The 234,609-nt window shown below is 39.2% G+C and overlaps 1 protein-coding gene across 1 annotated transcript; it reads right to left on the bottom strand.

Annotated features, from left to right (window-relative positions):
- Positions 1–93,399: 93,399 nt before the first annotated feature.
- On the bottom strand, positions 93,400–219,291 carry SUCLG2 (succinate-CoA ligase GDP-forming subunit beta). The gene is made up of 11 exons (XM_065642570.1): positions 219,189–219,291; positions 193,572–193,713; positions 162,951–163,050; positions 162,737–162,827; positions 156,527–156,679; positions 155,465–155,554; positions 153,009–153,105; positions 147,448–147,609; positions 145,823–145,965; positions 101,063–101,183; positions 93,400–93,814 (listed from the first exon to the last, which is right to left on the bottom strand). Exons 1-11 carry the CDS (start codon positions 219,270–219,272, stop codon positions 93,699–93,701), a joined length of 1,299 nt encoding a protein of 432 aa, XP_065498642.1. The 5' UTR covers positions 219,273–219,291; the 3' UTR covers positions 93,400–93,698.
- Between the last annotated feature and the right edge of the window lie 15,318 nt (positions 219,292–234,609).

The raw sequence follows: 234,609 nt of genomic DNA, 5'->3' as shown, positions 1-234,609 counted from the left end.
TCTTTGGACTTATGCAGTGTTCATCAGCAAATGTTATTAAGCAATGGTTGCTAATGGAACATACAGAAATATACAGCAGTGCTATGTGTTTAATCAGCTAATAAAAGAAAGCCCTCAGATTAAGGATGTGTGACCATATATAATTACATAAATGATGCTTTGAATGTGTGGTTTCTGTTTCAGTGACTTGTCAGTGTTATGTAGAACACAAATACGTACAGTGACTGAAAAAGCAAGAATACCATCACTATTAGTCTTGCAGCTTGAGAACAAATTAGTGGTTTTAGGTGGTATGGCACAACCTGGAGAGGAATGACTTCGCCTGACAAATCCAGTATTATATAGCCCTTCAAAGTACATAGTACTCATCATTTTTGTCTATTTTGAAATATATTTGGATGCCTTCTTTCCTCATGGTTCCTATGAATGGTGGCTAGAAGGTGGCTGATTTTCCCAATTGCCCTTTCAAGGATTCTGACTGAGAAACCAAAAAATGTGAACCAGGCACTAATGGACTGGTGCACATTTCAGCAAGAGCTGCCTTGCTGTCTGGCTGATGGCACAAGTGTGTGCTTTGCTTAGTGACGCATTGCATTTTCCTATTCGAGAGGAACCATCCTTTTTTTCTTCCAAAAAAATATTTCTTTTTCTTGTTAATAGCCCTACAAATATTATGCATGAAAGGACATAATTCCTTTCCTTTCTTTTCCTTTCCTTCTTTTCTTTTTTTCTTTTATTTCTCTCTTATTTTTTTTTCCCAAGAACTACGAAGAAAACTATTTCAAACAAATGAAAAACACTTCATGTCTGGCTTTACCTCTCCTTTTTCCACCTTTTACCTTTTTTCCTTCCAACATTCAGAGGAAGAACAAGATCGGACACCACAGAAAAAGTAAAAATGAACCAAGTATTCAACAGGACATTAAAAAACCAATTACTTTGAACCAGAATCTAAAAAAATCCGGAAAGAACTAAATTCAATGTTTTCCTCTTTTATCTGAACAATTCTTGTTAAGAAACTCAATACAGGAGAAAGCTCTGCTCCAGGAAATACACGGTAGCGCTGCTGCAGAAATGGCTTCTTAGAGCAAGAAAATACATTCTGGTGTTACATAAAATTTTAAAAAAACCCCCAAAACCAAAAAACCCAACCAAACAAAACGTGGGCAGACTTTCACCCCTCTGTGTGTGGCGGTGCTGGGAGTGACACCCTGACAGGCTGTCCCGCAGCTCCCCGGAGCAGCCAGAGGTGCGGGAGCAGGAGGAGCCGCCGCTGCGCCCGCAGCCACTAGAGATCAGCCTTGCCCCGCAGTTGGGCACCGCTCCGAGCCCCCGGCTCCCCCGGCCCCCCCAGCCCCCGCCCGACCTTTGCCTTTTCACATCCGACTTTTTTTTTTTTTTCTTTTGAATGTGCATATTATTTCCAGTGCTTTTTCAGACTCCTCTGTGCTTTTTCTCATCACTGTCACCTTGTGTGGCATTAATTTGCCAACAGCAGGATAGATGTATTTTCCTGCAGATAATTTTTTTTGCATTTCTCTACAGCAAAAATGCAGAAATCCCTCATTTTCCATAGACTGTTTGCTTTGGTTTAGGTTTGTTTATATATATATATATATATATATAAACATATATATATATATTTTTTTTTTTTAATACTATACTCTTATTCAGAATTTTGGTTCCCCCCTGCCTGACTTCCATCTATTGTCAGATCATTGTGTTAGTGCTATGCCTTTAAGTAGCAAATTACTGACCTTTTCCTTTCTTAAATATATGCAAATATGGGAAAGCGGGATAAAAACAGACAAAAGAAAGGATATTTGCTTTTCTACATGGGCAATCCCATCCCAACCTGCTGCCTGCTCTCTGAGGTTGGGGGCAGCATGATAAGCCCGGCACTGTCCTGTGTGCTCGGGAAAGGGCTAGCGGGATCCATGCTCCATCCCACTCCATGTCCACACCACTGCAGCTACACACTGGGGATGCTGGAGACAGGGACGTCACACTGCTTGATAACCAAAGTGGCAAAGCAGCATGCAGCTGCTTCCTCTGGAGCAGAGCTCTTCCAACTCCCGCTTAGTGCCACACTCAGGCTTAATGCTGCAATTAAGCCCATAGTTTTCCTGTTTTGGATCTCTCAGAACTTCTCTGATCATCTCCCATTTTGCACCTCAGAAATATATTGAACATGATGTGCCGATGTAACCAGCCATGACGGATTGTAATGTAGATGTGGGAAGCATGTGGAATACAAAAGGATGCAAAACATGGGGGACTGGGCTTCAGCATAATTTGTGTTATAGGAGCTCAGCTGTAATCTTGTCTCAGGCAGACCCTCATTCACCCTCAGGATTTGTCCCAGTGTTTTACCAAATAGCTGGGATTTTCTTCCTAAAAGAAGAGCACCAGAATTAACGTGCATGCCTGTGTGTGTACATATTTATGTCCATATGTGCGTCTCACATGATATGCATATGTTTTAGGTGCACACCTCACTATGAGAGTGATTAGTTAATCTGCAATACATATTTTTAGCTAACCACAGTCTTTTCTGGAAAAAAATATATAGCAGTTCTTACTATGCTACACTGCAAAAACCTGCCTATGGGTTGGCTTAAACTGATGAGGCTGCTCTCCTGATTCTCCAGCTAAAATGAACAAACCGGTGGTATGCTGAGGACAGATGTGGGCTCAGCCTTCTCCTGCTCTGAGCTGGCCAGATGTGGCAGCCCCTGAGGTGTGTGCCCATGAGGTCACTGCCCCTCTCCAAACGACGCTGTGCAGCTACCTGGATGTGTGAATTGGAAAGCCACTCTCTCCAGGTGATGAGAACTTTCCTCACTCTGCTCATCTCTGGGAATTGAGTTCAGAAAGCAGGGGAAGATGGCCAAAATTAATTTATGAATTCTGTAGAGATTTTAGTGCTCGCACTTTTCTAGAACTGACAATGTATATGGCATCGAATGGCTCCTTTTGTACTAGGACACTGATCAGTTGACCAGAAATTCTGATTCTGCCACCTGTATGTACCTCTATCTTGAAAGCCTAAACTGCTAATATTGACGCATTAGACTTGTGACGAGCAGGAAGGCTCTTTGAAAAGCCAAGTGACAGCACATGTCTGCTGAGTGATGACAACCAGACCAAAAGAGGAGCCAACTATTCTGCAGAAACCATAAACCGTTAACCCAAAGTGATCCCTGCAAACTGGGACAGGAGCTTGAGAGTCAGAGACAGAGTGGGAGGAGAGAAAACAGAGAGGAGGGAGCAATGCAAGAAGTGTCAGTCCAAAATAACCTCCATGGCTACCCAGGCTGAGAGCTTTTTACTGCTTTCACACGTGGTATGTGGGGACATTATTCTTAAGCATTCGTTTAGAGTCACCAAAATCCTTATGACTGCAGGTGACAAGAATGGGCCTGGCATTATAATATCCATTCCTGCATGTGCACACGTACAGAGGATTTTAAAAGAAAGATGGTAATATCTGAGAACATAATCTCTTTCAAAGAGAGAAAATAAGCAGGAAACACTGGAGTGAGTCCCAAAAGAGTTGTCAGTGCATTTAATGTGTGTCTATCCAGCTATTTAGAGGCAAACGAGAAGCAGTGATTATGTATAGAATAAAATGGAACAACAAATTGAGATTGTTTTAGCTTCCGCTCTATCTGATTAGCCAGGAAGAACAATAGACTGGTATGTTCTGAACAAACAAAAATGCGCTAAGCCTAAATGCTCTGGTCCTTGGGGGATTCATTTTTATTTACCACACGAAACAAAGAGGGAGAACAAAAGAGATTTGTTTCCAGTCAGCTGGGAGGCTTTGCAGCCCAGGCTGAGCCGGTCCTTCTGTGCACATACGTGCTGCTGAAGTTAACAGGAATTCTCGGTATCACTTCTCTGCTCCTTGGCTGAGAAGTCCTCACTTAATTGTAGCACTAATAATGTCAGCTTTGCAAGTCAACCCTGGCAACTGGTGGGAATCGCAGCATGGAAAAAGGCTGCAGCACAAGGTATTCCTCTGCTAAACACATTTAGCAGCAGAATATTAGGTCAAATAGATGAATCTGACACCTTAGGATCCCTGGGCTCAGATGTCTGCTCAGCACTGTGAGACAGGAGTCAGATGCTGAGAGAATGGAAACACATTACAGATATAGGCAGACAGAATGGAAAGCAGTGATTTACAGGGACAGCCAGCAATCTTTCCAAACCCCACACAGCTATCAGGACCAGTGAATGCCTGAGACAGCTGGCAAGATCATGACACAAGATGTAACTAGGAGACTTCCAAGACCCAGGTTTTAAAGAAGGAAGCAAATTGTAATTGGGCATGAGCTCCTTGCTAGATGACATCTCAGAAAAAACGAAGTCACAAACCTGTAGCTTTGCTCTCATAAAGCCCTGACAGGTGCAAAAAAAGGATGTGTTTGGGTTGAACAGGAACCGTTGTATGAGCTCTTTGGAGTTGTATTATTTCATTCATCTACCTTTAGCACGTATCATGGGATCACAAATGACCAGTGAACATCATTGCTCAGTGGACCAGTCGATGTTATATATTACCAAGGCTTAGGTACCACGTTGGAAGGGTAACATGTCTTGAATAAGTGACAGAGTGGCTGGAATAACTAGTGGTAAAGGTGAATGTTTAGTAGTTTTTTCATGCAGCAAATAAAATCCTACACCATCAAAGTCCTTATGACCTAAGTAATAAGTAACACTACAGGAGCAGGCAATAAGACTGCATGGAACAAGTGTTTGTGTACATGCAGCCATCAAACCAACCTTTCATAGAACTGGGGGGGCCAAGCTAAACCTTGTTTACCTCCTGTTCCCTTGTAGGGCCATGCAGGTGTGGGCACTTGTCATAGCACAATGCAATACAGCAGCAAGACATCCAACTAATTCATCACTGCCGACCATCAGAGCCCTGCTCCCTCTCTGCTCTGTGAGGAGCCTGTAGAGCTGCGCATGAGATAGGAAGCCTGAGTATACCCCAAAAGCTGCAAAACAACTGAAATATGGCTTAATAAATGATAGATTTTGTTCTCTGACATCAAAATATAGGACACCAAATGCTTCACTCTGTTAACCTATCCCTGTCTCCTTAAATGTTTTAATAATATTCTTTCAGTTTCTCAGTTATGTTTTACCTGGAATGAGAAAGTGAGTTTTCCCCACAAAACACGTTGTGCTATAAATACCATTACAGATGTACTTAAGAAATGGTCGAATAAACACACTGACGCAGAATAGGAAGAACTATTCCTACTTAGAGTCAATGGTATGATTTTCAACTTGTAAAAAGATCCTGTTAAAGAAAGGTCAGCAACATAATTCTTTGTTCCTTTCCCCAAAAAGGGAATATTCATCTGAAGAAAAAAAAAAAAAGTTTTCTGCAAACACACTTTAGCAAATTTCTAAATGAAGAATGGCAATAGTTTTACAAAGCCTGGTGTGGAAAAGGTCATTCATGGAAAGGAGATGCAGTAATGCAAAACCTGAGTGAAACAGAAGCAACTTAATAGAATATGTCAGAAAAGACTGTTCAGTTGTGATAATAACAAGGCTTCTGCATTTTATTATTTTTTTAGCCTATTTTCCCTAACAAGGCAGGTTCAAACTATTGTACTCCATGTACCAGTGTATGTCTATGACTGTTCTCCCTGAGTGATTTTTGAGTCCATAGGTCTGTCTGCAGAAAATTTGAAAGGGAACAGCAGTTTCAAAGGCAACTGAGATCCTCTGGCTGTCACAAAAACAGTACCTGCTGTCCCTGCTGCTGGAAAGGCTGCAACCAGACCTCATCTGCAGTCAGCCGTGGAAGAGTTCACACGGGGAAAGACATTATCAACACCCCAAACCCAGAAAAATGTTCACCTGGAGTCTGCCCCTTCCAGTCTACCAGAAAATCAAACTACAGAGTACAAAACTGTAAGAACTCAGCTTTTATTAGTCCCACTGCTGAAAGAACTACTCATTTAGAATTCAACTTTTCTGAGCAAGTTTTGTAAGGAGAAATCTTTCTACATCTGACTTCTACACACAGATCTCAAGGCCATTGCAAAAATCTGTTAGGCTGCTCATTGATGAAAGCCAGATCTGCAGAGGACATGGCAGGAGAGGTACGGGCAGTGAAACCTTTTCTGTAACTCGTGGAGCCCAGGGAGGTGTTTCACCCCTTGAGCTCACAGGGGAGACTGGCCCCAGGGAGAGCCTGCAGTGAATTTGGGAACCTGGGATGCCCCATGTGATTGTCCCCATGGTGCCTTCAGAAAAACTACAAGATTGTTGTCCTTTCTCCTAAAGATGTCTGGAAGATTTTGCAGTAGATTCTTAATTGCTGTAATGAGGCAAACCTTTGCTGGAGCCCTGGGAAATGCTATAATTTACTAAGTTGGGGGTTAGTGTACAGAGTCTCTTCCAGGCTCAAGGACCCAGGCAGCACAAGGTCTTGCTCTTCATTGGGCATGCGCTGGTCTTTAGGCAGGTATGAGACCCTGGTTTTTGTATGGAGGAAGAATGCTCTAACTTGTGGCTTTGGATACTTGCGTTCAGTCCTCCCTTAGACATACCACTTAGCATCCAAGCTTCTTGGTAAATATTTGTATCTCACACTTATCTGCACTGACACTACTTAAGCTACTCTGCCGTTGCAGCCCGGCCCTGGGATCGCTCAGCTTTCCACCACTTGATGCAATTCAAAACACAAGGCAAGTTCTAAGTGCACCTGGAGGTGCACGTCCCCCTTCCCAGTGGGATGTGCCTGTGTGAGAGTCGGCAGAGGAAGCTGCAGAGGGGAGGTCCTGGCTCCTCTCCCCCTTGCCCTGACTGTTCCTTCTTCATTTCATTCTTCACAAGCACACAAAGTGCCTTTCTCAGCTGATAGTTGAGGGTCTCCACTTGTGACCCTACATTTCCCAGTGCCATCAGGCTTTGGGGTGCATGAGAGTTGGATGACAACAGTCAATTAAAGCAAAGGCTCTCCTTAACGAGCCTCTCTCTCCATCCCCCGTGTCACAGTCTTATGTGTGGGGGTAAATGCATGGAAGACTCAGATATTCAAAGACCACACCACAAAGCGGAGACAAAATAGGCAGACCAAAGAACGCAAGGAATACCAGCTACACAACAGTATAAATTCCAGAACCCTGCATGGGAAAGCAAACCTAGTCTGTCCTGAGAGACCTTGCTTCCAGACCTGAGCTGCCCTTTCTACAGGGCATTTCAAAGTTCTCATTCAAGTCAGTGCTAGGTTTGGATTCATGGTCAGGTCAGGATTCATTTTATGCTGTGAAGTACAGATATCCCTGACACAGTTCTCTTCGTCCCAGCCTCAGTGATATCTCGTCTTGCTCTCCCAGATTTCAGAAGGATGAAGGCAACCATCCTATTAAAGCATTACAGTACTTCCGCCCTATACTCTGCAGATCAGGGGAGATGGTTGGAAACATTATTTGCATTGGTAAGGAGAGGCTGATTGAATTGAGAAGCAGCATTTGTAATCCTGATTTGAGAAAATGCCTGTGTTTGTCAGGTCATTATACTCTCCATTTATCTGTCATCTCTTCCCTTCTTCGGCCGACCAGTGAAGTTTTACATTTGGCAGGCTTCATTTTGTGTATTTACTTTTTCCTTGTCATCCTTGCAAACAAATAAACTACTCAGTGTGCGGTATATGCATCTATATAACGCATACAGACTATTATCTCTCATGAATGCACCGAAAAGGTCAGAGTATTGAGCTTGCATTGCAAATCAGCACCAGTTATGTGCTCTGACAGCACCAGATGTCAGCTCCAAAATGAACTGCTTCTGTTCAGCAGTACACGAGGAGCAATGCATGCGAGGATGAGACTAGACTCTCAAATGGCCCCTCAGAGCCAGGGCTGTGGACTTGCATGGCAAATGCAGCAACAAGTCCATCTGCACACAGGTTTACACTTCTCTCCTAGGACTTGTTGCTCTGCTTAAGCTGAGTTGAGAATGAGCACTGCAGGTGAAATACAGCACTCAGACAAAACAACTGACCTTGGGGATGGCATGAGCATGGCAATTCCCTTTCCTGGCTCTGAGCAACACAAATCTGCTCTTATTTTTCCATCAGCTGCTTCCTACTCCAAATCCTGCTCCCCACCTGCTAGGCGGTGTTACAGGACACTCCACATTACATCTGCAGCAGCCCCTCGCTCTGCCTGTTGGCTGGAGCAGATGCTTCTTTGGTGGGCTTTTGAGGCAAGCGGAGCTTATACTCGCAAGCATTTCAACCTACTGCAGAGATGCCTCATGCCACAGTGTGTAGTCAAGTTCAGCTGATATGCGGAGACTTGGTGCACGCCAGCCTTTCCAGCTCAGCTGCTCATTCCCATAGTCCTGCTCCTCCAGAAAGAAGGTGGCGGTTTCCTAACAGGCTACTGGAAACACATTGGAAGGACCAGTCCTAGCTCATCCACCCCAGATAAGCGATCCAGAGGATCTTGGTCCGTGGTGTATTTGGAGGCAGATGGTTGAAGGGGTGCTTGGGCTACTCTGTTGCCCACGTGTGGATGTCTGGGTTGTTTTTTGCAGCAGAGGAACCTTGTTCACACTTAGTTTCATGACTGTTTCAAACAGAGTCTGACCTGACTCTGATGGCATCGATGGGAGCAGGGTCAGGGTTTTAGCTGGAGCTACAAAGCTCTGTGCCTTCCCAAGCAGCTCCTCCAATTAAGACTTTTCCAGTATATTTGCAAGCCAAATAATTAGCACCCTTGAGATATCCATGTACCTCTATAGATTCCCAACTTCTACATTTATAGGAAATTGCTAGAAAACAGGTAATCATTACTTTCAATGAGCATTTCAGAATAAATGCAGTAGCACAAAAAAGGAAATGCGCTATCTGCTTTAACGATACTTGTTCATAAGTATTAAAAAACTTCATGCATTTTAATGTCTGTGACACATTGCCTGCCACCCTTTAGAAGAAGTATGACGTTATAGACTCAAAGTGGTTTCCTTCATCTTAGTCAATCCCTCAAGTAGCATCTTCCTCTCAGAGCATCAGTCTTTATCCATGCTGGGGAAAGAGCTGGTTTGGTTGCGACAGCCGGGGCAGGGCTACCTGCTCTGGCCCCGGAGCATCCAGCCTGGAAGGGCTCCTCAAAGTCATATCTTTTGAGTTAATCATGCCCCTGGTGAGGCTTGGCAAATATATGCTCACTGCACATGATGAGGATAATTATTTTGTCTGTTTGATTTTTTTAAAGTAAGGGCAAGGAAGGTTTTCCTTTCCTCCCTTGCACATTGCACCTGACATGATAAATCTTAGAACAGTAATGAGAACAAGTTAATATGGGACTATATTTTCTCTTCTCATAATGAGCTTTGTCATGGAAATGGATTGATTTTATGTCACTTTCTGTTCTCTTTATAATTTTTATGAGTGGAACGAGGTAGCAAAATTTTATCTCTCATGAATTCAATATAAATTTGCCTTAGCCTACATAACTCAGTGTTTATTTTGGCCACCTATTTCACCGCTCCCCTGTTTACAGCCTTGGAAAGAGGGGAAATGGCCAATCAATCAAAATCTGGAATACTGAAAAGGTCACAACCATCCACAGGATACCATATCCCTTGCAGAATTAGGCATTTCCCAGCTGTTGCATCACTCCAGATGTGCCTCGCTCTGTTTTCCCTGTAGTTTCCTCAGGCCCTGGAGGACCTGGGGGAAGGCAGATCTTACCTAAAGGAAACCCAAGCACAAAGGCTGGGAGCAAGGGGCTCCTGCCTCCCCTCCAACTCGAGCAGATGTCCCATCTGGCACACGGTGGCCGTGCTGCGATGAGACACCGGTCTCACGTATGGCAAAGCGCCCATCACGCTGCTGTTATCCTGTCACCGATATTGTCAGCCCCTCAGAGGGAAAATGTATTAACTATTTACCAGCTTCTTCCAACTGCTCTTCCCTGCAGCCCCAAAGTTTGAGACAGTGGATCAATTCTGAATCATTTCCCCTTGAATGCTGCATGGTTTTGTCTATCCTCTCCAAATTTCTTGCATAGCAAAGCTGAACTTCAGGTATTCTTCCTTGTAGGGCTCAACTAGATACCTGTGTTTTCATCAGTGCTCATCCCTGATTACAGAGACTTATTGAAACTCGAAAATCCTCATTCAAAACAGAAGAATGAAAATAAAAGGGATTTTCACTTTGTGCAGCTGACTATATGCAAAATCAGCCTTAATGACTAGAAGTAGGACAGTTATCTTCTGCTGTCCCCAACAACAGGGCAGCAGAGATGGGTCCGGGGGTGGCCAGTGTGTACCACGGCAGCTTCGCTGTGTGCTGGGGAGTTGGACTAGTCCCTGCCAGGCAAGGGTCTGGCCTCTAGAAGTCAAAACGGATTAATAATTTGGACTCATAATAAATTGGCACAGAGTCAGAGGCTAGCTCAACTCTCTGAAAATTGTAACCCTTTGCAGTAAAACTGCATATTCTAGTAATAAAAGACAAATACATTACTTAATGGGTTTTTGGATGCTAACTCTTTTAAATGGAAACACTGTACAGGAGAAAAATTAAGCAGGGGAATTGCAATTTTGCATTTTATGTGATAAAAACAAGGGGGGAATGAAGGGAACTTGTGGCTCCTATTTTACAAATTGAGTTGTGGAAACCAAGCTCCAGCTTTGCTCCCATTAAGGACTAACATCTGGAGATTAGAGTTTAAAATCCAATATTGCCTTGAAAATGATGCACAGACACAGCTTCAAGTCACTGTCTTGGCTGCATATTCAGTGCTCACCAATTTTATGCCACTTGTTTCCCCTTAAATTATTCATCCTGAGCATCCTCCATTATGTTTTCTTTACATCATGTCACAGCTGGAAAAGTAAGAAGACATCCTGCATGTACAGTATCTCCTTTTGTTCCTGCTTTCACCGTCCAGGTGCAGCACATTTTCCACCTCCTTTGCTTCCCTGCGACACCACTACTGACACTCCAACAGAAAACAACATCCCACTCGGACTATGTCCAAGACTCCTCCACTTGTGCACAACACCCTCATTACCCACTCCCTGCTAAATCGCCAGGCAGTTGTTTCCACTGTCTTGCAGTTATATATAAGGAGTGCTTCCAAGCATCCATCAGAAAGAGAAATTCAGGATATCCCCCCAAGTTCCTGTATGCCCTGTCAGGCTACACAGTTACTGCAGGCACAACACAACATCTTTGCTCAGCAGCCCCTCAAACACCACAGAAGAGGAGGAAAAGCTGAGACACAGACCCAGGGACAAGCCTGGGAAATACGACTGTGGAATGAGAATCTCCCTCTCCTGTCACACTCTTGTCCTTGAAGATTAATTGTTGTCTATCAGCACCTCAGCACCATCACAGTAATAAATGAGAGAAGAAATCCACTTGCTGTTGAGAAGGATTATTTTTTTCTTTACCTTTAAAAACTTAAGGAAATGTGAAAAAACCACCCCAAATTACTGCAGCAAATACTGATTTAAACCAGTGGAAAATTTTAAACCTCATTATATAAAAGGAACAAGTCCTGGAGAAGGAGAAAAACTATTTCAGCTGTTATACACTGCCAACATACAAACAAATAGGTATCACATGGCTTTCTGAAGGCATGAAGCTTAGAAATTAGAATTCAGCTTCCATCAAGAGATAAAGCAAGAAGGGAGTATATAGTAGATCCTATGATACTAATATTAGCAGGTTTGCATCACCTTTCACACAGTGTAACTGAGCAAACAGTCATTGATACAGGGAATAATAAATCTGTAGTGTATGAACAATGCATAAGAAGATCTGATTGCTTGTTACATACTCACAGAAGGAAAAGGCAAATAAGGAGCACAGGTACTCTATCTAAAAAACAAAACAAACAAACCCAACTTATTTGTTACAGTAAACTGAGTGTGTCAGTTTGTCTCAAAAGTGTTGGGAATGAATGTAATTGTAAATAAGGATTACTAGACGTAATGTAAACAGAACAAAAAACCCCAACCAGAAAGCAGTGATGATTTAATGCTGAAATTGCTGTCATTCTTGCTACCATGGGTTCTGAAATTTAGCAAAGTCAGAACTTAGAGAGATACAAAAACCTTCTAACTCCACCCAAACACAAAGCTGAGGAGTCCCTGCAAGGCTGAAGCCCAGTGGGGCTCTTCTTTACCAAAATTTGCTTCTACTCCTGGATGAATCCTCAGACTCTATTTAAAAACAAGAAGGGCAGGAAGGTGTGTGCAAAACATCAACTCCTGTTTCCAGGACTGTGACAATTTATTCTGCCACATGGTGTTTAGTGTTGAGCACATCAATCAGCTAATTGACAGCTAATCAGCTTGTCAGCTCAAAATATTCCCTTCTGTTATAAGTAGTAGGGGTGGGTGAATAAGCCACCTGGGAGTCAGTGTAAGTTTTTCTGTACACAAAACTTTCAGATAAATCGTATTTTCTTGTCAGTTAATAAAGAATTGTCTATGGAGCTGTTCAGCACAGTTTCATTGCTTAATATAGGAGCTCTGACATATTGTTCACATATGAATGGAGTTATGAAAGCATGCTGTGATTTATAGCCACCTTTCAGTTTATGTCTCTGATTTAGCTAGGCTGGGATTTGATTCTTCAGGGAGTTTTTCACTGGCATTTGCAAAGCACCAGACTACAGCAAGTTGTGAAGGACTTAGAAGCTCAACAAAAATTGTTACTGTACAGCCCTAACAGAGCCAGAGATCTCAGAATGAGGACAATAAGAAATGTTTAGCCTGAAAATGCTCTTTCAAATCTCCTTCAAAAAGTCTGGTTCTTCTGCAGTATTGCTTTGTCATCTTAGCTTTATGGAATGCCTGTAAGGAACAACTTGAAGGTCGAAACTTAGACCAAATATATCTTCAGTTTCTTAAATCGGAAAAAATATCTATTGCTCTGTTTAAACAAATCTGGAAGAGGAAAAGTGGTCCGAATATTGTCCTCTTTCCATCCCCACCTCCTTGACTTTGTTTGCCCTCTGTTGCCCAGCCTTTGCTGCAGGACAGAGCAGTTCATTGGTGAGAGACCCAAGAGAAAGTTCTTGGTTTGCAGGTGTTAAGCAACCTCAACACATCGCCTCTCCTCCTCCTCCCTGTCACATCCAAGTACCTGGAGAGTCATGTTTTCTTCTTCGTTTTCCTCTCCTCTCACTGATTTGTGCTGTTCACCCAGGTCTCACCTCTCTGCCCAGCCATTAAATGCTTCATACTGGGGTTATCCGGGAGAATGGATGCACGCAGAGGGCTGATACCATAATAAATGCAGTATTAACACATAAAGAGACTTTGACAGAGACCATGGAGTGTTAACTTGACAAACAGCCAGTAAAACGATCATTTTAGTTATCTGGCATGAAGAGTCCTCCTAACTTCATGTCATCAGAGCTGAAAATTTAAATAAAGTTTACATCATTTAACACTGCCTTGAACATAGGTGACATTTATTTGTCTTCCCTTTTGCTTTCACTAATGCCAAATTTGCTGTTAGATTTGTTTGTTAATCCTACAATGAAATTAAACCAAGGCTGTTATACATAAAGGGTTTGCATGGATTAGATCTAATAATGTCACATTGTGTTACTTTATACAAAATGATTAGTCAGTAGTTGGTTTAATGAAGGAAAAAATAAACAAAAGCCTCCATGAAAGGGGTATTTCATGTGCCACGCATGGCTGAAGTTATGCTAACTGTGCAAAAAGTCTCAGGTACCTCATGCTGGACAGAGTCTTGCTCCCACTTGAATCAGCAGAGATATTCCAGTGCTGGGAGCAGGCCCAGTTGCAGTATGTCATGGACCAGATAATAAGCAGTTGATGTAATTCACTGTGGTTTTACTGATGCTGGCACTGCTGAGCTGATGGCAGCGTATATTGGTAATGAGCACACCTTCCTCTATAAGGTGTTCTGAGTGGTGCAGGAATATTCCACATTTTGTTTTTCTGTTTACGTGTGTACCAATAGTCTCTCCAGACTCACTTTCCTTTGCCACAGCAGCAGCTGTGATAAATGGCTGTAAACCTCTGAGACCTGCAATTTTGGTTTGTCACCTTGTAACAGCCCTGATCACCTCAGGTCCCTCCTGGCTGTGGTGTCCATCCATCTGCATCGCCCTGCAGCTTCACGTCTACCACAAATCCACTGAGCATGAGTTTAGATGCTGCACAATGCCAGAATGACAGCACAGGGGCAGTTAAGGCTTTTAAAATAATTTTATATCTATAAAGTCTTTTACAAACTGCATCAAAATTTTAGGCATCATTTTGGTGTGGTGTCTGCTTAGAAATTCTACTCCATTCTGTTAATATCAAGAGAACTATGTTAATTTGCCCCAGAAGAGGATTTGTCTCTTGTTTCGATCAGTGGCATGACCAGGATATTTGTATATATTCCAATCTAACGTCAGAGTGACTTGATGACATGCACAGGCTATTATTCAATAATGATGCCTAAATTGAGCTATCAGAAAGGTTATTATCAAGGTCATTAAAAAGCAATTCTTTCTGGCTTCAGTTTAACCATGAATTACAGAGCTAACCATCATCTAGGTGAGGATGTGTGTATTAATCAAGAGGTTTCCTATGGTCTACCTAGATATCCTGAGCCTGGATAATGATTGATTTACTCTACACTTAGATTAGCACACAATCAACAAGGGGTGTTGCACATCTGACCAGCAAAGTTAATTCATAATGCTTGGCAACCATTTTGTAATTTTCTCACATCTGTTCTTTCTGGCTGAGACACTAGATTTCTTTTAAGAGCCCAGAAAATGGAACATAGAGAAATGTTCGTGGTGCAGTATTCCCTGCTATCAAATGGTAATGGTCCCACTAAAACCACTTTCACTTCGACACTTTTACAGGAAGAATAAACCTTCTATATAATCATATGCCAGATGCTAAAGTATGGAAAATGCCAATAATTTTTTAGGAATCATTTGAAAGTAGCTGCACATAATTGCATCCCTATGCAAACACAATTTGATCAGGTAAGTTACTAATGAGCCTGTGAGCACCATTTGGGCTGAGTCACCAACTTTAGGGAAATGTATTTAATTTGACTTCTTGCCTTGCTTAGGTAAAGGGCAGCTCAAAATTGCTCTCACATGCTTCTAGCAAACCTTGAAGTGCAATATGACTTGCATCTGTTGCTGCAATTTCTCTGAATGCAGGCACGGCAATTCAGCTGGCTCATTCTGCCGACTCTGCACTATCAAGGCATTCGTTTCAGGTTTGGCAAAGTACTCGCAGTGCTGTCCAGCTGACCAACACATCTAGTATTAAATGGTTTCCCATTTGCTGTCATCATCATTTTCACAGACTACACTTCAGCTTCACTGTGCACTTCTAACACTTTCAATATTGCTTTTTGCAAGTGAAGAGACCAGAGATGCCAAGACGCAGACACGTCCGCTCCAACTCCTTTCCCCGGCAGCCTGAGGATGACCTAATGGAAATTAAAAGTGGTCACTAGAGGCAGACAGACTTCTCTCTGGTCTGTCCCTCAGTTATGCTGTCAAAACTGTTCATCCCGGCTTGGCAAGTTGTCAAAGACTAAGTGTGCAGAACAAATGTGAGGGTGGATTTAATAAAGAGTCTTCTGAGAAGTATTGCTTGCACAATCAATAAAAAGCTTTGGAGGGGCCTTCAGGGCTTTTGGACAGTGATTTGAGTACAAGGAGCTGAGCTTCAGCAAAAATGGGAGATACAGGCACTTCACAGAGAGTATATGAGACTCACCTACTTAGACTTAAGCTTTGCGTGGCAGGTGATTGTGTCCTGATGAACAATCCTGTGATTTTTTCAAAACATTATTACGAAGAGTTACAATGATTACGCCGATTTTGAATAGCTGCCAAAAGTGTTTAGGAACAGAGGAGGTTTCATATATATATATATGCAGAAAGACATATCTATCAAAAATAAAGAGTATTCTGAATTCTATACCATTTATGTAGTCAGTAGCTGGATTTACAGTAAAATGAGCAAGGCCAACCAAAACTACTTCACTGGAAGCATGTGAAAAGCCTAATGGAGAATAGTCTCAAAAACCTGCATCCTTTTATTGAATAATTCGGTAGTTGGAAAACTCATATTTAGTTGCTTCTTCTGCATATAAAGCAAAAACCACTAGGACTCTAGACCTCTAATGTTATGGCTGAGAAGAACAGCACCTTGGTTTGAGGACATTTAGGCATCTTATAAGAAATATTTCTTTATATGAGTGTTCTCCCTGCTAAAAGAAGAGATCTTACTATACACAGTACTAATAGATTCTTACTTGCCATGGCACCTCCCCATCCATCAAGACCAGCACAGAGCTAACCGCTTCTGGAAAAGCATCTTTATTACAAGTTGGAAAGCACCTCAAGTTTCTGCCTTGGTGTAGCCAATTCATCCCTCGGGGTAAATAAAGCAATATAGTTTTGCATCGCCCTTTCAGAGATGGATGCCAAACACAGATATCCCATCCTGCTTTAAGAGTGAAACTGTTGGATAAAAAGGGAACTCCTCCTGGAGCCCTGTTTTATGAAAAAAACTATTTTTAGAGAGGATTTAGCAACGCCAACAGATGAAGAGCACCCAGCCCACAAATTTCTCCAGGTTCCAGCCTCATGGGAGCTACAAAGACTGAGTGCTGCTATGACAGACAATTCTAGATATGTCCAGAAGACAAGCTTCAGGGAAGAGAGTTGCTGAAGGTTTGGCTTTGTGGGGAGCTGAGGTGCTCCCAGGGTGGACAGCACTGGGCTGGGGTCATGGGCTGTAGGTGGCTTGGTTCTTCTCACCGTCAGGGCTTGACTGAGCTCAGCTTAGTTCAGTGAAGTGGACTCCTGCAGCCTGGTAATTTATGCCTTGTTATGTCTTAGCACTGTAAGTTACCAAAATAAAGAATAACATTCCTGTAAGGGAGATTAATGGCTGTCAGGCTGCAAGGTAATTTTTCAATATGAAATGGAGCAAAACTTACATTTTTAGCACAATTTCCCAGTTCAGTGATGCACCTGGTAATAATTATGATTTACATTAACCATAACATCATCCTTCTTATATCAACTTGCCTTAGTGAAAAATGAAACAGGCCCTTGTTAAATGTTTCATGAAATAATTCAAATTACATATGCTAAAATTTCCCAGCCTGCACTAGCCAGGTTTAAAATCAACAAGAATAAAAATTATTTGCTGCTGCAGAGGCCTTGATTCTATGTTAAGAATTAGGTTAGTAGAGCTCTAAGAGCTCTCATGGTTAAGATAATTGTAATAACAGCTGACAAAAACTTTAAGTCCAAAACAATGACACAACTGCAAAACTCATTCTGAGCATATTTTCCATGCACCAAGACCGTGTTCAAGGTAACTTTCTCATACAAGAATTTGCCTGTAACAAAGCCAAAAAGAAACAAAAAGCTTACTGTCCCCTAAGTTAGCAAAGCTCAACCCTTCAAGACCACCTAATTAATAAACTTGCAGGCAGCAGGGCTGTAGCAAGGCAAAGTAGTTTGTAATTTGTTACTTTGCTAATCCAGGGCCAGAATGTGTCTCTTGTTCTCTAGGCAAGACGAAACACTTCCCTAGTGGAGTTTCCTGTCGATATATAATAAAAAAAGCATCTACAACAAAACCAAAATACAATGTCCTTTCCTTGGCATTTGTGAGGAATGCAAAGCATTTACATGCTAAAACATTACAGTAAATGAGCAACGAAACGGTGTGAATTATTTGCCTTGGAAACACAGATAAATGAAATACAGAACTAAAGTATTCTTAAAGAGCAGGTAAACTCATTTGAATAATAGGATTATGATTTATGATTTTCCCATTACAAGAACGAGTTTCAATTCTGCAGCCTTTAATTACGCACTGGCTTGCACAAAAGCTGCTCTGTTCCTGTGCATGAAACATCAGGACCCCCGGCAGGATTCAGAGGAGACCTTGGGCACCGGGCCTGGACACGGCTTCAAAATAAAATACTCCCCTTCCTGGTGTCCTGCATCTCTGCTAAACGTAACACCTTACCCCACAGCTCACCAGGACTCCAGTGGGCTGGAAAACCTTGCATCCTGTAAATATGTTCCATTTTACCTAAACATCCATATTACCTCTTCCCCTGGTGGGTGCCCTAGCTTAGGCTGTATGATGATTTTCAATCTCTTACTCTTTATGTGGGACACTGCTGCTGTTTGAGGAGCAGGGACTGGATGCAGCACCGTCCCAAAATGCTGCTTCATTTCCTCCAACTTGCTCAGCCCCTACCAGCTGAGATGGGTAATAGCTTGGTTCTGTTGCCACTGCCAGAGTAAAGTTCAGCACTGAATCATTAATTAGGATGACTGGATACTCTGGGATTTAAACTAGTGATTAATGAGCCTTTCCAGCTCTAGCTCCATGTGAACAACTATCTAGTTCATGTTATATTTAACTTATTTAAACAAAACCTCACCAAGACAGTAAATCTTGCTCAGAAGAATTAGTGGAGGAAGAAATAACACTCACACCACATTTATAATGTTGATTGCAAATTATATTCACACTCTTTTGCACTAATTCGAATGGCTTCTTCAGAAAGATGACATAATTCATATTTTTAGGGGATTCTTTTAAAATCTACTTAGAAATGGGAAATGGTGAATGGGATATCAGGATAGGGTAAGTAAAATGGGTATGGTAAATAATGCAAAGTAATTCAAATTAAGCAAAAATACAGTGCCTTATTTTTCTTAATCTTGGCATAAAGCTCTTGTTCGCTTTGTGATAAAACACTATATTCTGCCAAACCAACCAATCTCCCGACTCCTAATTATCTTACAAAATAATTTTGGTTTGTACTATTTACAATATGAAGGTGCTGAGGCATCCTAGTTTTCCTGTAATTTTTTTTTTCCTTATGTAAAGTTTAGAGCACAGAGGTTCATGGCAAGTGCATTGGAAATGCAATTTTGAATTAATCTGTTCAGAGCATTAATCCACTCCTAAGCTCCCTTCACTTCTGTATGATACATAATCAAAAGCTGGGATCATGGCTGCTTGAGCAATGCATTCCCTTACATCCGCATTCAGACACCACGAACTCAAAGGCCACCAATCTTAACTAATTCCTCTAGCTATGCATTCAGTGATCTCCCCACCAGGAGTCAGTTCAGGGTCTCCACTAATTTCCATATGTTTGAAGTTTTCCTCTCTTTTATCTTTGTCTGAAAGCTGTCAAAACGCAGCTACAATTTCATAGGGTAACGAGGAAGAGATTAAGGAACGTACACATCTGTCACCTAAATACGTGCAATAAGGAGAGCATAAAATAAATACAATTAGGATCCCATAAAAGCAAACAGCAGCTCTAAATTGCCTGCACGGTCGCCTCCTGCACCCCAGAGCTGCAGCAGCACCATCTCTGCTGCCACAGATCCAACCCCAGCACCTCCTGGGACATTTTCACCGGGTCCAGGCTTGTGTCCAGGAACATAGATGGGCTGGGGAGAGGGAAGCGGGGTGGGTAAACCTGCTCTCCGTCCAGTGCACCCCTCTTTGCAAACGGGACCCAGCCTAAAACACTCATGATTCTCCAGCCGTTCTTCCCCAGCTATGGCTCATCTTTCATGGACCTGAACGGAAAATCCTAAATTTCAAATCAGCTGCAAAACGAAGTCTTTATGCAGCAAAACAAAAATCCACCAGCGTTAAGCTTAAAATATTGACATCATGTTCTTTGGTATTGCTCTAGTATTATCTCTGGAGATGCCATCAGCCCTCGGTTTCCCACATCTCTGTGGGGCTGGAGAGATCAGCCCAAGCCTGTTCATGGGCAGGAGAGCTCCAGATACATAGGGCATGGTGTTAGCTACGGGGAATGGGATGTCCGCACAGCTTTCTCTGCAGGAGGTAACAGAGATTGTGGAAAAGGGCTCATTCTCTGTATGTTTAAGCAATAAAATCCTGGAAAAAAACTCTCATTTTCAACCTTTATCCAGAAATTGTTAAGCTCCTAAATTGGATCCATTATCACCCAAATGAAGACACATATCAGTAAGCTAATTATGTTTCTTACCAAACTCGTGAATAATTAAATATTTTATTGTGATGTTACAATTTGTATTTATTATCCTTTGCTGAGGAGCAAAATTAAACATAATGAGGCCTGTTAGTGTCTCTCATCAGAGTCGAGTCCATGTTACAGGCACCTATATCATTTGTACCAATGGTGATTAATGGGTTTAATTTACTTGACTTGCATATGTTGGAATCTGTGAAGAGGAGAGAGAAGGGAACTCAGATTGTTAAAATCCTTTTAATTAGACTAATAATGCCAAGTTTGCATGTGTTAACTAGGGTGGACTATTAATTAGTTTTAGTAGGCTGTTTTCTGAAAGGTGGCACTGTAGCATTTAAGCATGTCTTATGATCCCAGGAGAGCTATTAAAATGACAAACAGAGCATGACATTACACATAACTGCAAACAAACAGCCTTTAATCTTTCTGGATGAAGAATTGGGGGTAATTGATGGACAGAACACTTTCTGCACCGTAGCTGCCTCTCCCTCTTGCTGCCTTTACTGCGTGTTATTCATTTGGCAATGGCACAGGCTCTGCAGGATGGTCCATCCTCAGCAGTGGCAGGGCTGAAGGTTAATTCTGGTCTCAAATGCCACAAAACAGACAGCTGAGGGCTTGGCCATAAGCAAGGTGCTCGCTTCTGGGGTTTCACAGCTAAAATAGCTCTTCTGTCCCCAGGAGGCACCTGGACAGATTGGTGCCTCTGGCAAACAGCCTTCCCCGCAGGTACCTGGATGCTCAGCCCTGGCTGCAGCGCAGCAGCTCTTGTGTTTCTGCCGGGGAGCCAGGGACAGCCTGGCTGCTCATAAGGCATCACCAAAGCAAAACTCACCATCTCTTCTGCTCTCACAGGAGGGACAAACTGAGAGAACAAGGGGCAGATTCGGTCTTTGATCAGATGGCAGGTCAAGCAAAAAACACACTGCCAGGCAGGGGTTGGGGAAGGGAGGCGGAGATGTCATAGTTAAGAATGGCAGGTGTAAAGCTCTCTGGCATAATCTGGCTCCCAATAGCATGGAGGTAAGAAATGCATCTTTCCATACAACTTATTTGCTGGTTACCATACTGATTTTCTTTCGTCATCAGAGCTCAGCACAACCAGTGGGCAGATAAAACTATCTCCAGTTACTCCATATGAGCAACCACGATCTATATGCCTCCCCATCCCAGGGCTGGCAGGCAGGACCTGAGCCGCAGCTGCCAAGAGCAGCTGGGTGGAGCACAGGCTTCCCATTTTTTTTCGACTCCATATTAGCCAAGCTGTGCCATCGTAAGCAGCCTTCAGGGTGTTCTCAGACCACAGAAGCAATAAAATTCCTGCCTCTTTACTGCTATGAACCTGGAGTTCAGCTGCACTGTCAACAAGCATTTATAACAGTTAGTAGTTTCACTGCTCGTATGGATGGCTAAAGGATTGAAGATTTCAATCTTCACTTGGCTTTCTCTGTTCGTATTAAATACCTGTCAGTGTACTAATGTGTGGAATTTGCATTCATATCCATGTAGACATTTTGAATGCAGAACAAACAGGGATTGTGCAATAAAGATCCACAGTGCAGACAGGAACTGTAATAACAGACAAAAAATGTCTTCGGTCTCTTCTTTGTGCAGCCCTGTCATGCTGTCCCCAAGAAATATGGGCAAGTATGTGGTTCATGCTCCTGTAGGCTTACTCAGCTATAATGACAAAGGAAGTTAGCTCCTGCTTGCAGAAAACAGGAGGGGAGAAGAGGTGTTCTGGCACATGTGATGGGTTAGGAGTTTGGAAGCCAATATAACCCTGTGGGAATGGAAAAATGCATTTTATATCGCCCTAAAATCTACATGCATGGGTGAGGAGGGTCTGGAGTCACTCAGTTTGCAAGATCAGCTCTACGGGATCAAAGGGCAGATGGATACAGCTCTTGAAAGGCTGTATCTCTGTAGGTGCCCCCAGGCTGAGGGCAAGCAGGGTGGATTTGGGACACTAGAGTCACCACATGCATCCAGAGCAGAAGAACTGCTTAGGAACAAGGAATTTGGGGTTAGTTTCATGCCATGAACACTTTAAAATGGGTAGTATTACAAAATGGCTTCAATATCATCCATTTTCTTAAAAATTTCTACTCCCATCACCCATGGCAGAGTCAGGAGTGAAGGGAAAAAAAGCCTTTGCTCTTCATTGATCCGTGCCCAACAGGACATGGACACCTGGCTATGTTTGCTGTTCCCAGTTTTGCTGGCTGTGCTTAAATAAGAGTTATTGTTCTGGACGCTTCTCGCTTTGCTGCTTATTTACAGGAACTGCTCATGAAATGGCTTGGAGCTGGCACCAAAACGTGCCCATTTGGAAGCTGGAGCAGTTGGTGAGCGCCTGCGTGTTGGGATGCCCCGAGTGGGAGCGGGGCTGGGCGGGTGCTCCTTTCTGGGGCTGAAGAGATGCCGCTTTCTGCCCCAGCACCCCAAGCCACAGCAGCGCCCACACACAGCAGAGCTGCCATCCTGCCTGCCATTCAACACGCAAGGCTGGGTATTACATCTTCTGAGGGTAAATAGTTGTAAACAAGCAATCGTTTAGAAGTTTCTCATTTAATTCTGCTACCATTTAAAAACATGCAACACAGATGAGAGTGAAACCCTTTCTAGCCTAATATCTTCTCTCCAAATTGTCCAGTAACAGGTGCCCTATTTCTTACAATGACTGGTCCTGAAGTATCCAGTGTCTCCAGTTGCTAGAAATCTGAAAGCTAGAGATTCATTTAATGGTCTCCAATGGACTTTTCTCCAATTAAAATCTCATTGCTTTTTAGTCGCTTTGCTCTGCAGCATCCTGTGGCCATGAGTTTCACAATTTCATTATGTATTTCCTTTTTCGTACTTCTGCTCTGCAGTGCCATGTGATATCTCCCTCCCTCTGTCACATTTGTGAGAAACTTATAACAACCATTTCCTGACATTTGTAATAATAAAAAAGGTTATTTGTTTCTCGAAGGGGGGCAACACATTATATCTATAATAAGATCAGTGACTCAGGGATACTAAATACATACAAATTATCTGAGTAAATAATTGGTTAATGTATGTTGTTTGATTCTTAAAGAAGTGGATATTGAATCTTCGAGTATGATATCCACCCAGGGATTCCCATGAAATGAATAGTAGGTCTTAAGCATTTAGTGGAGCTTAAAAGCCAGAGGTGTCAAAATCTCTTTTTGATTTATTGCTGAAATGTATTGACGGGTTAGATAATGTCATTTCCTACATAATAGGAAGCCTATTTATTGGTTTGATTTCTATTTGGGTAGCAAGAAGATTGAATAGATATCTGCTGTCTTGATAGAGGTGTCTAAAACTTTCCCATGTTTGAGGATGCTTTTCAGAGAGACTGATCACATTAATTCACCTGAGTGGCTCACTGCACTTTGGTGTCTACAAATTAACTATTATGTATTTAATATACCTATAAATTAATGAGATTTAGTACTTTTCACCCACAGCTTCCTGGCTCTGCTTGTTAGCAATCTCTAAGGTAAATTCGGCCTCCTTTGTCCATTTTTGGAGAGAAAAATCTCAGTAAACCCAGGTTCATAAACTGCAATAGCCCTACTAGTATAACTGAAGCTGGATCACTTTTGAGGGGACCAGTCAAGCTATAAACAATGCCACATTCTGCTTTACTTCAGCTTACCTATGTAGCAAAAATAAACCAAGAAATGCAGCTAACAGAGGGCATATAGCTTGAACCGAGCCCTTGCTGGTGCACATCCCTTCACTCCCTACTTCAGCTGCTCAACTCAAGTATTCAGAACGTCCTCCCAGCCTTGTAGTCTGTTTGCTTAATTCCCACAGAAGACCTGCTGAGTTGTTTTCAGGCTAAACAAAGGCAGGTCAGGAAAGCAAAGCCTCAGAACTCCAGCCTGAAAAAAACATCATGTTCCCACTCTCTAAAGCAGGAGCCAGGGCAGATACATCTTGCAAACTTTACCAGGACTGCCGAATAAATGAAACGTTTGAGGCAGAGGAGTGCACGGTTTGCAATGCTGTTTGATCTATTTGCTAATCTATCTGTGGCAGGCAGCCGTCTGCATCTCAAGCATAGGATTTCCTGCATGTTATCACTTAGGTGAGAACTGGTATTACCGTCCTGCTGACCAACTGCCATGCATTGCCAAGGCAGGCTGTTCTAGGGAATATGTCCACATTTTTCAAACATTTCCATTCACACCTAGCTCACTTGTTTCTTCCACTGAGTTATGTTGATTCAAAGCCCACTGAAAACAATGGAAAGGCTCCCCATGATCTGGTCCAGACCAGGTCGATGGGTTTGGTTTCAGGTCCCAGGTAGAGGCAACGCTTTGAGATTGGGGTATCTAAACCCTGAGCTCATGTACTAGGTCAGCATCTTCCATGCCTTTGAGATACTGAAGCCATCAGCAGTCTAATCCGTAAATAAGCAGAGATTAAGTTAAAGCAACAGCCACAGAAGAACAGAACCATAAAAAATGCTGGGAAAGAATGGCAGGTGTAAAAAACAGGCAGAAAAGACAAAGTACCAGAGTGTTTGCAAGTCTTTCTGTGTTTCAGCCCACAGCAGAACAGCTTGGGACAGCAGCCCCGGGGTACCTCCACAGCATCACTCAGATGAGCAGTCACTGTTTAGCACAGGTAAGAATCACAGTTGAGCCAGGGATGCAAATCTAATTGCCACTATAACAAACCCTCCAGCAACACCTTATTTTATTCTGAATGAGCATCAAGTGACCATCAAGACATTATCTGCCAAGTGATGTGTCTAGCAATGCACTGGCTGTGCACCGTGTTCCTTCGGTGATGAGTGGGGTAGTTAGTGGCAAATAAACCTATCTTTTTGCCATTTACCAACTGCTAGGCTATGAGCTGGCTTTTCAATCAGATCTTGTCGATCTAAATAGTAGCACATCACTCTGAAGTGGTGTTCTGGGATTTGAAAGGAGACACCGCAGATTCTTCAAGGAAAATGTGATACATACCTTCATTTCTGTTACAAGCATATCACTGCGTTTTATACCTGGTGCTTTGCACACAGCCACAGTCTAAAATCAGCCTTGCAATGGGGAATGAACCGGTACTTTTCTCCCACAAAATAATATGGATAAAAGCATGTTTTATTTAGCTCAGGTTCCTTACCTGGCTGCAATGGGACTATGGCCATAAACAGAGAACCCACAGCAAGAACAGATTGCAGAATTGTGATAAGCATTTCTGGCACATACCCCACCTTCTAGCCAGGAACGTACAAGGTTTTCTCTGTGAACATTCTGAGCACACTGAGACATTTTATCCTGAACTGGGGCAAGGTGAACTCTCAATTATGCATAAAGAAAAGTTTCAGTCTGACTCAGATAGTCATTGACATTTCTGATAAAGTTTTAGAGTTAAAACCAAGCAAATTGTGGATTAGCTACCATTTCAAACCATGTTGTTATTGTGCATTACAGAAATAATGTTAATCTTAAAAAAAAAAAGTTGAACCATGCTTTTAAAGCATCTTCAAATTTCAGTAACAAAGACCCATAAGACTCACAGTTCAAAAAACTGAAAATGACACACACAGACGATGGGTTAGACTTGGTTCTCCAGGACCTAGTTTCTCAATAGGTTAAATGAGAGAAATATCAGGTCCTTTGACATAGATGAAGAAATATGCTTATTTTTAATTCCTCTTAACAAGTAAAAAGTACCTATCACAGCGGGAGCAGAGACACCCAAAATAAAATACCAGTAGGTGGTTATGATAATAAGCTTATTTTCATTACAGTAGGATTATATTTTAAACCTTTGATTAGACTCTTAACATTTCAGAACATGCTTCTTAAATCCTAGATTTTCAAAAGACAAAAGAAAAACAAAAAGATGAAGTAAAGTCTTACTCCTGTGGATGAACCCAGTTTTGTTGCATAGAGAAGATCTTATTGTAAAGTTATTAATTACATTCAGAGGACATCTTTAATTCTGATTATGACTAGTATCACACATGTCTTCATTTAGGAAGTCCTATTGGAGTCCCTGTGTCCTAAGCATAGACTCTTTGAAGTATTGCTAAGCGGGGTAATTTTATTGTACGAGTTTTCTTGTAAAAATTATTGTCTTTCTGGATGTCTAATTAAAATAAAGATGTAATAAAGAATTTACGGTTTTAATTAGAGCATAGATCTTAAAGCAATTATAGTGTGATTAATAATTCCTTAACAGGCTTTCTTATAAGAGATGAAGAAAAAAAGATTTGAGCCCCATGAAAAATCAATATGCATTACCCAATTACATTAATGAAGCTACACAAAGCAGTCTAGGTCCCAATTAAATTGCTCCTCATGTTAAACTGGCAATGGAATCTGCAGTTATTAATGAGTCTTGATATATTTGTTTAGTCATTGTAGGTTATTTTGAACTATAGGGTTTTGGTGTGTTTGTTGTCATTGTTGTAAAGATGCTGTAATGTAGAGACAGCCCTGTGGCCTCTTCCTGCCTGAATACAATTTCAGAGGACGGAGCGAACAAGGTTTGCTCCGGAACCAACAGCACTGAGCGCAAACCCCGTCTGCTTTGGCTTTACCTACATCTTGACCCAAGGCACAGCAGAGAAGCTGCTCACCAGGACCAAGCAGATGCAGTGCAAGGTACTACATCACCTTCCAGAGATCTGTGTTCCCTGCACTTGGTGGACGGGGTTCAGGGGGCCAGCACTGTCAGCACTTCATGCCTCTCAAGGCCACGTTCCAGTTAGTGAAAAGATTTTTCAGATGACCATATTCTGCATCAGGATGACTTTTGGCAGGGTTCCGCGCTCAGTCTCCTGTCTCTAAGTACTATCTTCACTTAACACACACCTTCCTACTGTTATTTCTTTTCATATCTCTTTTTCCATCAGGAAACCATTTGCCGTGGCATGTTTTTTCCTCTTCTCATTTACATGTCTCCTGCAAGACTGAAACTCCAGCATTGATTTGACCACAAGATAATGCTAATAGGATCAATAAGCGCAATGACTATACCAGAGTGTCTGTTCTTCACCCTCCAGGGCTGCAGAAGGTGCTTTAGTCTTAAAGTACGTCTCTCACTCTTCTTGTCTACTCTTATGTATGAGCGACTGTCTGTCTGCCAGGTAGAAAATAAATTATTAGGTTGCTGAAATAATTTAAGCTTCAATACCACTTCTGTACCTATAAAATATTACTGATGCAATTAAAAAATAGACAATCAGCTCAATGCATCTAAAAGTGGGTGCCGTATGCCCTGACAGGAATAAATGAAGTCTGTTGGGAAGACTATTATAAGTATAGATTTCTCCTTTAGCTAAAAATTTCTCAGTTGATAAAAATCACATGTCCTATTTCAGTCAGGTCAGCCACCACTTAACATTTCAAGGAGAAGATTGGGAAAGACTTGGTTTAAAACAAGCTAGATTCTCCAAGGATGCACACGAGGGTAATTTTCAGTGGAGTAAAGGCAGTTATGTCCTCTTTTATATAGGATGGGACAAAAGGTTACAAAGGAAATTTGTTCTGGTTACTTCAAGTCCTGTGCTGTGCATTCTCAGCAAGCACTTGCATGGTCCCAAACTGGTTATTGCAGCCAGCTGCAAAGTCACAGGAGCATAAAGATGAATGACGTCACCTATCATTTTTGTGTGTTATTTTTCCTTATTCTTTTTGAGCCTAACCAATATCTGACACTTGAACTCAAAGCATTTTGCACACAGGATTAAAAGACATGAAAGTCCATCTAGTTATTTTTCTCAAGAACATAAGTGTCATAAGTGTTCCAGTGAAACACTAATGACTCTGTTCAGATTTGTGACCAAAATAATTTCACATTTAGCTGGCAATTCCTGTGGCACTGGGGAGTTTGAAGCCAGTGTAGGGTCTCCGTACAGATGAAAGTTGGTCTGGGCTGACAACAAAGGACACGTCTGCATTCGGGAGTGGGAACCAGGTTTCTACCTCAAGAAATCAGAATCATTTCACTGATAAAGGTAAGCAGGTAATGCCCGCTCTCTGAAGAGGCATAAAGCTGTTAGACAGCAGACATGAAGGCAGTTTGGCTGAGAAACAGCGACTAGTAGCCATCACCTTTCAGGAGACCATGTAAAATGCAAGGGAGGGCTCAGCCCCTTTCCTGGCAAAGGCCTGTCTGAAAAAGCCACGTAAAACCTGGCCAGCCTGGGTAAATCAAACCCTGCAGACTGCATTTGTGAGACTTCACTGGAGATAGAGGGTGAGATTTACAAAGCGCTTGTGTAATTCAGCAAGACAAGTGCTACCAAAAACACTTCCCTGAGGGTTCTTGTAAATCCAAAACCTCTAAAAAACAGGTTTTCTGACTTTTTCCTATTGATTTAAATGGGCTCTGTGTTATCCCCAGAGTATTTCAAACTTATCAATATATTTTTCCAGATTTTTTTTTGTATATGCAAAACAAAGTAAAGGCCTTAACATTATCCCTATATATAATGAAGCAGATTTATTCTGACAGTTTAAGTTTGCTTAAATCTAAAACAAAGTTCAGGGCTTTAAAAACCTAGCTATTATCATCATACGATAGAATGCCATTTTGCCCCCCTAATTATCTATTTTCCATCTCTATGTTTAAAAAAATAATCTGGAAGCTTGAAAAATATAGCAATACTTCTATTTAAATATTTAAAGAGCTGCATTATAAAAATTCTGGTCTAAAAATAAGTTAAGAGTGAGGACAAATAGAACAGCATGCGCGGTTACACTGGTGCACATCAGTAATTTGGAGAGAGAGGGATTTTTAAAGGTCATCTAGAGCAACCAGCTCCACACAAGAGCCAACACTTGCTCGTTTCAGCCATGCATTTGTCTTGCTCTATCTTGAAATCCTGGAATAACTTTTGATTTATTTCAAATTTACCTTGGTGTAGAACTTGTCTACATAGCAAAACCAGGGAAATGGATCCAAATTAAAGCTAGACACCAGTGTAAAATTAACTTGTTGAATCATATTCACCTTTTTGTAGGCATGGTTATTCATGACTAAAAGAGCAATAATTTGATTTTTGTTTCCAAAGTAAATTAAAGTAAGCTCAATTAAATCTGGTCTAATTCTGTATAAAATTGTCTTTTCAGATTTAATGCAGTTCAGCAAGTTGGTTTTAAAATATATTTTGCGATGGTTTGACTGAGTGCCTTCAAGTTAGATCAAGGACATTTCACATGCTTAAAAAATTGCTGAATTTATCTGAAAGAAAATACCCAAATGAACACCCAGAAGAATATTGCAGTCTTACTTTCAGTAGTGTCCAAGGGTGACAGGAACAGACCCATGCTATTCCACGGAATTAGCCAAGTAAATAGGGTCTGGGACTTACTTTCATTACATATTTATAATTTCCCTTTATTTACTTAGACGAGTTAGCTGTAGGCTGGCTTTCTAATACCACCTTAACTGGCTCTGGAAAAAAGTGCAGGATGAAACAAGAATGAATGGGTCATGCTGCACTAAAAGGTCAAATTCTCACTCTCAGCAAAGCCATCAGCTTCTGAGGTTCCCACCTGGGTGCAAACTTCCCACCAGGGACTCTGGCCACAATCTGGCTCATGGAGTCTCCAAGCAGAATTTTGTCAAAGTACAGCTGGAGAAATTACTTTAACCTTTTAGTAGTAAGTGCCCAGCACTAAGCAGATACGAACGACTTCCAAGGCAAAATGTCATAGCAGAGCAACTGTGAACGGTGGGGAAGTCAGTGAAGGAAATCAAGGCACTTTACATTCAGGGAGACAAACACTGCCATTTCTTCCTCTCTCCCTTCCCCATGTAAGCATGCTATGCAATAATGTGGATTGGTCTCAAAGAAGGTAGAGACTTGCCAACTTACTGGCACTCTTCAATAATTGCAGTAATTGCTTTCCAAATTCCTAATTTGTATTTTTACCACACCTGCAGTTGAGAAAAACAGATTTTAAAAATCCATTTACAGTATTCATCTGGAGTTTACTTACAGGCACATTAACCAAATTGTTTTGGTTTATACAGATTTTATAGATTTAATGTCCTTGTCTGAAGATGAGAATGTCCAGAAATGGCAATAAGGGTGAGCAAAGGACAGAGCTGGTGCAGTACGAGCCCCCGAGAACACACAGCTCTGTCGGGTGTCTGGTAGATCACAGTGTTCCCATGCAAAAGGAGCCACTTGCGTGCCAGGGAGGATGTTTTCCCGCACTGAGGGACCTCCATGGGGAAAAGGCCGATCAAAGTAGCGATTAAAGGGTGATTTTGCAGGGTCAAACTGAGCTCCTTTGTTCTGATTTTTAAAAAAAAACAAATTTGCACTCGATAAAGCTACCTCTTCTCTTGAGGACAGATTGGCAATTAAACCTTTGCTTGGCTAGCTAGACTATGTCAGATTTGTTTTAAAATATAGAGGGAAGTGGAACATCTAGATTCTTGTAACCTGAATTCTCTCCATATCATTCACTTTTGCTCAAACTGTCAAAGTTCCATATCAAGCTGTATTTCCAGAAATATATTTGCAAAAAGGCTGCACATACAGTTACGCTAGTGAAAGGATACATTTCCTCAGCCACTCAGCACACCCATTATAAACATTTTAAAAAATTTTATGTCCTTCAGTCGAAACTGCAGTAATAAAAAAAGCTAATTACACCATAAATGTGGCAGTCCCCATCACGTTTGAGGGTACGGCACCCACAAGAAACTTGACTCCAATAAATCTTTACCTGAAGGGAAAAGATTTTTTATGACTATTCAGATTCTAAAGACAAAAACAAGTCTGGTGATCTGTGCACAGGGAGGCAATGAGTTGTGATTTTCATAGGAAATATGAGTTAAGTGCAGTCTTCATCATTTGACTACTACATCACCCTGAGGATGAAGGGGAAAGAGCACAAATCCTATCCAGCAACTTTGCACTGCTAAGAACTGCATTTTGTTTTCCAAAATGCTTGTTTCTCAAACCAGAATCTTAAAATGGCTCAGCTGTATCAACACCCTTTGAGACTAATCACCTAAGCAGAGCCCAGCTCAGAAGACAGTCAGATCTTGCTTTAGCTGCCCCACTCCACCCAACTGGCCCCTTAGTGTTGACTCAAGCACTCAGATGTGGGATACAAAGGCAGAAACTCACACACACAAACCCACATTCTTTACCAGGTTTTCCCAAATCAAACTTTTCCTATAGGAGTTGACAAGCTCAAGGCACATTACCAGACTAAGTCTCTACAAATATACAGAAATTGAAATATTTTCCTAAGTTTTAGCAACATGTTTTGAAAACTTTAGCAAGCAATTGTTTCTTTTTGCACAGAGGCACCTCAGATTTTCTTTTCTTTCATCTTGCTTTTTTGGCAGACTTATACAAACTGCATCTTTGATATAGCATGAAACGTGGAAAGGCCCCATTACCCAACCCTGTTACAAACCATGAAAGAGAACAGACTGTTTTCCCTCTGTGGTTTTACAAAAAGGCATTAGCACTAGCTGGAAAGAGAATTATTTTTAAGCTATATGTTAGTTTCAAAATACCCATAAAGGTTTTATTCACAAAATTCTTGATAAGACAAAAATAATGCCGCTCCAAAAGTCTGCCAAGCAGTTTGACCTAGTAATACCAGTTCCCTAAATTCACTGATACCAGAATAGAACAATATACAATATAACAATGAACAATATAACTATTCTCGTGCATCAGCAATGCTGTTTGCATAAAGTCTTGTATCTCCACTTGCAGTCTTTACTCACTCATGGCCCACACAAGGTTGCTCCCACAAGTAAGCCATCTCTCAAGGTTTATTGATTGCCCACAACTGAAAGCCATGGGAAGCCCAAGTAACTTCAATCACAACACTATTAAACCAAATGAAAAATCTGACCTTTTACGTTACAACTTGCATCTCCGGAGCGTGTCTCTTGCTCCATCATGCAGGAAGAAGCAGGACCAGAAGACATAAGCAAGGGACATCATGTCAGAGGAGGCACCTGACAGCAGAGGGAAAGGGGGCACTGCCCTGTTCAGCCTTTAAATAGCAAAGGGTGGTCAGGAGCTGACTGGTTGTGAGCAGGTTGAGTTGGCCATTTGGGATTGGTCAGGAGCACGGTGATTTGACCGCAAAGGATTGGTCAGGAGCAGGGTGAGTTGGCCATTTGGGATTGATCAGGTTACAAGTTCTCCAGATCTCCACCATCTCACACTGACATGTGAGGAGGATGTAGAGCCATGTACAGCCTGCTTCTGGAGGCAGCAGCTGTAATTTTGCTTCTGGGGACTCAATGAGTATGGACTTGATCCTACCTCAAAGAAATGAGTAGCAAAATTCCTGTTACCTGTAGTTACACAGGATCAGGACAAGCTTGAATAAAGAGTGTCCTTTGTTAACAGGTGTTGCTGTTCTTTGCACAGAGGGACAAAGAAATTCATAAGGAGAAGTGAGATGTAGTATTAACACTGCCAACACAGCTGGTCCCAAAATCAGTTTGTAATAAGCTGTACTAGAATGTCCTCCTTCATACTCTCCTGCTTTCTTTGAAATGCCTTATATGAGGCTGAGGGACCTTTTAGTGGAATAAAGCCCTACCACATGCAAGTTTGGTGGGGTATCCATAATGAAACCACAACTTAGTGTCTAGAGAAAGCAGCCTTCTTCCTGCATGACTGCACAGAGCAATGAAGTTCAATTAAATAAATACCAGTTAATTTCTCTCTCTGCTTGAGGAACTTCAGGTGCTGAAAAAACATGGTCTATGGAGTGAAAATAGGCAGTCCATCCAGCTTCCCAACAGAATAACATCATCAGAGGATCAGAAATTAAACACCATATCTTGCACCCAAGAAATGCCTTCTGAAGAGGAAACAATTAATTAGTGCCAGGTAATATTGTCATAGGCTGATTAGGTGACACAGTGGCTAATACATTTCCTCAACCAGCTTGTAGCTGCAATGTAGATACAGCAAGGTTCCCTTTCACTGAAAGCAAATATTAAAACAACATTCATTATATTTTCATGGAAGGGAAAAAAACCAGTGACCTTGGCAGAGTTTCTGTCTCTCCTTCTCCCTCTTTCACAATAAAATCAAACCAAGGCAGCACTTCTCCCCCAAAGCCCATCAAAAGACAAAGCCCCAGCAGAAAGAGGCAGAGCCTTTTTAACCATTGAAGATGTTTTAAGATGGGCTTTTCCTATAGGGATTTCAGAAGATCCATTGCAGCTGCAGCAAGCAAATGAAGCAAAGCATGGGCCACTGAGTCAAAGAGGGAACGAGAGCAGACATACTACAGCGAGCTATTTTAAACCATTATCGGAGATCTGTAGCTAAGCTCTCCAGTGGCCTGCTTCTAGCTAAAAGGCTTCCACTAGAGTGCTTCAGATCATGTAAGTTTGTTTAAGATGCATAATTCATGAAGGGTACATAACACCATCCTTGAATAACTTTTCACTCACCACCTGCTTGATAGAGAGCGAGCTGACAGAGTAGTGTGACTTCAGAAATCTGACATTAGCACGCTATGTGTCCCAGGAAGGGACAGGGATCACTCCACTGTCTTAACCCCTTCGTTGGTATGAATGCCTGAGGAAACCAATTGCACCACCTAATTTCATGATTAGGACTATTTCCATCTGTTGTCATTACCATTAAAATAAGAGAAAGACAAATGATGTGAAGAGTTATAACTACTGACGTTATAGTCCTTCAAAACAGTATGTAAAGAAAATGTCTGTTTTTGTAGGCTATAAAAAAAAATCTATTGCACACCAAAGGCCAAGTACAACCATCCTTACTCTAGCTGAGTAGTACCTTGTAACTCAAATAGTCCCACTGAAATCAATTTGGGATTATATAATGCAAGTAAGGAAAGCACCACCTGGTCTTTTGGTAGCAAAATAAGATGTGTAAAGAACAAATCTTCAGCTAAAATTAATGTGATTTGCTCCATTGTGGCTAATGGAGCTGTGCCTGTGCACATCATCCTGGAGTCCACCGTATCAACGTGCCTATTGTAGAGCACTTGGGTTTTAATTACCAATGGTAAATAGTACATCCTTAAACTTTATAGACCTTTTATATTTGCCCTTCTTTATTTTGTAGATAAAAGCCCAACTGTGGCCTGATAGGCAATTTAGGAATGATTTATGGACTTTGTCTGCTGTTAGTAACAGTTTGGAAGTTGCTGTGTGACAGAAGGGGGGGATTTTTTTCTAAATTATTTTGGGGGATAATGGTTAGAGTGGAACTGTCATACATTGCTTTCCCTTGTAAAATTGTGAATATTTTTTTTAGCAGAGATTTAGAAAAAGGCAGAAAAACATAGGGCAAGACAAGTTACAAAGAGAACAACAATGGACACAATAGACTAGATGGAGGATCTAGCACCTGGTAGAGAAAGAGCACTGCTTTCATAATTTGTGCTGTGGGCCAACTGTCCCAGCAATGAGCCCTGTCCCACTCCCACGCGAATCCCAGGCTGTTCTCCCTAGAACTCCATTTATTTTGGATCCTTTATCACTGAAATATGCCTCCTGCTGTCAGGCTTGATGTGACATTTGGATTAAGCACAGACATCACTGTGTTCCATTTAAAAAGCAGAAACAGTAAGCGCATGCACACGCAAACCAGAACAGGTTAATTTTCAAGAACAGAGCATATGGGGATTGTCATTCCTCTGTACACACCATCCCCAAAATAAATATTTCACACAAAGCAATATTTTGCCTCCTGTGTACTGCAGAGCAGTGAAGTGAAGCAGGACTTCAACCCAGGGCACTCTGAGCATGCACGTTTTAAAAGCAGGAGGTTTTTCCTCCCAGGAGTTCAGAGAGGTTTTGTAATTGGCAGCTTATATGACCCCACTGTGATTTCTGCCCTATACCAGAGACTACCTGAGAAGTGATTTGTAAGTCAGAGGGAAGCAGTGCAATACATGGACCTGGTGTATTGACCTGCACTTCATCCATACTTCTGTTACTCCAAAAGCTAGCATGCTTTCCTGCTTTTACAAGGGTCATTTGAGTCTTTTATCTGAGTCGATTCCTGCTCTTGCTTCCTGCAGGGCATATGAGAGGAATGACACCAAACATTATTCTCTTAGCAAGGGAGAGAAATTATCTCTGTGACATGGGTGCCTTCATGGGGATAGCCAAAATAACTGACAGTAGGAAAAAGCTGTCTATTCCTCATGGCCCTGGTTCCCTGTTTACTGAGATGTTTGGAGAAGAAGAAGTTGAGCAATCCTACTAATTTAGTTATTTTGCGTCTCTCCCTGTGCAAACCTGGGCAGAAAGGCCAGTGAGGCAATAGGTGCATTCAGGATGCTTTGGCTCGGGATTCCTTCCCTAGTGTCCCTGAGCCTGACCTGGAAGGGGCACAGCTGTGGGGTTTGGCCACAGTCTTGGAGAATTGAAACATCTCCAGGAGGAATGGGGACTTACTCTGGGTAGCTGGGAAAAGCAATTTAAGTAAACTCATCAGTTTAAGGATAAGGGACTGCTCTTTTGTGCCTCTAAGCTATAGGCTGGAGGCCAAGCTGGAGAAGAGGGTGGGAGCCCAGCACTGCATCTTTGATTTTCAAGTTATCCCTGCTGCTGCTGGGCTGTTGTAGGGTAAGGCAGAATAACAGTTGTATTTAAGTAGCTCATGGACTTCTCCCTTTCAGAAAGAGTGTGTTCTGAACCGTTTCTGCACATCTCCTCTGACCTGGACCAGGTACTAAAGGTTTTTTTAAACACTTACAGCCCTGTCAGATTGCTGGTGTGTGCAGAGAACAGATCCTCCTTTCATCCAGCAACCGTGCTGCAAAGGGCCCACATCCTTGATCCATTATTACCTGCATCAGCCCCTGTCCTTTTCCTGCCTGCTATCGGTGACCTGATTTAACTGCTTGCTGATGAGACTCTGCTCAAATCAAAAGGCTATCTTGGTGCAGGTTTAGATCTTCTCCCAAATGGGTCTGTTGAAATATATATTGAAATAGTCTTTAAAAGTTTACAGAGTATTTATTATTTCAAGATCAGTACAGATCTGACCATTACTTATTAATTGTTTAATTCAAGGAATAACTATATGATAGAAAAGGGGGTGGACACTTGGGAAAGAATTACTTTAATGAGATCTCAATGACTGATATTTAGAAATATATTATTAAGTTTCTGCAGTGCAGCACTGAGATTTCCCAGTGTCTTCGGGAAAAGAAATACCACCCTATGCCCTTGCATCTCTTGCAGGGTAGAGACATTAGAGGTCAGCTCAAATGCACTCAGTGCTCTGCTAAAAAGAAACAGAACTTCAGAAATGGCTTAGCAGGTCTACACTCTGCATTGCCGAGGGGTGGAAGAGCCTGGGCCTTTGCCTCTTGAAGCTACCTTTTCCTCCAGCAACACTTTTCCTCTTGCCTTCCAGCTTTTCTACCTATTTCCTCAGGCCACGCAACTCCACACGGATATATAAACAGGCTTATCTAAATCATCCCCCCTCTTAAAATTAAAAGAAAGTAAGCATGCATTGTCTTCTCAGAAATAAACATCCAAGAGAGGAAGCAGGAGAAATACATCTCACTGATTTCTTTCCTTTAGAGATGAAACATGCTCACAGCAGATGTAAACAAGGTTGTGCAATGTCATCCCACAACTGTGTATTCAAACAGGATAATGTGTGGGGAAGTGTGTACAGAACAAAATAATTTCAGGTACAAAATCTTATACTGACACGCATATGTGCAAGAAGTTATTTTTAGCCAAGATATGCAAAGAATTACATGTTCAACCACCCAGCCAAAATCTGCAGACAAGGCAGTACAAAATGATAAAAGTGTTGATGTGCACTTGTCTCTGGCATGAGGATGTGAAAAGAATTACATCTGTCCTCTCCAACAGGCAATTATTCATGTTGCTAATGGATAAAATCATAAAGCACAACAAAGCCCTGAAAACTCACTCTACCCCAAGCTGGCTGACGGGAGGAGGGCTTTGAGTGTGTCCTTTCTAATTGCCATTCAACCCTTTAGCAAAAGGATGGGTTAAAGGCCACTATGCTGGACTTGGAAGGCAATAAACATCTCGTCCCAAGTATAGATTTCCTTTGTGAACATGAGAAAGACTTGAAGAGAGCTCATAGAAAATTGCCTCTTGGGGACCTTGGGAAGGCTGATATGATATCAGAAACTATGGACAAAGATTAGCTTGTCCTTGTTTCCTGGGGTTCATCATCCACTCAGTAGACAAAAGCCAACATGCAATCCTTCTTTATACGGGAGTATTGTACAGAAGAGAGCACTCATCCTTACATGAGAGGTGCATGAGGCTCCTGATCTATGTGGTAACATTATTGAATTGACAGATAGCAGCTAAATAACCATCCTACTGAAGCATGCCACTGTGTGAGTACAGTCAAATTTCCACTGTTGAATGCAGAAGGAATAAATACAAGTAAATGAGAAAAAAAGTTCCTGCATGCTTAGATGCACAGAGACTGCTTTCTGGCTCTGGTCCTCACAAGCTGTGTTTGTAGATGTACCCAGCCTGTGACCTCCTCCGTAGCAGGGGGATGTGACGAATTGCTGTGTCGCTCAGCTTTGTGGGAAGGGAACGGAGCCTGCGTCCGGCAGTGCAGAGGCGAAGCGCGATGAACCTCTCAGTCCTCAGCAGGGCTCCTTTTGCAAAAAGAGGCCAACAACATTGCAGGGCACATATTCTGCACAGAGCACCGAAGGTGCAGTAAACCTTGACGTACAGCATATATCCACATAGCCATAAAGAGGTTAAGACTCTCTTGGTAGGAACTGGTAGGTAACAGCCTCAGGAATGACTATTTTTCTTTTCTGACTGCCCCACAAGAGAACACAGGGAACTATTCCTTCTGCCTCAGTTAATGGTCTCTCCCCCAAGAGTTGCGTTGCCTGATTGAGGACAATATTGTTTGTACAGGGATGCTGTAAGAACGACTGCAGTTTTATGAGGAAGGAAGAGATGACACCCAGTCTCATGGCATTGGCATCACAGTGACAATGAAGTGATTAAATCACTAACTAGATCCAAATTGTATATAATGTTTGTATTTGTTATGCTGTAATTTGGGCTTTCATTCTTTCTTTGGTTCTTTGAAGAGGTTGCTAAAGATTTATGATTTATAAAAGCATCAGGCTGCACTGTGTTTCCTTGGGTCCAGTTAAGGAAATCCAATAACATGGGAGTTTTGTGTTGTGAACATATATATATTTCTTCCCCTGTAATGTTAGGCCTGTCACATGAAACTGATAGGCTGGAAATGAGCCTGCTGAGGAGCAAATAAGGAGAAAAACTTTACTAGAACTGGTGAAACCCTTCAGATAAGTATCAGAGAACAGGAATTAGCACAGTGTGCTGTGCAATCTGAGGAAGAAAAGGAGCGGTGGGGTCTAACTGGCTAAAGAGTTCAAGATACCTGGAGTTTAGGTCTGCTTCTACTGACAATCTGTTGTATGACCTTGGGCGAGCACACTTTTTCTCTCCACACTTGCTTCTCTCACAGTTTGTTTTGCCTTATCCATTTAAATTGGAAGCTCTTAGATGGGTTTTGGCTTCTAGTGTGTGTTCAAACAGAAGTTGAAATGGAGAGACCTTCATCTCTGTTGTGGGGCTCAAGGTGCTACAATAATACAAACAATAATAAAAAAGAATGAACAATGCAGTATAATTGCATGAATAATAGGGTACCTTTTAAGACCATTTTTCCTGCCAGATCATCTTTGTGCTAATAAGTTCTGTTTACTCAGGGACTGTTCAATAAATAATAAATAAAACCTCAGGCTGAGACTTTCCCAAGCACAGCAGGTGATTTAGATATATCTTCCATTAAAATTAATGCAAAGGGTGCATATAAATCCCTTAGCGCTCTCAGAAAATTCTTAGCTTGAATATTTAATTTCCAAGCTGGGTAACTGGCAGTATGGTCTCCATACCCAGCAGACAGTGTGGTAGAAATTAAGAAGAGTAATGGGCGTACTTGAGTGCAGTGCTCTTACTCACCTGAGCAGCTTTACTGGTCACTGGATCGCTTTGCTCCCTCGTAGTCCTGTGTGAAGCCTCTGGGAATCTATCACTACGTGCCTAAGGGGATAGGGCTGGACGAGTTTTACTTTTTCTGAATTCTGAAGATGAACAGACGGGGCAAAAAAAGGAAGATTAAAAAGGAGGAATAGCACATTCCTTGCATGCAATATGCCGTCTACCTCTTCTACCCCAACTGCTCCAGCCTGAAATTGTGCTCCCGAGAGAAAGCAGAGCTGCTCTTCCTTTTGGCAAGGGTCAGTGGAGACTCACAGGGATCCAGCAAATGGGAAGTTAAAAGCAGCTCAGAGCCACCTGCTCTCCATTTCTCATCTCCAAATTTCTAACGCCTAGTGCAAAGGAGTAGGAATAGCATCAGACTCATTGCAAATGCCACAACACTGTGTAGGACAGGAGTGATGTTCTTAGAAAGGTACTCACTATGGTTTTGGTAGATCACTCCATCTCTGTCAGCATGACAGATAACAGCCTCCAGACAGCCATGAACACATTAAAAATGTACTTCCATCTCTGAGCAATCACACATCGGTGCAGCACTGTCTCACTGCGGAGAAGCAAAGAAGGCCGTACCTCTGGGAGAGCTGTACAAACATCTGCATCTGCTTCAGCTCTATTTTTCACTATTGTTCATCCCTGACAATTTTGCCACCCTTGATAAAAACCCAAGCAAGAGGTAAAAATGAAATGAGTTCTTTCTGACGCGTGCATACATATTTAAGCATTTCTGTCACTATATGTTAGAGTTGCAGGCTTTTTAACAATACCACTTAGTTCCTTGCTTCTTGCATGGCATCATATAGTAATATTAGGCTATAAGGTTTCAGAAGCTGAACAAATCTCTTCTTTCTTCCCGTTTCATATTGGCCATTAAACTTGTATTATCATCGGAATCACAACCAAACAGAACAGTTTCTATAATACTGTGAGGAAATGAGGCCAACAGCATCAGAACAAAATACACACTATTAACAGAGCTCTGCTCATAACACTCAAACACACAGCTCTGTGAATATTCAGACTCTAATTTTGGGGGAACACTAAGCTTAAATTTGGAAATTTCATTTGTGTCTTCAGCTCTCAAGCCTTCTGGGATGAGGGCACCAAGGAAAAATAACAGCTCTCAGTGTTCTTCAGGGTATATTTCTCTCAGTAAACAAGGCAGAGGCAAGTTTCTATACAGAAAAGAGATGGCAGACCTGCATTTGCATGACTTGAACCTCATTTTTTAAAGAAATAGACAGTAAATATTATGATGCTGGATTTATCATTAGAGGACAGAACAGATGGTGAAGGCTCAGAGTATAGTCTCATACCTATGCAGAGGGATTTCTACAACTGCATATTAGCTGTTATTGGAAGTTTTCAGACACATGTAAATCCCTTTGTGCTAGAATGAGCATATCCTTTAATGCAAAGCATGATATTCATTACAATAAGTAGCATGAATAGCTAATAGTCATGGCAATTAAACTGAAAATTGATTTGGCCTGCTGGCACCTTGAACACAAAGCAGGAATTTTATAAATGATAACCTTTATTTAAACAGCACCTTTCATGTCAGCAACACTTTCACAGATACAAATATCAGGAAAGTCCAGTTACATGTATGTCAGTGAGCCTCAGATAAAATTTTGATATTCAGGATGTACTGAGAAAGCATTGGTCTGCTTAAATTTATTTCATATGTATACTAACATCTCAGGCAGATGTATGCTTATATTTACTTAAGAAACATCACTGCAGTCCCAGATGAAAAAGCCCTAAGCACTCGCCTTTAGTAAAAAAACACTGAAACAGATTCTCAGGCTAAAATGTGTCACCAAATGTGCTCAATGCTGGTAGCCCCCCTGAGAGGTAAGGCCAATTACCATTAGCATGGTCTTAAAGTAGCTGAATAGTTTATGGGACCCATGAGTACCTCTGGGACCCATAGCATCATTCCCTTGAAGCAACCATGTATCTGTCTTAGAGATACCCAGGTATCTCAAGTGTGATCCTGTATGGAGTGAAATACTTAGTCCATCCTTAGTTAATAATTTTTATTAAGAAGAGATTCTGCTATTTCCATGCTGCACTTAATTCTTGGGAAGAGAAATTCAGTAATGATACTACAGCCATGGTGGCCATACTGATAGAAAAAATATGCTTGACACAGTCTCTGGTTACTGCACTGATACTCAGTTCACTCAGCCATTCGGTTCACAAATGGCTCTATGAATTGACCTTGCTTTCTTTTGCTGTTGTCTATGGCTTCACAAACGGCTGTTCGAAAACAGTTGTGTGATACACGTTACACCCTCAAGCAGTGGTTCTGAGTTTCAGAGAAGTCAGTCTATGCTGCTGAGAATATTAACAAATCAACACTCTGGAGAGAAAATATTTAAGCATCTGTTCAGAGCAGTGTGTTTCAGAGTCTTCACGCATCTAAAACTACTGCAATAAAATTACACATTTCCCTCGTTTCCTCATTCTAAACTTTTTGTTGCAAACAGAATTTAGTTACCATCCACTGTACTGCAGAATTTTGCTACATCGGTATGAACTAAACTATCCTGGAGAATTCATCCATAATTCAATATTAGAACTATGCCCAAAGTGAACTCAGAAAATACAAACCATAGAAATTACCTAGAATGCTTTAACCATTATTTCTCTTGGAAGCAGAACCGATAAATACATTTTGCACATGAACTTAGTGTTAGTTCCTTGGTGCTACTCATCCTTAACCTTCCCTTAGTGGTATCCCTGGATGGAGCTTAGCAAACGCCAAGTTATCAAGCCCATTGAGTCTGTTTATCATAATTGTTTTGCTTGAAGCTCTCTTTCTATCCTGCCTGACTACAGAATTTCATGAATCTGAAACATGTAGAAGTAGTGGGAACAATGATTCATCCTCCATTATTCATTTCTCAGAAGACAAAGACCTGGCCTCTTCTTTCAAGAAAGAATTTGCCTCAAAGTGAATTTATAAAACTGAAAATGGAAAAGTTGTTTTTATGGAAAAACCCTGCAGACAATTCAGTTTCTCCTAGTAGCATTACCATTACATCTGGGGAGCGGGGTGTCGGGGGGAGAGTGCAGCCTCACCTCAAAGAACACGCTTAATGCTTCCAATAAGTTGTTACTTACAAAATAAATAAAGGTATTGAAAAGACGTTATTTTTGCTGTGAAAAAAAATGTCAGGCACAAGTTTAATATAAAGTCTACTAGTAACCCACAGATGACAAGGGTCCCATCAACAAGTAAAGCGTCCCATCAACAAGTAAACATTCCTGTCAGTTTCCATGTAGTTGCATGAACTTAATCAAATTTTCAACTCTTCTGATAAATCACGGCTCTCACTGTACTTCCTTTGTCTTTCTTCTCCTTTGCTCTTGGAGTGAGGACAAACAAGCTCATGGATGAGTAGACGCATCTTCAAAGAGCCCAGACATTTCAGTATGTCACGCACAAACCAAAAAGTTATTTCTGCCCTTTGCTGCAAAAAGACTGAGATAAAGCCTGTCTTGCCTTTTTTTTTTTTAATGAGTCTACAAATTCAATATCACTTGCCGTTGTCTTGTGTGTGAGTATATCTGCATAAAATGAAGTACAAACCTATGTTTCAGTCTAAAAGAGGAAAGGGGTGCAAATGGAGGGTCATTGTAAAGCTGTGCAGAATATGGGGAAGTCAGCCAAACTGCTCTTTCAGAAATGGCAGTCTTCCCAGCCTCACTGTCTTTTGTGAAAAATAAAATATTCTATTACATTATTTTCCAATTTCAGCTATCTCCCTTGTTGGGCTCCAGGGTGGTATATTTCCAAAAGTTTGGAAATATTTTGCTGCTCACCATCTGCCTCAATAGCTGGACATATTGGACATCAACATCAGGACCAAACATCTGTGGCCCAAGGACACCAAACAGCCACCAGTGTCATACCAGTGGGAATATCCATGCTCCAAATCTCTGCAACCTCACTGACGAAAACATTACGGGCACACAAAAATAAATTATTTTCCTACACTCTCCCCCTCCCTTCTTTGCTAACATAGATATAAAATTGTCTTGCCAAATTAGGATGAGCTTGGGTTTAGGTGAAAATGTTTTACTGTACCCTGAATTTGTGGAAATGTGCAGTGCTGATTTCTCCTTTGGGCAGCATGTTGGATGTTTTCCTTTGTGACAGGTAGACAAACCTTTGCACAGTCTCTTTTGTGGCATGCATCACTGTGCGGTCTCACTATGCATGGCATTCGTACAGCACTTTCTTATAGTTCAGGTTCCTTCTCACAAAAGTACTTTCATTAACATAGAGGAAAAATATTTCAGCATAAGGCTATGTGAGAAGCAGCCACCCTACTTTGCACTTGGCTTAAAACAGGCTGGTCCTAATTAACTCTTGCAGAGGCCTGAAGTCCTACAAACCTACTGCACCGGGCAGGCAACGCATTACACCCCACACCAAAAGCTTTTGGGACGGCCAGGCAATGTAACCTCAGAACTTTCCCCTGGAAATACACATTGACAGTTGTTTGATTGTTTTGTTGTTTTTTAAAAAAAGGGTAGGATGACCTATTTTGATGCTCATAAATACTTTCTTCCTCTTCATTACCCAGCCACTTTCTTTCTTTCTTTCTCTCTCAGACATGCATGCACACAGCTGTGTATCAAACACAGCTGTTGGTATCAGTGTCTGCTATTTTCCATCCTGTTTTCCAATGGAAATATTTATTTTCAGTTTGTATGCTGGATATTGAAGAAGACAGTTGGTATTTTCAAATGTCATTGTTTGGGAGAACGGAGTTTGTTCAAATGAGGACTAGATACTTCTGGTGTTGGAGTCCCCCTTTAGAACATACCCAGCTATCACTACTGAGAAGGCAGTAATGCTGAGGATAATTACTCAGAACTATCTCCTCTACAGATCTCATCCTGGGACTTCATATCCTGAAAATCCAGAGGTTAATTTAGGAGCAGACTCGATCAAACCAATATTTCCAGTGGCAAATACTAAACAAAACAAAAAAACCCCACAACAAATTAAAACCACAATTCTTAAGAATTATGGACCTGAACTGAAAGCCATGAATTTTTTTTTTAAATGTCAAAATAACTGTTTTCTCAGTTAGGATATTTTATTGTGAAATGTGGTGGGAGAAACCTAACAGTTAGGCTAGGCTCCAGGCTACTGTACCCAGACAAAATTATTTTAGATCAATTATCCTCAAAATGTTCTGACCTAAAACCCCTGTATACTTCATGGCAACTTCCTGCTCTTCTAAAAGGCGATGAACTTATCTGAATCTGGAGTATAGCAAATGAAACATGTGGGCTCTAGGTGTTGCTCTCACACAATTTCCTTGCTATAAATTCCCTAAATTCCAAGCTATTTGCTTAAACCTCTCTGTGTTGGCTTTCTACATGGTAAACAATACCTCTCCACATAGATACTGCTCTTTTCCACTGGCAGGTGATAAATCCCAGAAATGGGCCATATACATATACAGTGGCAAAACAAGAAAACCATGAGCTACTGTGGCCACTATAGAAAGAGATTCCTGTACTTCAGCTCAAACTAGAACAACATCCCTGACTTGACCACAGCCGGGAAGGAGCGGAAAAGAAAAATCAAAGTTATGTCACCCAGTAGTTCAACTGAAATTTCTCATTCCTTGTTTGCAGTCTCTCTCCACAGAATGCAGCAATAAAAACCACCTCTGGGATAGTTGTATATATGTTAATTGGCCTTGTCACCCTGGAAAGGATTTTCTGTTAGGCTGAGATCTGTCAGTGAAGGACCTCAAAGGATGCAAATAAACACATCTCTCTTCATTTCAGTGGCATTACATCGGTTTATGTTACTGGAGGACCTGGCCCTGTACTCTTGCCTGCACACAGCTCAGAACAGAAGAAACATGATGGATTCAGGCCTGTGTACAATAGCAATACAGAAAATCTGTATAAAATTACAGCTGTTGCTAACCATGAGATTTGAGTGACCGATGCAGGGAGAACGTGGGGAAAGAGCTGGTATTTTCAGGTCAACTAGAAGCTATTGTGTTTGGAAGTGAGAGGAAAAAATTGTTCACGTTGCTTTTATGAAACATGTAATTTTCCATCTCCCTTGCCATGCCTTAAGAGCTTAATTGGACACAGTTGCTGTAGACACAAGCCCAGCTCCTGTCTCAAGCTTGTATTTCCAAAGGTCACAGATTTCACGCTGATCCTCTGCATTATGCTATCATTTCCATTAGAACCTGAGGAGGGGAACATTAATTGCCTCTGACTGTAATTGACTTCATGATGGTTGTCAGGCCAGTGGCTGGGAACGCACACCCCAGAACAGCTGTCAAACATGTAACCTGGCAGAAAGTCACCAAGTGTCAGGGGCGTGCTCTGAACAGGACTGACATTTTCTATGCCCACAGAGGCTTTGTGATCAAGACAGATCTCTTGACATAATGATTCTCAAAAGTGACTAATTTGAAATATTTTCAGCTGATGCAAAGCAAAGATCCAAAGCATGCAGTGTCTGTTGGCAAGAAGGTTCATCTCCAAGCAGAAAGGAGAAATGTGCTCTCCGAGACCTGTGTGTATTCAGGCCATGACAAGATCACCGTGGCACCACTGACACAGCACTGACATTCCTGGTCACAGGTTAGCTCAAAAATGTCAAAATCAAAGCAGAAAACCACTGTATAGTCACCAGATACACACAGTCTAATTGGCATTAATATCGGACTTCTGCTAAGTCAAAACCATTCCCTCTTTTGAAGCCAAGTAGAGGAACTCAGATCAATTGAAGTATCATCAAACAGAAGGTGTGTTCTTTGTGTTACTATCAGAAATATCGTACTGCTCTGTACGACCACTGAAAAACAACTATCCTTGATGTAATACGTACCAGAGCAGAGAGGTTTGAGTATGTTTTATAGATCCATATCTGCCAGTTACAGAACAACAGCTCTGTGCTCTGCAAGCAGTTGCCTTTTCTTCCTGCTGGACTGATCTCCAGCTTCCCTTCACCCTGATGGGATTCCTGTCTTGGAGTATCACGGTGTGTACTCCTTTAAAAACCATTAGACTAACCAGTGGCTGTCAGTGTTGTTTGTATTTTAATGGAAAATTCTGGGCTATGCGCAGAGAAAATCCGGAGAAGTAGTCTGTGTCTCAAAGAGATGACAGTCTAAATAAACAAGATGAACAGGGGAGGAAAGGGAAAGACAAGCTTTGTTGATGGTGAGCAGAGACATCAGTCATGAAAGGAATTGGCCAAGGTCAAAAGAAATCTGTTTTAGGGCTAGAGAAATGATCCCAAGGCTCCACAAACCAAATCCAGTGCCTTCACATAGAACTTGCTTTTCCACAAATAAATACCTTTTGAGAATTTCAGCCAAGAGAAGGATAATTTGCCATGTGGTACCTAGTGAAGCTGATTTTCCCATTTTCTGCCAAAGAGTAAGATGGAGCAGGGACCAATGGGAAAGGTATGTCTGTTCCTGCAGTCTTCTGGGTGTTTGTTCAACTAGAAGAAACATGCTGATGTTTCAGCTCCTCTCTAATGGACTTTATAGGCATTGTTCTCTTCTTGCATTATTACAGGATTTTCCTGTGTTTTCAAGCAGCTGTTTATCACACTAAAGAGGAAGGCAAATTGAAAGTGGAACAGTTAGTAAAAAGCCTTATTTTCAGAAGCCCAGCACACAGGAAACTGGTAAGAAGTCTATTAACAAAATGACTATATATAATGACCAAAAGGACTTGGAAGGTGACATATTTCTCTGTGGTCACGGATTTAAACAGTTTGCTGCAAATTTCTGCTGCAAAATGTAAGATGACAATCAAATGAAAGTCCTCTCAAAAACACAATTATAGATCTCAAGTGTCAAGCGTGCAGGTACTCACATGTACAATTTCAGATTAGAATTACAGTTTCTTCTAATTATAGATCACAGCAAACTACGTCCTAAAAGCTATACTTATTTAGAGGTAGGAATGAACTTACTTCTTCACACACCTACATATTTACACAATTGCAGGAGAGAAAATAAATACACTAAACACACATTGTGCATGTGAACACACATGCACCCTTGAAGACAGCTGCTCCTAGCAATGCAACACCAGACCATGAGAAGTGCAGTAGTATTGGTATATGCTTTCTCTTGAGTCCCTCAAATGGGTCATATGAGAAGTCCCATATATTCATTAGAGTGGCACAGAGACTCTTCCCCATGTGTGCAAAGCAGTTTGGGGCAGACCACGTTAATCAGTGCCACAGCTGTTCAGGAAAGTAACATACAGGACTGAGCTTGCTTTTCACCTCAGTAAAATTAATCTTAATTATAGCGACTCATTTACAGCATTAATGTGAAATACACTGCAAGGCTGAATATAAATTACAAATTGAAGTCAGTTTCTACCTGCAGCAGCTCCTTTCCACATGCTTAGGGAAAGTGCTGTGAAAGCACCACCAAAACATCTCTGAAGCCTTTTCTCTCTGCCATGAGAGCAGGAAGATGCTATGCTGACAAGCAAATATACTCTCGAGCAGGGCTAAGGAACTTGCTAACACACTGAGTGAAGCCAACAGGAAGACTCCCTAGACTGCAGATGAGGCCATGTATATATTGCTTTGCCATTTGGACCTGGCTTCAAACTGCGCGAGCTGGAAAACAGAGAAAAAGAACAGCAGAGCCATCACAGTGACCTCTCTGTGAACCTGAATTGGGGAGCGCTTTGCTCCCTCCCATGTTTTAATTCATATTTCTGTGCTGACTGTAATGCTCTGTACTGGCCCCAGCAAGAATTAAATTAAATATTTATACTTTTGTGATGAGATACTTTGTTACCCTGTAAAACTTGCACATATGGAACTCTATTAATTTATGCTAATTCCTTATTTCTCTAGAAGAGCCTTTCTCCTCATTAGCATTTGATCGTTTAATACAACTTTACAGCACACACTAAATTGAAGCCCATAATCTTTTGTAATTGAAGTTCCGTGTGCATTCATTGTCATTAAAAAAAAAAAAAAGAAGGGGAAGGGAGATGTGTATTGTGGTAGTATTGCCTTTGCGTGGCACGCACAGCTCTGAGAGGGGATTAGCTCTGCAGGGAGCTGGTTGCAATGCCAGCTGCAGGGAGCAGGCGACATTCAGAAGGCTGGACCTGCCCTTGTTTCTGTTGACCTCAATGAGAGCAGAACGAGTCCTCTAGCATGCTGCCACTGGCTGCCAGCTTTATCTGAGGATGGTGGTAGGCAAAGAAAGTACAGGTGGCAATTTCAGCCCCCAGAGCAGACATACGGCAAAGAGAAATCCTCCCGTTCACCCTACGCAAGAGATCCTCCCTCTTACCTTCGTCTCCTGCTCCAGCCCACTGCAGTCTTCTGTTGTTGTCTTTGAACCTTGCTATTATGTTCCTAACATTACGTTGAGATCTAGCATTATTGGGGAGGAAATTAGTATTTCTTCTCTTGCCACAGCATTATCTTTCCTTGTCCAGTGGACCACATTCACTTTCACTTACTCACAATAGCTCTGGCTGATGCAGAATCTGTCCTCCTTGCTGGGACTGATCTCTATTCTGAGACCAGCTTCCCAGGCTCATCAGTGGGACTCCTGTGATGAAGAGCCTTGCTCCAGTGCTCATCTCTGGCCATAAACTGTAAATCAGAAGTAAAACAAAAGATTTCCCATTTCCAGAAAGGAAGACCACAATGTGTTTTTCTTTCTGTACCTGGCCTCAAACAGAAATAAGCAGGAAACAGTGGGATGCAATGCTGAGTTTCACAGTGCTCTATCTTCCCTTTCTCCCACCTTGCCATTAGCAGCTTGGGATCTTTAGCACACTGAAGAGAAAAAACTGGCTAGCTTCTGGATTTTTCTAACAGCACTACAAAACAAAGACTTTGAATTTCTAATAACACTATTATTTCTAATAATACTATGGTTTTTTTTTCCTGTAGCAGTGTTCACTTTTTTCTTGATTTAAGGAAACTATAAGACACCCATCATTGCAGCAATTCTCCGAGTATTTTGAGGTTTTTCTGTTCTGTGTATTTTACACACAATTTGGCTTTATGTTTCCAAATTCTGCATATTACCTGTCATGAAAAGAGGAACTTGCACATGCTTGTGTCCAGCTACCACTGAACTTGAGTTGATAGGAATGGAAGAACTAATGTATAAATAGAGTCTCGTAATATGTTTCAGAATGCAGACTACCTGATTTTACTAATATGAGTAGTCTCATCCAGTTTAGGAGCTTCTGATACACCTGTGTCAAAATTATTTTGGGTTTTGATGTAAGAGTTGCCCAGCACCTGCAGACTGCAGTTTAGTTTTATACATTCCTGACATTTAGAGCAGCAAGGTTTGTGGAAAGGCACTCAGGCTCCACCAGCACAGCTGAGTGATAGCTCAAAGCTAGAGCAGGGCTGAAAGAGGAGGAATCATCCAGCTGTGGAAGATTAATAACTGTAATGTACAGAGGCCCCACTACATCTTTGGGGAGGAGTTCATGAGCACTAACTTAAATGTATCCTTAGAATTGCATAGAGGGAAGCACTGGACTGAATGCTATCATCAGTTCTCAGGGACACACTGACAAAGACATAAGCAATGAAAAAGCTAAAAATACCCATTGCCCCAGTTACAGAAAACACCTGCAGCCAGAAGAGCACTTAAAACTTATTTAAGTCTCATTGAGTTTGGTGAGAGTTAAAAACATGTCCACTGGCTGTTCTTGAATCAAGGTGTGAAAGAAAACATCGCTATGTTTGTACTTTCATGTTGTGGACGTAAAGCAATGGCTTCAACACCAAGTACTGTAACCTGAGCAAACACATCGTATCAGCAATTTACAACTGAAAAAAAAAAAGGAAGACAACATTTTTGAGTTAAAAAACCACTTCCTATTTAAATGCCATCTGTCTGCACTGATGTTTATTTAAATTGTCAGTTAATCAATGAAATCTATTTGAGCTAGCGGTACATCACAGCAAATCAGTGTAATCACCTTCATCTTCGCTTAAATTTAACTGGACTCATCTGTCGATTCTGATCCTGACCAGATGCAAGTCAGAAGTGAAAAACAAGAAGTATATTTTACCAAATGGAGTTAGGTATCTATATTGCTGAAGGTCCTCCTTTTGGGGGAGCATAACCGTGTGTTCCAAAAACCTCACTTCTAGCAACTTTTTTCCCAGGACAAGGAGAGGAAGAGATTGGATTACTCACCTAAAAATTAACAACACATTCTAAAGCTTGTCTAAATCCTTTATCGAACAGCTCTTCACCTTTCCTTTACAACTGGCTCAAGCCAGGAACCAACTGTACCAATATGTCGGCAAAATATACTCAGGTCTCTGTCGAGGTGACAGTCAGCTAATGAAGGCACTGTGTTTCAAATCAGTGCTCTCAGCCAGTTACACTATCTTTTCAAACACTGACCATAAAATTACACATTAAGAGCCTTTTAAAGACAGTTACCACATGGTTATTGCTGCTTTCCAAATTAGATTGTCATCACGAGTGTTAAGAAGTGAAAGATACAGGTAGGGAACCCGTTAATTCCTTAGCTCTGGCAGGATGGAGCTCCCAATGCTTATTCATTTTGCATTAGCAAGAAACATCAGAACATCTCAGCTCCCCACACCACGAGGTAAATTATTCCTGGAGCACTGTACTTGGTAGTTTCAAGTTTAATTACCTTGTAATCTGCAGGTCGTGTTATTACTTTGTGGTCTCTTTTTTTTTCATACCTATTTATATAGCCTATTAAAAAAAAGTGACATTGGAATGGATTTTTTCTAAATTGGTCCCATGCATACAGTTCTTTAAGTGTCTGAAAAAATTAGATTGTGCTCTCAGTGAGCATCAGCTGGTTAAATCTATATGCTGTCCTAAGAATGAAACATCTACTAAGGTCTTAGCAAAGCACAACAATTTTTGTATAAAGCCAAAACAGATACTGTAGTTGATCACTTTATATTAAACCCATGGGATCAGGGGATGTATTTAAGAAAGAATTCACGTTGTTGCCAATGTGAATTTCAGTTTTAAGTACTGATAGCTGCTCAGTTTGGGTGGTATTCCCTGATGGAGAAAATCCAGAACAGGCTAATCTCAAAAGATGCATTCAGATCATGAGTTTGATTTCTTGTATCAGTATCTTTTGTGTTGTTTCCTTACATTCAGCATATTCAGTCATAAATAATAAAAAGCACAGACTGTCTGGTGGCTGAGAGCTAAAGTTCAAGCATAGACAGATGGTCAAGTTCTTCAGCCTTCTTTGTTCAAGAATAGTCCTCTTGCCAAAACATCTCTGGAAAGAAGAGTCCTATATTTGGAATTTACACCAAAGACAGTGTGTGAGTGTATTCACAGGGGAGAAATGTAACCCTCGTTGTGGGGCAGATGCACATCTCCATCACTGTGGAGACATGCTGAGTTATAGCCAAAGATCTGTACCTTTGATAGAGGTGGAACATTTGATGTACAAAGATGTCTTTTTTGAAAAAAAAAGTATAGGAAGTTACTGTAACTGCTGCTGATGGCCAGTTCTGTATTGCGTCTAACTGCATAAATATTTTACAGGTTTTCTTAATGTACAATCCACAAAGATATTAACCTTTAAAACAAAGAATGCATCGAATTAATCTTTGTTGCATAGTACTTGACTAATGTTAAATCAGCTCATTGTTTTTTAACTGTGAAGGACCTCAGCGTGTTATTAAACAGTGTATAATTTCTTATTACATAAAGGAAGAAGTACACATATTTTGTTTTCAGGCAGCATCTTTAAACTTTTCTCTATCTTGGAAGCATTACTAAGTTTTCCAATTAGATGTTACAAATTTGTGCAAGATCTTTTTAAATATTTTGACCACTTCTCTAGCTAAGGGAGGAAGGAATATTTTCCTTCTAATGGAGGAATTTTCATCCAGAAAAAAATTCATTTCAAGCAGTTAGTAGTGAAGTTAAGTATCTAGCTCATATAATGACCGGTTTAGTCTTTGAAAGATCTAGTTGCTGTGCCAGAGAAAAGACTACAGGAGGCATGTGAGCTCTTAATTGGGAACAGGGCAACGCATTGCACTTATTGGTATAGATACTTCTTTGTCTGACATATTTAGGTTCCTAATAGATTTTACCCCCTTAATTGCCAATTTCCTTCTGGATTACAAGAATCATCTCCAATATGATCTGCTCAGTAATAGTTTGAGCAGCAAGTAATTCACACAGGATCTGTTTAGGATGACACGTGGATCGATATGACGTGATTCACCTTAAATCTACGAATATTTTTTTCTTCCTTCCCTCCTCCCCCTGCTTCCCTGCTTCTTTGTTAATTCAGGAATAAACTGCAGATGCCCTTTGCAACATGAAAAAGGGATGTACTTCTGTAAGCAGAATTTCGGAAGACACCAAGCCTTGGCATTTCACCAGGTAAATCAGATGCTTGCAAGATGTTCTGCTTATTTAAGGGAATGTGTGGCTGTGCTTTTTTTCCTGAGAAGCTACAATCAAGAGTGGTAATTTCCACACCTGAGTGAATAAATATGTAGTAATCACAGCAAAACATGTACAAGTGGAATCCACAATCAGGACATTCTGACTAGAAAGAAGGCAAACATTTTTCATCTCTTCAGCTAAAGAGTTCTCAGTGCTTTTTACAAAACCAAGGGAAGCCTTCCCACTGCATGCAAAACACTCCAAGGTTTCCTCTGTCATATGAAGAAGTAATGAAGTCATAGGAAACTCTTCTCGATACACCCTGATGCAGACTTATTTCAGGTGCCTGCTAATTGACAAAGCAAGCTTCATGAGCCATCTAGAGGTCGTTTGGCAAGAATCAGTTTTACTATTTTAAGAATGTGGCTTATCCATACCAGAAAGAAAATGCTAGCTCCTCCCGGTTTTGTTCTTGCGTTCAGCGTTGTAAATCAGGTTATATCACTGGAACTTCAGCAGTGTAGAGATGGTGTCAGAGAAATCATTCCCTTCACCACTGATGCAGCTGTTTTACTGATGGGAAGCTGCATTCATATGCTGGAAAAAAAAAAAAAAAGTATTACAGAAAGTGCTATGTGAGGCAGAAAGCATTTGGCATGAGGACTGTGCTTTTGTGAGCCCCAGACATGCTCCATAATAACGACGCAGCAAGGGGATAAGCAGATTTAGCCAAAACTGGCACACAGCTCAGATTTACTTAATTATGAAGCTATTAGAGTCCTGGTGGTATTGTCTGATCTCTTCTGGGTTGCCCTTAAGTCTGTGTCAAATCAAACCAAAATCGATAGTGCTTTGAACAGGGGCCGTAGTTTGCAAGAGCATGGTAAAGAAGATGGAAAGGGGGTCAGTGAGTTCGCTTCCTTTACTTTTATGTAGCCAAAATGTGCCAGCCTTTAAATAGAGAGACACTCTCTTTGGAAGGAACTGTAGGAGACTTACTTATGAGGTACTGGTATGGCTGCTTAGAAATAAAGGAGAGAAGAGAGGGAAGAGGGTTTTGCAGACACAGTGGTAGGAACAGTTCTTCATTTCTAGCAGATGTTTCCGTTTGCAGCTCCAGTCTTTGGTAGACCCCGTTCTTATTCAGATTTCAAGACATCTTCAGACACAAGGGTTTTTTAATGCTACCGATGGAGCTGATTTTCTGTCTCTTGGGCTCACATCTCCATTTTTCAGAAAAGAGCAAGTATGACCTTTTAATAAATCAGACTGAAACATCTTCCTGATGCCCTCTATCGTCCAGACAGAAGTGCAATGGAGTCCTTCCAGCGTAAGCTGCTTTGATGTTAATACATCCTCTGTTTATCTCAACAAAGAACTTGGGCTTGAAGGTCTAAACATACTTTGCTGGGTCAAAACTTTGCACTGACTTGATAAATACCAGGTATACCTATTAAAATCCTTCTGAGTAGGAAGCACACATGTACAGAGAATAACACAGTGGGCATATTTTGTATTCGCTTGAGGTTAAAGCATAAGCTTTGGATTTAGAGGAATCTCTTTGATATTTCCTGTGTAATTAATCTGCTGGAGGAAGTACTTGAATACCAGACTGGAACAGCTGAAACACAGAGGGGATGGACTGCTGATGTGGCACCAGTAAAACTGAGCCCGCAAAGCTCTCCAGAGATATACAGGAGTCTCTGCTCCGGGAAAAAAGAGATTCCTGCACTTGGGCTTATTTGGATTTTCCGCTGAGGCTGAGTTTCTTGGGGAACCAAAATGAAGCGAGCAGCATCACAGGTTTGATTTCAGGATATTAAAACTTCCTAAAATGTTGCAAAAGCGATAACCTGAACAGCTGCCTAATGGATTCCCAGGGCTGCTCTCTCCAGGCCAGCATGTGCACCTGTGAGATCCCTCTACAAACATCACCTTGAAAGCCACGTCCCAAGTGCAGCTCAGCTTTTGCATTATGCATGATCCTCATCACTCTCACCAGATGTGGATGGAGAGGGGAACTAACACAGATGCTGCCAGGGTAATGGCAGGGGCCTTTTGAATCCTGAGAGAGGGAAAGAGAGGTTTTATCAATACACATTATGAATGAGCTGAATTGAAATCTTTCCATAAGGGATTTCTGGCTTCAAGATGCATAAACTGGCTCAAACAAAATGCTGAGGGTAGAAGGAGACAGCAAAGAGAAAGACTTAAGACATATACTGTTTAGTATATGCCAGCTGTTCCAGCCATGTCTCCAAGTGTCAATGAAAACATACAAATAATAGAAAGGTGAAAAATGAGAATCATGGCCAAACTGTTTCTCCAGAGACATATTTTTCTGTACATCTGAATTCAGAACCCTGGACACAAAAAATAAGGTTTAGGAGCTCTAACCTTTGGATGAACAACTGCACAGTAAGTAAATGTATTCTTATAAAAGGTGTCAAAACACAAGTTCAGTTGATGACCTTCAATGTAATGCAACAGCCATATAATTAACAAAGAGGGACAAGCAAAACACAAGAAAACCAGAAAGTACGAATAGAACATAGCAAAAAAAATGCATATATACATGCGTAGACACATATTCAATATGAATATGAAGACCGCTGTTGCTGTTAGCTCAGCTACGCTGCACGTTAGACATTGAAATATGTAATACATCAAATAAGTGAGATCAAAATACCATAAATTATTGTAAAAAATGTATCTCTGATGAACTATGGCCAGGGCTGGCCTGCAGGGAAAGGCAAGTCTCTCACTGAGAATGTACTCTGGAATGGGACTTCTGTAGGCTAGTGCAATATAAACATGATTAGGTGAATGAATTATATATCTGTTTGACTTCTGCATACTGATTCAGTGAATAAAACTCTATAAACTTCAAGGCAGTACTAACAAGAGCTGACAAGAGCAGACCATCCAGTTAATCAGTGATCCTTCTTAAAATTTTTCAATAGGCTTTTGTAAAATGTAATTTTAAAATGTTTTTGTGTAACACAATATAATAAATAATGGTGATCCTCCAAAAGAAACAGGCAGTGCTTCAGACAATCCTAGCATTTAGCACCTCTAAATGAAGTTGCAAATTCAAGCCTAACATAAAAAGGTAATAAACATCAGAAATCAGGTATATTTGTCTAACACTTGTGTTTTGAAGAAATCTGTTATTTCCACATTTGCCTATTTAAATTGATTTAATAGATATACTTCTCATGGAAGAGAAGAAAATTTTCTATGAAAGGCCAAGTAGGTGGAACTCCAGGCTTTAATGGATAAAACATTAAGAGTTCCTTACCCCACGTCCTCATGACAACTGTGCCTTTAAATAAAATCCAACTGCCTCCACTGAGAATACACAAGACTGAAAAAAAAAGACATTAGTAGGTAATAAATTATTGAGAACAAATGAAAACAGCATGTAAACAGCATGTATTTTAAAAAACAAGCTTTTGATGCCTTTTGGAAGCTTGAAAAATGAGTTTCCCTAGCCTAAGTTAAGTTGCCCCCAGTCTATTCCATGTCTGATTGCTTCTGACAGAGCACAACACTGCGGCACAGATATAAAGAGCCTAAAACACCCATAAACATCAGTGAAATTCAAGAAAGAAATGCACATAAGAGGTTAAAAGGAACATCTTGGGCTGGATGTTCACTTCTGCTTTTCTAGTAAAGTAGGATCTATCTACAGCATGGTCTAGGAGTGATGAGGTCAAGATTTGTATTTAACAGCAAAAAGCAGACTCTTTTCCTTACCTAGGGATCGGTATTGTTATTCTCAAATAGTCTCACAGAAATTAGTGAGATTACTACAGAGTAAAGGAGTATTCAATGTGCGCAGGTTGCAGGTGCATTTATGTCCAATTTCAGAGGTAACATTTCCTCAAAACAGTCAACAAATTTGTTGAAGTTTTCTTTTGTGTGACACAATTTTAAGACATGACTTTTTAATGTTCTTGTCACCCATTTGCAGCCCCACTTACACCCCAGAGAATACTGTGGGGTACATAACAATAATAAAACTTATGATATATAATCAAAATCTGCAGCGTTCAATTAAAAGTATCCTTTAAAATTTGCCATGCTGCCAGCCACACTTAGCTACATACTTTACATGATGGAGACTGGCATGCGCATTTTAGAACAGCTATTAGTAAATATAGAACCACATCCTGCCTGTAGACATTTGCAATATGATTTTACCTCATTTGCAAGTCTTCATGTTCATAAATTATAGGTTAAGCTGTGGTCTAAAGCCAGGAAAGTACTTCAGAGCTTTGCTATTTTCTTTACCTTCCATTTCTTGGAGAACAGTAGTCCAGCTGTGAACTCAAAAAGACATTTAAATTTGAATTCTGTGTAACTGACAGACCAAGAGGAAAAAAACCCCATAAGAATAAAATTTTCAGTATGTGTCAATATATAAATGAGAAGGTGTCATGACCCTTTCTCTAGATCGTGATCTTTGTAACCCTCTGGTTTTGCCACTGTGAACTGGGACTCAAACACTCCATCTTTCCCAGCAGCATGTTTGTACCACACCTGGTTATCCTGCTGAAGGATTTTCATCAAATTCAGATGTTTTCATCTGCTGTTTTTCATCTGTGACACCAGGTTGTGCTGCATCAGATTGGCTTTTATCAGTTCGCAGTCTTGTTTGTCATGCGAGGAAACACATCTCAGATGAACTGAGGAAAAAGTCTGTTCAAAGAAATTTGTCAGGAAATGTCCGTGCTTGGAACAAAAATATCTGAACCAATATTGAGGGCCTAGGGTTTTTTATGAGCATGAATTTTGTGGGGTGCCACACCAGATAAATTAAACTTTAATTATAAGGATGTCCTAATTAGTAGTCACTGCTTTAGTTCCTGGCCCTGGTGCATCCACATATATTTTACTGTTCATTTCATTCCTGGATCTGGTGATAGGATTGTATATTACAGGTCACCTATAGACTGCAATATATGAGATGGAATCCAGCAAACTAAGATATTTATGATGCCAAATGTCTTGTTTGCTGTGTGCACAAATTCTCCAGATTCAGTGACTTAGTTTGCCAGACAAGCAATAGCCTTCCCAACAAAACCTGCCACAGTAACAAGCAACTTCAATCATGTCAGTAAAGCTACTCATGTCATTACCTTAACTAAAATATATTAATGTTTACATACTGAACCCAGAATCAGATAAAGAAGAACTATGTACATTAAATTCACTCAGAAGATAAGAGTTTGGAAGTAGGAACACAGAGCTACTCACCAGTTTGACACAGAGAAAGATTTTCCATTTAATAAAAAAATATGTTTATGAAAATTTTGAAGTATTTAATTCCAGTGTTCTTCTCCTTAAAAATGAAATTCATTTCACTTTGCTCTTCCCGTGTTTGCTTTTGCCATTTCTAACTGGTGCTCCTTCTTTTTCTGTTTTGATGGGACATTTTTTTTCCTGTAAAATTTAAGGTAATTGTTTTTGATTAAACAGCCTGAAAAAATAAATACACTGCTTTGGGAAAACTGAATATTTCTGGTGAACCCAAAATGACATTTCTTTTATATTTCCTTTTTTTGTTGTTTGTAAAAAACCAAAATAACAACAAAACCCAGCGTCTTTGTCTTAGTCACCTCCAGATTACGCCCCCATCCCGGTTCTCAGCATGGCTGGCACTTTGCAAAGATACAAGTGAGCTGAAAACAAGCGAGGACATGAGACTTGGAACCCCCGAACTCAGATCTTACAGGAAGACACTCACGAAGTACAACAGACTAGTTCTACCTGCGAAATCTTTCTGCTCAGATTAGAAATATTAGAACTGGAAAAGGTCACTTGGGAGACCCCATTTCTTACTGACCAGTTCAGGGCAATATTACTGTACATTACATCTTCAGCCACTTCTTTATTTTAGCTTTAAAGGTCTCAGGGCAAGAAAGGCCTACAAGTGAGACACCTCACTTCAGAAGTCTTTCCCTCATATTCTTCCTCTGATGTTCCCTGACATCTTTCCCTGATATTCCCTGAATTTGCCTTTCCTTATTTTCAGCCCTTTACCCCTTAGGTATAGCCAGCTGTTTTCTGTCAAGACCAGAGCATGTATGATAGACATAACATAATATTAAACACATTTTATCTACAGATTGTCCTGGACTATGTCTTATGTGTCTGGGCTCCTTGCCAAACCTTTTGGCACATCCTTACCTTTTGCAACATCCAGAATGAATTGATGACTGAGACAACTTATATGATTGAGTAAAAGTACACTTACCGAAGTGACAACTGTGTTCAGGTCTCAAAACTGGTGAGTTAGTTAAAAATCAATTTTCCCTATTAGCCAATCAATAAACTAAAGGCAGCTTAGAGGTCATTGGAGCAAAAATGTCTCCCCTGAGACGTGAGCTGGGATCACAAACGGCCCAGTAACCAAAGCTCTTCATCCTCCCGTTGCTGTAGTGCTGAGAGCGCAAATATCCCTTTTGTCTATAAAAATGCAAACATTGCAAGAGTACCTTGGGATACCAAGTGAACAATCCTTGAAAGAATTGCAAACAAAATATTTTTATCCTTGGTTTTACTCTCCTGCATTGCTTTCTACTTCGCTCACAATACTCTTTACCCAGTACTCTCTTTCCATGATAAGCCCAGTTTTACCCAAGGCTGACAACTTGACAGAAGGGCAGGAGAGAGAGAGAAACCCAGAGACATTGTGAGCACTTTCAGTGGGTGGGATGCATTTAAAACACGGACTTCTTCACAAGAAGATGAATTGAAGGTTTTCTGAAACCAAGTCTAGTCTTTACAACCTTTGCAGTGTCATGTGAAAGGAACTGAACATTCTACAGAACAAGCCACAAAGACATAGTTTCCACTGATGCACCGTCTCCTTGTATGTAGACAAATACTCAGCAAGAACTACAGTGTAATTCATCCACTTAATTAATGTAGTTTTACAATATGGAAACTAAGTACCAAATTATTTCATGAGTGGGGAGCTAGTCTGAGCTTCTGACCCCCATGAGGTTTCTAAAGACTTTCAGTTTGATTTAGTCTGTTGCCCGAGATTGTCAGCATCTCCGAAATTAATTTCAGAATAGCTGTAAAGTCACGAAACGTCCAGTTAACCTCCATTACATTAAAGCATAGGTAGGTAAATTACTTCCACAAGAAAACTTTATTTTTTTGTTTGATCTTCAAATCATATTACTGTAGCTATTTGAGGCGTAATGTACACCTGTCCCATGTAAAGGAACAAGTCTTTGTAAGGCACAGAGGTAAAGAAATGAAATCACTATTCTTACATAATAACCTCTGAAGGAAAGGTAGCCCAGTCGCAGCTGGAGGGGTCAAAGTTTCCTTCACTAGTTCTAGAATCTTTTTTTTTTCTTTTGCTTTGGAAACCTACAGAATAATTGGGGAAAAAAGTGTCCTACAGGAGTTGGTCTTCTGCTCACTCTTGAGCTACATGAAGATGAAATGAGGGGAAAAAATACCTAACATCCCCTGAAAGTTTTCTGAAGTTTTTATGGAGGAATCTAAGCAGTGTATCTGTTAAAATATCTGGTGTTGAGGTTAGTTTACCTCTTATAGGACTTCAAATGCTCTTTTTATTTTGTGTCAGGGAAGAAGTATTCACACACATCAGTTTTACACACAGACACAATCAATTGCTACTTTTCTAACAAAACTCCATCACTGTAAAAATGTTCCATTAAATGTCTAGTAATAATGTTCTATAGACATTCTATTGAAAAAACAAGTTTCTCTAAGCCAAACTGCACACACCGTACTTGTAAAAATGTGAAATAAAATGCTCATGCAATGAAAATATGTCTGAACCAGTAAACAATATTGTAGAAAACATAGAGAAGAGCTCAGAAAATAAGTTTGATCCAGGCTATAAAAAGTGGATGGTAATCAAGAAATGTCTGGTTCAGGTGGTTGGCTAGAATGATATCAGAGATATTGGCACCAGGAAAGGGACTTTCAGTGCCCTCATTCCTTGAAAGCTGTACTCCCTTCTCACTATTTATTCAGCATCCAGAAGATCTGTGTTAGTACTTTTGGACCAACATTTTCATAGGACTTTTCTTAATAAAAATTAATCCCTAGCTCACCAAAACTCTGACACTGAAAGAAAGACGGAAATATTTTGATTGTGTCTGAAATGCAAAGATGTTTTTGTTTTAGATAAAAAGCACCATGTTTTTCACAGGAAAAAACAAACCCATTTTATAGCCAGTTCTCCCTATCAGCTGTCTCCTCACCAGGCCTCCCACCTTCCTGAAAATCAGGCTACAGCAAAGTCAGCAAAGCAGATGGAGCCTTCTCTCTAGTTGCAGGAACTGGTTTTGGTATCTTCTCTCACTCTGTTGCCAAATTTCTAACTGCTATTCGAGTTTCTTTCTTTACCAATCTTAAGTTCTTTTTACTATAAGTTATCCCTGGTCTTTCATTTTATATTTTGTTCACTTTTTTCTCATGGTGGTTGTTATCTTGTTTTCCCTGTGTTGGCTAAACCTTGGCTCTTCAATTATTATCTTATGCCTTTCCTTTCTGCTGTAGTAAATTCCCATATAACCTTTGAATCCTTGAGACAGAAAAAAAGCATCTCTGAGAAGTCTGTCACCTTTTGGGTTTAGGCAAGTGTGTAACCAAAGTGATTAAATTCCCTGATCTTTCCTAAGGTGTTCAGGTTTGCTACACTTACCCCTATGTCCCATTTTAAAGGAATCCTTAACAATAAATTACAAAACTCTGGCCAAACATATTGCATAGGGTTTTTCATTATTCCCTTCCAAATAACGTAAATACCTTTTCTTGTTTAGAAAGCCTTTCCTTTTTAACTTAGCCCAGGAAAGCAAGGCAGATCTTGAGACAATAAGGTCTCAGAAGAAGAAAAAGGGCAGGGAAAGAGAAAGGGGAAAGGAGGAGGAGAAGAAGGAGGAGAGGAAAAAAAAGAGAAAGAGAAGTAAAAGGAGGAGAAGGAGAAGGAGAAGGAGAAGGAGGAGAAGGAGAAGGAGAAAGAGAAAAAGAGACACAGGGAAAGGGCAAGGGAAAGAGAGCCTTACTGTTTCACTTCCCATTTCTGAAGTGGGATTAATAATATTTATTTTATTTCTCCTTATTCATGCCTAATGGTCTTTAGAATAGAGACAGTACTGCCAGTGAGGTTCCTCATGATGTGCACAAGGGGTATGTAGTGATTACTGAGAAAAGCTGTTTTAGAGATCTACGTACCATGAGAGTCCAGACGACCTTCGGTGCAACTGTCACCACACACTCCTGGAAGCACCTTTGAATTTGCTCTGGCTAACGAGCCTATTGGGCAGGAATTGGCTCTCTAATGTTCAACAGCACATCGCTCTGGGTGACTCAAGGACATGACCGTGGAGATGCATCAGGTTGCCTGGTCGTCTTCAGGCAGAAAGATGGTAACGGTAACTGTGGAGCTTTTTCCCTGTGAAGACCACATTGGCATGCCCGCTCTGCCCTACATTCAACGTGCACAATACAGCTTCTAAACCCACATTCAGATCAGGGGTGTTTGTAGGGGCCTTATGCAAGTGGCTGGTTTAGAAAATAAATGCAGATCTGTAAAATCACAGTATATAATATATTAGAAATGGAATAAAATTCTCAGGAGAATCTTCACTGAGACAAATGGGATGATTCAGCTGAAAATGATGAATGGCTACTGCCCTTTTCTCCTGCCAAATAAACATTTCATCCCTCACTATTGGAGCTGGGCAGCAGATGCAAAAATACAGCACAGAAAAAGAACATAATTTGGCCATAAAAATGTTGCAATAAGTGTTGTTATATAACTGAAATGCCACCTCCTTTAGTGCATCCACCCACTCATTTTACAACCAGTTAATATTTTTCTGAACTTTCATGTTGTATTCTATCCCGCCGCCTCTGCAATCTTTTTGCCTATTTTTCTGCCAAAGCCACAAGAATAAAGCTGTCAACATTGCAACTAAGCCATCTTTCTTGTCTGGCAAATTGTCTAGTGGAGACTATAACCTCCTGGCTGCTCCACTGTATAATGTAAGTATCCTGTCTTAACAAAAGAGAATTTAAATATTCTTTAGATATGAGATATCTGCGGGCATCTGTGCAGAAACAAGTTAAATATATTTCCTTGACATTTTTTACTTTTCTCCAGTGGGAATGGCACAGACATTCATATTAAGCTGAACACGTATTGACATGCTTAGAGAGATGTTATATGGCTTTTCAACTGAAATATCTCCAGGTATTTGAACTGCAATAATAAATATGGCTGCTCCTGGGGGAAGGAAGAAGCAGCAAGAAAATTCCCTAGAAGACTATGATTAAGAACTGAAGTGAGCCAATGGCATACAGTAGTTATACTTGGAATGTGATTGGGATTTATGATTTCAATTAATACTGGAGAACAATTTTAGAAAGTTATTAGCAAGCTACTGGCTATACAGAAGATGGTTCATTTGTGAATTCCTCTAGATTAGCTATATCATTGTGTCATTTACAAACACAAGGCCAGATCCTCTGCAGTATAAATTGGTGTGGCACGGGCAAGGGCTGTAGAGGAGCTATACATGGACTGAAAATGTGGCCTCGTCTGTACGGCAGGTTTTAGTGTATTGGAGGAGCTGTAATTTTACATTTGAGAGATCAAATAAAAGAAACTCATAAGGGAAGAAAGTCCAATCTCCTTTTCTCTGCCTTTCCATTTTGTTTCCCAGGAAAGGCCCAGGGCTGTGTGTTCAGCTGATGTAAATCTGCTGGATTTACATCACCAAGAACCTGGGCCTTCCTGAGTTTCACTCACAATTTAGAAACTAACCGAGGCTTGACATGGCTGTATGTGTGGGCATATGCTGCATATATAGATATACATGTCTCAGTTTGCCTATAGTTTCTATAGACACAGCTCTCCCAGCTGCCTCCTAATTTCAGAATTTAAATGCCATGTGTGTTTGTTGAGGCTCTGTGGTCACCGAGGATGCATATGCCAGCTCCCAGCCCCTGGCAGGGTGCTGCTCGGTGGGGAACTCTGCACGCTGCACCCAGAGAGAGCCCGAAAGCTGAGGTCTGGGACCTAAACATGTCTTGGCTCACTGAACCAAATAAAGCTATTCATAAAGGCAAAGAAAATCAGGTGTAAGCAGCTGAAGGCTAGGGGATTAATGAAGCAGCAGAGTGTTTTCAAGGCAGCCCTGCCCTGGAGAACTGGAGCAGGGCAAGGGAGAGACGCAAATACCCTCAAAATTGCTATTGCCTCTGTCAACAAGGGCAGCAAGCACAGGAACCTGGCTGCAACAGTGTCCTCCTTTACCTGGTTCACATACCATCCCATTTATGTTTAGTCCTCTTCTACACACACTTAGAGCAGCAAAAGCAGTAGATCCCTTATTACACTTATATCAGGTACTAAGAAATATGTATTGAAGACTCATTATGTAGCTATGTCAGTGTAAATACTTTGGTTTCTAGTTATGGTAATGATATTTCTTCTAAAAAAGAAATACTAAAATCTCCATTTAGACAAGGTTTTATGTATATTGTCTTTCTCTGGTTTTGTATGGTTGCAGAACAAATGCGAGGGACAACAGAATTACATCTCCTTGTTCTCCCGTTGCCAAGACTGCAATATTTCATACAGAGCAATTTTCTGTGGAAAGCATTTTTCCTTTCATTTGGAAGAGCAACATATCAAAGCCTTGTGCTGGTTTCGAACCAGTACTGTGGCTGCCAGCATGACTCACAACTACTTTGGCATAACAATATTTGCCAATGACTAGAAGAGAAAATCTTAGTTGTGCTTCAGGCACAGCTCTGTGACAACAATAGAGTAATTAACTTTTGAAGCCGACCATTTCGATCTGTGCACAACAAGAATTAGAGAAACCTTCCACCTGCAGGACTGGTATATCCATGAAACAAAACATCCAGGCTGAATTGTTTTAAACTTTTTGAATTAAACTACAGAATACACAGCTGAGCAAATGGAAAAGAGATTCTGCTTTTCAGTGGTATCTGTTACTTGCAATTCCCATTTAAGCCTGTGGGAAGGAAAAGCTCTGAGAAATAATCACTTGCTTAGGAATACTGGCATTGTGAGAAGAACCACAGCTGAGACCCTACCTTTTGAAGTTTTGCTTTCAATGGACTTCACGTATGTCTAGACCGCCTCTCAGCAAGGCTCTTGGACACAAGCTTCACAATGTTGGGAGCTCCACTGAGGCTGTGAGTATGGAGCTAGCAGGGAAGAGGCCCAAGGCAGCTGTTTTGTTCGGATCACAGAAGGTTCCTGTGCAAGCTGCCTTCTATCCGGAGCAATAAGAGATTCAAGATTCAGGTTTTGGAGTAAGCTGAGAAATTTGCTGAAGCGTTTCAGGAGGGCCTTTTCTCTAGTTGTACCTGATAGAACCACTGGAGACAGAAGGGAAAAGAAAACCACAGCTTGTGAGTGCTTTTAGAGTAGATGTTACTCCTCCATAGCCTCCAGCACATTCTTATTATTACTCTACATTATCTGTTTTACAGTTTCAGAAAATTGTGGGTAAAATGTTTTTGGCTGCTTTGTTTTTCCATATGGCAAAGGCAAAGCTTTCCCCTTTGCTTCCATTGGATCTAAAATTGACAAGGCTGTTCTTAAACAACTCATATAGCACCTTATTCTGCCAAGATGTCTTTGTTTGTGTACCAGCCACATCAAATGCAGTTAGTACAGGACTGGGAATAGTGTTTATTAGTTAACCACAGCTGCAGAACTAGCAGATGGAGCAGAGCACGTTCCTGTTGAAGATCACAAAAAAAACCCCACCCCACAAACAAAAAAAAAAGACGACTGTTGTTCTTTTCTTTTTCCTTTTATTTTTAGTCTGTCATTTCTTCGTGATGGGGTTGTAGATTTAGAGACTGCCTATACTTGTACAGAAACTACAGTATGTGTTACATTTAATTATTCTCCCCACTTGTTTAAACAGTGAGTGATTTTCTTAAATTGAATTCTTTTTCTCTTCAGCTTACATGAGAAAGGGACATTCTAATTACAATCAGGCTGGGGTTTCAGAGCTATAGTGTTTGTAAGCTACAGTAAAAGTTTCTAAAACCCTGTAGAAATTACATGCATATTTAAAAGCCAAAAAATGTGCTCACACACCACCTTTAAAAATTTCTTTCTCACTTCCGAGAGCTGAAACTGAGATCCCAGCTGAGGTGTAACACATCAAAATGACCGAGTGGCCAGCAAAATCTGTTTCCTCTGAGAACCCCCAGAGCAAAGACAATGATGTAGTGCAAAAGAGACAGCAGTGAGACTGGGGCTGCTGGTTGTTACTTAGAACAATTCCCCACTGGCTTAACTAAGTTCTCTCCAGTAAAACAAACAAACGGAAAAACAAAAAGTAAGAACTTTTAGTTTTTCCATTTCTAGCATCCTGGCCAATGAAGCAAGTATGCTGCCATTGTTCCCAGTCCCCGTGGTTTTGGATCATACCAGTTCCCTTTTTCTTATAAACTTCCCCTTCTCTTTTTAGTCTTTGCACTGGATTCTCAGTATCTCCAGCTTCAATACCCAGACCTGAGCAAACCACTTCAGGAGAGATCAACTTGAAGAATCAAGATGTGTGTCCCCAGGACTCTGTATCACAACTGCAGTAACAGTTGTAATCTCTGAACTGCATTTCATCGCCTTTTTCATTTTAACTGTGTATCCATTACTTTCTTTTCGCCAGAAGAAGAAGAGATACAATAGGACACTAATGCTGCAAAATGCTAAGAATCAAACCTATTGCTACATCCTAGAGCACACATAGGGCATTAAGCTTGTGCTCATAGTCTACATGAAGAAATGAGCTCTGTCAGGGCTTTTGATCCAAAACACATCAGCAGAAATGTTAATTCCATTAAGGATGGAAAATCAGCTCTTCTACAAATGAAAAGCAGATATGAACAAAAGGAATAACAGTGTGATGTGATTTTTCACTGAGGCTAACAGAAAAATGGACTGAATAAGTGGAAGATTTCTTTCAGTTGACATATGAAAAGAGCTTTCTACATGCTGTTTCAGGAAAAGAAAAAACAGAGAAGTGAAGGCTGCGTTTGGCAGTGCAGTCATGAGATGGTGTCCCACCCAACAGATAATACAGTGGACTAGAAGTGAGGGATTTTCTTACAGCCCTGCTACTGCCCTGCTGCTTGCATTTGATTGAGACCCATGTGCTCCTTGTACCTGTGCTCTGCCCTCCTGTTTGTTTGGCCTTCTAGATAGGAGATTGCAGGCAATAAGTCTTTACATGCGAATACCAGCTGTGGCAGACAGTTATAAAAACTATCAAAACCAAAAAAGCCTACACCCCCCAAAATATAAATGTGAACTAGTTCTGATGGCAGTATTAACACATTCCCAAGATGCTCCTTTACAGAACATAACCTGCAGAACACACTATCCTGACAATGACATGCAGAGAGAATTTATGCTGTGTGCCATGATTTCATGACTGAGTCTGTCAATGCTTCATACATCCAAAAAGCAAGTCATTTTAGTGTTTTGAGTCCTCAGTCAGACATTGAGAGGTAAATGCCAAATGACAGCAGCCATTCTAGCTACAGCCAGTTGGGTCTCTGTCTACAGTAAAGCCTTTATAAAATTTGAAGGAAATGAGCCATGGCAAGCAGAACTATTACAATGATGATCAAATTCTTCATTGCCACTTTGTAACTCAGCCACTGGACAAGAACCAGTGAGATCAGCAGTGGGACACATTTCTGTGGGCAACTTTTATTACACCGAGATCTATTACAGTGGTTGGGGAAAGTGAAGATGTCATCTCTCTCTTCCAGAATTTCCCCAAAGTATCCCTTACAGCATACAGCAAGTCTGCAAGTGTGTTTCTGCACCAACTAAATGTCCCTCCATGACAAGAGAATGCTTTGCTGTCCATTTAAAGCAACTTTAGCCAGCACCGAGATATAGGCCTTTCTCCTCAGTAAGAAAATAACATATCATGCAGGATCCTTCCATGAGCAGCATTTTTTCAGTCTGAGTATATTGCTCCGCTTGAAGTTACTGGTATCTCGAATAAAAACGGGAGAGGTTTCCCAGATTCAGAATTGCTGGGAACTGCTGCAATTGGGACTCTCTGAAATCAAGGCTCCGAATACACAGAATCAGAGACTGCCGGCAAACACTGCTGCTCTGTACTGTTCTAAGGATGCCCAAACCCAGCTCAGGCAGCCAGTTAACCATGGTTAAGGTTGCTTTGCTGTGCAAAATAACCTGACTGCACCTCTGCTCCATAGTACATGGCTTACCTTCAATATTAATGTGTTATTCATGTGAAGTTTCACACCAATGATAGTTGTAAAAAATGCGGATCTTTTATCACCCTGATTGATTTGAAGGAAGAACGAACCCACCAATATCTCTCTGCCAGGCATTACCCTGCACCATGCTCTCTGACATACACGTTACATCTGAGCCAAGTGAAGCATGAAGCGCACAGCTGGCAAAAGACAGTTAATTCCAAAAACAGGCTAAGGCAGCCCCACTCAAAGCACAGGGGAAATGCTGCAGATGAAACCCTGCCACAGTGTATCAAATACAGGTTTAGCCACCTAGTTTTTACTTCTGGAAAACATCCCTGAGCAGCAGTTGCGTGTTACCTTTGCTCTACAGAACCTGACGACGACAAACTCCAGAGAAGGTTGGACCCATCCGTCCCTTCAGGATTGTTTCTTCTTGCAGAAATGTGAAGTTGTTTCAAGCAAAAAGAGGAGAACAGTGTTAAGGTCAGAAAAATGGTTAAAGACTCACAGAATCCAGACACAGTGAAATTCCTTCTGTTTCTCTCCCTGTGACAACATTTGTCACAGACACACTCAGCCTACATCTATTTACATACTCTGTAGTGGGAATCTGGTTTGCATTCTAGCAACATGCCCTCAGCAGGTATGTCCAACCTTGACTGAACAAAAGGAATCCAACAAATCAATGGATCTACACCCAACTAAGAAAGGAGTTCTGCATTTTTCCTCCCACAGACTGCCTGCAATTGCCACCAGCTTCCTAAAATTTTGTGTTTCAAGCCAAGAAGACAATGCAGTAACAAGCCAATCAAACCACGAAATAGTGAAATAAGTCAGAAAACTGCAAGTCATCATTAAGAACAGAACACTGTATGTGACACAAGATCTTCGATGCCTCATTTTCATGACAAAAAAGTGTACAATCCTAACATCATCCAATATTATTTCAATCCACAGATAAACTGTAGAACTAGAATGATGAGTGCTGGACACTTAACCTGTTCTCAGATTGGATTTCAGACTAGTAAAGTAACCAAAAGCATTGTAGCAATTTTCTCAGAATTAAAATGTTCTCTCTGAAAGAAGCACATATGCAGCAGAGAATGGCAAAACCTTTCCTTGCAGAAATCTGTAAACAATAAAACCAAATAGTCAGTCAAAATTTGTGTTTTACTTCTGTGTCTAATATGATCTCATAATCTCCAAGTGTTTGTGCGAACTGGGTTTATCAGTTTAAAGCATCTTTAATTCAGGAATGCTAGAAACCAATCAAAAACTAACTCAGTATCTACAGGAGATAAATCTGTAGAGGACATTCACAGAACACTGTGCTCTTGAAATAAAATCAGCTTGTGTATCCACACTCTAAAATGGGCTACTGTGTATCTAGAGTTGATGAAGTCCTAGCAGACAAGCTGGTATAAGAATATTTTCCAATTAAACTGTTTATATGCACAGTGTTATGTACATGCCATGTACAGCCTGAACAAAAGACATCATCAAAACGTTCTTTAAAAGTATAATTTTTAATTTCAAAATAATTACTGGTACTACACTTCATATGATTTTAAATACTTTAGGACATCTGTTTAAACTTAGGTGGTCTCTTAAAAGTTATAGCTCCAGTAGTTTCTAATTAATAAAGAAAGTGTTTGAAAGCTTTATTATGCTTTAGGCTCCCAAACACAGAATTTCTCCTAGCAGAAGGACTTAAAGGGTCTGCGGTGAATAAGAGGTGTGTTGACTTATTCACTTATAGAGACATTTGTAAAAAGGAGTTGGCATTTTGCAACCATTCCATGAATCTTAAGATGTGATTGGATAACTTGGGAGATAGAGTAAGAAAAAGAGAGCAATACTGTTGAAATCCAAACCCAGACAGAGGAAGAAGTCCTCCATCTCTTTCATAATTGATCTTTGCTAGATTTAAAAAAAAAAAAAAAAAAAAAAAAAAAAAAAGGAAAAGGGAAAGAAAGGGAAAGGGAAAGGGAAAGGGAAAGGGAAAGGGAAAGGGAAAGGGAAAGGGAAAGGGAAAGGGAAAGGGAAAGGGAAAGGGAAAGGGAAAGGGAAAGGGAAAGGGAAAGGGAAAGGGAAAGGGAAAGGGAAAGTGCACTATTACCACAGAGTTTGGAAATGAGTGTGCATAATGTGGAAGCAGGACCATGGTTAGGAGTGGTAATAACCGGCCAGAGGCAAGTGCACTGATTGCAGATATGTCAGGCAGATACATTATTGTTCTCAGAGGCATCCCCAGGCCTCCAGGTTAAAAAACGTTTGAGAAAACTTCTAAATGTATTTCTTACCACTTATGCACACTTTTGGCTAATTGGAATTGCTGCCAGAGAAGGGAATCTTTGAAGGAGCATTAAACAGTGTGGTCTTCCAAATAGCCCAAATCAACGGCTCTGGGAAAGGAGCCTATCGTCCTGCCACAGACTCAGTGGCAGATGCTTGGCTAATTTGCTCTTGAAAAACTCCAATAACAGAGAGTCCCATCTTCCCTAAGCAATCAAGTCTGATGTTCACTCTATCTTTGTGAGAAGAAGGCTTTTCCTAGTATCATCTTATCTGCTACCAATCATCCCATTTTTTTGTTTTGCCCTTATGACATATTTGCAGGCTACCCTGAGATGTCATCACATGCATGTGCATGGATGTGCATCACTGAGCAGGAGAAGAACTCTCACAAAAGTAATACAGTTCATCTATTTGAAAGATGCTTCCCCCTTCCTTTTGCTAACATCTGTCAAGGTTACACTGATTGCAGATAGCCTGGGAGGTGTGAATCAACAGTAGCATCCAAAAAACTACTCAGCTTGTGTCATGACCTCAACAGAGAACCTGCAAAAGTCTTCATTTTAATAAGCCATTTACCAAGCCTTGCACTATAGGCATTTTTGGAGGGTCAGGACCCTTTCAAGTGACTCAGGCTCGGAACCCCAAGATGCAGATCCTCAGAATGACACATACCGTGGGAGAGTGTCAGCCAGGGAGCGCTCAAGGAAGTCAATGTTCATTCAGGCAATTAAATATTATACTTTATATTGCTGTCACTTGTAATCTAGTTAGACTGGAAATGAAGAATGGGTTGTCTATGCAATTGCTATGATAAACATCACAGAAACTGTGTGGAAAGATTCACAATAAAATACTAAGTTGCTATTATCTCAATGGCAGGTCTGTCCTCTTACAGAGCGGTAAGTAATAACTCTTTCACATTTGCAAAAGAAAGCAATATTTGCACTGCAAGGATCTGTCCTGTTAGTTTGAAAATAATGTCAATAAGGTTCTCTCCTTAGAAACATCTCCACCATCCAATTGTTTCCCAATCACAATTCATTTACTCAAGGACTGCACTCTGCTAGAGAGTAGGAATGAACCTGCTTTCATAATCACTGCTCCTGTGTGCAAACATCAACAGCACACAGGCAATTCCGGCTGATTTAGCCGAGTGAAAGGTTAATGCTGGGTAACCACAGCCAGAATATTTCTTCCAGGAGGAAGCCATTCCATGTGCAATAAAACCTTCTCCCTGGCTACTCTTAAGCCATTGTGCCAGGCCCTTGCACAGTGAAACCCCTAAACAGTTCCGATTCTCCTTTTTTATGCTGAATTGTACCTCTCTGGCACTCCACCACAGAGGATTTAAGATAAAAATAATTACATTTTATGCACTGCAAGATGAATTGTAGCCAGTGACAAGATGTTTGATCAATTATTGCTTTTTTTAGCTACAACCTCAAATTCAGCACTCTTACAATAACAAGACAGTTACTGCATAGTGGCTTAAACTCTTCAAGATGCTCTATCCAAGGGAAAGCACTCAAAGGAGTCAAGTTCCAAATTTCTTGATGGACAGTCATTGTTCTTTCTAAACTTTTAAGGACATCACTAGAAGTTGGAGGGTATTCACCATATCTGAGACATACTAGATAAAAAGACTAAAAGTGGTTTAAACCAAAATACAGTATCCAAGTTCTTGTGCTACCCCAGACTAGAAACAAGTTGAATGAGCAATCATCTCGACAGATAAATATGTATGCATGCATATTGGCAACACTCTCATGTTACAAGCTGTAGGCACAGAGTTATTCACATTCACACTACAGCTATATTCACCTGGGACCCACAATGAACTTCAACCACTGACCTCTTAGGATGCTAGATACAGTCCTGGCCCCAGTGAGGTGAAGGATCCATTGCGAATTTGTTCTAGTCAACATTTGTGCAGGCGACATGTGATCTATGGTGCCCTGTGTGTGATGGGTTGGAAAAGACTGTTCTTTAGAGAACACAGAATCATAGAATGTCCTGAGTTGGAAGGGACACACGAGGATCGAGTCCAACTCCTGTTCCTGCATAGGACAACCCCAAAATTCACACCATGTCTACGAGGGCGTTGTCTATGATCCAGTCCTACCAAAAAAATCATATCCTTGTATCATGTCTCACACTGAGAAGCCAAAAATGGATATAGCTGAACCACTGCTTAGTCCTGATCTGCATTTGGAAAGGCAGAGGCTAAATCAGACATTGCCTCTGAAAGTGAATTCAGGATATTTAAAATAAAATAAACAAGGTTAGTGGCTCAAAATTTTGTTACATTTATCAAAACCCTCAGCATCTTTTCAAGGAGGTCATACTCTCCTTTGATAAAAGACAACTTTAATTGCAGTAGGTGTAGGTGGCCACCTGGTGCGTCAGTTGCACTCTCCTTCTCTGGTGAGATAAAGCAAAGGGAATTAAAACTGCTAACGATCATGCACATGAATACATTAGACAGCGACTAAGTTAGTTCCCATGTACTTGTACTGCAGCACAGCTGTGAGTAAAATGAGGTTTGTGGGGGTTTCTTAACAGTAGCCCTATTTACTCTGTCATCAACCCAATTTTTTTTATGATTCTTCCATAACCATTGATAATTACCTAATATATTTTGTAAACTGCAAGTCCATTTTCAGAACAGAAATGGCACTTAGACACGGATTGACTCCAATTGGCTTCGCTGTCTGCTCCACAGAGGAACGGCCATCATATGACTTTTAATCTCATACGAAACAAAAAGATTAAACTGTCAATATTAGGATGAGCCACCATGACGGCTGCCCTGATGGAATGGCGCTTCCGAACTGCTCCTAATAATATGTATGCAAGGAATAGATTTTTCTTTATAATGCATGTAATTAGAGTACAGGACAAAATGTTCTGTTCAAATTCATGACATGCACAACTAATAGAGAAGGAGAGAATGAGGCCCTTGGCTATTTATTTGCATGAAAAGGCTTCAATATAGGCTATACTTTAGAGAAATTAGTTTTTAATCTAGGTGACTAGATGAGATTTTGACCCTGAACAGTTTTTGAGTTGACCTGAGAGAATTTATGCAGAAATAAATGTGATGCCCTGGAAGCCAGACGGGTGTCGCTTTTTTCATTAATTTTTGAATGTCTCATGTAGTCAAGAGGAGCAAAAAATCGCTCTTTTTAAAGGCTCACCTTATGTGATTTTGCTTTGATGAGACACAATCAAAAAAAGCAGATAGAAATCTTAGCAGGAATGTATTCTTTGTAAATTTGGGCGTTGAAGGAGTTAGATACATTGATTCAGCAGCGATTCCCCCTGCTTGACCTGTATAAAAGAGAAACCTACAACTGTGGCTTTCTGTGAATACATTAAGTAGGGCAACTTACTCTCCCAGCACAAGTCTATTACAGAGAACTATGGTTCTACAGTTTTAATAATAACTGATCCAACAAGTCCTTGAAGGAGAATTTCAGAACGCTACTTTTAAAATAGTGTTACTTGTCAAATGGCTGATAAGGGAAATGTATGGCGACTGCAGGTGAAGATTTTTTATTGGGTCGGGGTACAAACCCCACATCCCCAGGGAAAATGTAGTCTGAGCATGTCTGAAAAGCACCTGTGTCGCCACCTCCTCACACCTTGAAGAATCGTTTAACAGCATGAATTAGGAACAACAATTGTTTCTAACGTGTCAGACCATTAAACTGCTGCTCTTTCTGTATGTTATTAGTACCTCATAGCTTGAAGTCAGATGTTTCAAGTTATTTTTATACAAAAGCAATCTTTTAAACAATTGCCAGGGACTTGGGAGGCACCCTCGTCACCGCTGTTGCTGTTTAAGGTGCTGAGCGACCCTGGGAACTCATTAGGGCTGTTTTCTTCTTACCTGTATCTCTTCACTCAGCACTGCATACAAACTTCAGGAGAGACCCAACATCCCACAGTGCTAAATACTGCCGAGCATCCCACCATTGGGAGTCAATAGCACTTCTGTGCTGAGGCGAGAACTGGCCACCACTGGAACCAGCAGTTGAACTCCTTCAGACATGGAAAGAGTAACATGATGAGCATACAATCCTCACAGCAGTAAAGGACATGGAGCCATAAATTATTTCTGTAAAAATCACCACATTAATTAGGGAGACTATGTTATTTCTTTGTGGTTTTAGGCTTTGAGGAGGGCAGAGAAGAAAGAACCTTTGAAGGCTGGGGAAAGGCAAGGGCAAAGTGTCTTCTAGTAGTTTGATGAATGAGCAGATCATAGCAGCAGAAGGGAAGTGAGGATTTCTGTTCTAGCTGATGAAAAGGGTGTTTCGGTGAGCAATTGCAGAGGTTGGAGCATGTCAGAGCCATTTTGGACTCTGCCTAAGGCTTGGGCAGTTTGAAAGACAATCTATCCACAGATTTCTGTCCTAATTGCTAAATTTGCTTTTTAGGAAACTCAGCTTCCAGTCTTTGCTCTGCCATGATCTCCTGTGAAACTTAAGGCATGCTGCTTATGCTCTCTTTGCGTGAGTTTAGATTCTGTAACAGTATCTCACCTGCTCAGATAACATTTGAAAAGTCAGTTCAGCTCAGCAGTTCCCATCACCTGGGGAACTAAGAGGCAGCATGAGAAAGGGGACCTTGTTACAAGATTCTTTTCTGACAGAGGCACTTGGTAGCAGCAGCTTCACAGGTCAGTGCTCACTCGCTAGTGTTCTAGAGAGGGATTAAAAAAATCCAAAGTTATTCAGGACCAAATCCAGATTGTGCTGAAACTGATGGGCATTTTTCTTTGACCACAGTGTGCATGCACCAGCCGGTGAGGGGTGACACCCTAGATGGAAAAAACTCACTTTCTGATTGCTGTGAAGTCCAGAAGCAACAGATCTGTAGGCAGCTCAAGGGCTTTCCTTAGTGCTGTGCACATCTGTACAGCACCTGGCACATCTGGGTGGTATATTTCCTGCAGCAACCATGTTCGTGCTGCTTGATACAGTCGGATTTTTGTTTTGTTTTTCTAGATGCTCTTGGCTGGTGAAAACGGGAAATGCAGACAGAAATGCATTTGGAGAATGGTAATGAGGGGCCATAAAGAGTTTGCTAATACAGTTCATACATTCATTGTGTCTACAGCTTTCTTTATGGGCTAATTACTATGCAGGCTCATGTTTGGTTTCTGAGCAGTTGGGAAACTAGTTGGAAGGTGTATGCTGAAGCTACACTGTCTCATTATGCTACTTGCTTCCTCAGTTGGAAAAATCATCTTTGACAAGCCACTTTCCTGGGTGCAGAGCTCAAAAGACGCCAAGAGGCTTGGGGCTCGATGAAAGGTATTTGATGTCAATAGCATTTGACATATGAGGGTTTGATATGTTCCTGGCTTCTAAGCGATGCCAAAAATGCAGCTTATGAGAATAATATAAAGACAGAGGACAGAGATCTAACCTCCTTCAGATAATTGCTCTGAGTTGTTGCAAGGTGACCTTCATCCCCACACAGAGAGCTTATTCGTGAGAATGCAAAAGTGTTTCTCTCTCCCCATTTTCTGTGGGCATGTAAGAGGCAGTCAATGCTGCTGAGAAAACATCGATGACCCTGTGTCTGCTGCACAGGTAGGTTAGATGGTAGCATTTATACAAGCACAATGGTAGCCAGCTTCAGACTTCCCAAACAGTTATTGTTTGCAATGCTTTGTAGTCCCCTTGGTAAGACCAAAAAAATTGATGTAAGCAGAAATAGTCCTGCAGCACAAAACCTTCCAAAGGCATAAATCTACTTCTCCTGTCAGCCTCTGAGCAGTCCTGGGCACATGTCTGGGCACCTGGGCAGAGAGAAGCAGGTGCTGAGGGCCAACACCGCTCTTTTCCTCAAAAAGCAGGAGATAAGGCTTTCAGGGGTGCTATCCTGCACAGCTTTGCCCTGTACTTCACTCCCCAGAGAGCCCAGATCATGTCTGCATCGCCTTGCAGAGGTATGATTTACTGCAATTAAGTGAGTCCTGGACTGGGCCATTAACTGGTTATAATTAAATTAGAAGTGAGGCAGGACATTAATAATACGAAAACAATCAGTGCTTGCACACTGAGCTGGAAGCTTGTTCTTCCCCCTGGCAGTCACGCAAAAACAAACACTGACACTGACACAAAAGGCTCCACTTCTCACCACCCTCCTCTGGCACGGTGGTCACCGTCCCTCCCCAGGGACCGGCACAAGGCTGAGCAAACACGCTGGGACACGGCGCAGAGAGGGAAGATGGATCTCATTGAATTCCTGGTGTTATTTGGCGATGGATGTAACGCGCTGGGGGAAAACATCCTTCCTGCCTGCCCCGCTGTTGGCACCGCTCACCCTGCCAAATGGCCCTGGGCAGTGCCAGGGTGGCTCGAGGCAGAGCCAAGAACCCTCATGGCTACTGAAACCATAGTTACGTCTCTGGCTAGGAAGGAAGAGCCCTCAGCAATCTCCTACCTGCATGGCTCCAGCCTCCTGGTCAGTCACCAGGGCCTTGGCCGCCATGCCCGTACCTGTTGTCACTGGTACAGCCGTGGGGCTGGCTGCCGTCTCGGCCTGATGCTCTGCCAGGAGAAGCCTGCGAGGAGCCCAAGGTAGACTTGAGCTCCCCACCAGGGTGCAGAGGGCTCTGCAGCAGGGAAAGAAACCTCGGGATGTGCACGTCCCCCAGCAAATGTGGCATTCCTTATTTCACCATCCTAGTCGCACGCTGCTGAATTTCACTTTGCAAGTCCTCAGCTGCCTTTCTGCACAGTCCCTCGTGGTGTACCTGGGCCTGGGACAGGCTTAACCCCCTGCCTGGTAGGAGATGCCAGTGCCCAACACCCTCCACAGGGTTGTCTTTTGTGGCAATTTTAGCAGAAAAACCCATGGCAGGAAAAATGAGCTCACTCCTCATGATGAGGGTGAGTGACAGCTGAGGGACCCCGCCAGGGACAGTACGAGCTGCCCGCCCAGGCTCAGGTAAATGAATAGCTGTAATATACAGAGGAAATCACACAGAATCTTATTGTCTGGACGTTTCCATGAAATTTCGCTCCAAGGTAAAAAACTGCTTTTCAAAGCGCACTCCCAAATGTAGAAATAAACAGGAAAAACAAGCTTCTCTTTTACTGATTCATTTTCCTCAGTGTCAAAGCAGCACAGGACCAGAAGCTGGGAATATTAATGATGCTCTGTCTGGGCTGGGCAGTGCTGCATGGCCCCAGAGCCCCTTGTCAACACCTGCATCAGACACCACGAGCGGTGAGGGAATAGGTTTGTGCCTGCCTTTGCTCACTGAGCATTTTCATAAGTGGATTCCTTCTTTCAAATGTCGAGGAATGACTTACCTCTCCCCAAACATCATCCATTGCAGTTAGTTCTCAGCAAATTGCTTTACTGTTTAATGAGAGCAACTTCCACGCTTGCTTAGATTTTGCATCTCCTACTGTTGGGGCCAAAATTAACCTGTCCTGCCTTTGGGAAGAATACTTTCTGTCCTCCCGCTGCTTCTGTTCAAATAGAGCTGTCTGCTGAAAGCCCTCACAACCAGGTAAGATCCAGTTTTTCCCAGTAAAGACACAGATAGTTTAAAGACATCTTTATATCCTAGTTCACTTAAAAACTTGAAAACTGACACCCTAAATCTCATAGCTAGGAGTCATGGATGGAAGCGGGAGATGGCTGGGATGGCCCCACAGCTGCTTTTCAAAGCAGCGTGTAACATACCGCAACATGCTTCACAATCAAGCCCTGTACAAGCAAGCAGCGGTATTGCATTCTCAGGGATATCTTGCTAAAGTCTCCAGAACAGAAAATTGTTCTTTTCTACCATAAAATTCTAAATTCTACATTCCTCTCTCTAGCCTATTTTTTACAAGCTGCAATTCCCATCTATTCAAATTCATGCCTTTTACCCATTGCTACAGTGTTTTACTGGGAGCTTGTATACTTCTAAATACGTATATCATCTAACTGTTTGAATTCCCTTTGGGCTAGGAATTGTATGTGCACATAAGAAGATATAATCCTGATTTGAAAGACGCAGACAGATAAATGGTGCGGTACAAAACTCCAAAGCAGAACTGTTGCATACAGTTTATATACTTCATTTAGGTCGTACAGCAGCTACCCAGCTGGAAATCCAAACATCAGACCTGGAAATCACTTTTGAAAACACAGCCAAAGAGAATGAGTAATTTACCAAAGACATACAGGGAATCTGTGAGAGTACCAAGAACAGGAGCAAGATCTCCCAAGTGAAATTTAAAATGCTAGTCCTAAAACACTCCCTGGTACAACACTACAAATCTGTTTCTCTGCTTGCTTTCTTGGGGTATAATACCTCTTCCTTAAACATATTTTAATAACATTAAAAAGGAATAAAAAATATGTGGGTGCTTCTGTTTATGAGTAAGAAACTTTCTTAGAAGTTCACAAGAACAAAAAATCAATGTGTATTCCAAGGCACAACAAGATTTCTGAGCCAGCCTCCTTCATTATTCAATTTAAGCACAACTAAAATATATAGCTGCTTCAAATTTCGTTCCTATCTGAAGCATGCCTTGTAGAACAATGTTTCTCTCTCCCTGTAATTCTGACTCCACAACACCAGTTTTATTTGCCAGGCCTAGGAAACAATGATCTATCCATCCACGTCACGCATATTATGTCAAATTTATTACGGCAGATTTTCAGCATATTTCCAGTCAAGGCTTCATTCTTCTCATAGATTCTGCAAATGAACAACAGTTTTAGTTACAAATGCCTCCCCGTGAGGCAGCACTCCTGACAATAGAACTGAACTTACTGTATTTCTTGCAGAATTGTGACACCTGTATAACCAATCATTATGACACATTGCTGAGAAACACTGTTTTGCTCTGCGCTTGATATATTCCCAACTCAAAACTAACAGGAGTGATACTGGGAGTCATTCAAGCCTTGATTCGCACTTGAATAGATCAAGAATACATCTTCATGTCCCAGCAGGAGAAGACAACCCAAAGAATTAGCTGCCCACAGCCAAAGCCCTGAGCCTTAGGAGAGGTTTGTCCACAGAACAAATGACTCATCTGTAGAAATATCAATATCAAATATGCACAGAACATATCACAAAATGGAGAGAACTGCAAGATGCTCTTGACAAACAGTGGCAGTGCTAATGAGCATCTGGACTAAATGTTTATATTCCCCTTTTGATTGAAAGCACTTACAGATTTACATTAGCTCTGACCCAGTAAAGCGCTAACACCTGTTTATAGTGCGGCTCACTGCCTGCGATGGCAGCACTCACGTGCAGGTAGATAAATGAACTGGGGTTTGGGCAGGAAAATACCCTGCCTGGCTCTTCCCAGCTGGCATGGCAAGCACCCAATATACGTGCCAGTGAAATACTACTTTCAAGTTAGGAAATACAGTCCAGTCTGTGCGTTTACAAAATATGAGCTGGACAGACCAGCTCTGAACTGCACTGGGAATAACAGAACAGTCAGAGCATTCCCCCACAACACTCATTGCTTTCTCCTCCCTGATCACAGCTCTCCTCTGTGCACTTCTCCCCTTCCTACAACCAAACAACCCAGCCACGGTCTCACCTCTCCTTTGGTTTTGTCTGTAGAGGAGCCTTGAGCCAGCCCTGGGGACTCCTGTGTGCTGAGTACGCCGTGGACGGGCAAAGTAAGAAATGTTTGTGAAAAACTCTTTTCTATTTTGCTATGGTTTCCCAGTCCTCTCAACACTGCAAACCTTCACAGTTCATACAAAGCGTAGCAACTCTGGAATTTCTTTTGGCAGATGTAGAGTAGGGGGGCTAAATACTTTGGAGTATTAGTATACATGACACTCCCTGCTGCTCCGAAAATCTGCCTCTCACAAAGAGCACAGGTATTCTGTATTACCAGTATCAGACCCAGAGAAGGAGATTAATGTGATTAGTCATAAATGGACCGAGGAAAACTCATTTAGGAGTTTAGAGGAGTGCTATTGGTTGCTCTGGGTGAACTTGCAAGTGCAAAGATATTGAGCATCAAATAACTATTTAACCTAGCGTGTCAGGATTTCTGTGTTGGAAGTTTATACCAGAAACCGAAAAAAAGCAGGATTTAAATAGCTGTCAGAAAATCTGAAAAAGCTTCACATCTCCAAAGGCTTGAATAAAATAAATGCAACCACTCCGGGTATTTTTTATGTCATGGACAAATGACATTGAATTAGCTAAGAGTGGTGAATTTCATACAGCAGTAAACAGGAATATCACTCTTCCGTGCTAGGTTTTACAAAAGAAAACAATGTCCTTTGACAGATAGCAAAGTGAGGTACAAAGTAATAAAAAATTTCTTTCTCCCAGTCCCTCAAGAGACCAGCAGGGAGTGATGAACAAAAGGCAGGTCCCTTGCACAGCATTTCAGTGCCTTTCTTAATAAGCAACATTGCCCATCCACACAGCTTTGCATCTACTACTGATGAGGTTAATGAATACAGCAGAGCTGCAAGGCTCTGAGCTCCTTCATTGTCACTGCAGCGGGGCGAGCCCACGAGTCCTGGTTTCACGCCAGCTGGACCCTCTCTTTGGAGCAAGCACGCAGGCTGAGCCATTCGGGTGATGACAACTGCTAATTCTCAGTCACAGGGCGGCACTAATTCTGTCTTCCAAATCCCAGTCATCTCAGGACCTGTACCAGATTTATCAGCTCGCTGGGAGAATCCCTGAGCCCTGTGGATGTGCTCTGAAGGATGCCAGAAGGAATGGAGTACTGCACAATGGAGAACCCTCTGTTGTGAAGGGGACTCCCCACTGGGTCAGGTCACCAAGTACTAAACCATGGGTGTAGCTTACCAGAATCAGGTCTGCAGAAGAGAAAAAAAAAAAAAAAACCAAAAATGCCATGGGGCTTAATCTTAAAGCAGCAGTGTTGGGTGTCAGCGCTTAGAACCAGATGCACGGGGACAAAGCACTCTCTTCTGAGGGGATGCAAGCAATAAACTCCTCTGCAGATCTCGGTTGCAATACAGCTGGAAGTAGGTGAAAGCCTGATCAACTCCTCAGAGGACAAACCGAACTAACAAAACCATCAGCATCCATCCATCGTTTGTCAGGGAACACAACTTCTGTGTTCCATCTTTGCTTATAGCCAAGCACACGCTTAAGTGGTTTCCTGGAGCGGGATGCCTTTGCTGAACCGAGGCCTGCAGGAGCCATTGATCATTTCCACTGGTAAACAACCTTGTTTTTCACCAAGCAGAGAACACATGGAAGCAAAAAAGCAGGCTGTAGACTAAAAGGGTTTGCAGCAAGCCCAGAATCTCAGTGAATAGCTCTGGCCTAAAATTAAAAAAAAAAAAAAAGGAAATTAAAGTTTGGATTTCCCCTCCTTCCAACATCCCTTGGAAACCAACGGCTTCTTTACCAATAAAGGACACAGAGCAGCTTCCAAAATGTAACATCCCAGGTAAAGTACATTTCATGCATCCAAACTTTTCTTATCAAAACCAGAAAACATCCAGGACAAAAAATAGACGTTGACTCTGCCATGGGAAAACTCAGGTTTTGTCATGTGAATCAATCAAAACCAGCACAACATAACTTTAGTTTCAGTATAAACTGTTATTACCTAACTTTCAGTGAAAAACATCCATTCCAAATGGCCATTTGTCTTCAAGTGCAAAAAACAAATATTCAACCACAGTACTTCAAATGAAGATTATTCTCATAGAAAAAAACCCAACATGTTTTCCAGTCACCTGTGAGTAAAACACTTTGCATACTAATTCTATGTAGGACTTTTCTGAGCAGAAGGTTATCTGTGACTGCCACATTATAGATTTGACATGCTTAGGGCTGGGTTTTTTGTTGGTTGTTGGGGGTCTTTTGTTTTTTTTCCTCTTTGTACTACATTTATTTTTGTGGACTCTAAACGTGGCGGTATGTAAAAGATATTAGTATGTCTAATTAAAAGCCACATTAATAGAAATTTAAACAATTCCAGGGTCAGGAATGTTTATTTATTTACTGAAGATAACCAGGATCATTCAAAATATTCTCAGTGTCTGAAACACTGGAAGTTTCTTGGCCCTTCACATGATTTGTCTCTAGTGGGTTTTTTCCTTTTTTTCCCACCCTCTCCCCCGTGCTCCAGATTTCTATAGCTTTAGACTTTTTTTCAAGACTGACCAGCACTACCCAAGGTATGAGAACTACATGAAAGTAATGCCAGGTAAAATAGCTTAGATCAATATTTGTGATGTAGAAGTACATTTTTTTCTTCAACTCAAGTGAAAAAGTCAGAATGACCTCTTACTTTAGCAACTTCTGAGTATGTAAGAGATCATCAGGAATTTAACAAGCCAGTGCTGTATTTATTCTAAAATTAAAAGCTACCCTTCCTAGGGGTTTAAAGATTCTTCCTTGAGTGCACCATTTTTCTCAAAATACATATCAAGATGTTATTTTCTCCTTAAATTTCCTTCAAAAGTGTTCCCATCTGTCATTGTCTGCAAGTCTCTTATACCTTAGGGAAAGGATTGCTATAGCTCTGTTTTGGTTGTCCCTACTTACACCATAATTGCAATGTGTTTAAACAGAAAAACACTCTGATTTTTCTGTTTCATACAGAAATTGGAACCTGTGCTAGAGCTCGCTCACAGCATTATGGCCAGACTCTTGGCTGACTTGTTCCTCCTGTTGGTGCTATGTCCCTGTCCCTCTCATGGAGGTAAGTCAAACATGGAGATAAGAGAGGGGGAAAACAACCAACCAACCAACCAACCAACCAAAACCAAACCACTCTTAAGTTTCTTGAAACACATCCCTCCTTGCTTTGGGCTGGTTTTGATTGGCTTCTGTATAATTAGTTCCTGCTCACAGTTTCTGTGATAATTGCACTCTCTATTAATTGAGTATATATTGTACTCCACGCAGTCAGCAAGTGATGAAGCTGTCAGTATTCCATTAGCTATTACACTGCTTGATTCTTATGGGCTGTTTGATATTCGTAACAAATTAGCCAATTTATACATCATAAATAAGATTCAAAAGCCCTACTTTATCAGCTGGAGAGAAAAATAGTGTTATCTTGGTTGACAAAATGCTTGTACTAAGATTCCCTGTGCCTTTTGGCAAGAATTCATCAGAGCAGATGTATTCCTTCTATTGGGCACCATTTGGTTCAATTATTCTTAATGTTTAATGGCAGAATAATTGGACCAAATGGTAATATATACTCCAATAAAATACTTTCAGCAACTGCTTTAATTAATGGATCTCTATAACTGCAGTGCTGAGCTCTTTATTCTGCTTATTGACATTTGACAGACTACGATCTTAATATGTTACTTTCATAAATCTGGTGATGAGCTTTATCAGAGGTGAGCACTTAAATGCATGGAAGCAGATCCTCCTCTGGTAAATGAACTGGGGAATGGGAACAAATAGGAGAAGCAGCAAAGTGGCTGAAAGCTGCTCTGTCACAACCCCAGGCACTGCTGCGCAGACATCTGAGGCAGAAGGAAGAAGGATGGGGGTGGCAGTGCTTGTTCTGTGTATTCAAGACATGCTCCAAACCCCTTCCTCCTGCTAGTGAGCAGCTTTAGTCTAAGTGGCAAAGCAGCTTCTTGTTTTCTAATTACTGGGCATTCAAAGTCCTTGAGCAAAACTCTCACTAAACTGACAGGAGTTGTGACAGTGGTAACACGGGGTCTGATCGACATTCCATGGAGTCAGCATAGTCTAAGGATGAAAACGAAGGTTTAACACCCTCCCAGCCCTCCACTGGTATTCTGAATTACTTGGTGAGTAGAAAATAAAGAGCAGGAGGATGCCAGGAGATGGAGTGAGCAGGAAGGAGGTGCAGAGCCAGGGGAGAAGCTATAGGAAGGGGTGGAAAAGTGTCTTCACTCCTTGCTGTATGTAGCAAATAAACATCCATCACCAGTGACTAACGGGGAGAAGGAATGGCTTACAAGTCAGGGGAAGACTTACAAACCAGAAGAGGATCACTGGCTTTCCAAGGCACTGCATGATTTCAGTGTTGCTTGTTTGGATAATGTTGTCTACAATGTGCCCTTGGTCACTGATCAGGGTTCCTCGCTGCCAGGCAAAGGATGCAATAATACACTTACAATGCATCCAGAATTGGCCAGAAGCCAGTGAGGAGGAGATGAAGCTGCTTTCTTCCCGCTTATGGGAAATTCTCAGGCTGCCAATAGTGACAGATTTTATTTTTAAAGTGAAATAAGGGAAAAGCACAGAAATACCTGCCAGTGTTACCTTCTCTCACACAGCCATGTTCTGATCTCCACACCACCAAAACCACCGCAGGCACCACACTGGTTTCAGCCAGCGCACCAGCTCTGGGACCTGGACATGCTTGTGCAACCAGGTGACACCTCAGTTTCTGCAAAAACGGGGACTGCCCAGGACGATGGAGCAGCAGAGCAGACAGCAAGAAAAGTGAGTCCCTCCTGGGTCCCCAAACAGCCTCGCACTGCTGAGACGCCTCTGTTACAAACTCCAAACACTGAGCAAACAGTAAAGCAGTGCAAAATCCCCTGCGAAGAATTCTGCTGGGGATTGTTACAGGATTAAACAGAGCAGAAGGAATGCAGAAGAGATGCATTCTTAAAGCTTCTCAATTAGTTTCTAATTGCTGGCATCCAGCCAGCCTGGAGAGGCAGGGAAGGGGTGGAAGCCGAGGGGCTGCAGCAGCTGCTCCCTCTGCAGGGTCTCCCCACGGTGCAACAGAAACGCCAGGGCTGCTCCGGCTGCGAGCGCTGTCACCCCACACTCCCACTCATAGCTTGGGCCTGAGAGATGAAACATTACACTGTTATGGATGCATACACTGTGCCTAAACAGTAATTTAATCAGAAAGTTGTTTTGTTTTAACCCATCTTGTTTCTTTGGTCCTTTCTGTGGTAAGATAGATTGATGGAAACTGACGGGGGCAAGTGTGGTGGAAAAATCATGCACATTAGAGTTTCCATCACAATATTGCATTTATGTATTCTACAAGGAAAAGTAGGAATTTTCCTGGGATCTTTTGGCGCCAAAAATCAGTTTTGACAGTTGGGTCATGAACAAATCTAAATTGTGGCCAAATTTTCACACTTCAATTTTCATTTTACCAAGAATCAAAATGTCTGGTAAAAGCTTTCAGACAAGCATTTCTAATCACTAAATACACCAAATTGTGTTTCACCTGTCCGTGTAGGCCACAGAATCCTCCAAGCAGTCGCAGTAACAAATCTGTTGCTGCCCCTGATGGAATGCTGTAAACATGTCAGGACTTAGCTAATACTTACTCAGAATGTCTTTGCTGTAACAGCACATTCAGAGTAAGCTCCGCTCTCCAGCCTCCACAGCTGAAAGGCCTGTTATGTCCATTCAATAACACACACAAATGTTAACATTGGTTTGCTACAGCACAGGTATTACACAGTGGCTGGATTTGAGACATGCAACCAGAGGATACATTCAAAAGGCATCTTTCCACAGTCTCCATCACCCACCCTGTAAAAATATCAGGCAGAAAGACCCGGTGAGCACATTTCCAGTTTAGAGGCAGCTCAGCTTCACTGAAATAGGACGGATTTACAGACATGGTGGGTCTCAGCCACCTCTCTCTAGTGTTAAAGCAAACACGGCACTGCTATGTCAGGAGAAGAAAGGGAGTTATTGTAAATCATTAAAGTAGCACCTATTCTTGAGTTCTCAGATTAAGGTTTCCTTGTGAACCACGTATGCGGAGTTAGGGATGGGGGGCCTGGGACACCTATAGAGATACTACAGAGCTGGGCCTGAAAGCTGGGAGAGACACAGGTACTTTCTGAATTACCTGCTTTTAATACCCATCTTAGAAGAGGCTCGAACACAGTGTGTGGGTGGTTCTGTTACACCAGTGACATACAGCAGAACAAAAGGGACTACACATAAAAGTCCTGCCGTACAGGCTGCAAACATGGGCTTTGCTTCTGCTGTCTTTGCTGCATTTTCAGATCTTTGTAAGATCTGGAAACGACTGGGGCAGAACTTGGTCTGTGATGTGAAAAAGCTCAAGCTTAATAATGAAACCTGGAAATCAATTGTTAGGAGGCGGCACAGCTCTGGTAGACCTCTCCATGTCTTTTAAAAGCAAGACATTTTCAAAGGGCAGCCTCATGAGGATGGATATGGGAATTTCCCAACTATAAAAGCCAATACGGCTGTCATGCAAGAACAGGCTGGCTTCAGCAGATGGAGCATGACAGCAAGAATTCTTTAGGCTTGTGAGCAGCAATTTCTACAATGAGTATAATCCAGAGGAGAGTGGAAAAATCAATAGATGGATAATGTTAAGGAAATCAATAGGATTGAAGCTCTAAGGCTGAGTTGTACACATGGAGAGTTGACACTGACAATAGTCTGCTGTTGTCCTCAAAAGTTTTATCTTGATGAGGAAGCACTCGGCATTCCGGACACCAGCATGAGAGCAGCAGTATCCTGCACCCATCATGGTGATAACGGAAAAAAGATTCATTCTCTTGCAAGTGACATTCTGCCTGTCTGAGAAAATTCACTTTCTGCTCTGAGTATTCTCTGAAGCGAATTTAGGAAGTGATTACCAGATGTTCAGCGGACAAGCTGTGGAAGTGTGTTATGTCAAACATTTCACCAGGGCTACAAGACAATAGTTATGGAAAATTAAATGCAAAATAATATAGTGCTTCATTTTCCCTATGTTTTGCACATGCTTGTTTAGAGCACAACTCAAAGAGGATCAATATCTTCACATCTGAAGTGTTGTTCCTCCTGCTGTACAACATGGGAAAAGCACTTGGGAAAACAGTAGAAAAAGCCACTGGCACGAAGGGCTTTCCAGCACCTCAGGAACTTGGGGCTTGGGCTGAGCAGTGCTAATCAATGAAGCTGAACTTCATGAATGGCAAAGATAACAAGGTGCAAGAATAATATTGGGAATTTGTCTATGCAAACCCCACCTCACCATCGCTTGGTGGCAGAGGGAGGATGAGCCCTTTGATGTTCAGTGGTAGCACTGCTGCTTGCCTATTGAAACACAGAATGAATCTCTCTAAAGCTGCAGGTTGTCTGTTTTCACAAGCCCGGCTCTCTCCCAGACCAGGATATCACAGCTGTAGGAGATTAACACCACGCTACTGCCAATATCCTTTGAATGAAACCTCTGGCCTCAATAGCTGAGGCAAAAGGTCAGTTTTGCTAAGCAAGCAGCCCAGGTAAGGCAGGGCAACAAACACCATTTATTTTCTGAACTGTGCTGCCTTCCAGGGTAAAGTCTTTTAACGGAATCACAAGGAAGGAGAGTTGTTATGGGGACTGAGCTACTGAATATTGGCCAGTGTTTGGTTATGGAGCCAAACAGAGCAGCGGTTGTGAACAAAACGGCGTTTTCTTAACCCCTCTACTCACCCATCTGTGAAACAAAGGAGGAATGTCTCTCCTAAAGTACTTGCTGCAGTGCCCTTCCTTGCCTATTATTTTTTATTTCTCTTTTGGAGCAGCTGGAGAGCAGCAATCGGCACCTAGCTGTAAAGAGACTGCCACATGCAATTACAGAGGGAAAGTCTTGGATGACATGGTGCCGAAGCAGAGAGACATTTGAAACAAACTTAAAGGGAACAGCTTTGTTTAGCTGCATGGCCTTTTGCTGGCCTGTAATTCTTTACGTCGATTATAATAGAAGGATCAAATTTCTCATTTTCCCATCTCTGTACCTAGAGAACTGCAAAAACTCCTACACTTGATCTCTCTGAGCCCTCCTTTCCCAGATTTACTTACCAATACTTTGTCACTGTCACCTCTTTGACGATGGCCTGCTTGTATGAATGCGTGTGTTTGGAAGAGTTGCTCTGGTAAATACAAAGGACCCAGTTTCCAAATCCCATCATGCTGCGTATCCCAACAGCACTTAATTTGTGAAATAACCTATTTCTGTCAGTAGCTCCCTTCTCTCCAGGCTTGGCTATCCCTGTCAGATTTCATTACAAATTAGCCTGGATTTAACTGGGAGTTGAGGGCCAGACTATTGCCCCGTCTTTGCAGACACAAGGAGGTTCAGAAAGAGGCATCTCCTGTCCCAAGATATGGGAGAAGGGAACATTGTCCTCATGGCATTGCTCTTGCTTTCTCCTTCTTCATGATGAAGGAATACTCCAAGGACACAAGGAAGGCAGATGTGGCAAACCATCACAACTCCGATGTGGAGCTTCTTCCTTGTCAGCAGTGTGAGATACAGAGGGTATGTGGAGCAGAGCCTTCCCCGAAGCCCACGGAAGATCCACCGGCCACCACCATTCAGTCCTGTGGGTCCCTCCTGGTGTTTTGCCCTCTGCCTGCCCATCAAGTCCACTTTGTACTTACATGAACAGCACGTGGAAGGCGTAACTCATCAGAAACAGCCTCCATCTATCCACAACAGAATGGAGGCAAGTCCTGTCGCCAGCCTGGCGCTGTGATCCAACCTACACAGAAAATATTTTCCCACTTCAGTGCTTCAAGTCCTATAGAAAAGGAATGACCTCAAGGAACGGGGTACATTATTTGCTATGCAATGCTCTACAATTAGTGTCCCTGCACCACTCGGCACCCACGAACATGGGCAGAATAGAGAAATGCAAAAAGCTAAATTAATATATGCAATAATGATCCTTCTGCAACCTGCAGGAGGAGGCTACCATATCTTGGACAAGTCTCATTGTGGTTATCTCTGAGGAATAATGTGCAATAATCCATATATACTTTTATTTTTAATCTTTAGCTGGTACTTTGTGAGGCTGAACAAAGACACACACATGTTCAGGATTCTACCAAGGGTGCATCTGTCTCTGGATGAAAGGATCCTGACATCAAACTGACTGCAGATGGGCTAGTAAAAGTTTTAAATCACTGTGATCAACACAAGTTTTGCACCAAAGTACAAATACACATACCATGATTTCCTCTGGGTGACAGGCAAATCCTGGTGTTCTAGTTATAAGTGGGCCTCATTAAGTAGAAAAAAAATTGTTGGTGCAACCTGTTCCTTTTTAAATTAAACATATTAAAGTTGATAGATATCCCTAATTCTCTGCTCAGCCTTTTATGCATTGCAATAACACTGCTCTCATTGTGAGCGAAAGTCTTGAGTTTGCATAATCTGCTTTTCATTTCCCTGGCAGCTGCAGATCATTCTTGGTGACTAAATTAAAACCAGTTTCTTTCAAGAATCCACGAGGTCTTCCTTTTTCCTCCCTGTACCTACAAGTTAAGAAGAAAATGACAAAACCAAACCTTACCAACAAGCATTAAATCCTATCAAATCAGGCTGGAAGGTCACCCTCATCCATCCCTCTGCCCTGAGGCAAAAATCAACTCTTTTTAAGCCATTCCTGACAGATGCTCATCTAACTCTAAAAAAACACCCATTGATGATTTCACAGCCTGTTCCTTGGCTCACCTTGTGGCTACAAGTTTGACCTCAATGTCCCTTACCACAGTCAAAGCTCCTCACTGCTTCTCCTGTCCACACTGGACTTGGGGAAGACCATTTCTCCTCGAAAAAGAGCGTTTCTTCTCTCTTTGAAACAGCCCTTTCCACACGTGCCAAGCTTTCCCACGCTTTTCACTCTTTTTTTTTCTCTCTTACAAACATACCTGTGTACAACTTTTCTGTTGCACAGGCTTCTTTCAGAGCCCAGCACCCCTGATCAGGCAAGTAAAACTGCTCCTCAGCCCATTTCTGCTCCTGTGTCTATTCCTCTTGTCTACAAGAGCGTACAGAACGCCGGAGGTCGAGCTCGTAGCCTCCCAGAACAGCAATGGACTGGTAGGGAAGAGGCATTGAGAGGACTCTGGGATGGCTTTTGGGCTGGTGGACACCAGCTGGGCCCAGTTGCTGATGCCTGCTGGTGACCGGGTGTTGGGCTGGGGCTGGCAGATGGGCTGACCAGAGCACATCCAGCTCCAGGCCAGCCAGCCCAACCATGCAAACCCAGCAAAGCCCACCAGCATGGAGTCTCTGCCATCGAGGGAGACACCGTAAGTAGCGGGGAAGCACAGGGAGTGAGCTAGGCAGGTGGAGAAACAGGATAAAAAGGGAACGGGAAAGAATCTGAGATGATAAATCAAAATGTGCAAGGAGCTGCTTTGGTCCACCTGCCTCTTGCTACAGCTAACCATGACTTCAACACAAACTCCCAATTTTCTGAAAAGTTGGCAAAAAGAAGGCACGAAATCTCATCATCAGCTCAGAGGCTTACTGCGGCATCTAGCGCTAACATTTTACATGTCATACAACAAAGCACTAAGTCTAGCAGGTTTTCGGATTTCTGAAACTTGGCAGCTTTTATGATAGAGAATGGTTTTGCCAGCACGTACCCCTGCGCTCACAGAGTTCCTGGCTCTTCTAGCCCAGCGAGGCTGCTCAGACCCGTGTTTTGGGCCACTAAGTACGCTCAGCAAGTGCTGTGCAGCATCCAGCACAAGGGAATCATCCTGGCCAACACACCACGTAATAACCAGAGGTTACTGTAGGTGCCCAGGTCTGAAAATCCCCAAGGTCACCAGGCCAGGCTGACCGTGGAGGGCCAGAGAAGCGTCAGGGCACTGCTTGTGACTGGGAAGCTGTGAACGGCCGGCCCTACTCAGCATCTCGTCTGGTGACTGATTTGCACTGACATGCTGTTCCAATCCCAGCAATTTTGCACGACAGCAGCTGCTTTTCCGGATGCAGGGAAGAACAGGACTGACAAATGGGATGGTAAATGCACGTTAAGGACATTACTCCAGAACTCCCAGCTGTTACATGTTCACTGTGAGAATTTAAGGGTATCTTGTTAAAGATGTAACACAATGTCAGCATTAACAGTTTCCTCCTGTTTTCCCTTCTAAATGCCCAATCCCGCAGACCTTTATTAACACAGCCTGAAATTTCAAGATTTAAAGGCTAACTAAATCTCACTTAAAACTTTCAGGAACGGGATTAACTGGAACTTACCTGCTGCTTACGCTGCCGCTGGCTTTCTGCAGGAGGGGCAATTCTCAGGTACGTGCGTTTTGTGTTGAAGCTGGAACAGGCTGGCTGGAGCAGAGCTCACCCCCAGCCCCGCTGAGGACAGCACACCGCACTCCTGCCAGGCTGCAACTCCGTGTGCTGGAACAAAGACAACCGCATCCCTTCTGGGCATTGCATTTACTTGCAATTTCCAACAGCTAAAATTGCAGGAAATGGAACTAAAATGCCTTGCCAAGGGAGACCAAAAATAACTTCACACATTTCCACACACAAATGACCCATGCCATTAAAACCAAACCAGTCCGCAACGCTGCACCAAGCCAACCGGACAGAGCAAGAGAGCCTCTGGTTCCAGAAAGTGAACAGGGCCTTGGTGTAGCTGAAATGCCAAATGTTCAAAAACACAAACCCAGAGCTTATGATTTTTTCCGTATGACATCTGGAAATTAAAAATTATACTGTTCTGTATATGGCTTAAGAGGAACAAAACTTGTATGTACTGTCATTTAGCCTACATATAAGGAAAGATTATATATAGAGATTAAAATATTTACTTTTTAGATAAAAACATGTATATAAGAGTATACCAACATTACTCAATTGAAAATAAATTCCTATATATTTGATTCTACCCACCTGTAACAAAATGCTGAATGGAAGAACACAGAATTTAATAGACAAATTAAACAATTTTCTATTTTATAGAAAGGAAAAAGTCATTAAATGGTTCATTTTTACATATATTTGATGAAACAGTGCACAGTGTTAATTTTTGCAGAATAATAATCATTTACACACACAATGAATTGTTTGGAGACCAGAAGTTAGATATACAGTGTGCGACAACATTGCATAAACATTCTTCCACAGAATGCTTCCTTTTCCAGTATAAAAATACATAGAATAGAGTGCGACTTTTTAATTTATGGTGGTGAGGTAAACATTTCTTCCTTTAAAGCAATGTGCTCCTATGCACCTTCAGGAGAACTGCTAACGATATCCTTCTCCTTCATTCAGTCAATAAGTACATACCTAGTGGCATATTTATTGCAATTCTAGCAGTCATACATTTTTTCCTTGAGCAGTATGTAGAGAAAGGAATGGAGAAGAAAAAACCTACAGTAAATGATGATAGCAACCTATCTATACTATTTGTGTCAAGAGCCAGAGATTAGTGCAGATAATTTATTCTGAATGTAACAGTTTTAATGGAAATGTCAGGAAAAAATTATTTACATTTTTCTAAGTAGAACATGGTATTGATTACAGCCACTCAAAAAAATCACAATTAAGAATTTATTACACAAATTTTTACCTCTCTGCTCATTTACAAGACCAGATCATAATATCCACTTATTTTTTCACTGTTGAAATCTATTGATGATTTTCAGCATGTAATTCCTGGGCTGAGTGAGATTTGTACCGAGGTCTTTAGTTACACAAGCCATTTGGTATTGTCTTCTGTTCCCTAACTGAATGATTTGTCTAACAGCTTGAATTTTGACTGTTACAGAAAAATATATAATCAAAATAATTCTTGATCAAAATCTGTGTACTGAAACTTTTTTTTCTTGTACATATATTTACTGATGCCTGATAAATCAAATACTTTTAAAATGGAAAAGTTCATTTGTGTTTTATTTCCAGTAAATCAGAAATGGTTTTTGGAAGTTAAATCAATTGAAGAATAATACTCCATGCTCTTGTACAGAAAACTGCTTCAGGTTCTCATTTGAAAACCTCACAGCAGTGACATAATTATGAAAGAGGTTATTTTAAAAAGTTAGCAGCCATTTTCTTACTGGGAGATGCATCGTCCTAGAGCTCTCTGTATGGCACTGTTATACCTAGAAATAGTGCACCTCACTTCCAAAAACTAGAAAATAAAATTAATCACATTTCAGCAGCTTATAGGCACAGTATGAGAATGGAAGGTCCTTTCACTACCAACTATCCAATCCCTTTTCCTATTGTGAGGTATACTTTGGCATCTACAAAAGAAAATCACCTTAAGGCAAAATGTGTGATTTCTAAAAAAGAAAATAAACATTATTCATTTGAATAGACATTGTAAGCACAATTTTACATTATTGTAAAAGTCCATAAAAAAGATAAACCCATTATTAGTTTGCTGACTCTTCACAATATAAAAAAATGAAAGCATTGTAAAAAAGGTGAACCACATGCATTTGATTAAAGAACAATCCAATTGATAAAAGTAAATTATTAATTATTGTATCTTATAATGATTTTATCAGTGACAATTTTGGAAGGAAAGCAGAAAAAGAGCTTTATGAAGTGAAGTGTTACTTATTACAATTTAGAGTAACAAAATTACCAAAATTACATGAAGAGAGACAAATTTTTCAAGAACGTAGCTGCAAAATTTCTGAAGCCTAACTTGCAGGCCTGCGGCCCAAGTGCACCATGTATCACAAATGAAGTCCACCAACACTGATGACCGCTTCGAAAAAACCCACTAATACTCTTTGAAATAACAACTGGAATGACGTCTTGTGAATCACACACACTTTCCATGAGAACACCTGCAAGCTGTTATTTTTTGGCCACACTCGCCACTGCCTTCTTTGCTGCATCCTCAAGGTCATTTGCAGACGTGATGGGGAGTCCGCTTTCATTCAGAATACGCTGGGCTTCATGAACATTTGTTCCTAGAAAAATAACGTTGACTACAATTAGTAAATAATATTAATGAATAATTGAACATCTATTAAACCTCTATAAAAGTAGTTAATGCTTCAAACTATACGTCATTTCAGTTTCGCAACAGATTCGACGAGTGGTTTAGACCACGCTGAGAAGAAGGAACTCTTAAATTTCAATGACAATTTTGATAGACAATGCAGTCTGATAACAGTACTTGCATCCACAAAAGCGGCTTTATGAAGAATAGAGGGTCAATCCAACACCCACCAGGGTCAGCAGGGACATCCAGCATGAGCAGTGGATACCAGACCACATACCAGACCTTTAAGACACTCCAAAGATTTAACACATTTATTAGCAACAATCAGTGACAGCTTATCAGCAGTCAGTCTATCAGCTACAACTAAATTCATGCATGTTAACTGAAAGCTGCAGAATGGGCATTTAAAGACAAAGATGTGGGTAATCCTGAAAATCTAACTGGTTTTGAGCTGCTCTTGAATATGCTTTCTTGCATTTCTGCTAAAAAGGGGGAACACAGAGATCTCTGAAGCATTCAGCATGACACTGTTCCATCCTCTGCTGCTGCACTAAATTATCCCACGTTGAAGGAGACTGTACAGCTATACAGTACAAGTGCTCCGTTTTGCACATAAAGAACTCAAATTTATTCAACTGACTACATACACAGTAAAGGAAAAAAAGAAATTAAAAAAAAAATCAGGAAAGCAAGTTTTTCACACGTGTAAGAGACAAATGCATCACCTTCCCATTTACACTAGCAAATCCTTGACGGAAAACAAAAGGCAAACAGAAAATATGAATTCTGCAGAGCTTTCTCCCGCAAAGCCAAGTGACAGTTTTGATCACTGATATGCTCTGCACCACAGAAGAACTTGGAACCATAAATCCTACTGAGGAAGTGGAATCCACACCTTGGGGTCACACCGCTAGTCACGGGCACAAGATCCTGTGCTGATCAGTTTCAACTCCCTCCTCCACATCAAGTTCCTCGTTATTTGCCATGTCAAAATGCTTAATTACATTGTTATTCCTAGATGTAGCAAAATGAATTTTAATTATATTTGAAGGCATGCACTAATTATAACTTTAATTATTGACTGAGCGAGGAGCATACTCTTTACTGTGCAACTTCCAGAATGCTCATTTTAAGGGGTGATTTTGTTTTTTCATCAGACTCTATAAAAAGTGCGAAACTGTAGAGCAGAAGTAAAGAAATTCAAAAGTCTGTCTCATCAGCATGCTCAAGTCAGGATTCCCACTCCGGGCACTGGAAGAGACCAAAGACGTCCCTGTCACAGCAGGTCCCAGGGCTTTGCGACAGGAGGGGCAGGTGGCTGGAAGAGGAACGTGGGACCCTGTCTGCAGCTGTTTAAAAGCTCTGGCTGAAGAGGTCACGCTCCCCATCGCTGTGCAGAAGACACACTGTGGGACTTGTGTAGGAAGGTCAAAGACATCTGAAATCTCTGACAAGAAGGGGGATTTGGTTGCATAGTAACACCCAGCACTATACAGCCCTTTTCCTACAGAAAAAGAAAAGACTATTATGGGCAAAAAATAGCAAATTATTTGCTTTTTTTTCAACAATCCTATATAACATAATGTAGAAGCTGCTAACTGCCAGTATAGAATTGTACAGGGAAGTTAGAAGGCATTATGAAAGTTCTCTTCTCTGTTAAATTCCTCACATTTGTATAGCGATTCCCATTAAGTCTAGAAGGTTTTATCTATTATTCAGACACACGTGTGATAAACATTTAAAACAGTCAAGATTGTACCGATCTCTCAAACGGGATTCTACAAGACAAAGTGTCATGAGGAGAAGAAAATGCAAAGAGAGAAAAAAAAATCTTGGAAATTTTCCCACATAGAAAAATATTATGCTGTTCGTGATAACCACATAGTATTTAAAACTAACTTTTGCTCTTCACTAAGTGGCCAATATTAATTTACTAACAGGTCAGAGTGGGAACTATACATTGGATATATCCTGCACTGCATTGATTGCTCTGCACACCACTTGTCTAACATGCATTACAAAATCAATACAAAACACAGCCCAGTAAGAAAGGAGGGGGAGTTTATGCAGACAAATGAAAATACGAAAGCTGAAAAAATCTCACCGCAGTCAAAAGAGTAAGGGTATACTCCGTATTTATTCAATTAAATACTGTTTTATAGGCAGGCCATACAACTAAACATTTTTCAGCAAGGATTTCCTTTGTTGTGATTTTCTTTTTTTAATGATAGCTTTTTATCCCATTGTGATAAGTATTTTAGATACATTGAGAACACAGAAATTAAAACAAGATCCTGCTGAAAGTCAAGGTAAGGGTTTTAAAAGTAAACATTCAAAAAACACTGGAAACATTTAAGAATTTACAAAGGGCATCATTTTACTGCAGTAGATGTTAAAATAAACAAATAAATAGTCCCACTGTTCTAACATTAACCTCCTGCCACTGGATGGTGTCAGAGAACTGTAAACAGAATCCCATACACCGGCTATCGAAATAACCTGCCCTTCACCTACACTGCAGCCAACTGAGAAACTGTGAAAATCCAGAGGACTGGAGGCTATAGGGCTTTTGTTTTGGTTGCTGGAGGAGGGGTGTCTCTTTTGTTTTGTGTTTGTTGTTTTTTTTTTTTTAACTTTACTCCTGTTAAAGGAAAAGCTTTCTGATGAGAAAACAATGTTTTTTCCTTCTTACGTATATTACCATCAATGACACTCCATGGAAAAACAGGGAAGATGTAATTTTATCAGTATATACTTTCGGGCTTTTAAATCTAAATATCCTGCTTCTGAAACCTGGGTTCAAAAACTACCTCTCTGTGTACATGCATTCTCTCACATTTACACTTCTATTGCCTTGAAATCTCTGCTATCACTAGCAAAGCAAATCTATTAAACTTATTACCTAAAAATCCTAGTAATAAATATTCTATCTAAGCATGTTTCTATAAATTTTAAGATTATACCAGCTCACATCATTACAAATGAGCCAAGAGGACTGCATAGGTTGAATGAAAACAAACAAATAAAACACTCCAAATCATACTCCAACAGGATTTTGATAAAGTTCATTCATTCACAGATTATGTGCTACACTGGTAAGTGTATTAAGAGCCGAATTTCCCTCCAGCATGAATACAAGTTATGTTGTTTCTGCGAGCCCACCAGCTGGAAATTCACAGCCCTCAGGTCTCAAAGACAGAGGTATTGGAGAATAAGGGACAAGTTTTAAAGTCCATCACTAGCTAACCTTCAGTCAACCTTTGATTTGAGATTTGGCTAGTGATAAGTTTTAATTAATGATCTTCAGCTAGGGAACTAATGAAGAGCTGTTGGCTCTGCAGTCAAGAATAAACCAACTTTCACTGCCTACTTATAAGAGACAATTAAACCCTTTCTATTCTGCCCACTCCATTTGCCCTTTTCTATCTTAAACTCTTCCCAAAGGATATTTTAATCTTTTCCTCTGCCCCATGTTTACATCCAAACTGGGAAAGACTCAAGCACATTTAAACTTGCGTTGAATGTTTAAACCCAAGATGTCTGAAGAGGTTGATACAAATAAAATTCTAAGTATTACTTTGCAATAGCCCATTCTTCTCTCTTGATAGGCAATTTGGGATAGTAAAACTCACGGGCATATATACTAAACCATACTTTTGAGTAAGAAATACAAATTGGATCAAAATTTCACTTGTGTGTAAAAGATTTCTGAATATATTAAAAAAGTCATTAGATTCTGAAGAACACAGAAGGTCATGAATCACATGGCTGAAAATATAATAGGAAATTTTTGATTCAGACATTTGAATAAAAGCCAACTTGCTTCTAGCTGCATTTCGACATATTAAGTAGTTCTAATTCCTCCCCATTCTTCTTGTCCTATGACCACAGAAGCAGAGAATTAATTTGTTGAAAGGGAGAGAATGTAAAATTTCTAGCATAGGAAGAGGACATCTAATTCACAATTCTTTTTCATTCTTTCCTCTTATCATCTAACTCTGAGCTACACAAATGAGAAAAAAACGTTTGGCTTCCATTCAGCGCTCCCAGTCAGTTTTCACAAAACTTAATTGAAGTGCATTACACTTTAAAGAGGAAAAAATGCTGTATAAAACCAGCAGAAGTTGATTTTATACATCTGTAAAAGATAAAATTTGGAATATGTGGTTCCTCCTTTTGCCCATGAGCATTTTAAACAACAATATCCCGTGTTTCAGGTGATGAGTTCTTTACTGATAAGGCAAGTAAATACATGTAATTATAAAGCTACCATATTCAAAGAGGAGAGCAATCCTTTCTTTATCCACTGGTAAAACTGCTTGTAATTATTCTACAACTGAGAACAAAGATTTATCCACAGAATCCTGCTAAATCAAGACAGATTTGACTGATTAAAACTCTAGTCATCAAGACATTTGTAATACAGTGCATGTGGGCAGAGTCTTTAAAGTGCGGGTCACAAATCTGTTAGATTTATGGGAATAAATCATGAACTTTCTGTTGGAAAAATGTTCAAAATGGAAATCCAGAAAAGTGTTTGTTCCTTTTTCTCCCTTTGAAGCGTAAAATGTTATTGGTGATATTTTAATGTCTTGAGTAGCCTTGTGATTTCCACAGTACTCATTATTAATTCAAAATCCTTGTATGTTTGGATAACCCAGTATGAATTCCAAGAAGAACAACGAAGATGATTAAGGATCCAGAGGGATTGATCTCTGAAGAAAAAGAACCAAATATATATATGTATTGCTTGGTTGGGTGATTAAGGAGGCAAAGAAAGCACGAGTTATAAGCTGTTTCTAAGTACAACATCTGAAAGCTGTAAACATCATAGCTCTTTGTTTAGGATGAATTGATGGGTAACACTAAGAATAACAGAAGGAATTAAAAACTTTTCAGATAAATATTATGCAAAAGGGAGAGTTTGCTCTATTACATCAGGCCAGAGTTTCCTAAAGAAAAAGTGATATCACCATCTCTGGAGTCAGCAACTAGTCTAGGAGAATTATTGCAAACCTAGTAAAGAGTAAACAATCATGGGAAGATGACCAAGAAAAGATGTTTGTGTTAAAATATGTGCATTCTGAAGATTCAGCTTCAGGGTCTGTAGATGAAGCAGCACCCGACTCTCACAAAGGTCACAGGCACAGGAGGACCAGGTCCTGCAGCCACCTCCCCAGGGCGAGCAGCAGCTCTCCCACTCCGCACCTTCTTCTCCAGACAAACTCCACAGTGCAGTAGCACCAGGACCCTCCTCACTCAGCCCAGGAACTGGGAAATCTCCCAGGAGTCATGTTAAAAAAAAAAAAAAAAAAAAAAAAAAAAAAAAAAAAAAATCACCCTTACTTGTGTACAATCATGGAAGAATCAAAAGTACTGGAGAAAGGTCAAGACAACCCAGTTGCAGACCTGGCAGACTGCAGTTTAAAATGAGCAAGTTGATTTTCTTGTCTCTCTTGTACCGGTTTCAAATATTGCAATAGAAACAACTTGCAACTTTCTTATTCATAAGGAAAACTGATGGCTTTTCTAATATCTTTACTTAAAAAATAACCGCTATAATAGATGCGAAGTCTTGCAGATCTGACAGATAAACTTTTTTCCCAGCTATGACAGACAGGAGAAGTTTTGCTATAACAAAAGCTAAACAACATCGCCTAGAGCTAACAATAAGATATTATATTTTGAAACTTTCCTGCTTGTAACCAACATCCATCAGTCTCTTCCTCATCCATATTCAACTATCTACTTACTTCCTTAAGGTGTTTAGTGGCGTCACATCATCCAAATAAAATTTTCAGAATTTGTTTCTAAAATCCATTTTAGTGTATTCAAATTTTCCTGCACTTACTCCAGCAAAAGGCTGAAGAATGCACTCTGAAAAGCATTCAAACCCTGCAGTGAAACGCACAGCAAAACTTTCACAGGACAAAATTGCCCATGGCAGGCTGCGCTCTCCCCTGATGCGAACTATGTATCATGTGTAATGTAGCATGAGAATGAGGGATGGGAAAACCTGCTTTCTCATGAAAGGCAAAAGAAGTGCCCACCTAAGCAAAGGCCTTCATAGGAAACCCACATCTTCATGCGTCCTGCTGACTTCATTTTTTGAAAAGGAAAAAAGTCTGGTGTAGTCAGAACCATTTTTTCCTCCCCCCTACATCCTGTCTCCGCCACTCACACACATTGCAGTGTTAAAAACCACCGTATTTTTTGTATCGGTTACACAAAAGGATGAATTTCCTCCTTTCGCCACCAGGTTATAGGACATTTTATCCCCTTTACACACACTCAAACATGAGTATTTATGTTTTTGAGGAACAGGCCTCAAAAAACAAAACAAAACAAAAACCCAGCAACAACAACAAAAAACCCAACAAAACAAATACACAAAAAAAACCCCAAACCAAGCAAACAGAAAACCGTCTGTTTTACAAACCTACTTAACAAAAAAAGAAGTGTTTTAATTTACCATAGTTGTGCTAATTTTAACCAAAGCACTTTTTCATTCAATGGTGTAAGAATCTCCCTTCCTCCTTCAGGATACTTATCAGAAATGAGAGACAGAACTCCCTACCCACTGCCATCGTATTAAAGCCACTAGCTGCCAAAGAGCACTTTTCCTCACCTCTCTATTACTTTTTTGTTTCCAATTTAACAATGCTGGATGTACAAAAATAAATAAACAAACAAATAAATGTATTCCTTACCATTACCAAATCTTCTAGTTTTTAATGCATTTTAGTTGGATAGGATATTTGAACAGAAGAACACATTCAAGTAATCTCTCTCCCACAAATACTGTTTCTAATGTCTTTTAATTATGATATCGGAGTAAATTTAAGAAAACTATACACTGCTGCAGGTTTAGCAATAATGGAACTGTACTAAATAAAAAATCATTTGAAAAAGAAATACCTTCCAGTAAATAGAAACTTGTATAAAAATTATTTCTATTTGCATTGCAAATCTTACAAGCAAAACCATAATGCTTTCACCGCAAAATTTCATTGCTTCAAGTACCACCAGGGGCCAGGGATACACAAATAGGTAAGGAAAGAGTTTATTGACTTTGGGTCATGCTATGGATGAAGAATTGGACATATTCTTATTGTGTGGGGCTAAATTGTTTTCAGCGTAGAGACTGAGGAAAGCTGAAGTGGATGACTGTGCAGCTGAGGGAGGATTTCTGTCTGAACCCATCTGCACTCACCTTCCAGTCTGACCACCAGCGGCACCCTCAGCTCCAGCTCTCGGCAGGCTCTGGTGATACCATTGGCTATAATGGCACAGTTCACAATCCCACCAAAAATGTTTACAAGTATTGCTTCAACCTGTAGGAAAGAAACAGAAGAGGAATCAGGTGAGGTTTTGTTTGTGTTTTGTCTTGGCTTCGATTTTTAAATAAACAGAAGTAAAAGATCCAAACCACGGTACAAACTCCCCTTTGTCAGGCAGGTTCTCATTTACGGAAGGTACAAGCTTCACCTCTGTACTCAGAGAACTGAGTCTATTGTTTCTGTATTGTGGTGCAGTGATTAATTGCCTTGGTCTAAACTGGCATGGTAATTAATGTCATAAACATATGATTACACAGAAAACGGGATTTTCTACTGATAAGTACAAATAAAAAGAGATTAAACAATCTATATTTTTGATTTTTTTTTAATGTATTGAATAACCATCAGAGGTTGGAGCTCACAAAACACAGTGTATGAATGTGCGGAAGCACATGCAATGAAATATTCATGTGGAAAATTCATAAAACAATCTGGGTACGTGCTTTACCATAAGCAGTACAGAGAAAAAGGTAATGTACTTGCTCTGACTTGATAAAGAGGAATAAAAATCCCTTCTAATTAACAAGGAGAGGCATGTAATGAAGGACATTCATTACAACAGATTGATAACCTCAAACAACTGCTATTCATCAGTTTCTTGAAACCGAAATTCCTGCACCCAATTCGCAATTAAATTACCTTTCAGAACATACAAGACATTAATACACACAAGATATTAATATGGTTTCTTTCCACTTGGTAAGGTAGTATAATATTCAACCCCAGATCATACACCAGGCTTCCCATCATGGCTTATTAAGTCAAGGGGACACCAGACAGATGAAGCTGTGCTGTTTCTCATTCCATCATGGGGCTAATCCACAACTTTTGAGGCATTCTACAGTAAGCTGCACTGGGTGTCACAAACAAGCTTTACCAGAACCACGCTGATTCAAAAGAAGACGAGATAAAGAGAGGATTACGTTTGAAGGAATGAAATATCACTGGATTTCACTTGTGCATGATGTCAACCACAATTATGTTTAACTCATTGCACAAGACGAACAGATTTGCTTTGCCCACCTCCAGGTAGCCAGACTCATACCCGCACCAAGAAAATTCCCTGCAGTCACACACATTTATAGCTCTGCACAATCGGGTTTAATATTTCTCTGCAGACACAACATGACAATTAACTCCTGGGCTGTGCAGTCACACACAGATTGAAAGCTCACCACTGTTAGTAATACTGCCATCCACAATGCAGCAATAAAAAGAAAAAAATCTCAACAAATACTTTGCTTCCCATGTGAATACAGCTCACCATATCCTCCAGCAGTACCACAGACTGCAAAACCAACACTTACTGTAAATATTTGCTGCATTTACATTGCACTATAGAACTCCAACGTTAGCAGAACAGTCATAAAATGAAGATGGCTATGGGACTACCTCGTTGACTTCTCTCTCATCACCTGCTGCTGCTCCCAGCTTTAAGACTTCTTGTGACGCCACCCAAAAGTGGCCAGAAAAGTTCCCATCTGACCATACAAGACACATTGCCATTTTCTCCTCTCAAGACACCAAGTCTTTAATCTAGTTTTCCAGTGCAGCTGTGCTAGGATGCTGCCTGCACCTGCTGCTTTTCTCCCCTTATTATTTGCAGTAGAGCCAGGCAAATAAGATTTACTCACTTTTCTGGGCATCCTCATACTATAAATAGAATTTTCGTGTGCCTTTTCAAAACACAAAACATCTCTAATGCTATAAGAGCAACAATTAATAATAAACTCCTTTAAAAATCCTGATATCCAAATTTTTCCCTCTGAAATGAGGTATGATGATTCGGTATACGACATCAACTGCTCCAGTTTATAAAGCCTGCACAGTAACAGCCTGCATAGGGGTCATGATACGGCTTCCTCATCACAGGCAGAGCACAGTAGGTATCAGAAGGAAATTAATAATCCAGTCAAATCAGAACATACAGTTTAGTTGATTTTATAACTTCCTTATAGTTTAGACATGAGCCAACACTTTAATGTCATCTTAAACGCATGAATTTATTAGTTTAGGGTTTTCTGGATGTTAAGTTGGTGATGCCATTGCAATTATTTATCTCACCTTTGCATTGTTACAAAATCCTTAACGCTGCAGAAGCTACCAGTGGTGAAACCTTAGACAGCCCCTCCTCTGCCTTGCCCCTCCTGCTCATGCACATGCAAATGTTCTTGGCGTTCAAGAGGTAAAAACAGGTAAAGTAAAACAGAGCCCTTCAAACTCTTACCACATTAACCCTTATGGTAAGGAGATAGCTATGCAAAGCACTTTGATGTTAAAATACACTAATGATGTATTCTATCAGCAGGACAAGCCACGGACACTGTTTCGCCCTTTCTAATAAATGCTCCTAATTCAGTGACATTGCACCAGGAATGGGACAGATCAACTTAACCAAGTGTGTTTACATTATTAGAGATAAGGAGGAGGATTTTATGCCCTGTACAGATATTTTAATTCCTAATGCAGACATCCTCATTTAAGAATCTGCTTTTCGGCTTTCAAGCTGAATTCTAATCAGGCCTTCTAATCCATTGGCAGCAAAAGGAAAAAAAATATTGAAGGAAATTAGATGTAGCTTGGATAACTGATGTTTGTATGCTTGGTTTTAACAAAAATACACTGTTAAATTAGAGAGGAGTCTAAAAGGATTCAATCAATAAGAAACTGAATCAGGTGGAGAATTCAATCTTGGGTTTTATTGTAATCTTCCAAATAAGCCAAAAGATAGTCCAAATGATGCTGAGATTCACTTTAACTCTGCTGAAATTTGTGAACATTGTTTATATATGCTTCTGTAGCCTGACTAGACCTTGCATTTCCAGCTGAAAGAACTTTAACATTCAGAGCCAGTAGACGGATGAAAAGGTTTTCAGTATCTCATGTGCAGTGAGAATGCACAATATCTGTATCTATAAGAAAAATAAATCTCCCATTGTATACCAGAAGCATTACGTATTAACATGCTCAGTATCTAATGCGTACGGACTATTAGCCACATTAAGGAGAGGGCAAACTGTCTACATACAAGACAGTTCACTTGATAGCATTATTATTCTAATAACCATTTGTATGCAGCAGCATGCCTTATAAAATTATTTTGTATTTCAGCAACAGTATTAAGGAAACTAAAGACAGACGTATGTCCACAGCTTACATTCTTTCCATCCACCAAAACAAATGATAGATGTGAAATCACCCTCAAATGTACTCGCAACTGATTATGGACTCTGGAAAAATAAGAGAACCCACAACAGCATGAAGACATCACCACCAATGGTGGTGACAACCTGCATCTGCCAGGTCTTAGCACCAGTGCTGGAAGCAAAAATGATAGAAACTAAGCGAGTGCTGCATCATCATATTGCTGTCTTCATGCTAGATATGGTATTGAATCTTTGCAAGTACTGGAATACCCATTAATCCCACAGCTCCTAAATACTATATGCACATAGATGTAGACACACAGATAGCCTTTTCTCTCTTCATATAAGAAATTAGATGTATTTATGTATAGCTATATCTATAAAAAAAATCTATGCTGCTTTATTAATGAACAGTTTAATTTACAGTGACTTTGCTTTAAAGTGAGACCCGACAAACCCTGTAATTCTGCTTTGAATGTCTGGCCCCAAAAGAACCCCACCGCAATCCATGTAGTTGGTGTACTAACTGAAGTAATGGTGCTAGGAGGTTACTGTTAGAATTGTATTGGATCACTGACACAATCCACAAGGCTGCCGGGTTCCAGGCAACTAAGTGCACTTTATGTTCAGCAGAAGCAGCTTTAGCATATCTGCCTGCATGCTAAAAACCAGACACAGTATGTGTGCATTTACTATATATATTTTTTTTTAATTCTTCTCTCTAAAATGTTCTCAGCCTTAATAAAATGCACACTGACATCTGATCATCAGCCACTTAAGGACAAATACAGGCAGCACCTATAAAGCATTCCACCTTTCCTACAGCCCATTTATAAATCTATACACAGGACGTCTCGCTGTCTGCAGCCGCTGCATTCCCGTCTGCTGAATATCCTTCGGAGTCCCCACTAACACCACAAATTCTGTACACAAAAAGAGAAGACAAAAACTTGACACTCGCAAGTTGTTATTTCTCTTTCATTTTCCACCCCTGTTATTACCACAGAACAATTACAACAGGCTGCAGGACTGAACAACGGCAGATACTTAATGCAGGGTAACACTCCAAATCTTACATAGAACAGAAATCCAAACACGAATGCAAATTAACTTAGGGTGAGGTTTCATGATCATGTGAAGAGGATCTAAGCATGGACAGCCACCAAAGAAGGTGTCTTTGCTTTCCCCTCCCTCCCCTGCACACAAACACCCTCTCCTGTGCTGGTATCAGCATCTGAGCCGTGCAGATGCCAAAGCAGCTCCTGGATCCAACTGACCCTGCAGACACACAAACACTGGCCCTGAAGAGAGGAGGAACCCCAAAAAGTGCTGTTAGGACCTGGGATAAGGTGAGAAAGTGTAAACCAAGCTGTGAAACTATTTCTTTAGCTATTGCCTTTCAGGATCAGAAAGAGTATTGCTTATGTACAAAAAAGTGAGGCCAGAAATACAACTCCAGAGCTGTCCAACAAAAATCAAATCACCAAGACTCTGATTGCACAACACAGATCTCTTCTGAATACTTCTTAAAATGTCTACTGGAACAGAAGTGTGGGGTTTTTTTATTTTTTTAATATGTGTTTTAAAATACGTGTTTTAACAAAATATTTCAGGATGGCTGACATAAAGATAGCTCAAAGCCGTAATTATTGCAACATTCAGATTCCTTTAACAAAAGTTTTTGCTAGTGTATCTCCTACGAGCAGCTGCTCAAAAAACCTCCACATTATCTCATCTGATGACAGCAGGAAAGACTTGCAGCAGTTTTCCAGCTATCAGCAGTGTCAAATGCATGCCTGTGATTCTGTATGCATCTTTTTCCTTATATACACACACAGATGCACAAACACTCACAGAGTGAACTATAAATATTATTATAAAATCACCAATATAATCTCTAACCTTGCTGTAAATTGTTGCTCTGAAGCTCAATCCATTCATTTTAGTTGAAAACAAGCTATTCAGCAACTGTCAGTAAAACCACATCTGCAGCAAATTAAAAGCTACACTAGCAAAGAACTTGCTTGCAGTTTGTTTCGATTGAAATCTGAAAAACACACCTTTACACTTCCAGCTAACTGAATTCATTTATTGACCACTCTTAACTCTTTCATCAGCTAAAAGTGTGCCCAGACAGGAAGAAGCAGACTATATTTGTCAAGTTTTCTTCCCTAGGATGCCACAGGTCTCATCTGCATGGAAGACAGGGGGTTTGCACGGTACAGCTGGCAAACATGTTCCTGCTTGGAGGCTTCTAGCATTTTTTGAGGTTAAAACATGTATCATTTCTCCCAATCTTTCTGGTCAGTGGCATCTCATTTTGTGTCTGCAAAAACACATTATTTTACCAAACTGAATTACTAAGTTGCTGTAATAGAAAATAAATCAGAAGAGCAAGCCAGCAGCATTCTGCCAGGCATTTATTTCTTCTCTCCTTCCTTCAACATGATAAACAGCAGTGGAAGGACAGTATCTCAAACAGCTCAAACGTATCAAAGAATGTGGGGAAGCTCACATAGCAGGATGCTGGGACACAAGCACTGAAGACACAGATGTATTCCCAGCTCATGGATGTCTCACGTAAAGGGGCTGTAACCTGCATCCGGATCCAGATGTGCAGTCCTGTACACACACAAGCCTGACAAGCACCGTCGCCTAAGAGTTTTATATTCTCAATCTGATCTTCAGAGATGCTTAGTACCTCAACTCCCAGGAGATCCCAGTTAAAAAGAAGGATATTCACCACTCCTAAGGCCAGACATCCAGGTTGCAGTTTGGTCTCGGAGAGATCCATTTGCCTTCATAACAGCGACATGCAAGAGCTTCTTTCTCAAAGAGCTGGAAGATTGTGGCAACATTTACCAACAGCAAAGCAACAAGAACTACTGCAGTTTAGAGATGCCCGAGGCAAGATACAAAGGAACGTATATTTAATTAGCTACAGGTAAGCAAGGAACTTTCATTCAACTTCCTAGTGGCTACACATTTTATTAAGAGAGAAATCTCAAGTATGACAAGGACAAAGTGAGTCTCCTTGTTATCTGTTTTGGAGACACAGACACCAAGGTAGAGAGGTGAGGACATTTTCCAAACCCTTTGGAGATAGCTGAGTTTGCCTGGATTACATGTCGAACGTTCCTGCATCCCAGACAAAGATCTATTCCCCCTGCCTTTTAAGAGGTGGGTAGCAACACTAAGAAAAAAAAGAAACAAACAAAGAACACCACACTGGGTAAAATGGGATGCACAGTTCTTCACGTTGAACCTAATAATGTACATTTAATCCTTCCTGCTATTCCATTGGTCTTTATTATTCATTTATTCACAGTTTGCAAAATTTGGTTCAATGTAAAAGAAGCAGTTATCTCCAACTCTCAATACAATGCAATAGAAATGTAATAAAGCACAGGCTCCATACACTTGTGTCTTCACTCTATATCTCTCTGCTCCAACTCGTAAGTCAGATCCAAACACTTTCAAATGTCTCTATATTATTAGAACATGGACATGAGGTCAAATGTAACTTGTTGTTATCTAGTTTTGAAATATTACTCTAATCCTCTAGCTTTTTATATCAGACAACATTTATGGTTCATTTCAAGATTAAACCTGCTGTCTCAGAGCAGTATGAAAGGTTTACAAACACAAAACCAATTGCTTAAAATATCCACTAGAGGACAGTGCAATTCAATGCGGAAAAGGAATATAAAAATCCCCTTGGAGAGAAAAGCAGAGTTTCTACTTGAAGTCAAACTATCTCATTTTACTTTATAAAAATGATGCAAAATATTATTTTGCCTCTTTGGGATGAGATTTTGAAAGTCTGAAGGTGAAAAACTTAAGGAGGTTGAATCAACAAAAAGCAAAACAAGAAAGCTTGCAGTCAGGTGAAGAAATAATGATACAATGCAATTTTGAATGTTTTTTTCTACTTTAAAATGGATCAAGGTTTAAAATTAACTAGTAATACACCCTTATTCCTGTCACAGCAGGAAAGGAACTCTGATGAATCCCCACAACAAAATTAAGATTTTCTGTTTGGGTGGACTGGCTGACAGGTAGGAAAAGGAGTTTAAGGATTTTCTCCAATGCTGTTTTTTGGCCTGTATTTAAGAGGTTCCTAAGACACAAGTCTCACTGAGAGTGAATGCCCTGTTTCTGCTACATCCAGTTATTGCATGTTAGGCCCCTTCCTTGAAGTAAGACGGCAGTATCTGGCCTGGGTACAGTCCAGCACTGGAGGAAGGTTTTTCCAGCAACACAACTCCTTCGGTGCCACCCAAGGAGTCCCAAACACCACATTTTTACAAAATCCAAACTTTGTGGCTCCCAGTTTCTGATGTGCTAAAACAGCCAGCCTGGAGTCTTCAGTCTTCCTTGTTTATGGCAAATTCAGGATCTAGAAAAGGATACCATTTTATTGGGTTTTGCTGGTTTGAAAAGGAGTTGGCAACAATTCTCCGCTGATTGAGCAGGTCCTGGTTGCCGCCCTTTGGTGGGATGAGGAAAAGGTGCAGGTGAGCAGGGTGCTGCAGCAAGGGAGAGCTGCGGTCCCCTCCCATACCAAAGGCTGCTCTCAGGATGGACCACCAGGAGCATCTCTGTCCCGGGATTTTGTCTTACTTCTCTGTGGCACTGACATAAGCAAAAAAATTAAGGAATCGGAGCTCATTAAATTAATGGTATGAGATGAAACAAGGACTGGCAGATTACACAATACAGTACTGGAAACTGTCCCCAGAGACCTTCCTTTGCCCAGCTGCGAGGAGCCTGTTGTTTTGGGAAGAGAAATATTCCAATTCTAGGCACACAGCCTCCTTCAAATTCCAAAATGCCACGGCATACAGCAACGTGACCTTGGGAACCTTCTCTTCAGTGTTTCTTTTCAGTGAGGCAAGTCTTGCATTCAGACGTTTCCCGGGACGTTTCCCCATCTGTAGGACAGGCGCTCTGCACACCCCGAGCCCTCCTGGCACAAACCCATTCATCACAATAATGCCGCCGCTCCTCTGCAGCCCTTGGTGTGTGATCACACTTCAGATGTGTTTATGAAGATGCAAATAGTCACGTGCTTTCTATGCCTGTGCTACCGCCTGGCAAGACATCAGCCCAGAAACCACATACACCATGTTAATACAGTCCAGAGTATGAGCTAATTAATCCTACTGCAGAATACAGGCAGAGCAGGCAAGTGCCTGCAACCATGCAGGCATGTTCTTTCACTGATAGGAAGCACAAACACCTCCTAATGTAATCCTTCTTTATGATAATAAGGGACAAGAATAAGGAAAGAGAGGGAAACAGAAACGTTGAGACCACACAGTACTATTCTGAAGTACATTTGAGAATCAGGACAACAGCTTTTATTACAAAATGCAGCTGGTCGTTGCTGGAACGATTGCATTTTTGGTACCAATAGAGGAGGATAAATTTTCTAGCAGATCATGAGCACCAGCAATAAAAGTACATAAATTTGTTCTGACTATCCTTTCAATATCTAAGTTTCAATGAGCTCAGCTCCTGGATGAGCAGATCAGAATGCAGATCGATATAAAATTAAGAGATGATGACAACCTTCATGACCACATACTGCAGAGCTGAAGAACACACATGATAAATTCTTCTGTGTCAGATGAGGGCACAATATTTCTTTTAATTTCCTCTTTGTGCACCCAGAACCAAAGGTTGTTGCACGTTTAGGTCTAGTTTGGGAGATTTTATTCTAGCAAAACCAAGATAGGCCCATGCCACCACTTCTGTAGGCACATTGGTAAGCACTGGTCATTACGTAGTTAGGGAATTCATGCTATTTGACCGGTCTCTATTAGCATAAGTTATAGACACCCTTCGAATCCATTCACCCTAGATAATTTATACAGTGCCATGACTGCGAGGAGTTCTTCCACAACTGCAGAATGTCTATTAAAATTGATCCAACATTTGTTGAATCTTGCCTCTGCACTTCAGATTAACTTCTCAATCAAAGGCACATAGTAGTTTCTCTAACATTCCTAGTGTCTGCAGTTCAAATTAGAATTCTGCCACACAATAAACATCTTTCTGAAAAACAACACAGAAATGTGATCATCATTCGAGCAAGATGATACAACAGGTAGTACATGTTCCTGTTATTTCAGCAACACACCATGCCCTGGGTGCATCTGTGTACAGTTTCATGATGCTTTATGATGTGTTAATAGGCAAAAGGCCAAATGATTTTAAATCATCTAATCTCAAAAAAATGGAATATTCCTCAAAAAAGGGAGTAGCTGAAGAACATGGATATATATAATCAAAATGGAACTGGTGCAGTACACAATCCACAGCATGGGTTGCTGTCAGACAAATTGTTTGAGTAGTGTTACAGACACCTGGCAAATTAGCAAAACCAATACTATTAAGTGATACAATCACAAATATCCACAAAAGGGCTTGACTAAATAGAACTCTTGGTTTGATGACTACTTCAAGCCTTCATTTTTATTTCAACTGCCAGTTAAGAATGTATATATTATACATTTGGAAACATCTTAAGGTGTGCCTTCCCTCTACCTATCGGCCATTGATTTGACTTTGACATAAGTCCAGCCAGAATGTGCTTTACTGTAAACAGAGAGTTACTTTATAGTTACTTTATAGTTCAGGGAAGAAAAAACAAAACAAAAAAACCCAAAAAACATGCTAAGATTGCAAATCTGGATGTGGATAATGTTGGAGAATCACCAGTGAAATTTCCAAAGCAAGCACAACATTTGAACATATCTCTTTAAAATTATTTTAAAACATCCATTTTTTTATTTGCTTCTGGAGCCCTTCCACATCTGATAACTCTGTAGCCTTCAAAAGGCACACGGGATCCTACCAAGGCAGCTTATCTAACAGGAGTGGTCTGGCAGACAGCAAGATTTGTGTGAATACAGCCACTCTCAAAAAGGCACATCTATAGCTGATGAGAATACCCACAGGTCTACTAGGTATCAAAATCTCATGCTTGTGCTTTTAAACATCTGTCATCCACTATCTGGAAACAGCAAAACCTAATTTGTCCTGCAAGATACTGAAATGATATTTATTCATGGCAACATTACTACAGCTTTCTCTAAAGTAAAGGGTGTTTCAAAATGATGGATCCAATTTGAAAGCATTTCTGCTTTGAAATTGGGTTCGTCTTTTTGAAACACCCTGTATTTGGCAATGGCTACTTTCAAAGTAATGACTAATGTAAAACAAGCTTTTTCAGGTCAGTTCTAGGTCTGGCAATTTTTAGATCTCCCAGTCTGCACGGTAAGAATTGTGCCCAGAGAAATCTCAAGTACAAAATCTTTTTGTGTGTTTGATGCTTATGCTTTTCTTATATTACTAAAAAACCAAACAACCTCCCCCCGCAAAACAACAACAACAAAACAAAAAAACCCCAAAACAACAAAAAAAAGGGATAAAAACCCAGTAACATAACCTTAAACTGATTTGCAAATGAACCATCAGAACCAGTTTCCAGAGATAGAAAAATGAGGTCCTGAAGGAATGGCCATGCATACAAAGTTTGCAACCAAAGAGTCTGATGAATATTGCTAATTCATAGGAAGACCAAAAGAAAAGGAAAAAAAAAAAAAAAAAAGGCAAACAATCATGATGACTTTGTATTTCTGCTCAGGAGAACAAATAAAAAAATAATTCTTAATCTTTAAATCAGACTTTGATTTTGTCCCCATATTAAAAGCTGGGAACTCCCTTGACATGAAGATTTCATCTTCTGTTTATAGAAAGCCCGGGAATCTAGGAGCTGGAATTTTAAGAGAGACTCCACGTGATTGACACCTTAAGACTTCACAGCACCACAGACATCTGCCATTTCTTTTTCCCATCATTACATGTTCAGCTCTACACCTCGTTTTGGGTAAGGGACAGGCCCAATTGCCACTTTCAGGCCATCATGGCAAGGGATTTATTTCCTGAAACCAAAAGTCATAAGAACTTATCTTCATTCTCTCTTAAGAAATAGCCTTAGAAACATAAATACTATATTTATCTAGAGTATCAAATGCTAAGTGGTCGTACCCATCCCAAGGGAGAAATGAGACGAAGAACAGTTATTCTTCTGCTCTAAATAGACTTGGGATCTTCCTATTTTGTCACCTGAGAAACATCTCTGACACATATTCCCCATGCAGAAGAGAACGAAATGCTACAGAAGTTCCTATCTAGGTCACACTGTTTTTCTTTCCGAGACAATGGAAACTTTTAAAAAGGAATTCTGTACTTCAAGAAGCTTAATTAAAGTATAAAAATGCATTGTCATGGGTACTGTACTGCATATACACATCTGAAATCTCCAAATAATTAAAACCTGTTCTTTTATGGTAGCATTGTAGTCATCAAAAATGTGACTTGCTGTGCTCATTAGGTTCCGAATTACTACCACATAAAAATCAGCTAACTAGTAACACGTAAGCAAATCAAAATAGGAACGGTAAAACTGAGAAAGGTACAAAAAAGAGTGAACAAGCTTAGTATACAGAAAGACTGAAACTGGGACTTTCCGTCTTAGAAAAAGAAAACTGAAGGAGGATACATAGCAAAGACTGCAAGTAGCAGGAGAAAAAAGGAACAAGGTGCAACCATTTTGTCCCTGCCTCGGGTAATTTTATTTCTTAGTCGTTAGGTCCTGTAATGCCAGAGATGGTGAAAATACAAAAGGGGTCCTTTTACTGTTATTTTTAAATGCAGCATATAATTATTGTGTGAAACTCATTGCCACGGGATATTGTTTATCCCAAAAACTTACATGAGTTGAGAATATACAGTAACAAATTCAGGGAAGGAAGGTCACCAAAGACTGGTAAATCCAAGGGTCCCAAAGATCACTAGAAAGCCAGGGGGATATATCAAGGAAGTACCTTCACAGACTTGCCCTCTTTTTGTGTTCTCCTGGAATCTGCTACTACTGGAGAAGAAAGATCAGATCAAGACAGATCCAAATCTTACTCAATGCAGTTATATTCTTCCATTAAAACAAAATGTATGTCCATCATTTCTTTATTACACCTATGCACCACCCTGCAGTCCAAATTAAATCACAAAATAATTAATGCTTGAGTCACACATTCCTGTACCAGTTTCAATGATTACAACACTCCCTGGCCTCAGCTGTCATCACTTAATATCGTTCAGGTATGTGGCACTGGACAAGTGATCGGAATGGATTATTTTGATGACTTCTCTCTTCATTTTAATACAGTTAATTCCTTGCTCTTTCCTATCCTTCAAGGATAGAAGTCCAATCAGAAGTTGGGAACGGAAATTCATACCTATGATTTTGTCCACATGAGGAACAAGTTTAAGAACAGCTTTTGTATGCCTTCTTCCTCTTGCTTCATTAAGTCTACTCATTAAGCAACCAGTGCTCAACCAGATGGAGAAGAGCTGGTTCCCTGGGATGTGCAAAGCCATAGAAGACAGACAGCTTAAGCAGAATTGGGACATTTTCCTCCCGAGATGTGGGGCAAATCCCTACCCACCAGCTCAGACTCTTTCCCAGTCTGCACCACCAGCAAGTGTCCATCAGGACTTGGCACCACCTAAACGTTAGTAGGAATTTTTGCTCTAGAAATGTCTCTTCTGAAGACTGGCCAGTCTGGCATTATATATTAAAGACATTCAGCTCAAAATAGGACTGCTGAAAGATGGATAATGATCTTTATCTTCTGCAAGGTTTATATAAAGTAATTTAAACTAAAAAAAAAAAAAAAAAAAAAAAAAAAAGAAGATAGTTTAAAAATTAATGACCAGTAATAACATCCCCACAAACAGGATTCTAAGCTAAGAACTGTTATTATCGCAAAACAGGATGACTCGGGAGTTCACAAAGCGGTTCTACATACTTTTTGGATTGTCTTGCTACTTGCAAAATCATAAAAGGCAACTTAACATTTTTTCCTTACATAACAACAAAGGGGGCAAAACTTGGCCTGACTCTGACAAGTACAAATCGCTGATGTCACTTTATTCCTAATAATTTAACCTATCATCTACATTTTCAGCAAACTTTTCTTCACCTATTTTCTACATTAAAAAGGGTATCACCTTCAAAGAAGTAGTTAATAATGATCTACCAGCCACTTTTCAGAAATTTATCAAAGCATCTTGCAATAAAAACAGTTGAATGTTTTAACCGCAACTCCAAAGTGATATAATCAGCAAATTTGAACTGTGAAAGAAGTTATAGAGGTACATTAAGAAACAGATGGAGTGAGCATAAAACAATCACAGATAAACCAGCATAAAGGAACTTAACTTCAGGTTAATCAAGGTTGAGATGCTCAAGGCAGCCATGGGGAGTCATACACAAAAAATTAATAGGAGAAGCAAGTAAATCACAGCCTGCTTCTTACGTCTCTAACCCGGTTCTGCACAGAGAAACACAAGGAATTGTAGGGCTCTCTGTTAACCACATTCCCTTGCTTCACAAGTGTTTTTGCAGCATGGGCAAGGAAAAACATGTATCAAAAAATGGCTCAGCTAAATACCTGTTAAATTCAATGTGAATTAGAAAAATCTTATGAGGATTTAAAACTCTCACATTAAATGGCAAAAAATGTCAGAATGAGCCTCAAATGTATGCAGTCATAACAGTTGAAACTAAACATGAGGAAAACAAATAGCCAGCAAATATTCAATTATAAAACTGACCATCTATCACACAGCCAAAAGCTGTCACTTGGCTTCAGTAGCAGACTTTTTCTAAATTCAGATTTTCCACTGTGATCAATACCGTAATAAACTGGCAACTTAAAAGCAGATCCTTGGTGTAGGAATCCAAAGACACAGATAAAGAGCCAACTCCCAAACAAAAACTATTTCAGAACCTTGCTACAGTGCAAAACTTAATCATAATATTTAACGCTAAGCAAACAGGTAAGTCCGGCATTGTCTTGTACCTTTTGATCTGAAAATCAGATAAGCCAGCACATTCAAAGCAGATTACTTATTATACAGTTTGGTAGCATAAAAGTGAAATTATAGGTTTATGTCTTCTTGTGGTGACTTTTTAAAATCTATTTCATCAGCTCAAAACCACCTCTTTTTCTCTGATACACACAGTACTGAGAACCAACCACGATCCAGGCTAAGCTGTAAAAATAAGAACAACTTCAAAGTCTATATTTCAAAAGAAAACAACACAAATGGTTACAAGCAAGGAAATTAATGCAGGCAGGAAGTTTAATGCATGTATTGCATGTAGTTTTTGTTAATTACTTTTTAAGTACTTAAGCGCAGTAGTAGCTGAAGAGAATCTGAAAGAGAGATTTACATAAAAACGTTTCCAAGTGGGTGTTTCCCGCTGCGCCACAGTCTGCTGTAGCAGTGCTGATTAATCAGGAAAGCTTTGCCTTCCCTTTCAAGGCCCTTAATAGCCCACCACAATCTCCTTCCCACTCCCTTTTTTCAGCCATCGACAGGGTAGGTTCCTGCCTAGATTCTGTCCTGCCAGTGGATGGCAGCCACCAGCCAGACCTAAACATCTTCACGCACCCTCTCATGTCTGAGAGCAGCTTTCCATTAAGATTGCCCTGTGCGACTCCACTGACACCTTTTAGTCAGGACGCCTACAACGTCCCCAAAACCTCACAGGTTGACCAAGGTAAAACTTTTGGGAACACAAACCCACTGTGGTTGTAGCTCTCCATCTCCACTTTCTATCTTGGACCCTGTTGGAACCTCAGGGCACAGGTTCCTGTAGTGGCTCTAATCCAATTAAAGCATGAAGAGGAGGAGAGAGACTTTTTTTTTAAATTTATGCTGCATCGATATATTGTCTGGCACAAGTCCTGGTCCAACAAGAGCCAATACAAAAGGAGAAATACTACCAGTAACAACAACAGTAACGACACAGCATTGTAACTGCAATTAACCTAATCCAGCAGCTGCAAAATGACGCTGATTCCACTGTGAATTAATATTCCGGCTCTGAAAGCAAATCCACATGCGCTGCAAGCTATTGCCTTTTAATTCTCTGCAGTTGCCATTTTACTCCTACAATTCACCTCCCCAGGAAAGCACTTTAAATGAACGTGGGCACTTGCAGCTGCCCAGCACAGCGACGCGAGGCTGAGTTCTCCCCAGGGCTGGACCTAAACAGAGACAGGTTACAGCTCTGGGAACAAGGAGGTGACACATGGAGGTACGTTCAGAAGACTTTATCCATGTCCTTTGAAAGGGACAGGAACTCAGTGGTTCTGGCTGGTGCTTGCAAAAAAGACAATGGACAAACTGAACACCCTTGCAACAAGTCCCTGTTCCAGAAGGCCCTTCTTCTTTGGGTGGAAAACATCACAAACACTCACATTTCTGTGAAACGTCAGTCCAAAGTATTCTACCACATTTGGTCTTCAGGGCACCAATACATAGTTGAAGAACTTTAACTGAAGAACTGTTCATTGAATTTAATATTTGATTTGATGAAGCCATCTACCACTTAAGTGTGGACACGCACTAAAAAGCTCAAGCTGAGAACTTTTCAACAGCCAAGATACCCTGCAGCACTCGCAGCAGCTCTCACCTCGGTGACACCTTCGAGTGCTTACAAAGAGCAAACAAAAGGACTCTGGTTTAATTCTGTCTAATTAAAATGTTTTAAAAGAATTTAATTACAATATGCCAAACTACACAAATGTAAAGATCTTTCCTACAGAGAATTAGTGATGAATTGAATGATTTTTTTTTTTTAATCAAACTGTTGGCAAGCAGTGTGGGTTTCCTGTTTGTAAACAACCATATGAATGCTAAACATATTTATTCACAACTTGACACAAAATACAGCTCTGTAATTAATCATTTCCCTATCTAATTCAGCCAAAATAAAACCACAAACTTGTACCCTTCTCTTATTATGAAATAGTCAGTTACACATAAATGAATAATTATCTGAATTATCAACTATCTACAGATGTGTGGCTCTTTTCAGCCCAGACAATGGCGTACCCCTGATGCATGCTGCTAATCTCGCACACATTCACTTATTCTTTGTTTTAAATGAGAAAATCTCCTTACATACTAAATAAGCTCAATCATGGGCTATTAAAACTATTGTTTCAGGTTATCTATTAATTGCAGGCTTCCCAATCTATATTCATTGCTAAGATGCCAGCCTGCTTATTAATTGAAAAATGCCTGCATGAGTGGGTAAAATGTTAAAGGCCAGGGGTTAAGACTAATTCTGTAAAAATAAGGTAACTCTCAAACTGTGAAAAGTTGTCATTGGAATTAACTGCTTGAAATCCTGTCTTATTGTGAAAACATAAAGGCTGAGTTTCAGATACAAAAATTATTCATTAGAGCTTATTTAATTTCACAGGCTTAAATAATTTGCAAGAATAGTTTGCTTTCTATATCAACAGATGTTTAGATTTGAAAGACTCTATGATTACACTTCCAATAAAAGCTTATTTTCGTCTTCTGAAATGCAACAATTAGGAGTCAATACGAAGACAGAGCAAACTATGTTGCTTATGTTAAAAGATTAAATCCTTTGTAGGAATGTTATATTAATCCAAAATAGATCAGAAATGCTGCTTGAATACTACTGTTTTGAATGTAACGCCAGCATTTATATGCTTTTTTCTCCACTTAAATGGGAAAAGTAAATTTACAAGATCTTTACAAGCTCATTACATTCAAATAGAATACAAGTAATATGCAGGCATATTGCACAAGTGACATATTTAACAGACAAAAAACTTCTGTTGGTAAAATAAACAACAAACCCCAAAAACATAAACAATTAAGGGCACGAAAGACGTGCCAAGACCTAGGCTAGAATAGCATGATGCCACTTCTCTCTAAATGCTCTTTTTCATTATAGTTAACCCTTGAACTAACAAAACACCACATTATTTACACACTTCGTACAAGATTGCTCCGGAAGTCTAATACAGCTACTTAAAAATCAATGACTTTGTTTAGACACCTGTAACTCACATATAGCATTGCAGACTAGTTTTCCTTGGTGCGATGGAAAGAGGAGTGGGAAAGGAGGAGAAACAATTTAACTTTATAATCCATGAATTCTTGAATGATTGATTGAATCTGAATGATTCTTGAATAACAGCAGATAATAATAACATTCATTATCAAAGTCTCACTTTGTCATTTGTCTTCAGTGTCTGCAGCTGACAGATATACTCATTTATAATCCTTTGCCAGTTGCAGACTGGCAAACTGTTTTAAATTAGTCCCTCGACTTGAGCCTATGCATTTAAGTCTTTCCACAAACAACTGGGCAGTGTTTCAAAACTTTGCTTCAAGACACCCAAAAAGTCCTATATCGTACCTAGCAGAAAAACAAACAGGCTACTCCCTTGTGTGTGCCGGAATGCTGGTTCTCTTCAGAATTAAACACAATATGGATGAAAAATTTAAGAATTACCAAAAGTAAAGTATCAAGAAAATCTCTGTGCCCTACAAACTTCTGAAGTTTTTCAATTTTGATTCAAATTAGAAGCATATCTAAATTTCCAAGTACTTTCATTGAGTCCCCTCAAAAATTCATTGTTTTTAAATCTGTTCCACTGCCTATAATTCTCATTATGCCTGAAACAGAGTAAGAATTGCTGTTCATATCAATGAAGAAAAATATTCTCCTTTTTAGAGTTACTAACTCTCTTTGCTCTAAAACCAAGAATGAAACACTACTGAAACTGCTCAAGGAAGAATACATACTAAAAAGGAAAACACAACAAATTAAAGCCAAGGCAAATGGTACAGTGATTACTGTGTTACTCCTTTCATTTGGGATTATTCTGATCATATGGAATTAGATATATTGTTCACAAAATCCTCTGTGAGCACATGATCAAAGCTATCCCAGAAATGAGATGATTACCAATCGCAACTCCAGGCAACACATTGCTGCAGACAAAATTGATGCAAATCAGAAATGAGTGTAATAGGTCCTTGTTGAAACAACCAGTACATTTTTCTCATAAATACTCAAATACGTTACAGTCACCATTTCTTGATTTTTCAACTAGCCAGATGACAAACCCCACACATTTGATTAACAATATATCAAGAGGCTTTGAAATGGAGAATTAAAGAAAGAATGAACTGTGTCAGCAAGTTATGGCTATTCATGCATTTTAAGTAAAATACACAAACATTTGTAAAAGTTACTTTGCAAGAGATTATCGAAGTAGCAACTTGATGTGGAAGAAAAAGCATTGTCATGGATTAAGAATGAGACAGGCTGGATTAAGAAAGCAAAAAGCAGTGGTTCAAAGCAGCAAATTAACTGAGTAGACAAAAATCAGAAGTAACAATAATACGGCAATATTGAAAGGATCCAATTTAGCAGTTCCTGCACTCTTTCACCTGTGCAGGTATCCTCTGCTCAAGTAGAAGAGTAAGTTTATTGTACGTGGTAGTATTTTATTTATCCTGGGAAAAAAAACACCACCTGTTTGAAGTTCAAATAATCAAGTTTGGATAACAAAGCACCTTAATACATGTTCCAAATTCTTCATTTTTCTATATGTTTTCAAATATTCAACAAAGCAGAGATTAGGCAACATCTCAGTCAGAACTGTTTTGCAATGGATTCAAATGTAAACAGGTGTGGTACATCACAGAGCAATCAACACAGCTACATTTGTAATATTTCATTCATCCTTATGCAATTAATATATTTACCTGTTCACATGAAGAAAACATTCTTTTAAAGTCACCACTATCAGAAGTACAGAGAACATATAAACCAATTTTAAATAAATTATTGCTATTCAAATGATATTTTCAGATCAACCTTTACAAATATATTCATCCACTCCAAGCATAAGTTGTTGTCAAAAAGTCAATACAATGTTTTAGTAAATTTGGAAGAAAAAATTTCAGGTAATCCAAGTAAGACTTTTTTATTTTTGGTTTGTAATTGTGTCTTATATGGTTTCTTTAAACCTTCTCTTTTAGGTAGCCATCTGTTAAATGTTACTGTCAGAGATATAATAACTAGTAGAGATGACAATTCTGATCCAATGCTTGTGCTCATGTCCTGTGTTTATTGATTCTGTATTCTTTTCCTTGAAGGACATGGGTACAGAAAGCTCACCGTATTGGTGTTTCAAAGGAGGCTTATTCAACATTACCCTTTAATGCAAATTGCCAAGCCAAGACCAAGGACATGACAAATCCCTGTCACCAGGTTGTTTGGATTCTTAGTCTAAACTTAGTCTAAACAGTTAGACTGCAAAGCAGCTCTTGTTTTCTGCACTTATTTACAACGAGCACTCAGTGTCACCAATCTCGGTTATTTTCTGGCATGGACTTCAAGTTCCCATAAAATTTCCCTTCCTGCAAAACAACTGTGGTCCAGTTAACCACCATCATAGCCTGCCTCTATTATTACCTGCTAGGCTTTGATTACCAGGACCTCAGCAAATCCAATATCACTAATTTCCTCGTATGGCTGCAGCTGTGATGATGACTTCTAGAAAACACTGAAACTGGCAGAAAATGCTGAAGTAGTTCTACGCCGAGAGCTCACTGCTTTTCCTTTGGCATAAAATTCGTGCACGAGTTACAAAGCTACTTTTGAAATAATTTTTTACTCTTCAGGCTTTGAAATAAAGACCCAGCAAGTCCTTGCACGTCCTATTTGTGTCTGCCTGAACTTTTCTACCATACCCAACACTGTGGAATCGTGATCCTCCTTTGTGGCCCACATTTATTATTTGACAAACTAATTGCACAAACCCATCTAATGGCAGAGCTGTGAATGCTCCCAGTCAATAATGGTTCACATGAAGAAGGCATTGAAAGTTTTTCAAACGTTTTATAGACAACTAAGATCCTACTTACTGTCCACTTACAAAAAAACTGCCTTGGTAAGGATTTACATTTACCTACAACTATTGGTTGTGGCACAGGCAGGACAAAGTCCTTTAAAACACAGAATTCCCCAGCAGTTCAGCTTATATTTTGTTGAATACAGATGCCACCAGGATGTTTGGATTCTCAGTTGACTTACTGGTTATTTTCAGGCCTTCACTTGTATAGCACACAATTTCAAGACTTCTTCTAAAAGCATGTTGGTCGTCCCTTATGTGAAAAAATAAGCATGAACACACTTGACCACTGTACAGAAATACAAATGTTAAGACTCACATACAAACCCTCAAAGAAACAAGAACCATTTTATTGATTTCTGGATAGCTCTTTTGGTTTTCCAATTATGAAAAAGCTACAGGTAGCAGTTTCCTTCAGCATAACATGATGCTGAAGTTGTCGTCTGTTTCTCATTAATTTTTCATTTCTACAAGAAAAAAGTATTTTCTGGGAGCGCTCAGTGGCAGTACAAGGCCGTTTCATTCACTTTTCAACACCAGACATGTATTTATTCCTAAGCTTTCAATTTCATTGCCTAGCTTGCTGCGCGACTTGCACACCTCAACCACAGCAGCAGACAGATTTTCACCAAAAACTTGTAACTTCACATACACCTTGTATTGCCTTAGGCTTAAATGGATTAATTCATCTTTCACTTGCGGTAAAGTCTTCCATTTAAAATGTTTCAGTAGGGAGAGGCAGATTTTGAAAAGTGAACCAGAAAGAGGGCTTTCAGCATCTTTGTCACACTTTCAAGTTTGGTATTATGCACAGCTGTTAAGGAAGGTTTTAACTTAATTTTGCTATTACTATCTACATGAAGTTTCTGGTTTTCAGATACTCCTTCCCGTGCAAAACATGAGAACCACAAAGCAACGGCTGTCTCAGTCATTTCTCCTCTTATAGCTGAATTTAATTATCACATTCTCAGATTTTTGGCAAGAAAATTGAGTTGGAGAAAGCAACCATAAGAGTTACTCAGAATCTCAAAAATTCACTTAAGAAACTCCATCTATTACACTACTGAATGGAAGATTACAGAATAACTTAGAAGATATCTAATGCTTGAGAAGGCAACAACATACCACAGTAGGAAGCACAAACTCTGAAAACTTGAATGGATAACAAGGAATCTCAGTCATTAAACTAGATTATCTGTGGGAAAACTTACAGGTGTATTTGTGGTATCTGCCTAAACTAATGAAGTATCTACACGAAGACTGCAAATTTCTTCTAAAAAAGGCATATGCTAATTCAATCACAGGACTTTGAACTCAAGGTAGGAATTTTTAGTCAAGAGTCTACAGGAAGTTGGACTAGATGAACTTAAAGGTCTTTCCTAATCTTCAAATCTGCCTCAAGGAGCACATACAGATTTAATTTTGTATAACCTCGATGTACTTTATCATATTGAGCATATTGCAGATATAAATTTGTTTTTACCCTAAAGAGCAGCTTTTGCTTGACTTCCTCTTGCATAACTAGTTATGGGTGTAGAACTGGCACCTGCATTCATTTTGGCAAGGCTGTACCAGACCAACAGTTTACCTGCACTTGTTGAAACAAGTTTGTCTCATTAAGTGCTGCAGATATACAAGGAAACTGAGTTCAAAAACAGTGAACTGGAACAGCAGATACTTGACATGATGCAAAAAGAATATGTACCTTAATAACAAAAACAGTAACTGAAAGAGATTCTCAAGCAAGTACAGTAAATCAAAGCTAGCGTTTCCTTGGATATACATTCAAAGTCATAGAAACAGAAACAACTAGGACATCTTCTGCAATACTGGTGCTGACAGTGCATCAAGAAGGAAAAGCAAGAGGCTACAGTAATTTCAGGGTTCATTAGAAACACAGAGGGTGGGGAAGAAATCAGTGTTTGCCAAATAGAAAAAGGGCAAAAATCACTAAGGAAAGAAGCTTTGATTTGAAGCTTCTAAAGCGAGTATTATGAATAATGTAAAGTTAAAAAAAAATGCATCCCCAAGTATTTGTGTCTGCATGCACTAGAAACACAAACACTAAGTTACTTAAGTTTAAGCTTCTGCAAAAGATAAAGGCAACACCCTAAAGGTTATAGCTCACTGATCCTTTTCCTACATGCCTCGAGCATCCTGCCTTACTTTCCCTAAACATTCCTAGTGGGTGAATACCTATTGATCAGACCACACGGCAGGTGCTTCCTGGGCTGAGACAAGGAGAAAATGAGCCATGTAGCTTCCACCTGCCACCACAAAACCTCATCTGGAGCTTCCCAGAATCCACAGAGAAACTTCCATTGACTCAAATGAGGGCTGGAGGCTAACCCACTTTTGAGCAGCATAACTATGCCTAATAACAAAAGACATCCCTTAAGAATCTTCTGCTAGCCTTCAGTAGTCCTAGAGGACTGGAGACACTGCCCCATAGGTGGCACCTACTATAAAACACCACACATTTTCAGTGATCATCTTTGCAAAATGTAGTAATTAAGAAGTCAAGGGTAATTTAAGGTACTGAGAGTAAGAGAGTGACATAGCATCATTTTAATGAACGCTAAAAGCAGCAGCACCCTATAGACACAAAAACCAGATGACTGATGATCAGTATATCCATCAGCTGCTCCCTTGACAGCTCATTGTGATGGTGGGACATGAGATGAGAGCAGGGGAGCTCAACCTAGGACATAAACTCAGCATACACAAAAAGCTATGCTGAACGGAGCAAAAAGGTGACGAAAAACGCCCAAATGTTTTGTTCATGAATTGGCTCAGTTTTGTAACCCCAGATGATGTATCCCTAATGAGGACAGAGACAAGTTGATTTTCACCTGATGTTACCCCTTTAACAGCACAAAGTGTGGGAAAGATGCAAAATACTCCTCATGTGGTAAACATTGTACAAACAGCATTTAAAAGCAGTGCATTTTGGCAGTTGCTAGCAACACCTGTTTCCAGTTAACGCCATGCATCTGCTATTCCAGGTGACACTGTTCTCTGTCTTGCTGCTGAAGGACAGAAATTGCGAACAGCAGCAGTATTACCAGCTTGATTTTCACTTGTATCTGAGACACACAAGGCCGCTTCTAGACCTTTTTGTACATAAAGCATGTCTGACTAGCGGGAAATACTAAGGTACACCATGCTATTCTGCAAAGAATTGTAGAGAACACCACTGCTGAACGTCGAAGACAAGGAAAGGTACGTCCTTTGACAGGAGAACGAGACGCAAGCATGTACGCACCACATGCCTAAACAGGGAATCGGGCTGTGGAACAAAGGATGTTTAATGACAGCCACGAGTTCTCATTTAAACATGAAAACAAAGTTAGAAGCACAGTTACATGGCCTGTTCTCTAACCATACAGCTGTACACACCTTGCATTCACATTTCTAAAACTCTATTTATCCTGATGTTCATGGACTTTACAGTCTGATTTACGGAATAAAATAAAAGCAACGTGAGCTGTAGATGAATAAAATGAGTGACTGTTCACCTAGAGCGACATATGATAGACAAGGTAGTTACTAAACCATTCAAAACATGTATTTTAGAAGTCTGTATGATCCTTCCTCTCCCCTCCTCAAATATTTACTTTCTAATAGCAATAATGACCCCAGTATTCAAGGCAGCCTTCGAAGATTAATGACCGGTGGAGGTTAATGGTCCTCAGCTATTCTTCAAGCCATCAACTCCTCCCAGACAGTCATTAATCCCCAAGAAATGCCTTAATGCTTCACTTATTACTGCTTAAGCGTCAAGCCTGTAAATTTTCAGGGCATTAAATCTCAAAAAGTAACCTCTTTCTCTTCACAGGCCACTATTTCAACAAAGCAGACAGATGAGATTATATGAAAGTGACTTTATTTTATAGGGATTCTCCTCAGCTTTACAAAACAAAACATTACAAAACATTTATTTGTGTTTATTTGCATTTATCTGTTTTGGACACTAACAAATAACATCTCCTTTCTTGTCAATTCAGTAAATTTCCTGACAAAATGCTGACATCAAACCTTCTTCAGCCAGCATGTCAGAAGAAGAAAAAGAATCATAATGAGAACAATTTTTATTAGTTTCTTTCTGCTTCAAGAAAAACACCATCACGGAGGAACTACTAGTATTCCACACTTTCGCTGAGTACGCGCTCGATCTTTGATACCTATATAAATATATACACATGCACTCCCCACCCCAAGCCAGCACCAGTGACGTCTGCAGCAGGAGACCCCACCGGGGGACGTGGTATTGCACAGTCAAAGCCACACAATCTGGTTTCTAATACCAAGTCTGCCACCGCCACTTGGGTAACCTTGGGAACGTCTTCTCGCCTCCAGAGACCTCTTCCTTTTCACGCTTTACCTCTTTAGATCAAACTGCTTAAGGAAAAGAAGAGCTCTCCTGTATGATGCTGACTAAGAGACTTTGATTTCAGCCCAGGTTTCTACTCACTACTGCAATGTAAACACTTACAACAACTCTCTTCCAAGGGCACATTAATGTTCACATGGAAGTACTTTTGTACACCAAAGTGGTACAGTATGCAAAAATTACCTTTCCTTCAAACTATTTTCTAATTTTTTTGAAAGTCGTGATGCAAGGTAAAGTACTTAATTGTCTCTGGATGCCAAGAAAATAAACCAGCAAAGATGGCAAAAAATAAAGTCTTCATTCAAATAGTGACATCATCAATCAAATTTAATCTATATCCATTCAGAAGGTCAATTACCCAAATGTGTCTAATTTAGACTGTACTTGATCTAGGCAGCCCATCAATCACTTAAAGGGCAGCCTTTCTTTTCCTTTTTCTTTCTCTTATTCTTTCAAATGGACACCCTGTTTTACATTATTTTCCTATTGTCATACTCTGGCTAATAAAATGTGTTTTACAAAGCGTTCACAGCTTGAATTTTCTGACTTTCAAAAGAAAAAGAAAAATTCTTTGTAGGGTTCAGTGATACGACAAACAAAGCAAGACTTCATTATTTCTCAATCATTTTCTTTGAGGAAAACACCACAACTGATTCAGAAAAAATGTTGACATTACATTTAGGAAAAGACTAGACATAATAAAAGACTATTATCATACTCATTTATATTGGCACTCAACTAGCATTAGTTGTGAAGGCAACAGAGCTAGATGTCAAACATGCGCAAATTGACGAGCTATTAGAATGCCAACTGGATGTATTCAATTAGAAAATTTACTCCAGCACTGAAAAAGCTTGCTTTTAAGATAAGGCAGAAATGTGGTGTGTGTTGACCATGAAAAATGATAGAAAATTAATAAGCATAGACAGAAATTTATCTCTTCTTTTCTGCAGTAAAAGCTACAAACAAAGATATTAACTCCAAAATATTAATTCTAAAAAAGGTAATATCCAAACGAGTCAAAGGAAAACAGCATGGACAAGTCTTTGCCATGGTTCTGCCCCACACACTGACAAGGTCTGTGACCTTCCAGAAGCCACTTTGGGACCCTGATCTTGGGACCCTTCAGTCTTTGACACTGACTTATCCTCCAATTTCGAGCAGAGGGGGAGGGGTTTTAACAGCTCTGAAGACAAAACAACGTAAGACCCACAACTCAAACGTGGAACACCAGTTAACCCTCACCTGGACACATCTTGGCATTAAATGACACCATGCCCAGCGTAATACTCGTTTGCTCCAGCAGCGAGGTGTTGAACTCTGGAGATGGACTCGGTCACCACATCCTACCAGGGAGGTGGATAAATCTGTACTTGGAAGCGCCAGTGCAAACCGGAGCACAGGGGCTGAAAGGAGAATCGGTAAAGGAGGAATGAAAAGACATTAGGAATGCAGGTTCCCATATGGGAAAGGATGAGGATGCAGAGGAAGATGGAAGAACTGTAGAGTTAATTCCTGTAAAAGTCTGGACTTCCTGAGAACACATTTGAAGCCAGATCCTGGTACCAGACGCAAATTTGAAATTATGCCACAGCCTCTAAAAACAGCACTTACCACCTGCCATCTTCAGTGCATGCAACGGGATCACTAATTAAAAAACAAAAAAATACCTATGAGGAGTCCCAGTTACTCTCTTGACAGGCCATGAAATAGCTGTCCTTTTTCAACCTGCTTCCTTCTAAAGTTTTCCAGAGAGATGGCTTCCATTTTGTTGTAGATATTAAGCACCTTTTGTCAGGATTTTGCAAACAAAAATGCAGACTGGGTAAGTGAAGGACCTACTCAGCAGACTCCTCACCTGCATTAGGAAGGGCACACACCCAGCTAAATTCAGGATCAAAGTCTTACACTACAGCTCTTGCTGTTAGGAATTTTTTTGATGATATTCACTGCTCTTTGTTTTTTAAAAAAAAGGTTTAGTTCCAGTTTTACTAACATTAAATAACTATACTCCCTCCCTCCTGTTTACACCTTTTATACACTTCAAAATGCTCAGTATGTCCCTCTTCCCAGGGAGTATAATTTTTCAACACTTCTCTATAACCCTTTCGCCCTTTGCCTCCAGTATTTTTGATGCTCTCTTTGATTTATTCAGACACAGAAGTTTTACAGAGGGAGAAAATGAAGGCATTTATGCCAGGTCTGATTTATCAAAACCTACATGGGAATGATTTTAAATGGGAGGAAATAAAAGTTTTCCCTATTCACATATTTACAAAAAGCAATCAAAGTTCACCACCTGCTTTAAAAATATATTAATGAGAAAAAAAGACTGAACACTTTTACTGTACCTCAGGGTAGCAAAGATAGGATAGAGCTTAAAAAACTCTGGACTGGTGAACAGCAACAAGATAAGGTAAGTTTACTTGAAACTCTTATGATAAAAATGTATATGGAACATGCACGGAAAACTGGTGTGCATGACAGAAAAAATGAGAATAAAAACTAATAGAAGATGGTGTTGGAACCTCTAAAGATTTCACTGCTGTGAGCTTGAAGTGACAACATCTCTTATATGGGTGCCAGAGATATGAACGTCCTACCTGGATTTCCCCCCATGAGTGAAAATAATCATAAAGATATAGCATTTGTACTATCATATTTTATTTCATACCCTTTATTTGGTTTTGGCTTTTTGATGTTGATCTTTTGAGGAAATCAGTTTCTATAGAAACAATTCTGTCACTGATGCAGTATGTGAAAACTTAGTTTACATTCTATTTTGAAATCTGAGGGGTGGTTTGGGTAAAAAAACAAAAAACCAAAAACCAAAAAAACCAAAAAACCAAACCAAAACAGAACAAAAAACAGCCAACCAACCAACCCCAAAAAACTCCAACCAAACAAAAAAACCCCACAACACACCAAACCAAACTGTACTGGAATGCTGTTATATCTGTGCCTGCATCAACTACCTCTACCTAGTGGACACTCCATCCTTCACTGTACCATATCCAACCTATGAAGAAATCTTTTCTCTTCACCCTGCAGGCAGTCAGTTTCTAAGAAAGAACAGCATCTCAAAAATTTCCAACTCCAGCAGGATTTTGGCCTCTCAGACATACTCGCAAGGGATAGATTCTGTGTTCGCATCCCACCTTATGCAAGAGAGGAGTCTTGTATTCAGCAAGTTTTCTGCCTTTGATTCTAAGTCTCAAGAACCAGATCACTTCTGAGTCATCTATTCTGCTGACTTTTCTGATGTGAATGATACTACTCCAGTTGTTCTTGAAAGGTATGAGACACCTCCTCATGTCCTCATGCTAAGATTTTCCCAGAAGTGCTGCTACAGAGCTGTTGTGACCACAGGAACTCTGTTGTGTTAGCAACGTGGCTGGAGCCCTAGTCTTCCACCAAAGCAGTAAGGCAGTTCTAGTAACTTTTTAGTGGCCCTCCTTTATTGTTCCTTGAACAGTCTGTTTCCTTCTGGAAAACTGAAGCTGCAAAAGCTCTATAAAATTACTGTCACAAATGTTATCTGGAAAATAAAACCAAAGAGGAATCTACAGTTTATAAAAACAAACCTCACATTCCCAAACCATCACAATACCAGCAAGCAATATTTGGCTTCAAAGTGCACACAGTTATGTGAACACTGCTTATGACTCTGTATATGTGCATGTAACATGACTGCTGATGTGCATTACCTGGAAAAAAAAATCAGTTTAGTTCACTCTGCACAAGAACGAATGCAACAGGCATTGAGGACCCAATCTGATTTTAGTTAAATTAACGCAAAACAGCTCCAGTACCCGAGATTTATAACTAATAGAAATATCTCACTCAGAGAAGAATCAGACCTTGACTGCTCATGGAAATAAATCTCTTCTCGTCCTATGACAGTTTTGAAATTTCATCTGTAACTCTGAAAAAATAAATTTGAAAACTATTCTCAGTTAAATCCATAGAAGCACTGACCTTCAGTATCTATAATGTTCAAAGAAAAGACACTTCCACTTCTGATTGACAGATCCATTGCAAATACAGTCTCAGCAGCTCCAGAGCAAGCGTTGAGAAATGCACCCTGAGTGTCCATAACTCATTCATTCGAACTTATTCAAGCAGGTTTTCTGCTGTCAAGAGAATTGCACGATTCAGGGTTCAGCCCTACAGATAACAAGTGATCAGGAAACCACTCTCATGTATCAAGTGATCTTAAGCATCAGACTGATGAAATAAAGCACATGTTCCTATAATATTCCAAATCAACAGGAAAATGCAAGCCTCCAGTTCAAATATCAAATTATCCATTGTATTTACTATCTAGAGTGTCCACAAGCAGTTTACATAAAACACTAACTACAGAAAAGCCCATTATACCTTAAAATAAACTGCAAGCTGTACATCAGACAAACCTCAACACAATGACTATGCAAGTCTGGCTGGCATAGGATAAACTTGTTATGCTGATTCTGGAGACCTGTTCCATATAGAAACTATACCTGACATCTTCATGTTGAACTACTTAGTTGAAAACAAACATTTTACTTGATCACTTCTCAGTTCTTTGTCCAGTACTGTGAAGCAACAGGTACGCAGATCCAGCTACAGAAACTGCTTTGACATCAGATTTTTCTAACGCTGTAGCAGCAGAGCTGGGACCAGCAGCTCTGTGAACAGGAACAAGCAGAGTTTCTACCATAAAAACTCCTCCCAGGAGAGACCTTCCTTGGATGTTTCCAGTCTGAGATCCCAGAACTGACTCCAACAAATTAAGAGCAACCTTCCCCAGAACAAATCTCATTTCTTCTTTAATACACCCAACCTCACACAGGCAATGCAGCACGAACATAAATGAAAACCAAAGCATACAAATGTCACAGCCCCTGTTCTGCACCCTTTAGAACAAACTCCAAACCAACCCAAACCAGAAAAAATACATTGAGGTTTCCTTATGGGCCAAAGATTAAGAAAGAAGCATGTGATACCATTTACTGCAGGGAAAGGTACTCAAAGCCACTTAGAGAATTGCTGTAAAACCTTTCCAGAATTGGAAAACCTTGTTACAGCTTTAAGAGCTTTGCTTCAAACCCTTCAAGACCCTATGTTATCTAAAATGCTAGATAAAGCCTCAGTGCATTACCAAGTTAAAACCAGTAGTTCAGGCCTGAAAAGCTCTTGAATACACAAGCAAGATCAAAGCAGGTAAGCTCAATAAACTGTGTAGTCACTGTTTAGGGGCTTGAGGAGCATCACTTCCACAGCATGTTGGAAGTAATTTTCTCTGGTGACATGCTATGTTTTGTCTTACTGCACATTTAACCTCTAGATTTGGACAGCACACATTTGGCGCAGGCACATTTCTTGAGGGAACACCAGAGTGGTTACTTCAAGTGACAGTTTTCTAATTATTCTGTCAAGCATCAATCTATGAAGTTCCCAGTTCCTCAGCACTCTGAGTGACAGGGCAATCAGTGCTTTACTTAAAGCCTCTAGAGCTGTTCTGTCCTGACAAATGCTTTTAAAAAACCCCAACCAACCAACCAACCAACCCCTCCTCCCCAGTGTTCAAAGGGAGCAGAACATTTGACTTCCAAAACAACTCCTCACTTTCTGCAAATACAGTTCCCCAAAGTAACCAAAAAAAAAAAAAAGCATTAGTACCATTAGTACATACAATGCAAACGAAGAAAGAAGAACAGACCAAAACAGTATGTTCTTTTATGTTATGGTAATTCAATTCAGGCATTTTATTTTGGAGAAAATCAGCTGATAAAAGTACATCAAAAACAGAGAAGGAACTGAGATAATGCAATCTTTTTCACTAAGAAGTTTACCTTCTCCTGAGAGAGAGGAAAAAAAACCACCAACCCAAACCACTTTCACAGCACTTTTAGCTCAATTCCAAGTTCCCCTTATTTGTGATGAGTATCATCTTCCTCTGTTGAGAGTGGTGTTGTGACTTCTCTTGGGGCCTTACAGCACTACTGATTGTATAAAGTGGGAAAATGAGGGACTTTGTGAGTGACAAACAGCCCTGTACGAAGTTCAGGGAATAATACAAGCTATTTAGTAGTCGTGTCAGTCAGTTTCCTAAATAACGTGAAAATACTTCATGCTCTTTATCGACTGTGTAATTAAATTCAACACCATGGCTATGATTTTGACCAATAAGTTGGCACTACAATTAGACAAGGTTTGATTTATATGCCAAGATGCTGCACCTGAGAATTCAATAGTGGAGTTACTCTTCTTGGCTTGCTGGGACAATCTCATACTGGTTTTGTTCAACTTCATACGAAGAAAAGACCTCTCACCATACAGAACAGCAGCACTAAGACCAGCATACCACTAATACTAGTTTCTATTGCGATCAGATTTGTGTCAAAGTTGGTCCTTCAGTTTTAAAAGGTAAACTATGAATAATGCAGGTTTGGTGACTAGCTCTTGACCATGAGCACTACCAAGTGGCTCCACGGTAAAACTAGCAAGACTAACAAATAAGTGAAATAGCAAGTCAGGTATCAACAAAGGGCAGAAGAGTACAGCACATTTGATCACTAATCAGAGTGAGCTGCAGAAAATCTCTCTCTAGAATTAATGCTTAATTCTAGTTTTCTGAGGACATCAAATATGTAAATATATTCACACACACAAAATTCATTTTTTTCTTGGATCTGAGTCAAAACTACCAGTACGCAGACTACCTGTGATTTATGAAATGAAGAAAGGAAGCCTGCTCTAATCAGAACTCAAATCTAGTCATAGGCCGGCAATGGCTGCATAATTTTGTTTTTCTTGCTGGGTAGCTTAACATCATCACCTCCATCAAAAAAACCAAATGATTAATTTTTCTAAACAGACCAGATTCCTTTGGAAGAAGATTACACCGAACAACGTATGACCAGAAAGAAGTTTCACTGAACTCAACAGGAGCACTCGAAGGTGGAAGCATCATGCAGTGCAAGAAAAAACATGAGTCTGCAGTGAACAAGGGACCAACGGTAGGCTTGAAGGACTGAAGCTTATCTAAACCAGCACTGTCCTCCAAGAACTACTCATCTGACCCACTAACAAGCCAGATCAGATAGCCAACCTATTTCTTTTTTTGCAGGTTTAGTCTTCTGCCAGCGCAGCTCTTGTTCACTTGGTGTGGGATGAGCGCGGGTGCAAAGGGAGGGCAGGAAGGTGCAACCACAGAGCACCATCTTTGAGACACCAAAACGGCCACAGACCCGATTCCTCAACAGAAGGCAACGCGAGTCAACCGCTGACACTGCCAGTGGAGGAAGGCAGCTCTGTGTTGAAAAGCCTAAAACCGCAGTGGTCAGTAAGGGGAAATCTGTTCCACTGGTGGGGGGAAGGCTGAACTCATCTGCTTTTCTTAATTAAGTTCAACAGACTTTTAGCATTATTAAGGGAGTTAAGTGAACATTGCTGAAATGTAGGCACCGTCTTCGCTTAAATTGCCTTTATTTTATCTTTTCAGTTCAATTACTTCCATAGTTTGTAAGACTAAGTGAAACAAAAACGTATTTGAGATCCTCTCAAAGTAATACACACAAAAAACCCAAACCAACTGTATAAGGCCCCATGAAAGTTTTGATTAAAGGCAAATCCTTCACAATTCAGAGAGCACATACTCAATCAGTGGTTGAAGAGGAAAACCTCCAGGGAGCAGCAGGAACTAAACAATTCTGATAAGGTTTCTGTGACTTTCCAGCAAATAGTAATTTGCTCTTTTATATTTCTTCAATGAGAAGTCAAGCATTGCAGTCCCAAACCTCTAAATGAAATGATTTGCTGGGCATCAGGCATTCAACTTTCACTACCTACTATGAAATATTGACTCTGCACATTCATTCATTTCTACCCAATAATTGATTCTTCTTTTTTTTTTTTTTTCGTTTTTTCCCTTCCAGTTACAGGCTTATAACAGTATTCTGGATGGGTGACTTAATCAAGATTTAGTTAAGAAAAAAGAGATCCTTCAGCATTTTCAAGTTTTAATCTTGTGTACACCACATAAGCATGCACATAATCTATTTTCTTAATGAGATGCTTTTACTCTTTTCCCCTATTATCACTATTAATTCCAAATCTGCCATGCACAAGAGCCACCCGTAGTTTACACAAAGGCTTCTACTTTAATCACAAAGTTGGCATTACTCTGTCAAAGGACAGAGCTTTATGTTAACTTTTGCTTAACAACCTTCTCAGCTGGAGCCTGTCTAAATACAGCTCAATGTGGCCGAGCTGGCACAACAGAGATTTCATTCCCTTTCCTGGTGAAGCAAACACTGGCTCACATGGTCAGCCCAAATGTCAGCCAGAAAGAACTGCAATTCCATGGCACTGCTGGCAGGATCGCTGGGTTGCTTACACCAAGGGACTTCAGAGGTTCTCGGTAGGAGGACAACAGTTCTCTGCCATTAGATAATTCAAAATGGTTTTTAAAGTAGAGTAACACCCAACAGTGCATGCAGAAAAGGTTGTGCAAACATGCACACAACTTGCACAAAACCAGCAATTCTATATACATATTTACGTATGTAGATACTCACACATACACTTCACTGTAGCAAACTACATGTATAAAATGCAGAAAAAAAATCTAGTTTGCCTTTCCCCCTACTCATTTCGTGAGTAAAATGTGTATATAAATGAAAAATAATAGAAAAAAATATTTTTAAGCCATAGCAGAACATTCAAGGTGAAAATGGTGATGTATAAGCAGTGAATATTTTTTCGTTCTGAGTATCTGAAATAGTATAATACCTGCTTCACTCTGTCAAACATAACAAATTACAGGGCAATTTGCAAGAAGTAATGCTACCTTATTTTTGATCAACTCTCCTAACTGCTTGAAAAACTTTTTTTTTTTTTTTTTCCCCCTGCTAAATGCCTTTGAATCATCTTGGAAATTTCAGTAAAATCTATTTGGTCAGATTTTATCCAGTTGTCTTTACACACACAGTCACTTATTTTCTTTTAGCTGGAATTTTCAAAATGATTTGGCTCAAAATGGTTGAACATTTTTCATTTTCCCTTAAAAGAAATAGATTAAAAAACAATAGATTAAAACCTAAGTTTTCAGCTTTTTTTCATTAAGTCAGTCCTCTTCCCTTGAAGAAATGTGTGGTCTTTCACCAAAGCAAAGAAAAATTGACAGTTTTTAACTGACTCTATACACCACTATTCCTACTCACAGTTGGTGACACATAGACATATTTTGAGAAACAGGACTAATTTTCAACTTCCTGTAAAAGGATAGTTTTTCTATTAGATGACAAAATAAATCTCTAACAACCCGACTAAGAACTACTCATTTGTGGTAGATGTGGACCTGATTTACCAAGTACGTAAGCACATGAGAAGATTTAAAAGTGAAAAGGCTCATTTATTTCAACTTCACTCATCCACTCAGAATAACAGATAATAAAATATTAAAACTTGAAACAGGTTTGAATATCTTGTTGAATTGGAGTATGAATAATGAAGTTGTGAAATAATTCAGTCCTACCTGAAACAAAACAGAAATTCAAGGGAAAGAAATAGCTTTTCCCTCTTTCATTAAGCCATATTTCAAATCATTTTTGCCTCTTCAAAAGCTTTTTCATCATTCTGTGCTCAGCTATGCAAATGAATGGATGAACACAGGCCAAGGAATATTCCTCTTATTCAAATATAAATTAAATACATTCTTCTGACTGGGAGGACAGAGTGCATCCTGCTCCAAACCCAAAGTTTATATACTGTAAGAAAATACATTCCCCACTTCAATATTAAAAAAAAAAGGAGAATTAAAGAAAAAAAAAAAAAAAGCTGACACAGTGGAATACAGAAAATATCACAAGATACACTGCACCTCAAAATCCCATTTCCATAGAAATGTGTGGATGTTCTAACATATCTTTTTCTTAAAAATATGCTAATGAATTAAAAAGGTATACATTTGCCCAACCTGCACATTATTCTTTATCACATCACTATGCCAGTCATTTCAGATGGTATATAGGATTAATAATAAGAGGTCTGAACAACATCACCTATCATAATCTACTTCCCATATTAGGATGCAAACCAGAGCGCAAGTGTCACAGCAGAGACAAGTGCAACACATGTGTTTATTCATATAATTCTTCCCTTTCCCCCAATATCCAGATCACTGAACCTGACACTGCAGTATTAGGTCACCTTTTTTTTTTTTTTAAGTATGGAGATCTCTACACTAAAAATCTTAGCAAGATTGGGTCCTTTATGCTTCTGTCTTTTAAAAAAAAAAAAAATTGATGATAGGAAAATGCTCATTAATTTTGTCCTGTTTCACCAGTTTTCCCCCAAATTGAGTCTTTTTCTTTGACTAACCTGCGCTCCACCCATCAAGGGTCCTGAAATTTTAAGTAAAATGGTTGATATTCATTTCACTGTCAGAAGAAGATTCTCTCTTACCCAGTACAAATGGCTAAAAGCACCTACTTGAAATATACAGTTCATCATCTAGGTCTGTTTCTATGAGGAACAGATGGAGGCGAGGTGATTAAATTTCTTCATTTTGATGGAGAGAACAAACACTTTTCTAGACAGTCGTAACACCTCAAACCACTTAAAAATAATGAGTGTTAAAATATTATTTTCTCTACAGAAGAGCTTAAGTAAGGACACGTACAACTTTTTTTTTAATATACTATTTCCTACCCATATTATCAAATTATTTGCCTTTCATTCTCCCGTAAGTATGCTGGATAGATGATCTATAAATAGATTCATAATAAATTATTCAACTCACCAAGATGAATTACCAAATTGAGATTCCTAAAATATCTTCCCTTTTCATCCTCACTAATTGTGAAATGAGTCATATAAATTTTCAAAATTTCATCAATTTGTAAAGTATCGTAAAGGATTAAACACTTTTCTGATGTATTATGCATTTCCTTTCACTAGGCAATACTAAGACACACAAACATAATTGCACACTATATTGGACACGCTGGGTATGAGACACGAGGCATTTGGCAGTTCAAGGTGAGGCTGGCAAGGTTTTGAAGATGGAGATTTACCTCCTGTATCCATTGTCCTTCACTTTAGGGCCTGATTTGGAGTGACAGGGGTAATACTACGCTATGACATTACAAGAGACAAGTACAATCCTGTAACCATTACCATGTTCTTCGCTTAACCACTTCCCACCGCAGGCTCAGCCATACTGGCTCATCAGTGGCTACCTCAGAAAAGTCCAGATTCTCCAGTCCCAAACTCTAATGAATAAAGAACCCAATAAAATATCCTTTATCACTTTACTCATTGATCAAATATACCTCTAAACAAGCAGGAAAATACAACAAGCCTTGACCACACAGCAGGTCTCTCAAGTGGGTGCAGCAGGTTGTCTTCTGAGGAAATGCAGATGTCTGCTCCTCTCTCCCTGCTTTAGAAGGGATCCCACTACAGAGAGGATAATTGCCACATAAACATTTCAACTTCTGTCCAAATCTAACAGATCAATTTTTTTCTTGTGGTTCTTCCACAATTTTTTTCAGCATTTACCTTCTAAGGAAACATTTGTGATTTTTCTTTATTCTGCCACAAAGGAGACGATTACAAAATCTCTGCAAGTTTTCCTCTTGCTTAGTAAGTTTATTTTCATATCCAGTTTTTAAGATTCATAATGGCCAACTTTAAAATGCCAAAAGGCATTCAGCTTGTCAGTGCCTATAAATAATGGCAGATTCATGTTAAAGTATATTTACATATCAATTACTTAGGACTCAATACTACACATGCTCTTGAAAAATACATTACTCTTGATTATAAATCAAGACAACTCAATTATGCATTTTGAATGCATAATTGTCCTCACATTTTCATAAATATCGGCAATATGCTATCAGTCTCTAAAAATGCTTCAATGAAATTAAAGAGTCTTTTCAATACTTTAAGTGCTCTAAAAGATGACTAGTCATTTCACATTAATTCCTGCAAAACTGTAAAGACACATTAGAAGAAATCCTTGTTAAAGTTCTATTAGTCTATATTTTCTCACCAATGCAGTGCTAATAAAAATGTGGGGAAACTCCTAAATTACTCCTATAAACTCAAATCCTACGGTATCCATAAAAAATAAAAAAAGCACTGCTCCAATACCCTTGGTTAAAAGTAAAATATTTGCACAAATTCCTGAGGCAGAAAATACAATATGCCTTTGTCAACTTTTCCCAGCTTTACAAGATGTTTCTGTGCTCTAATACGTCTTTTCTGTCTCTACAAACTGTCATCCTATGATAGTAATCTGAAACTTAGACAAGCTTTGAAAGCCAAGGCATTATTGCCCACATAAAACTACTAATCACATGATTAGGTTTAGGGCTGTTGTCTGAAAGAGGAAAAAGAAACCTCAGGTCCATTCATTGGCCCCAAGGCAGGATCAGCTTCCTGAAACACCCAGAGAAATTTTTGTTTAGCTAGGTCTTAAAAACTTGCAGTACTGGATAGCCTGTAAGTTCCTAAAATAAGTTGCTGTAGAACTCAACTACCTTTTCTGCTGGACAATTTTCAGAACAGCTAACCTAAATTTCTTTGCTGCATTTAAACCTTTCTACTTCTTGCCTTACCGAGGCAGACACTGACCTGCAGCACTGGGCACATTACCCAGGTTAACTGAAAGTTTCCTTCACCTTTTTGTGTCTGGTTCCTCTTTCCACCCTTGAGTCTTCTGTATCTTTTAAATAAGAGAAAAGGATGGTCTCTCCCTATGTGTTCAAACACTCTCAAGGTAAAAGGGTCTCTCTACATGCTATTAGGAGATAATATTAAGATGACATATTAAGATCCAGCTTCCAAAAACTATGTGGTGCACTTCAATGACTGATCAGACATCATCTTACACAAATGTCAAAATTGCAACACAAAACTAACAGGTTTATTAATCTTTACTTTCTTTTTAAAAATTTAATATTTCACTTTTATAAAAACAATGCTGGGTACAAATATGCCAGTAGGATAGGGCTCTGCAATAAGCAGTAAAGGAACAGTGACAACTTTTATCATTTCCATAGCACTTAATTCCTTTAACAGACTATCTAATTTTTCATCAGTGTTGAGAGCAGTTGTCTATGGTAGGTCAGTAACCCAGAGTTCACACAGAGGGGGGCAAAACCTAAGCAGTCAAAGCCTGAACTTTCAAAAGCATCCACTAAATTGAAGTGCCACCATTTTCAGATACCCAGCTGGAGCTATAAAGGGCTACGCCGAGGTGTGAACACTGGACTTGCAGTTCGCACTCGTGGAACAGTATACTGTAAGACAGAAATATTTTTCACTACAATTAACTCTTCAGTTACAGCTTTTGGACTACTCAAACCAGCACATGATGCTTCACCCTCTTGTGTGAATCAGAAAAACACACAAGGCATAAAGACTTTTCATGCTGTGTGAAGAAGAGCTGGGTAATGAAGTGTGTAGAGGGTCCATGACGCTTGAATGAGAAAGCAAAAAGATTTCTAATGACTGCAGGAATAGGATTCCTCTGCATTATCTGAAATTACATGCAGTCTGACAATTCAAACAAATCCAGTGCTAACGCTCTATTTTATGTCCATAACTGAATGCTACTTACATTTCATTTTTTTCTTCAACACTATACACACACAGACATCAGTTGCATATGTGATAGAGAAGGTTATCTGATCTTACTGATTTATGGTTTCGCATTATTGTAACACCGAGAAATCCACCACTGACAGTCAGTTAAATGCAGCGAATGCATGACAACCTACTCACAACCAGCCTATGCTTACCTAGAATAAGGCTCACTATCACAGCAAGTGTAGCCATCTTTATTTTTATATTTTTTTAAACCTCTGCGCACTATTTTTTATTTATCACTTTTAAAGCTTAATAGTCCACTTCCCACTCTCCAAAGCACCCTCCTCTGGCTCTACACAAAATTTCCAGGACTAACAGCAATAATGACCATTCCCATCAATGCGCAAAGGCCCTAGAAGAAAACCAAACGCTTTGGTTCTTTGTTTCTGGATGTTGACTTTGATGTTCAAGCTGCAACTCCTCCTCTTAGTCAAGACATGACTGACTGGCATGACTAATACTGCAACAGACATTCTGCAGATCATATTAAACAGCTGTGCAAACCGCCTGCACTCACAGCTTGGCTGCCGACATTATTTTTATTTGATGTGATTATAATGTCTCACTGCCCGATCCTGGATCACAAGCGCCATGTGACAACATTCCCCTCTTCTTCTTCCACTCCTTTTTCCCCCAGGCTGTTGGAAATGATGCCTCAGAGGCCAGGCTGCAGGGAATAATTGGTTGGGAACAGAACAGGCACCTGGCAACTACTCAGAAGTTTATCTGCCAAAACCCCTTTTTGGCTCAGGCTTGTAACCCAACAGTCACACACTAGGCACAGACTCACTGAATAAGACAGATTTTTGCACAACTTCCAGGACAAAACCCTCAGCTACATAGCCAAGCCTAGTTAGAAACCACACTCAAAAGAGCCTTTTCCCCTAAAAATGGGAGCAGGTCCTTGTTTAAAGTTGCAGAGTGAGAGCAAACTGTCCAGTGACACAGAGATATAGTTACTACATTCCAAACTGCCTGAATGTTTGCAGACTTTCTGAATTGTTTTAACTGAACTAGCTCACCCAATTCTGAATTAATTCACCCAAAATAAAGACCAAACAAATTATACAAGGCAATCTTATTTTTCTTCCTGAAATCTGAGAAAAAAATATCCCACATCTTTTTTCTTAGTATAATGTTATCCCTTCTGTTGCCACATAACAGACTGCAATGCTAAGAAAACTAATACTAAAAATCCCTCAAGCCAAAAGGAAAAACTGGTGATAAAAATGTCTTATACAATAAGGATGGATAAACTGTACCACTTTCACATCAAGCACAGCTGGAAAATAAGTTAATTCCAAATTATGATTTAATGTTACCCTCTTTCAGAATTCTGTTTGCACTCTCAGATGCCTGGAAAATAAAAGCCCCAAGACCTTTGTTTCACATGCAACTTAATGGCAAGACACATCCATGCCACTACTTTTCCCATCACTGAGGTGGATGGAGGGAAGCATCTGACATAAGCAAACAGGCAAAGTGACAGGAATAAGAATGCCTATCCCATACAAATAAAACAATAATTTGAATTTAGACTAAAGAGTACCTAAAGGGAAAAAAAAAAAGTGTGCATTTGATATTAATTATTCCCTGGTTATGAGTTAACAGATGTCAGTATGGAATATTTTTTCCAGAGAGACATTTGTCAATCTGTCAATAGTATTTTGCTTAGATGACAAGCAAACACTTGTTAACATCAATTGATTTGGTAAGTCTTTTAGTCATATCATCAATGACAGGCTTCAAAAAAAGGTTGTCAAGCTTTAGGGGGAAAAAAAGAACAAAAACAAGAAACAATTTTTGCCTTTAACTGCCCATATTTCAGAGATACTTTCTCATAGGAGTCAACTGTTAAGTTCAGGACTAGAGTCAGTCAATGGTAAAACAAACCTGCCTACAGCTTAGTTTGCTTTACTCGTATTTCTGTATTTTAGCTCCCGTTAGGGAGACAGAACAAGGGAAAGTGATGGTGTGTAGTCAAAAGCCTGAGGAAAAACTATGTAGTCCTACGTCTGGGTCACATCTCAAGTACACACACCACTTATGTCAGCAGTAATGGGCAACTCTCTCCTACCAGTAACCTATACAATATTATTTTTATTCTATCAAGAAGGCATGGGAGAAAAAGGTACAGGATGTGACTTGCATCACGTTGTAGGTAAGATGCTTCTGGCCTTTGTCTTATTGTAGTCACTAAATACGTCTCACCAAGAGTCTACTCACTATGGGCTCTCATAGTCAACAGGGTCTTCAAAAACATGATTCAGCCAGCCCAACATCTAAAACTTGATATTGACTGTCTCTGCAATGTGTATAAAAAAGCTGAAAGACCTGCAAGAATTTAGGAGTGTCAGATATGTAGGATGACTCCAGGCCAAAGAAGAGGTCTGAGATTGCAACCAAGCTTCAGTGTCCCGGGCTGCAGATTTATTGACAAGACTGTTTTTTCCAGTTCTAGCCTTTCCAAAACCTTGTTGAATCGTACAAACAGTCATCATACAGTAAATACAACAGTCCAAGTCTTCAGCATGAATAAAAATGAGCACCTGTTGAGCTTGGTAAGGATGTGAGAGTACTCAAAGATGAGGACTTCAGTGAGGGTGGCTGAAACAGCACTACATACGTGCAGAGGAGAGCCAGCCGTACTCAGAACTTCCAAAATACCAAAGAAATCACCACTTCTACTTGACTGGGAGACAAAGAAGAGCAATTGAGCTCCCGCAGTGTCTCCCAGCAGCCTGAACACCCAGAACTGAACCATTTTCCCCCTTCCTGTTATTACCTGAAAAAAGGGCAGATGATTTATTTCCTGCCAAAGCAGATGCGTGGCACAAACTCATAGAAACAAGACAGACAGGAGGGAGGGGAAAAAAAAATCATCTGGAATTTAGATTGTGAAAAGAAAGGAATTTAGAACCATTGCAATGACCTGTCTGACCTAGGATATGGCAGACTGCAAACAAGACCAGCTGAGTCTAAAAGGGTCACTGACTTCAGAGACAGCATTTCCATCCAAAAGCCAGTGGGTAACCTTTTGCAACCAAAAAACCCACTTTTTTTTTTTTTCAAAGAATTATAGACACTGACAACAGCCAGATTAAACCAGCAGCAAACCAGCCAAGATCTTTGTTCTTCTCAAAAACAATATCCCCAGCTTCACTAAATCGAATCATGGTATACCTGTATTTTTTTGCTTTAATACAAAATAGACATTTTAAAGACAACTAAAGAGAAGGAAAGAGATCTATTGCAAAGTGCTGTTGAACATTTCCTTCTGGAAGATTTCTTCTCTTGCAATGTCCTTTACACTGCCAGTGCCATATTTCAGCGCAACTAAAAGACAGTGCTTCTCCATATTACAGCCCTGCAGACATTTCTTTTGTTTGTTTAGTTATTCCTCAGAGGTTCCGTGTTGTTTGGAGACATTTACAACAACTAATAGCCCCTCAAGTTCCCAAGAGCAAATTTTTATCTTCTCAAACAAGGCGGGTACCAGGTCAAAGTCTACAGGGAAATGACTGACCAGATACAAACTGTGAATGCTACAACAGCTCCAATGTCTCTTGGGGTTGAAAGCCTACTACTACTTAAGAGAAGAGAGGATTAACTCGATTATCTTACAGTATATTAGTAAACTAATGGACATGGTATATGAGGAGAGGAAAGAACAGACATTTACTGCCTTTTCTGAACAGACTGAAATAAGACGTAAGATATTTATTTTTTTACTAGCTAGTAAACTTATATTACTGTTCAACTGCAGAGTGGTAAAAAACCCAAGGGCTTTGCTGTTAGGCTGGTGTAACTGCCAGAGCTGCTACAGTCTCCTATTATGTACTGGGATATCAGCATATCTTCCCTAATCCTAATTTAATCTCATACATATCTCATACATCAATTACCATTAAGAAGAGTATTTCACCTGATGTCATGTGGAACTGAAACAGTATTGCTAATGGACACAGTGACATAAAATAAAGGCAAAATCAGTCAAATTGAAAGGGCTGACAAGAAGCAGTTCAGAAACGATTCACTGAAACCTGACAAGCCTCTCAGGGGTAAAAGCTGTGGTATGACTGGCCACGTGCAGGGCTAGGCTGAAAAGAACTAATGTCAATAACTTAAAAGTGGGCAACAGCATTAAATCTCGATAAAACCCACAATGTCTGTGGCCAACAATGCTGTCATTTATGTACGTGCATCCAAATCTGTGACGGACCAATTCCCTGGAGAGCGAGCTTTCAGAAGAACCCTCTTTCCCTTGTACCATACCAAATAACGGAGTCTAGTGGGACTCCAAGCAGTCATCCTCCCTCTTTTTCCTGGAGTGCAATAAAGAGAACAAAAGGGAAATGCAATGGAGCTGTTCTGTGATTCTTCCTATGAATGGAGAAAAGATCAGAAAAGGCATTCAAAAGGAAGAGAACAGGCAACAAATGAATCAGGAATGAGTTGTGTTGCATTTAGGCTAAAGCATTCTACATCTTTGGGCAGTCAAAGCCAGAAACACAGGCATAAATGACTGATTCAGTTCCTTTCCACACTACCTTTTACTTTGCCTCATTGTCTCAATTAGCATAGCTTTACTAGCCCTGCTGTAAGCAGCTAGTGTTAAGCAGTAATATCTAAGCAGAATATAGAACAGGATACATTTACAAGTCAAATGTTAGGCATGCAGGTATTATTTAGCTGAGAGCTACTGAAATGCCTTTCCATTTTAGAATTGTTTAAACTCAGTAAGTTTCATCACCAAAATTAATGCCTGCTGTTTGTGCTGTTGCAGACAGAAGAACCTATTTAGCATAGTGATAATCATCAGCTAAGTTGTGTATTTAAGACTTTACTGCACCTGCTTCTCCAGCACTAATACAAGTTCCAGAACTAAATTACATCTCAGCCAAATCGTGATCATCATATGAAGCACGTACTGCAGAACAACTCAAACACGCACAAACAAATCTTCATGTAATGTCCTGAGAATAGCTAAAACTCACACAAATTAAGACAAGCATAACAGTGTCTACTAGCATCAGGCAATGAAGGAAACTATCAGGTTTTCTAGCATGAATCCAAAGTCCCATCCTGCCTCCCTTCTGCCCCAGGCAAGATATCTTGCTTCTCTACTCCTCCAGGTCTGTGTTCTTTTAGGCACATTAATAACTTGAAGCTTATAAGATCACTAAGTAGAAAAAGACAACCAGTTCTTTTCCTATGGGTCTTAGGAAGAACATAAACCTCTACAAAAAAAAAAAAAAGAGGTCAGCATGACCTATGTCTATGGGAGTGCAAAAAGATCCAGGAAGAATGTTTTAAATATTGCAGACGACCCTTTCTGGTTCAGTTGAGCTGTCTAGGTACTATGTGCCTTAAAAACATGCAAGAAGAGTTACAACTGCAAGGAGCTTACAACATGAAGTCGACTTGTGCGTATTTTGTACTGTAAATTTTCTTCCAGATTTTACCTTGAAATTTCGATGCAAACAATATCCTCCTCTATCTGAACAGTCACAACATTTTGTCACTTACTGCTGCCCAGGATATACAATTACAGTGGTGCAATTTTCACAGGAAGGTGGTATTTAGAGGAGCTAATACCACAGACATAATCAACACGAGAAAAACGGATGGAAGCACAGAAAAAAAGGAGACAAAGGACATAAAGCCAAATGTTGAAATTAGGACTTCAGCAGAGATGCTTAGGTGTAGGAGACACAAAAGATAATCCAAGCCCTTGACAAATTTTCATTAGTACAAAAAAAAAAAAAAAAAAAAAAAAAAAAAAAAAAAAAAAAAAATCGACAGTAGTTTAAGTTCTGGCTACACACAAAAGCCTAACTTTGAGCTGGCAGGGATGGGCAGCTGGCACTGCTCCAATGCCCACGCCTGATCAATATTCTCTCAGCAGATACTCTACTTCTGTCTGCAAAGGGGACCAATGACCTCAGCATGCTCACTTGCATCTCTAGAAATAACTTCTACTCAATACACACAGACTAATGTCTTCTCCTGTTGCTCAAAAAGAAAAGAGCAATTGCACCTCCATCTGCAAAAGGAAATGTCAGAATGTACCAGGCTATGATTCCAGCCTCTGAACGTTAATTAAAACACAGACTACTATCCTGCAGTGCAGGATTGGATATTTTAGAAAATTCAAGCTTAAAAGAGTACAAATCAGCCTTCAGTATTAGCTATTTGCTTAACTTACATTTTCCTTCGCACTCTCCTGTGGCAGTACACTTTTAGGAATAGTATTTTAAGTATCTAAAGCTCCCCACAAATTCCACTTTAGGAGCCAGATGTTCAAAGTTCAGCACTGCAATGTCCAGCATTACAACATCTGCATGTCTGTGCTGAACTGCCTGGAGAAAGCACCCGCTCGAGTCTGATCAAACCTGAGCAAGGGTCAGGAAATGAAAAGTCAGTCCGGTGGTTCACAGTGAAATAATTTTCCTCTTAGGTCTCCCCTTTAGTAACTCATCCTCGATATTCACACCATGATCTGTATTTTTCAGGATACTATTCATAATCCTGTAATAGAGCTGTATTACTGCACAGGGAAGTTTCCAGTGCAAAACCAACACTGTTTGTTTTGTTTTGTTTTTTTACCTTTGGATCAGCAGTCAGAAGTTTGAATGCTTGATATACTTGTGCTTCTTTCACACCTCCACCGAGATCCAAGAAGTTGGCTGGCTTTCCACCATTCAGGGATATTATATCACAGGTTGCCATTGCAAGTCCAGCTCCATTGACTGTAATTGTAAACATCAAGTGCTTTTATTTCACATAAAAGTATTTAAGATTTGTGAAAAGGCTTAAAAACATATCAGCACAACCACATAATAGTACCCAAAATGTTACATAAATATTTATTTCTAAATAGGTCAGTACCTATTCAAGTATATCAAATACAACAAATAATTCAAAATCTCGTGCGTACACACCAAGGTTTCTTTATGACTGTATCAACTTTAGGACCTTCCCTTAAGCATGTATGAGCACTGGAATGGTAATCGTGGAAATGCAAAAACTTCTGGTTTAAAAAATAACCCAGACACCACAAATTGCTGGCAACAGTGATCACATCACGAGATGTGAAGGACAGGTTGCCTCTCCAAGCTCCCCTACCATCATTCTGATAGCAGCACATGATGCTTTGCCTTACTGTAAAGCAGATGACTAAATTTTGGGGACAGATATCAGATGCTCCTGCAAGTATCTTTTATTTTGTGTTTGCACCAGTCTAGAAACATTCCCATGGGCACAAACATCCTCTAAACTAGGAAAAGTAGATGAGAATTATTTGCCCCAGTAAGTTGCTCCTGCTGGACAAAGTGAGGTTTCTATGCCAACTGTAATTCAAGAGTAATATCTAACACTAAAAAAATAACAGTAGTGTTGCAAATTATTGTTTGCTATTTTTTTTCTTTTAAATTGGGATTAAAATCTCACTGTCACTTACAAAACTGCAACACATTATCAGTATCTTCTAGGTTCATGGTTAAAGTACACACCCAAGCAATGTAAACTCTGGACATTTTCTAAAACCAGTCAGTTCACCAAGTCGAGATAAAATGACTAATTCAATTAGATTCACAATAAGAAGTTGTACTGGCTAAAAGAATTTCTACAAAATGAAAATTATGTAGAGCATAGCTGACTCTTTTACTTCTCTCTTCTAAACAAAAGAGTAAATTCTGTTCTACAGAAAGTTCAGGAAAATAAGAAACTGGTATTTTCCTTTTAACAACCAAGCAGCATCTTTAGCAGCTTTTGTTCAAGGGAAATGGAGTTCAATATTCATTAGTAAATGGGAATGTCATGGTTTTACATACATACTTTTGCAGTGCCTTTTAAGTAACACAGTGTCATTTTTGAAAATTAATTATCAAATTTCAATGACTTGTTTTGTTTTACTTACTGGAAAGACCAATTGCATCAGCCTAAAAAAATCAGAACACAGAACCCCCCAAGGCACCCCCCTTGGCCTGTCTTCTCTCTGACACCACGTGCCCTGCCTGTCTGCTGTGGCCTTCACCACATAATTTCAACATAAGTTTTGTTTCAACATAATTTTAGTGTCACTCTTGCAAGAACTTGTGGAAGGACAAACCTCAGCAAAACAGACTGAAATACTATCAAGGGTGGATTGAATGTCAGAACGTAAGCAAAGTCTATACACTGAACAAGTATGAATTTGTCTTCAAATGTCTTTTGAATTTATTTGTTCTTACCAAAGCAAGCAATATTTCCATCCAGTCCTATATATTTTAAATCATATTTGGCAGCTTCGTTCTCTATAGGCTCATTTTCAGACTTGTCATCCATGGCAAATATTTCTTTTTGTCTAAATTCTGCATTGTCATCAAAGTTTATCTTGGCATCAAAACAAACAACTGAAGAAAAAAAATCAAACAACAACAAGTAGACATTTAGAGATTACAATTAGTCAGAGCTTCTGAAAAATTACAACTACTACAGCAGGGAGAGGAAGGACTTTGCTTAGGACTGATGCTGCTTGCAACAAATGATCAGCTGAAGTTCCAGCGTTGAGTCCAGTAGAGAAGGGCAAGTTTTCCTGAAATCTTGTATTGAGAAAGGGTTCAGCAAGCATCTCCACATGACACAGTTACTCGCCTTTGTCACGGGATGAACTTCTGTGTTTGCTTTAAACAAAGTTCCCATTAGTTATGGCGGCAGTTTTTATTATTTGGAGAGGTGGTCTGCAGTAATTTCAAGACACTCTACTTCCAATATTTTGAAAGTATGACTGATACATCAGGTAACAGGTTTTCAATCCAAAGCAACGTTTGGCAACATGCACTCATTTATAGTTGAGCAATACAAAATGCTTTCCTTAGCCATATTTTTGATTTGTAATGTTATTAGCTATACACACATTACTTCACTAAAGATCTAAATTAAAACAACTCTAAGCAAATGTAAGTTAAAAATGATCAAAAGATGACTTTTAAATAAAGAAAATTTATCAAATAAATAGAAAACTTCTTCTCAGTGTCAATATCCACTATGGCTGAAAAAACAAACTAAGTAGCTAAACCTGACTATACTACATAATAGATACAAAAGACCAGCTAGTAGACATCATATTCACATAAAACAAACAGTAACAGAAATGCATGTAGGGTGAACTGGTTATTTGCCTATTTACTGATTAATTATTTCTATGAGTTTGCATAGGCAAACATCTAATTGAATTAAAATGTTCTAAGTAAATGTAAGACTATATACTTATATTTCACTATTTAAGTAATTTGACTTGCACTATATCCAGATTATAATTATTGAGTGACCTATAACTGATTTCTCAATGCAAACCAGTAATATTTAAGTGCGTTTAAATGCTGCATCCAGAAAAATCGACAGTTTTTCTTTCTGCCATGTTTTGATTCATATTGCCATGAAAACATATACATTGTACATGCACATGTACTCATGAGCATTGTACATGTCTCTGCAACTAAAGGTAAATTACACTTAAACCCACAATTTTTAATCTTTCATATAATTAAATAACTAATCACACAATATTTTTGGTGAACAAATACCTCTCTCTTTTTTTTTTCTTCCCCATATACGGTTGCTTAACTTAGGAGAAAATATCTAAGCAAACAAAACATTTACACAGATACAAAAGTTTCAACTGCATGTCTTGATTTGCATTGGGTTTTCTTGTTTTGGTTCTCTGATGTTGCTCTGATGTTGACTTGTAACCAAGACCAGATTAAATTACAACAGGATCAAATTTCATTTCAGAAAACTATTCATGAGTGTTTGTGTGTAATAAGTCTTGCTTGGAAGAGTTGAGATCTTACCTAGTCAACCATCATGTGGGAATCTGCCAAGAGGAGAAATGTCTGAAGTTCATAATATGCCTCTACTATACCAGAGCTGCTTTAATTTTTATTATTTTTTTAACAGTGAACTAAGACCTGTAACATTTTTCTTCAAATTTTCAGTTCCTTAAACTGCTAAAACAACTCAAAGCTAGAGTAAAACCATAGTCTCAGAGCTCTGTTTACCTTAGACATGAACATCCTCAATGTCACATTAACAGAATCTCATTTCGACAGAACATTCATCTTTAACAAAGGCCATGTTGTACAAAGGAGCAGGAAAAACACCTATTAATATTTATCAAACCATTTTCACCATCAAAAGCACATTGTTACATGCATGAGAGACTATACAAATGAATTTTTCTTCTAAACAAATATCAAAGAAAGCTCCAACACTCATATGCATGGAGTACTCCTGTTGTTTTTGCTAGCAGTATAGGACTTTTGTCATCTGCCAATTCAACAGCTTACACCGAGAGCAAACAAAACAAAAAAATCCAAAGAAATTGGCAGTTATAGGCTTCTGACCCAATAGTGTTAACAAAAAATATCCTACAAAATTAAACAAAAGGAAATACACGACAATGTATTTTCTAATAGATTTTCACACAAGTGAAAAACACAAAACACAGCAAGAAATAAATCCATCTTAACTGTTACTTTGACGGGAATAATGGTCTTCATGCAGAGACTTTTATCATTAGAAATAACTGCATTAAGCTACCCAAATGTCTTCCATTTGTTCTACCTTTATTCTTCTTTAAAACACTGTAGATGGAGAAACTGCTAGAAAAAAGAAATAAGCACAGGAAGACTTGTGTGCATGTCTGCTAGTAAGATGGCTTTCACAGCTTGAAACCCACCCTGGTTTTGCTCCTCAGCTTCCTGGATGCAAAATACATGGGGAAAATCCTCAGAGGAAACGGCGTAAAACCTCCTTCTATCCCTCAAATAAAGCCCTGCTCATGAAATATGCACAGCCATTCCAGAAAAGCTCATTTGGCAACTTATCCAAATCAGTTCGTTTTTTCCACAGTGCCACCTCATAGTATTCCAGCAACGGTGCAAAGTCCATAACACCATGGTCCTTCAGGACCATCTAGACCAGCAGTTTTGTCTCCTCTCATTCCCACTTGTTGTCTCCTTCACTTGTCCACCAGTTTCCCCCCTGTGTTGGCACCCAGTCAAATATATCCTCGGCATCTCAGTGATGCCTCTATTCTGTTATCTGACAGCGCTGTCCTGCCTTTCTCAAGTGTCTATACGCGTGTCTGCAGTGTCCACTCACTAACACCCAAGACATCATTAAAGGTCTTCCCTGCAGGGTTACATGGCTGAGATGACGTAGGTACTGAACTGAGGATTTTGCCCCTTGTTCTGCCAAAATGACAGAACCGTAGAGTGCTTCTCTACTAGTCATCTGAGCTAGTTCTGAACCAGCAAGTGTGAATACCAGAACGGCCTAGTCCTGGCACAAATTGCTCACCTCAAACTCATTTCTCTGCCTCACAGAAGGCAATTGTCGTACACATCCCAATTTTTGACATGTGACTGAGCATCAGGACTACTGGGAGCCTTCCATACTGCCCGGTAGTGTTAAGGATCTTGGTCAATTATTCTACTAAAAACATGATTCCAACAAGTTTTGAGGAAGGAATTTTTTTTTTTTTTTACAATATCAGTGGTCTTGAACCCACAAAATAAAAAGGGTAAGTACATCAGTCATAGCAAACAACTAGAGCAATGAATTCGTTTTGAAGTGCAAATCATAATCTGCATGAAAGTTCCAGCAGTTTTCACTGCACCTATTTGAAAGGTACCATTCATCCTCAAAAGGTCAAAAGTATCCTGGGTTGTACATTGCTAGACCTTGCAAAATCCAGACCATTCATTTTGCAAGGCCCTGTTTCCCTGTTGCGCTTTAACTTCACTGTGCAACACAAAATGAAAACATCCTTCTCATCTCATTCCCAACTGGTTTTAATGAGGCCAATGGATCTATTTAAATGGTGGGGAAAAACAACAGTCTGTCGGGTTCTGAAGGCAAATTTTCCATTTCCATTTAAAATACAGCCTACCATAGAACTACACTGGTCAACAGAAGTGTTTTTTGTTTCTCTCCCCGAGTACACATTTCACAATTTGCGTAAGAACCAATGAAGCTAGAGTTAGTTGCTAAGAATTAGACTTGCATTTAATAAGCTGAGTGAGGTTTACAATGCAGAAACTATTGATTCAGTGTGCACGTTATTACGGTACTTCAAATGAGCTGGAAATCTGAGCACACAGGGCTGCAACAGATTCTCAAATAAAAAGAGTTACAGCAGTTGGTGGAAATCACCCTCATGAGGTAAACTCCATCCAGAGAGCTAAAGGATTCTAGCAGCCTATTTTATAACAAAGAGCAGCACCTTTTAGGATATGTTAATAAAATGAGGTGGGGCAGGATTTACTTTAGACCTTTTAGAGTTTTGCAGAGCTCACTACCAGCAGAATTTTCCTTTTAAGCTGTCGACAATTCTCTGCCAATTCTTTTGCATTTGGTTTGTTAATAAAAAAGGCAAAACAAAGTTGGACAACTGGAAGAGACTGCATAGTTTCTAGCCACAATTCCACTTTCAAATTTCTGACCAACGGAGACAAAAACATGGATTTTTAGTGAAAAGCTGTTTATTTTACGAACTAGCCATGGGCACATAAAAAGTATTTTAAGAGTGCTAATTCTTTCAGTTGGCACTGACTCCTATGTGGAACTCGTGTTCTTAATATTGATCTTTTTCCAAAAGTTTCCAGAACAACGATTAAGCAGTCACATTCCCGGTGTCAGTTAAAATGGGTAAAAGCTTTCTCTTTCCATTTTCTAATTTCCACTTTAATCTGTGGGCATATTTTATAAGGTTGGTGAAAAGCTGGAATTGTCTTTCTTGAAAAATATTGATAAAGAACACTCAAGAAACACCCACAGGCCATTGCCAATGCCCAAGACGTCTCCCAAATCACAAAATGACACTGTAGGTGGGGCCTTTTCTAGGAAGTCACTGGCGCTTGTGAACTGCAGCCTTTGACACTGAGGTCTCAGATAACTCCCCCTGAGCTCCACAACTTCTCATCTTTACCCATTTAAATCAAAGAAAATACATAAAAAGGGAGAGGGCGTAAATACCATAAAATATTGGCATCAGGAGTGAACGCATGGGTAACAATTCTCTGCCGTCAAACGAAAAGAGCAAGGTGGTAAATACGACCCACCTGGATCAGCCCTACTTTATTTCAACATACCAAAGCCGTCTTTAGCTCTTCCTCTCTTCGCCTTCATCTAAGTTAGTTGGACAAAAAAGACAAACAGAAGGAAATGTTTCAGCTGAAAAACCAACTACTAGAATTATGTGAAAGCTAATCCAGGTCCTTATTTGTACCCTACACATTCTTAGCCCTGTATTGATGGTGGAAGCGCGTAGCTAAGTGTCCGTTCCAGCTGGGATGTCTCCTGTGCTCTTGCAGGTTGCGGAGTCATGCACTCACAATTTTAACTCATCCATATGCTTACAAACGTAAACCAAAAAGTTTATTTCTACACAATCTCAGTAATTCTAGCAGCATTAACACAAAAAAAAAATATAACAGAACAAACGTCAAAAAACACCAAAACAAAACCAAGAAAACCACAACTCTGTACAAAGCACAGAAGAGCAGAAAATGTTGCTCTTTCTCACCAAGCGTAACATGTAGAAGCCGATACTTCCAGTATTTGGATGAAAGAACAAAAGGTATTGAAACGTAAAATCTGCCATGGGAATATTTATGAATGTTGTTTAAAGTACATTACAAAATGAAATTAATGCAAAGCTGCTGCTACAGCCTTCTATGCAATTTAATTTACAGTTTGCATAAATAAAGAATGATAATGCATTCATTTGTTTCCTTCCATTTCTTACCTTGCCCTTCTGGAGTTTCACCAAAGGGATTCACTTCAACCTGAGTGGCATCAATTTTCAAGAAAAGATTATACAGCTTCTTAATTTGATCTGCTGCCTAAATTTGATCAAGCGATTTATAATTACCACACAGAAAAATAAAAGTTAATGTTTTCAAAGCAAAGGTAAACCACTGTTGATTATTTTTAGTGTATTAAATTGCACACTAGCTCTAGATAATTACTACTTTTATTTCTGTTTTCTTAATCATATTTATATAGTATATAAAATAGCTATAATGTAGCATCATGATACAGCATAACATTTAGTAAATGGGCATTTAAAGACTACATGAACTGGAGATTTTCTACAAAATAAGCAGCACAATTACTATGACAAGTTTAAATTCAAAAGTGCCTAGCAGTTCATAACGACATATTCTCCGATATGCTGAGATCTAAGTTGCATTCACATTAATCAGTCTAAATTCAGAAACCATAAAGCAGTATGCGCACATTACTGATTTTAGAGAAAACATAAATTTCTCCTTCCTTCATCAGTCTGAAACATTTTCTTGAAGAAATTATGTTGGAAGCACGCTTGTTTACTCCTTACAAGATACACTTGCTTGTTCGTTTTGTTCCTCACCATCTATCTCTGTGACTGGTTCTGTGGCCAAAAGTATTGTGACTATTAACTTCCAAGTCTCTTGTTCTTATAAAATTCTTCCATTAATAGAACAACTTAAACAGCAGCAACATGAATGTGCGTAAAAAAATTCCCTTTGGTTCATTACACACTGACAACCTATTAGCTGAAATAAGTTTGCAGATGAAGAAGTGCACTAATAAAGAACCATTCAAATCCGTTCCTTCATTACTGATCAGTTAACCGAAGTGCACAAATCAAAAATATTTGGGACTTCTCCTAATAAGCAAAGTGAATGAGAAAAAAAAACCAAAACAGAAGTCAGCTTTCTCCCGGCGTCATTCATAAGAAAGAAAATATTACGAATGGAAAGGCTCAACCCCAATATTGCACTACATGAGGAAGAACACGGTGACGGATGTTCCCGTCTGGCAAGGCTGCACCTGGAGTGTTGCATCTCGTTTTGGGTATAAGACTCTGTAAAGGGTTAGAGTTTGGAAGCAGCACACAAATTGCTTATGAAGTCTGCCCTGCTCAGAAGTCATCAGATGAAGCATTCTTAGTGGTTTTGACTTGGGGAAAAAAAAAAATATCAATTACAAATCGGGAGTTTCCTTGGTGTGGACACTCGATGGTTGACAAACTGTCCTACCACCACATGGGCAGGGCTCTCAACAGTGACACCAGGGAGGAAGCCCCACCTTGCAACCTCACACAGATTCTGGGCAACCTGAAAAGTTGTTGTTGCCCTAGTACACTGTTGTAATTTTAACAGATCATCAGAGTCGCTTAACCTTTATTAAGGGCTGCTCCATCTTTCAGCACCTCTCTGAATCAGGCAGGTTAATGTCAACATTTCTCTTTTCAAGGTCTGAGTACTGAGCCTCTTTGAGGCAAAGCACAAAATCCCAACCTAGAAATAGTGTATGTATAAATAAATACAAGGATTTGTCTGAATAAAAACTATGTCCCCATGCTTCAGTAAATTCCTTCGAGTTGATAGCAAAAGCAAAGAAATGCATTCACTGTAGCATTATTTAAATGTATTGTTGAGAAGTCCCTATGCTGCTGTTAATTATTAAGTACCAGAACTCTTCAAGGGTTGAAAGGTTCTACATAATCCTTCCTCCTCATTAGATATACAGCTAAATCTTCAAATGTGTGTTAATTAACTTAATGATTATGCATTTGTTAATTGCACAGTTGGCATACAAAATAATTAAAACTGCTGAAATTAAAAATAAAGGAATTCTACAAAAATGACAGTTTGATGCTACGGAAAAAAAACACACAAAAGTAGCTTAAACAAGCTTTCTCTTCTCTGAAAAATGATTCATAAAGGCTAAATATCTTGCATATTTGTGTACAACATGGAATACCAATCTATATAGAAAAGGGATACTGAAAAGACAACAAGCTGGCAGCCTTTTGGCTTTGAGACGAAGATAGAAAAAGAAAAGCTTTAGTTACACAGAGAGAACACTTTTACTTCTCCCCCTTCTCTCCATATTAAGGGCCAAATTTTCCAAAAAAACCTCTACCTGTGTAATTCACTGAGCTCCACTGGAAGTCCAATGAAACCAAAAGAATTCCACGTGGTGTAATAGCATTTGCTTCAAAGACCGGGGACTTTCACTTTGGAACAGTAAGGACCTTATTCAAATTGCTAAAGCCCAATGACAATTATATACGTGCAATTTAGTACTTAAAACGTCAAAACGGTCCTGATCTAATGAACACTCAGCGTTTCATGTCTATTTGGAAAGCACTTATCGTAGAGCTGGGCTAAAATGTCTTCAGTAAAAACTACAGGAGTAGAGTCAAGTTACCTGCTGTTGCAAAGGTCCTTTGAATCCCAAATTTTTTGCCATCTGCAATGCCTGATGATCCTTTATGCCTTCAAAAATATCTATTTCCTCCTGTAACAATAACATGCATAAATATAACTAAATATTCAATCCGAATGGAGATGTATAACTCCAAAAGGAAAACACTTAGTATACATTTGCAAATTAGTAATTAAAGTTTGGCTGTTTGCCAAAGTTCTCTGAGATGGCGGCTATGGCAGCTGCCTATAGGGTATGTTATAATTACCACACCAACTATGAAATGGTCCTTCGAAAAAAATATATAATTCTTCAGGGTGGCATGCTGACAAGACAATGTGACACCAGTTTTCACTTTTAATTACTGTACAGATGGCTTTGACGAATATTTAGTCTGTTAATTTTTATGATATCTTCTGGAATATTTTCAAGGCAATGGTGTCGCTGCCCAGTAACACTGTGAAGTTTATATAATTTTTAAATGCACACTAAATATTTTTACAATTTTTTGAATAATTATACTTGATTGTATCAATTATTTTCCCAGATGAATAACTTGTCTACTCATTATCATGCCGCGGTTACATAAAAAATAGTTAAATGTAGTCATCGTTAAGAAAGCAATTACAACAGTTTGATTTCAGATGCAAAAGTCATCCAGGTACAAAGAAATAATTAACAACTCTGTCAATTAGAAAAAAAAAGACCACAGAAACAATAACCATATTGGTACCAACTCACTTGTGAAAAAACTGTGTGGCTTTCTGAAAGTGAAACTCACTCATAAAACATTTCAGATATTAACATATCTTATAGCATCCAGATTTAAGCTCTTTTTCTAGATCGAGCTGGAGACACAAACACTAACTAAATCAGATGTTGAACGTCCTTTATTTATCTACTAGCTGACAAGTCTGGTCTCCTATTCAGAGAAACACAATTTTTATGGTTCTGTCTTCTTTCTATAAATGGAAGAAGGAAAAATGGAAGGAGAAAGGGGAAAAATAAATATTATTTTGGATAACTGACAAGGAAAAAATTTAGTCTAAAATATTATTTTAATACCTTGAAGATGAGTTCTGGGCTAGTAACTGCAACTTCTTCTATGTCAACACCACCCTGCGGACTGCCAACCATAACGGGTCCATTGCAGGCTCTGTCCATCAAAATTGCAAAGTACGTTTCCCTGGAAATATTCAGTGCTTCTGCAACCATCACCTAAAAATGCATAGAGGGAAGAAAAAAAAAAACAACCAGCAATAGTTTTGACTGGTCCATGTAGCTAGTGACACTTAATCTGTACATAGCTTTGTTTCCTTGAGCTGTCAAGAGTAGTGAATGTTGTAAAATCTTTTGCAATGCAGAAAGTAATTAGAAATTAACAGAACCAAAGAGTGACAGTATTTCCCTCTGTTGTGATCAAGCAGAGAACATTGTGGCCCATGTTTTCTGCACTGCCTTAAAATGCAGCAGTTTGATACTTGCTATCCTGAAAAGAAATGTTTGTTTTATTGCTTTTACAAGATATTACGACCCAGTAATTTTTTCCCCAATAAATCCTCTCTCCCTAATGAGACTCTCCTGATGCCGCTGTTCTTACTGGGGCACGTAACAAGCAGTGTAAACCAGGAACGTTGGATTTTTTTTCCAATAAAGAGTCGGAGTTGCTGCTGTGTCTGTAAAGGGGGCCTCCATATTCCTTTATTCCCAACAAGCACTTTACCATGCTGCCTCCTGAAAAACTTGATTCACAAGGGACCACACAGTCTTGCAGATCACATAGATGTAAGAGAGGGTACTCTGGTTTTCTGCTGCATCGCAGCTCTGCTCCTCACCAACAAACCTCAGGCTCATGTTCTCTCCCTCATTCTGACCAAAGGCCACCCTACACTTACAATCTCAGCACTGAATTCCTGCCATACCTAAATATTTCCTAAGGAAATGAGTATAAAGCTAGTTCTGCCATCTGACTTTTTACTTTCAGTTCAGAGACACAAGCAGATACTGGCACAGTCTAGAAACAAACATTTATTTTTCCAAACAGCTACTCATTTCTATTTGTTACTATAAACTACAAAGCCCTTTCATACTAATATCTGATAGACGCCTCAGCATGCAACAAAAAAGATGATTCAAATCCTACATGTTGGGTATCTACAAGTACTCACATTAAGATTGGGGGGAAAATGGCCCGTATAAATTCTTTTTTAAAATTTTTTATCTCCTAAAAATATGTCAAAGCCAAAGTCCTTTCCATTTCAGTATTACAATAACTGTATCTTCCTTTTCATCTGAAATGTCAATTTTTACAATAGTTTAACAATAGTTATTAAGACAGTTACACTTGGTAAAGGACTTGCAAAACTATGTTTTGACACAGGTATACTAAACATTGTTCATCTTAAAAAATAATCTGCATATGCTCGTCACTAATTCTTCCTTGTGGTCATAACAGGTGCCATAATCTCAGGTGCAATGACTGTAGTCCTGCTTGCATTACAATTTCACTTTTCAACCTGGAAGTTCGTTGAGGAGCCACCTCTGCAATTTAATTAGCACTATAGCTTCTCCTTCCAACAACCAACTATATTCTTCCTTAGCAGAACAACTATTTCCTATCTTTCAATGGAAGTTGTAAAAATCAGGAAAATCACTTCTCTGAGATTAATAAAATTAAAATGCGTTAAGTGGCAACGTCTTTCTAACATGGTCTGTTTACAAAGTGACAGTTTTGAACAATGATTGTAGATGAAGATTATCACTCTGAATTAAACATAAGGTGAAATTCATTCTATCAGTCAGCAGAACACCTGAGATCTGAGAGGCATGTACACACCTGCAGTATTAAAACTGCCTGCCCAGCAATATGTGTTCCATCAAATAAGTATTCCTGGGGCTTTCATAGTTCAGGGACTATAAACAAGAAAGATGTACTACACTTTCACCCAAGTCGCTTTTTTGACATTCTACTCCAGAGTACATAAGAAAGAATGTACTTACCTTCTGCCAGGCTGTACATCTTAACAGAACAGAAAAAAAAGTAAGAGACAAGGAATTAAATAAAGCCCTCTGTGCTCAGAATGGAAGGAAAGCTGCTATTTCTTTTTGGGTTTTTGACTTGGAAGAAATTTTCTTTATAGTAATTTTACTTCCTTCTACTTTTACCTTGCTTTATTCGTAGAACACAGGGTGATGTAAAGGTATGGTTCAAGTAAGTGACTGTTCAAAAGCAAACTAAAGAAAACTTGGGTGAAGGAGACAACTAAGAATGTAGAAAACTACTACCTTAAAGGATCTGCCTATTTTAGGCTACTATAAAGGGATGCTAAAAGCTAACTTCAGAAACATGGCTCAGCTACCTGCCAAGATTTGTCAAATTAACAAGCAAAGTCTGCAAATCATCCTGATTTGCCACTATTAGTCTTTTAACCTGCATGCATGTTTTCACCTTCTTACATATCCTGCATCAATGTATCTGAAAAATGTGAATCAATTACTTTAGACACAGGTTAAACAAAACCAGCTCATCCTACTGGATCTTGTCTGAGCTGTTCAGCCAGTTTCCAGAGTTCTCAGGATCAGGGCCAGACGTAGGATGGGAATCTACTCAAAAAGTCTCGAGGAATACATTTGCAAGCACAGCAGGTGGAACTTACATTATTAAATCAGGTATCTTTCCAACTGCTGCTTCTGACTCCAGTGATTGTCCTCACTTATTGCTAAATTAACTATATCAACATTGCCAAATACTCCTCTGTCTTAATTCACAAAACTATTGACAGTCTATCTATGCCATAGTAGGCAAACTTGCTGTAGAGTAAAAACCGTCAGACTGTGCAACATCTCTCATTTCTCCTAATAGAAAACAGTTACTTTCCTCTACCATCCTCCCTGTTCGACGCAGAGCCAAGCCAGGGAAATTGGTGTTCAAGGTCTTTAAATACTATTTCTTAAAGTCTACTTGTCATTCACCTGACAAAACTAACGCAAACACATTAATGAACAGTTAAAGAGTATTGAAATTGACTCTATAGACTGTTGACTTTTCGCACATTCTGTCTGTTTTGCCTGTGATAAAGAATGTGAAGCACCATTATCTGTTTACCACATCAGGTTTATATTTAAAATGTTCTGGTTAAAAAAAAAAAAAAAAAAAAAAAAGCGGTTTTCTTTAAAACTTCCTGATAACTTCAGGCTTTCCTTCTTAAAAACGAATTATTACCTAAAAGTTCAAGTAACACATCTAATTTCATGAGGGTAACTATAACAGCTCTTTTATACCGAATCAAATATTCAAAATGTTAATTTTGTTATTGCTTGGAGAGAAAACACAGGTAGCAAATTCTCAGGTTGTCATGATAAGAGAAGAGTGACTTCTCAGATAACCAGGCTTTCCAAATTCCAAGCTGCCATAGGAGGATTTTATGTAAACATACAAAATAACTTCCAAGTTACGAGGGAACTGAGGAGACTGCTATTCATTTAAGAAACATCAATCTAAAGAAGCACAAACACGCTTTAAATTCTGTAGCAGGTGCACAAGCTGAGAAAGAAAACAGAAAACTCCATTTCTGCTCCATAATTATTCTAATTGTAGAAAATTTCTTTTATCCTCCCTTATAAATATATGTAAAAGGTACATGACTTCCACTCCCCAATTTGACACTAACTCATTGTTTTCCTCACAGGAAGTGACTTAATAACTATTTTACTTCTCAAAAATGTTTATTACCTATTTTTTTAAAAAACATGAGTTCACTCAAACTTTCCAAAACACCAACAAGTTTAAAAACCACAAAACCTAAAAACATGCCTTTTCTTTGTGAACTGCAATTTTCTTTGAGTCCATGTGCACCCATGTGTTCTTACATACATGTACAGAGAGAGTATATGCCTTGAAATGGAACAGAAATGCCAGCTATCAATTCTCAACTTCCCCACTGCTCTTCGCAAGCTCGAAGAGTCTGTCCGGTGTTTTCTGAGCACTACCCACCTGCTGCATCAAATCACATCTTAGACACAGCCAAACATATACTTTTAATTGTATTACTGTAGTTTGCTCCTTGATTAAAATTTCAGTTTTGCCACTGTATTCCTGATAGTACAAACCTGAACACCTCTACTGCTTTAACTACTTCGAACATCCCAGAGTGAGTTAAACTTGGTAAAGATAAGTGCTTTTAAAAGACATTAATTTTTCTGAGATATGGTCTTTGGATGACCTATATCCATAATTTTAAATGTGCGTTCTTCACTATCTAACAAGCAATGGGGAAGCCATTAGCATACCATTGTCCAAACTGTTATATAATTAATTTAAAACAAGGTGTATGCTCTTGCCATAAATTACTAAGCAGCAAGATCTCACCACCAAAAATATAAAACATACTATTACCTTACTACATATGTGTGTGATGAATATATATATTGGCCTAGGGCTTTTAAAAGCAAACTTCATAATCAGAATGGACGTCTATGACAATAGATGATCAGCTTCTCCCAGTGAAAAGCATCACACTGGTTCATCATGCACCAGTATTGAAATACTTGCAAGCTGTGTCCTGAAAAGTTGCCACATAACGCTATAGCAAAGGAAAAATACACAGTCTATCAAGGCCATACACTTTCCTGTACCAACAAAGTAAATATCTGAAGTTCAGTAGTGCGGACTTCACCTTAAACTTCACGCACACCTTAGCTGCTTACTCTTGACCACTGTTTATTCATTCAGGCAATGCGTGGATGGGGAGGAAAGCAATTACAACGTAAATCTTCTATAGCTGTTCTACACACGGACAAAAGCCATCTTAATATAAATCGTCTGAATAACAAATTTCAAAAAAATTCCAACACCAATATCTTTCTTTCATTTCTATCAATTTCAAAGAAAATTAGAAGTTTCTTTTTCATAACTTAATATATAAATGAATTACCAAACTTGCACTCACACAAAAGAGTAAAATTTCCCGTATTGATGTACTCAAAGTAGGGCAAAGGAATAAAACCAAGGAGTTTATAAAAGAAAGCTGCTTTTACAATCCAAATTTTTCAAAGCAGAGTGCCTTAATATGGGAAATGCATATCCTTTTCTATATCCTTAATATTATCATGATCTCTGATAGACATGCCTTAACGGTAATACTGCTCCTTTTTAATATCTAGCTTTTCTTTTCAACAGCAACTATGAGGAGTGATGGTAATCTGCTCTCCTTGCTCCCCAAGAGAAGAGCTGCCTGAGCACCTTCCTCCAGCCCTCATTAGACAGTGTCTTTCCAGACAGGTGCTCCCCTTCTATGCTAATACAACCAAGCTGTTCACAAGATATTAAAAGTGAACTGCAGTTCTCAGTTCATGCCAAATTATCTTCTGGCATCAAATACAGTGTGGCTCTTGCCTACATACCTGTATGCAGATCCTTGCTCAGTAAAAAAAAGGCAAGAGATAAAAATACTTGTAGTAGATAGGCAATTGCTAGGATTTCCTGACTTACAGAGTTTTACTAAGATGAAGGAGAATCTTGTTGAAGGGCTTTCTATGCTTCTTTTACTTAGGCCAATACCGAGCAATACATTTATGTTGAAGTGAATCTTGGCATCTTGCAGCATGCACCATCATAGGTAAATGAATTACCACGTATTAGCTGAACCGCTACCGTGACCACATTTTACTCTGTATCTGCAACAAGTTAGGAAGAACCTACTTTTAGACTTTTTTTTTTTTGTTTGGGCTTTTTGTTTTGTTTCTGTTTTGTGGGGGGTTTTTTGGTTTGTTTGGTTTGGTTTTGGTTTTTTTGTTAGGGTTTTTTTGTTGTTTTTAAATGAGATAATTCTCATGAAAAGTCATCTGTCACTATCTTTAATAACAGATGCTCAAAGCTGATGATGAATGAGATACGGATAATATTATTACTATAGGTAATCATGTATATATAACATCTCTAAGCAGAACATCAATAAGCATGTAAGTTAATGCTATATACAGTTATGCTAGCATTTAGTATTTATTTGATCAAGGATGAAGCTATGACAAAGGATTCTCTTAAATACAGGTAGCAAAACTGAATTCATTTTTCTACCACCAGGAATGCTAAAATTGATAGACAAAATACATACACACAAAGAAAGAAAAAGTAACTTGTTTGCTTTCATCAACTAGATGCAATCAGTCAGGCATTGGAAAAGGAAAGAAAAAAATAAATCTGTTCATACAACCCAGCATATTAACGCAAATTGCAGTTGAACACATACCTCAACTTTCAAGAGGCAAAACTCTTACCTTTTTAACTGTCACACCATCCTTTGGAGTTTGCTTTGTTGACAGATTGTACCCAATCATCTGTTTAGCAAGCTGTTCAACAATCTTAGGGCTACAAACAAAAGAAAAAGGTTAGTTTATTGAAAGATATTAAAAGAAACAGTCACATAGCTATTGTAAACATTTAAGTATTACAACAGAAGCAATTTATGCTTTTTCGATTTTCAAGACTTACTCTTTAGTTAGATGAACTCCTCCTTTCAATCCACTATTGAAAACTCCTTTTCCTCTCCCTCCAGCCAGAATCTGTGCCTTCAGAACAATTTCCTTTGCCTCTGTACAAGAAAAACACATTTTTATTCTATCATGTGTCATTTATCAAGCTTGTTAGTGTAAGTTTAAAAATCATTTCCAGGTAAGACTCTAAAAAAAACCAATGAGAAGTTGCTCATAACTAGTGAGCAATAGAACAAGAATCAATTCAGCATTTTTATAAAGCAACCTTGCAAAAAATAATTGTTCAAGGAAGTTAAGGGATAAATATATACTACTTATTAGCTGGATAAATATGTCATTATTTAGATCAAAACCATGCTGTTAAAGCTACACAGCCAGCACAACAAACCATAGAACCAGCATTCAGTTTGATGGCTTACACTGGCATGGTTTTTAAAACATTCATCAGATGACAGTTTGTCCTGAATGCACCACAAACAAATGCTCATCAAGGAAAATAAATCCCATTTCTTGCTCTGCACATGTGTAAGCAAAGCTATGGCTGTGATCCTAGAAGAAGAAATCCCCATCTCCAAAGGGCAGGTGAGTGTAGAGCAAGAGCAATAGCTCTGAAAACACCTTCATCTGTTCGTGAGGCACCACTTGAATCTTCAGCAATGTGAGTGCAAGAGTATTTTGGTAACAAGAAAGGGCAGAAAGCCAGTGACAAAAGTAATTGCACCCAGGCCCACATTCCAACCAGAAGTAATCCTGACACGCTTATAGAGTAAAACAAGAGGGAAAAGAGAAAAGAAATAAAACAACAAACAAAACCATCACTCATCATCTCTGCAGCTCCAAAGAGTAGCTTCTTGAATCATAAAGACCTGCCAGGTGCCTGGAAGATGTTTATTAATACTGAATACTGTCACTTCGCACATTTATCATCATATTGCTAAGTATTTTACAAAGTCCGAGATCCTAATATTAACATATCTTTAGGTACCTAGAAAAAGCTAACACTGTTACCCTTTTGTGATTGAGTGAAGCCCCTCTGAAGTTTGTGTAAATCTCTGATTTCAGTGATGTTTGGATTAGGTCACGCATTGAATCAAAATAGTCTAGGAAAGTATGTAAGAAAACATACGAATATGTTATTAAGTTGACAGATTTACTGTGTGAGTGGCACAGAGGAAACTGATACTTTCGTTCTAGGCTTGTATTACACAAAAATATTTTACAGAGGATTAAGTATAAATTTGGAGGTGTGGCAATTTTTGGCATAGACCAGCTCTAACACTGCATAATTTCAAAGTTCCAGTATAATAAATTTCAGTAAATAGAAAAAAAAAGTTGCATCTTAGGATAAAATAAATATTATGATATAAATACTCTATTTCCTTTATTAAGACAGAAATGCATTTTCAGTATAGCTATTGCTGGTACTGTACTAAGAGATGTCAGATTTCTAAGCTTCTCAAGGCAAAAGCCGTCCACATGTTTATCCATTCAGCAACATTTGACATACATCATTCTGAACCTTTAAAGCATCCTCCTCGAAAAATACTTCGTGCATTCCAATATACTCATGTTCTGGGCTCCCTATCATTCATGCCACTGCAAGGCACATAACAAGGAAATTTAAATGCAACAAAAAGTTTTGTATCAAGTGTTTCCTAAGCACACAAATTATTAAGATGAATTAAAACTATAAATCACTTTCCAACCTGCAGCAGGAAACTCTAAAATCACAATAGCTGCTGTGATAAAGAATCTAATATTAGTATTGTTAATAGATGCTGCAAGCATTTAACTAGATCCGTTTTAGGTGCCAAACATGCCGACGATGTGAGTTTTGATTGTCAGTGATACATGATATGAATTATGTGAGTGATCATTACCCTCACTCCTAACCAGCACGCTACACCAGGGCTGATAATCTTCAGTTGGCTACAACAAACAAAGTTGGAGAAAGGAATTAATGTGTACATTTTTATAACCCACTAGAGGACTATCAAGGCAACACAATAACTTCAGGAAAAACAACTATCAAAGACATAAACAAATATACTAGAAAGTAAGCATAACCATGTACAGATTTAGACCTGAAGAACTAATCAATAGAGCAGCTGAGCAGAGCACAGTACAGCAGGTTCTGCTTGCCCTGGGGGAAACCAACGGGAAGCAAATTAATTCAATAGTTATTTGCCCAAGCTCTGTAAAATGAAGTAAACCAATCAGATCTTATTTTGCAGTAACTGAGCTTGATCATTCAGTACTTACCAAGTTGATTCACTACTTAACATCGTTTTATTTAAAGGGTTGATTTCCAGAAATGCTCACACAAAGTTTTTATGCCAACTCCTGCCTGAGTTCCCAAATTATGTTATAAAATACTATCCCAGAAGAAAAATGTGGTTTTATCTGATATGTATGAAGTAATTCACCGTCACTTGTAGGCTCTAAGAAAAATAAATAAATAATCTAAAAAGCAGTACGCAAAGTCAGCATTAAACCCATTAAAAACAAAAAGCTGTAATAATTTCCATTAGCACCCTTCCAAACTGTTGTAGTAACACTGGAAAAATGTTTAAGCAGGATTGCGTAGTTATAAATACTGGATTTGAAAAGAATCTAGGACAAGCAACATGGCTTTACACCACCACGAAGTACAGTACACCACTTCCAACAGCACTGCATTTGGTAATTAAGACTTCAAACCTTGACTGACAAACCTTTCCATAATTTTAAAAAAACACCCAAACAAACCCAAACGACAAAGCAGACTTCTTCTTAAGCATGCATAGATCTTTTGACACAGACCTAGAATTCTCTTTATCACCCAAAACAACACCAAAAAAGACTGCTTGTAAGTGTCACTAATTTAGCAGCAAGTAGCCGCAAACTGCTCCATGCAGACTAATGACGCACTTCTGGTAACAGTATGTGTTCTAAACTAATTATAACTTGAATACATTAATATCTCAGACTTTACAGTTTATGCACTGCATCTTATATTTGGCTTTTTTCACATTCATCTACAGAAAAAGTGAGACATGGACATTTCTAAAGAGTCCTTTAAAAACTGAGCAAAATACAGTTTGTTCCTAGGTCAGATGCTAATAAGTAAGCAAGACCTTTACTCCTCAAAAAAGCCCTCGGAGTTGAAAATTTCACAACTGTACTTGGGTCTCACCACATTAAAAAAAAAAAAAAAAAATTATAATCTAACCACAAAGGAAAAAAGCCTCAAGTACTTTTCTTTTAAATGAATTCAGGTGTTTCAGTAGAACAGGATATAACACTGAGGGACAAGCATCATCTACATTGCATTCAACAATACATCTCCTTCCCTTCAGTCAGTGCTGCGAATACAAAAGGCAGTGATACTCCTTGCAATTGGAATAGGCTCAGTTCTATAATGAAAGCCTATTTAAAATCAATAAAATCAGTCCCGCTTTTGGGAGCTATGATTACTCTGGTCCACTGTTACTGCTTGCAGCAAAAATGAACAGCTTGTTCTCAGCCCACTGCTGTGTATATTTAACTACTGAATTCTTGATCATGAAACAATATACTGAGAACCACAGTTCTGCTAGTTATATGGTATGCTAATTTATTACCTGTGAACAACTTTGCATTATTATTGATACAACTGTGTGCTTGCAAATTAGGCGTGTTAACAATTACTTTAAAATGTTCTGTAGCTTATCAGAAATAAACTACTGTAAAGGACAATGTAAGACCGCACGGTAATAGGCCTCTCTCTTGCCTGTTTATGAACAAAAGATGTTCTATCAGAGAGTACTCAGGAGCACTTTGCAAGGCATCCCACGCTACAAAATTAGAGCACGGGACTGAAAGAGAGGAGGTCTCGCATGAAATCCTGATCACATTCCTGTCTCACCATGTGACTTTCAGCAGTTTGGCTTTTCTATCTCCAGGGGCTCTGTGAAAATTAATTGGGCAACTGCACCTCTTTCAAAAATGCAGAATCCGATTCAGTATTACGTGAGTGTCTTTGTAGCCGAGTGCTGGGCAACTGAGCACAGGAGAAGGGTCGACTCCAAACCCTGGCAGCACCGTAACTCCTGCAGCAGCAGCAAAGTGTCACTGGAAATTGCAAAAAAAGATGGAAGTAATTCAGTGTCATGGGAGCCATGCAATGAAGACAAATTGAGGACATGCCAAATAGATGTCTTACAGAAGCACTGTCTCCTTACTGACCCAAACGTGAGCATAAACACTGAGTTTATAAAGATGAGAGCTGTTTCCACAAAGGCAGCAGGCGTTAATGAGACTTCTCCATCCTTCAGCATGCACAGGAGGACCCCAGCCCAGTGTGGTTAGGCAGATATTAATTAATTCCAATAACTTTGCTAGTCAACCTTCTTTGCCTGAAGTCATTAAGCTGTGCTTGATGAGCAGAACTCTTTGAGCAAATCCCCCTTCCCACGGTCCTGAAAGAGCAAGATGGGGCACATGAACCTGCAACCAGCTTCAAACTCTCCAGCTTTACAAAGAGGCAGAGGCCAATCTAATGATGTATTTGCCCGATAAGACTCCTCTGAGCTTCCCTCTAAAGCAAGTTCTTTTCTCCCACTCTCCTTTACAATTTAGCTTTTGCAATGTGGAAGTTGAGGAAAACAAGGTAGATATTACAGACATTTTCTGATAGCAATTGCACTTCATTTTGGACAGCAGAAGCACTACAAAGACATCAGCAAAACCCAGAATGCCCACACAGCATTGCTAGTCCAGTTTCCTCATCAGTGTTGATGCAAAAGTGCAAGTTCTCAAGTGTCCTGCAAGGGTTCTAGATAACCTCACCCAAACTGCATATCTGCAGCTCAGAGCTTTTCTTCCAAAGCACTGGCTTCCCCTTACAAGTCCTGAAAGGGTTGTTTGTCTTTGTTGTTGATGTGGTTTGGTTTTGTTTTCTACCTACCTCTAGCTGACCCAACGGTAAGGAAACCAACCTTTGGGGGTTTCATCTGCCCTGTTCTATGGTTGTCGCTTTCTTCTTTTGATTTTTAATGCTACCACTGGTAGACTGGTTATGATGAATTTTCTAAATTTCAGCCATCCTCTTATACTGTTCAGGCAAGATCCTGTCAGGTGCTTATTACTTTTTACACTCTGATATACTTACTTCAGCAGAAGAAAGGAGAAGAATCAAAGCTATATGGAAGATCATAATAAACATAACATAATAATAAAATATTGTAAGAAAGCCTAATTCCCAAATCAAACACTTAATCTTACAGCTGCTGCAATAACTTTGCACATTTGGGTCTCTTTAAACAAACTTGCTCTGAAATCTGTGACAGCTTTTCCCAAGGAGCAAACATTGCTACCGCTTCCACTGCTCCCCGTCCTGAGTGCTCTGGGGATGCAGCGGCTGGGAGCTCCCACGCTCCGCCACAGACGCAGATCGAGACGGGAAAAAGAAGCTGCCCACAAGAAGACACCTCCCACATCTACAAAACTATTAGTGTGTTTAAGGGTCTTTAGAATGAAGTTAAACAATGGATTTCTTCCCCCTTTAATTTTAACTTCCTTCTCTCTGCTATTTTCATTCTTGTGCTCTGTAACACTGAAAAGAATTATACTCTTACACGCCTAGTTTCTACCACCTTTGGTTTTCAGACTACTTTAGAATTAAAGTTAAATAAATCATCTTTTTTATAACTCCATACTTTTGAATATATTGTATATTTATTGCTAGATTATAAGCCTCATTAAAATCTATAATGATAAATTAGTCAGTCTCTTGATTCTGTCACTAGTGTTATTAATTGCTTTCATAACCATTACTACACACTTCACCGGTGATAAAAATTTTAAAGCTAGATAAAATCAGCTAAGCTAAAGCTCATTCTTAATATCGCGCTCAAACCTTCTCAGAATAAAAGTAATCAAGTATTCACATGTCCTACATTTAAGTTAAACCTGATAAATTACTTAAACAGCAAACCGAGCCTCACTGGATCCAGCAGCACCACTATAATACATTGAAAAATATGCACATTAAGGCAGGAATAAAAAAAAAAAATAGTTCTCACATTAAAATTGTTCATTCTATGTGCTTGTTTAAAACTCCAGGGATATCTTATTTCTGATATTTTCCAGCCTTTAACAGTTTTTCTTTTCAACCTAAGTTCTCATTATTTTTTACGCAGATTTCCTCTGTAATAGACACAGGGTTTAGAAAAGTATTTGCCATGTTTGCTTACAAACCCAAGAGGAGACGTGGTTTGAAAACTAAGGAAGGAGGGGAACAAGTTCTTCATCGGGTGGAAGAGCACTGAAATCTACTGACAAGTGAGCACCAGCTTTTTCTGCCAGCTCTCGGCGATGTCCATTCTACACGTAAAACAGAGGTGGCCACTTTCTGTGACCTGCAATGCCAACCTGGTATCCTGCACCAGGCTGCAGAGCAAATGCTGAACAAACCCGGAAAACTCCTGCAAACTGCTACAGTGTTCTTCCGTCACTAAAACCTCCAGTTTCAGTCTCGCAACTTTTACACTTTGTAATATTCTTTATAATATTCCCAGTTATTATTTTTCTCCTCTTCTCATGAGTTCATTTTAAGAGACTGTAATAGCAAGCAAAGAATACTTTTCCTTGTGTATTAGTTGCAATCCCTATGACCTGACACCACCCAGGAAGCTTCTCAGGATAATCTATTACACACTGATAAATTTGGGCATGCAAAATCATGTTGTTTAGTAGACTTGGAATGTACTTGTTTTCCTTATAAAATACATAGATACATCACAAGACTCGCTTTCTTAAACCAGTGTCATTTAAATATTTGACATTTTGCCAGAGGTTTTGCAAATAATTTCTTTTCACCCTTCCCTTTTCCCTAGACTACAAAAAAAACCCAAAAAACTTGTAGTGAAATGAATAAACTGTCAGTTTTGTTTGCATCTTTACCTTTTAGAGTTTACAGGGATTTCAAGTTTTCCTTGCAAATATGGTTGGGTTTTTTTGTCTTTGTTTTTTTTAATAAAACATATTTTAAAGTTAGCAGACTCAAGCAGTTCAACTGAGTCCTAAATTCTTGGTTGAATACCATAACACCGTTTGTTTTAATGCAATTCAGGGAACAGGTTTTATGCAATCTGTAGTGTTGAAGTCAAGCAGTCATTAAGAACAAACACTGTTCTCGCCCCTAGCTGCAACAATACACACACCTGTTTTCCTGGAACACTTTCAAAATCTCATTCTTCGTGATTACATGTAAGACACAAAAGACAAAAAGTCTTCTCCGACTTATTTTAATTCTTTTATCCATTATTGAACTGCAGAGATGATTTTGAAAAAATTGTACATAGTGTAGAAAATATAAAAAGTGGGCAACATATGTTAGTTTTTTCATAATTCACTTTTAAGCATAAAAGAGTTGTTGTGGTAGAAGATATTTTCAAACATGGAGCACAAAATAAGAAACCTAAGCAAGAAACCAGGGAATTCACATGGTAAAAAAGCAAGTAAGTGCGCAGAGTATAGACAACTGTAATGCTACCACCATTACTTAAGTGTTAACAAATTCATGATGTAACACACGTGTCAGGTAAACCCTGTTCAAGTACCAACTTAATAATTAGAAATTCGCCGAGCACGGTCTTTATGTGAATGCCAGCTATGCCCACAAAGATCCTTAAAAAATAAGCATTAAAACAGAGGGCAAAGGTAGAAGAAATTTGGAGCACATCCTACAGTGGCTGCTGGGCACACACCCAGCAGCCTTCAAAAGAACAAGAAACAGGCCAGGGCCAAAGGGAGGCATCTGAAGTTGGAGCAGCTTTAGATCCAATTTCTGCAGGTTTGCCAATACTAGGGCAGGACTAAGTCCCTTCAAAAGGTTTTATCATCTCTTACTGCCCTGGAAATACCAGGACAAACTGACCTGACAGCTTGACATGTGCACGCACCGCCCAGCCTTCGGGGATCTCCCTACTTCCACAGTACTGGACATCACACCAGCAGTGGTCATTTCTCCTCTTTATGATAATTTACGGTGACACAATACTGATGCATTCATTAAACAGGTAGTTATCTGCTTGATTTTAAGCATACACTAATACTAGCTTGGCATTTGAGTGCATGCATAAATATTTCCCTGAGTGGGGCTTTGACATATTTCATGAAGAATTTCTTAATGAAGCTCCAAACTTACGGCTTTGCTACAGTTTGCATTTTTATCCAAAGCAATGAAAATACTGAACAGCTCTGAGCTGAAAATTTCCATTTTTAGCAAAATTAATGTTTCCTTCTCAGAGACAGTTACTATTAAACAGTTCTGCTCTACCTCTTAGCCTTATATCCCTTAGTTTTTGTTTCATTGTGTAGGGCTGCATTCAATACCACACATTTTGCTATTCAGACCATAAATAAATTAATCCACATCAAAACTAAAACACACAAAAGAATAGGAAATCTGGCAGGTTTTTTGATCTGAATCAAGTCCAGTAGTATCAAAAGTCCTCCAGTAGTCTGATTCATTATCCAGCTTATGTGGCGGAATTAAGTACAAAGGTTTCACTGTATTGCAGAAATAATTTATTGAGCCTCTGAAGAAAATCATGCTAAACTGGTCATTATCTGGCAAACATCTGGATGGGAAAATGATCACATAGAAGAATCTATGTCTGCCTTAGCAGTGCTAACAACAGAAAGTTGGAAAGCATTACTGTGGAGCTGCTATTCTACATGTGCCCTTGACACTGATTTGCTATCCCCCACCCCCTGCCAAAACCAACCCAAAATCTCCAACCCCCCCAAACAAACAAGCAAACAAACCAATCCCCACCAATGACCACCAACAAAACCCCCCACCACTGCCTTCCTACCGCACATTAAAAAGAACTACTTATGGAGAGGAAGTACATACTCAAAAGAGGATATTTAAGACCATAGTATTTACCACTTGAATGTAGTCTCATTTACTGAGGTATTTGAAGAAGAGAACATCAGACTCCACAATGAAAATAAACCTTATCTCATTTTAAAGAAATTACCTTTTTCCAGCATGGCTTCTAACAGACATCTGATACCAGGTGTAAAATCCAGAAAGAAAAGTTAAATCTAGTAACAGAGATGCCAGGCAGCGGGCTTGCACAAGGCTATGTAACATTTAAGTTCTTTTGCAGATATAAGTGAGACTTAAGTGATGAACAGCTATGACTCTGGCCATCTGGAGTAGCAATGAATTTCATCCAGAGTGACAAGAAAATCCAAGAAGAAAACTATCTGAACTGGTTCTGATGTTTCATTCCTGTAAAGTGGAGGTCAACTAATTGGAGACTTGTGGGCAAAACCTCATTCATTGCCAGAGCTCCAGATCTAGAAAACAGAATTATCCAAGTTTGAAACAGACAGGGAGAGCTCACCACATAAAGGTTTAAAGATGACAAGAGACAATGGAATACAAAAGTATCTGTTTAAAACATAGAAACACTACAACCATAATAATAAGTATATTTATTCCTGAATATATTTTCCTGCATAGTTTGCTTAAAATCCTTGTAAGGATTACTGGTATTAGTTTTCATTTCATAAAAACCCCTACTGCATTAATCAGTAAAAAAAAAAAAAGGAAATAATTTAGCCCCCTGGCAACTGGTAAATATTAACTACTGTAGGCAGATGAAGTTTCATCTGTGGTAAGCACAACTGTTTATAACTTAATGTCAGATAATACCAGTAATATACTAGAGCACAACTAACAGAGAGAGGATATACTATCATCCCTCTCTGATTTTTGTTTATTCATCACGTATGTGAAATACAAGCAATTGCCAAAATAATCTAATATTAGAAAAAGGTTAAGCAGAGACCCATTATAAGAGTCTGTTAATATTTAATTCATTTTTTCAGACTTAATTGTTCCATAAAAAGAATATCTCACTGATCAATGATACACTGGGGAATTTAGATTCAAAGCAAAAAAAAATTTGTTTAGAAGATCAAGCGTCAAATCTTTATTACCTGGACGATGTTCTTTCTACAGCGCCAGAAAGTTAACCAAGCTATACAATTCCTTCACATGCACGCGGTAAGCCAAGACTTTCAATGCAAAACCATTCAGAAAACATCCTTGCCAATGCTAATTAGCCTTTTAAGAAAAATAACTTCCTTCAGATATTTTTTTTCTAGATTTCTTTTTTGTTCTGTGATATTTTCCTTAATATCACACCATCTGCAGACACTTTTCAAAAACATTGGAGAAAGGCAATTTAGGGAATGTTCCAGATAAGAAAAAAAAGTACCACTGTGCTTTTCATAGCTCGGTAATTTTGACAGTCTTTCATCTTGGTGATTTCTTCTTTTTAACACCCTTGTATTAAAAGTCTTCAATTTTGATTGTTTGGTGGAAGGAAGATAATGCAAACTTTACGGACTCGGCTCTGAAGACTCACTGCATATTAAGAGAGGTCAACAGAGAAAAAAACTCGAGGTTTAAATTTTTACTGCTACTCATTGAACATGGGCCACAAGAGAGACAATCTTGCAACAACTTTGTTGGGTAAACCAAACAAGCTTCTACTTGTTTAAGCATTATGAAGGAAGATGAATGCAAAAAATGGGACAAAAGCCTTTCGTCCCCTCAGACAAGCCTTTAATTCATGAACCTAGAAAAAAGTATTAATGATTTAGATCACAATGTAAAGCAGGTGTCAAAATACACGTTGCATCCTTAATTTTAACCAGTAGCTTGTTAGCTGAACCGCTATTCATGACGATTCACTGAACCAATGTTTGCAGCTTCTCTTCTTGTCTCGGCCTCTCTGCCCCTTGTTTTTCTTTATAGATTTATAAGGAGTTGCTTGTTATTATACACTGCTAAAAAATGCTCTGTATGAGGCCACTGGAAAGCTGTTAGCTCTATTAACTTAATAATAGATTTCTGAGTGTGATTTCCAATTAATTTCATTTTCTTCATTCCATGAGAAGCCAAAATTAGAGAGAGCCATATGGTGCTTCATAAATAACAATTAAAAGTTATTTTCTAATCTTTAAGCACTAAAAAAACCCCATAAAAATACATATGGTTGCCATGACATGAAGGAAATTAATCTTTGGAATGTCTGCACATGTCCAGAAGTTCCAAACAGTTCCTCAGCCTTTTCCCCATTCACACATTTCTGGTCCATGCTAGACCCTGGATGTTACAATTAATCACAGCGTATGTCTCCAAGACTATAAATAAGATCTTTCTTCTGAAACTGGAACTTCGTAACAACAGCTTGTATGAAGATCCGTGTAGCACAAGTTGTGTCATTATTCTGATATTCTTCACCTTTACCTACTGCACAGATTTGTTAACAGTTTTCTTCCTACGCAGCCGCAAGTATCTGCACGACTCTGCCAGTCAGAGAAACCACGTGTCAGAGACGGGACTGGGAGCCTGGCAACTCACTATAGGACCTTGTCATTTTTCAGTGGGTAAGAATTCACACTATCCGACACAGGCACGCAACTGCAATCGAGAAACTACTCTACGCCAAGTAAATGAAACTTAAGCTACTGGTCTATATGATCCCCTACCAGCCACCTTCTTCCTTCCTGCCCTTGCTCACGCCTCGGGTATGTGCTGACTGCAGAACAATTTGATCGGGGAGCACTTGAATTAGAGAAACTCTTAACGTCTTCTAATGTAAAACGGAAATAACAAGGTTACCTGCCTCATCGGACTATTTTGGAATAAAACATACGTAAGAGAAGTTTCCTTAGAAGCACCTTGGATAACTGCTTTTACTACTGGCCACTGCTGGAAGTGAAACTAATGGGCAGAGATATTTTATTGTCTCGCACGAAAATCCAGACATGCCGAGCACATGCTGGCCTTGTGTATCTGGAAAGTGATATTCACCTCTAGTACAGTCACATGTCAACACATTCACTCATAACATAAATTATTCTTATCATCTGCACATCACCTGGGGATAATATTAACAAGAGATTTTGCCAAACAAAAAGCATTAGGACTAAAATATATTATAAACTTAGGCATCAATGGACTACTTTAAAGTCATGGGAACTGTATCCCCTTCAAAATACACCTATCTTTAAATCTGCAGATTTTTTGCATTCAAAAATAGCATATTACTATGATCTCTGTCAATTCTCAAGAGTGTTATTCTGTCAAATTCATCTTTTGTGGGAAGACATTTTGAGGCTATACTGAAGATAAGCCAAAGACAAGAAAATCTAACATCCTTTCAAATTCATATTCACAGGAATATTTTTTCCCTCTAACATCTCTGTATTTCTTCTATATATACACACATATATGCAGATCCACCAGCCTAACAATTTCATTAATCTAAAAACTTAAAATGGAATATGCATGCTTTAAATTACAGAATATAAAAATTAAGATGAGTGAAAGGACAAAAGAAGGGGGAAAATGGCTCTCTTTTGTGTGTGTTTTTTGTTTGTTTAGTTGGCTTGGTTGTTTTTTAAACAGCTCCATTTGAAAGCTGTTTGCAAAAACAAACACAGAAATACTCAACTAGTGTGAGGGCTGTAATCTCAGTTAGTGTTAACAACCTAAAAGCACTTGGCAAGAAGGATACATACCCAAGGACTTCACAGGTCTGACTGCTAAGGTACATATTACAAAATAATAAATATATATATACACAGACATAAACACACATATACACCTTATAAATTTACCTATCAAAAGATAACAGAATGCTCAACAACATTGCTTCCCAGCGTAATGATCTTTTCCCAAAATCGACACTTCCACAACATATCACACGTCAGTTGGTCTAACATCAACCCAAACAGACACAGTTACTGCCGTACCTTACTGCTCAGCCATGAAGAGGCAACGTCAAATCCATAGACATCTAGACAGCATGGCATGGGTGTTTTCATCATAAAAACCTTCCTTCTTACTGAGCAACGTGTGTATCTTCCTGTTACTCTGAGTATCTGAAATTCTGTATTAAAGGCAATCTGGTTTAAATCGCTAATCTTGTAGGTCCATTGCTGTAGACACAGGAAAGTGAGCCCTGGCACTTGGATCTTTCTTCTGGAAAGATAGATATAGATGTATTGGTGCAATTGAAGGGCACATTGGCATTACGGAGGTGAGTCAACTCACACAGTCCACTGCTTGCATTTCATGCTGGTATTTGCTTTGGATTTTCAAGAATCTGCAACGTGGTCTACATGATTCAATCAAGGTGGGACATGACACAGACACACAATAGGGGTAAATATCTGGCAGCCATCTGGGAGCAAAACAGCTCTCCACAGATGATTCCTCATAAGAAAAGAGCTCCAACCATTTAGTGGGATACACTATCTCAAAAGACAGTTCTAAACATTTGTCCATTTTCCCTTTCAGAATTGCTTTTAAAAGTTCGCTGGGTATTTAAACTAAAATACCATGATTTACTAAAGAAACTAGATGTAGTCTGAAGGAAGACAATTTTCTAAGTAACCTCACCTAAGTACACATTTTCAGCAATTAACAAGGCATAGATTTAAGTATTTCCTGAAGATCTTTTCTTAAGAGGTCTGTAACTAATTAGCTGATTAAGGCTAATACAAAGAAAAAAATGTGTTTCATATTTCAAGTTTTACCTATGCAATAAAACCACAGGAAAGTATGCATCCTACAGGGTCATTTTAAGACTTGAATTTGTGATCCAATTTGCCCTGGATACACCTTTGCACTTCTCTCATAAGAATTGTACTGTAATGAGTTATCTGGCCGGGGATAGAAGGAAAATAATTCAAACTCTGTATTGTCTGCTTACAGTGCAAAGCCAGAATCAGTAAGGTTTTTTGGTTGTTAACACAGTCCCAAGCATAAGAGAGTAATACAATCCCAGTGGTTGACATTTAACAGTTCCACAGTAAAAGTAAAAAATGGTTATACCTTAAAAAACGCAAACGTTAACTAAAAGGAGGATAAAGTTTACTCTTTGTATACTAGTGACAGTATAAACCTCAGTGTTTTAACTTCCAACGAATACTGAAAAATAGCATTTTACCTGCTAAATTACTGCAAAAACACTGCTTCCAAAATTGTATGTCTTGGAGTACAGCCATTTATCCCAAAGTGACATTTCTAAGAGCAATCACTGATTTCATTTAAATTAAGGATATACAAGTAATTATCAACCATACACATTGCTTCACAATTTTTCCCCCCAAGAAACATTATCTCCAGTATGTGTCCTAAAGAAACCTACATGAATCTAAATCATTCCTTAGTCTCTTTTTCTGCATTTTCTTTTTTAGCACAATCTATTTTTTTACTTCTTTGGATACAAAACTTCCTATTTTTCATGAGGGAAGACTGTTTTTCAAACTCGCCACAAACGTAGCTGTTCTGATATCAATAGATTTTTCTTCAAAGTAAATCGGATGCACAGCCTCTGGACTACAGTTTTAAAGCCAAATATATTGGATACATGAGAAATGAAATCAGATAACATACACAATAATTTTCTTTTACTTTATTATCGCTGATCTGAAACCGAACATCTACAACCACGTCATTTCTTTCAATTGACTAACATCAAACTGCTTTTCTGATGTTAGCTCAGCTTACTTTTGCAGAACCAAGTTTGCATCTGCTACATGAATGTTTAAGTATTGGCAAGGAAATTGAGGTTAGGTCCTACTCACTTGCAGCCTGCAGCAAAATTGAAATATCAACAATTTCCTGGATTTTCAGCACAGGGAACATCGTTAGAAGGCAAAGAGATTTAAACAAAACCCTAATAATATGTCAATGAACAATGACCTGTGTAAAATGAAATGCTCCATCCTTCAAGGCAGCCTGTGTGGTATCCCAAAAGGCCAAAGCTGAAGACAGAACAAAGCATAAAGGTCCGCCATCCCCAGGGCAAAGCACTGTCAGTGTGCTTGTAACCCAGGAAAACTGCAGAGGGACGAGGGACCTGGCAGCAAGAGGAGAATATCAGCGATGAACCTGAACCATCTTGCGAAATAAAGTAATTTCCCCTAGGAGTGGGTTGTTTCATAGCTCTGTACAGTGCAGCTCCAGAGAAAAGCTTCAGCCAGCGCTGCAGAAAAGGTGTTGATAGAGAGAACAAGACATCTGAGGCTCTGACCTTGGCCACCCACATTAGTCATGTGTGCTACAGGCAATAAACTTTCATAAAGCTCTCAACTGTCCTAGCCTAATGAAAGAAACAGGACAACAAATAAAATTTAAAATTAAGAGTATATTATTTTCAGCAGACACCTACAGCAAATTCCTGCTTTCCTGGCCAAGAAGTGAAGGGATAAAGTACCACAACACCACTTCCATGACATCGCAGACTGAGTGGGTAGAGTTGGCAGTTTTCTGTCACCATCTCCCAGGAACAATCCTGTTAATTAATTAAGCCAACAGACAAAGAAAGAAAAAACTTGCAAATCAGCACTGCAAGAAAAACAGGTGCATTTCATTACTACTACTGTCTTTTTTCTATGTGGCTTCTTATCACTCAATTCAGAGCATTATTTGTCATCAGACATTAAGATTTGACTCCACAATGAACAAGCTACAAGTAGTATGTAGTGGTTCTAAATCTACGTAGATCAAACACACAGAAAGATTTTTATTGCTTCTATAATATTGACATCTGTCTTGCAAAGCTATTACACAGATCAGTGGATTTGCTTTCAAAGCTTTCACTGGACGCACTTGAAGTGAAGGAGGTGGTCTTGGAGCTTCTCAGTGCTCAAGGAGGTCTTCATCAAAAATCATAGGCCTGACCTTTATAAATCACTCATCATTTGTGACAATCATTTGGAAGCATTTTCTAAAAGTTCTGTTTTTCAAAAGCTACAGTGCAGAGTACCCTCCCCTGAAAACACCAGACTCTCCAAAATATCCCAGAGCTGCCAGCTACAATTGCTGTTTTTGAAACTTCAGACCATCTGTATTTGAAATGAGCATTCTGTAGATAGTGATTTGCATCTCTATCATGCCAAGACATGCCAAAGTACAGAGTCCCAAATGTAAATGCATTCTGCCTGCATGGGTGAAGACCCAAACATAGATACAAAACTTACATACAAAAATATTTTCCTTCAAAGACGCACCTTAAGTCAGAATCAACCTGTTTATTTCTTATAATATTCATTTAATTAACATTTATTATGGCTCCAAAAGTGATGCCTACGCAATAATTGTCTCCAAAAAGTGGAAAATACATTGAAGTCAAACACTTTAGTAATTACTTTCAACTTTTTACATTTATGCAGAAGATAATTAATTTTGCTTCGTAAAATGTCTTCCAAGTTGTTTTTCAGTTTAGGGTGGTTTGTTGTTTGTGTGATTTAAAGAAAGCTTTCACACTCCTCCCTTCTGTTTTTCCTGCTGACACTTTAATCTCCTCCTCTTGCAAATATGAGCCTATAAGAATAAATCACATTTTATTTATTAAAGGTAAAAATATGATTCAATACAAAGCAGAAAAGTCAATCTCCATAAAGTTTCCCTCTACAGTGACTGAAATTAGTTTTTATATGAAGATTCAAATATGTATCCTGCAAGGCATTTAAGCAAGAATAAAAGTACTCTAACTGTACATGGGACTGAATATTTTTATCCTGCATTACACAATGTGCTTTAAAAAAAACCTGATAGCTTTGGCCAGTTCTAGAGAGGTAAAACCAATGACAATTCTTTGAAACATAAGTATTCTGCAATGAGGATCTCGAGTCATCTATAGAACTGTTGCCTATATTAGCACCAAAGAACCCCACAAAACTAATATAAATTAGTATTTTGACTTTTATACTAAGGTCAGTTTTACTCCCAACTTCATTGATGGGGCTGAGGTGGAGGGGAGGAGGGGGAAAGCACAAAATCCCAACCAAAACCTTGATTCTTCTGTAAATGTATTCCGCTTGGAAAAGTGCCTGTATGAAGCACACCAGGGAACAGGAGTGCAAGCTGCCCAGATCACCTTGCCCTTTGTTTAGATTGTCAGTTTTTCCTTTTGATCTTTCTTTGCAGTTGAAGAACCAAAAATTGATTTTCCCAGTTGAACTGAAGTAGAAAAAGGACAATGTTTTATTTAAGATCCTTCACTCCCACACATAAGCCTATTTCTTTCTTTACATGCAGAAGAAACTGTCTTTTTGTTCTTGTAAAAAAAATTTTTCAAGCAGCGAACGGTCTCAGTGTACTGACTGTGGTTTCATAACAAAACAGAGGGAGATGTATTTAAATATCCCAAATATTGGTCTTCTGCAGAGAAACACACAGACCTCACGAACCTTCTAGAGTTACAGAAACTGAGCTTCAGGGAAGCAGCAGTCGCACTTGTTAGGTGTCTGCACAAACCTGTGCTGCTAGCAATGGAACAGTCAAAATCTTGCTTATAGGCAAAGCACCGCTCACATGCTTAGATAAGTATAAAGCCAAGAATATATTGCAAAAATAACCATAATCTTAACAATCTAATAAAAAATATTTTTTAGTCCAGATTTACTTATCATAGAACAAGAAAGAATACCTATTATCTGAAAAAGTTTCAATAATAATGCAGTTAAAATTGTCAAACAACTATTTTGTAATTTCTACCCTTTTTCCTGGAGTTACGCTCATCCTTCCAGTGCTCTTCTAGGTCCTCAGGTTGACAGCTTCACTCTGGTCTAGGGCTGTCAGAGCACGTCATCACCATCTGGAGTCCTTTGTTGGGAGGAATATGATTCCCATTCCTTATGCACAGTGCTGTTCAGCAACTTCTCAGCTTCAGATGAGCAAGACTGCAGATCAAACCTGTGTCAAACTTGTCAGCAGCAGATGATCGCATCTGTACACCGGCTTTATAACTATGGTCCAGCTGAGAGCCTGTAGGTTCAGCTTGTCTGTTATTCAAATGACAAATACGTGACCTAAGCACCATCCCAATGGTGCTCTCTCTGACATCCTGACAATGGTTAAGAGGCGGTTAATATTTTCTTAACTTAAGGTCAGTAAGGTGCTTTACCATATCGGAAAACCCACTTCGGAGCTCCTGCGCGCAGTCACTTAATTGTGTCTGTCTGGTTTACAATAGAAGAAGTAACTGCTGAAAAGAATGCTACAGTAAATTATCACTTTTCTCTACTCTGCAGAAAATATTTCCAGATTTTACTGAAGTGTCAGGTATAGAATAGGGCAGTTTTCCTTTAAAATGCACAATTTTTGTGTGATGTTTTGTTCATGCTTCTGCTATCTCTGCTACACCAACCTGCTCACTTTCAGGTCAAGTTCTGAGCTTATATTTGAGGCTGTATAAATTACATCTAAATAATGGTCACAGTTAAGTCTCAGAAAGTCTCTTGAGGTATAATTTACCTAATAAGATGCAAAAGAAGAGGGATCACATAGCTAAAACAATTCATAGAGAGACAAGAGAACATATAATTAACGTTGCCCTACCTGCTGTTAACTGCACTGATTGCATTCCTTTCTGCACAACTGACCAGTATCGCATCATGTGGATAACGTCAGTGATATGCAGTCCCCGTTAAATTACATATGAACCTCGGCCCTTAAAAATCTCATTCTAGCATTTAAGTTTACTGGTTTATTTTGTTTTGTCATCAAACTAGACTTTTCTGAAGAAATGCTTAGTTCAGTCTATGGAAGTGTGTACATACCACTGTTTGCAAGATACTAAATGTCAAAGAACTCAATGCAAAAAATAGCCATAAATCAGAATGCATAACACTAAAATCATAAAAACAAACACAAAGCTGAATAAACTTAAGAGACACAGAAACTGACATTTCATTTTGGAAACTGACAATGTGAAATATGAAAATACATGAAATTTTTTTCATCTTAAATTTGTAAAATAACTTTTCAGTATGAAGGCATCTTTAAGCATCTAACTTGGCTTCTTATGTATCAAAGAAATAATTAAGTCAATACTATCTACATAGGCACTTCGAATAGGAATGTCATTCAAAAGATAAAAATAAGCAAGCTATTTATAGCACATGTTAATCACGATATTTAAATGGCACATCACTTTGTGGCATGAGATACAAGGCTGTAGTTATAGGGGGACAATCTTTATAAGAATAGTTTTTTCTAAGATAGTTAAATTTGCAGTAATCTAGACAGCAAATTCACAGTCTCTCTTGTTATACCAACACATCCAAAACAAAAGCTTTATTATACTGAAGGTAAGATGTGGAAAGGCCAATAAGAAAATCAACCACACTGAACATTTAACTAGGTGAAACAAAGACCTGTGTAAAAGATTTAGCTGTGGTGACAAAAACAAGAGGTGTTCGACATGCAGACACAGTATTAGGATTATTACCATGATAATCTTCAGTGGAGCACAATACTCACAATAAGATTAGGAAAGCTACTACTAAAACACACAGATGAATAACTGAAGGAATAGAGAGATCAGACTTTGAAAGGAGTAGAGGGAAACACAATGCAGTAAAGGCAAATCTTCCCAGTGACTTTATATTGTTAATTATTTATACAGTAAACTTCTCATGGCTGCCTTTCTTTCCTCTTTATGTAAAAATCCTGGGGCTGTTCTTAAGCATTTAGAACAATAAATATATTTCAGATTTATAGTCCGAAGTTTGGCCCTATTTATCTTACTCAGGTGAGCAGTCCAACTAAGCCCAGGGGAGGTGCAAGACAAATGTTCTCCTTCAACAAGATGCGAGAAACAACAGCTGAATTTAACAATAGGACAGGGCAGAGTATACCACCTGTAGGTAAAACTATCAACTTCAGATTTCTCTTAACAAAACAAAAATCACTTAAAATAAGAGCGTAGCTAACTTCTGGAACTAACCTGAACATGATTCTCACTGAATGTTTTTTGTTATGACATTCTCAAGGGTTAAAGCCTCATTTAAAATATACTGTGATGGAGGAAGTCAGATAATATCTCCCAATTGAATCCAGCAGGGTTACAAAGACACATTTCATATTCATAAGTGTGTTGAAATATTTTACTTTTCTTAAACCACAAATATTTGAAGAAATGTAGATAAACACATTTTAAATTCACAGCACTTTCTCAAATATGAAGTAGCAGATTAACAAAATGTCAGAACATCCTCAGCTTCAAGAACTGCTCTACCATTTTAGGTAGAGATAATCTACGAAAAAAAATAATAATCACAGACTCTTATGATCATACTTCTCAACTGCCGATGTATTCAGAATATCAACTTGTAAATTGCTCCCATCTTTAAAGATAAAACAAGTCCTTGCAAGTCATACTAACCTTTGCAAAATACCAGTTAAGATTACTTCATAGACTGGAGGAGGCTGAGGGAAGAGAAGAGGGGAAGGGAATCTCGGTACAGAGGCTGTATCCATGTGTTCTCCCAGCTTTGTATAAGTTGAAAGGCCAGTGGTGAGAGATTTCTGTCTCGGTTCAAAACCACGTGCTTTTATAGCAAATGTACAAGCTAATATCCTTACACATCAATCACAGTCCATCCTAAACCACCACCTATTCCATAAAGACAAAAGGTATAACAAATTTAAAAGGAACAATTGACAGATTAAAAAAAGAGTCAACTTCCTCAATTGAATTATATACAGAAAGTGGTTATCTAACCATAGCACCTTCCTGATATACTCTGCGTCACCTGGGGGACACTAGTGGAGATCAGGGAAATTACGACAGTACCAAAGTAGGGCAATAACCAGAACTGTTGTCTTAAACACTCAACAACAGAAATGGTGAAAGATGGAGCAATAATTCAGAATTCAGTCAAAGAAAAGCATTTGAGTGAAAGTTGTTTTTTCAGCATAACAATTACTTTGAAGGAACGTATTGCTACTCAAAACTTCACTGTTTGTAAAGTTTCTAAGTTTTCCTCTCTCTAAATTTGCCCCCGTTCCTCCTGGTTTTTATCGCGCCAATAATCTGGGACCTGACTAACAAAACAAAAGCTCTCTCTATACACCTAGGAGTTACGAGGCAATAACCAGAGCTAATGTCATATTTGTCCCCTTTGCAGACAAAACCACAGCCTCAAATAAAATCAGGGTCAAGCACAAAAATGTCCACAGTATAGAAGAGTGAACAGATCATGTATTTATATACACATTTCTTTTCAAACCAAACTACTGGCCATATGAAAGAATTTTGCTCGTAGGACTTAAGAGACCCTACAGAAAGTGGCTAATTATAAACTATCCTTGACTCCAGACTGTCATCACTCTGCTCTTAGATTTTCTATTAATTCAATTCAACATGATTTGACTACTAGTAATCCCATTAAAAGTTTAAAATAAAAACTACACAACCCACATTTTACAGACATAAGTGTCAAATACGTTTTTTGACACCCTTATACAAGGGATTACACACTGACAGAGTGATCACGCAAAAGATGCAGCACTACACAGTGCAGACCCATCAATATCAGCAGCTTTGTCATCTGGAGTTTCTAACTAATAAACACTATTTCAAAATTAATACCTAAGACATGTCTCCTGCTGAGGGTTTATAATAAGTACAAAAAAGCAGCACAATTCTTCTGACCACAGTCACCCCAAAGATCACACCACCAACACAGCCAGAGTAATGAGGCCCAGGGAGGAAAAACTCTAGACTGCCAGCTGAGAATCTGAGCTTTTCCATCACAAGTTAAACCCATAATATTTGCGGTATTTGTTACCAAAAATGTGCTAAGCTATAGTAACTATCAACACATGGATTTCTTTTAAATAAATAGATACATCAAGCTTCCCAGGAGATGAGAGAAGAGTTCTCAACAGAGTAAAAGCGACACATGGCTTCTGGACAATAACAATTATTTTATACCTTGTCTCATATAGTTTGTTAAAATACAAGTGATAACTAAATGACTGTTAAAAGAAGCTGGCACTTCCTTCAACAGTGCTGTAGTTTATATCAAATTAAAATTTTGGATTCAGTTCTGCTTTAAAGCAAATGCAGTCAGGGATGGCAGAGTCCTGAAAAAACCCAGCACAGATCTTATGTTCCATCAGGAATGCACACTCCCAAAAGGAGATACACTGTGTATACAGTTACAATCAGCAGGTACAAATACAAGTAACTAGAAAAAAAAAAAAGACTGTTTAGTGTCACAGGTGGATTTTTACAAGAGAGTTTTATAAATTAAAAACAAAAGAAATGCTTTATCACATAAATTCCAATGGAAGCTGGAGTAAGAAACAAGGAAAAACAAAACAAACAAACAAACAACAACAAAAAGAAATTTGGTTTCAGTAATTTGCCCCCAAATATTTAGAAGCAGATGGGCATCTAGAGAGTATAGGTGTGATTTTTCCCCTTTACACAGCTGCTAATACTGCAGAGAAAACAATGTTGTTTAGTGTTTCATACTTCATACATAAAGCTTGCCTAATGGTTCTGATTTTAATCATAAAAAAATGAAAATCTTATGCAGCTGCTTCTCAATTACATATCTGGTTATTGTTTTGCAGCTGCAGAACTACCTTGAAGAACTATTAAGTATGGTGTGACAAGCCTGGAATAAATAACAGCAGTCATCTTGTACCTTCCTTCTGAAATGTTGTGGTTTTTTACCACCTGTTAAAATTCCTGAATCATGAGCTATGGCTTCTGTCACCTCCTTCTTTTATAAACAAACATCCACTTAATATATTTAACACAACTGAAATTTGTAAGAGACCGCTTTCTGTGGCACATATTAAATATAAAATTCACTACCCTATTTCTATAGTATTTTTTACTTTGTGTTTCTCCTTCCAAGTAGCTGTTTTGGTAATTTGATCAGAAATCCAACACAGAGAACAATAAGTCAGCACAACATTAGTGTCAAACATCTGAAATGAGATTTTGATTTGTTAGCCCCCTAGCCATTACTCATATTACTATAAATCTATTGAATACGAAGACATTTGGTGGCAAAGAATGGTTTAAAATACCCAACTACTGTGAGGAGCCTCAAGCTTGCATTTACCGACTCACAACTCAGTATGTAATTTTCTAACAAAGGGAATAGATAACAAAGAACAGATTTGTTTTTCATAACAATGCATTTGAAATTAACTATTTCTGTAATTTCTCATGAGATGGAGGGTCCTTCAAAGAATTTCCATATCTAAAATATTTTAAAAAGCAACAATTTGTAATTTACCTTGAAACAGAAAGGTTCAGCTTGAAACAGCACAATACCCAGTGGCAACCTTTGACAAAATCTTTTATTAATTTTGTTTCAAAAAGAATAAGACTCAAAATCACAGGGAAGCTGGAAGTTTTTTCTGCCTGTTTTTCTGGCATGCAGGATGCAACACATGGCCATTCCCAACAAATGCATGTGTTGATAGACAGCTGCCCATTTTTCACACAGGTGTCAAGGACTTATGTGGGAAAACATCGCTAAGCTGAAGAAGAGGAATGAGGCACGCAGTAAAGCTACGCCGGAGACCCCTTGCAGGGATTACCAGGGGCAATACTCTGCTTAAATACTGCTGTGCTTCAAATTCTGCCACTTCTCAGCAGCCTCTGTGAAATCAAGTTTCTTAGCACGAAACCCAGAGGAAGGAGGGGAGCAAGGGGGAGGGAGAACAAGCAGGAATTACAAGATTCAAAGCCAACCAAACAAAACACGTGCACAAAGAGGAGAAAGCAGCAGTATTTCAGGGCTTATGTCCAGGGAGAAAGGTGCTGCTAACACAGCAGTGCAAACAGCCATTGTGTATGAAATCCTCAAAGGGAAACCCTAATTCCACCTTAATTGTGCCTTTGTGTGGCTTAGCTTCCAAGACAAGTTAAGTTAAAGCACCTAAAAGCAATTTGAGAGCATATGAAGAATGTCCATAAAAAGATCTACTACTGAATGGGTACCACACTCCAGCTTTGCACTATAGCTGTATCACAGCAAATTTGCCACAACTTTCTAACAAAATCCTTAGTAAAGTAGGTTTCTGTGAACACAATCCTTGAACGCCTTTCCTAATTCCTCTGATTTTCCATGACTGATTTTTTTTCATCCAGTAGATGGAGTAAATAAATTGGATCATTGGCGTATTGATTATTAAGCCTCCCACAAAAAAATTACTTTAGATAACTGTAACAAGTAAGGTGTTGCCTTCACAACTTTTAGTCTAATTTATTATTTTCATCACTTTCAGATACAAGTGAGATTTTTAAAACTGTTGGCACAGCAATTAAATTTGGATTTTTTTTTCCAAAAAATCAAACCATTTTGAAGTGGACAAACAGAAAAAATACAATTTGAACTGTTAGCAATCGTTATTTCTTTTCTGATCATACACAGCAACATTAATTTCTATGACCACTATGTCAAGTAAAGAGTTGTCTAAGCAAAGCACTCCAGCAAACAAAATTTTAAAAAAAAGTATGCACACAAACATATAGTTGCTTTTAGCAGTACACAACTGCTAAATATTTGCTGTAAGTAGGATAGGATGTAACTGACTGTTTAGCACAAAAAAGGAAGAGGCTTTTCTCAATGAGAACTCAAAGCAGAAGATGGCATTGGGAAGAAACAAGAGAAAATGGATAAAGTGAGGAAAGGGCACTAAGAAGCAACAGGACATTGAACAAATGGCAGAGATTAAAACCACAGATAATGGAAAATTTTGTGCAGCTTTTAAATGGATGCATTCAAGAGGTGCCTATGCAGACTGGGAGTAACAGAATATTAACTGGTATTTCCTATTACCAAGAAGTTGCAGGAAAATGCGGACTCCCACTAGTCTTAGATTTCACCACTCGGACAAGGCAAAAAAACCTGGTAAACGGAACAGAGAAATACTCATGCTCAGTAATGGTGAATGTGGTCCAAAGGTAGCTCATCCACCACTACTTTCCTATTAAATCTAAAAGGCTGTTTTCTAAATGCTTACCCATTTGAGAATAGAATCGTATTAGTCAATAACTTATAGTATTATTTTGCCTGAAAGGATAGTTTCAGAAAGCCATAATTTAAGTATAAGGAACTTTAATAAAAGCTGTCACAGAAAATAAGAGGACTTATGAGAGAGCTGTTCCTTAACAACGAGCAAGTTCTTTCCGTACAGCTCCATGGAACACTATTCTAGTAACACGTGATTTTTCAACATATGCAGAGAAGCATAATCCAAGGGGCTTGGAAAAATAACTAGTTATAACCACTAAGTACACAGGGTTTTTTGAAGAATAACTCATTATACACAGGTGAAAAATTATTACTACACAGTGAACTATACAATGGAAAGAAATACGGAAATCACTGAAATCCTGAAGGAGGCAATTCCTCTCCTACCTATTCTTATGAAGAGAAGAAGAAAGGGAATCAAATCATGTAAGCAAAGCACATGTTGACAGTAAAATAAGATCAGCTCAGTAGCGAACAAACTCAAAGACTGAGGAGTAAACTAAGTTACTTAAATACAACTTTAACAACAGAGGGCTGGTCTGTACAGGACACTCACAGAAAAGCTCTTCCTTGTATGACAAAAAAAGAACCTAAATTTACATTTCTAATATCCTCAGAAATGTCAGGTTCAAGGAACTTCTTCATTTTTTTATAACGTAAAAGCCTAGATTAAATGCAGACAGCATTATCACCAACAATTTCTCCATAATTTGTAGAAAAAGGGCATTACCAAGCTAAAGATCTGGTTTTGATCCTTTCTAAACACAAACTGCTTTCAAGTGGTTTTCCACACTTGTATTGGAGAGATGAACTTTCAGATAAGGGATCTAAAACAGCATCTAAAAACGCAGCCTTCCATCTAAATTAAACACAGCCAAAGGAAAAGGACCAGCAGGCTGAAGGAGACTGGTGATCACATGAATGAGAACTCTTTCAATATTCTAAAAAATAGTGAATAATAGGTGACAGGTAAATGACCTCATGGAAACAGGCTTCAATAAACCTCTTATGTTCTTTATAAAATACATGTTTACCTCTCCAGCCTGATATAAAAAGCATGTCTTCAGTCCAAAGCTGAATTTTATGAGTTCCCTCATGCATAAGGCAATAGAAATAGGATATGCAGAGACTATATTTTGTTATACATTTTTTAAAAAGAAAAGTGAATAAAAGCCTTGCACTCCATTCAATTGCATTTCGCTGTGATAGAGTGCGAACACTGCATCTGACTGATTCCTAAATGTAATGAAACACTCTAAGTGGCAACAGGCAGCACCGTATTGCTTTTGTTAAAAATCAGAAACAGAAACTCAAGCCAAGCTTCCAGCATCCACTTAGGATTGTCAGCGTTTTCAACCACCTCTATAAATTCTCCACTGATTCAAAAAGCCAATTGACAGTACTTAGTAACACCCTCCAGCATAATTACAATCCCTTTCAGCTTTGTCCACCTAGTAGTTTAAAATGATGGTTCCCTCAAGAACTTCTCCATCAGGCAGAACATCCAGAGCAGCACACGAGCTGACGCAGACTTAATGTTCTCTAGTGGAGAAAGCAAGAGAAGATGGACCTTGAAACGATGCACAGTGCATCTGTGCAATACAAGCAATGAAGATGTGCAAACCCGAGTAGTCTGGATATATTTACGCATATATAAAGATTTTTTCTGTATATCAATACTCTAGTATGAGGAAAAGGAATAGCAAGAAAGGAAATGTCTTCTCTGGCTAAATAAGCCCTTAATATACCCATGCATTAAGTGAGAATCAGATCAGAAGATTTGCGAGTTAATGCAGGAACAGTCAGATGATCTTACATTTCAGACAAAAACTCAACTCCCAAATATTTTACTTTGTTCTGTTAAATGGCTGCACCAGCACTGTAAGAACTTGTTTACAGGTTATGTTTCTTCAGATGGCAGATCAAGCAACGCCACACTGTTGTAGCAAAACAGCACAATGTTTTCTTCTTTCCCTTCTTGAAAACCTGGGAATTTTAACATGAAACACAAAACTGTTTGTGACTGCATTTCTTGGTATTCTGTAAATATCGTCTTCTCTACAAGAGTTACACCTGAAAATTGCTTAGCATGTAGAAGGCAATGAATTCCTTGGGGCCTAATTCTATATTCCTTATTGTGTACAACTTCTTTTGAAGTGAATATTATTGATATCATTTTAATTTTCTTCACATCTGCTGTTCTTATCTTCGAAGAAAAAAACCCAATCCTTTAATTCCATTAAAAATTCCTCGTAGACTGTCTTTTATACTGTTGGTAAGTTTTGAAAGTCTTTGAGAAAATTAACATTCAGTGTATTCAGTGTACATATTAATAAAAATAGAGTGAGCAACAGAGGAAATGAACAAACTATAACAAAACTGCTGATACTGGATAAAGGCATACCCCTTCAAGAACACATGCATTAACACCTTCCTGACAAGTGAAGACAGCCTCAAATATGATCTAATCCCATCTCGTTCCATTTCATCAACAGGAAATCCTACAATAGCAAAGCTGGTGACCAGAGACACTGCAGCAGTACAGACAGCTCTGTCAAGCACAGAGGATTTAGTGAAATCGTGAAATTTATTTGTGAATCCCAGATTTCATAAAGACTTCCATGTTAGGAATTTCTGTTCCTTTATCTGTACCCCATTATCACACAGACTCATGTGAGTGATATAATCTGTAAGATTACCAAGGAAAATAATTGTTTCTCCTGTATTCATGATGACAGGTCTACAGGAAGAACCCCCTTTCACAAGAAAAAAAATGAACCTTTAAAGTTTTGATAATTTTGTTCTATTTTTATCTTAAAAAATATGTTGGCAAGCATCCTTTCTTGTTTGCAGAAGTGAAAGTTAAGGACAGCTGCAATGTTGCATACAGTACCTAAAACACCAGATTTTCGAGCAGGACTTGGCAGGGGTGATTGGCCTCTCTTTCACCATCTTTCACTGCAGAATGCTTGTCTATCGTAAACATCCCAAAGCCGCCTCCATTGGTTATGTTATTTTGGAATATTTCGTGCCTCCTGTATGCTGAATTTTTTTGTTTTGCTCATAACTTTTTACTTCGTGGAGTTGTATATTCAGAAGATGGCAGCCCATATCAAATTGTGCTGATAAACCTGAGTGACAGAGATACTACTAGCCTGAGGGATCATAAAGAAGATAAATCTGATTAAATCTTGGAACAACAATGACCACAGTAGCGAAACTTGTGTTCTTGATGCTTAGTTTTCAAAGTGCATGTTAGAAGTACAATGATAGCACACTGTCAGAATGATTATGAGGATGTTGTTAATTATTTAGTGGATCTATGGAGTGCCAACCATTTCAACATGAAAGAGCTTCCACACTACAAACCACAATTCTTTAATGCCCAGTAATGCAGCATGATTAAACGCATTTACGTAAAATAAAGGTACCACTGACTTTTTTGATTGACTTTTGACTGATTTTTTGATAGTTAGCAAGACAATCCAGTTATATTTTTCAATATGCCTGATAAAGTCTCATTAGTAAGTAATTTCTGGTTTTAGACTTCAGTTTTGATTATTTAAATTTCAACACTTTTTTTTTTAAAATAGATCAGTATTTCTGTGATTTGCAAAGCAAGCAAACTATAGAGGTAATTTAAAATAAATCTGACATCATAAAACAGAAGAGGTTCACTGCATTTAATGGACTAATTTACTTCTCCAAATAGTTAGAGATCAAGAATAGTAACAGTTATTGGACAGACCAACCCACTTATGAGTTCAATCATGAAGAGGAGAGTTTCAGTGCTGTAAGATTTGTGAAAAACTTGCCACAGCTTCAGTTGGCATTTCTTGATTTTCTCAGACATCCAGACATGAGGAAACCCTCCAATTTTAGGAGCTTTGCTTTATGTCAACATTTTTCATTTTGCACTGTCAAATGACCACAACAGTTGCATTTAATGTTTTTGTTTGAAATATATTTTCAAATATACCAGCTGTCATAGGAAAGTTTTGATTACTGAAACATGTATCACCTTAATAAAGTTACGGAGATTTAGCAAGCCATTATACTAACCCTATTCAGCTACTTGAGGTCTGGTGAGATCTTTGATATGAGTAAGTTGTGTTAATTTATTTTCCAGGGCGCAAAATTGAAATGCATTTAACTAAGTGGCTTGTGCATTATGTAAAACATAAAACAAAAAGCTTCCCGTTACTAAACACTTAGACTACAATAATGTCTGTCCTCTGACATTTTGATGTATGATATATTAATAATAACAAAAGCTCAATGAAAAGAGAAATCCATGCAAACTACTATTAACTTTAAAAAGTAGAAAACTTCTTTCAGCGTTAGAATTGAGTGACAAATGTACTTCAGTGCATTTCCTTTTGAGAGAAAAGGTATTATATAAATTCATTACTGACTCACATTATCATCTTATGTTCACCACACTAAAATGATGATGTTGCCAGAGAACCAAAATGAAGCTCCAGAAGCATGGTCTTCTCTCCCAGCCACTGTCAAACCCTTTTGTGATGGTAACTCAACTCACCTTGTCTTTTCATATGGACAAACATACACATGAACAACTATACATGTATATAATTCTCTCATACATAGAATCTTCATAGAATCACAGAACAGCTGAAGTTGCAAGGACCTCTGGAGATCATCTAGTCCAACGTACCACATCAAACCAGGGTCAGCTAAAGCAGACTGTGTCCAACTGGGTTCTGAGTATCTTTTATTACAGAGAGTTCACCACCATTTTTTTCCTTCGCTTTTTATATAGAGCAAATTTTCATTTAAAAACAACTTTTTACACAAGTTCATTTACTTCAGTTCCTTAAATTGTGTCAACTATACAACAACAAATCATTTTACTCAGCAATCATTCATGACATTCTGAATTATTCAAAATTATCTAAGTAATGTTCATTGAAGACTTCATGTTACATGCTGCATACAAAACATTTTAGAAACAAAGTTTTAGAAATAAAGATCTAAAGAAATAGTGCTGTTATAAACTGTTCATATATGAAATTAATCCTATATTTATGGTCTGGATAATTGTCCTGGTTTTGGATGGGACAGAGTTAATTTTCTTCCTAGCAGCTGGTGTTGTTTTGGATTTAGTATGAGAATAATTTTGATCACACTGATTTTTTAGTTGTTGCTAAGCAGTCAAGGACTTTTCAGCTTCTCATACTGGCCTGCCAATGAGAACGTGGGGAGCGCTCAAAAGGCTGGGAGGGGACACAACCAGGACAGCTGACCCCAGGTGACCAAAGGGATACTCCACACCATATGACATCATGCTCAGCATATAAAACTGGGGGAAGAAGGAGGAAGGGAGGACATGTTTGGAGTGACGGCATTTGTCTTCCCCAGTGACCGTTACAGGTGATGGAGCCCGGCTTTCCTGGAGATGGCTGAACACCTGCCTGCAATAGGAAGTGGTGAATGGATCCCTTGTTTTTCTTTGCTTGCATGCACGGCTTTTGCTTTACTTATTAAACTGTCTTTATCTCAACCTACGAGTTTTCTCACTTTTACTCTTTCAAATGTCTCCCCTATCCCAGGGAGCAGCAGTGAACGAGCGGCTGTGTGGTGCTTAGTTGTCAGCTGGGGTTAAACTACGACAATAATATATCAAACCTTTTCAATAAGCATCAATTTGAAGGTTGTGTACAACTTATTAGAAAGCAATTTACGTTCCAGATTGCTATCTGGTGAAGCAGATTCCTCCCATTATCAGTCAACTTACTTAGTCTCTGAGCAGCCTCCAGGGCATCATTTGCAGAATCAGCAACAAAGAATCTCTGAACTGTAACCCCATGGTCTGCCATTATTTTTTTGCTTTGGTATTCCTGCAGGTTCAGCCATCGTCTAGGGGTTAATTGAACAGCCTAGAAAAATGAGAGAGGAAAATAACATAATGCTCATTAAGAACAGTTCATGAGACAGCCAACTGAGCTCTTCTGCCTTATGGTTATCTCAAACCAGCAGTTAAACAACAGTGTTTTAGAGAAAAGGTAAAATACGTATTGATTTACCTAAGTGCCTTTTCTTAACATTTGTGCATCCAAAGTACACTGCAAGCTACAGATATTTTTTAAAAGCCACACAAGGCTCACTGGGTGATCTTGGCTAGACAAAATGTCTCGCATTTAATATTGACACAGATTGACAAACTTGGCTTGAACTCTGGAATCTATTTAGGTTTTTATGTTATCCTGTGCTATCAAAATATTAACAGACTTTTACATTAAAACAAATTCATTGTTTCATATTAAATATCCTTATTTACACTACATTTTATACAATGCATCCCTATAAATTTTTTTCTACTGATTCTATGCATTTCTTGCAACATATCTGAGAAGAAAAACAGCTGACAAGGAGTTAGCATCATTATGTAGGAAACTATATACTAATATATGTATTTTCAGTGGTCTGTGATGGTGCTTGGTTGCACTTCTAAGCATATTTTGTTGAGGAAGCTAGCATAACCACATCGGCCACGCAAGGCCAACAACAGTTGGAGAAGAATTTACCTTCTGTTCTCAACAGGACAGTTTAGATGCTTGCGTGTGCATATATATATGATGGATACCAAGATATGGCAACCTTATACATACACACAAAGACACCACATTTGCTTGTCTTGGTGGTACACACCGGGTATAGACACTATAAAAGTCACAGGATAATTGCTAAGTGATTTTTAAGAAAGGACACATTCTCCACACAGGATAAATAGTTACAGACAAAAGCAATAATTAAGGAGCTGTCACTGACTCCTGGCATTGGCATAATAGCAAAGGTGGAGCAGACTCCTGGCAACGGTATAATCCCATTTTGTGCCAGCAAAAGATGCTCTTCCCACATGGAGAGACAAACTGTTGTCCTACTGGCAGACAGCCCATAATCAATTCTTGGTTTCTCCTGAAGTTAGAAGCACAGTATGCAAGGTAGCACTATATATTTAGATATGTTAGACACAGAGAATTATTTACTATACTAATACTTTGATCTCTAACAGCATGATAAAAAAAAAATAACATCCTAATGCAACTTTATACTGAAATGGAAAAAACCTCCATGCCGAAGTCTTTCAATAATACATCCCTTTTCAGAATACTAGAGTTTTAAATGCTGTGTTGTATCAAAAGCAAACCTCCGTCTGTTCCTATTTGCTTTGAAACATAGCACAAAAGATTGATGCATAAAGAAAATATAAAACCCATCTTTTACAGTTTATAACCACATGGTTTCTGTAAAAGTGACTCCCACAGAACTTAAACAGTTACAAATAGCTCAGAATGACACATTTTAAATTCTTTTAACCATAACCTGGTTAACATATTTTAGAAGAATAAAATGACATATTGTCTATACGCTTTATGGCGCTCTCTAATTCCAGGCATCATCCAGGCAGCTCACTATGTTTTGTATTCCTCCATGTTATTCACAGACAATGTGTTACTACTTTTATGCAATGCCTTCAAATGTAGGGCCAAAATTTATAATCACTTTCATACTTGTCGACATTCGTTTTCCTATTGTAAGTTCTCTGTAAGGCTCTACCAGCTATTACTTCATGACCATTTTCACAAAGGGATTAACACCCACAACCAAGAGGGAACCTGAGTGTCAGTTCTAGCCTCATATAAAAAAAGGCCAACAAATTTCAACCAAAAGCTGATGTCACAAGCCCTTAGTTTCTATCAAGCTACAGAGAGCTTTTAGCGTGACTGGAGAAAATATCAGTTTTATATCTGACAATAATAACTTTCTCTTTTTCATTGTTTCGCAAAAGACTGCCTCATAATAACAATATTATTACTATTATTATGAGGACTTCAAAACACATCATTATTGCTACGCACATGTAATCCACACATACACATTGAAGAGAAGAATGACTTGAATCTGCACAGGCAGCCAGGAGTCTACTGACTTGTTATTTGACCACTACCATAAGATTAAAACACTTTTCCAAAGGCGCCCCCCTTTCAGTTGTAAGCAGCCGCAAAAGAAAGACCATCCCAGTTGTGATCAGAAGCCGATCAGACTTGCAGAGAGGGAAGCAAGGAAGGAGGAAAAGCCAACACACATCTCCATCTGACTAACTGGTTTTCAGCCATTCTGCTCCAGTTTAAAGTTGTACCTGATGTGCTCACTCCCCCAACAAGGTCTGGCACTACAGCAGGAGAACATCTACAAAGACATTTCTCAATCCACTTCTCTTGAGCAACAAGGACTTTACCAATCTGAATTTCAAAGTTCAGAAAAATAAGCTCACACCTTTAGTTAAAATGGATTGACTTATACCAAACTAAATAAAACTATCAATTCTTATTTAAATATGAAAGGAAGAAACCTTGATTTAAACAATCAATTATACTCAAATTCTGCATCTGTACTTTCCAGAAGAAAGGTTAATTCTCCTTAGCTGGAAGTTGATTTGAAACAAAGCATAAGTCCATGCTAAGTTGGACAGCACTTTTTGCTCATCTGTTATCTATTTATAAATCTTATAGATATAGTTCTTTATTTTTATGTTATGTGATCTTGTATCTACTGGGAGCCAGAAGATCTTTAAGATGCAGTGGGCACAGACTGAAACACAGGAGGTTCCATCTGAATATGAGGAGAAACTTCTTTCTTTTGAGGGTGCCAGAGTCCTGGAACAGGCTGCCCAGAGAGGTTGTGCAGTCTCCTTCTCTGGAGACATTCAAATCCACCTGGACACATTCCTGTGTGATCTGCTCTGGTGAACCTGCTTTAGCAAGTGGGTTGGACTGGATGATCTCCAGAGTTCTCTTCTAACCTCAACCACTCTGTGATTCTGTGATATATATACATAAGCATATGGACATAGGTCTGTCCTCTTATAAAAATTAGACAGTTAATATTAAGAGATTATGAGAATATTTCCTTCATAAATTATGAACCAGACAGGTCTGAGGAACACAGAAATGAAATAAAAGAATAAATAATTTGAAAGAACTGCCAAAGTAGTCCTAAAGGTAATGAAACAAAGATCTGGCCAAGAACTGTTGTCATAGAAAAGTGACACCTGCAAACTTAAGGTTAGTAAACATGTACATTTCTTCTACTCTCCTATGTTATATGATTTGAAGAGACCATCTCCCTGAGTGCCAACTGAAGACTTTCAATCAAGACTCTGCACAGAAGACAAACTCCTGATTATGAATGAACCACTCAGAAAAAACCCAGAATTAGTACAGTCTACCACTGTATATAGGAGTACAATATATTTAAGAAATCAACTGTGACTAAGTCTGTATTAGAAGCTCTGGAGAGCAAGGAACATGAAACACTTGCTTTAAAGTAGTTGCAGTATACACACCATATGTCTTGTGAAGAGCAGGGAAAATAAAGCAGTTACAAGAGATGAAATAAAGCAAAAGCTTTGAATCTGTGAAGATGACTACACTTTCAAGACCATCTTGAAGAATCAAAACAGTAGCAAACATAAGATTTTAGGTTTAAGGCACAAAAAAAATGATCACAAGATGTCAGAAATGTAAGTAAATGGATGATTTCCTGAACTATTTCCCAACTCAAAAATGTTTTTATTGCAATAAAATATATCTGAACGATTTAAAAAGGACAGCAATAAAGATAATTAATTAGTATAAGAATCTTGAAAAAAATCATTGCCAGACGAAGCTCCCAACCCTCCCAAATACATTTATGCCAAGCATTCACAAGAATTCGAGATATGCTTCAAACAGCATAGGTTTCTTGGGTATCACAACTTTCCACATATCCTACAGACAAATACACACCCAAGACTGACGGTAGCAGGTACAGCCTTAAGACAGCCTAGACAAGAGCCTACCAAGTTTTAAAAGAAAGCTATTTCCCGTACCTAGTCTTCTATAGGCAGCCATAATCCATTCCTTACCCTGAAACTTATTGGGAGGACACTTTAATACAGCACAGAAGACAACTCCAGCGTCACACATCTATGTATTATTTTCTTCCTGTTTTGCAGCTCTACTCTCGTCAACAATTGCTCTCAGCAGCATTAAACAGCACTGTCAGATTCACAAACGCAGCTTTGTCTCTCACAAAAGACAGACTGAGGAATTAGGTTGTAAATTACCATCAGAAAAATAATTTCAATCTGAAAGGGGGTGGGGGAAGCAAGTAAAAAGGGATACGAATGCACAGGAAAGCAGAGGCTACCTTTTAAGAATTTCTGTTCATTATTGATTCTCGACACATTCTATTCCCACCTTATTCCCTGCTTGAATACTTTTATCACCTCTCCCCACATACTAGTCAGAAAACCATACTGGGAAGCACCATAAATCTCTCAGATCTTTCCATGCAGCTTTGTCTATGGTTGAAACACAGTATGTTCCAGCAGTTTAAGATATATCTGAGTTTCATCTGTTTCTCTGTTGCAAGGTTGCACTGGAGTACAAGGAGTACGTTCTGCCACGCCAGCCTGTGAAGAAGAGACTGGAAACAGTACACGGACTTTAGTAAAACCTGACTCCCGATGTGACATCTCATGTTTCACCTTCATAAGATGACAGACAAGAACTAGAGAATTTACCATTTGTGGTATTTTCCTGTTATTCTGAAGACATTTTTGCTTGCAACAAAAAAAGTTTTAACACATCTTAACAAACTTATACATTCTCATTACTGTAAATACACCTTAACCTTCGATATTAACTACTTCTGTCAAGCTCTGAACAACTCAAAGCAAAGAAAGGTTGTAGATTTAAATACATATTTCTAAATCTCTTTTCTTTTGTGACATTTTACTTCTTAGCATGTTAGCTACAATTTCTATAACAAAGAAAAACTAAAAATCACTCCAGTGAGCCTAAATGAAAATCCAGACAATATGTTTTCATGGAATGGAATAAAAAGAAACTCAAACTAAAGGATTTAGTCTTTTGAAAGCAAGTTCTTATTAGAAGGCTGAAATAAATATCATTCACAATTCTATTGAAGACTTCCAACAGACCTTATATTACTACAAGAAAAATAAACAGTTTTCATGTGAGCTCTTTATGTGTGTTTTGTATTGATATACACACTGTAGATGGAGAGTAGCTCTTATATGAGATTGAGATGTGTCAGATAAGTTGAAAGGGTGTTTTTTTCTTTATTTTAAATCACAAATAAGCTTTAAGAATACATCAGCTCATACAACTATGAAAAACATCAATAATAGCAGATATCCATGTTTCTACATGATTACTTAAAATAAAGTTTTAAAGATGAATTAAAGTATTCCTAATAAGATATTTCTTAAGATTAAATTTGTAACATAAATGTTTATCAGAAATTACTATATTTAAATAGGACTCTATTGCAATTGATAACGTTTCCTTAGAGCCCGACAACAACGTCAAAAATCCCAAAACTCAATTAAGTGGCACTCGAATGAACAGTAACATGAAGAAAGATGAAGGCAGAATTATTTAACCAACTACAAGTTTCATACTGGATTCTCTCTTGCTGGCTAGAACTATCTGGCATTTTCTAAAGGCACAAAGAATTCATGTGGTTGGGGTTCACCTCTCATGTCTCTTCCCTTCTCCACTCTCCAAGACTTTTGTTACCAGTCAGAATCACACTAATATGGACCAAAGGTCTATAGACAGGCGAGGATTTCAGAAAACTACTCTTACTAGTAATTGCGCATTTTATTTTCACCATGCCTTCAGTTCAAAGTTATTTCTTTAGGTACCTAGATACAATGTTTGGTCCAATTACGTATGTATAGTAACATTAAAATGAGTGGCATACGCATCAAGAAATGAAACATCTCTTCTTAACCATCTTAACACAGCCAGCTGTTGCATAACTGTTTCAGTGCTTTATTGACTACTGCTAGAGAAAAAATTGATTGTTCTCATAACCTGCATAATCTCTCCTTTCCCAGCTTTGTTTTTTATATAAAATGCTAAGGGCTCTGCAAGAATTATGTATTTGGAGAGTAGTTGCATTAGATTCTTCCACTACTCAATTTGCCAATTCTTGAGTTGTTGCACGGCAACAAAAAATAATTTGGATTATTTGAATAATATGGTCTAAATAAAAACAATATAGTTTAACAGGAGTGGAAGTACAAGTACATTTTATAGCAGGCATCAACTTCAATATACATTAAAAAAAAGATTTAGAAAACATTGCAACAATGAGATTTCTTTGTCCTTTTTTACATATGCAGCATTAACTACTCTGATGTGCAACATCTTTCAGATGACCCAGGAGGTATCTTTCAAGTGCTTGCCTTTGAAAAAAGAAAACACACATACAGAACTGGGAGAAACCCTCTTAACGCATTTGCCAAAAAAATTGCAAATTGCATGTAAACTACCTCACAAAACTCTGCTCAGAAAGAAATGTTCCATATAACCACGAAACAAGAGCAGCATCAGTAATGCAAGCTTCAAACTGGACTACTGATTATTTTTTATCTGAACCTATATGTTCAGTATTAGCTTTTATAATGGTTTTTTTCACTCTTTGGTCTCCCTGGTAATACCACTAAAGCTGACTCCCAGACTGATGATTTCACATAAATATTGTCATACAGCACGTTGTACAGCAAGTATCAAATAGCACTGGGGCAGGTAAGATAAGAAGACAGGATAAACAGAGAAGCTTTAATAAACAAACAAGCAGAAAACATGACAATGACATGCATGCATACATTAAAAAAAAATTTTAATTAGTGGCTTTTTGAAGCCAAATGAGCTCACAGCAGAGACTCACAAGCAGCTGCGTCAGCAGAACAAATGAAGCCTGTGATGGGAACATTTTTAGCTGGCAGCACCACCAACCACTGTAACTTTGCCCTTACTCTTCGACTCAATGATAAGCTTTTAATACAAGATAGCATCCTTCGAAAAAGCAAAATAAAACAGTTTTTGAAAATAATAACAAGGGCTGGAGAACAGCATTTTCAGGCAGACATCACTACCTACCTGTAAAATTCTAACTGTTAACACGCCACACATTTTTCTTTAAACATGAATGAATTGCTTAACAAGTAAATGAAGAAACTGTTGAAGAACTGAAAAGTCAAGCCTGACAAACAACCAAGGAGTCAAATTATGATCTCTACCACAACAGAGATCTTTTGGTCCCAAGAAAATTAATTTCAAAAAATTTTGTGCCATTTCATGCCTAATTCCACCTGGATCTACCTTGGCTAAGCACCCACAACTACGTATTTCACCATACAGAGCTCAGTGATCGTGTTTAGACAATTTGACTACACTAATCTCTAACCTTAAATACTTATTTTTCTTAGCAAGTGTCTTCAGATCAAGTCCATGCTTTTGAAAAAGGGCAAATAATTCTAACCAGGGGAAGAGAATCCAGTGATAATCAGCATTATTGGAGAAAACAAAACCAACACCACCACCATCACTAAGCAAATTTCTGGGATAAGTGAACATCCCTTGACATAGCTATATAATTAGAGCAGCTCTACTGTTTACATTAACCTAACTTAATGCATTTTATTGCATGACTGTTAAAAGGAAGATACACTTTAGTGATATCCAGCATTCCCTTCTCCCTCATAGTAGGAATGGAAGCCATTATTAAACATCTTAAAAGCACCTGACAGTAAAGCTGGTGAACTAAATGCATACTACTTTCTTCTCTCTCTGCTGCTCCACTGAAGTAATGTGGCTGTAACTACGCTAATAGATCCTTTGCTAGTAGAAAACAGCTCTGCCAATGCAAATTACCTCTGCATAAATGCAAATTATGTCAAATGTATATGGTATCAAGTTTTCTAAATATGGACTACATTGTAATGGTTATATTGGAAATAAGTCATTTGGGGAGAAAAACTGTGGTGTCTATGGGCAGGTTTTTTAGATAGATTCTGTATCCAAAACGAAGATAAAGTGTTTAGTGAATCTTACCTAAGATAAAAGCATCTAACAAAACAAAACAAACAAACAAATCAAAATCTATTTGCTTACCCAACACATTCTACAGCATTCCAGTTTATTCAATTTATGCACTCTGACCTGTAATACAATTCCAGCCGCATATGAAAGAAAACAGATACACAAAGATGACAGTAATGAAACAGCATACCATTCATCAATATAAGAAATAAACATTTATTGTATTTATTGACAAATAGCTACTGCAATTGTCAAAGTTGTAGGAGAAGCTCCTATCAAAAGGAACCATCAGAAATAAAACTAAATAGCATACCTTCATATAAACCACCTGGGGTACAGGTACATTTTATTATTTAATATACTTGAAATATACCACATAAGGCACTGAAAACAAACTTCAGTTTGCTGGCAGTGCTGATGTAAAAAATAAGTACCCATAGAGTTAGTCTGACAAGAAAAAAGGGTAAACAGAAAAAGTTTATCACAAATGTAAGTCAAAAAAAGCAAACGTACAGAGATTGCTACACTTTGCTCTGTATGAAAGCAAGTATTACAAGCACAAAAGAAAACGGAAATACTCATGGCGAGAGTGATAGGCTCTAAGAGCTGCCACGTTAAATCAAACCACACATCCCCTTCTCTCCAAAGATGATTAATGCCACATACTTATGAGTATACCAGGAAAAACAGGACTGCAGATGTCCTTCTCAGGTAATGTCCTGTTGGCTACCACAAATCAAGAATTTTGATCTTCCAAAGCAGGATTTAGCATCCAGACCATCTGATTTGAAAACCACAGAGGAAAATACCTTCCATCAACATCCCAAGTTGCTCACTTCAGATCGGATGCAACATGGCAGCGAGGTCCCTTTGGTATCAGCAAAGACCATCAGCTTCATCCAACACTGATCAAAGTCTCAATCTAGACTTGTGTGATATATTTATAAAGGATAAAACCAATTCTGTGAGCTAGTTCAGGAAGAAGTCTTGCATGTTTTCCTGACAAAACCAGAGCTTTCAGACTTCTGTCCACAGCAATTAGAAATTACTTATTTCTTGTTATAATTTGTATTCAAAACAGTGTAAGCAATCTTCACCTTAAACATCAGCATTTTACGTTAAAATCTTCCAGAGGCACAGTTGAAGACCTTTTAAGAGTTAAGTTCCATTATTTATATCTGTAAGTGGGAATTCATATTAAGTGAATTAAAATACAGGCAACACACAAACTCCAGTTAACAGTTATGGGTGTTTTAGTTCCAAATTTATTACTTAAAATACAGCACATGAAGTATCTTCAGCAGTAAAATGCAGTATGTCTCAGAGAGGTGGGGGGAAAAAAAAGACCACACTTCCCAGTTCTTTAAAGGCTACAACATTTTGATCGATAAACTGTAGGGGCAATTTACTGGTTTATATGTCTGAACCATATACTCACTTTTCAGAATGAGTGAGATCTGTCACTGCGACTGTTAAGGTTTATGTAATTTCCAACTTAAAAATAAAACAAACAAAAAACCCACCACAAACATGAAATATACCACTATATCATTGTTTACTAAAGCCAAACTGCCTGTTCTGGTGGTGATTACTACTATTCCTAACAGCTACATGAATCTTCGAAACAAGATGTCTGTGTTAAGTAAGTGAATTATTCTCTTCATATACACAAAAAAATGAAAAATTGGGGGCTTGCTTATAAAAGGAGCACAAACAGTTAATATTATTATTAGGATTTCTACTGTTAAATTGTTTACAAAAATTAGACTCGCACAAACAGTTGAGAGGATGGTCAAGAGCTTGGAAAGTGTAAGTTTTCTTTAAGTATGCAAACTCTAAAAATTTCAAAAGAGTGAAACAGGCAACCGCTTCTGCATAGAAGGCCACATTACTGAAAAACTAGCTGTTACGTTGAGCAAGAAAATCTCGACAGCAAAGCCCAAAGTTCAATTCTATTTTGGAAAACCTTTGCCTGGCATTGCCTTAATATTGTCTTTCAATTACTCAAATGAGGTTATTCAAAACTGCACATTCGGGAGCCTGTGAAAACACTAATCCATCCTTAAGTCATGCTTAGACTGAAAAAGTGTATCAGCTCAACCCATAGGCAGTTTAGTGACGTTTAAATAGCAGCACACTCGAGCAATTGACCAATTGCTCCCCGTGTGCTTCTGCGAACCCAGGAAAGCTGGGGCTGCGTTACATCCACCTGCCTCCTGAGGTTTCCCAGCCAAAGCCGGCACCAGTTTGGACTTCACCACCAGGCTGCACCCCCACACAGCCCCTCTAACAGCCAAGCGCTTTGTATTACTTGAAACCAAGAAGCCAAGGCACTGGAAGAAGTCCTTACTATAGGGCTCCAGCTTCCCATTTCTGCTCAGACAATCCAGCGGCAAGACGCTCCCTGGCTGCTCCCTCCAACACCCTCCCTCGCGTTCCCCGGGTCTGAAGTGGAGCTAACCCAGCAGAAAGCTTCTTTTGCTGCCCATGTAACTCCATGACCCAATCCACCAGAGGACCAGGTGAAGACGAGATCCACAGCAAGAGACACAGCAGCAACGCAGCGGTTGGCAGAGCGCCCTTAGCCTGGGGCCTGCACGGCCTGAGGCGAACCAAGCCTGAGGAAGACAAGATGAAACTATAAGCTAACAAACTACACGCTAACAACTCAACTGCACATTTTCTGCTGAAGCGATTGCTCAAATTCACTGCAATTCATTGTAAGGAACAGCAGCACTCCAGAAAAGATGTAGTTCAGAAGTCTACAGTCAAAGCATTTTTTTTTTTCTTACTATATTAGGTGTTTGTTTCATCATTTTAATTCTAGTTCATGTAATCAAAACAAGCATTTAGTTAAATCTTCCCCTGAAGACTTTCACATAGTTCAAGAAAAAAACAATTTCTCTTGTCATGTTGCAAGGTTCTTTTAATAGGAGCCACTGCAAAACAGAGATAGGAAGGCAGGAATCACAGTGCGTCACAGCAGGAAACGTCAAGATGGTGACAAACATCAAAAAATGAAGGGAAGAGCTTACTTGAACTAGTAACATATCTATTTTAGAAAATGAAGCTATTTTAACTGAAAAGCTAAAGAAGGTATATTTAGTCATCTCATCCTATTTAGTTTAGAGAAACTACCTTCTCTTCCATTGCCAGCCAGTAGTGATTATTCTAATATAACACAATAAAGCAAGGATATAAACTACAGATTACATACCTGTAGATAACAAAGCACCCTAAAAACTAATAATGCCAGTTGACATCACTTCTTTGTTGAGAAACAGGCAGTCACCAATTACTAACAGAATGAGAGTTTGCTTGTTTAATGATTACGCTGATTTACTGAACTCTTATTAGACAGATATACAGGCAGTATTGATGAGTTCCATAAGGGATTATAAAGTATGGCTGAACTGTTTCAAAACAAACTAAACCAGAACATATTGTACACTATTTAAAGGAATATTAAAAGCCTGGTAGCGAATGAATCCTCAGGACGAGCTTTTTGAAAAAGGCACAAGTTTTCTGAACTGCACGGACAGAAAAACCTACTGCTACAGCAGAAAACTTCACATCTATGTGCATGGGAACTTAACACCCAGGAGTCTGACCCTCCTGGGCACAGGTGAGGAACGTGCCCACAGGGCACCCAAGTGTCAGCACTTTATAAACCCGTGCAGAGGCACAGGATGAATTGGGCTTATGTCAACATCCCTCTGCTCTAACAGAGAGAGCCTGAGCAACTGTGTCCGAGATACCCCAGCTCCACTGAGCTCACCGGGGCACAGGTTGAAGGACGCAGATTAGGGACACTGAAGAATGTGATACGTTGCATTTTCCACACAACCACCTATTGTACCTTTGTTGTTGTTACTAATAAATTCTAACTTATCCACAGGAATCATGTAGTAAAAGATTGTTCGTCTGCAGATCTAGGGCAGTGCAACACGGTCCTGAAAAGAAAAAACAGCTATCAAACCTTCACCTCACAATTTCTCTTTGCTTGTGTTGGGGCTGCATCTAATTTCTTTTTATCTCTTAAGAATTTTAAGTTCCTAAATTAAGGTGGAAATAGAAATTGGTTTTTCGCTCAAGAATCACTACAAGAAATATCTGACAATTTGTGATCATTTATTCTTACACAATTTAAATGAAAAACAATATTACTTTCTCCTTCGAATTCTACGTCTTGCCAAAGGAGTTTTACTTCAATAATACTGTAGAAGTGAAAAGTAACTGATATCAAATAAACACCTGTAAAATACTCTCTATATGATACGACCATATAAGCCATGTTTCTGCTTTTTAAGGAGAAAACACAAAGTCAGACACAAGAGACTGTAGCAGGGTGCACTTTTAGTCCGAGGGTCTGACCTGTATGTGTAATACAGGGCAGTTCAAAGTACCAATACCCTGCAGAAACCATTTAGAAAAAGAACAGTTTCTGCCTCAACCTGAACAGCCTACTCTGAACGTTAAAATTAACCTGGCAGTGTGAACGATTCAACTAAAGAAATAAGCCTACTGGATAGGACAAGGGGTAACAGCTTTAAGCTGGAAGAGGGTAGATTTAGATTAGATGTAAGAAATTCTTCCCCACAAGTGTAGTGAGGCCCTGGAACAGGCTGCCCAGAGAAGCTGTGGATGCCCCGTCCCTGGAATTGTCCAAGGCCAGGTTGGATGAGGCTTTGAACAACCTGGTCTAGTGGAAGGTGTCCCTGCCCATGGCAGGGGAGTTGGAACTAAATTATCTTTAAGGTCCCTTCCAACCCAAACCATTCCATGATCTATGATTCTATGATTTGACCCCAAAGCAAAGTCACAAATCAAACTCCCGTACTCTCCTCCGATTTCCTCACTGAAGTGGGTGAACCTTCCCAAAACTCACTAGCTGAACTGTCCACTTTGCAGGGCAACTGAATCTAAAACTTATGTGGCTCTATTTGAGCTCTTTAAGATTAAAACTCAAATACCATCATGACTCTGGGGACTGAACATTTCATTCACTCTGCACTACCTCAAAATTAATTCATTAATAAATATGTAAAATATTAATGAGGATTTACCTCTTCCACCTCTAAACAAACATTTCCCGCCACTAAAAAAATATATTTAACTGTAGTGACATATTAATCAATATTGTATTTGGAAACACATAATGATACTTCAACATCCCTCTTTACTTTTGATTCAGCATTTTCTTTCCTCTCTCAATGGTGGAATCCCTCAGGTAGGAAAGAGGAATGTCAGGAGTGCGTCCATCAGTCTGAAGTGGCTCAATGCTGTCGAGGCTTTCTTTGCTTTATTTATCTCTTTCATTAAAACCCGCTTTCTAAATCTTTCCACAGTGGCTCTAACATGAAACAGTATAATTTTGCTGCGCTTTAACAAATGCCACAGAAGCAGAAAAAGACTCCAGAAGGCATCACCAAACTCATTTACAATTCTGAAACTTAGATTTACAAAGCCATGTAGATTGGATTAAAAAAATGGAACAGTATCTATTCAGGAACCTTTCCCTTTTACCTGAGTTATAGCAACATGCACACGAAATCTCAAAGTTTTAGAAGCACCTCGGTTATATCTTGGATATGTCAAAGTATTGCAGATAAAATGGTAAAGATTATCTAAAGCCTTGCCAGTCTCTAAATGTACTCAGGGCAGAAGTGGGGCTGAAAGCCTTGAATTATTATTTTAACAAAACCATAATGCTTCCCTTAACAGTTCTCCTGAATGTTCCTGCTAGCTGTCTACTATAAGAAACCTTTTTACCTCAAGGGTTCCCAAATGTTCCCTATACTCTTCTGTCCCACTCTATTACTTTGATTTTATCTTGTACTCCTTCTTGTCCTTTTATAATCAGTCTGACTGCAAACTGATTGATCCCAAGCTTAACCTCTGCACTCCCCTGGAAATGATGCAGCACGGTGTGATGTTCCTACACTGCAGAACTCATTTGGGTCATTAGCTCAAGAAAATAAAGAAATAAATAAATAAAAACAAAAAAACCCACACAATTCTGTCCCAATGTGCCTTTAAATCACATTTATAAACTCGGTTTTCTGATTTATCCTTCTGTTTATTTCTCATGCAAGGAAACAGAGACAAGAATGAACTTGAAGTAAGTCCTCCACTCAATGAAGATTTAAAGTCTCCAGTAATGATTATACTTTATAGACTAATTTACAGCTTGCTTACACACAGCGATTTTGACAGCTATTCTGCAAACACACTCTCCCACCCACTAAGCTCCATTGTAAACTACCAGGAGCATGCACTGGGTCAGACTTGAGCTCCTTCTGTCATCCTTACTCTCCTTATCTCAGAAAACCAGAATCTGAGCCCACATCCTTGTGCACTGTAAGGAGATCCTAGCAGCTACCATCTGGGTGATCTCTCCAGGTGCCTGCAGTCACGGTTTTGTGAGGACTGTGGTCCTCAAAAGTCAAAGAAGAGATGGTGGAAGGAACGTCATCTTGGACAGTCAGACCCTGACATCACGACTCCATTTCCCCTGCCTCGCCAGCCTATTGTTCAGCAGTTGTTCAGTCAGGCTGCTACAGACTGATCTCCAAATGAAGCAGGACTAAGCCAAACCTCTGACCGCCTGCACCTCCACCCAGGGCAGTATCGAGGCCACTACTTACATGCAAACACCAAAACAGAAATTGCTGCAAATTAAGTGACAGCACATTTTTGACACTGGCAAGGTCTGATGCATTCTGCTTAGCATATAAGGGCTGGCTGTGCAGAGCTGAGTGTACTCAAATCCTACTGAAATTCACCAGAGCAGTGAATCATTAGCAATCATTCTGAAAACCCAGCTGAAACATGGCAGGCTCCTTATTCTGTGAGATGACATGAAAACTTGCTGGTTTCAACACCATGCCTAAAGTCACATAACAAACAGGAGGTCAACAGAACAGAGCAGCCTGCCTGAGGACAGAGCTGCCAGTCCGCTCAAAGGGACAAACAATTCTGCACCAGGTAGGGAACAAACTCTCCTTGCTTACTTCAGAAAACATTTGCAAAACATTTTTTTCTTGCATTCTTTAACCAAACTTCAGCAGATTCAAACAGTATTAAAAATACTTACTGTACATCCACATTTGTCCAAGAAACGAGGTGCCTATGGAAACTTTATATTTCTGGAATCAATTTTCAGAGCCTTTGCTCAGGTAAAGGAAACAAGAACGTTAATTCACAGATTCAATTTCTGCTTTTGTCAACATCCTAGCAATCAGTACCACTGCTTTGCATTAGTAATTGATTTTAGTCAAATTATGTTCATTTCGCTTATTTAAAACTTCAAAGCTTTAGGAAAAGCTTACTTTCCTGACCTAAAAAAAGTAAAGGCTTTGAAGTATCTGATGAAAATAAACTCACTACCACACACAAGCGCATAATCAGTTTCAGAAAATACCATAATACATTCCCTGTCTTTGCCAATGAAAGAAGATTGCTGGCGATATGTACCACACATTCAAAAACTGAAATGAGCTATCTTATCCACATAAATCAGAAATATTTGTTTATTTTAAATAACTGGAGGGGAAATTTAATATTTTTGTTCTCTGAAAGTGTTTTACATTCCTAATTTTTTTACAAGATTAAAATTATACTTTTATGCAACTATGAACAAATGCTTTAAATATTAAATATAAGCAGGAAAAAATACTTCTAAAACTATTTTACCACCCACCATGAGATATAGAGTATGCTTTTCAGAGTATCCCCACTACCCATTTTTTGTACACTTGATCCTAATTAAGCTTCCTGAATTGTCAGGAAACCTAAAGCATCGCCAATGGGTTGGTCAGAAAAGTTACTGAATTCCTGACTCAAGTAATCATATCTACCAAGGAAGCATTTCGCGTCTATCATACCCTAGAAGAATACTTTTTTAAAGCACTAGGAGTCCCTGATAACTTAAAAAACCACCAATAAAATGCCAGTTTAGACAGTTTGAGCTCCATTTCTCATCACAGAAAAGCAAACATGAAACATAATCACGTTTTTTTGTTCCAGCTCTTTAATACTTGAAGTCAAATCATGATAATTTCTATGCTACCTAATTATGTCATCACAGAAGATTATGACTTTGAGCTCTAAGCAGCATAACACTCCAAGCAATAAAGATGCAAATGCCCACAGCAGTAAAATAAAGAAATATAGAAACGTATCTACAGAAACACGTCTACCACATGCCTAAGTCAGACCTGCTTTACCAAAGCAGTGCAGAATGGACTGCAAAAGTTACTATCCTGGAAGCATGAGAAAAATTATTGCTATACAATTTTTGTTTAAATCTGAATACTTCACATCTTTTATTGTTAATACATCTTGTTTTCAAGTAGGCTATTTGACTCCGACTGACGTGAAGCAAACTCAGAGGAACAAACACACAAGAGGAAGAAACCCTTCCCAGCGGCTTGGGCAGATTGGAGAGAAATCAGAAACTGCCACAGAATCATTGAAGCTGTGCCTTCAAGAGGAAGCCAAATGTTATGAATGATTTTCCTTCCTTTGCAGGCCATTTCATTATTAATATTTCTCCATTATTCACACTGGAAATTCACCCTGCTGCTATTGTCAAATCTCAAAGCAAGCCTAGGACACTACGAGCAGCATTATCTCTTCATCATCAACGACTCTCACCTTAAAGTAGATTTCTGCATTTCTAACACCACTGATCAAATATTCCAGGCAAATAAAAGTCTATTCAAGTCATCCCTAAACCAAAGTTCTCTCTCATTTCTTTCCTGGAAACATAGGCACATCCACTGCCTGTGCTTGGCCATTTGGAATGACTGAGACTTGCAGACACATGGAAGCTGGGTGTACAGTGAGAGCTAATCAGCGAGCAAATAGAGTAGGGGAGAGAAATCCTTCATCAGAAACACGTTGAGTAGCTCTTTAAAACCACTGCCTACCTGCCAGCTGATAACATTCATCAGGCACTAAGTGACAGATGCCACCAGCAAAGCCAAAGCCAACCCCAAATGGCTGCTCATAAGAAGTAAAAAAGAAATGAACAAAGAGGTCAGTCACTGGCAGAAATCCAGCCTGGAACCAGCCAGAAACCCGCCAGCCAACCTCTCGCACGACACCCCCCAGTGCTCCTCCCGGCCCTGGGCTCCTGTGACAAACACCAAGTGAGACATCTCATCCCCACCTCAAACGTCCCACTGCTACAGAAATGCTGTGAAAAAAAATCCTAGACAATATGATGGATGTTTTTTCACCATACCTGTTACTAGACCTTCAAAGGAATAAGATGTATTACTGAGGTCAGGGACTTAAAGACATGTATTTTGCTTTTTAATCATAAAATCTCATTTTATTTCACTATTAACAGATGCTACCACTGTGGTGCAGGATGAAACATCTTTGCACCAGTGAAAGAAAATACTGAAAAATGACCAGACATCATAATCCACGATCTGTAACAGGTTGTGAGACTGCAAAGAATTCAAAAGTCCTCACTTCCCCATCTGACAGACTGACACCCCTGCCATGTTTTTGTCACCTTGGACAGATTATCAGGCAGCTACAAGATTTTGAAAATGGATTGACCAAAATAACCTCTCCATTAGCACTGCACAGAGAGGTAATAACGGAGAAAACATGGAAAAACTCCCAAATAGACAGGTTGTACATCAGGGTTTTTTCTCCCTTTGGCTGATGCCCGACATAAAGTGATCTATGCAGCTCCTAAAACCCAAACATATAATGGTCGTAATATAGATCACAAGTAAACTAAATGTAGCCTTAAAAAAACTCTGGTCAGTGTATGCGCAGTTCTGAATGACACTGATAATCTTACTAAAACATGTGGCCTGACTGCACAGAGGGAGAGGAAGGAAAAGGGCTTTAATCAAATGGAACAGAACTTCCAAAGGATGATGGCATCACTTCATCAATTAAGGAAATTGGGAATATTCTCAGCCTTGTTCCTAGTACCTTATTACAGCCCATGCTGTATCTGTCAAAATAAACACATTCACTCCTCTTCCCTCAACTACAAAGCCAGTCATCTCACCAGAGAAGGCCATCAGGTCGGCCAAGCATTTGTCCATCATAAATCCAGGCTGCCCCAATCTTCACATCCCCAACCAGTTCTTCCTTGTTTGTACACGAGAGGTCCAGTAGTGTCCCCCCTTGTTGGCTCCTTGCATCTGCATTAGGAAATGATCAATGCTCTCTAGAAACCTGCTAGATTACTTGATTACTTGTGCCCTGCTGCACTGTCACTCCAGCAGATACCGGAGTGAATGAAGTTCCCCATCAAGACCAGGGCCTGCTAACATGAGGCTTCTTTCAGTTGTCTGAAGCTTCATGCGGTTCTTGGTGATCGGGCTGTCTGTAGCATTAATGTACAATGACACTGACAATGACACTGGTCTGCCCAGTAATCCTGACCCATAGGATCCCTCTCAGCTGGGTCATCACCCCTCCCTAGACGGAGCTCCGCATATTCCAGCTGTTCTCGCACAGAACGGTTCACATAATTTTTAAAGCACTCCCTACATATCGTTTCCTCTATTCCTGAAATTTATGGCAATGCTTTAGACTATTTTAATCTAAGCCATTTAACTGAAAAACAAATCCAGACTGAACTCTGCATGAAAGAATTCAATTAAATAGATTCACTGTCTCCAATGTGTTTGGAATGGCAGAGTTTAAGATAGCAAATTTAAGGGAAAATAAATTTCTCATGCCATCTTCAGAGCTTAAAAAGCTAAGCAAGTAATCTGCTGACAATAAAAAGTTTTCTGTTGTTTTTAATAGCCCTTTCATCTATAATGTTCATAAATATCTGTGTCTTTTTACCTTTACTTACCATTTTTCTCTATAATTTGCAAGTTCACTTTTTTCCCCATAACTGGAATTTCCCAGACACTTTTATACCAATATTGTGTATGAGCAACTTTTCTTTTTTTCTTCCAAGGGACTAAATGCTTTCTTGGCTGCCACTAAATTAACAGATGTCAAATTAAACTGTTCTTTTGTCCACGGATCCCTCAGAGGAAGATCTCAAAAGAATGATGAAGTGTTCCACTGGTAATTTGTGTCTGTTTTTTAATTTGCAGCTTCACATTTTGTAGTCAAATGTCTTGGATAAGGAGACAAACCTACCAAACATGACCAAAAATTTCCCTTAATTCTTCATTCCTCACAATTCCTACAAAACTTTTGCATCTCAAAGAATTTAGGTGGACAAGAGTTAGACATCGAAGGTAAAGTAACTACAGTAAAAGTGATTCTTTCTCCTTCTGGCACAAATTGAGACTATTGCTCATTACTTCTATTCCTAAGAGTCTATCTAGGTCTGTAATACCTTGCAATTTTTCATCTTTCCCAGTCATTGTTCCCATGAGCTTGCTTATTGCTCCGGACGTATTCTGAATGCACACTGTTTTAATGAGTGTTTAAAGTTGCTGCTGCTGATGCTCTCAAAATACCTACCCATTTTCAGACAAATAAAGCCCTTCCATTTACGCTTCAATCATTAACAAAATAACCCTTTCACTCCAAGCTGATTTACTGCCCACCAAATCCTGAAGGTCAGCACTTTGCCTGTTCTGCCTTCCTCAAGACAAAACACCAAAATTATTAACTTAAAATGCTGAGGCACTTTATACAGAGTCACATCTTCACAGATGCAGAGAGCACACTGCAAAGTTGCAACGTTTATAATAGCTCTTGCACAAACTAATTTAGCTGATAAGGGCATGCACATGATCTTTGCTCCTTCACTTGTAAACAACATGAATCTATACCTTTTTATTATGAAAAGCAGAAAACTAAAACCCAAATCATTAATTATACAAAGATACAAATTATAGAGGCAAATTTAAACTACTTTGCTGTCTAGGGCCAATCAACAAAGCACTACTGCACAAATTAAAGACAAACTGGGTGGACTGAATTAGATCTGCCACCAAGAACTGCCAGTGTGCAAGGTAAATAAACCCAAAAGAATGATCGTGTATCACTGACAAAATATTTTAAAAGTGCTTTTCTTAAATGAAACAGTCTTTGAGTGAAATCGCACAACCCACATTCACGTTCAATGAGAAGAGCACACAGAGCTTTATGATTTTGGATTCTAAGCTTATACACTATCATATTACCACAGAAATAAAACAAAATATAATTCAAATTTGGTACACAGACTCTTGTAGTTTAGGAAATGTATAAGCAAGCAGAAAAAGACCAGACAGAGACCAGGAACAAAAATGCTCATGGGTAAATCTGTTTAACAAACCAGCACCTTTTAAACAAACAAGCAAACCCAAAAAGCAAAACTCAAAAACTTCTGTTTACTGAATACATTTTGTGCTACCAGTATAAAACTTTAACTGAGGATTTTTAAAAGTGTCCCAACAAGCAAGTGTAAATACTTGCTGGTTTTCAATTCCTTCACAGTCACCATTTATCCACTACTCGTATTTTCATACCTACTCCTGCTATGTTATCTAGTTAAAATAAGATCAATAGCCAGCTGTTAATGATAGAACAATGTTTAATTACCAGTTCCAAAGTTACTGTATAATCAGTTGCACAGATAACAGGATTTCTATGTCCTGTGTTTTATTAAAATGCTACAAAGGAGGGAAGAGATGAGTATACAGCTAACTGATTCACAGATGGCTAGAAATTGTCTTTCTCAGCAGAGAGTATTAAAGAAGGGAATTTTCTGAAGAAAATCCTTGGGGTATATGCTCAGAGCTGCAGATTATAGTCTCAAACACGCACAGAAAGATTGGACTGCCCAAGGCAATAATGAGCCATGCTGACCGCCACAGGTGTGGTCAACAGCAACAAAAAAATACATCAGTTTGGGTTAAGTAATCCTGGAACTGTACCTGTGAGAGAGTCCCCAAAATGGGGAGAGGGAGAATCACATTTCTAAGCACTAAAGGAATACATATCCAATTTTTGCTGAAAATGAACCTTCCTAACAAGAAAAGGCAAAATACAGTGGAGAAACCATCTACTTTCACAAAACAACCAAACCCCAAGCGTCTCTAAACACTCGTCTCACCTTTCTGTATTCCCAAAAGAATCTCAACATCTTCACACATTCTTCATAGTGTCCTTGCTGGCAGTCACCAACAAGAAAGACCAAATGAAAGTTTAAAAATAAATAAAACTGCCACATGCACTGACAATGTTCCAGCGAAAAATAGGAGGAAACAAAAAAAAACTACACAGATATCTGTAAAGAAAACACTAGTTTGTCTATTGACGCTTTTCACTAGTACCTCAGGAGGCAGATCAATGAAAAAATACTTGTTTTTACAGCAAAAAACTTCAATGGATTCTAAATATACACAAGCAAGGTAAAGAGTCTCTTTGGGCAAACTGGCTGGGAGTTCAGATGGAGGGCTGGGAGGAAGGCTTTACTTATTCACCACCAGGATTAAGACTGCAGGTGTCCCAGCTAATTCTCAACCTAATGTCATATTCATGAAGGCTGTCTCTTCATATCTAATTAGCTCTATCCCCTGATTACACCTACATGAGGTACAAAGAAAGGTAAACAAATGCAAACTGCAGCTTTTCTACTTCAAGACAAAGCTGCAAATATCTGTGCCAGAGCCAGATTGCTCCCAAGGTAGAAGTCTCACTGTTTTAAAACCACCTGAAAAATAATTTAAAGAAAATAAAATTAAAAACACAGTCTAAGGTTATATTTACATTTTCATTTCCTTGTTTCACCTCCAAAAAGAATTTGGAAACCTTGTGTTCAATGGAACTGCCAAAGAGGAGCGGGCTAAACATCTCCTCCACTTGGGCATTTCAGTTTTGTCTACAGAAAGCTGTTTGTGAAAGTCTGTAGGCTCATGTATTGCCCACCTCTAAATGTAAAACCTTAAAAATTATGGTAAAACTATCCACCAGGAAAAGTCAAATAGGGAAACAGTTCAAACCTTCAAGAAACTTTCAAGAACTTAACATGGATCCAAGAAAAAAGCAATAATTTAGCATTGAAGTAGATTCTGAAGTCATTAATCAAAAGTTATTTTCAGTAATGTTTTCTGTTGCATAGAAGATCATAAAAGTCACAGCTGATAACTTCTCAACTAATACAGAACTTTCTCTGTTCAGCATCAGCGAGGCTTTACAGGTACTCAAGTCTAGGAACTGAAGGCATCTGCAGTGAGCAACCTTATACAGTTCCCTATTTTTAACATATATGGCATTCGGCTGATTTTATAACAGGAACATTATTTAATTCCATCTCTCTCTCCCCACTTTTTTATTTTTTCAACATGCATGAAATTTGGAAGTGTTAGGGCAGGACTGAGGACCATTAGGAAGGTGAGGGCAGGGTTGTGTAACGCACCGGCCAATCTGCTCACTGTATTAGAAAACTGGAGAGTTACCTTAAGCTATTTTTTTTTCTTTTTATGATTCTGATTTAATTATTCCTTATTTATATTCATCACTGAAATCCACTGCATCTGAAGCTATTTTGAAAACACAGCGTTCTCCCAAAAGACCCAGTCCAACTCCCATTCAAATAAACTGCCTTCAATGGAGCCTATTTGTTGCCAGCCAACAAGATTGAATTCTGCTGCAGACTGGTCCCTGGAGCGTTTGTCACAGCTCTTTACAAATATTGTTCCAGTAAGAGCAGGTCTAAATACGCTTGTCCACATGCACTGCAGACAACTAAAATCTATCTTTTATCTTCTTGAAACACTTGGTCAGATTTAAACTCTAAAAGCACAAAGAGTGGAATATATCAAGAATATAAAAAGAGTAAAAAAATGCTTAACAGTTATAAAAAGGTAAGAGCCACAGGGAAAGCAGAAGGATGATAAAATATTTTCATGTGAGAGGATCAAATACCATTTATTCCACCCTTAAAATGAAGTTACAGAGAAAAAAAGTTTGTGCGTAGATCATAATGACAGTATACAACCAAACTTCTCAAAAAGCTGCTTCAACGCAGCTATGAATAACATTAAGTTTTGTAATAATCAGAAGTTTTGCAACAGATAGAAAGCATACAAACACCACTCCAAAAATAAGTCATGAAGGCTATAAGGAAAGATTTTAAATCTCACCGAGTACCTACTCACACAGGGTTAAGCAAAACAACAAAGTTTAAGATTGATATTCCTTGATTATATCTTTACCATTTGGAAGACCCTTATCTGTGAAAAGAGCAATGTAACAGGCTTTGAGGACAAGTTTTGTTGGTTTATGGTAAACAAATAAATACATAATAATAAGAGTGTAACTTCTGGTCTGAACTAAGCAGTGAAAGATACAAATGAGAAAAACTCCTTCAATGGACAGACCCTCTTAGTCCCAAATGTTTTATTCTAGTTTGTAACACAGAAATCCAGGCTCTGGCTGATGAATTTAATTGTAGTTTAAAGTCTGAGACAGTGAAAGATCAGGAGATTTTCTAAACGGAAGTTCTCTAATGTAACACTGCAAAAATTATGACCTTTCTACAGGAAAGTGGTTTACTTTGAAATTAAGAACTTGATTGGTTGTTATACAGTATTGATGTGGTTCTTGAAAGTAGCCTACTTGGAAAGCACAGATCTTGGGAGATGCTCTCACTATTTGTCAGAGTTCAGAAAGATAATAATAAAATGTGATTTATGATACAGGTTCAATATCTCAATCTCATAAGTAACATACAAAAATATTAAAAAAAAAAAAAAAGTTTTTTAGAAAAGTTGGCCACCTTATAATCCCAAGAAAACTACAAGAATCCGAGCTGATATCCAGTGATTTCAGCAGGGTAATTTACAGGATCAGTTCGCGCTTTGTGAGATGACAGGATAGAGCATTAACTTCTAATTTCCACCTCTAACTCAAATCTCCACTGCAGGGCCAGACAAACACCGGGCTTGAAACTGAGCTAAATCAAAGCACCTTCTGCACCTCGCCCCAAGATGACTCTGTCCAGACAGTGCTCCATACTCAAGCCCTACAGAAACCCTCCACATCGGAGCCCTGCGGAAACAGGAGGGATGCGCCCAAAAACAGAGAGGCTACCTCCGAGTTCCTTACTGTAGGATCAGAGTCACATAAGTCATGATGGCAGGAACGCATCTTCAACCATGGCACGCATGCGCACCAAACACTGTTGGGACTGACAGGATTGTTCATCAACACAAATAGGTTTAAATATGTATGTACCTAGATAAATGTATGTTTGTACACATTTATGTATGTATATATACACACACACATAAACAGTCTCTCTGTGTGTGTATATATATACATATGAAATGGACATGCACTAAACCAATTAATCAATTTCACCTAACTGCCAAATACTGTATCCACCATTACAAAAGGAAAGTTGGGCACAAAAGATTTCAGATTTAAAACCAAGCTACCTACCTACCTTCAGGTTAAAAAATAAGCCACACCAAAGTATGTGTACAACGCGAGTTACATCCAGCACCAACACCACGCGGTATCCGACAGCCGTCCCGCACAGCCGCACACCAGCAGCCACGGGCACTCCCAGCCGGGGCACCTGCGGAGCAGAACCAGCCAGAACAAAGCTTGGTTTGCTCCAGAGGCTTTTGCTTCTGGGAAAATATTTATGCTCAGAAGCACGGACCAAAGTAGATTCCTGTGCAGCTGTTGAACTAATAAAAAGACAAAGAGGCTGGTCGCCAAAGGCACCAGCGCGGTCTAAAACATACAGATCTCATTTTACCTTCAGTATTTCTGCTGTTGAGGTGAATAAAGAACTCCTGCTACACCTCAAGAACACCTTTCAATGAGGCCCATTGACTCTTTCCCATCACACTTGTGAGATTCAAGACCAGGAGGAAGCCAGAGCTACAACCAGCTCCAGGTGCGGCAGCCGGCCTGACCGCAGCCACCTGCACAAAGCCAAAGCCAACCCGATGCTGCCACTCAGAACCTATTTCGATAAACCATATTACTTCAATGCTATTAAAGTGACTGAAAGTAGTTTTAGGGGCAGGGAGGCTTTCAGAGCTAGTGCTTCAGGTCACGCTGTGGTGGGTCGAGCCCCGACCCGGCGGGGCCGCTGAGCGGGGCCGCAGCGCCGGTACCAGACCCGGACCTTTGCCCCAGCCCGGTCTGTTCATTTCTACCGCCAGGAGCACAGGGGGCTCCGGGCTGAACGCATCCTCCGGGCGGCCAAACCCGAGCGGCAGCCGGGGCTCCGCCAAGGCGGAAAGCGAAACGTTTCCCTCCCGTCCCGCTGCGAGCGACGGGCGCGTACAGGGGGAGGCTGCGAGGGGGGCGCCGCGCCGGCCGCGGGGAAAAAGCGGCTTCAGCGGGGCGGAAAGCGGCGGCTGCGGGGACGGGGAGCGGGCCGGCTCCTGAAATGAGGCTGCCCACAGCGCCAGGTGCTCGGGCCCGCCGCCCTCCCCCAGCGCCTGGGCCGCAAGCAGGGCCGGTGGGATGCCGGGGCCGGGCTCACTCACCGGGAAGGTGCCCCGTAGGCGGGCGGATCGCAGGGCCAGGTCCCGCAGCACAGCCCCCGCCTGCCGGCCGAGCGCGGCCGCCATCTTAGCCGCTCCGCGTGCCCTCCCGGCCGCCGCTGTCCCCGCCCTGCCCCGCTGCCCGGGCGGAAGCGCAGCGCGGCCCCGCGGCGCCCACCCCTCCGGAGGAGAGAACGGGGGACGGGCGTGGGCCCCTAGGGGACCCCCCGGGACGACATTTTGGGGCAGGTGTTGTGGCTGTGTGAGGGACGGGAGTGTTCGGCGATCACCGCTCCGAGCAGGGCTGCGTGTGGGGCCGGTGCGGGTGCTCAGAGCAGGACGGGGCCGTGCGGGGAACGGCGTGCGGAGGGGCCGGGCGCTGTGAGGTGAAATGCACGTCGGTGTCTGCTGGAGCTGCTGCCATGGCTTTTTTTTCATTACTGAAAGCACTTCTTTTTATTTTTTTTAATTAGGAAATAGCAAATTAACCCGAGGTAATAAGCCCTGCTGGGATCCAGCTAACTCTTCATAGGCACTTTAATCTGAACTCCGCAAAATAACCTCTGTTCATTCTTCATCCACAGGTAAAAGCCGTTAACGGCAAAACGGAGACAATGAGTTCAGGCCCCCCTTGGGGACGGTGCACAAGACCAGAAGCCCGATAGCTCGTTACATGGGTATAACATCTAACATAAGTGTTCCCTGTCAGCTGTAGTTCCATGAAAGTGAGTCCCAGAAGTGAGATTTTTGAAAATACCTTGTTCCATCCATCAGGAATGACTTAGGGGCTGGTGTGGACACAGCTGCATGTGTCTACAATCCAAAGCAAGCTCAAGAGTGGAATGGCCTGGTCTGTGCAGACACAGTCTCCGCGTGAGCCCACTGAGCATTTCTGTGGGGGCTTCTGGTTAATGCGCGTTCTGTATAATCCACCCATGAGCAATGGCAAGTTGACTTTAAATAGTTCACACAAATGAGCTACGAACAACGAAGGTTTGAAAAAGAAAATTTTTTGTGAAAATTGAGCAGCTGATTTTACAACAGTTCATCTTTAATTCACCTGTATTGAAGTATGCAGAGTTCAGCATTATATGCAGGCATTAGTTAGGCTGAACATTATTTATTCAGTAGTTTATGATGAAATAGTTGGATAAACAAAATGGTCAAATCTCCGTCTTGTAGTCCAGGATGTGAGTGGGAGCAAAGGCAAATGTTCCTGTCAGTGCTTAGGACTTGCACTCCTAAATGTGTTTTTTAAAAAAAATCAGGACTGAACAACTCCTTTATTGGAATTTAATCAGCAAATAAATTATACTTCTAGTAGAAAAAAAAATCTGCAATTTCATAAAACACAGGTGCTAGAAAAATCTGAAATTGAACAGTTCTGTCTTTGTCATGACAATTTCAGTAATGTAATATGTTTCAATAAAGAATCTGAAGATGCAGCTTTTTGATAGCATTGAGCAATAATGTATGGCACCCAGTATTAACCTAAGTATTACTGTGTGCTTATTCTTTCGGAATATTATATACTGACTTTGGTTTTATGATGGAGGAAATATAATTTCATTTTTAGTTCCATGACTGTGGTTCAGTAAGCACTGTGTTTCCTATTCATACAAACTATTATGGCTGTCAACATTAGGTGTATATATATATAACAGGTATATAAGCTTTCAGATAATGTGTGTGGATTGCAGGCAACACTATCATTTAGTGCTACGAGGAGCACTTCCACGGCATAATATAAATAGTAGAGAACCTTCTTTACCCGATTTTTTTATTGTTTAGATTTAGTAAATGGAAAAACACTCTGTAAACTCAGTCTCGATTAGTCACCAAGACATGATTTTTTTGTATCTCTAGGGTAGAAGATACCTGATCTTTCAAGTATGAGGAGAAAAAGTACAGAGATTCATTGTCTTCACATAGTTTCCTTCTGTGTATGTGTAAACCAAAGAAAATTTAGATCAAACATGTCTCTGAAGCAATTAGCAGAGCAAGGAAGAGCCAGCTTCCTTGGAGTATGAGGTACAAAGATATGTGTGTGAGTGTGTGGGAGAAGATGTACACAATACAAATTGTTGCTGTGAAGCTCACTTGGGATGCAGGAATTTGAGAACAGCTAAGGAGTAGTCCCAAGACACTGTCCTCACAAATAAGGAGAGATGGGAAGTGAACTGCAAAATAAAAAAGGGTAAAGACAGAGAGGCTGATTTCAAAGTACATTCCTGCTAGGCTTCCAGACATTCCTCCTTGTATTTCTCAAGGGTATGCAGCATTTGAAGGTGCTGTCTTTCTCATATCCTCCCCAAGATTAATAAAAAGCTAGATTGTAGCTAAGCTTTTTAGCAGTGGTCTACTTAACGCAAAAGAACCAATAATGTTTTTGCAATTAAGTTTAAATAAACATCTCATAAGTCTTAATACTTAAGAACTTGTCCTTAAGCCTAAATAGTTGGTAGTGTTCAAGTGAAAACCTTTAAAAAACAAAAAAGTTACCTTGTGACAGGTAAAGCATAATTTTAAGTGGTTTGCATTTCCTCTTCATTGCAGCAGTACCTGTTAGCAGCAAAATAATATATTCATTTTCTCATCCACACCTATTACCTCCTAAACCATTATTTGCTAAAGATGGATGTCACATCCAGTGTCTGGATGGTGTATCCAGCCATTCAGAAAGGTTGTTTATCATTAATTTTTCATTTAGCCATAAAACCATTTGACAAATGCAAACTTATTATAGCTAGAAGAGCTGAGTGGAGGGTTTTTTTCTTAATTCTTCCTGAGTAACATATCTGAGATCATGCTGATACGCGTCAGGAATAAAACCACCATTACAGCAGTGAAGCAGAAAGCATTTATGTTTTCATGGGTAGGATACTTTTCTAATTTAGACTGAAATAGAATTGGGCTAAATACATATTTTCTTATTCACGTGATTAGTCAACTCCAGTAGAGTACCTGCAAGTCAAGTGAGCCCTCTCACTTCTTCTCACTGATAATAAGGTTGCTCTAAGTGTGTTTTTGAAGGGTTGGAGCCTTTTTTTCAGAAAAATGTGAACAGTGGACTGAAAGACATTTCATCATGTACACATTACCTTGTAATTATTCTTTTGGCAACTATAGAACCTGAACTTCATAACCACATCAATTTCCTAGAGAATAACTTAATCTGTATGTGAAAGATACACCACATGCACCACCCCTAAGAATAATGCAAGAGGGTAGTAAAACTGCAACAAACTCACTAAAATAGGCTCACTGTAGGTGACTGAGAACAGAAATCAAGATCATAGACTGAGCCTTATGGTGTCTATAGAGCATGAGTCTAGAGGCACAAGTCCCTCTCAAGTCTGTGATGCTGTCTCAGTCCTTCACTGTTCCTCGTTCCTTTTCTCTAATCATGTCTACTTGTCTCCAAATGTAAAACCAAAGGAAAAAAATACACTGTGTTAAACATAGCAATGAGTGGAGGAAGGTTAATGAAAGATTAAATTAATTCAAGTCTAGAAAACAAAAGAAAGATGAAAATAAAGAATGAAAAACAGCATATTAGAATTGTAAATGACCTCCTAGGTCACTGAGTTTGGCCACTGCATACAGCCACAAAATTTCCATTCATTAAAAATTGCTTTAATATAGTGGGAGGGATCTTGGAAGTAAGCAGGATGGGGTGTTTTTTGGCCAGATAGGATCAAATTTTCTGGTTGCACTGTCTTCAGAAAATATATGAGCTCTATCGCTGCATCATTAATCTATAAATGTAAATTTACATTTGCCTTTTTCAGTATGCACCTCTGCTGTACATAGTGGAACTTACATGTGGGTAGGAGCAAAAGAATAAAGTGAAGCCTTAAAACAGTCTTTACATCTTCCATTTGATACAGTGGGAAGCCCAGGTGCTGTGTTTTGACACTGTGTGATAACTTTGACATGTGGTTAAAGCTAGAAACTGAAAAGAAGTGCCTAAAACAGGGAAGACTTTAAATTTAAAAATAGCATGTAGGAATAAAGATAAAAAGTAGTGAAGCAACCCACTTTAGAAAGATTTATAGCAACAGAGACAGTACCAAGGGGAGCAATAGTAACAGTAATGCTCCACCTTTTTGATATCTAACCATTTGACTCTGTGTAAAAAGGAAACTTTCAGGAATTATGACATAAATTAATTGGCTGAAAACAGTAGAAGTGACGCATCAATTTACAAGCAATGTGCTGCTACCTTTTGCCAGCAGCCTTCTGTATAATAAGGCAGACAGGGGAGTTCAGGTTTCTCAGCAGACAGACTGTAGGTCTATAACACTCAGCTCCAACAATGCTAAGAACCCTGGTATTGTGGGTAGAAAGACAATTTTATTGAACTTCTGTCAGAGACAATATGGAACCATGAATACAAAAAGTATAAAGATCTGAGCTGTGGGATACAGGGGAAGAAAACAACCTCTCAGAGGCTGGACCTCTTTGATAAGTTATGACTATATCCCCACAAAGACTTTGAATCCTTTAAAAAGTGTAGACAGTCTAAATTCAGGAAAGAAATTCGAACATTCTGAAAAAGAAAAAAAGGTAGAGAGTTACTTGGGGAAAGGAATGGAGGTTAGAATAGCAGCAAAACAGTGATGTAATGAAAAGGCAGGCTCTGTCGTGTGTGCTAAACAATTCAGTCTATTATGCAGGCAAACTTTCTAAAAAGAAACACCTTAAGATTTATGAAATGTGAAGCAGAATCTTGGCTAGATAAATACTATTCTGTACATTGTATTTAAAAACTTCTTTAACAACAAGCCATTATATTTAAAAACTTATTTAACAGCAAGCTATCTAGAGTGTAAAGGAAAGTTCACAGATTGCCCAGACAATCAAATGTGGAACATCAATACCCAAGGGCACATGCTTAGCGATAGGAACCTGTGAACTCTGTGTGTGCTGTGCAGTAAAGCTCTTTAACTATTTAATGACAGGGCTGGAATACACATCTGGAAGAATAAAGGCAAGATGTCGTGGCCTTAAGAGAAATTATTTGGATGCTGACAGAACAAGCTTTGTTATGTAGGATTGTTTGTGTCCTGCACAGTATCTGCAAAAAGGTGAGCGTTTTCCAGGAATGAAACCTGGATGCTGCTTGAGACTGTAGATAGCTGTAGCTAAAAAAGCAGTGTTTGCCTTTAACAAAGGGAGACTAGGGAAATTAGGAAAGCTGTAGGTGTTCCCATCATATCTAATCCATGTTTTAATTCACAGGTTGCAAAATACCTTATAGCATGTCATCCCAACCTGTTACAGGCCTTGGAATTTTCTATTGTAATTAATTTCTAAACCTGTAGGGTGAAAGGGCTGCTAATATGTAAGGGGTAATTTTTTCCTGATGAATTTTATGGATTGCAGGGGGAGGGAAATTGATTTTCTGCTGAATTAAGTATTGATTTAAAAGTAGCTTTCTGTACTACTTAGTTTGGGGTCATGGGGTACTATTTCAGTGGATTCTGTAGATCGCTTGCTGTGTTTTCCTATTTCAATAAAACCTTTTGGCATGGATGCAGGTTTCACTTTCATTACAATTGGTTGGACATCAGCAAGTGGTTCGGTGATCATGGAAGTTCATGAAAACTGTAACCTTTCTGAACAGTGTAACAAAGAAGTTGCAGCACTGTATAAAAAAAATCTTATAGCAAAACCTGAATGCACCACTAGAGAAAACTGAACTGCCTAAACATAAAGCAGGTTAACAACAGTTACTGTGGTATTTCCTGCATGTGTTTGCGGTTTTGTTGTCTAGACCATATATTGGGACATATAGAAGTCCGTAACACAATGGAGGATTTTTTGCATTAGCTGGTTACAAGAATATTTACTCCTAAAGGAACTGTGCTGTCTGCAGTCACAACTGTAGGCAGACTGTATCACTGGTGCTTTGAAAAGATCTCAACGCCTTCATGAGATCTTGAAATAGCACTTGTTTACAAAACGTGACTCTTGGGCTTGTATCTCATACCAGGCAGAGATCTGGTATGTACTACACACTGTACTGTACTATATGGGGACATTATATGTGCTGGTATCAGACCCGGTACAGACTATTCTGGGTTACTGGGTCATCTGTGTCTATTTGCCATTCAACAATTTGTTGTTTCACTGCCTCTCTGTACTGTTTATTCCCTTCTAGTTTACACCTTCTCTTCCTTCGTAGTGTTTCAATATTTCTTACTCTTTGTATGTTAGACATTAAGTCATTTCATTTTCACTTTTTCCTGCACTGACCTGATGTCATTCATTAGTGGCCAGTGTCATCATCAAGCCTTGAAGGGTTTGCAGTGAGAGAATGTAAATGTCAAACGAATTCTCGCAAAGTGCTTCTACATAAAAAGGCCATAGTTTGTAATTTTTTTTTCCATTTTTCGTATGTTGTCTGGGAGAATATCTACAAATGCAACCACACAGCTAAGGTTATGGTGATTTATTTTTTAATATGTTCCCTTTGGAACAGAAATTACCAGTGGACAGCAATCTTCCTGCACATAGTACTGGTAAGGGGCGCTTTCAGGTGTCTGTTTTGCCAGCTGATGTATCTATGACCAGCTAATGTATCAATTATTCAAAACCAAAAGTGTAATGAAAATGTAGGTTTCTGGAGTAGAAAAAACAGGCTGTGAATGTTTCTGGAGGTCACTTCAGACCACATGCAGGAAACCTTTAGGAGCCTGGTGAGAAGATAAAATATAGTTGAATAAGAACTGACCATGCCCACAATGAACTGTAAATATTTTTCTGACCATGTAGCCTAAATAGTTGACCAGAATTCCTACTACTCTTGCAAGTATCACTTCCTCTACACAGAGAAGAGGAGGATTGTAAATAAGCTGCATTAGTATTTACTCTTTGGATGGTGTTTGCAAATTCTATGGAAATTCAAAGAGAAAATAGGAAGCCTGGCAAAAAAGCTGTATCCTCATGGAACAATATCTATGTGAACAAATTAGTAGGGAGGGTAAAGACTCATGGTTGCTTTCTACACAGATGTATTTTATTCAGTAAAAGAAGCCGTATCATTTACAGACTAAGGAACAACCTCATTTTGGTAAAAAATTTTTACCCTGTAAGCAGAATACCTCCAAAATGTTTACTTATGAAAGTTGTTACAATCTGCCATAAAAAATATACATTCAACTAATTCTGTAAACTCATACACATGTATATGTGGACATACACAATCATGCCTTCAAATCTTATGTGCCTGTACACATATACACTACAGGTTTTTCATGCTTCAGGAAATAATAATAGAAAGCTTATTTTCTACTAGTAGAGCTAGGATGAATAAAAAAGAACCTCCCCCTGGCTTATCTTTTTAATAACTTTTACGAAAGTATGTAGGAATTACCATATTTTTAATTAATATGCATTTATTAAACACATCAAAATGGGAATGCTGTAGCCATCAGCTTGGCTGAAGCAGTGGCTAAAAAATTCCCCTTTTTCATTCTGCGTCAAAAAGGAAACTGGAATAAAATTTCTCCAAGCATCTTAGTTCTAGTATCTATCTGATTTAGTAAAGTAGCATTTGCAAGCTTAGCTGTTAAATTTAACACTAGCAGGTCTAGCTTCTGCTAGGTATATTGTTTGGTTTTAATAAATGTGTTTTGATAGGTTTGTTTCTCTAGGAAAGCTGGGATTGTTTTAGTGCATACAACCAAGTCTACAGTCAAAATTCTACCCCAGTGGGTATTTTTGTACTATCAGTCTGTGCTTCACAATATGTTGAATTTTGTCTTAAGTAGAAAACCAGTGAAAACCAATTCATTAAAAACAACTGCCATAGGAGGTATGTGATTTGTTTTGAGAGTCATTTAGGCTCAAAATGCGTGCTGTAATAAAAATTCGGGGAAACAATAGAAAATCTACATGGATGGTTCATTTAAAGGCTATGATAATTTTATGTTTAAAGTTAAGGTAATATGCATCTAAAGTGTAGTATTCTGAGAAAATCACTCTTTTATTCACTTCAGGTTTAGCTTCTTTAGACTTTTCACATATTTTTAATGAGTGTTGAACTATATACTGAAATTAATCGGTTTGTTACTCAAGGCAACATGTGGCTTACTTGATGGAATTCAGAGTAGGATTCCTGACAAATAACAGAGTTTGAAGGGATAAATGCCAAGAGTAAACTTTCTTATCTCTGCTGGTTTCTGAGAACATAGTTATTACGGTGTCTATGGCCCATGGTTCAGTCCTGTACAAAATACTGAACTTACTAATCAACCTGCAGATATTAGTGCAAGTGCATAATGTGGTTTTGACAGCAGGAATATCCAAGTCATGAAATGTTATTTACAATTGAAAGAATTTTAATATTGCAAATGAATACTCCCCCAAATTCTAATGGAATTTGTATGTATGTAAGAGTGTATGAGTATTTCCCTCACTGATTGCATATAATATTTCCAGCCAGGAAAGAAAAACAATACTGTATGACTTGTGTGGCACAATTAATTCATTACTTCAAAACAACAAATTACTGAGGAATTTGCAAAATACATCAGTGTTTTGTGGAGAAGAGAAAAATTTGTTAAGCAATAATTGTTATGAATTAATCACTTAGCTTAAATGCTAAGTATGATCTTGTGATATAGCATACAAATATGAGCTCCAGTCAATAAACAAACAATGAACAGGCTCGAGAAGGGATTTGTCTGTCATCCAGAGTTTCTGGAGAATAGCAATGTCTTTATTTTAACCCTCACCTCTCAATGTAAGGAGCAGTTAGGTTCATGCTGTCTTATATCAGAAGTATGGATTTAAGCAGTGGTACTGTGCCTTGTACAAACTTGTCACCAGTATATCCTGCAGAAATCTCTCATGCTTTGAAGCCAATGGGAGTAATAAGTCGAAGATTTCTGGGACCATATAGAGCACAGAAGATATGTGTATATATATGAGTGTGTAGGTACATATTGCATACATATAATGGAGACCTTTACTGATAGAAGATTTATGTTAAAATACATGCTAGAATATTATATGAGATCTTTCTTCTACTAGCTTTTGTGACAATAGGAGTTCTGTAATATTTTCCTTCCCAATCCTCCATTTTCTTCCTGCATCTTCAAAATTGTGAGAAAGTTCCAGTACATCTAATATTCCAGAGATTTCTAGCAAGCATGTACAGATTCATTGCATGTAACACAGACCAAATTGCATAGAATTGTTAATGTAGCCCAGTCCTGCCCTGTTATATCTGTGCTGTCAGACAGAACAGATCTGTCTTAATAACCCAAAAGGCTGAGAGAGCGAGAATCAGTTCCATACAAGTCTACCCAAATGAGAAATCAGCCCTCGATGAACAGTGAGTACAGACCATCAGAAATCATTTTTCTTGATGGGCAGATGGAGAAATGTGTTCTTGAAGGTAGGCTGTTAAGTTTTGAAAGGCAGCTATCAGAGGTCATTTTAGCCTCACTTGATTATCTCTAGGCTTTAGCTAAGACTGAAAAAGTCTCATATGTACAGCTGTGGTCTGCAGAATGAAAGGTGTTTATCATAGACAAAAGCTGAAGAAAAGAGACAAAGTCAAAGTCCTTGAAAAGGGGAGTCCTACCTTTTAGAACAATATGCTTCTTGGTGACCCGAAAGCCTGTGATTGTTTCATGTTGTGTGACACTTTTGCTCCCTCATCTATCTGGAACCAAACCCGAGTGCATGTTTCTTATGCAGTTTCTGCCGGTTTTGTGTATCTAAAATACTCAGTCATTCCCCAGGAAGATAAGATGATCTGCAACTAAAAGACACCTGTCCTCCTAGTCAAAAAGGCATTAGCAGCATATCCTTATCTTTGTGATGTATTTTGAAGCCACCAAACAAAGATGAAGCAAAAGCTCACAAAGAGGTTTGGCATTAACTTATTTTGTCTCATTCCTTTTGTTACCTGCTAAAAAGTGCAGTAGTCACATATGACAGCTCACCTTTGCAGACAAGGTTGCCATCCTAACTTCGTCCAGCTCATCTATAACCCAATGCTTATGGTGTCTCAAGGCAAGTGGTCCACAGTGTTGCTAAGACTTCTGCTCAGATACCACAGTGACACCTAAACAACCGTCCAGTCCTCAGGCAATTCCCCTCATTTGTTGCAGTAAGCTGAAATTTTCATCAGGGAGTTTTTGCTTCTCATTTATAAAGAAAAACATCAGCCATTCTGGTAATAATACAAAGAGCCTCATTAATTATGGCACACAATAAAGAATAAAGCAAGTGTAAAGATGCCAAGCAGATGGTGCATTATAAACAGACTTTTTAAACAGTAACCTTCACAGTAGGGAATGCTGTAGGTAAGAGTGCAACTTAACTTTCATTAGAACATTTTTATTTCTATGTTTAGAACATAAATGTATTTCCAGATATGTTCTTTGCTGAAAGTTGAATTATTCTGGAAAGCCTGAGAAAAACAAAAAGCAATACAATTGCTTTCTAATTACAGAGATTATAGGATGGAGAGTGGAGGAGAAAGCGATATGTTTTAATGTTTTTACTGTTTTCTATCATTCCTTGTGCAGTTTTGAAACATACTGTAAAGAAAAAAATGTTTAAAACTTTTTAGGAAAAAAGTTGGTGGTTAGCAGAGACAAAAACAGGGACAGACATATCTCTATTTTGGAAGTGTGGAGTTGGGGGAGAGGAGGCTTAGAGAGCATTGCATACAAGAAGGAGCCTTTGAGGTACCCTTTTCCCAAAAGGGAGGGAAGAGGAGGGTGAGAAAATACTGCTATATGTTAATGGCAATTTTAAGAGACAAACACAGTAAAGATTCCTCCATCCATATCCAGCATTTGTGTCTGCCTAGGAAATTAAAATGTAGCATGCCAGTTACCTTTGCTAGCATCCAGAAAATATCTGTAGTACAAACCTATAAAACATTCAATTAGAAAAACAATACCTGTACAATTTTACATACCATAAAACTAGCAAAACCAAGTCTGTGTGGTTTAAGAACTCAATTCCCATCCAATAACTTACTAGCAGAATTTATTTTAATGAATGAAATGAGTGCTAAAAAGAAGCTTCTCTCTGCTTCCATGCGGTAGTGGAGGAATATTGTTCACATCACACTGGGTAATTTAGCTGACCAGCCCCAGGAATGACAGATGCTCAGAGAAGATGCTTTTCCTCTGTACCTACGGCTGTAGGCTGTCTGTACCCAGCTTGCATGTAAATCCCATCTGCCTTTGCAGACAATGCCATAGGAGGAACCTCAAGGTTTCTTTTCTTTTTTTTTCTTTTTTTTTTTTTTCTAGTACCCTATGACTTTAGCAGGATAACAGAGAGGATAACAGAAGGACTAGCTCTCTGCTGACAGCTGAGGAGGATCTATGGAAGAGAGAGGTCTTGGTTATTGGGCAGGTTTGATGCAATAGCCTCGTAGCTCCAAAGCCATATCTGGGAGTTTTTGTTCTACACCTTATTAAGAACATGGACTTTTTGCTTGGGGACAGTGATTTTAAAGTAGTTTCTGTTCAGTCTTCTAATATTATTCAATCAATTAGGCATTATTAGATTGTTCTTGAAATAATGTATATAACTGTAGCTATGCACAGTATACACTCCATGTTCTTTCAGCTGTGAGCTTTCTACTGCCTTAGTGACACACAGAGTACACTTTATTGGTCACGATAATCTAAGATTCGTGGCAATACACTGACATTCCATTACATTTTTTTTCCTGATGTAATTGGCATTTATTTTTAGCCTGGATATTCTATGGCAAGAAAACAACAATCAAATGGTCTTTATTAAAAAAGAAAAAAAAGGGAAAAAAAAAAGGGAAAAAAAAAAAAAAAAAGGAACATAGTAAGAAAATGCTTCTGTACTCGAGCAACTGTTACTTAAATTCTGAACTGTCCAATCAGGAGAAATTAGTTTTATTCAAACTTCTGGGCTGTCATAGGTTTTGAAAGTGGGAAGTAGGGAGCTTGGATTCCTTATACTGTAGCACATTTCTTGTCTCAAGCTTTTTTGTTTGTTATCTCCGAAACTGCAGTTCCTATATATAAATATCCAGTATATGGTAGCATGTATGGAGAACATTGAGAGTAATATTTGGTGTGTGGCTGTTCTTCTAAGGTCTGGGGTGATTCACTGGCCATCCCACCCGTACATTATACTTTGTTTTACAGGTCAGGATGTCAAAGGCAGCTTCATATGATGCCACCACAATTCTCCTTTGGATACCATCACCACTGGCATTGGCCTGCTCTCAGCCTGCCAGTCCAACAGGCCACATAGCCTTAGGCAGCTCATGGGGTTTTTTGATATATCAATGGTAATATTAATATGCTCCTTGAATCTGACAATAGCAAGAGACAAACCTTGTCTCTTGAAGAAAAATCACAGTTTTTAATGAAGCTTTCAATTATCCATCTGTAAAGATGCCTAGCTCATGTGTTCACAAAATACATGTGTGAAACTGGCAGCTCTAAAAGTTATTAATAGGAAAGGAGCTCTTTGCTGCTATCTCTTAGTGAACTGAGAAGAGAGGGAGATATATGTACAGACTTTTCGGCATATTTATTTGCCCACTCTTTTCCTGAGGGACATTTTTGCTGATTTGCTAAGCATTCATTAACATCTGGAGAATCAGAGAAATGAAATTACATTATACTTGTATGGTGAAGAAAAGCAGAACTGTGTTTAAATATAAACTGTATAGGAGTTATCATAACTGAACCTCAGTCTTGCATGGGGTGGTAAATGAAGCTGAGTCCACATGAATAGGTAAGTACATCTATTCCTACCTCATCTGCTCTGTCGAGTGTAATGAAAAATGGAATGGAGACATCAGCATGGCAGAAGACAGTAGCATCATTCAGACACAATGATACAGGATTAGCACTGAGAAAGGGTGTAAATGGGGAAGACAGTATATTGCCTCCTCTATGAAATGAGGCAGCCCTGCTTGAGAGTATTTGTGGGTTTGTCTGTTCCCTTTTTTGACAGTAAATTATTAAAAGGGTGCAGCTAGTGGGTGAACTGTGAAATTGTTTGTTCATCAAATGTTCAAAATTATGTACAGACTGTATCCAAAGATGCTATGTGTGTCTTTCTTCATAGGTGCAGCAGAAATACTTCAAATATCAACATTTTGTAGAAACCTTGTTAAGCAGTTGGTGCAAATCTGTGCTGAAATCCATTTCATTGTTATTTGCTAGTTTCAGAATCAGACAAAGCTCTTCAGAAAGTGTTAATACTTCTTGGTGAACTCAGAGAAAATGTTTTAGGGTTTTTTTATGAGTTTGTGGATTATATTTTGAGCTAGTTTTTGCAAGTTTTAAGAAAAAATCCTAGGACCTCAACCTGGTCCTTCTTGTTAAGCAACAATATTTGGAGGAATAATTAAATGTTTGTATCCTTGTGGGAAGTTTCCTTAACACAGAACTCATGAATAGTCTCATTAAAATCAAAGAGCAGGACTATATGGCTATGCAAACGCAGTTTGACCCAGAAAAGGAGATGTGCTGTATTTTTTGTGACATCCTCCAGGGATTTCACTATTGCTATTGATTTTACATGAAGGCACTCAGATGGTACAGTGATGGACGGCAGTATAAAACCCTAAGAGAGATGGATAGACATGATTAAGTGTTTATTGCCCAGCAGTCAGTACCTTTTCCTTATCCTCTCAGGTCCCAATCCACATATGATATGCTGTTACCACTTTTAGCTCCAGGGTTGGTCATTAAACTGAAGCAGAAATAGCTGATATATTTAGGTCCAGGGGTCTCCAGTTCATTGCTTGTTTATCTCCGTGCTGCAGTCTAACATTGTTACAATATTGAGGTCTAAATAAACAACAGAGTTGTTGTGAATACTTTATTTGTTAGAACCATTTTATTCAAAAATCACTAATCTTTAAAATTTTCAGCTGTTTTGTTTGTTCCTTGGAGAATTTACAATTTCCCTTCAGATTGTGGTCAGTTGTTACTCTTTCCAAAAGAAACACAGAAATCATATTTTATCCCAAAAGGATTTTGTCCTCCCTTCATGTTCTGTTCAGTGTTTTTCAGTTGAATAGCATGAACTTTTCTAGGCACATTTCTGGGATTTATGCATTAATATCAGACTCCAGATGGAGAGGCCTTTTATCAGATAAGCAAACCTGGGAGGAAGTCCTGAATGTTAACACTGGGGATGGAGACTGGTACAGTACTTTTTCTTTGAGCAAATCTGATTGCATTTGAATGACACAGAAGACAGAGTACTTTTATTTTATTCACTCATTCTATTACTCCCACAATAAACTATATAAGCTCAGTAAAAATTTTCTGGGTTGTAGGAAAATTCTATAGCAAAGTGTACTAAGAAGCAAAGAACGTATTTTGTAGTTTGCTACTGCTTGATATTCAGATGGCCAGCTTTCTTAGTAGTGTTTTTAGATCCTGTAAATGAATATTCTGCTAAATTCTGATTTAGTGTAGCTGATGGTAACACCATCACTGCCTTGTGATACAGCAAGAAGTCTTTTGGGAATCAGGCATGAGGTCCTTACTCAGAAAACACTCAACTGCTTTTCCAGCCATTGACATCAGTTGATAAGGCATTGCTGGTACTTGTCTCACTGAGTCTGATTTTATGATCTAGGATCAAGATTTGAATTTCACAGAGGGTTTTTTTTTTTCCCTGGAGGAGGGAAAGGTATAGAGTTTCATGTCAGATGCAACAGGCTAGATCTACCCTAGCTAGAGTAAATAGACATAGATGATACTTGTGAAGTCCAAAAAATATGAAGAAAAGCACACTCTTTCCACCTTTGTTGCACCCTTTTAGTTAAATATAGTTTACAACTAATGTAGCGCATTTATGTGATTTGAGTGGAGCTAAGTAGATAACTTCTAGTGAGCACTAAATTAACACAGTGTTTAATTGGTATTTGCTGCTTCGGAGGTGCCTGTGAACTACCATTATTTCCTTCCATATAGTTATTATTCAAAGATCTCTTTTTGACATTTTTATGTTCAATGAATTAGTGAGGAATACTCTACATCTTAGACGTGTTACCCCAGTGCCACTACTCAAGCAGTGTCATATGAAGTTGCCTTAGACCAAAAGTCTTTCTGGCTCTCGTAATAATATTCTTCATAAAAACTGCTTCCCACAGATCTGTGCACAAAATGCATTTTGCACACTGGAACAGAATAGAAATGGTCAATTGCAAATGCCTCAGAGAAGTTAGTTAAAACAATGAATATTCATGACAAACCACTTTTGCATAATGTATCTTTTTACAGGAAAAAATTTATTATCTCTTTATTTGCTGACATTTGCTAGTGACATGTCAATAGTTCTGGGGAACAAGCCTTCAAAAATATTGGTGATTTTTTCTGTCACCTGAAAGTTCAGAGCTACAAAGTCTTTGCCCAGACAGCCTGGCTTGTTG

This window comes from Caloenas nicobarica, chromosome 11, assembly GCF_036013445.1.
Source record: "Caloenas nicobarica isolate bCalNic1 chromosome 11, bCalNic1.hap1, whole genome shotgun sequence".
NCBI lineage: Eukaryota > Metazoa > Chordata > Aves > Columbiformes > Columbidae > Caloenas > Caloenas nicobarica.
This window is presented reverse-complemented; position numbering and strand designations above follow the sequence as displayed.

Bases quoted from the DNA above. Each gene is read 5' to 3' on its own strand.
- SUCLG2 (XM_065642570.1), bottom strand. From the start codon at position 219,272: ATGGCGGCCGCGCTCGGCCGGCAGGCGGGGGCTGTGCTGCGGGACCTG. The intron at 156,680-162,736 runs GTAAGAGTTTTG...ATGCATTTTTAG, and splicing joins ATGGTGTGACAGTTAAAAAG to GTGATGGTTGCAGAAGCACT. The intron at 155,555-156,526 runs GTATTAAAATAA...TTATTGTTACAG, and splicing joins GCCCAGAACTCATCTTCAAG to GAGGAAATAGATATTTTTGA.